General features: G+C 35.4%; 18 protein-coding genes across 25 annotated transcripts; 10 read left to right on the top strand and 8 right to left on the bottom strand.

Annotated features, from left to right (window-relative positions):
- Positions 1–48,427: 48,427 nt before the first annotated feature.
- Positions 48,428–50,568, top strand: LOC128856743 (vanin-like protein 1). The gene is made up of 3 exons (XM_054092059.1): positions 48,428–48,528; positions 48,664–50,015; positions 50,094–50,568. The coding sequence occupies exons 1-3, from the start codon at positions 48,454–48,456 to the stop codon at positions 50,308–50,310; spliced, it is 1,644 nt and encodes a 547-aa protein (XP_053948034.1). The 5' UTR covers positions 48,428–48,453; the 3' UTR covers positions 50,311–50,568.
- A 6,282-nt stretch (positions 50,569–56,850) lies between these two features.
- LOC128857715 (vanin-like protein 1) lies at positions 56,851–60,115 on the top strand. Its single transcript, XM_054093458.1, has 3 exons — positions 56,851–56,925; positions 58,455–59,806; positions 59,868–60,115. Exons 1-3 carry the CDS (start codon positions 56,851–56,853, stop codon positions 60,085–60,087), a joined length of 1,647 nt encoding a protein of 548 aa, XP_053949433.1. The 3' UTR covers positions 60,088–60,115.
- A 6,117-nt stretch (positions 60,116–66,232) lies between these two features.
- Positions 66,233–69,682, bottom strand: LOC128857714 (vanin-like protein 1). Its single transcript, XM_054093457.1, has 4 exons — positions 69,635–69,682; positions 68,805–69,441; positions 66,507–67,257; positions 66,233–66,416 (listed from the first exon to the last, which is right to left on the bottom strand). Exons 1-4 carry the CDS (start codon positions 69,680–69,682, stop codon positions 66,233–66,235), a joined length of 1,620 nt encoding a protein of 539 aa, XP_053949432.1.
- Positions 69,683–81,045: 11,363 nt separating this feature from the next.
- On the bottom strand, positions 81,046–83,878 carry LOC128856742 (tRNA (cytosine(34)-C(5))-methyltransferase). 2 transcript variants are annotated; one of them, XM_054092057.1, is made up of 7 exons: positions 83,689–83,878; positions 82,931–83,623; positions 82,725–82,867; positions 82,328–82,663; positions 81,633–82,267; positions 81,411–81,560; positions 81,046–81,344 (listed from the first exon to the last, which is right to left on the bottom strand). In XM_054092057.1, exons 1-7 carry the CDS (start codon positions 83,746–83,748, stop codon positions 81,163–81,165), a joined length of 2,199 nt encoding a protein of 732 aa, XP_053948032.1. In that variant the 5' UTR covers positions 83,749–83,878; the 3' UTR covers positions 81,046–81,162. The 2 variants fall into 2 exon arrangements, with proteins under 2 accessions (XP_053948032.1, XP_053948031.1); XM_054092056.1 differs by having other exon boundaries at positions 81,047–81,344; positions 82,931–83,626.
- A 2,003-nt stretch (positions 83,879–85,881) lies between these two features.
- On the top strand, positions 85,882–88,204 carry LOC128858987 (histone acetyltransferase Tip60). The gene is made up of 6 exons (XM_054095621.1): positions 85,882–86,080; positions 86,213–86,339; positions 86,403–86,650; positions 86,709–86,990; positions 87,059–87,630; positions 87,691–88,204. The coding sequence occupies exons 1-6, from the start codon at positions 86,021–86,023 to the stop codon at positions 87,905–87,907; spliced, it is 1,506 nt and encodes a 501-aa protein (XP_053951596.1). The 5' UTR covers positions 85,882–86,020; the 3' UTR covers positions 87,908–88,204.
- Positions 87,649–89,063, bottom strand: LOC128858988 (augmin complex subunit dgt4). Its single transcript, XM_054095622.1, has one exon. The coding sequence runs from the start codon at positions 88,789–88,791 to the stop codon at positions 88,186–88,188; it is 606 nt and encodes a 201-aa protein (XP_053951597.1). The 5' UTR covers positions 88,792–89,063; the 3' UTR covers positions 87,649–88,185.
- Positions 89,064–89,682: 619 nt separating this feature from the next.
- On the top strand, positions 89,683–90,876 carry LOC128858986 (eukaryotic translation initiation factor 3 subunit G-1). The gene is made up of 2 exons (XM_054095619.1): positions 89,683–89,794; positions 89,864–90,876. The coding sequence occupies exon 2, from the start codon at positions 89,864–89,866 to the stop codon at positions 90,671–90,673; it is 810 nt and encodes a 269-aa protein (XP_053951594.1). The 5' UTR covers positions 89,683–89,794; the 3' UTR covers positions 90,674–90,876.
- A 3,949-nt stretch (positions 90,877–94,825) lies between these two features.
- Positions 94,826–103,316, top strand: LOC128858985 (helix-loop-helix protein 1). Its single transcript, XM_054095618.1, has 2 exons — positions 94,826–94,969; positions 102,731–103,316. Exon 2 carries the CDS (start codon positions 102,758–102,760, stop codon positions 103,220–103,222), a length of 465 nt encoding a protein of 154 aa, XP_053951593.1. The 5' UTR covers positions 94,826–94,969; positions 102,731–102,757; the 3' UTR covers positions 103,223–103,316.
- Positions 103,317–110,073: 6,757 nt separating this feature from the next.
- Positions 110,074–130,210, top strand: LOC128858984 (uncharacterized). Its single transcript, XM_054095617.1, has 4 exons — positions 110,074–110,219; positions 125,042–125,178; positions 127,904–128,156; positions 128,469–130,210. Exons 1-4 carry the CDS (start codon positions 110,193–110,195, stop codon positions 130,185–130,187), a joined length of 2,136 nt encoding a protein of 711 aa, XP_053951592.1. The 5' UTR covers positions 110,074–110,192; the 3' UTR covers positions 130,188–130,210.
- Positions 130,211–130,828: 618 nt separating this feature from the next.
- On the bottom strand, positions 130,829–132,751 carry LOC128858982 (protein SMG9). Of its 2 annotated transcripts, XM_054095616.1 has the most exons (4): positions 132,623–132,751; positions 132,324–132,562; positions 131,198–132,260; positions 130,829–131,128 (listed from the first exon to the last, which is right to left on the bottom strand). In XM_054095616.1, exons 2-4 carry the CDS (start codon positions 132,360–132,362, stop codon positions 130,848–130,850), a joined length of 1,383 nt encoding a protein of 460 aa, XP_053951591.1. In that variant the 5' UTR covers positions 132,363–132,562; positions 132,623–132,751; the 3' UTR covers positions 130,829–130,847. The 2 variants fall into 2 exon arrangements, with proteins under 2 accessions (XP_053951591.1, XP_053951590.1); XM_054095615.1 differs by having other exon boundaries at positions 132,324–132,751.
- Positions 132,752–134,068: 1,317 nt separating this feature from the next.
- LOC128858981 (protein KTI12 homolog) lies at positions 134,069–135,604 on the top strand. Its single transcript, XM_054095614.1, has 3 exons — positions 134,069–134,469; positions 134,525–134,865; positions 134,947–135,604. The coding sequence occupies exons 1-3, from the start codon at positions 134,205–134,207 to the stop codon at positions 135,226–135,228; spliced, it is 888 nt and encodes a 295-aa protein (XP_053951589.1). The 5' UTR covers positions 134,069–134,204; the 3' UTR covers positions 135,229–135,604.
- LOC128858980 (carnosine N-methyltransferase) lies at positions 135,591–139,721 on the bottom strand. 4 transcript variants are annotated; one of them, XR_008454081.1, is made up of 8 exons: positions 139,239–139,721; positions 138,472–138,730; positions 138,111–138,271; positions 137,905–138,045; positions 137,676–137,838; positions 136,905–136,999; positions 136,192–136,665; positions 135,591–136,122 (listed from the first exon to the last, which is right to left on the bottom strand). XR_008454081.1 is itself a non-coding variant. In XM_054095612.1 (7 exons), the coding sequence occupies exons 1-7, from the start codon at positions 139,394–139,396 to the stop codon at positions 136,284–136,286; spliced, it is 1,359 nt and encodes a 452-aa protein (XP_053951587.1). In that variant the 5' UTR covers positions 139,397–139,721; the 3' UTR covers positions 135,591–136,283. The 4 variants fall into 4 exon arrangements, 2 of the variants coding, with proteins under 2 accessions (XP_053951587.1, XP_053951588.1); XR_008454082.1 differs by having other exon boundaries at positions 136,214–136,665; XM_054095612.1 differs by having other exon boundaries at positions 135,591–136,665.
- Positions 139,722–141,533: 1,812 nt separating this feature from the next.
- Positions 141,534–144,339, top strand: LOC128858977 (histone-lysine N-methyltransferase SMYD3). Of its 3 annotated transcripts, none has more exons than XM_054095608.1 (8): positions 141,534–141,671; positions 142,008–142,208; positions 142,270–142,511; positions 142,575–142,705; positions 143,219–143,395; positions 143,456–143,741; positions 143,803–143,965; positions 144,074–144,339. In XM_054095608.1, exons 2-8 carry the CDS (start codon positions 142,084–142,086, stop codon positions 144,282–144,284), a joined length of 1,335 nt encoding a protein of 444 aa, XP_053951583.1. In that variant the 5' UTR covers positions 141,534–141,671; positions 142,008–142,083; the 3' UTR covers positions 144,285–144,339. The 3 variants fall into 3 exon arrangements, with proteins under 3 accessions (XP_053951583.1, XP_053951581.1, XP_053951582.1); XM_054095606.1 differs by having other exon boundaries at positions 141,534–141,873; XM_054095607.1 differs by having other exon boundaries at positions 141,534–141,873; positions 141,947–142,208.
- Positions 144,303–146,947, bottom strand: LOC128858974 (centromere/kinetochore protein zw10-like). Its single transcript, XM_054095604.1, has 5 exons — positions 146,134–146,947; positions 145,423–146,043; positions 145,035–145,362; positions 144,662–144,924; positions 144,303–144,596 (listed from the first exon to the last, which is right to left on the bottom strand). The coding sequence occupies exons 1-5, from the start codon at positions 146,827–146,829 to the stop codon at positions 144,384–144,386; spliced, it is 2,121 nt and encodes a 706-aa protein (XP_053951579.1). The 5' UTR covers positions 146,830–146,947; the 3' UTR covers positions 144,303–144,383.
- A 1,527-nt stretch (positions 146,948–148,474) lies between these two features.
- On the top strand, positions 148,475–149,864 carry LOC128858978 (torsin-like protein). The gene is made up of 4 exons (XM_054095610.1): positions 148,475–148,787; positions 148,844–149,112; positions 149,166–149,611; positions 149,683–149,864. The coding sequence occupies exons 1-4, from the start codon at positions 148,583–148,585 to the stop codon at positions 149,789–149,791; spliced, it is 1,029 nt and encodes a 342-aa protein (XP_053951585.1). The 5' UTR covers positions 148,475–148,582; the 3' UTR covers positions 149,792–149,864.
- On the bottom strand, positions 149,777–150,586 carry LOC128858979 (39S ribosomal protein L30, mitochondrial). The gene is made up of 2 exons (XM_054095611.1): positions 150,377–150,586; positions 149,777–150,294 (listed from the first exon to the last, which is right to left on the bottom strand). The coding sequence occupies exons 1-2, from the start codon at positions 150,502–150,504 to the stop codon at positions 149,880–149,882; spliced, it is 543 nt and encodes a 180-aa protein (XP_053951586.1). The 5' UTR covers positions 150,505–150,586; the 3' UTR covers positions 149,777–149,879.
- A 67-nt stretch (positions 150,587–150,653) lies between these two features.
- On the top strand, positions 150,654–153,829 carry LOC128858976 (uncharacterized). The gene is made up of 2 exons (XM_054095605.1): positions 150,654–151,190; positions 151,275–153,829. Exons 1-2 carry the CDS (start codon positions 150,756–150,758, stop codon positions 152,526–152,528), a joined length of 1,689 nt encoding a protein of 562 aa, XP_053951580.1. The 5' UTR covers positions 150,654–150,755; the 3' UTR covers positions 152,529–153,829.
- An 11,298-nt stretch (positions 153,830–165,127) lies between these two features.
- LOC128857713 (uncharacterized) lies at positions 165,128–280,618 on the bottom strand. Its single transcript, XM_054093456.1, is given in 9 exon segments — positions 165,128–171,369; positions 184,928–185,392; positions 185,774–186,046; positions 186,371–186,489; positions 225,502–225,753; positions 226,075–226,302; positions 263,705–263,799; positions 276,137–276,314; positions 280,529–280,618. Coding segments are annotated over 9 exon segments (4,482 nt in total). The 3' UTR covers positions 165,128–168,587.
- Between the last annotated feature and the right edge of the window lie 1,071 nt (positions 280,619–281,689).

Here is a 281,689-nt window from a genome sequence, read left to right as displayed (position 1 = left end):
ATTTGCTATTCTCACAAGCGCCCAAGCAGCAGAAAAATATGTTAGTAATATTAATGCCCAAGAAAGTAGACGAAAAGTGTCAGTATAGCAAACTCTAAATGAGTATTTTGAACTTTTAGATACGCAGCTGGTTAGTGGCAAGAAATTGTCGGTACAATTAGCTAGAAATAGACGCGAGTGCCATAACTTTTAATGCATCCGGTTTTTTTGACGTTCTACGCTCCACTTGGAGTTAAAGGAAATCATATATTGTGTTGGGGAATAAGTTCATAGCGTTTTTATATTTTCTTTTTTTACAACGACTTGTTTGCTGTTTCGCAAAAGGTAAGTATTCATGCGATAGAACTCTTTCTGCTCTACAAAACTATGTTAATTGTGTTTTTGAGTTATTTATTTTTTTAATAGTTTTGAGGCTCAGAAAAGGAATACCTAGTAGGTAAAAATCAACGTTTTCAACACCTGCTCTTCTTCGCTTCTCACCGAGTTCAAAAAGCTGCCGAAGCAGCCCAGGACATTTGCGACGTGTAGGGAGAAGCTGTCAAAGACGAGTCTACAGCACGGAAATGGTTTGCAAAGTTCAAAAGTGGCGATTTTGAAGATCCGATGAAGAACGTCTCAAATCACTTCTGAAGGAAAACGGTCGCCAAACCAGTTGTGAATCGGCGGAAAAAATGAACTGCGATCATAAAACGATTCTCAATCACCGTCATTCAATGGGATTTACCGAGAAATTGGGAGCCTGGGAGTCAGAGTGCCTCATGAGCGAAAAACAAAAAGAAAGTTACCTTCAAATTACTTCTCAGCATCTCGCCCGCCATCGAGCAACACGTAGTCATAAACAGCGCTTTTTGTACTGAATCGTCACGGGAGTTGAAAAATGGTACCTGTACATCAATATGAAGCTCATAAAGGAGTGAGTGGCTTCAGGAGACACGCCAAAGCCGAGAGTCAAGCCTTTTCATCCAAAGATGATCATGATATATGGTTGCTGGCACTGGCGGGAACATTATTTCCCAACACTAGCTTGATGAATAATTACATTACGTTAATATACATTTTTCAAAAAGCAAAGTCAGTTGCAATATTCATTACCGATTTTTTATTTCCTTCAAAGTAATCTATAATTATATGATAACCAATATATTTGCCACATTTCCAAACTTCTTCCAATCTATTAGGTGCGCAACTAAGTGTCCGCTGTTTGTCAATAGATGCCGCCAGCAGTGCGTGCTAGTCCATTCTAACATAACCTAAACGTCATAAACCAAGCCTAGACATATACTCGTAGTAAATAAACTGCTTCGGCACATTAGTGATTTTGTTTTAGTATCATATACTTTTGGTTTTGTGCAAATCTCTGATTTTGTGCCGAATAATCGTCATTTGCGGGAAGTGTTGATTTTCCTCTTTCATTCGAAAAAACGGCGGCTGAAGCGCATCGAGAGCTACAAACAGTTTATGGGGATGCTGCTTTAAGTGAAACAACGTGCCGAAATTGGTTCTGCCGCTTCAAGGACGGTGATTTTGATGTTGATGTCCGTCCGCGTGAAAGAAAGCCAAAAACGTTCGAAGACGCTGAATTGGAGACATTGCTCAATGAGGCTCCGTGTCAAACGCAATAAGAGCTTGCTTCAGTATTAAGAGTTATCCGCCAATCCTTTTCCAAGCGATTGCTTGCTTTGGGAATGATTCAGAAACAGGGGACTTAGGTTCTTTATGAGTTAAAACCAAGGTATGTTGAACCTCGATTTTTCGCCTGTGAACATCTGCTCAAGTGGCAAAACAAGAAAGGTTTTCTTTATCGCATCGAGACGGGTGATGAAAAATGGATTCATTCCAAAGAAAAGAAAGTCATGGGGACTGCCCGGTTATGCTTCTACGTCGTCGCCTCGGCCGCTTATTCGCGCTGCGAAGGTTATGCTATGTATTTGATGGGACCAAATTGGTGTTATTTATTATGAACTGTTAAAACCAAGCGAAACCATCACTGGGGATCGGTATCGACTTCAATTGATGCGATTGAGCCGAGCAGTGCACGAGAAGCGGCCGCAATACGCGGAGAGGCAAGAAAAAGTGATTCTACAGCATGACAATGCTCGGCCTCATGTTGCCAAACCCGTTAAAACCTACCTGGAAACACTGAAATGGGAAATTCTACCCCACCCGCCATATTCTCCAGATATTGTGCCGTCCGATTATCACCTGTTCCGATCGATGGCACATGGTCTAGCATACTACCATAAATCAGCAGTTTCATTCATATGAAGACATCAAAAAATGGCTTGATCCGTGGATAGCCTCGAAAGATAAACAGTTTTACCGTGACGGTATACGAGATCTACCAGAACGATGGGGAAAAGTAGTAGCCAACGATGGGCAATACTTTCAATGATTCACTTGTAACCATTTTTTCAGAATAAAGTTGTATTTTCATCAAAAAAGACAGCGAGAACTTAGTTGCACATCTAATATATAGGGTTTTCCAATAGGTGTTATTTTGATATTCAAAGAAAAATGCTATTTTTTAATCAAAATGATCGGATGTTTATTTCATTATAAAGAGGAAGGTATGCCGTTAATAGTGGAAAATAACATCAGGCAAATGACCACCACGACCACGCTTACAGGATAATATCCTTTTCATGAAATTTTCCATAACCGAATTGTAAAGTTGCTGCCCTATGTCCTCGAAAGCCTCGCGAATTCCATCTTTGAGGTAATGAATAGGCCCGGGCTGTTGGCTTAGACCTTCTCTTTCACGTGCCCCGAAAGAAAAAAGTCACAAGGTGTTAAATCACAAGATCTCGGTGGCCAATTGTGATCACCTCTTCGAGAGATAAAACGGTTCGGAAACTTTTCCCGTAAAAGATCAACGGTTTCGTTGCTTGCGTGGCACGTAACGCCGACTTGTTGAAAATAAAAGTTGTTCGGATCAATACCATAGAATTCCGGCCATAAAAAATCATTAATGATCTCTCGATAGCCTTTTATATATTTAAATAACACCCGTTATTGCAAAACCCTTTATAATCGGAAATTTAACAGTTTTAGGTACCTCTCTATTACAGTTCCTTCCCTTCTTAGTGTGATTCGACCTGGAAGACCGAGATTCTTTCGGACACGTAACTTTAAATTAATTTCGAGGTATGACAAATTTCCAGAATCGAGGGTTTATTAGTTGCTCATGCGTGCATAAATCTATCCACATACTACCATAAATCTAAGTTAAAATGCGTAGAACACAAAGCGCTCAGAAGTATGCTACGCTATGAATGTCAAGAAGCGTAACGGAGTCACATTTACACTTGGACTTAGATAAATGATACAACAGTAAACTATGCAGTTTGATAAAATACTATTTAATGATAAGCGCAGCAATTGAAAAACATTGCACGATTGATGCGAGTGAATGCAGTGGCGATTAGGTGCCTCCATAGCGCGAATGCATACAGGCGCACTACTGAATTTTACCATGACTAAAAGTAATCTAGTGTCGACTTGCCAGCACTCAGTGGTATGAAGTCTGCTTGCTCAACCACTGTCTGGCACTTAATATTTTTGTGTACGTGAGTTAGGTAAGTTTACATTTATAGTACCTTTGGCTTTGCTATTGTTGTTTTTGCAGCGCGCTTTTAATAAACAATTTATCTTAACAAGTTGTTAAATCCAACAGTGTGACAAATAGCAGCTGTGTGCGCCAACAGCAAAGCTAAACTGGGCTAGGACAAAGCATAATTTATTAGGCGAAATATATGTACGCGAATGCATGGGAAATTTATGTGTGTATGTCTATGTGTATTATATTAGTAATACGTATGTACGCGCATACCTACACTATATATGTGCAAGCGTTGTTATTCAATTGAGTTGAATATAAACGCCCATACATACATGTGCACATTCACACATAGCCGCATAAACCATTAACAAAATTGTTCTTAACGCTGCTATTGGTATTTACACTTTATATGTATATGTAAATATTGCGCATAAAAATCTATATTTTTATTGCTATTGCATTCCCTTTTATTGGCTCTCCTTTTGCTGTGGGCGCTTGCTATTGTTGTTGGCAATAAGTGCTTGCTGTAATTCGAAATCAATGGGTTGCTCATACGCCATGTAATGCAAAGAGTTAAAATATATTGAGCGAGTTTACAGTTACAAATAATTAAAATATAATAAAATTAAAAAAAATTAATAGTGAAAATACGAATGAATAAATAATTAACTGGAAGTGAAAGCACAGATATTCGTGTAGAATGAGAGAATGAGCTGAAATGAATTAAGATGAAGTGCAATTAATGTTTGAAACGCAGAGAATATAAAAATAATAATAAATATTACGCAATATAATAAAAATATGATGTAATAAAATAATAAATAAAAATATAATAATAAAATATTAAACACTAGCAAACCCGGCCCGCTTCGCTAGGCACGCTAAAATAGAATAGATATGGTTTAGAACAGAAAAGATATGGTTTTCATATTATTTATTTCTTTATTCTTTATTCAAGCGCTTTGGCATAAACAATATTTTTTGTTTTTCTATTTGTTTTTGAGTAAATATATAATATAATGTTGTTGGCTTCCCAACACGTGAACAGCCAACGTTTAGTTGACCATGGGTGAATACTGGTTGTTCTAAATTCATCCCGCATATTTCTAAAGTTTGCCCTTGTGATTTATTGATAGTTATTGCAAATGCTAAACGAATGGGCAGTTGCAAACGTTTGAATTCAAATGGCAATTCAGGTGGAATCATTGAAATTCTTGGTATTAGAACGTCTTCACTCTTGAATTTGCCAATTAAAATAGTTGCTTGGATAACATTATTCATCAATCGTTTGACTACTTCATTTTGTTCTTGACGTTCTTCTGATGTCGCGTTATTCCGGGCATTTCTCATGCGCCTATTATTATTTGTCGAACGACCAATATGATTACGTGATTGTCTTGGCATTTGTACTTAATAAACATGATTGTAATTATGGTATTCTGATATTTTAAAACATGTTTTTTTTCCAATTTTGTGGATTATATTTTCGATGCATATGTGTTTAAAAGCCCAAATCCACATGGTCAGGATTCTTTTATTTTGTTGTGATTTTCTTAAATCATCTCTTTTCTTCTGAAAATTGTTGACTATTTGCATGATAAGACTATTAATTTTTTCATCAAAGTTACGCAGTTTTCGTGCTCTTCTTTTGCATCCTTTAACAATTTCTTTTGTTTTTTCATTTTTTTTTACCATTTTTTTTCACTCATGGTGTATCGTAGCTTGTCACATATGAACCAAAAAAATAAGTCCACAAAACAAATTTTAATTTGAACATTCGGATTTCACATTAAATTCTCAAATTTCGTAAGAAATTATTCACTGTTCCAAAATCCACTCCAAAAAAATTCACAAAAAATGTTTACACTTTGCACTTACGTCTTCTCCTTATGGCATCCAAATCAGAAAGAAATATTGACACATTGTAACTCACACTGTCAATTTGACAGTTCAGTTCCGCCCCAAGCGTTAGAAAAGTAAACGACATTATTGGGGGTTCAAAAGAACGCTGTACCCGTTGCCAGTGCTCCGAATTACAACCAAACTTTACGAAACCCATTTTCAATACTTACTTAACAATGTGTGTAAGTTTGGTTTAATTCGGTGCAAAGACACGGCGGGTCCACATTTTGGCATATATTTCGAGACCCTGGTAATCAATAGGTATGAAAATTACCCCGTATTAAAGCACTTATCAACAGCTTTCATTTGATACCCATATTGTACATACACAACCAAAGGTTACCCGGGTCCACGTTTTGACCTATATCTCGAGACCCCAGTCACGGAGCGGTATGAAAAATACTCTGTACTAAAGCATTCACCAACAGCTTCCATTTGATATCCATATTGTACAAACACATCCTAGGGTTACCCGGGTCCACGTTTTGGCCTATATCTCGAGACCCTAGTCACGGAACGGTATGAAAAATACTCTATACTATAGAAATCATCAACAGCTTCCATTTGCTACCCATATTGTACAAACACATCCTAGGGTTACCCGGGTCCACGTTTTGGCCTATTTCTCGAGACCCTGGTATCCGATTCTTAAAATTTCAAAACACAAACCTTCTCACAACGCGAAAAACGGCTGAATTTTTATATATATAGATGAAAAAGTAAAAATAAAATAACAAAACAAAGAAATGAAAGGAAATTAAATAAATTAAATTATGTATAAAAAATCAAGTAATACATAATATGAAAATAATTAAAATAAAACAAAGTAAAACACAATAAAAATATTATATACTAGCAAACCCGGCCCCCTTCGCTGGGCACACTAAAATAGAATAGATATGGTTTAGAACAGAAAATATATGATTTTCATATTATTTATTTCTTTATTCAAGCGCTTTGGCATAAACAATATTTTTTGTTTTTCTATTTGTTTTTGAGTAAATATAAAATATAAATTGAAAATCAGGAAAAAAGAAGATTGTTTTTAAATTTCAAATCATCGCATATGAATAAACAATCGTCTTTTTCCTGATCATCCATGAATTTTTCGTTTCAATTTATATGTTTTATTAAGCATTGGACCCATTTTCAATACTTACTTAACAATGTGCGTAAGTTTGGTTTAATTCGGTGCAAAGACACGGCGGGTCCACGTTTTGGCATATATTTCGAGACCCTAGTCATCAATAGGTATGAAAATTGCCCCGTATTAAAGCACTTATCAACAGCTTTCATTTGATACCCATATTGTACATACACAACCAAAGGTTACCCGGGTCCACGTTTTGGCCTATATCTCGAGACCCCAGTCACGGAGCGGCATGAAAAATACTCTGTTATAAAGCATTCACCAACAGCTTCCATTTGATACCCATATTGTACATACACGTCCGAAGGTTACCCGAGTCCACGTTTTGACCTATATCTCGAGACCCTATCTACCAATAGGTATTCAAACTATACGGAAATCATCTTCAATACCTACTTAACAATGTGTGTAAGTTTGGTTTAATTCGGTTCAAAGACACGGCGGGTCCACGTTTTGGCATATATTTCGAGACCCTAGTCATCAATAGGTATGAAAATTACCCCGTATTAAAGCACTTATCAACAGCTTTCATTTGATATCCATATTGTACAAACATATTCTAGGGTTCACGTTTTGGTCTCTATCTCGAGACCCTTGTCACGGAGCGGATGGAAATACTCTGAACTAAAGCATTCACCAACAGCTTCCATTTGTCCACGTTTTGACCTATATCTCGAGACCCTATCTACCAATAGGTATCCAAACTATACGGAAACCATCTTCAATACCTCCTTAACAATGTGTGTAAGTTTGGTTTAATTCGGTGCAAAGACACGGCGGGTCCACGTTTTGGCATATATTTCCAGACCCTAGTCATCAATAGGTATGTAAATTACCCCGTATTAAAGCACTTATCAACAGCTTTCATTTGATATCCATATTGTACAAACACATTCTAGGGTCCACGTTTTGGTTTCTATCTCGAGACCCTAGTCACGGAGCGGATGGAAATACTCTGAACTAAAGCATTCACCAACAGCTTCCATTTGATACCCATATTGTACATACACAACCAAAGGTTACCCGGGTCCACGTTTTGACCTATATCTCGAGACCCCAGTCACGGAGCGGCATGAAAAATACTCTGTACTAAAGCATTCACCAACAGCTTCAATTTGATATCCATATTGTACAAACACATTCTAGGGTCCACGTTTTGGTCTCTATCTTGAGACCCTAGTCACGGAGCGGCTTGAAAAATACTCTGGACTAAAGCATTCACCAACAGCTTCCATTTGATACCCATATTGTACATACACATCCGAAGGTTACCCGGGTCCACGTTTTGACCTATATCTCGAGCCCTATTTCCAAAATAAAATATAATCCATGTTACTCGTGGATGATGTAGCTTTCGAATGGTGAAAGAACTTTTAAAATCGGTCCAGTAGTTTCTGAGCCTATTCATTACAAACAAACAAACAAACAAACAAACAAACAAACAAAGTTTTCCTCTTTATAATATTAGTATAGATTATGAAAATATTAGGTAAGCGCGGGTCAGAGTTGTTCCTAAAGAGACCTAAATTTTGTAATGACCTTAGGTCACGCAAGGCTAAGTAGGGATTATATGTATTTTCGTGCTTTTGAATGTCCAAGTAAAATGTCAACTTCTACGTTTTTCCAGCTCTCTGTTTTTGCATTCAACCTACAGAAAAGCAGTAAAATTCAGCATTAATAAATTATCTGCCTCAAAACCTTGCTATTGCAAAAAAATGAACTAAGCTGTTTATCTATGAGAATTTGGCAAAAGTGAATTGTAAAGTTTTTTTATTACTGCAATTTTTTCCAATGCTGATCTTCAAACAAAAATGCAGTTAGCACGTAAACATCCCTAAATTTTCTTTAAATATTCTTTTCTCTTATTACATTCACCTTTTTATTGATTATTTGATCTTTCTTTGCTGCCAGACCTTTTGTCATCAACGCCATCTTCATCTTTGAACTCCCAACGTTCCTGTCGCATGTCGCCTGTGGTTTATCAAGCCGTTTTTTTGTTGTTTTTTTACCATTACTCTAAAGAGTTTAATTAAACATTTTCCGCTCAATTTTTTTAGCGTTTTCTGGTTGGTTTTCGCTCAACTGGTTTGCTTGTACGGACGACGTTAATACCTTTGATCTATGTACATCAAAAAAAGGAAAAAAAAAGTATCATACAAACAAAAGCATAAACGCCCATACAGCCGTGAGTAACAATAACCAGGTTTTGGTGGTATTACTCTGTAATATATTAATGATGGAAGAATTTTCAATTAGGTTTATAATAGTAGCTTTTAGATAAAGACGTGTGTGGGTGCTCTAAGCAAATGATGTCGTTTTTAAAAATTTACTTCATAACTGTTTTTCCTTTATTTTCTAATCGACTAACTGTTAATTGTGATTACATTGTTGGATTACCAAAAATAACTTCCTTGATTACAATGGAATGGAATTGAGGATGTGCAGAAATTTTTTCCAAGCACTCTAATACGCTTATGGCAAAAAAAGAATCAAAAGATAGAGAGGAATAAATGGGGTGGGGATTTATTACTTCTCAACAAACATCCTGTACTTTTTCTTAAAACTTAGTAGATTTTCGAAGGAAAGAGAATAAAGCTCGTACATTCTCAGCATATCTGACCGAAAAATATACCATCTAAGACTGACAAAAGCCGGATAGTGGCAGAGGAAATTCTCTATGCTATCTTCATCCTCCAAACAAGATGTACACAGTGGGCGAAAAAATAAAGTCTTCTGAATTTTGCCGTATAGTTAGTCCAATCGAGGCTCGTGGCTCACACCTCCCACTGTCTAAGAAGGAATTAGCTTCCATTCCAAAAGGGTTTTTCAAGAAAAATTTGGTTGTTTTGTAGGTGTCAGTAGTACACCAACGGTTCTCATAAGTCTTATAACTACGAGCCTTGCTGTACTCTATGCTTCCCGCTATTGGCTCTATTCCAATTGGGCTCCAAAGAACCGGAGTGTTCCAATTTGTCAGCCAGTTCACTGTCATAAACATGTCGCGGCACTGAACAGTTCAAGCTCATTCCGCCTTGCAACAGAGTTTGTCCTCAACTTGCTGAACAACATTGCTGAACAATTTTCGAAGACATGCGGCCATTAGTGCAACTTGACTGCCACTACAGACCCAGATTTTGGATCCTTGCCATCTTTCATATAGTTTTAAGTAATGCAAAGACTTCTGATTGGAAGACTTAAAACAGTAAAGCAACTGAAGTTACTGTCCAAATGCCATCGTACCACAGCACCATTTTCAGTTTTGGATACGTCGAACTAGAGAGTTTTTACTGAGCTTTCCAGGAGAGTATTTGGATATCTCCTCTGCTCCCTTGTAGAAGAAATAACGACTTATTTTCTTCTTACTTGTAATTTCTGATTACTTACAGTATTTTTTGATTATTGTTAGTTTTCGTAAGTAATTTTTTAAGTCATTAGCTTCAATAATTGTAATCAAGTACTTTTTGATTACATTTTTTTTAACTTTTAAAAGGTTTTTTTTATAATTTGTGTCAATTACTTCATGATTGCAATTAATTGCACTTATTTTGTTACCACTAACTTTGGGATTACTTGTAATCAATTACTTTATGGTCACAATTATTTTTCACTCAATTATTGTGAAGTACTTAATTAAGAAAAATATTTTTTTGTTGTTTATGATCAAATATTTTTCAATTACATTTCCTTAAATTTTTAATAGATTTTCATTCCTTGTAATCAAGTAATTTTTGATTACCTTTTTTCTTAACTTTTAATGATTTTCTGTCTTCATTTATTTGCATTTATTTTTATTTTTATTTTTTTGTAGTTATCTATAACTAATTACTTTTTATTAAATTTCCGTTAACTTTTATAAGGGGTTTTTCTCATCTGTAATCAGCTACTTGAAAATATACTGGTAAGAATTACTTCATGATTACAAATATTTGTATACCACTTTGAGACTACTTGTAATCAATTACTTTATAATTACAATACAATTATTTTGTATTCAATTACTGTAAAGTGCTCAATTAAGAAAAACGTTTTTTTGTTGTTTATGATCAAATATTTTTTATTGCATATCCTTTCTTTCCATTTAATTTTTCTTTCCTTGTAATCAAGTACTTGTTGACTATCTTTTTTTCTTGATTCCATTTCTATTAACTTTAATGATTTCCTTTTTCATTAATTTGGATTTTTGTGTTTTTTGTAATTATCTATAACCAAATACTTTTGAGGATGGTTCCATGTGTAGAAGTCCACGCAAGTGGGGAAAGTTACTGATCGCCATTCACTTGGGAGTGGCCAGGACGATTCTTCTACATATGGTTCAAGCAGCTCACAACGGCCGGGATTAGCCCACGTATCCTCTGGGTAGCTTCCGAACACCCGTTCGGGAGTGAGCTAAAGTGAGAAGGCGAAACATTCCAGGATAGCTGGTTGTGCGTTGGGTTTGGGACCCGCCACTTAAAAATCGCCCCCAATGAAAACTTTAAAAAAGCCTCGGATGAGACCTCCCTATACTGATGACGACCCCTGCAAACGAACTAAGGACTATGATTTGAGGGCATGCACCTGGAATGTCCGGTCCCTTAATGGGGAGGGTGCCTCTGCCCGGCTGGTTGATGTCCTCGTGAGAGTAAAGGCTGACATCACTGCCATCCAAGAGATGCGATGGACGGGGCAAGGAAAGAAAACCATAGGACCTTGCGACGTCTACTACAGCTGCCATGTAAAGGAGCGCAAATTCGGTGTCGGATTTGTTGTGGGAGAGAGACTTCGTCGCCAAGTACTGTCGTTCACTCCGGTGGACGAGCGTCTCGCAACAATCCGCACCAAAGCCCGTTTTTTTAACATATCGCTAATTTGCGCCCACGCCCCGACGGAAGAGAAGGACGATGCGACCAAAGATTCTTTCTATGAGCGCCTGGAACGTTCCTATGAGCGCTGCCCCCGCCACGACATAAAAATCGTGCTTGGCGACTTCAACGCCAGGGTGGGCAAGGAGGGAATTTTTGGTCCCACAGTCGGAAAATTCAGCCTACACAACGAAACATCCGGTAACGGACAGAGACTGATCGACTTCGCCGGCACCCGAAACATGGTAGTCTGCAGCACCAGATTCCAGCATAAAAAGATACACCAAGCTACCTGGCTGTCCCCTGATCGAAAAACGCGAAACCAGATCGATCATGTTGTGATAGATGGAAGACACGCTTCTAGTGTATTAGATGTACGTACGATCCGAGGACCCAACATTGACTCGGATCACTACCTTGTTGCAGCCAAACTGCGCATGCGCCTCTGTGCAGCAAAAAACGTGCATCTACCTACGCAAAGAATGTTCGACCTCGAAAAGCTGCAATCACAACAGACAGCCAGAAGATTCGCCACTCGACTCTCATTCCTGCTCTCAGAGAGTACTGCCCAACAAACCGGCATCCACGAACAATGGAGCAACATTTCTCGTTCTCTACGTACCGCCGCCGAAGAAGAAATCGGATTCCGGCGAGCCCGAAAAAACAATTGGTACGACGAGGAATGTCATGCTGCCGCAGAAAGAAAGGATGCCGCCTATAGAGCCACGCTGCGATCGGGCGCAACGCGAGCCATGTGGGATCGCTACAGAGAGCTGAAAAAGGAAGAGAGACGTATTATCCGACAGAAGAAATGAGAGGCCGAAATACGTGAGTGCGAAGAGCTTGAGATGCTGGCCAACAGGAACAACGCCCGAAAATTCTACCAGAAAGTTCGGCGGCTTACAGAAGGTTTTAAGACCGGGGCGTTTTCCTGTAAGAACAAAGACGGCGAACTGGTGACCGACGTACAGAGCAATCTTAAATTATGGAGGGAACACTTCTCGAACCTATTAAACAGTGACAGCTGCGCATGTCACCGAGAAAGTGAAGATCCCGATACCCCAATCGTTGACGACGGAATTGTCGTTCCGCTACCCGATCATGACGAGGTGAGAATAGCGATAACGCGGCTAAAGAACAACAAAGCCGCGGGCGCCGACGGACTGCCGGCTGAGCTATTCAAACATGGCGGCGAGGAGCTGGTAAGGTGCATGCATCAGCTCCTGTGCAAAATATGGTCGGATGAAAGCATGCCTGCCGATTGGAATTTAAGTGTGCTCTGCCCAATCCATAAGAAGGGCGATCCTGCAATTTGTGCCAATTACCGCGGGATTAGTCTTCTAAATATCGCCTATAAGGTTCTAGCGAGCGTATTGTGTGAAAGGCTGAAGCCCACCGTTAACCAACTGATTGGACCTTATCAGTGTGGCTTCAGACCTGGAAAGTCTACCATCGACCAAATATTCTCAATACGCCAAATCTTGGAAAAGACCCATGAAAGGAGAATCGACACACACCATCTTTTCGTCGACTTCAAAGCTGCATTCGACAGTACAGAAAGGAGTCACCTGTATGCCGCGATGTCTGAATTTGGTATCCCCGCAAAACTAATACGGCTATGTAAGATGACGTTGCTCAACACCAACAGCGCCGTCAGAATTGGAAAGGACCTCTCCGAGCCGTTTGATACCAAACGAGGTTTCAGACAGGGTGACTCCCTGTCGTGTGACTTCTTTAACCTGATGTTGGAGAGCATCGTGCGAGCCGCAGAACTTAATCGCTCAGGCACAATTTTTTATAAGAGCGTACAATTGCTGGCGTATGCCGATGATATTGACATCATCGGCCTTAACAACCGCGCTGTTAGTTCTGCCTTCTCCAAACTGGATAAAGAGGCAAAGCGAATGGGTCTGGTGGTGAACGAGGGCAAAACGAAGTACCTCCTGTCTTCAAACAAACAGTCGGCGCACTCGCGTATCGGCACCCACGTCACTGTTGACAATTATAATTTCGAGGTTGTAAAAGACTTCGTGTATTTAGGAACCAGCATTAACACCGATAACAATGTCAGCCTTGAAATCCAACGTAGAATCTCTCTTGCCAACAAGTGCTACTTTGGACTAAGTAGGCAATTGAGTAGTAAAGTCCTCTCTCGACGAACAAAATTAACACTCTACAAGACTCTCATCATGCCCGTCCTAACGTATGGCGCAGAAGCTTGGACGATGACAACATCCGATGAAGCGACGCTTGGAGTGTTCGAGAGAAAGATTCTGCGTAAGATTTTTGGACCTTTGCACGTTGGCAACAGCGAATATCGCAGACGATGGAACGATGAGCTGTATGAGCTTTACGACGACATAGACATAGCGCAGCGAATAAAGATCCAGCGGCTACGTTGGCTGGGTCATGTCGTCCGAATGGATACAAACGCTCCGGCTTTGAAAGTATTCGATGCGGTACCAGCTGGTGGTAGCAGAGGAAGAGGAAGGCCTCCTCTGCGTTGGAAAGATCAGGTGGAGAAGGACTTGGCTTCACTTGGTGTGTCCAACTGGCGCCGGTTAGCACGAGAAAGAAACGACTGGCGCGCTTTGTTAAACTCGGCCAAAATCGCGTAAGCGGTTATAGCGCCAATTAAGAAGAAGAAGAAGAAATACTTTTGGATTAAATATTCGTTAACTTTTAATAGGTTTTTTTTTATTTTTATTTGTTATCAGTACTTTAAATCGAATTTGTGTCAATTACCTTATAATTACAATTATTTTATTACCACTTACTTTGAGATTACTTGTAATCAATTACTTTATAAGTACTGTGTAATTAATTACTTTATGATTACCAATATTTTTTCTTTCTAAATTACCAATTACCTTATGACTTATATTGAATGAATTACTTAATGATTACTTTCTAATTATGATTACTAATTAAAACTATTACAAATTATTTAAAAGCAGAACATAGACGTAATTTACGCTTTCTGTAATAATTTTAATTTTAATTGAAATAAAATATGAGAACAAAGAAAACATCGAAGACCACATATAATTTAATATGTAATAAACTTTCTCAAAAAGCATCAATCATAATTTTCCTTTTAATTTTCCTTTTTCTATTTAATAAAATTTTTTTCCTATTTAACTCTTTAAATTTTAATATTATTTTTTCACACAATTCCATTTTTATTTATTTCACTTTCAATTGCACTACGCTTTTATTCACCATCACTCCCCACTAAGTCATCCTGCGTGTTTTTCTTCACGCCAACATCAACATCAAAGCTCGTCCTTTACGTATACGCCCCGTACTGAACTTAGTAAAAGCCAGCTATCCCCAGCTTCGGGAGCATCCAACAACCGAATGAACGCTTCATCAATTTCGGCATTCATACTGGCTGCCGTTAAGCAGCATTGGCATTGACGAGGCGCTGACATTGTGTGGCGCCGCCGCCGCCATTGCCTGCCCAACCCCTCCATCGGAGCAGCGCGTCCCTTACGCTTCTTACGCTCCTGATTCTCATTTATACTTATTCGCACTCGCCCATACTTACATATCTGCTGCCATTGGCGGGCAGTGTAGTCCTTCAATTGTTGGCGGCGCCCTTGAGCTGAAGTTTTTAATTGCATGCCGCTGTTCGCTATAGAAGTGCATAAACATGCGTATGTATGTGCGTAGGTGTGCAGCTATGAATTTTCATGCATTTTTATGCATCTACAAAATTTGTTTGTATGTATTTTACTGTTATTTTTGCGCATCACTTTTTTCACAAGCATTCATGCTTTTAATTTAAACTAAATCTTCCATTAATATAGTTCGAAGCTACGCTACTATAGCGATTCCACTTATACAGCTTACTCTTCTTCTTCCTCTCCTGTTTCTTTTACTGCAGCTGACTGCAATTTTTGTGCATTTAAAAGCTTTACAAGGACGCTTCTGTCTTTGGTATTTTTATAGTTTTTACAGTTTCGATTATAAAGATTTGAATTTCTGTGCTGATTACGGCGGCTATTCCAACCGATGCTTGACGCAAAAGCTTTTGTTGTGTTCTTGCCATAGATTAACCGTTTTTAAGATATTTTTCGAACCACCCTAAAACGTTTCATTTTTTAAATTATACCACAGGCTGATGAATGCACCTCATCAACTAATGCGTCTGTTACTTTACAGACCTCCACGAGTTTAATCTACACTAATATTATAAAGAGGAAAACTTTGTTTGTTTGGTTGTAATGAATAGGCTCAAAAACTACTGGACCGATTTTAAAAATTCTTTCACCATTCGAAAGCTACATCATCCGAGTAACATGGATTATATTTTATTTTGGAAATAGGGCTCGAGATACAGGTCAAAACGTGGACCCGGGTAACCTTCGGATGTGTATGTACAATATGGATATCAAATTGAAGCTGTTGGTGAATGCTTTAGTACAGAGTATTTACATGCCGCTCCGTGACAGGGGGCTCGAGATATAGGTCAAAACGTGGAAACGGGTAACCTTTGGTTGTGTATGTACAATATGGGTATCAAATGAAAGCTGTTGATAAGTGCTTTAATACGGGGTAATTTTCATACCTATTGATGACTAGGGTCTGGAAATATATGCCAAAACGTGGACCCGCCGTGTCTTTGCACCGAATTAAACCAAACTTACACACATTGTTAAGTAGGTATTGAAGATGGTTGCCGTATAGTTTGGATGCCTATTGGTAGATAGAGTCTCGAGATATAGGTCAAAACGTGGACCCGGGTAACCTTCGGATGTGTATGTACAATATGGGTATCAAATGGAAGCTGTTGGTGAATGCTTTAGTTCAGAGTATTTCCATCCGCTCCGTGACTAGGGTCTCGAGATAGAGACCAAAACGTGGGCCCTAGAATGTGTTTGTACAATATGGATATCAAATGAAAGCTGTTGATAAGTGCTTTAATACGGGGTAACTTTCATACCTATTGATGACTAGGGTCTCGAAATATATGCCAAAAGTGGACCCGCCGTGTCTTTGCACCGAATTAAACCAAACTTACACACATTGTTAAGTAGGTATTGAAGATGATTTCCGTAATTTCCGGCCCGGGTAACCTTCGGACGTGTATGTACAATATGGATATCAAATGGAAGCTGTTGGTGAATGCTTTAGTACAGAGTATTTTTCATGCCGCTCCGTGACTGGGGTCTCGAGATATAGGTCAAAACGTGGGCCCGAGTAACCTTTGGTTGTGTATGTACAACATGGGTATCAAATGAAAGCTGTTGATAAGTGCTTTAATACGGGGTAATTTTCATACCTATTGATGACTAGGGTCTCGAAATATATGCCAAAACGTCGACCCGCCGTGTCTTTGCACCGAATTGAACCAAACTTACGCAAACTGTTAAGTAAGTATTGAAAATGGGTTTCGTAAAGTTTGGTTGTAATTCGGAGCACTGGCAACGGGTACAGCGTTCTTTTGAACCAGCCATAATGTCGCTTACTTTTTTAACGCTTGGGGCGGAACTGAACTGTCAAATTGACAGTGTGAGTTTCAATGTGTCAATATTTCTTTCTGATTTGGATGCCATAAGGAGAAGACGTAAGTGCAACATGTAAAAATTGTTTGTGAATTTTTTTGGAGTGGATTTTGGAACAGTGAATAATTTCTTACGAAATTTGAGAATTTAATGTGAAATCCGAATGAAATTATGTGTTCGTGGAAAAAAGATTTTTTTTCGGTTTTTTTTTTTGAAAAATATAAATGGATAATGGTTAAAAAAGCTCCAATGCTTAAGGCCGGCGGGCCAGTTAGATGTCCTAAATTCAGTAGTTTTCGCGAAGCGTTGTAGGATGAGAAAAAAAAAACAATTAGCCAAATGAAGTTGTGGGGATAGTTTAATATATATTTGAACTAAAAAAAAAAATGTGTACAATCTCCAACAATATATTGTAAGCCGAGTTATCAATAGATTCCCAGAGCGCCTTGCCACTGAAGTATCCATCTTCTGTACAAGATACAACTTGCAATTTTCATCTGAAAACAAAAAAAAAAGATTATTAATTTTGATGTAATTATCTTCGATGTGAACTAAGAAAATTGGGAGAAACACATAAAATTCGAATTTTTGGGGAAGGTAGAAAAAAAAAGTGGTTTTTCAGGGAAAAAACTGGGTAAAAAAGTCGCTTAAAAAAAGTTTTTGGATGTTTTTTTTAGTTCACATAGAAGAGAAAACAATACTGAAGATAACGCATTTTGAATGAAATGGATAGCTCGTTTAGTTTTTTTGCAATCGTGTACATAAATTAGGTAAAATCGTGAAAATGAAAAGCCGAGAAAACGCGCTTCAAAGTTTTCGATACACTACAACAATAGGTGCACGGTTGCTCGACGCCGCACTACGCTCGGCTCTGTAGCTCTGCAAATACTTGGAATTTAACTCTGAAAATTTGTGTCTCATGTTCTTGAATATCTAAGCTATTGATTTCAGGAAAAAAAAAATCGATTTTTTTGACCTTTTAATTGGCTCGCCGGCCTTAATAAAACATATAAATTGAAACGAAAAATTCATGGATGATCAGGAAAAGAGACGATTGTTTATTCATATGCGTTGATTTGAAATTTAAAAACAATCTTCTTTTTTCCTGATTTTCAATTTATATTTTATATTTACTCAAAAACAAATAGAAAAACAAAAAATATTGTTTATGCCAAAGCGCTTGAATAAAGAAATAAATAATATGAAAATCATATATTTTCTGTTCTAAACCATATCTATTCTATTTTAGTGTGCCCAGCGAAGCGGGCCGGGTTTGCTAGTATTTAATAAAAAAACCTAAACTCCACGAGTTTATTATTTATTTGTTTCCTTGTAACCATACTGGAACATGCTGTATCAGTAATTGAGACTATCAGCTTAAATTGTATTGCTTGAATCGACTGCATAGACCTTCCTCGTCAACTAATTCCTCTGCCGTTTTGTTCAGCTCCACGAATTTCACATTTTCCTGTGCCCAACCGTTGCCAGTACCCGCGAGTTAAGGACTTGAGATATCTAGCTTCATCTAAAGTGAGATGTGCAACTCAATCGAACCCACTTCCACTGATATCTGAAAATTTTTCTGATAACGAATCAAAGCTAAGCTCTAACTTCCTTGAATGCTGATGTTTTTGCCAATCTTAATGGCCTCCGTATTGTCGTTCGTTGCCATAATTGCATACTGGGGTCACACGAAGTGCTTCTGAACTTGTTGGAAACGGGATCCTTCCTCATCCATAAGGTAGTCAGCTGATGAAGAATTTGAGCCGCAGTATAGCGTTCCTAGTTAAAATGTCGATTGAGCTAATCTTTGAGGAAATTCTATTTGAATTTTTGTCTTTAGTAATGAGCAGTTGAAAGAGATTTCGTGTCATAATATATCAGTTTTGCTGGATTACTCTCAAAGAGTGTATGCGAGCTTGGTGCACAGTCCTATCTCTGAGCATTAAAAGTGAGAGTTTAGCCTCAGTATACTCGTCAGGAGCTGAAAATCAATAAGATACCCAACGTCCAGACTACAAGTCTCATGAGCCAATGATTACCGGGCAGACGTTCCGAAGCACACGCCGTCTTTGCTTAGTGTTTGTTTTCTGCTTTTGGAAATAGCTGCTTTCGTAGTTCAAGCACTTCGTAAAATAGCTGCAGCTACTGGATGTCTTCAGAACCATATCGTATTCCTAAAGCGCTATTTTTTGTCGTACTTATTGTTCGTGCCAGGCCAATGTGGGTTTTCGATTCTAGGTGTATTAGGATTCCTGGAAGTCACTCCCTATACATCTTCTTCTTTTTTTGTCGGGACAGACTAACAAGTACAGCACTCAGACAAAATTAAGTCCATTGTATTGCACTCGCGTTCCCTTTTTAATTTTCTTTAAATCAACCCGACCAGTTTTGTCCATCTGCAGCCTCCATCAGCCTGCCAAGCTCGCTTGTGGGTTAGAGCAACCCGTTTGCAAACCGTGGCTTTGACGGCTGAGAAGAGAGTGGCGGAACGGGCTCCGGCCCAAAGAAGTTGGCCTCATCTGCACATCTACTGCTGAAAAGTACAGAGAGTGCAAGTGGCAAAGCTTCGAAGACGACGCCATTTGTGTGCAACGTACAGCTTCTAAATTCTCGGGCCATGGATTCCTACTACCAGACAATGCAATTGCGGCTGTTAAATGCCTTCTCTACCACGTTGTGTTACAAAACTCTGTGGCTGTGGTTTTAATTAGTGCAGTACTAGGCGCTAAAAAGAAATTAGATGATAAGAAGTGACAAAATGGATATGCAGGATTATCACTAATTTCTGTCACTCCGAGTAGTTAACAGGATTATAGACAGCAGGTGTCACTACGTGAAAGGATGTTCTCATCCATCTCACCCACTGTTGTAACTAAATCTTCAGCAGCTATTGGTTGGAGGACAGAAGCTACTTAGCTATAATATCTGGTAACACTTCTACGCTCATTTCTATTACTTCTAATCCTGCGTGCACACTTCTGTCAATATTCATAGTTGCTTTTTATATAAATATATGTTCATATATGTATACATTTTTCACACACATGTGTGTGTGTATAAATTCTTGTTTTACAAACTTGTACCTCAACTTTGCACCAAAAGTTTGTCAAGCCAATCAGCTGTAAGCCAACAGATAAGCCTATAAATAAATCAATTAATTTTCCTACGCTACACAAATCACTAGCAGCAGGTACCGCCACAACAACGTAACATTACAGCCAATACAACGAAAGTTTCTATTTGAAAAAAGCAACAATAAATACAACAAACTTTCTTTGACTGCTTAATTTCTGATTTATTTCTTACTTTTTTCCCACTTTTCAAAGCTTTGGTTTTTGCCGCTTAGACGACAATAATTTGGGGCAAGCAAAATTTGTACTTCTGCTTTACAAGTTTATGCATCGCTAAGTAACAGCTGGTGACCCTTCTCTTAGCCCCGTTCGCGGTACTCACATTCACCTTTGTGCTCTCTTCCACTAGTCTGCTACTTATCACTGGAATTTGGTGGCATTTGCAAACCGTTCTACGATTAATAGCTCGCGATTCCTTTAATTCATGCAAATTATTTCGTCAGCATTTGCTTGAGTGTTGTTTTTTAGGCTTTGTGAGACAGCAGCTGATGAATGAATAATTTTTTTTTTACTTATTTATTTAGACTTTGAGCAAACAAATAATCAAATTTCAGATTTATTTGAAGATTTTAAAGCCATGGAGTATTTGACTTTTTCCTACTTCCAATTAGGATAAATTAATAACGAGAAGTGGTTTGAATGACAAGTGAATGGATTTAATGGAATTCGATGTACTCGTATGAAAATTGATTCTACTTTTCCATGCCCCCCTACCCTAATTCCTATATATTAAGATATCAAAGGCCGGAGAAATGTTATTGACTTTCGGAATTTTCGAAGCAAATTCTTGATGTGCGGTTTCAGAATCTGGTCTCATAAGCCCCAACACCTCCTGTTTTGACTTGATGGTGGAAAAACTATGATTTTGGGATATTTATAAATCGTATGAAATTTTTGTGAGAGAAGACCTATACTAAAATTTTTCAAGGAATTATTCGTCCGATTTTGTTTTTGCATGACTTTGAGTGATGCAAACCTTTATTTTGGCATTTACTCGTTCAATTGTTTGTATGCTGCAGCTGTCTAGTTCAGAAATGTCAAATATGATTGGTTTGCGGCTTTTGCGATTTGAGGCAAACATGTATAAGTAAGAGGCAGAAGTGCACAAGAGCACGAGGAACCAGTCTGGCTACAGCATAGCACGCCGAATATAAAGTTGCAAAAACTGTCCTAAAGTTGGCTGTTCGGAAAAGCAAGAAAGAAGAGGGGAGGATACAAAATCGTGCTAAATAAGCTTCGAGGAGCAAGGAGTTAAACGTAAGGGGGACTAATGTTGTGGAACTATGCCAAGCAAAGTCCCTACTAGTGAGTATTGTACTTCTGTACAGCTCTCTGAATTCCGCAAATAGTTTCAAAGGTATGTAAGTACTGAACTCAACGAAGTAGTTTCACCACATTGGAAATTTGTGGGGGAACTTGAATCCAAACTAGTAGCATAACAACAAGCCTCCAGGCCTAAGTTGGCTTTTCTACACCCTTATGTAGAGTGTTATCCGCCGTAACATAGCTTAACCTAACCTCACCTAACCTGAATTACTACAGTACCGAAAAATGGTGTAAAAACTGCTACCTTGCCATAAGTTGGCTTGCAAAATACTTACGATTTATTTCAGCACTTTCCTGTTACCCTTTTAGTTTGTATTTCATTGATTGAAAGCACTCAGATATTTTCAAAAACATTCATTTACAATTTCCTTTCCTTCCATTTAGCCAAAGATCAGTTTTCCCTTTACTGCCTCTTGCATTTTTGTGTAAATCAAAGTTCACTTACACAAATACGCTTCAGCTGAGTTGTAGTTACAAGATTTATACCAAACAGCCATTAATTAGCTAAATTTGCACAACTTTGTAGAACAAAACAATAACAACATTATAAAAATAACAAAAACAAAATAATAGCATAAATAAAGGCCGCTAGCAAATGGACGGTCTTTGGTCTGGTGTTAAAAGTACGAATTTTTGGTAGGAAAGAGTGCAAAATTTACAGTCAGTGAAAAGATTAAGATTTTATAGAAAGGGAAGAAGGTAGAGGTAGTGGGTGAAATTTGGAGAGAGACGTGGAGAGAAAATTAATAGCAGGAGATGCTTACATATAAAGCGACAGAAGGAGGGGAAAAAATAACGAGCCTGAGCAGCTATTTATAAAAACGGAGTAGAAGACTAAGGGAAGAGCAAGGCTAGGCAAGGTTATTGTCAATGAAGCATTCACAAAAAGTTAGGCGCAACTTTGACAGGCATACGGGCGAAATTAGCTGAACCGCAGCTGTAATTATAATATCTGCGTGTGTACTTTTTGCATAAACTGGCGTGCATTTCGGAGAGGAAAGAAAAATTAATTTTACTTCAATTCTAAAAAAAATGTGTTTAATTTATTTCTTAAATTTTTTAATTTAATTCTATTTATTTTTAAGCATATTTGATATTAAATATTGAGTATGTTGTTTGGAAAGAAATATTAAAAATTTCAATGAGACTGTGAAAAAATTGATATATACCCGAACAAAATAAATTTCTTTTTACAGTTTTGTATTTTCTAGTTTTATCAAATAAAAATTGAAATTGAAAAATATAAATATAAATAAAAATTTTACAAACGTAAATTTAGTTGGCAAAACACAAATTTTCTGAAAAAGACTTCCAATTGAGATCGAAATATCGACAAATAAATAAAATAAATAAATAAAAGCAATAATTGAATTTGTTGTTTTATTGTTATTCCGGCTTCGAGTTCACAAAATAAAAATATGAAAAACTAAGTATTTAAAACTAGTTCTATTAAATATCAAAAATATATTAAAACAAATAAATAAAATACATGAAATAAATAAAAAAACAAAAAATAAAATAAAGACTACGAAACCTAAAATATATATTAAGCATCAAAAAATATATTGTTTTAGGTTTTTTGTATTCAGGTCACTGACAGCGCTACTACGACGGGTGCCTTTTATTTGGCAGGATTTGGCAACCCTGGTGTTGCAATCTGGCAACTGACAGCTGTATCGCGAAGTTTGACATTTTTTGACTTTTACGTACTCAGAACGTTTTGAAATACCAGCGCTATTTGTGTTTTTTACAGTAACTTAAAAGATTCATCTCGGTCCAAAAATGGAATTAAATCATGAACATTTTCGTGCGATTATTTTTTACAACTTTCGACGTGGATTAACTCAGCAACATTGCATGGATGAACTTAATTCATTTTTTGGCGATGAAGCTCCATCAAGGACCAGTGTTTATCGATTGGTATGGTGAATTCAATCGTGCTCGTAGTTCACTCCAAGACGAATTTCGGGAAGGTCGTCCAAAATCGGTTGTTGTTCCGAAAACCATTGATGCTGTGCGCGAACTGATATTGCAAGATCGTCATGTGACCTATCGTGAGATTGAGACAATCTTAGGCATTAGTGGGACCAGCATACATTCAATATTGCATAAACATTTGACTGTCAAAAAAATTTGTTCGCGTTGGATCCCACACAATTTGTCAATCGCTCAAAAAAAGGCTCGTGTCGATTGGTCGGAGGAAATGCTCAAAAAATACGATCGCGGGGCTTCGAAACACGTCTATGACATCGTGACAGGTGATGAATCATGGATTTACGCGTATGAGCCCGAAAGTAAACAGCAGTCGACTGTATGGGTGTTTCAAGATGAGCCAAATCCAACAAAAGTTGTTCCAAGCAAATGGTCGCCTGTTTTTTCGGAAAAACTGGACATGTCGCAACCGTTCCACTAGAACAACGCAGAACAGTAAATTCTGAGGGGTACACAACCATTTGTTTGACAGTTGTCTTGCAAGAAATTAGGAAAACCAATCGCATTGAGCACCCAAATCATCGAATTAATGGGTCATCCGCCGTATAGTCCTGACTCGCACCGAATGACTTCTTTTTATTCCCGTACGTAAAAAACAAACTGAGAGATCAACGTTTTTCGACACCTGAAAAGCGGTTGCGGCATTCAGAATGCATGTTTTGGAGGTACCTCATTTAGAGTGACAAAAGTGCTTCGACAATTGGTTCAAACGCATGCAAAATAGTATAGATCTTCATGGAGAATATTTTGAAAAACAATAAAGTGATTTTCGATGATTAAAATTTGTTTTTGTTCTCTAATCCCGACATATAAAAGCACCCCTCGTACAATGCCCGCCGATTGAGAGGCCCCGCTGCGGAGTTCTTGGAAGAATTGAGTGAATATCCGCCATTTAAAAAGATTAAAATAAAAAAAATAAAATTATGTTATTTTAATGTATAAATAAACTGTATGCAAATTTTGATAAAATTTTAAGTAATTTTAATGAAAATCAGGGAAAATATGGCCGTTTACAGGTATCTGTTCCCTTAAAATGTTCCGAAATGATGAACTTGTAAATTATAAAAATTAAAATTACTGAAAAAACATTCAGATTTATTTATCTTTTTCCAAGTTACATTACTTTGAAAATTAATAAAAACTTGGGATACTATTAATTTATTCTTTATTTCCATATTGAACTTTACATCGAATTTCATTTTGTTTTTTTTTTTTTGTTTTTTTGTTTTCATTTCGAATTTAAGCTTAATTGCAGAACGGAAATAAAATATTTTAAGCAAACAAGAATTTATGGAATTTTATTTTAAATTAATTTTCTTTCTTTAACATTTAAAAATTAAAGTTCGTAATCATTTTTTTAATGTACTCTTTTTTAAATCTTAAAAAAATTCTTAATAATTTTTTTAATGCATTTTTTTTTTAATCTTCAAAAAATGCAATCTTACTCTTTCTCTTTTCTTCAAGATAGAAACAAGAACTTTCCAATAAAAACAATGTATAGCAAACATTTTTGAAAACTTGCTTTAAACCACAAATTAATGTATTTAAAATTAAAATTTTAACTTCTTTTAAATTATTTTTTCGAATCTTAAAAATATATATCATTTAACTTTTCTCTTTTTCTCAAAACAAAAATGATTAATAACAAGAATAAATAAGAATTTTTCAACAAAAACAAATTGTTAGAATTTGTTTGAAGCCAGAAATTAATAAGTTCATAAAAAATTAAGACAAGAATTTATCAAAGTAAAAAAACAAATCTTTAAATTTATGAAACTTTTTTTTTAAATTGTTTTGAATCATACATTGATGTATTTAAAATCTAAAAAATGTTTAATAAAAATTAAAAATAAACTAAAATTAATTTTTTTTTTAATTAAATTAAACTAAAACTAATAACAATGTCAGCCTTGAAATCCAACGTAGAATCTCTCTTGCCAACAAGTGCTACTTTGGACTAAGTAGGCAACTGAGCAGTAAAGTCCTCTCTCGACGAACAAAATTAACACTCTACAAGACTCTCATCATGCCCGTCCTAACGTATGGCGCAGAAGCGTGGACGATGACAACATCCGATGAAGCGACGCTTGGAGTGTTCGAGAGAAAGATTCTGCGTAAGATTTTTGGACCTTTGCACGTTGGCAACGGCGAATATCGCAGACGATGGAACGATGAGCTGTATGAGCTTTACGGCGACATAGACATAGCGCAGCGAATAAAGATCCAGCGGCTTCGTTGGCTGCGTCATGTCGTCCGAATGGATACAAACGCTCCGGCACTGAAAGTATTCGATGCGGTACCAGCTGGTGGTAGCAGAGGAAGAGGAAGGCCTTCTCTGCGTTGGAAAGATCAGGTGGAGAAGGACTTGGCTTCACTTGGTGTGTCCAACTGGCGCCAGTTAGCACGAGAAAGAAACGACTGGCGCGCTTTGTTAAGCTCGGCCAAAATCGCGTAAGCGGTTATAGCGCCAATTAAGAAGAAGAGAGAAAACTAATTTTTTTTAACTATATTTTTCAAATCTTCAGGAAAATATATTATTTTTTCTTTTTTTTTTCAAAGAAAGAATTAATAATAAGAATAAATAAGAGTTGCCCAACAAAAAAAATCTATCGGAATTTGTTTCAAACCATAATTTATTGCACTTAATTTTACGTTTTCTTTTCCTATGAAGATGGAAACAAGAATTTTCCAAAACAAAATTTCAAATTTATGAAAAAAAATTTGTCAAATGTGTTTTAAAATCATACATTAATGTATTTAAAATCTAAAAAATTTGAATTAAAATTAAAATTTTTTTAAATTATATTTTTCAAATCTTCAAGAAAATATATTATTTTACGTTTTCTCTTTTTTTTCAAAATAAGAATTAATAATAACAATTTTGCAACAAAAAACAATTATTAGAATTTGTTTCAAGCCATACATTCTTCCTTCATTCTTCTTTCATAGCGTTACAACGCGGGGTGCGTCAAAGCTTCCTTCAAAATGCTCCTCCAAAACGGTCTATCTTGAGCTGTTGCTTCGTAGTTATGTATTCCCAGATACTTAAGATCGTGTTCCACTGCGTCTATACAACGGTCTACCTTTGGCCTTCACGCCCATTAGCTTTCCTGTCAAGGCTTTCTTCACGGTATAGTCAACAGGCATACAAATCACATGACCTAGCCATCTTATGCCCTGCCCCTTTAACAAAACGTACAGTTGTCTCATTCTGAGTTAGATCGTTCAGTTCCGAGTTCAATCGGTTTTTGTAGATACCATCATCCATTCTTATTGGGCCAAAGATCTTTCTTAAAATTTTTCTTTCCATGCGAGCAATCTGAGCACAATCATCAACCTTAAGAGACCATACCTCACAACCATATGTTAGTGAACTTTGTAGCTTTAGACAAAAGTCGGGACTTGAACAAGTTAAGGTAGGCGTATGGGGTAAGCCATACATTAATGTAATAGGAATATGAATAAGTTCGTGCGGTTTTTTTTCGAAATTTGAAACTTTATTGACGTAAAATGGTTACAAATTTAATATTCAAAATATTGTCCATCGCTTACTACTACTTTTTCCCATCTTTCTGGCAATTCACGGATTCCCTTTGTGAAAAATTCGGTCGGTTTTGCCGCAATCCACGAATCGATCCATTTTTTGACTTCATCGTAATTACGGAAGTGCTGGTCAGCCAGGCCATGTTGCATCGATCGGAAGAGATAGTAATCGGATGGCGCAAGGTCTGGACTATACGGCGGGTGGGGTAGGACATCCCATTTGAGCGTTTCTAAGTATGTTTTGACCACTTGTGCAACATGTGGCCGAGCATTGTCATGTTGCAAAATAACTTTGTCGTGTCTATCGGCGTATTGCGGCCGTTTTTCTCGCAGTGCTCGGCTCAAACGCATCAATTGTCGTCGGTAGACATCCCCCGTAATCGTTTCATTCGGTTTCAGTAGCTCATAATACACAACACCCAGCTGGTCCCACCAGATACACAGCATAACCTTCAGGCCATGAATATTCTGCGCCGACGTCGATGTTGAAGCATGGCCAGGGTATCCATACGTTTCCCGACGTTTTGGATTGTCGTAATGGACCCACTTTTCATCGCCAGTCACAATTCGATGCAAAAAACCCTTTCTTTTGTGCCGTTGAAGCAGTTGTTCGCATGCCATAAAACGGCGTTCAACGTCTCTTGGCTTCAATTCATACGGCACCCAATGGCCTACCTTTCGGATCATTCCCATGGCTTTTAAACGTTTGGAAATGGTTGATTGATCAACTCCCAAAGTTTTTGCAACCTCTTCTTGCGTTTGAGCCGGATCTTGATCGAGCAATTCCTCCAATTCGGTATCCATGAACTTTGGCGGCGCACCCTCGCGTTCTTCGTCTTCCAAGCCAAAATCACCACTTTTAAAGCGTGCAAACCACTTCTGGCACGTTCGCTCAGATAGAGCATGCTCACCATAAACTTCCACCAAGATACGATGACGTTCGGCTGCTTTTTTCTTCATATTAAAATAATGAAGAAGAATTCCCCGCAAAAACACATTATTTGGCACGAAATTCGACATTTTCAAGTGTGGTAAAAATATTGTTGTTTACGCTTCAAATAAAAAACTTATACTGACGTTTGTGCCTTACGACAGTAGCTCTCCAATGAATGTTTGGAAATGTGGATCGATGGAATAATAATCAAGTTACGCCATCTGTTGTAAAACCGCACGAACTTATAAATAGACCATTAGTTAAAATTTTAAAATTAGAAAATTTTTAATTTTAATTTTTTTATGATTTTTTCGAATATTCAAAAAAATTAACGGATTATTTTACGTTTTCTTCCCTTATGAACATAGAAACAAGAATTTTCTAATAAGGGAAAAAAAATTGAAAAAAATTTGTGAAAAAAATCTTTTTAAAAGTTATGAAAAAAAAAAAGTTTTTTGAAATTGTTAAAAATAATTTTTTTTAATTGTTATCAAATCAAAATTGTTTTTGATGTATTTAAAAAATTTTAAAATAAAACTAAAAAATTTTTTTAAAATTATAAATAAATAAAATTAAAAAAAATTAAAAAAAAATTAAATATATTTTCATCAAATTCTTTTTTAATTATTGTATTGTATATTTTTTAAATCTTCAAAAAAATATATTATTTTACTACTGTTGTAATAATATTTCCAATTTTCCAACAAAAAAATGTATCAGAATTTGTTTCAAGCCATAAATTAACGCACTTAAAATTTTTAAATCAAAAATAAAATTTTTAAAATAAAAATTTAAAAAAATGTAATTTTGAAATGAAAATTTAAATTAATATTTCTGAATTTGTTTATCATTTTTTTCAAATATTCCTATAAATATATTATTTTACGTTTTCTCTTTTTCTCAATATGAAAACAAGAATTCTCCAATAACAAAAATGGATAAATTTTTTTAGATCATAAACTGATGTTTTTAAATTTAAAATTAAGATTTTTAGATTGTTTTCATGATTTTTTTTTCGAATCATCAAAAAAATATATTATTCTAATTAAGTAAAATTTCCAAATGTTATCTTAAAGTAGTTTTTTTATAAGAAAATCAAGAGAGTTATTGCATTTTTTTTAATTGCAAAATGTTGAGGCGGGTCCCTGATTCGTCGGGATTCGTGAAAAATATTTAAAAAAATAGGAGAGTTATTGAATTTTTACTGAATTTAAAAAACTTCTGGGTCGAGCCAAGCCCTGGGATCTCAGAATTATATTACAAAAATACCGAAAACCCAAAATTTCGATTGATTACCGTTAATATGTTTTGGGGATTACATCAAAATCATGCCGAATAATTACCACCAATATTGGCATACTTAATATGTCTGTAAGTTTTCTTAATATTGGCGTCCCTATGTGAATATTTCTTTCATTGGGTGCACAAAACAACATGGCATATGACAAATCATCTTAAGTCTAGCAAACAAATAAGTCAAGCAGCCCATAAGCTTGTTTTTGACTCTGTTTAGATGTGATGTATGCGAAGTAGGCCTTTGTAAGGCGATATACAAAATATCCATGAAATATTTAAAACAGCGCACATGTAAATAAGTAAATATATCCAGTCTTGTATACATATCTTGCTACTGTAATATAAATGTTATACAAAACATGCATGCGTAAGTAGCTGCTAGAATAAGATAATCCGCGCGTAAAAGAGGCAAGTGGATAAATATTATATAAGATGAAAGTAAAAAGGAAAATACGAGCAAAAGCAAGTTGTTATTTATCTACCTAATAAATGTGAAAATAAGCGAGGGAGTTACGCAGCCAGCGAAGCGGTGAAGTGAGACTTATGAGAGATGTACACACATACGCACATATCCATATATGTATATATGCACCTATTAGACGTGTATGTGTGCGTCGCACAGCAGCATTTTAAAGCCGTCTACAGAGGATGTCATTTAACAGACTGTCTGAAAATTGATGTCGAGTATGAAAGGGGAAAAATTACATTAATAAAAAAGGGTTAAATTGAAAAGGGCCCTAAGAGTGACTACTCATCAGACAGGCATAACCACCAAGAGCACCTATAGTATATATGTATATAAATCCTTGGCATAAAGATAATGAAAAATGTGCAGCGTGATGAGGAGTCGTATGAAAATAAAGTGGAAAAATTACGTTCGATTTGTTGGAAAATATCTTTCAGCGCAGCAAGTGCTGATTGCCTAAAGAGTTTACGCGCACATCAAGTTCACTGATTGATTATTGCTGAGACTAACTAATAGTTAACTTAGCTTGAGGATAAAGTAGCTGGCATGTGAACAAATTTAAGTTTATTAATGCATATTTAAGTGAATGTAAGTATAGTAAGATACAAGGTGGGTTCCATAGCATAGAACACTGGTTAAAAGTAAGATAAAAAGTTGTCTTTCGAAAAACCGATTTATTTTATTTAAAATAGTGGCCTTCCGAAGCAATACTCTCTCGCTCGTTCTTCCGCCAATATATCGATTCCTGCTATCACCATTGCAGCTTCGTCTGTAGATGTATTTTTTAATTACATAAAACATAAAAAAATACTTTCACATTTCATAAATCATACATCTATATCTACCTTCATATCCTATATAGCACTCAATCCTAAGTTCTCTGCCACCTCAGTACTGCAACACAGTCTGTTTCCCAAATGTAATGGAAACTTTTTCAAGCAAGGCTACCGAAAAAAGTGGAATGTTTCTCATAAATTGACAGCTCCAGTCAGTTGACTGGCAGCCTTACTAACATTCCATTATCTGTGCCTTTATACACTATCAAAATTACCGCCGTGTGCTGTCCTTGAGCCGTCACACTTTCAGAACGCGCGCACAAACACACCTGCATTGCTGCTTTGTTGCATTGAAGTACGGACGACTTGATGCATTGCTGTGTTGTTAAAATTGTGAAATCGTGCAAGCCAGTTTTAAGCGGCCAAAAGTGGCGGTTTTGGTAGTGAGTGCGAAAAGTGCGCTGTTTCATGGTGAAAACGAAGGTACGAGTGCAATTTGAAAGAAAATTTGTGGCAACTGTTGGGGAAATATGAATTTTTAAAATAATGGGAAAAGCGGCTTTTGCATAAGAGATGAAAAGAAAATCAATAGAATTCAAACAATTTAAAAAAAACTGAAAGACCTAAAAAGTGAAATGTTAAACATGAGCATGCAGATATTGTAGCGGTTGGCTGGCATAGAATGCAAAAGAGTTAAATGAGCATAATTTTTTGTGTAATTTTCAATGTACTTTGTTGTCAAAAAATTTTCAAAAATCATGCCGGTTGATGCTTACTATAAAAAGCGTCAATTTTCGGAGGAAAAATTTTAAGAAATTTGAATAAGTTAAAATAAAATATTTTAGTTAAGCTAGATAGTTTTTTAAGCACTTACATAAAGACGAGTAAAGTTTTCAAAGTTTTGAAAGTGGAAAGGAAAAAATAACGCGAAAGTTTAAAAGCTAGGACCAGAACCAGAATGTAAGCGATATTTTATGCAGTGTCTCTAGTTCAACTGCTACTCGGAATTCGGACTTAAAAAGACATACTATATATATTGCAAATTTTGATTTTTTTATAAAGTAAACTGACAATAAAATAAAAACCCAAATTAAGAACATTTACAAATTAATACAATTAAACTAAGAAATTTAAGAAGAAATCGTAAAAACATATATATAAATGTTTGTCGAAACAAAAAACAAAGAAATATAATTTAAAAAAATTTCATTTTCAGATTTAGGGCATTCAAATGATTTTGAAACACATTTTCATAAATTTTCTTTGTAATTCAAAAATGTATTTATAATAATACAAATTTTCAGATTTAGGGTAAACAAATGACTTTGAAGCAAATGTTCGTACATTTTTTTTTTAGTATTTCGTTTTTGAAATTTGGCTTTTGGATTGTCAAAATTTCATGATAATGTAAACAAGCAAATTAGCCAACAACAAAACGAAGCAGGTTAGTTTGGCATTCCAAGTCGCAAACCGCAAGAAGGAAAAGGAACCAGCTGCTACAGCGAAGTTATCTCGTGTAAATTTGCTTGGATATAATAACATATTTTCAAAAGGTTGAAAAAATTCTGTCAAAATAAAAAGTGAATATTAAAAAAAGATAAAAAAGGAATGCATATTTTCAAATTAATTTGAAATAAATTTGGATAATTTTTTTTTTTGTTGGAAACACCGTATTTATATCTCGAGAAAAAGATAAAGCCTAAAATAATATCTTTTTTAAAAATTTGAAAAAAAAATCAAAAAATATTTTAAAAATTTTAACTTTCCATTTAACATATATCAAATTATGAATTCAACCAAATTTTTTTAATTTTGTTTTTGCTGGAAAAACCTCATTTATATATCGAGAAAAAGAGAAAACGTAAATGATATATCTTTTTGAATATTCAAAAACAAAAATCATGAATCAAATTTACATTCTTACTTAAGTTGTATGTGAAAAATTTTATTTTTAATTTTAAAACTTTAAGTATATTAAATTATGGCTTCAAATAAATTCTGATAATTTTTTTTTGTTGGAAGTTCTTACTTACTCTTATTATTTATTTTTAGAAAAGAGAAAACGTTAAGTAGTACATTTCCTTGAAAATTTGGACAAAATTATAAAAAAATTTAAAATTATAAATTTTTATTTTAAAATTTAAATTGTAATTTAAAATTTTTTATGGTTTGAAACAAATTCTTATAATTTTTTTTCTTATTAATGCTTATTATTAATTTTTGCGAAGTAATATATTTTCTTGAACACTTAAAAAAAATATCAAAGAATTTTGATATATTAATTTTAATTTTAAAATTTTATTTTATTTGAAAATTTTAGTAAAATTTTGAATTATAAAATTTTAAGTACAAATGTTTTTTTGTTTTGAAAATTCTTATTTATTCTTATTATTATAAAAAATTTTATTTTGAGAAAAAGAGAAAACGTAAAATGGTATATTTTTTTGAGAATTCGAAAAAAATTTTGAAACATTAATTTTTATGTTAAACTTTAAGTTATATTTTAAAACTAAAAATTTTATTTTTCTATATTATTATTATACATTTTTGAGAAAAAAATAAGACGTAAATATATCGTTTTGAATGCTCGAAAAAAATAGTTTAAAAATATTAAATATTTTTTATATTTTGTAATTTTGTAAAAAAAATTCAATTTTTTTAGTATTATATTTTTGTTTCTTAAACGTGTACCATCTGGCTGGTATTCACTGGAGTCCCCTCTTCACCCAAACCTGCAACTTTATTGTACTCTCCGTATATCAACTATCTTACCATCCTACAATTTCTAATTTTGTAGTCCTCTTTTTTGCTTAAGTATATTCAGAAAACTGAAGTTTCACAAACTTATCACCCAAAGCAATCAAATTCCAATACATACAAATATTGTGGTCATTTCAGTTCAGTAAATTAAATTAAAAAAAAAAAAATAGTTTTAAGCCCAAATTAGGAAAAAGGTTATCGAGGTACACAACAAATAGCAACAAAAGCTATAAAATTAAGCTTAAATGACCTTGACTGCAGTTATTGACTGCGCCGCGTGTTCTTATATTTATTTATAAGCACATACACTTTCACAGACGCACACATACACGCAGACATGATAAGTGAGCTATAGAAGTAATAGAATTATTGAAAACTGTGAGGGTTAGACAAGTCAGAACATCCCATACAACAACTGCCTACTCTGTTTTAGGTACTTTGAAATATTACTCAATGCTCCAACTGGCGTAAGCATAAATAACTAATCACGAAAAAGTGCCAGCCAAAATGATAGAAAGAATTGTGTCTGCATAGAATGTAGTTGGTGAGAGAGAGTTGCAGGAAAAATTTGTGAGAAATAAATGTTATCCGGTGCATAGTAGAAGTCAAAGGAGGTAAAAACGGGAGATGAAGCAAAGAAACAGTAAATGGTAGAGTTGTATGTTCCTGCACATTAGTAAACATTTATCAATACCAATGTGCATATTTAGATATGTAAGTGTGTGTAATCGTGAAACCAAGTACCATTTCGCTGCCACTTGATTTCTTGTCCGCCTTATTTCCTTTGTTCCTACATCTGCCAGCTTGACTTTAAGCACAAAAACGCTGGTCAAGCAATAATAAAATATAAAACCTGAGAAAATATAACAAAACATGCTAAAGCCGCTTAGCGGGATTAAATTTGTTGTACAATTGCTATGCCACAAAATAATACACGCATACATACAGCCACATATATGCATGCATATCGGTAAAAAAAACAGCACTCTGCCAAAGAGTAAGTTTCATACTATAAAAATCGTGACTATCTCCGAACTAGTCCAATACGGAGGCAAACAGGAACAGTTCTTAAGCCATTTCACCCTAGCAGTGGTAAGAATATAATATATATTAATATTTTATTTCACAATACTGAAGGTTGTACAATCACATCCAGACATAAGCAACACAAAAGTACCTCTGCTACCGACCTTTGCATGGAGTTTATTACTGAGTACGTCAGTACCATTCGAAATTCAGAGAGAACGTAGGTTCAAATCTTGATGAAACACCAAAATGAAGAAAACGTTTTTTCTAATAGGCAATGGCAAACCTCTGAGTCTATTTCTGCCATGAAAAAGTTCCTCATCAAAAATATTTGCCGTTCGGATTCGGCTTGAAACTGTAGGTCCCTCCATTTGTGGAACAACATCAAGACGCACACTACAAATAGGAGGAGGAGCTCGGCCATACACCCAAAAAGGGTGTAAGCGCCAATTATATATATTATTATATATATTCAGATAATTAATTATTTCTTAGAAAGGAGGCAACCCTGTTAATAATTATCTCTAGACTCACGCTTTCTCAAGTAGTTTTATGTAAATTAATTCAAATTTAAATGTAAATTAATTAACTACCAAATTTAATTTCGATATATCAAGTAGGCAACCCTATTTGAGCATTCAAATGGAGGTAAGTACCTTCGACTTGATACCTGCATATATACTAATATTTTATTATAATTAACCAGCATATTTAATCCATTTAAATATTTTCGACAAGTGGCAAGCCTTAAAAAAACTTAAACAATTCATTAAAATATTTTAATAAATATATTAATATCAATATATACGAGGGGTGCCTTTTATATGTCGGGATTAGAGAACAAAAACAAATTTTAATCATCGAAAATCACTTTATTGTTTTTCAAAATATTCTCCATGAAGATCTATACTATTTTGCATGCGTTTGAACCAATTGTCGAAGCACTTTTGTCACTCTAAATGAGGTACCTCCAAAACATGCATTCTGAATGCCGCAACCGCTTTTCAGGTGTCGAAAAACGTTGACCTCTCAGTTTGTTTTTTACGTACGGGAATAAAAAGAAGTCATTCGGTGCGAGTCAGGACTATACGGCGGATGACCCATTAATTCGATGATTTGGGTGCTCAATGCGATTGGTTTTCCTAATTTCTTGCAAGACAACTGTCAAACAAATGGTTGTGTACCCCTCAGAATTTACTGTTCTGCGTTGTTCTAGTGGTACGGTTGCGACATGTCCAGTTTTTCCGAAAAAACAGGCGACCATTTGCTTGGAACAACTTTTGTTGGATTTGGCTCATCTTGAAACACCCATACAGTCGACTGCTGTTTACTTTCGGGCTCATACGCGTAAATCCATGATTCATCACCTGTCACGATGTCATAGACGTGTTTCGAAGCCCCGCGATCGTATTTTTTGAGCATTTCCTCCGACCAATCGACACGAGCCTTTTTTTGAGCGATTGAAAAATTGTGTGGGATCCAACGCGAACAAATTTTTTTGACAGTCAAATGTTTATGCAATATTGAATGCATGCTGGTCCCACTAATGCCTAAGATTGTCTCAATCTCACGATAGGTCACGTGACGATCTTGCAATATCAGTTCGCGCACAGCATCAATGGTTTTCGGAACAACAACTGATTTTGGACGACCTTCACGAAATTCGTCTTGGAGTGAACTACGACCACGATTGAATTCACCATACCATCGATAAACACTGGTCCTTGATGGAGCTTCATCGCCAAGAAATGAATTAAGTTCATCCATGCAACGATGCTGAGTTAATCCTCGTCGAATGTTGTAAAAAATAATCGCACGAAAATGTTCACGATTTAATTCCATTTTTGGACCGAGATGAATCTTTTAAGTTACTGTAAACAACACAAATAGCGCTGGTATTTCAAAACGTTCTGAGTACGTAAAAGCCAAAAAATGTCAAACTTCGCGATACAGCTGTCAGTTGCCACATGGCAACACCAGGGTTGCTAAATCCCGAAATATAAAAGGCACCCCTCGTATTAGCTCAACCACCAACCATTCCTTATACTTTATTATTTAAATTAATTTAATTAATTCTAAGAAAGGTGGCAACTCTATTAATTATAATGTCGATACTAAAGCTTTCTCAAATAGTTTTATGTAAATTAATTTAAATTTAAAGGTAAATTAATTAACTACATACATACATACATAATTGGCGCGTACACCCTTTTTGAGTGTTTGGCCGAGCTCCTCCTCCTATTTGTGGCGTGCGTCTTGATGTTGTTCCACAAATGGAGGGACCTACAGTTTCAAGTTGACTCCGAACGGCACATATTTTTTTATGAGGAGCTTTTTCATGGCAGAAATACACTCGGAGGTTTGCCATTGCCTGCCGAGGGGCGACCGCTACTAGAAAAATGTTTTTCTTAATTTTGGTGTTTCACCGAGATTCGAACCGACGCTCTCTCGGTGAATTTCGAATGGTAGTCACGCACCAACCCATTCGGCTACGGCGGTCGCATTAATTAACTACTAAATTGAATTTTATTATATCAAGTAATTGGCAACGCTATTTGAGCATCCAAATGCCGTTAAATATTTTCGGTTTGATACCTGCATATATCATATAATAATATTTTATTATAATTAACCCAAATATTCAATCCATTTAAATACTATGTTATATTATATAATATTTTCGACAAATGGCAACCCTATCCGAAAAATTAAACATTTTTTTAGATAGTATTTGAAATAAAGCATTCTCAAACTCCATTCTAGATTAATTTGTGTTTTTTTCTCTTCCTAGGTTTTCTTGATTTCGAATTTTGAAAGCTCGTGCGTTTTCGAATTCAATCGTGTGCCAAAATATCAACTCAGTCGATTAACAATCTCTCTAGTTTGATGAAGACAAATACAGTAAACTAAATTTTTGCACTCATTTAACGAAATAGTTCCGAAGGTTTCAAAGTGACAAGTAGATAATTGAAACCATTTCGAGGAGCAGTACTGCCCTCTAAGCAACTACTGCAGCTTATAGTTTTTAGTAGCTCAGTTCACTGCTACCATGTATATTATATGTGTGTCTGTGTGCGTGCATGCGATTTTGTATGGCCCACAAGGTTGTTATGCAGCCTCATATTTTGCGCCTGATTTTTTTCCACATATATTCCCTTAAATGCTTCTTCCCCTTCCCACTTTCCCCTTCCGCATGCCACTCTTCTTGTCATTCCCCTGCATCTTTCTCTTCTCAATTTGCCGGCATACAAATAATCTGAAATAAATCAAAAGCAAACCAAACCAACCAGCCGACCGTAAATGTCGAGAGTCATACGAAAAACAGTAGAAAAAATATTAGAAAAAGGAATGCTGAAAAAGGAATCAAAGAAAAATCGTTAAAAAAAATCAAAAAGTGAAAATCTACAATAAAATCAAAATTCAAATTTCAAGTATTCCTTGCTGTATTTTTTGAATTTGGGATATAAATTTTTCGTGATTCGCATTGAATATTACAAATGTTTTTGGTACAAAGAGTCCACGGTTTAAAATTATAGCATACAATTTTTCATGCAAAATAGATTTTATTACTTTTTCAATGTAATTTAAATTCATTTTAGTACTAAAATTTCAACGTACCTAGTTTTACTGAACTCCTCTTATAGATTAATACTATATTAGAAAACAAGTTTTGGTACATTTTTAGTACCCATTTTCAGTAGAAAGTTTTACGCACAATTTCAAATACTTACTTTTTCATTTTAAAAACTTTTCACTGTAAGCTTTTAAGCACCAATAACCCCTTTGTAAATAAATTTTTCTAACAAAATTTGCATATTCTTAGGATATAATTCTTAGAATATAATTTTACTTCACATTTTAACCAAACAAGTTTTAAAGTAAAGTTGTTTTATTCATCTTTCAAAACTCAATTTTAAATAAACAATTTTAGTACATAATTTATAGTAAACAATTTAACATAACTACCTTATTTGGTAGTGTTCAGTACACCTTTTGGTACTAAATTTTTAGAAGACTGTTTTGGTAAAAGATTTAACAAAAAAACATGTTAATAGTTTTTAGTACATACTTTTAGTAGAAAATTTTTAGAACATTGTTTTAGCAAAAAATTTTACATAAAAATGTTTTGGTAGATTTTGATACCAAGTTTTTAGTACAAAAGTTTTAGAACACTGTTTTAGCAACAGATTTAACATAAGGATATTTTGAGAGTTTTTAGTACAAAATTTTAGTATCCATTTTTAATAAAAAATTTTAGTTTCTGTTTTGATAAAAGATTTAACATGAAGATATTTTGGTATGTTTTAGTACACCATTTTTAGTACACTTTTTAGTATACAATTTTTGAACATGAATATATTTTGGTAATTTTTTCTACCAAGTTTTTAGTTTTTAGTACAAAACTTTTAGAACACTGTATAGTGAAACTAGTATAAAATTTTTAGAGACTATAGTAAAACATTTAATGATATTTTTATAGTTTTTAGTCAAAAAATTTTAGTACACATTTTTAGTACAAAATTTTTAGAAAATGCTTACCATAAAAAAATTTTGATAACTTTTGATGTCAAGATTTTAGTAAACTTTTTTAGTATGTACAAAATTTTTAGTACCCAGTTTTTAGTTATTTATTTTTTAACTGAATCATAATTTGCTCGTTCACTCTATCCAGCAACTGCACTCTAAGCAACTAACAGACGCACCAACAAAACAAAAAATGCCTTGGCAATATTTAGGATATTCGATCTTTTTATTATTAGTACGAAACTTTGATTTCAAAACTATAAATTTTCTTCTATTGTTTTTTTTTTGTTCATTGCAAGAGGTGCTTTCTCTGATTCTCGTTTACTTTCAACACAAGGAGTAAAATACCTAAACAAGTTTATACTTGTACTATGGCGTCAGGCCCTACAATAAGAAATTGTAAAAAGCGAACAAGGAAAGGCCAACGGAAGACTTGAAAAAGCGCGCAGTTTTATAAGATGATTCATATGTACTAGGTAGTGGTAACGTATAGTTTGTTGGCAAATGAGTAAGCATACATATACGCGCCATAAATCGAAAAATATCACACACCAATAATGGGGCATTATCTGCAGACACGAAGGTGGGTAAATTTAGTGAATATTTACAAAAAGCGCAACAAACAAAAACAAACGAAAATAAAACACAAGAAAGAGTGAAAGCGCACGTTCTAGTCCTTTCCATTTACTGTACATATGTAGCGATATTTTTTATAAGAGATATTTTACTTTGACTTTTGCTTTATATGTATTACAGGATTGAGAGCACTGTACACTACACTGTGACTCAAACGGATTTGATGTCTACTACTTGAAAGCTTCTCCAAAAGAGGCCGGTAGCACCCAGTTGGTAAATTACAATGATACCATGAGTATTACGACATTAAATATCTCTACTCAGTCTTCAATTACCTTAGATAAGATATGAATTTGATAAAGTATAAACAAAAGAATTTTTAGTGCAATGCTTGATTAGCTTGCTACCAGCCAGCAACTTAAGTTTGGTATTAAATTTTTGAGTACAAAATTTTTAGTAACTAATATTTAGCACAATATTTTCGGCACAAAATTTTAGTGCAAAATATTTAGCACAAAATTTTTAGTACAAAGTTTTTAGTACAAAATTTTTAACACAAAATTTTTAACCAAAAATGTTTAGTACACAATTTTTAGTGCAAAATATTTAAATCAAAATTTTTAGTACCAAATATTTAATACGACATTTTTAGCACAAGTGTGCTCCATTAGGTACAATCGTCTAAGCTTATCTGACCATGGAAATAACTAAATATGCATTTTATAGGTTTTGCAAAGAGTTTCACACACTCTATCATTAAAAAAATGTACGTTAACAATATTGGTTAGATGTTTGTATGTATTGTAAGTAAATAAAAATCACATATTTTGCAACTACAATATTAAACCATCTATGTAATATATATCCGTGCGTATAATGCACAAAAAACCTCCCTTATGCCATGTTACAAAAATCTACTTAAATAAATAATGGGCCTATACCGTTAAGTGATACCGATAAAGTTGTGACACTTGTTTCTGGCTCATAAAACTGTCGCATAATGATACGCTTTATTCGCATACAGACATAGAAATTAATGTGTTATACGTGTAATCAAATTGCAAACACACATACACAAGCATACATACATTCATATGTGCACACGTAATATGTACTCGTATACGCTGGCAATTCATAAAAGTGTTGGATTTTATGACTACCACCAAAAGTCTGGTAGGCAATTAAATTATGCAAAAAAGTGTTAAAGAAATGCCAACGGCTTGCTTACGTATTTGCTTTAATATTAGCATTTTGAAAAATTGCTTTTCGGCAATTCATTGTCAAAATGCTTTAAATTTTACGCAAATATTTATGCGAAATACAGGTGGGGCAGTTGAATGAAATGTTTGAATTTTTTTATTTACTTATTTATGTATTTTTATACTTGATACTACTTGACACTTGGCACTTGACATATGACACTTTTTGACCGACCATATATTTTAATTTAAACGTAATTGAGAGGAGAAAAAAAGGTTATTAGAGAAAGAAAAAAACGGTAAGTAAAAACTGTATAAAGTTTCTCATTCACTGCATGAATTAAATGATAATACATTTTAAATGGAAAGTTTAATCCAGCAATAGTTTTGATTTATTTGGTATTTCTTTGAATTGAACACTTCATAGAATTACTGAAGTGCACGCCCGTTTTTCGTAAAAGTAAATTAGTCTATAAATAACAAACTTATGAAGAAAACGTTTTAAGCTATAAATATTTCAATGCGGGTAAACAAATAAATATATTGCGTAGCTCATTTTTGTAATATTAAATGCATATAGAACAAATAAACATAAAGTGAATTTTTTGTACACATTTTTAGTACATAATTTTTAGTACAAATTTTTTAATTAAGTTTTAGTAAAAAATAAACAATTTTTATATAGGAAAAACTAAAACTATATACAATTTTTAGTACAAAACTTTAACTATAATGCTTTTATTACACAATTTATGGTACAAAACTTATTAAGTTCTTTAAATTAAAAACTTGTTAGTACACATTTTTGGTATACAACTTTTAGTACAAAATTTTTAGTACACATTTCTTAGTACATAAATTTAGGCATAAAATTTCTATTATTTTAATATTTTTTACTACAAAATATTCAGCGCGAAATTTGGAGTATACAATTTTTAGTGCAAAGCTTTTAGTTTCTTTTTAGTAGAAAATTTTTAGAATTTTACACAATTTATGGTACACACTTATTAAGTTTTTTAGTTAAAAACTCGTTAGTACACATTTTTAGTACACAACTTTTGGTTTAACATTTTTAGTACAATTTTTTATTACATAACTTTAGGCACAACATTTCTATAACTTTTATATTTTTCACTACAAAACATTCGGCGCTAAATTTTGAGTACATAATTTTTAATACAAAGCTTTTAGTTTATTTTTAGTACATAATTTTTAGAATTTTACACAATTTATGGTACAAAGTATATTAAGTTTTTTAATTGAAAACTTGTTAGTAGACAACTTTTAGTACAAAATTTTTAGTACACATTTCTTAGTACACAACTTTAGGCGCAAAATTTCAATTACTTTCATATTTTTACTACAAAAATTCGGCACCAAATTTTGAGTACATAATTTTTCGTACAAAGCTTTTAGTTTATTTTTAGTACAAATTTTTTATTACGCAACTTTTAGTACAAAATGCTTAGTACATATTTCTTAGTACTCAACTTTAGGCACAAAATTTCAATTACTTTTATGTTTTTTACTATAAAATATTCGGCGCCAAGTTTTGAGTACATAATTTTTAGTACAAAGCTTTTAGTTTATTTTTAGTACTCAATTTTGCATACAAAATTTTTAGAATAAGTTTTAAAAACCACACAGAAAACTTTTACATAAAAATATTTTAAATATTTTTTTCTATGATGAGTTCAAAAGCTAATAAGTGCACGAAGCAGTATATCATAAGGGTTTTTTTTTAATATTTATATTTTTAGATAAGAAATTTTTACATTTTTCTAAGGAAAGTTGTTTTGAAAAAAAAAGGTGGTAATGTAAAAGTAATTTTGAAAGAAAAATGGTGTTCTACTTGTCCTGCCAATTATGCAAATTTTTTTGCAATTTAATTTTTGATAATTTTTTAATTAAACACATCACACACATTTTTTAGACTAAATTCTCGTTCTATTCCTGTTTGTCACTTCAGATATGAGATTGAATAAGTAGGTGCAAAAATACTAAAATTGAAAATATTACATTTTTATTTTATTTAAATGCTGACAGAAATACTTGAAACACATAAATATTTGTGTTCTATAAATGCCTTAAAAATAAAATTTTCTCATTTCCATCCAAGTGACCCAATGCCTTATACATACAAGTATATTAGCAATATTATTTGCTCAATTTTCTACCAGCTACGGGACCTTTTTTCTTACTCGGCTTCCGACCATCCTTATCAGATATTAAGCCCCTCGCACAGGATGAGCTAAATTGAGTTAAATCGCATGGAAAGTGTTCGACAGTGAGCAGCGAGAATTTGATAGCAACAACAATAGCAACTAACTATGCTGTTACAATAATAATGCTGACAACAATAACGATAAAACAGATAACATAAAAACAAAACAAAGTACATACTATGTATTCAGTGAGTGAGAAAATAAACAGTTATTGTTTACGGTGCACTGATTAGTAGGAGTGAAAGAGTTGAGAGCATGGGAAATATGTATGTGTGGGAATGTTTGGTAGGGTTTAAGGCGGCTTACGGTAAAAATATTAAGAGAAAAGAGGGGATAATGCTTGAAAACATAAAATTTTATTAAATAATAAAATCCGAAAAGGTAATAGAAAAAGGTTATGAGTAGAAATGTTGATAATTGGCCTGATGTACGAAATTAGAGCAGTTGTGTACTAGTCTCTGAGTACTGTTATTTTACTTGGAATTATTTTCCCCTATCAGGCTTTTAAAGTATGTAGTGCAAAATTCTACATACAAATTGGCACATATTCGTATATAAACTCACAAACATGCACATGCAAACTTACGCACACACACATACATAGAGTATATACAGTGAATCAAAAAAGTTTAAGTACACTTAAGTTTTGTTCAAAAGTTTACTAAAATAATTTTTATTTTTAAATATAAACATAAACTTTTGGCATGTAGTGTAAAAAGAAAATATTGTTAACTTAGTTTCACTCCTTTCACCTCTCTCACTGTTGTGAGTTGAAGAATAATTGTCGTAAAGGAGAGAGAGAGAGCTAAAACAGCCAAAAAAGTTTACGTACGTTGTTATTTTTTCGTTGTTTCTTTTTCCAAAACTTACAGTTTTTCTCCGTTATTTCTTATTATCGCTCAAATGATCATAGTTGATAGTATTTTGAGGCAAATGGTATGTATAACTATTAATAGTTTTGTGTTTATGGTGACAGTTAACGTATATGATGGGTCGCGGGTGTGAAATATCAGTCTATTTGCGTAAAGTGACTATAAAATTATATTTAGAAAAAAATCTTTGCGTGAAATCGGCAAAATTATCGGTAAATCACATTCCAGCGTGCAAGGAGTAATTAATTCTTATATAAACTCTGGAAATATTCGGCCAAAACCGCGATCCGGCCAGCCAAAAAAAGTCTCACAGAGAGACGAGCGCCGAATCTTAGAATCAATAAGTTCTAATCCCAGAAAATCTGCGGTGGAAATACAGGAAGAGGTCCAGCAAAGCGTTGGAATAAGCGTCAACCCACAAACTGTTCGAAATGTACTCCATAAGGCTGGGTACAATGGTCGAACACCGCGTAAAAAGCCTTTTATATCTAAAGTAAATAAAAAAAGGGGATTACCTTCGCTAAAGACTATTTGAACAAGCCCGAATCATTTTGGAGCAACGTAATTTTTAGTGATGAGTCTAAATATAATTTGTTTGGTCCAGATGGACCCGTAAAAGTTTGGAGAAAACCAAATAAACAGATGAAAGTGAAAAATTTGGTACCCACAGTGAAACACGGTGGCGGTAACATTATGGTTTGGGGCTGTATGGCAGAAGTTGGTGTTGGAAAGCTTGTGTTTGTTGACAATGTAATGGATAAGCACATCTACCTAAAAATCCTGAGAGAAAATCTTGAGACGAGTGCGACACAATTGGGGTTTGAAAAAAATGGGTTCTTGTTTCAACAAGACAATGACCCGAAACACACGTCATATTTGGTCAGAGAGTGGCTTCTATATAACTGCAAGCAACTACATACACCACCGCAGTCCCCGGATCTAAATCCTATCGAGCACATCTGAGATCTGCTCGAAAAACGAATACGTAAACACACAATTACTTCGAAGGAATCCCTAAAGAAGTCTTTATCGACTGAGTGGATGAAAATAACCCAAAATGATACCGGAAACTTAGTGAAGAGCATGCGGCGGCGCTTACAAGCAGTTATCGATGCCGGGGGAGGGCCAACGAAATACTAATAACACTTAACCTATAAGAATTTTCAAATGTTTTTAATATTTTCGGTTAAGTGTACGAAAACTTATTTGACGTGCTCTCAGAACTTTTTTTCATTTTTGTATAGCTATTTCTATGTTTTAAGTTCGTAACCCATGAAAAGGCTTATTTTGTGTTCTTTAACCTTTAAATATATTATATCTATTGCGAAGAATAAATTTTATTTTTAGATTGTATGATGGAGTTTTTATTGATAATTTTCTAAAATTTCAGGTGTACTTAAACTTTTTTGACTCACTGTATGTCGTTTTGTATGTGATATCATACGTTGATACAAAAAAAAATCATTTTTTCCCCTGACCACTATGTCCACAAAATTGCCAACAGGCACTTAACTGGCTGTTGGTCAATTGAAGAGGCTAACTTTCGACACTGGAAACAGGTAAAGAGGCCAAACAACAACCGGGGGTTAAAGCATCGTTTCAAATGTGTCAAACAGAGGAGAGCTCACACGCACGACATACGTACTATGGCACAAGCGTAAAGCAGACGTATCGAAAGTAGCACAATGTGAACGCAAAGCGAAAAAAGTGGGGGAAATGAACGAAGATGTACATGGAAAATGGAATAAGTGATGGAAAACGATTGAGTTTGGAAAAGTGCAGTGGCACAAAAGTAAAATAAATATAAATAGTTAAAGAGTTTTATGATTCAGAAATACGAGGAGTAGCACAAAATTGTATTGTGAAAGTTTAGAACAAAAATGAAAACAACAATGGTTTAGAGTAAGTCTCTAATTAAATAAGATTTAATAAAAAATTTCGTACTAAAAAGTGTACTAAAAAATTAACATAAATGGTTTCTGAACGAAATTAATGCTGGTTATCAGTATATCTTATGTTAGTTGCTTAATCAGGCAGAAAAAATGTAAGCATTGATTTAGCAATATACTAATTATTTGTGCTAAAATTTTGTGTAGTAAATATTTTTGTACTAAAACTTTTAGTACAAAAATTCTTTAATAGTAGGCAGACCTTTAGCATTGAAATAGCGAAATACTAATTTTTTGTACTAAAACTTTTTGTACTAAAATGTTGCATTAAGCATATTTGTACTAGAATTTGTAGTATAGGACTACACAAACTTTTGTACTAAAATTTGTTGTACTAAAAAATGTTGTACTAACATTTTCAGTACTAAACTTTTTAGTACCAAATCGGACTAAATTTTGCTACAGTAATCCTTACAGCACATTATAAAGTTATATTAATTATTACTGTGTATTTATTAATTGTTTGCAATACAAATATTAGTACTAAAATTTACAATAATTTATTAAACTTTTTAGCACTCCAATTTAGTATAAACTCCAGATTGTTAACGATAATTGCTCTCTGTAGATTCCTCCGAAATAGAATACAATAAATTTACATAAAGAAAACATTTTTGAAAAATTTCAGCTCCTTTTTTCTCCAATTTTCACACTGTTTCAGTGGTGCCGGCAAATGTCAAAGGCATTAGAGCAACAGCTTGCCTTGATGATACCGAAAAAAAACACGTTGCCTGAAATGGCAAGAAGACAACAAAGTAACTGCAACAACAACAAATCCAACTTAAAAGGGCAAACTCAAACAGCAGCTAAAGCAAACACACCAACACAAACGCCTGAAAATATGCCAAGTAAACATGCACTCACATGCCCCGCAAAAGAGATTTGGTGATAATACATTAAAGTATGTAAGTAGATGTGTGTGAAAAATTGCGTGTATATATGTACGTGACTACATATAACACATACGTGTACATGCATAGACTGTCGTACTCATACACACACACATATGTATGTGCATATGCATTTATGTACAAATATTTTGCCTACCTACCTGTTGGAAAATTGCTATTTTCTCAAACTAGAACAACAAACTAGGAATTCATATAAAAAACTGAAAAAATCTCTACTCTGAATACAAAAGCGGACAAACAAACTATGTTTGGCGTCCGGTATCCGCTTGCTCTCGATATGGCAACCGACACACGACCTGCACAGCATAACAGTCAAACGTCAATTGTCGTGAGCGTCCGACAAAGCGGCTACGCAACCAACCAACCAACAAACAGCACAATCGAGAAGTTGCCTGTCATGTCAAAGCAACTACTGGAAAGTCAACAAAAGCAAAATTGGCAGCACTGAGAGTGTTGAAAGAAAGCGGGAAAGAAAGGAGAGAATATCCCTAAAAAGTAAAGAGCAGTAGAAGAGAATCTAGTGTACTTTAAATCCATTAGGTGCTTAAATTTAGCGCCAAACAGGGTATATCTGATGGGATTTATTCACAGCTTCCTTGAGCAACCTCTTCAAATTCTTGCCTATCGCTGTCATTCTCCTTCTCTACAAAAATTTCATATTTATATTTCATGAAACTGCGGGAAATTTCTACTCGAATATTGTTTTTATTATTTTTGTTGTTGCCACTGAGGGCGCACATATGTATGTGTTTGTGCTTGTATGTGCGCTAGTGGGTGCATGTATAGGTTGGTTGATGGTGAAGTTTCACCTCCAACGTTGTTTGTTTAAGTATTTACTGTTGGTTATTAATTATTAAAGAAAAAGTAGCGCACGCAGTAAAAAAAAAACAATACGCACTCATTGGACAGCAAATGACCCAGTGTAAAATTATATGACTATTTTTCGAAATTGTTGCTTTTCGCTTTTGGTATTAATTCTCAATTGAATCAAATTTTGAAGTTTGAGCAATCAGATTGCTGCTTCACTCAGACAGTTGCCTATGTGACCTCTCTTAGTCAGAGACCAGATTAATTAAGGAATTGCTTATGCAACTCTCGGATGAAAAATTTACAATCCTAAGCAGGTTTTTGAATTTTTTCATTCAACTCTTATATCAAACGGTGAAGAAAATATATTAATTCTTTCTGATAAATGACATTCTAATACGAGCGCAAAAATTTGGAAAACTTCACAGATAGCCAGGAATCGTTTTTACTTACCTAATCCAGCATCCTCCTTCGGGAGTGTTATCCAGAAATTTGCTCAAATGTGCGTTCTTTGCCAACACTCATACTAAGCAGCCTTGCATAAATCCCTTTCCCCATTTACAAGTGCCAAGCACCAGTTCGCTAATAAACTAAAAAACGCACACAAATGGAGGGACCTACAATTTTAAGCCGACTCCGAAGGTAAAGGGTGTTTTTTTATGTATAGCTTTTTCATGGCAGAAATACGCTCGGAGATTTGCCATTGGCTGCCGAGGGGCGACCACTATTAGAAAAAAACTTTCTCTGTCATTTTTCTGTCTCATGCAAGGAGATTCCAACCTATGCACTCCGGAATGGTAGTCACGCACCCCATTCGGCTAGGACGGGTGGCAGAGTATGAAAAAACCAATGCAACCGTCCCACGACAAGGTCGTATAACTGTTGCTTCACACACACACACAGCTAACGGCCTTGAATCGTTGTTACTAACTAGCGTCGCAACTAATTAACTCAAGAAAGCGCCTCTAATTTGCCAAGGCAAATGTTATTACCCTTTTAAGAATGATAAAATCATAAAAAATCTTTGATAATGACCTCCCTACATTGACAATCCGATAAGATTAAGTAAATCATATATGGCAGTCGTAAATCAAATTTGATTTAAAAAGCTGTGCGGTTGACGCACTTTAAGCTGAAATAAAAATCAGTTGGAGCTGCAAGGAACCTCAAGCGCAATGTGTAAGGTGCAAAACTTTTGCCGTATATTGGTTTTCGTGGCAGCGTCTTTAGGACCACAACCAACTTGGCAGGTATTTGTAATTACAAAAACCAGATTATTTGGAAAACAACTGTTTACTAAATAACGGCAATCTAGTGCTGAGCTTTTAATCATCCCTATCAGCATTACTATTTATACATCCATACATTTCCTCCCCCTCTTTCAGCTTTCTCTACCCACCGACTCGACTTATCATGCAGGTATTGTTGAGTTAACAGCAGCGCCGGGCAAAGGTAGCGCCAAAGCAGGTGATACACTACCGCGCATGAAAAGCATAATTGAATCGAATAGCACCAGAGATTTGGATATATTAGTATTTCCCGAGTATGTGCTGAACGATCACCATTTTCGCACTTTTGTGCCCGATCCGGCACTAAAGATTGCACCTTGCGAAATTCCGAATTATGACATTTTTCTCATCGAATTATCCTGCGCTGCCCGTTCGCGTAAACTCTATTTGGTTATCAACCTAACGGAGAAGGTTTTTTGTGCAAATGACACCACAGCAGTGGGACGTTGTGATCCAAGTGGCCTTAATACGTACAACACCAATGTAGTTTTCGATCGTCAAGGACGTGTAATATCGCGCTATCGCAAGTCCCACCTCTATGGTTACGAATGGTACAGTACGAATGTGTTGCCTCAACCGCAGCTTGCAACATTCACCACCGATTTCGGTGTCACTTTTGGTCATTTTATATGCTTCGATATGCTCTACTGGAATCCCGCAGAAGTGTTGGTACGAGAAAGTGGCATTACAGATATTATCTATCCAACTTATTGGTTCAACGAGCTGCCATTTCTTACTGCCGTACAACTACAAGAGGGCTGGGCATTCGCCAACGATGTTAACTTGCTTGCTGCTGACGCCAGCAAACCTAGTGGACAAACTAGTGGTTCAGGCATTTATGCTGGTCGCTTGGGACGGCTTGAAGCGGTCATCTACGAGCAAGCGACCACACAGCTACTCACCGCTAGAGTACCCAAACGCGCCTATCGAGATACCTACCAAGTGCCACCAATCATACAACCCATCTTTGTGCCACAAGTCACAACACCACGTCTCACCAAACTCGATCTGCTGCGCGACTATAATGTGGATATGTTTAAGACGCAACTGCTTGCAGCCGACTTTGCGGCGACCAATCAAACACTTTGCTATGATAGTCAATTCTGCTGCCACTTCCAGGCTGCACGCACTTTGGTAAGCAACTCAACTACTCATGCGACTTATCGCTATCGTCTGGCGGCTTACAGCGGCTCGCATGCCACACACCAACGCGTTGATCCGGCAGCTTTGAAGATCTGTGCTGTGCTCGCTTGCACCAATAATCAGTTGTACAGTTGTGGTCATATCTTCCCCACCAATGTAACGGTGGCAAACAAATACTATTTTAACGCGTTGAAGGTGAGCGCCTCCTTTGCGCACGCGCCACGACGTCTCATTATGCCGTCCAGTGTGGATGGTGCTATGTTGCCGCTGCCTGTGCACACGTACGAATGGCAGGAGTTTGAAAGGTAGTACTGGCATTTGAAATATATAAAATGTGTAACAAAAACAAAATAACAATCGTATTGTATAATTTGCTAACTTAGCAACAACGCCACTGCCATCTCCATTAGCTTGACTTATCCGAAGTTGGACATACTGACCTTTGGCATTTGGGGCAACTACTATTCCGAGGAGATGAGCTCACATAACTTTGATCCTGTGTGGCAACCAACACAGCAAACGAGTTCTGCCGCTTCATTTGTGTGTGCACTGCCGCTTTTAGCTGCATTAGTGCTGGTAATTTTTATCAAGCAATTCTAGATTGGCATGCAAGCCATAAACTTCCGAGAAGGTCTGCGTGCGAATACAAAGAAAATGGAATACAAAAAATGTTTTAATACTTTGTCAATGTTTATATTATATTTTTTATTACAAACCCTAAAAATATGCAGATTCAGGCGTGGAAACAAAAAGTCACGCTTAATATTAGCTTGTGCCACATTTTTTGTTGACTGAAGACCAACATCATTGAGTAGATTAAGAAACAGATTGTCAGAAAGAAAGTAAATAAAAAGAACTGTAATCAAAAAGAAAGATTTATGATTGATAAGATTATTCGAGTACAGGAGCGGAGTAAGGCAAAGTAAGTGAGTTTGGCGCTATGTTCCACACTGGAACTCTAGGAATTTATAATGATGATGAACTGAGTTGGGGGAATTACTCAATAAGCGGGATGGGATTTGTAAGTTTCAAACTTGATAAAAAAACAACACTGTTTTTGTTGACACAAATAAGCCTTAAATATTCTGCAAAAACTGTCCGAAAAAATCAACGTTACTAGACGCTATTGCAATCCAATTGCTTCCGCATTACATGTCAGTGTCTATACAGCTATTTTTTTAAAGTATTTGAAATTTTAAAAATTGTTTTCCTATTTTATTACAGGAATCAGTTCATATTCCAACATAAGCCATAGAAGTCAAAGTCTGAAATTAAAAAAAAAATTACAAAAAATCGTCAAAATTCCCATGTCAAAGTACCATGTCAAAAATTGTAAACAGATTTTTCAGAATTTTTTTGTGCATGCAGTTTTGTAGCTTAATAAATTCTGTTATAACATAATGCAAGTTTCAAGTAGCTACTTTTCACTGTTTAGAAGTTATTTGGTTTTTCGTTGAACGCCTTGCGCATTTTCTCCATAGCAATACAAATTTCGAACGACAAAACGAATTGTCTGGAGTGAATGCTCAGCAAAAAGCTTCATTACTGCTAAATGCTTAATCGCAGCCTTTTAAAATCTATATTCTATTGCACAAAAATTTAATGAGCTACAAAACTGTTTACCAGAAAAATTGCTACAAAATCCGTTTTAAGTTTTCAAAATTTTAATGAAGTTTTATCGATTTTTTCTTAAGTTTTTCAAAAAGTCTAATAGTTGGATTTAAATTTGTTTTCTAAGACCATAATTTGTGTGTTCAGACGGCTCATCCCATTGTGATTAAATTTTTGTAACATTTTTTTTTTTCTTAATATTACAATAATTAAATTTCAAAATAAATAGTAGTAGTAGTAGTAGTATTTATTACAAATAAAGGTCTTGTATATTTTACCTTTATTTATATACAAGACCTTTATTTGTAATAAATACTACTACTACTACTACTATTCTGTGTTCTTACAATAAATACAAAAAAATAAAAACAAAAATGTCGTACGATTTTTGTCAACACTCACTGTATATACCATCTGCCAAAAAAGTACTCCATTTTAAAGGAATTTCAAAAATTAAAAAAAAAAACAACTTTGTACAGTTTTTGTTAAAACTCACTGTAGTTATATACAATCTGTCAAAAAAGTACTCCATTTTAACGGAATTTCAAAATTAATAAAAGTTGGTTATAGTATGCAAGCAAAACTTTTATTTGGATGTATGAGAAATTGGAGATTTAAACTGGTTTTCTTAGAACGTATTCTGTGTTCTTACAATAAATATTAAAAAAAAAAATCGTTGTACACCCACTTTATATACAATCTGTCAAAAAAGTACTCCATTTTGACGGAATTGCAAAATTAATAAAAATGGGTTATATGGAAACAAACAAATTATTAGGACTTTAATAAACATTGTAAAGTTTCTCCTCTCCTTGTTTGAAAAGGCTAGATTTGTGCAACAAAAAATCAAGTATTTTGCACCACAATAACAAGATTATCATTATGAACGAAAATCTAGTCTATTTACTATTTACTATTTAATAGTGCTCCCACTAACTTTTTTCTCTAGCCGAAACTCAAATTACCACTTTCGAGGCACCCATTTACAGTCTATAGAAGTCATAGAAGAGAATTCACGCCGTAAGCTGAAGCAGTTTACGGAAAATGTGTTCGAAAAATGTTTCAGTGATTGGATTTTTCGATGTCATATGTGCGTTTTGTTTGAAGGCACCCACTTTGAAGCCAACGCAATGAATTTGCATTTTTTTTTTATTTGCTTCCATAAAATATTACAACTGTCGTTAAACAATTAGTAATTTAATTTACAATGAGATGGAATGGGAGTTATATTGAAGGGCCAATGCCCTCAAGCTCATTTAGAAAAAATATTCCCAGCATTTAAAAAAAGTGACGAACAAATAATAACAAATACGTTTAGTTGATAACTAACTACATAGATTTCCCAAGATCTGTTGGTGTTTGATGTTTAAGACGACTTTGTGTAGATTTCTCTTTATTTGGGAGTCTTCTCTTTATAGCATTTGTGTTCGTCAATAGTCGACTTATGTGTCTTCTACTAGCACCTTTGTATTGTCTCGTCAGTAGTAGCGATATCGCGATGAATATGTGTATTTAACTGAGCTATTCTCAGCCCCCATTTCTGGAATTTGAGCAATAAAGAGATCCTGAGCATAGACATGTCAGAAGATGCATATCTTGTAGGATACGCGGCCGATATAGCGGATGCCAGGAGGAAGCTGAACTAAGTCATGTTTAGGACCCAATTTTGGCATGAGGCCCATGGCCTGAAGCACGCCAAACATAAGAACAAAGTAGTACTGATGACACGAGGTAGCATGCCACTCGAAATCAGCATGCAACTATTCGACACATCCCTAGTAACCCAAAAAGCGGTGGTCGATTGCAGGCTTTCACGCCACCACTAATGCCGCGAAACGGAGATGTCAAACCGTTCAGCTGTGCCAAAGCCGGTGGAACACTGAATCGAGTGGCAGATGGACGACGAAACTGATTCCTACAATAAGCAAATGGGCTCAAAAGAACTTCGAGGAAGTGGGATATTTCATGACTCAGTTTCCCTGGAGTCACGGATTCTTTCAGAAATATCTATGGCGCATGGGTAAGGTAAGTGACCCCAGGCGCATATGCTGCAAAGCAAATAGTCCGTGAGCCAGGTGCTAATTTTTGTCAGTCATTTCCTCTCAGTCGATAATTCGTAAAATGCCTCAGATATCTGCATTATGAAGCGTTGTGAACGTCAGCTGCGGCTCCGAGGGTGGGTTGAGCAGTTATAGCCACCCTCGCACGTAAAAAAAAAAAATATTTTTAGTCATTTCCTCCCGATTAAAACATTGATCAAATTAAAGTTAGACTAATATTTTGAAGAAATAAAATTGTCAGCTGATTATAAAGTGGTGGATTATACGTCAGCTGGTCACACAAATATGCAAAAAAACAAAATTTTTTCAGTGATTTCCTCCCAAACGAAAATTTATCAGATGATAGTTTATGTATTGTTTTTAATAAATAAATAAGTCAGCTGGCTATATGTAGGTGGAATGTGCGTCAGCTGATGCCCTGAAGGTGTAACTTAGGAGCTAGTCGGAAACATTTATAGCCTAAGTAAATGTATCAGCTGCCGAGTTTTCCCCCAACATACTGGCAGCTGATTTGTTTTATTACTTACAGGATCATTTCAACAATCCGTACAAACATTTTTTTTCGGGAGGAAATGACGTACTTGAAGTTATTCAACATTACATTTAATGTGCAAACTGAAATGTATAATTTTATGGCAATGTTTCGATTAAATCAAATTTTTTATGGGAACTTTCCGATTCTTAAGAATAGAAATAAATAAATATTTTGTTAAGCAAATCAACTAATTTATAAATTTTCAGTACTTAAATTAATAATGTTTAAGATTTAATACAAAAAGTTATTTAATTATGTTTGGTAATTTAATCATTTTCATTTTCGCTTCTGCTCATCTTTCTTCTCTTTCTGACTCACTGTCAGTTTGCACAAATCATTTGCAATACTTTTTTTGAAATGTTTCCAATTTTTGCAATTTGTGCAAACAGAGCAAAAGTCATTATCATTGCCTTTGATAGATACATTTTCCCATCGATTAAAGACAAGCATAAACTTCGAGGTATGGAACAAGTAAACTTCCGTATCGATGGTCCAGATCAAGTGCGAAAAAAAGATTTTTCAATTGAGTTAAAAAATACCAACTTTAAAGAAGCACTTGTACAGTTTTTTATTGAAAATTGGGAAGAAAATTATATGATATTAATAATAAAATAATTTATGTCAATGCTGACGATTGTTTTAAGTACGTAGTTACTGATTCCAAAGTGGTAAAAACGGTAGAAAAAACACTTTCGTGTCGAGCTCACGAAGAAGCCGACACAAAAATAATTTTCCACGTTTGCCAGTTAGATTTTAATGCTAATGTAACGATTCGTTGCTCGGATACTGACGTATTAATAATTATGTTAGCCAATATGGATAATATTGCAGAAGATATCCAAATTTGTATGGAAATCGGAAATCGTCGGAAAAAATCAAAGATTTATCAACATAACAGAATTACATATAGCATTAGGAGTAAATTTAAGTGCAGCGCTTCCTGCATTTCACGCATTCACAGGATGCGATTACAACCCGGCCTTTTTTAAGAAGGGCAAAAACCGCCCATTTTCAATAATGTCAAAATCTGAAGAATTCACTGAATGTTTCATCCAATTGTCACAACCATCTGAGAAGAGACTTGACTTTTTTGACAAAATACAAGAGTTTGTATGTAATGTATATGGTTTGAAACGATTAAAGTTTATAAATGAGGCGAGAGTAGCATTGTTTCAAAAGACATACAAATTTCTTGATAATGACAATTCGTTTCGATTACCTAAGAAAGTTATTGATGGCTCATCTCTTCCGCCGTGCAAAACGGAATTATATAATCATTTTCTAAGGACGTGTTATAAATATTTCGAAAATTTGGTCTCAAGCACACCTGAAAGTACCAACTGTCAATGAGCCTTCTGATGGCTGGGTAGAAATAAATAACAGATATGAATTCATTTGGTTTTCTGGTACTCAGTTACCAACATCCATTGATCAAATAACTCAATCAGAAGAAGGTAAACATTTTTTTTTAATTTTATTTTTTTTTTAAACATGTATCCTAAATTAGTTTTTGTATTTTTAAACAGATGACGATAATGAAGACATGGTGGAAAACAGCTCTGACAGCGACTCTGACAGTGAGTCAGAAAGAGAAGAAAGTGAGATGAGCAGAAGCGAAAATGATTAAATTACCAAACATAATTAAATAACTTTTTGTATTAAATCTTAAACATTATTAATTTAAGTACTGAAAATTTATAAATTAGTTGATTTGCTTAACAAAATATTTATTTATTTCTATTCTTAAGAATCGGAAAGTTCCCATAAAAAATTTGATTTAATCGAAACATTGCTATAAAATTATACATTTCAGTTTGCACATTAAATGTAATGTTGAATAACTTCAAGTACGTCATTTCCTCCCGAAAAAAATGTTTGTACGGATTGTTGAAATGATCCTGTAAGTAATAAAACAAATCAGCTGCCAGTATGTTGGGGGAAAACTCGTCAGCTGATACATTTACTTAGGCTATAAATGTTTCCGACTAGCTCCTAAGTTACACCTTCAGGGCATCAGCTGACGCACATTCCACCTACATATAGCCAGCTGACTTAGTTATTTATTAAAAACAATACATAAACTATCATCTGATAAATTTTCGTTTGGGAGGAAATCACTGAAAATTTTTTTTTTTTGCATATTTGTGTGACCAGCTGACGTATAATCCACCACTTTATAATCAGCTGACAATTTTATTTCTTCAAAATATTAGTCTAACTTTAATTTGATCAATGTTTTAATCGGGAGGAAATGACTAAAAATATATTTTTTTTTTACGTGCGAGGGTGGCTATAACTGCTCAACCCACCCTCGGAGCCGCAGCTGACGTTCACAACGCTTCATAATGCAACTATCTGAGGTAGTTTACGAATTATCAACTGAGAGGAACTTGGTCGTGAAAATCTGTCGCTGGCTTACGGACTAAAAGAGCAATGACGCCGAACACACATTTTTTAGTTGTGACAGATGGCTCGAGGAAAGAAAGCAGTAAAATACTTGAACGTGACAGCTGGAATGCGGTTAAAAGATACTTGAAGACGAATTACGGAGAAAAAAGGTAGATCTCGACAAAGCTAAGTCTCACCGACAGAGACATAAGAAGACGAGCTGGAAGCTGGCTACAAACTTGGTGGGCCCAGACTTGGGTAAATAGAACAAGTAGGTTTTCGAAAAATTTTAATATTGTCGATAGCAAACTGATTGGTCGATATGATGGCGCTAGTGTAGCGTTTTTTTTTTTTTTGTTTTTGGTTTTTTTTTATCATGTAAACGCGCCTTAAACCTTCACTGTTTATTCCCGCTTTTTGGTTTATGCAAACATTTTATGATGGCGTAAATAAATACGTTGGCAAATAGTGCAAGTAAAATCAGCGCAGCTATACCTGGAATGCTTGCAGCTAAATCAGTCACATTTTAGAGAACACACACTAGAGATGAGTATTCACGCTTTGCATTTACGCCGGACATTGGTTTTCTTAGCGTGCGCAGGACCACTGCTAACTTTGCAGGTAAATATGGCATTTGAAGTTATTACTAAGAAAATTAACTTCTTCTACTAAAGTCAGCGTGAATGGGGATGAAATTTACTTCGCTTCCTCAGTGTGAAAACAAATTGAGCGCCTTCCCGAAAGCGTCTTTCTGAAGCCGAAATTTCTGCAAGCCACGCGAGGTTTCTTCCACTGCCGTCTACTTTGTTTTTTTTTACTGTGGCAGCTTATTTATTTAACCGTTGTCAAGGTCGGTTAGCACATCTATTGTCGTCACTTATGTCTTCCTCGGTAGGGTGAGTTGCTTTAAGAGTTCAAGCGAAGATTTGGTTAGTTTTATGAAGGGTTTCTTCAGAAGAGTGGCATGTTAATAAAGCTCCGAGAATTTATTTGTAACTCAGGAATTATTGTACCAAAACTCGAAAGATGTAATTTTCCTTTAGTTCTAGTCGAAGTTTGAAGTCGACAGGATGTTCCGTTTGTGTTTTTGTCCGCTTTCTACACGTAACCTTTTTAGTCGCATTGTGAAAATGAGAGAAAATTGATCTACCAGGATTTATTACTCCGTATTCAGCGCAATTTCAGTGGGAGGTTAATGGGGAAAGGGACTCCTCTCCAAACGCCGTCCTTCACTCAACGTCTTAGATTTGTTATCCTGGACTTGGTAACACCTGTTTTTGTTAACGAGGTTCCGTCGACCGAGTCAAGGCGGTATAATATTTTCATCACCGAGGAAGAAATTCTTGCGCCTTGCCAGCCTGGTGGTAAAGCCGGCAGCCCCGAACCCAGATTCAGATACAGAAGGCTAATCCCCTACCCATCTTAAGCTTATTGATTACTGAAAGTAATGAGGCTCTATGTTTCTCCTATATATTCAGTGCGGCCACTGAGATTTTATGAGTCGTGTAGTAACTGAAGATAAGACCTAGCTATTTAAGCCTAGTATGGCTGGATCTTGCGCCTCGACGCTATATCGATTCATTTTTCGTTCATTGCCCCAAAGTTATTGGTTGATAAAGGCATTCCAGCGTTTCCGAATCTATCACCCCATTTGTTTTTACCCTGTTCCTTAAGAAACCTTTCAATAGCGGCGCTGAGGAGGTCAAGAAAGTTGTAATCGTGGTACTGAATGGGTTAACTTCGGCGGATTACCAACTGTGCCTTAAATCATTGTGTAGAATTAGAAACTCTCTATTGTGAATCTCTTCGATTGAGGCATTCATAGGACCAGGCATTTTTGTTATTCAATTTCTGATATTCTTTTTAATTCAAGGCAGCTAAGTGCATGCAGCTCATGCGAACGAAGTCCTGTGCCTGTCTTCATAGTCGATTCTTGAGTTTCGGAATTTATCGATATTAAATATTTTTTTATTCTCTAAGAAGCAGTTGGAAAATAACAGTCATTTTTATTACTGCCTTTGAAAATCGCACTTATATGCGACTTGTTTTCAGATCTATGCAACTTTCTTGATGAAGAAATGTATGTATCACTAGCTACACTAGAGCTCCAACTCTTTTTCTTTTCTTTCCCTTCTTCTCTATATTTCCAGTTCTCCTTGCCTTCCGATTCCACCTACATGGCCGGTGTTGCAGAATTCATACCACCTCCTGGCGCAGGGCAACCGAAACTGAAGGATGGACTCAAGCGTATGAAGAGCATCATCGAATCAAATATCACACACGGCTTGGACATACTCGTTTTTCCCGAATACGTGCTGAATGACTACTCTACACTCACTTATGTACCTGATCCTCCGCTGAATATTACACCCTGTAACAAACCCGATTACGACTTCTTTCTCACCGAAATATCCTGTGCAGCGCGTTCACGTCAGTTGTATTTGGTGATACATGTGAAAGAGAAAGTGTTTTGCGCCAACGATCCGCTGCCCGTGGGTCATTGCAATGTGAGTGGCATAAATACGTACAGCACAAATGTGGTTTTCGATCGCCAAGGGCGTGTAATATCGCGCTATCGTAAAAGCAATCTCTTTCGTTATGAATGGTACAGTGTAAATGTGTTACCGCAGTTGCAGCTAGCCACATTCACCACCGATTTCGGTGTGACTTTTGGCCATTTCATTGGCGTGGATTTTCTCTTCTGGCATCCAGCACAAGCGTTAGTTAAGCAGCTGGGCATTACAGATTTGATAAATCCCACACATTGGTTCAACGAATTGCCATTTCTCACTGCCGTACAACTACAAGAGGGCTGGGCATTTGCCAATGACGTTAACTTGCTTGCTGCTGACGCCAGCAATCCTAGTGGACAAAATGGTGGTTCAGGCATTTATGCTGGTCGTTTGGGTAGGCTTGATGCGGTTATCTATGAGGAGCCGACCACACAACTACTCACCGCTAAGATACCCAAACGCGCCTATCGAGATAACTACCAAGCGCCACCCTTCGTACAACCCATCTTTGAGCCACAAGTCACAACACCACGTCTCACCAAACTCGAACTGCAGCGCGACTACAACGTGGATGTGTTTAAGACGCAACTGCTTGCAGCGGACTTTGCGACGGTGAATCAAACTCTTTGCTACGATAGTCAATTCTGCTGCCACTTCGAGGCCGCGCGCACTTTGGTGACGAACTCAACTACTCATGCGGCTTATCGCTATCGATTGGCGGCTTACAGTGGCTCCCATGCCACACACCAACGCATTGAATCGGCGGCCTTGAAGATCTGTGCAGTGATCGCTTGTACCAATAATCAGTTGTACAGTTGTGGACACATCTTTCCCACGAATTTAACGGTGGCAAACAAATACTATTTTAACGTGTTGAAGGTGAGCGCCTCATTTGCGCATGCGCCAAGGCGTCTCATTATGCCGTCCAGTGTGGATGGTGCTATGTTGCCGCTTCCAGTGCATATGTATGAGTGGCGCGAGGTCGAGAGGTTGTGTGTCACAAAGTTTATGAAAAATATTAAAAGAAATATAAAAGAAATTTATTTTTAGTAAAACCGTCACTGCGGTAAGCATCAGATTGATGACACCGAAACTGGATTTGCTCACCTTTGGCATTTGGGGCAACTATTTTCTCGATAAGGTCAGCGTGCATAATCTGGATCCTGTGTGGCGACCAACACAGCAGATGAGTTCTGCGGCAGCCTCTTTAGGTGGTTTGAAGCTATCAGCCGCGCTGTTGTTGCTGCTTTATTGCCTCAAACGCTGCTAACTTAACTTGCGCTCTGAATATTTTCTAAACCTATTTAAATTATAGTTTGTGATAATTTCAAAAAGAAAAAAAAAACTGCCGAAATTTAGCATATAGTTTTTTATATGTCTACAAAAACTGCTACACATTTTTTTATAAAACTTTCGTAAAAATAAAAATTTCGAAAAAATTTTATTGTAATTAAAAAGCAACACAAAAAATATTAATATTTTGAAAGAAAATTAATAAAACATTTTTTAATGCTATCAAAATGTTGTTAAAAATTGCTTGAAAAGATTTTTCGATTAAGCATTTAAAAAAGTAGATAATTACTAATGATAGAAAAAGGATTTCCTAATAGCGGTCGCCCCTCGGCAGTCAATGTCAAGCCCCCGAGTGCATCTACCATGAAAAAGCTCCTCATAAAAAAACTAAACTCATAAACCGCTAAGCAATCCTCTTCAGCCCTCTGGAACTCCATAAAAATGCTACCCACTTACAATTCCTTCAGAAGGTATCTTAATGCGTTTACTACCACAAATAAAACTGTATAAAAATAAAAAAAGTGTTAGGTTTACATTTACTCCATCATTTCGCCGATACATGTCCAAAGCGGAAAAAAATTATTATTTTGGCATACATGCTAACCTTTTCATGTTTTCGTAGTTTCAGCAATTTTCACAATTCCTCTCCTCACACTCTTTATGGACACCCCAAAGTTACAAAAGCTGGTGCGAACTAGCGAAAAAATTTATTAGGTAATTAAAAATTTTTTACAACGCACTCCTGCACATTTACCTGCACACACACAAACGGAAATTGCACCATGCAACAGTTTCCTCAATGATTTACTTCTATGCCGTACATACATACAGAGAAAGAGCAACTACCCAGGAGAGAAATACATTACTTCCCTACTGAGTAGAGCATATCAAGTGAATTCGGTTGGGTTGGGTATCTCATCGTTGCTCGCAGTGGCTGCCGATGACCACTGAAAGAAGGCAGCTAATTTTTTAAATAGCAGTATACTATGGAAAAGGCAACTTAATGTATTTTTTGAGACGAGATGCGCCTTACGTACACAAAAAACGGTCTTATGTGATATTCATGGAGAGGCAATAAACATCGCTCTTAGCTCTCGTTGCTGGAATTTGGCCAATGGAGACCAGCCACCAAAGTTTACTCCACAACTTAGCTTAATTGGTGATAATCAACAGGCAATACTGGCCTCCTCATCGCTCTCAATTTACGTAAGGTCCCAGCTTAAGAATCTAAGATCTTCAAGCTGTTAAATTTATTATGGAAAGCTGAGTTTTGAGTAATCGCCTAAAGAGCAGGTTGCCAAGGAAAAAAGCAAAGTTGTATATTAGTTACGGAAATTAAGTCTTGATTAATTGGGATATCACAGATGCGGAAACTCAATCTGGACATGTAGCGTTTTTCCATACAACACGCAAGACAAGGACTCCAGTCTGGTGGAGCTCCCTGGAAAGCACGATATCAATTAAGAAGTTGGAGAGGGTCCGGAAATCTACCCTAATTGGAATCAGTGACGCGCTTCGGACCAGCTTTGCTAAAGCTACGGATACTCCAGAATTCTTAGAAACTTATAGTTCATCTCCATAGTGTTTGATCAATGTATACTCTCGATGTGTCCGAACGATACTTTTTCTATTCATATTGCCTCAAGGTAGGAACAATAAAGGGGCGGGGTGCCACATTTGAAGACAGGGCATGCTAAACCTGTTTACGGATGGCTCGAAGCTGAACGGAAAGGTTTGTTGAGGAGTATTCTGCAAGGAGCTCCCCATCACGCTTTAAAATTAGGCTACCGGACCAATGCAGTGTTTTGCAAACGGAGGTAGCCGCAATTAAAAAAGCAGTAGATTGATTGCTTACTTCTGTAATTACCATAAGGCAGGCGGTAATTGGCTCTGGGGTCGTTGTTTATGCGTTCGAAATTAGTCGGGGAATACCTGAATTCTCTCTCGACTGCATTTAAATACTTCGATATTATGCTCATTTGGGTTCCTAGTGACTGTGGCATAGCGAGAAACTGCTGGGCTGATGAGGCTAGAGAGGGGATCCTCGAGATGATCTCACCGAGAAAAGAGAGGATTGGGGTTCTCTTGAGAATCTGTGGAATACTCATGAAAAAATGGAAGTCGCGTCAACTTAACGAGCACTGGCTTAGTGCTGAAACGGGCAAAGTCATGTGATCCTTCTGGCGATCGACCCGGGCGTGGCGCTCTAGAGAACTTCTAAAGCTAACTTCTAACCGCAGCTCTCGAATTTGGTGTGTGTCATTGCCGGCGCTTGTCCGTTATGTATCCAAGTGGTGAGATTTGGAATTTCTTCAAGTCTCTTCTGCGGAAGCTGTCTGGAGAATGAGGTGGAAATATCTCAGCACCTTCTTCTCAGCTGTCCTGGTCTCGATTCAGAGATCAGAGCTCTCACTTTTTTGCTACACCTGCGAATGTAATAGGTTTAAATATCACACGTCGGGTGAATTTCATCAGTAGCTTGAAGCGGTTAATACAAATTTAATTAGCCACCGTTTGGTCGGCATCCTCCAATCCAAAACCCCTTCTTCTTTTTCCTCTCTGTTTGGTTCTTCTCCCTATGTTTTTCCTCTGTATGGCATCATAATTAACGAATTTGATTCTCTGTCCAAGTTGGCCCCTCGCGTGTGCCGCCATTCATCTTAACGATTTTCTAGCAATCGAACGATGTATTCAGAATTTCGGGAAATAATCTCACTTTCTCTAAGGTTCGCCTCAATCGAGACAGATCGCTTCCTAGTGCTGCCGTTAGATGAGCACATTAAAGTTAATAAGAGAGTTGAACGGACTCACCGTCGCCGATATATCCGACTCGCCCATTATTCGGTGGGTCCGGGTTCGAAGACCGTCGTTGACATGAAACACCAAATTATAGAAAACGTTTTTTTCTAATGGCGACGACCGCAGGTAACGGCAAACCTCCGATTATATTTCTGCCGTAAAACAAATAAAAATCTTTATAAAAAACCATTGGTTGTTCATAAAAACTGAAAATCGCTCTACTAGTTCTGCATCGAGAAGCCTACAATACATGCATTTATCCTATGCATTTATTGTCTATCTAAGCGGGTTATAAAAATTCTACTTCAATTCCTATTTTGACAACTGGTGTACTCTGCATTGCTTTTGCACCAGTTCGAAGTCAGTATCAAAAGGACTTGTTACAGTACTACTCTTAATTTTTGTTCATTATTTCTTACTGCAGGATATATTCAATAATTCAATAAAAATTTGAGGTAGATGTCTATTTATTTTTTCTGTTTTTTTTCTTCTTTTTTTTTTAGTTTTCTCACTGTGACTAAATCTCTTTCGTGCATACGTATCCATGTTTCTATGTTTGTTTCTAATATTTTTTTTTATTTACTGAATCTTTAACGGAAATTGCCTGCAGTTGCTGCACGTGGTATACAGTTGCAATTTAGAAAATCTCATGTACGTACATATATATGTATGTGTGTGCATTCCTCAGGGTGAGTGTGTAGAAGTTTCAGTGCACTTAACTAACCTTCTGGATACTTCCACGGTTCGATATAATTTCAAGGTTAAATTTTTGGTATTCAACAAAATTTTTAATGTCTTTATTGGAAAAGGAAAACGATTTGTAATTCGTAAATACGAAATTGACAAATCGTTTGTAATCGAGTAAGAGATTGATAACAGAAATGAAAAATTAACAGCATCACATAACGAAAACCTGTTTTTGATTGAAATCGCCAATTTTTTGTTAATTACGTTTCATGGAAATGTTTAGTGGAGTAAAATTTTTGAAGCGTTTTTTCACTAAAAATTAATATAGTCAGACAGCTTGGTTGAAATCAATTTTTATTCCGGGCTAATCCTTCCGTTCTTGGGTAATAAATTAACTGCATACACACAGGATCGACTCGACAATCTTCATGTGTGCCTCAGCTTCGGCGTTCATATTACCAGTCATATTACTCTATCATTGCTTTCGATACTTCATTGGGTCCATAAATATATATATAAATCACCTCTTTTTCTACACCCATTCTTCAAGCTCTTCAAGTCGACTGGTCCTGATGGCCAGCCCAACTGCAGAAATCTGCAGTCTGCGTAGGTATCATGCCGTTGGTTGAGCCCTATCTATGCGAACTGCATAGCCAGGGGCTGTATACCAAGTTCACCCCGTGAGGGTTCTCTTCATACCCAAGCCAGGCAAGAACTCGCATTTTTCCCCTAAGGACTTCAGACTAATCAGCCTTTCATCTGTCTTGCTGAAAACCCTTGAGAAACTGATTTACCTGCACATAAGAAGCGAAATTCCTCGGGGTAGTTTGTCGCATACCCAACATGCTTATTGTTGTTGCTGTTTGGTATGTTAAAGATATTGAGGAGTCTCCTACGACATTAGGAGCGTCTTCCTCGACATCGAGGCGGCTTTTAATAACGTCCTCCCGGAGGCAATTACTAAGTCTCTGGATAATCTGAGGGTCGGAGCTGACCGTGCAGATTTATCCACAGAATGCTCAGCGGCAGAATAGTCGTGGCAGAGTGGACAGTGTGTCTATCCGCCGGCAGGTGAGTAAATGCATTCCGGTCTTCTTTCACTTTTCTCTGTATTGTTGTTGTTACTCGAGGAGCTGGCATGAAGGGGCTGCAGGGGGATTGTCTACGCAGATAACGTGGCACTACAGGAAAATTTGTAGATAGCCTTGATACAATTTGATGTAGGGATATATGAACGTAATTATTAGATGGGCAACGAAATGCGGTCTATCGGTGAATCCTCTCAAGATGGGGTTCGTCCTATTCACGGGGAAATATAAAATACCCAGAGCTCAACTCCCTCAATAGGGGGCGCTCCGTTGGTGCTTTCTGACAAGAGTATGTGCCTAGAAATAATCCTTGACAGTAAGCTTACGTGGAAGCTCAACCTTTAGGGGAAAATAAAGAAGGCAACAATCGCTTTGTATGGATGCAAGGCCACTATTTGCAAAAGATGGTATCTTTCGCCTGGCGTTGTGTTTTGGCTCATACCATTATAAAGCCAACTTCGTTATATGGAGTCATAGTCTCGTGAAACTCACTGGAGAGGACGTCATCGATGAAGAAGCTGGGGAGAGTTCAAAGGACTGTACTCATTGGAATCAGTGGGACGCTTCGAACCACTCCTACTCTAGCGCTTATAGCAATATTAAATGTGATACCTGTAGACATCGCAGGCAAAATTGCCACTGCATGTACCGCAAACAGACTAAGAGGTTCTGGCTATAGGCTCGACCTCACTTATTGACACTCAAGTATCCAGATCAATGTACCCCCTCGCTTAGTCCAAGCGGAATATTCTCCTTTCGCATTCCAGCAATGGAGGAGTGGACAGGGAGGTGACACTTGGATAAAGGTCTTGGTGAACCTATTCACGGATAGATCTAAGTTAGAAGAAAAGGGTGCGGAGAAGTATTTTACGCGGAGCTCCCCTTTAGACTCAAATTCAGGTTACCGGACCACTGCAGTGTATTCCGTAATCAAAGAAGCAGCTGATTAGCTACTCACATGCGTATTAACTGTCAAGAAACTAAATATTTACTCCAATAGCCAAGTGAAATCCTGGCTTCACTTTCGATTGCAGCCGAATACTTAGACATAAGGCTCATCTTGCTTCCTGATCACAGCGACATTGCAGGAAACTGAGAGGCAGATGAACTGGCCAGATAAGGGGCATCTGAGATGAGGTCCCCGCGAAGGTAGACCCTTGACCACCTGTGGTCTGTTCCTAGAAAGATGGTCACGCCAACTCAACGTGCGCTGGGCAAGTACACAAACTTGTAAGGACGCGAAATCCTTTAGCGAACGTGTGGATCGGAGGTGTTCGAGCAAACTTCTGAGGTTGACAAAATCTCAGCTCTCAACCTTCGTGAATGTTCTCACATAACACTATTCGCGAGGTATGCCTTGAGCCCTTTTTGCATCAGCTGTATGGAGGATAAGGTGGAATCATCTCAGTACCCTCTCCTTAGCTGCCCTGCTCTTGCTGGACTAAGATTTAGACATCTTAGCTCTTACTTCATATTAAACATGTGATGAACTTCCTCAGCAGCCATTATTTTACCATTTCATTTTCTTATATTATATTTTTTTCTTTTTCAAAACGTAAATTGCATTAGAAAACCCATCAAAATAAGCCACAGTGTGAAACCAAATGTACCAGCTGCATTCTTTTTGTGGTAATCGTAAATGGTGTCGTCCAAAAAGTAGTTTGCATATATACCAAAAGTCAGAATATCGGAACGTGGTTGAACTAAGGTGAGATTGGCCAGTGAAGCGTTACTAAAAGAAGAAGAAATAGAATTTGAGTAAAAGATTTAAGAAAAGTTGTCGCAGAGAAGAAAAAACATAACTCCACTTCAATTCACCCACCTGCATTCCGCTACCTGCCATTCAAACGCGTCCGCCGGCAGCGGCATTAGCAGACTATCCACACTCGTCGGCGTCAACAAATTCGCGCTTTGCCGCGTAAAGTTTCCGCTTATACGCACCACATCGAATATGTGCTTCGGCACCACCTGCACGGACTCCTCATAGATCCGTCCGCAAGTGTAGATATGATCGCCAACGCAAGCAAAGATCGCACAAACACCGACCGCAGCAGGTTCGGTGTTGAGAAATGTACCCATGCCTCGATAGGCAGCTAGCCGATAATAGTAGCTGGTTGTAGTGGCATTCGATAGCGGATTCGCATGTCGTTCAATATAAAAGTCGCAGCACAAATCATTGTGACAAAGTTGTTGTTGTAGCGGAACGTTAGTGCTCATCTCATCCACCAGCGGTTGTGTCACATACAAATCGATGCCACTGTCACGCGTTAGAACGACGCCAGTAAAACGGTCAAGCACACCGCTTGTTTCTGCGGTGGTTCTTTCCGGCGCTGTAGAGTTGGCTCGATTCAGTTGAAAACTTTCGAAAACTCGCTTGCTGCTAACACCATACTTAGGCACCACGCTAAAGTGCAGTTTACTCTTTTGCTCGTCGGTGGTCATGGAGGCGATGAGAGTGCCATATTTGCCCGCATAAATGCCGGTGCCGCTGCGCCCATTACGTGGATCATTGGTGCCCGCCACCAGCAGATTGACGTTGTTGCTATAGGCCCAGGACTGATGCAGTTGAATGGCTATTTTGAGCAGAAGTGAAGTGGAATAGATATGATAATGTTTTTGTGGGAATTTGAAATTTTAAATGGACAGCGAAAGGTAGATGATTGGAGTTTTTGCTTATAAAGGCGGGAAAATATTTAGAGAAAAGTGAGCTTGATTTGAATTAGATTTCACGTTAAGTGAAGGAGATGCTCGCAGAAGCTTACAATCAAAATGAAACGTGAGTCGAAGTTGAGGAGAGAATGATGAGCAGCGCCATTTGTGATAGGACATTTTGTACTAAACAATTCTGCATGTGGATTTCTTTTTGTTTGTAAAGATCAAGATGACTTTGTTTGGCCCGACTTCGGATATTCTCTGAGCCTGGATGGTCTGCTTACAGAACAGAGGTGCCTTAATAAATTCTAGCGTAAAAGCCACGTGTACAAAATGATAGGTTGTTAATGTGGGGCAACTAAACGGGACTGGTCGCATTGTTGTATGATGTGGCAATGCACAATGTGAGCTCCACTAGATTAAATGTTAACGCAATTAACGTGTCAAGTATTTAGGCGGCGAATACAGCCCGTGACTTTACTTGATTAGTTAAGTTTTTACGAAGGGATATGACACTTAACGGCGCTGGTCTCAGCTCGATATGGATTTGCATTGCAGCCGGGTGTCAAACCTGCAGTATGGCAGAATTTTGAAATATTTAATTGGCGCGTACACCCAAAAAGGGTGTTAGTCGAACTCCTCGTCCTATTTATGGTGCACGTTTAGATTTTGTTTCACAAATGGAGGGGCCTACAGTTTCAAGCCGACTCCGAACGGTAGGTATTTTTCATGTCAGAAATACACTCGGAGGTTTGTGATTGCCTGCTGAGGGGCGGCCGCTAATAGAAACAACTTTTTCTTCATTTTGGTCTTTCACCGAGATTCGAAACTACGTTCTCTCTTAAGTCCGAATGGTAGTGACGCATCAACCCATTCGGCTACGGCGGCCGCCCTGGCCATTATTATAATCCCCACTCCTCTCCCTGATATTATTCCCTTTCCCTTCGTACTCTTTCCCTTAGAGTACCTTTCGTTCTACTCTCTTGCCCAAAACTTCAACTGAACCTTTTCATATTGTCCATTATTAGCGGACTAAAATTTCCTGAAAATGTATGCTCCTCTCTCATTCATTCTTATCTATTATTTTTTTTGCTTCACTTTTACGTCTTTATCCAAACCACAACGGACGTACTTTTAACTCTCTTCCGAGTGAGCTCTCTTATCCCTGTGAACAACCATCGAACTCAACATAACCTAAGCTAACATATGGTCTTCTTTCCAGAGGAAGCTTAATTCAAATCATCTTAGGAACTCAATCGCCTTAAAATAATCTAATCCTTCTCACTACAAGTACAATTCACACTGAACCAATTCGATCTACGCGTGCAGTTCCCAGCACATCTTTTTGAAGAGCAACGCATTAAATTCAGTCCATCTCCGACAGACTCAACCAGTAAATGACTACTTTCGCGCTCTTCAAGTTTTTCACTCCACCTCCACCTCATGCCACCACAATCCCTCAACTCACCCGTCATGAAGGGTAACTCCGATTGCCATTTGCTGGGATGCAAAAAGTCCGTAATCCCCTTTTGCACAAGCGCCTGCGCCGGACGCGCATACAACAGATCCATGCGCGTGAAATGTCCGAATGTGACATTGAAATCGGTCTGGAAGATAGCCTCGGCCTCCGACTGCGTCGTATAATTGAAATACAACCACTCACTGCCGATCAAATTGTATTTGCGATAACGCGAAATCACCGCACCTCCACGATCGAACACTACATTTGTATTATAGATGGCGCAGTTGGCGACTAAGTCCTCAATGTTATGCGATTGCGTACAATTCTGTATCTCCGCCACATTGATGAGCACATACAAGCGCATAGAACGCGCATAGCAAGAAATTTCGCTGATGATGTAATCGTACTGTACATCGGCGCCACAAGGCACCACCTGCTCGCCAGGCGTGGGTATGACGATCGGATTTGTGCGGCTATTTAACACATTCTCGGGAAAGACCGCAATATCTGGGCGTATGGCAGCCTTTTCGAGGAGACTCCCAAATTGTTGTATGCGCTGTTCCGTTGATGCGGCTCCGGTTACTGTACGCGCAGGAAATTCAACAACAGCGCCGATATAATAATCGGCGGTGGGCGGTGTAGGCTGTGAAAGAAATATAATCACTTTATTGTACTTATAATTGCACGGAATTTTTTTAATGATTACCACGCCACTTGTCACAGCAATACACAAATTGCCAAAAATCCAAGAGAACACAAAATTGTGTAGCCACATCTTCCCTGCTATGCACAGCTCGTCTCGATATTGAATGCGCGCAAGTGGTATGGGAACTTACCCTCCAACCAATGCATCCGCCCTTGCCTTTCCTCCTGCAGATGTCCATCGTTAACTACTTATTACAGTATTGTTTTTGTTTTCTTGACGTATAATCAGTTTTTGTTTCTTAATTTTTAATCTTTGGTTTGCGCGTTGATAATATCGGCACTTTTTATGACCTTTTGGCTTATCAGCCATTTCCAAAAGAAATCAGCAACAACGTCAACAGTGATTTGGTAGGTAACCAAAAACAATCACAAAACTGAATGGTTTATCTCATTTTTGGATATCACATAAAAAAGCAAAGCCTATCCGCAGGCGCTACTCGCAAAGTAAGGCTCTGAACTTCCACATTTTTTTATAATTTTTGGCAAGATTAGCACAACGTTGGCAAAATAAACGGCTCTTTTGCAATACAAAGTCCATGAAAGGAATAAAGAAAATGGATGAGATAGCGACGGAATATTTTTGCTATGGCTAGGAAGTTTCTGTTTAATTGAAGATGTATGTACTCACATATTAATAAAAATATATATATATACTAGCTGTACCCGGTACGCGTTGCTACGCCAACAACTAAAATAAATTTAAGAAAAATAACTTTAAGGAAAAATCAGTAGACAAATATTCAATTCATTCTAAACCATTTTATTGATTTTGTTTATTTCGAAAAAATTGTGACATCACAAAGTTTAGTTTCAATTCGATGTTTATTGAAATGCAGTTTCTTGTTTCTCCATCTGGTGCGTAGACGAATAAATCAGAAGGTTTCCCGACAAGTGAGCAAGCCACAAATTTAATCCACACACTTGTAACGATTGTCCTTGTGCTTTGTTAATAGTCATAGCGAAAGCGAGTCGCACCGGGAACTGTAAACGTTTGAATTCGAATGGCATATCTTTCGCGATCATTGGGATACGTGGCAACAGTCCGTCTTCACCCTTGAACTTTCCAGTCAAAACTGTTGCCTCGATAACATTATTCATCATTTTCTTGACTGAGAGTCTGTTCCGTTGCAAAGTCGTGGTGGATTTATGTTTCGAAGAAGAATGATGGATACGCCAATTTTCAATGTAAGAACGTGCGGCGGCATGCCTGACAAATCAAGCGAATTCAAGAATTCAGTTGGATCTATGAACATGTCATATCGTTTCCTCTGTGTAAAAATATGGTACATGGTCATACTAATTTTTATGACAATCGGTTGAACGGGGCAGTAGTTGCAACTCTGCAGCGCCACCTGGTAGCAAGTGGCATCAATGAGCATATTCTACAAACCTTCTTCGTGGAAAAATACATATAAATATTATATATACCAATTTTTATAATAATCGGTCCAGTAGTTTTTGAGTTCATCGGTGACATGCAGACAAACATTCATTTTTATATATAAAATATAATATAAAATGAAAACTTAAAATATTAAAAATAACACTGTGTGACAAAAAAAAAATTAAATAAACTTTTATGGAGACCTAGCACAACTTATGGCTACAGAAAAACTAAGCAAAATGGTATAGGAGAAATTTCCCATACACCCCCAAAATCTCATTTTATGGCCATAAAACCGTTTTTCAGTAGGTTGATGTGAAGAATCACTCCTAACTTCGCCAATTTTCATCGGATTTCGAATTTGTTTTTTTAGTTCGAAAGAACAAAAACAAGCCTTTTTGACAGTGTGTTGACAATTTTTCTGAAATGACAACTGCCGAGACTGTAGACGGAAGTATTTGGAATTTTTTTATTTTTTTCAATTTTTTCAACTTTGACATAATTTTTCCGATATTAAGGATTTTTTTTAGTACACTACTGTTATAGTAAATTTAATTTTGCGTCGAATGAGTTATATTTGACTGTAATTGAATTAAAATTAAAAGAGTTGTGTGAGTTTTAAGATTTTATTTTTTTTTTACTAATTTGGTATGTAGGTATAACTTACGCTAAATGGGAATAAGGACGTGTTTTCATGCGTTATTATAGATCCGTAATATTTATTGGAGTATATATGTATACATAAGAGTACACTGTACTGCATACAACAGAACTGGTTAGAACTTACGAAAACATTTTTTTTCAATAGAAATATGGAAAAGCTCCCAAGTGTACCAAAGTTCACATTGTACATTGATTAACAAAAGAAGTTTGTTATTATAATTTAACCTTATTAAAACGTCAAAGTTTTATTGTTTGTTTCATTGAAATTCAAGAGATATAAATCAAAACGTTGCCAGAAAAGTCGAATTTCTCAATATTCTCCAATGAAGTGGCATTATCAGCCTTATCATAAACCAGATGATTGTTATTTTTATAAAAGGGATGTAAACGGTCATCATTATAAAGCTCGAAAGCACATAAAGTATGCTGATGTTGCAACTGTTAAGTACCCCGTAGTCTTGGACGATATGATTGACTCAACTGCAGGAACTGAAGGAAGTTCAACTCATTGCTGATGATGATCAAACTGATAACAATAAACCTGATGATGAAGAGTACTTTCCGTCTCGTTGTAAGTCTTCAGAACGACACATTGTATCAAATTCAGATTTTCAGGATCCTTCTCGTGATTTACTTCTATCGGGAAGACAATCTGAAACGCTCGCTTCTCGATTTAAACAATGGAATTTAGTTGATGACGACTTCAGATGAATGATGATGATCGAATTTCTTACAGAGAAGTATTCAAAACTGATGAAGAGAATGACAAATGTACCGTCCCATACTAAACTCCAAAGGGCCGTTTCCAACGCATTTTTAAGTTCGGAACCAGTTCCGTTGTGTACTGCACCGTACCGCACCGTACCATACCGTACAATGCTGCACTGCACAATACTCCAATAAATATTATGTGTTTATAATGGCACTTGTTATCATTTTCATGCTTCGATGCCTACATACCAAATTAGTAAAAAAAAAAAATAAAATCTTAAAACTCACACAACTCTATTAATTTTAATTCAATTACAGTCAAATAAAGCTCATTCGACGCAAAGTTAAATTTACTATAACAGTAGTGTACTAAAAAAAATCCTCAATATCGGATAATATCGTAAAAATTATGTCAAAGTTGAAAAAATTGAGAAAAAATAAAAAAATTCCAAATACTTCCGTCTACAGTCTCGGCAGTTGTCATTTCAGAAAAATTGTCAACACACTGTCAAAAAGGCTTGTTTTTGTTCTTTCGAACTAAAAAAACAAATTCGAAATCGGATGGAAATTGGCGAAGTTAGGAGTGATTCTTCACATCAACCTACTGAAAAACGGTTTTATGGCCATAAAATGAGATTTTGGGGGTGTATTGGAAATTTCTCCTATACCATTTTGTTTAGTTTTTCTGTAGCCATAAGTTGTGCTAGGTCTCCATAAAAGTGTATTAAATTTTTTTTTTTTGTCACACAGTGTAATTGATAAAAATTAACCTAAATTTTCTACCAAAAAATTGTATAAAAATATTAATATACAAGTACAAATACAAAATATTAAACAAAATTAATAAAACTATTAATAAAAAATTAAAATATTAAAAGTATAATAAAAAACTATTAAACTAAATTTTCAATCAAAAAATTTTATAAAAAATATTAGAAGTGAAAAAGAATAAATATAAAAAAATCTTGTTCTTCAAAAAATATTGAAAATATTACAAAAAATTAATATATATGTATATATATAATTGGCGCGTACACCCTTTTTGGGTGCTTGGCTGAGGTCCTCCTCCTATTTGTGGTGTTCGTCTTGATTTTATTCCACAAATGGAGGAACCTACTGTTTCAAGCCGATTCCGAACGGCAGTATTTTTATGAGCAGCTTTTCATGGCAGAAATTGACTCGGAGGTTTGCCATGCCTACCGAGGGACGACCACTATAAGAAAAATGTTTTTCTTATTTATTTTTTATTTATTTATTTAGTAAATTTACTTACATAATTAAATTACATAAATAAACTGTAAAACTAGGCAACTAACAACTGTGGTCCTCGGCCTAATATAGATTGATCTGATAATTATTAAAGTTGTTTAAATTGAATAATAAATGCCACATCTTTTTAAGAGCAATATGGTATTGGTAATGTTTTCTGAGGTAACATTTTTTAACAATTTGGGAAAACATATTTCATTGAATAATTGTAGTTGCATACTCTTAATATAGCTACAGTTGTAAACTAAATGTTCGAAAGTTAGTGCGCTGGTTAGACAAAGTTGACATGTTGGCGGTGGTATTTTCTCCATAATATGTTTGTGCGTTAGTCGCGTATGGCAGAGCCTTAAGCGTGTATATTTTATAAGTTCATTTCTGGAAAAATTATATGGATACTTAGTGGCTAATCCTTCTTCGTTGAAACTTTTATACCCGTCAATGTATCTGCTCCATTTATCTCTATTTATTTGTGAGTAGTGGTATTTTACTGACCTTATGATGTCATTTTTGTTAATAGTTTTTTGAGTGATGATAGGTGCTGTTGTAGCAAATTTTGAGGCTTCGTCAGCTAGTTCGTTTCCACGTTTTTCTTAATTTTGATGTTTTACCGAGATTCGAACCGTCGTTCTCTCTGTGAATTCCGAATGGTAGTCACGCACCAACCCATTCGGCTACGGCGGCCACAAAATTAAAACAAAATTAAAATATTTAAAGTATCAAATAAAACTATTAAGCAAAATTTTCAATCAAACAATTTTATAAAAAATATCAAAAAAAAATTAAATTTTATAAAAATATTAGAAAACAAAATTATTAGAAAAAACTGTGCAATCAAAAAATATTGAAGATATCACACAAGATAGTTAAGTATTTAAAGTATAAAATAAACCTATTAAACTAAAATTTTCAATCAAAAAAATTTTATAAAAAATATTAAAAATATAAAAAAAAGAGGTTGTCTGGAAAGTCGGTTTACTGACGATAGTTTAAGGTGACAAAGTCATAAGAAAATACTGGTGTAATGGGTGCAATTTTCAAAACAAAATTTTAATTTTATTTGTTTGATAGATATTTTGTATGGATATAGAGGAGGAAGTAAATGGACTACTTTTCCTATCATCCCCTATTCTCAACAGAGAAATGGTTCATTACCATGCACACAGGAAGAAGGCATATGCAAATACAAATATGTGAATTTATATATTTACATATGCGTATATACATACATATATATGCTCACTTAAGTAGGAGAGAGCCAGATGTCGAACATTGCCGAATGCGGGGGCCGATTGTGCTCTTTGTTGTTCGTTTCGCTTGCAGTTCAAGCAAGGTAGCGACGATTGAGCAAGATAACGACGATTGAGCAAGATAACAACGATTGAGCAAGATAACGACACATTTTTTCGTGCGTGCAGCTTGCTAAATCGAATTATAAGACGTTATCACGTCAAAAAAAATTTTAAAATATATGAAAAGAATAAAAAACAAAAAATATTAGAAAAACTGGTCAAACAAAAAATATTGAAAATATTAAACATAAGTAATAGCAAATTTATATATAAAAAGTATAAAATAAAACTATAAAACAAAATTTTCAATCAAAAATTTTACAAAAGTATTAAAAAACTTTTAGTAATTTTATAAAAATATTTAAAAAAATATTAGAAGAACTGGTCAATCAAAAAAATATATTAGAAAAACTGAAAAACAAAAAATATTAAAAATAATACACAAAATTAATAAAGCTATTGAATATTAAAAGTGTAAAAAATTAAAATCTTAAAAATATAAAATAAACCTATTAAACAAATTTTTCAATCAAAAAATGTATAAAAAATATTAAAAGTTCACTTGTCAATCAAAAAATATTAAACAAAATAAATTAAACTATTAATACACTCTTTTTCGATATCCAAAAAATTAAATAAAGAACAATTTATTAAAAAGAAATATCAAAAATTTTTTTAAACTAATAAATACATACATTAAATACAACAATCAATACCCCATAATCAAATCTATATATATAAAAATTAAGCCGAAAAAAAGTGTGCATTTGTCCGGGGTAATCTCAGCAACGAGTGTAAGGAAAACAATGAAAGTTTCACACATTGTGAGTGTTGCTTTGGCAAAGGTTTCTGTGAAGTTTGGTTGAAATCCGATAACGCAAGTGTGTGCGGTGCGTCGGTTAAATGAGTGTGTTTTTGCTATTTGCCGCACGTATTTTTTATACCGCACATAGCATTCATTAGAATTGAATACATTTTGGTCGTGTGTGTCAGGGCCGATTATTATGAAATTTGGTATATATATATATTTTTCCACGGTGAAGGTTAGTATAATATGCTTATTGATTCCACTCGCCACCAGGTGGCGCTGCCGAAGGCCAAAACGAGGACCCGGGTAACCCTAGGATGTGTTTTTGCATTGTGGGTATCAAATCAAAGCTACTGATGAGTGCTTTAATACAGAGTATTTTTTAGATCTCTGAGTGACCAGGGTCTCGAGATATAGCCGAAAAGGTGGACCAAGGTACCCTTGGATGTGTTTGTACAATATGGGTATCAGATGGAAGCTGTTGATGAAAGCTTTTAAGTGAAGTAATTTTTACTGCCCGTTTCTGGGATAAAAAAAGGAGATGAAGCTGGAGATGGAAGAGGAAAAGGAATAGCTACAGGAAGAGGAAGAGGAAGACCACTTATTATTAAAAATTAAAAAAAAATTAAAAAAAAATTCTAAAAAAATTGTAACAATAGAACAGTTCTCTTCTCCTTCTCCGCTTTTTCGCACACGTAATTGTATGGGATGAGTGCACGATGGCACATAAAAAGTCACTGGAAGCGCTTGATAGGACATTACGAGATTTACGTAGTAAAAATGAAATGTTTGGCCGTGCCTTAGTGCTGCTGGCAGGTGATTTTAGACAAACACTGCCTCTTATTCCTCGAGCAACTGTAGCAGATGAATTGGCTGCATGCATAAGTCAAACGAAAGAACAGTTAATTCATAGTATTTTCCCAAATTTGCCTCAAAATTACAAAAATCATGATTGGCTTAGTGAACGAGCCATCATGGCTGGCAAAAATAAAGATGTGAATGAAATGAATGCGGCTATTTAACATACCAAGTCCAGAACAAACATATCGATCCGTTGACACTGTTACAAATCAAGATGATATTGTAAATTATCCCACTGAATTTTTGCATTCCCTTGATTTACCTGGATTACCGCCATAAATATAACTGAAACTATAAATAACGGGATACGAAATGACTTCAAGAAGAAACGAATATTTATCAAATGCAGCATATAGAAGGTAAAAAATGTAAAATAAGCAACAATGTAAACATATACTAATTTTTTTTATTATGCAGGCTAACTGAGGAACAGCGAGAATCATATATGCAATCTTTATTTGATGAAATTTGTGACGATGACGCTCCCTATGACTTTGACTCAGAAGATGAAGAAGAAATTCAATTCAATGACATTGAAATTGCTGATGACGATGCTGAAGTTTCGCAAAGTGCCGCAGAAGTATTACCTGATTATACGGACTATGAGGATGATGAAGAAGACGATGAAGAAGAAGAAGTAGAAGAAAATAATGAATTACCTGCTAGTGGCGAAAAATTTGTTGGACGTGATGGTACTGAGTGGATGAAAGAACCAAATGTAAGTCGTCAGGTACTCAGACAAAATATAATATTATAAGAGAACGTTCTGGACCAGCTAGATGCACTGAAATGTTGTCAATAGAGCAAGCATTCAAATGTTTCATGAACATTGAAATGGCTGATATAATTATGCGCCACACAAATAAGTTAGCAAAAGAAACTTATAATGCTTACAACAATGCGCATCCAAACACAACTCCTAAGTCATGGACGCCTGTGTCAATAACAGAGCTGTATGCATTTTTTGGCATACTTATTATGACTGGTGCGAACCATAGCAATGGAGAACATGTTCGAGATTTATGGAGCGTCAAAAACTATCCTTTATATCGCGCCACAATGGGAGTCAACCGTTTCTGTTCGATATTGCGGTTCCTAAGATTTGACGATAAAAACACTCGTGCAACACGCTTACTAACTGATAAAGCAGCACCGAACAGTGAGTTGTGGACGATGATGAACAATAATCTTGCTGCACATTACAAGCCCAGCTCATGCTTGACGATTGATGAACAATTATTTCCTTACCGTGGACGCACACGGTTTACGCAGTACCGTGAATATGGTGTCAAGGTTTGGTGGATTTGCGATGTCACAAATGCATATCCACTGCATGGACAAATATATACTGGCCAAGCAGAAAATGGTAGGGAAACGAACCAAGGCGAACGAGTGGTGAAGGATTTGTCTGCCAAATACCAAGGAAGTGGCCGAAACATTACAATGGACAATTTTTTTACGACCTTGCCAGTTGCAGAACTGGCACTCACCTGGAAACTCACGATCGTTGGAACTTTGCGCAAAAACAAATCATATATTCCTGAAGAAATGAAGCAGAACAAAAACAGGACAATTGGTTCAACGACATTAGGCTTCAAAAATAATGTGACAATGTGCTCTTATGTTCCCAAAAAAAATAAAGCAGTAATTTTGCTTTCGACCATGCATAATGATGCTGAAATAGCTGACAGTGGGAAACCTGAAATAATTGAATATTATAATCGTACCAAAGGTGGTGTTGATCGAATGGACCAAATGTTTGCGGAATATCCAACACAAAGACAAACAAAACGATGGCCACTAGCGATGTTCTTCAACATGCTGGACATTACAGCTCTTGCAGACTACATTGTCTACGATTTGAATAACCCTATGTTGCCTTGGAGAACAAACAACAAGCGTAAGCAGATCCTGCGCAGCTTGGCTGAAGCATTGTGTATGCCCATTATTGAAGCCAGAGCCATAAATCGTCAAGTGCCATAAATCGTCAAAGTAAATTTTTCGACTAAAATTGCTATTGAAGCATATTTCAACCGACCGCTGGAATCAATGGTGTCAACAGCAGCATAAACATCTGCCGCAGCGCGCACGCCAAAACCTGTGTCCGGATCTTGCTATTTATGTTACGCACAAGAGGAAAAACGCCGTAGAAAAACCAGAAAGCTGTGCGCCAAATGTAAGAAGCCAATGTGTCTTGAACATTCGGTCACATCAACAAATTGCTCTACTTGCCATGATTTTCCTTAGATATAAGATGCATTTTTATAATTTTTATAACAAAAGTCAATAATATAATGTGTGAAATGAATATTTTTAATTTTTCAAATAAAAAAATAAATAATATTATGAGGATTTTTACTATTGGGGTACAAACGTATCCCGGGTGTGTGTTTACGTATATAATGTGTTTGGAAGGCTGTAGCTCCTGAACCAATGGTCCGATCTGGTTCAAATTTTGAATTTAACCTCAAAACTAAATAATCTTCCGATTCGAAGTTAGCGGTATAGAGGTATAGCGGTTCAAAAGTTACAACACTTCAAAGTTGAAGTGGATACATTTGTACCTGGGTGTGTGTTCTAGGGTTAATACCGCGAATACCAATGATACCATCGGATATGCCGTTTGAATTCAAACGTCTTCAATTTCCTGTTCGCCTTGCATTCGCGATTACTATTAATAAGTCATAAGGTCAAACTTTATCAATTTGTGGTATTGATTTAGAATACCCATGTTTTTCTCATGACCAACTTTATGTTTCATGCTCAAGAGTTGGTAAGTCATCGGTATTGTTCATTTATTCAACAACGCATGGAAAAACGAAGAATATTGTATACCAAAGAGCATTACAATAAAAAAGTAATAAAGTAAATCACATCAAACGTTTTTTAATTGCTACTACTATTTAAAACTTCTTTCATTACTATTCATGCGCGAGAATTTTTATAAAAGTATTTTTCGGCTTAATTTAATTAATTAATCTAGATTTTTTTAAAGACGACGAGCGGAACAGGCGGGTTTTCGCTAGTTACAATAATAAAAATATGAAGTAATAAAAAAAAATTATTACCTACTTTCAGCATTGAAAATTATTGACAACATTAAAAAAAATATTAATAAACATTTATAATCAAGTATTATTGAAAAATTCAATTTTTTAATGTTGCCGACTATTAAAAACATTTAAAAAAATTTGTTAATTAAAAAGTATTGAAAATATTAAAAAACGTCATAAAAAAAAATTAATAATTGTTTTTTAACATTAAAAAAAGCCTTCAAAAACTTTTTGTTGCTGTTTTTCCTTTAACTCCTCATAAGGCCTATTGAATGTGAAAAGAATTTAAAATAAATAGAAGTCTTAGCATATTTCTTAACTATTGAAAAATATTGAAAATTTTTTTAAAAATTTGGGAATCAAAAAATATTGAACACATAAAACAATTTATAAAAATAATAAATATAATAATAAAAATAAAAATAATAATAAATAAAATTAATTAAAAATAATGCAAATATTAGAAAAAAAAGTTTGTAAAAAATTTTATTAGAGGAAAAAGTATTGAAGATATTAAACAAATTGATAAACTTTTTATAGTACTGCCTGCCGGCAAGCGATTTGAGGACCCTGTTGCGGTTTTGAACTTTAGTAGCAATGGCGGTTATGTGCGTAGAAAGGGAGAGAGAGCAAACTATCGATAGCTACTCCCTAAATTTTAGCGTTTTTTACTGCCGGTATTGGTGTGTCATCGGCTCAGATCTTTAGCTGTAGTTTGAGCTCCTTCGTCCTGGTGACTGATGACCCCCCAGCGGATGGGTCGACTGTATAATGTCTCACGCCAGTCCGTTCTACGTAACTGGAACGACATCCGGCCAAGGACGATGCAGCATGTTTGGGGAATGTTTATGCTGCTACAACAACAATAACAACAACTTTGTAATGTCATCTAGCAGCGTTGAGTGGCTGACTGTTTTGAAAGCCTTCTTCAGGTCCAGCGCTACTAGACAGTCCTCTCGCAGGGGCGTTTTTGGCTAAGCCCGTGGCTAATTTGGTTGTTCTTAGTGCATGCTAATGTATGGCTGGGGTCAAGTGTTTCGTGTAGAGTGGGAATAGGAGGGCTTCAAGAGTCTTCACTACTGAGGAAAGCGGATTTATCGATCCATAAGATTCGTTCACACGACAGTCGGTTCTATGTAACCGGAGCAGTATTCTGCAGCATTCTTGTTGGAATGCATGGGGAATGTTTATGCTGCTACAACAACAACAACAACCGATAAGATTCCCATTGGCTGGCGAGTTTCCCAGTTTCAGCAATGGGGCCACTCTCTCTCTCTGCTTTCCACTAGTCAGGAATTATGAGAGTTTATGAGAATGACCATTGACAGGTTGAGTACCCTTGTGGTGAGGAATCCTACTCCCAATGCACCCAAGTTTTTCAGCATCAGCATGTTAAGTCCGTCAGGGCCAATTGCTTTAGTAGATTTTGTCTCCTTGTTTGAAAATTCTCTACACCACCGAAACAAATCGTAACTTATACTTTCAATGAAATTACATAACGCATTTTGCATTTTAATTAATACATTTGTATGTATATAACATTATTATATTAAAAAAAAAGTGAACACCATAACTAAAGCTTAACAATAATGATATTGAAATTGTACGCTAGCTAGTTAAATTATTCAGCGACTGGCACCGCGTTCGCTTCATTGACTGTTTCACTCGATACCATAGCAATATCCTCTTGTTCCACAGCAGTTTCCTTTACATCAACAGTTACTTCTTTAGCCTCAGCAGAAATCGCTGCCGCTGCCGCTGCTGCAGCCGCAGCCTCTTTAGCCTTTTCATACTTGTTGACTTCTGCAAATAAGTAGTTATTTTTTGTGTACATTATTTTGTTAGTTAGCAAGCAACACATTGACCTACCAAACTTGCTTATATCGGCACCCAGTAAACGCAGAACATGCACTGTCTCATTTGTATCTACATAGGCGCGTAAACTTGAAGAGCCGCGCCAGCCCACAAGAAATAGTGTGAAACGTGGATCTTCATATTTCAAAATGCAGCTGCCAACACCTGTGTTATACGATATAAAATATGATTAAAATTTTAGAAAATTACAAAAAACCAATTAATTTTGCTACTTACCTAATTCCTTGCAACGCTCCTGTGTTTCCGGCGCTAGTTGCAGCGTTGAAGGTGGCTTAGTTGGATCTGTGCAATTGAGCAGTAAAATTAAATCTTCTCTTGAGATTACTATTCGACGAATTGCGCCCATAAATGCGTTTGACGTCTGCAGTCCTTCCTGTGCCAAACGAAACGGATGCGACGTGTGACGGTTTTCACAGCGCACAAATGTTTTCACACCTGTATTTATGATCTTAATTGTGTCCTCATTCAACAGCACCATATCACGTATGGGTTCGGAGCAGTAATAGATGTTTTTTTTCTTATCGGTGATGCAGCGTGTTAGCAAGCAACGCTTATTAAGCGTATCGTCGAGCGCAAAGAACGATTTCAACTCATCCCAATCGGCGTCCTGTTCCTCGAAGAATACATATGGATCTTCTTTATAACCGTGCAGACGACGACGCTTGCGTTGCGGTCCCCATGGCACAGATTTCTCTTCAATTGGTTGGCCATTCTCATCTAATTTTACTTCGGGTTTGGGTTTTTCGAGTAACGCTTTCAAATCATTCTTCTCGAATGGCAATTGGCGACGTTTTTCAATGACAGCGACAAAGAAACCACCAGAGTCTTGTAGGTGCGGCAACACGCGAATGCTGTATGGAAGTTATGCTTATATTTTACACATAAAAGTAATTTAGAAGCTTTTAGCGTACCATTTTTCCAAACCGATTTTTTCAATTTGCTCCTTCGGCAGTGGAAACATGTTGGGTCTTATGACAGTGTGGTATTTCTCAGGCACCTCATCGAAACTGGTAAATACTTGATCAACTTCCTTCGTTGCTAGTTTCCAACTTGTCATGCCGGGTTTAAATTTCAAGCCTGGCACTAAATGCGCGGCATCCACAATTTCTAATGCACCATCTGCATCAGCAATAATCCGTTGCAACACAGCCTCATTTTCAATGGGATTTAGTGAACATGTCGAGTAGACCAAACGGCCACCGACGCTGAGCATTTCAGCGCCACGGCGTGTGATGCGGTATTGAATACTGAAAACAATTTTTTTTTATATTAACATACATATATACAACTATTAAAGCATTAACTTACCCATGCAAATTATAGGCCTGCGCTAAATTCCATTTCGTCCAAATGTCGGGATTTTTGCGCAGCGTACCATCGCCTGAACATGGAACATCGCACAAAATTTTATTGAATTTCAAAATGGATTTACTACCATCGGCTTCGGTTTGCTATTTATAAGCGAGATATTGATTATCGAGATTTTCGTATACTTAAAATATTTCACTACACACCAGCAAATTTGGAAAGAAACTGCTGTCATGATTGGTTACCACAAAACAGGGTGAATTCAGCCTTTTCGCTTGATGTACCAACATGTAACAGCGGTTATTGTCTACATCATTTGCCACTACGAAGCCCGGTGGTATTTTATGCTTTTCCGGCGCACTATGGAGTGCCTCAATGAGCTGCGCCGTCTTCGAGCCCGGCGCTGCGCACATATCCAACACTTTATCGGTTGGTTGTACATCCAATACTAACGGTGGTATCATCGAGACGGCCTCCTGGCGATTTATACTACCAGCATTTGTCTCAGTTATAAGAAAATTGTGCAAACGGAATAGTGGCTCCGAGCGGCGGATATCTTTGCGTGTCAATTGTAGCTGATATGCCAAACCATCTGGATACCAAGGCAATGGTAATGGACGTTCTACCTCTTCTTTTGAAATGCCATGCAATTCGGCAACGCTATCCACATAGTCAGCAAACAACTCAGTCTCGATAATACCGAGTAAAGCTTTCGCTTCACCGCGAAAACCAGTCACACGGAATGTAACTGGCAGGTTATCGCGTATTTTGGTTAGAAATTGTTCCCATTCTGACTCATCAGCGCATATATTTTGCAGCTGATAGTATTTAATGAAAGCAGCATTATCACGTTTGATATCCTCGTAAGGTTCCTGGCGCACCGGCCTGGGGTCGACACCCTGCTATTTGACGAGTTGTCCATATTAAACAAGTTGCATTTATGTAAACTCTTATTACTACTTACATTCTCACGCTTTTGACGTTTCTTCGCTGCAAACGGATTCGATTTTCTGTTACGACCCATTTTATTTTATTTCAAATATAATATATTCCGTGATCACAATTTATATAAAATATCTGCACTTGTCTCAAAATCGGGTCTGGATCGTTTGCTGATTATCTATGGTTTGCTGAAGGCAAATACCAATGTAAACACGTGTTTACGAATTGCTTTGGCAATAGCTGCTGCATTTAGTGTTGCCAACCATTTATCGGCTGACAAGATAGATGAAATGAATTAACGTTAAGGATCATTTTAATTTCGTCTAACTATATATACGTTTATTTCAACGTTACATTGTTTCCTTACGACTTTATGGAATATTCCAAGGTAAACCTACTGGTCGAGATAGGGGAAGAGGAAGACCTACTTCGTTTCGGAACTTTCGGATCTTTAATTTCCGCCAATTAGCAATGGCGCGAATGGTAAATTGTGTCGATCCCACGACAGTCGGTTCTACGTAACCGGAACGACCCGGATTTATATTCGGCCAAGGACTGTCACTTCAGCAGCATTTCTCGTATATGCATAGGGAGTATTTATGCTGCTACAACAACAATATGGTTAAATATATAAGTGGAATTGGTTTAAAATTAAAAACAAGGTTTATTGGATATTGTTTCCATGGACGAAAATGGTTTACAATAGTGATGTAATAGAACGGCTTAATTTTTCATTGCGGAAATTCCAAAAGAACAATGAAATGTACACAAAACGAAAAACTTCAAAAGCATTATGGGGATAGGGGTAGTCAGAATTTTCAAAAAATCAGATTTTTATTTTATTGTGTGAAAATACTTTTCGAGTTATTTAACAATTAACAAAGGGGGCTCGGGCGCTTCGGAGCATTCGAGGGCAAGTAGCTAGCAGCAGCTGCAAGCAACCGACGCGCTAACGATAACATTCGAGAAGGTAGAATGCTACGTAGGCAACAGCAAATCGATATTGTGGAAGCTGCTATGACGGCTCAATGAACTGTAAAAATATACTGTTTTTGAAAAACATAAAAAACTCATGCCTGATCGAAGGTTTTTTTCAAAAATTTCGATTTTTTTTAAACTTGATAACTTAATTGTTTTTTTTCTCGAAAATCTGAAAAATATTTCCTGAGGCTGCCATATTGTTAATTTATGAAATGAATAATAAAAAAACAAAAAAGCTTCGATCAGGCACAATATTATCATTATCTATTAATAAAACTAATTTCTCTTGGCTGATTGATTTTAGATGAATTTGAATTTTGTAAAATAAAGCAATTGATTAGAAAAAAAAATTTTGAAAATCATCATATTTTCGGCCTTCTGACTACCCCTAACACCTCATGTCACTAACTTTTTTTGGTGTATTTTCAATTGTTTTGTGCAAACCCAAGGTAAAGCATCAAGCTCGCAACTATACATGCAGCTATCAAATCAAAGCATTCAGCAACCAGAGGCGTAAACCTCTTGGGTACAGATTTATTTGACAAAATAATAGCTTTTTTGTTTCCTTGGAGTAATAGATAAAAGCTATACATTTTACGCAAGAATTCATATTTGTAAAATATTTGTGACATATGTACAAATTACAAATTACAAAACAAAAACAATCTATAGACATATTAGGTCACAAAACACTCTATTACATAAAATTATTTAATGAATTGCCAAACATTATTAAATCCGAAAGTAATATTACTGGTCGATTATATTAAATAAAGTAATGTATAAAAGAATCGCAGCATTAAGCAAACCACATAAAAAGTTGGCAAATTTATGAATTGAAAATAGCATGAAGCTAAATAAATAAATAAACTTCAAACAAAATTTAGAATAATCAATGTAATAAGTCAATGCCCGTCAGATATACCAGTTTTTTGTGTATGTACTTTTCGCCATTTTACTTCTTTCAATACATATTTTCGCATTTTCCCATTTAGCGCTCTCGCTGCAAGTTTCTATTGACAAATTAGTGAACAAATTCATTATGGTGCTCACACTCACCCACGTAAACATACACCCGTACGCCCGTATCAGCTAACACGATGAAACAGACATCTACAATACTATACAGAACGGCGGTGAAAATTCATTTTCATGGGACTCTCATTAGTTTCATCGTGACAGCTAATACGAGCGTACGTTTACGTTGGTGAGTGTGAGCACGATTAGTCGGTGGCCAGTATCGCACAGCTGTTTCGTTCGCCATTGTGAATGGACGGTTAAAAAATAAGAAGCATTCTAAATACTGCAACCAGTTTGTAAATGATTGGTTCTGAAAATTCTTTTGTAGTATTAAATATCCCAACTCGTGAAATATGAAAATAACACAAAAAATTGAGTTTGACGAAGATGTCTCATCGATTTGTGAGTCTACGGTAAGTGATTACAGTGTCGCACATATAAATTTTGCCCATATTGCACGGTAAATAGTAACCACTACACCAGTGCATTTGTTTGTAAACAATACTCTAACAGGAACATTCTTATTAATGTTATATATCAATTAGGGTGCGCTCACGGAAGGCTGCAGACTACCAGTGCGTATGCACAAAACTGAAGACTGGCCACTTGCAGAAGTTGTAAGCATTAAGGATCTTGACGGCAAAAGACAGTTCTATGTGCACTATGTTGATTGTAAGAATATAGCTTAATATCTGGTAGAATTTTATTGTTATTAAAATGCGCTATGAATTCTAGTTAATAAACGGCTTGACGAATGGGTTACCGAAGAGGACGTAGACACACGCAAGGTACAATTCCCACGACGCGATGGTACTCAAACAGGTGCCAGCACAGGGGTAACTACACCAAAGAAACACCACTCATCACTTCCAGGCAGCGTTTCAAGACCCACATCCCCGCAACCAGCTGCTAGCAATGAAATGGTAAATGGGAATGCTGTGTTAGCCGCAGCGTTACAGAAGAAAATTAACCGCAAAAGGAAGGTATGCATAATAAACTTATTTCAAGTATTTGGTTTCAACAAACGGTTTAACTTTTCAGCTAAATTCTGTACCAGCGCCACCAGTTGCCGTAGTGCCTGAAATACCGCCACCTATTATAACACCCGCGCCAACGCCCGCACCTATTGTTGTTATACCCACCACCCCAGTGCCGGTGTCTGTGTCTGAGGAAGCTTCACAAGATGGCAAAAATGCGACACCCCGCCAATCGGGCAGCATGGTTATACATCAGGATGATGTAGTGACGCGCATGAAAAATGTTGAAATGATCGAATTGGGCAAACACCGAATAAAACCCTGGTATTTCTCACCGTATCCACAGGTAGTTAAGTGTTGTAAATGTTTGTATAAAAATATCAAATCACTAAATCAATATCATTTACTAAAAAGGAATTATGCCAAATGCCGTGTATTTACATATGTGAGTTCTGCCTAAAGTACCGTAAAAGTCGGAAATGTCTTGAACGCCATTTAGCGAAATGCAATCTTAGGCATCCGCCTGGCAATGAGATCTATCGTAAACACACGATTTCTTTTTTCGAAATTGACGGACGTAAAAATAAAGTCTACGCCCAAAATTTATGTCTACTGGCCAAACTCTTTCTGGATCACAAAACACTTTATTACGACACCGACCCTTTTCTGTTTTATGTTATGACTGAATTCGATTCGCGTGGCTTCCACATAGTCGGCTATTTTTCAAAGGAGAAAGAGAGCACAGAGGACTACAATGTTGCTTGTATACTTACAATGCCTCCGTATCAGCGTAAAGGTTACGGCAAACTATTAATTGAATTCAGCTATGAGCTTTCCAAGTTTGAAGGGAAAACTGGTTCGCCAGAAAAACCCCTGTCAGATTTGGGCTTACTTTCGTATCGTTCCTATTGGGCGCAAACAATTTTGGAGATTTTCATAAGCCAAAAGCCAACCAGCGATGGCGAGAAACCAACCATTACAATCAAGTATGAAAATATCGTTAATTTATTGTTAAATTTTTAATTTTATATTTCTACATACTTTAGTGATATCTGTGAATGCACTTCCATCAAGAAAGAGGATGTTATATCAACATTACAAAATTTGAATCTTATCAACTATTACAAAGGCCAGTATATAGTTTGCATCAGTCGAGACATAATTGATCAACACAAAAAAGCAATGGACAAACGTAAAATTCGCATCGATTCCAAATGTCTACACTGGACGCCCAAAGATTGGTCTAAGCGCTCCAAGTGGTAAATCTAAGCTCTTATATTTTAAGTGAAAAATTTTTTATTACAAGTATTAAGATATAGATATTTAAAACAGAAAGTACCTAGCCTTATACCCCTTAGTTGCCCTAATACCACATTATATGATGATTTTCCCCGCCTTTATTTATTCTCTCTTTTCCGCTCCACCGCTGAAAATGCTAGAAACTATGTTTGAAATGCGCACGTTTAGTATGCCATCTTTCCATCAATCAGTTAATCATACAATGCAAATCAGCACGCAATTAATAAAGTGAAGCCAATAAATTACTTATTCGTAAATAAATTTCGCAATGGTGTTTTCTTTAGCCTGTTTTCACCAACTTCCCCTACAAAGTTGTCTAGGCTTTGCAGCGTTGCCGTCTCAATAGTGGCATCCACAGTTTCGGCAGACGTTTGTATGGCACGCACAGTGGTTTTGCTCTCAGCCAATTCTCGTTTCAATTGCTTTAGTTTCTCATGTGTTTTGCAAGCGCTCAATTTATCCCTGCATTGTACAACGTCTACTTCATTGATTGGCTCCATCATATCACCAGAGGCTAGTTTACGTGCCGCAGCATCGATTTCGTTATTCGCGGCTGTAACTGTTGCAATCGGTAAGGGATTATCGGTTAACAACGCACAACGTGTAGCAGCCAAAGTCGTTAGCTTCACATACTTGGCATATAATTGTAAATAATTTTCCTTAACTTCCAAATACTGTCGAGTTTTTTCGTCCACTTGGCGTTTAATATTGGTCTCATCGTCACGAAACCGACGTAAAGTCTCCAAGTAGAGCAAATACTGGATATCCTCCATTCCAGTATTGTCGGCGCTAGGTGAAACGGAGGCCGCACTGCTGGCGGATGTTGGTGTCGCACTTGTGCCGGACATTTTGAAAAATGTGAAATAAAGAAATTTTAATCTAAAATCAATTGGCGGCAAAACGTTTCAATTTAACTAACACGGTGACAGCAACTAAAAGTGGCGCCTGGCCGAAAACGGCTTATTTATTTTAAACACCGAAGAACGGGAAATTACCAAGACGAATTGAATACCTTGGGTGGCGCTCTAACAAAACAGTTCCATTATTTTTCGCTATTTTGACAAGTCTGACGTTAGCTCCTTTCCCAACAAGGTGAAATGGCGCTTTAACAAAACAGCTACTTTTTCTGGCGACTTTGAGAATTCTGACGTCAGCTCACTTTCCAATGCAAAACAAACAAAAGGTAAGAGAAACTTGTAAAAATTCAGTGAATAACTTAGTAATATTGTGATTTGTTAGATTTAAACGGAACAAACTAATGAAAACGAAGTACCGTGTGTAAAATTGTGAAAGCACAAATGAATATAAAGCATCCAAATGCAGTTTTTTGCATTTTTATGCGGAAGACGCCGTGGCTAGAAAGTATGTGTTGGCTGTTTCCATTCCTTTCGACTACTCTTCTTCTTCGCAAACAAGTAATTCCTTCCTTTTGTTTGTACATTGATGAACTCTTACGACACGGCGAATTCGGAAGGCGCAATCTTCTTCTCTATCATTCTTGATATTAAATATATAATTTCGGAAGTGTTTAATCTTATTCTGTTCTCACATAAATTTTGCAGGTATACGATAGTATTTTCGTAATGTCGGCATATAAATGTTACTTAATTTTTTTCAAGAAAATATACTATTTTAATCATATTAGAAAATCTTGATTCTCTATTGACATCAGACTCAAAAATGTCACCTAATGCAACCCTTAACAACATTATTTCCTTACACTTCCCATCAAGTAACTTTGACAGTTGAATTTGTCAATTTCTGTTGACGTTCCTTTTTCACAAAATTTTCGCTGTTTAACTCGTGGCGTGTGTATTCTCAATTTTTTCTGCTTAATTATCCGCACAAAAGGTGAAATCATTAACTAGATTGTAGTTTTCCACAATTATCAACCAATAATTGAAACTTTTGTGTATTTAGATGCCCGGAGTTGACACAATTAAATCTTCTTGGGCCGATGAGGTCGAGCTCGACTATGGCGGTCTGCCTCCTACCACTGAGACCGTTGAAAACGGCTACAAATACGTCACAGAATATAAGTACAATAAAGATGACAAAAAGGTAAAAGTTGTGCGCACTTATAAAATTTCCAAGCAAGTTGTGCCAAAAACTGTTGCTAAACGGCGCACTTGGGCGAAATTTGGTGATTCAAAGAACGACAAACCCGGCCCAAATTCACAAACAACTATGGTGTCTGAAGAAATATTCATGCAATTTCTCAACTCCAAAGAAGAAGAGAAGGCCAATGATCAACTACTTGATCCCTCAAAGAACATTGCCAAATGTCGTATTTGTAATGGTGAGCATTGGTCCGTGAATTGTCCGTACAAAGGCACAGCTATGGATACGAATTTAATGGAGAAGAAGGCTGCAGCTGCTGCGACAGCAGCGGTCGAAGCGCCCAAATCTGGAAAGTATGTGCCACCCTTCCTTAAGGACAGTCAGAAAGGTGGATTAGGCATGCGTGGACGTGATGATACCGCCGCTATCCGTATTTCCAATTTGTCTGAGTCGATGACAGAGGCCGATCTGGATGAATTGGTAAAGAAAATTGGTCAGCATAGCAAAATGTATTTGGCGCGTGACAAGAACACTGGGCTGTGCAAAGGTTTTGCTTATGTACATTTCAAACAACGCAAGGATGCCGCTGCTGCTATTGAAATTCTCAATGGACATGGTTATGATCACTTGATTTTAAATGTGGAATGGTCGAAGCCACAGACCAACTGATCGATAATGACAAAGGATGCTAAGTTAGCCAGAGAACAGCAACAGCAGAAACAACATTAAAATAGTTTTATATTATGAAAAGAAAATTTTCTCATATACGAGTATATTTAGAATTTCATTCACTGTCTTACAGTAAGGGATACTAATTGCAAAGGCATAATGAATTATCAAATAAATAATCAAATTATAGGTATAAAACTAGACTTGACAACTATTTGTTAATCTTAAGAGATTTACTATTTCTGAAAGGCGAGTGCAAACCAGCAATTCGTAATATATCAGCCAAATATTGAGCACGATAAGAGAACTATATGCTGCGCCGTTGGGTAGACGTGATTTCATTACCCATTTTATATTCGAGCACTAATAGACAAAAATTGAATACAACCGCGCTAATTTGACTTCGTACCGTTGTCAGTGAAGTTGGTGCGGGACTACCACTCGGAAGTGTCCAGGATCGTATGTCCGGGCATGAGACATCAAAACTGTGTTCCAATAGCGGTCGTCCCTCGGCAGACAATGGTGAACCTGTTCGTACTTTTTGAAAGCAATAAAAAAATGCACTTGCTTCTAATTTTTTACTTTTTTTTTCAATTAGTTTTTTTTACCTACTTTTCTTTCCATTAAATTAAATCAATTTTATCCACATTTCTTAAAGTAGCCGCCAATAAAATAAATTATCTTGCAATACCGCATTGCTCCAATTTTCTCCTTTATTTTTTCCCTAACTCGAACTTTCGTCCATGTATTAACTTCCACCAACATAAGGCAATTTCTGGAGTTGCATTCCGGTTCCAATAGTGTGACACGCAGAGATGAAAGTAAATTAATCACGTCTCCTATTCGCCTCATCATATTTTTGCGAATGCATCAAAAGGATCACTTCGCTGTAGGCATTTAATTCATCACTCTGCACTAGCACAAGGCGAGGTATACTAAAAAAGCGTTTCAATGTAGGACGAAATTGTACAAAAGTATATGCCTCTGCAAGATGGCATAATTTCTCACCAGTTTTGTTTCTCGCCCACAAGAAGACCCCATCAATGAAATTGATTGTTGCGACGATATATTTTACCCGCAAATTTGTGTTCCAAATTGCAATTTGATGGCGGCCTGACTGTAAGCAATGGTTCAGTTTTATTATATGCCTTTTTTGTAGTACGCCGAGTTTTTCTACTTTTTTCTTTAAATTTTTACAGTATTTATTTAATACTATGTTTCTTGTGATTTAAATTGAAACAGTGATGCTTTAGTTGAAGAACAACAATATTACAACGACTCATGGGAGAAATGCTGATATATTTATCGATTAAGCATACTTCCGGTTATCGATTTATAAAAAGAGCGAATGTTTTGTTAAATGTTTCAATTTAATAAAAAAAAGCTTTAAATGACGTGAACTGGAATAAAACAAAATATAAAAATAAAATAAAATAAAAGAAGCCAATTATTCATTGAAAATTAACTTAACTTAAAATAAAATGGATTAAATTGAAATAATAATAAAATTAAAAAAAAAAAAACTAGTTAAATTAAATGAAAAACAAATAAAAATAAATAAAATAGAATATACTTCATTTTATATGTCATGTGCAATTGAAAAAATTCAATTATGCCATGAGTGCACCCATTGCGCGAACCTTAAGTGAACTCATTAAGGTCAAAGATATCGGCCTCACATTTACTGGAGCGGCATTGAAAAACTGAGTCCTAAAGTCATATACAAACTGATAGATCAACTTATAAGTGTATAGTTAAGAAGAAGATGATATCGGCATCATCGGCCTTAACAACCGCGCTGTTAGTTCTGCCTTCTCCAAACTGGATAAAGATGCAAAGCGAATGGGTAGGGTGGTGAACGAGGATAAAACGAAGTAGCTCCTGTCATCAAACAAACAGTCGGCGCACTCGCGTATCGGCATCCACGTCACTGTTGACAGCTATGATTTCGAGGTTGTGTTCGTATACTTAGGAACCAGCATTAACACCGATAACAATGTCAGCCAACGTAGAATCTCTCTTGCCAACAAGTGCTACTTTGGACTAAGTAGGCAATTGAGTAGCAAAGTCCTCTCTCGACGAACAAAACTAACACTATACAAGACTCTCATCATGCCCGTCCTAACGTATGGCGCAGAAGCGTGGACGATGACAAGATCCGATGAGGCGACGCTTGGAGTGTTTGCCAGGAAGATTCTGCTTAAGATTTTTGGATCTTTGCACGTTGGCAACGGCGAATATCACAGGCGATGGAACGATGAGCTGTATGAGCTTTACGAGGGCATAGACATAGCGCAGCGAATAAAGATCCAGCGGCTACGTTGGCTGGGTCATGTCCGAATGGATACAAACGCTCCGACTTTGAAAGTATTCGATGCGGTACCAGCTGGTGGTAGCAGAGGAAGAGGGCGGCCTCCTCTGCGTTGGAAAGATCAGGTGGAGAAGGACTTGGCTTCCCTTGGTGTGTCCAACTGGCGCCGGTTAGCACGAGAAAGAAACGACTGGCGCGCTTTGTTAAACTCGGACAAAATCGCGTAAGCGGTTATCGCGCCAATTAAGAAGAAGAAGAAGTTAGAAGGAATAAAATTGTATTCCATCACTTATATACTAATTTATTATATTATCATTTTCATATTTTTTGATGACTTTTATTAACTCTATTTCATTTACTTCATCAAATAAAAATACTATAAGCTTATGCCGGTTAAAAATGTGAATAATGAGTAATGAACAGAATCCAAGCGCAACACTGTCAGTCCTGTTGAATAATCTCCCACAGTTCGCTTTTCTGTATCAGCTTCTTTCCTGCTACTACCTGTTTTTTGTTCCCCCATAGATTTTTTATGGGATTTAATTCGGGACTTTGGGCCGGCCACTCGATAAGTTTAATTTCGTTTGCCCTTAACCATGAGTTATCGACCCGAGATGTGTGTGTGTTTTTTTTTTTTTTTTGACACATCTGGTTCCAGTCTTGCGTTTCGGCAGTGCCAGAACGATACAAGCTCCAATTTTGTCGAGCGTCAAAAACTCGTAGCGGTCACCAAAAAAGAAATATCTTTTGGTTTTGCCGAATAGGCTGTTTCTTCTTGAATCCTATGTTGCTATGTTATGTAATTTTTTATTTTGGGATTACAAACTTTTTTCAGGCAGCCGCCGTAGCCGAATGGGTTGGTGCGTGATTACCATTCGGAATTCACAGATATAACGTTGGTTCGAATCTCGGTGAAACTAAAATTAATAAAAACATTTTTCTAATAGCGGTCGCGCCTCGGCAGGCAATGGCAAACCTCCGAATGTATTTCTGCCATGAAAAAGCTCCTCATAAAAAATATTTGCCGTTCTGAGTCGGCTTGAAACTGTAGGTCCCTCCTTTTGTGGAACAACATCAAGACGCACACCACAAATAGGAGGAGGAGCTCGGCAAAACACCCAAAAAGGGTGTGCGCGCCAATTATATATATATATAAACTTTTTTCATTTGAATTTGAAATTTTTTTCGACTTTCAAAAATTTATTTTGTTGCTCATTTTCTTTTATTTACCTATGTAGTATATTACGTGAAAAATATACTATGTCTGGATTTATGCAAATTTTTAACTAAAACAATCTCGAAAATTTTGGATCAAATAAAATCTTGATTTTAATGCAATCCAAAATTGAGTTTAGTTTCATGTTTCACAGTAAACTGTAAATATTTTAACATTAATAAATATTTAAATAATCTATTATATTTTATATTGACACACTTACATATTATTTGTATAAAAGTAACTAAATTTTGATAACTTGACAAACTAAAAATAATAATTTGTAGAAAAGTGAAATTGCAACATTTACCAATACCAACATTTAATCAATAAATTTAGATTAAAAGATTTGTGGTAATCGAAGAAGGTGTAACCATGAACGCCATTTTATTTTCTCTTACCATTTGCTCACTGTTCGATTATAAACAGCATCCTTAGGAAATTGTGGATGTGCTTCACAGCTGTCGCTCATTGGTTGCAATAATGCTGCATACATAGAAAAACTCCCCACTTTCTATACATTTAGAACAACAACATGAACTGCCCGTTTTAGGGGTGAGTGCAGATGTTTGATATAAAAAGATGCTGTATGAGCAAGAATATGAAGCATTTCGATTTCGTCGCGAATACACGTAAAACTCATGAAGCGCCTAGCGAGGCGGATAATTTGCAAGTGAATTAAAAGATATTCAGCACTGACTGACCAATTAAAAATAAAAAAATTAAATTGATTATTTAAAAGTAAAGAACAAATTTTTGTATTTAAGAAGTAAGCAAAAATGGGAAAATATCTAATATTTAGTATCAATTTATGTGCTTGCTGTTGCATAAACAAATTTATAAAAGAACTATGTTAGAGTGAAATGTATAAAAAAAATGGTATTCAATGCGTGGAAAGTGCAGAAATTACAATTTCTACATTAAGTGTAGAACTTACAGAAATTTTAATTTAGCTTTTTTTTGTTTGTGAGGTTACTTTATTTGATGGTCGATTCTTATCGAAATCGAAGATGAAAAACTACTTATTTTCCAACACGTTAAAAAAAATATTTCTTATTAGTTTCTCTAAATATTTTGGGGCGGTTCCTTTAATCTAAAAACATATTTTTTTTTTGAAAAATGCTATATATAAACGTCAGAAAGACTTCCGAAATATGCTTTGTATGAAAGAAAATGTGAAAAACCGCTTCTGAAAAGATTGAAGCTTGGCAGACACAATCTTTCGGATTTTTCTGTCAACATAAAGTCCGTATGGGGCGCAGGAACATTCAATATCGCATTCTCGTTTATTGATTCGAGTTTAGCTCCAAAGCACGCAGAGTGGATCGTGAAATTTGCCGTGAAAAAAGGCAAATCTTGAGTGTTGCTCTGATTTGGTACGTTACAAAGAAATTGAGAGTGCGTTTGGATTTAAAAGTAAAAAGTGTTTTGTCTCTATTCAAACTCCACTTATTTTACTTATTCCTTATACCGACTAGAATTTAATTTAGTTTCGCTATAAATAAAAGTCGCATGAATATTTTTTAATGACTTTTGGTCTGCTCTTTTCATTAAACATGAATATTATTTCATAAAAATTACTTTCATAGCCGATACTACCATCCAATAGGGCCCGGGTTCGAAACCAATTGTAGAACACATGAAACATCAAATCATAGGAAACTTTTTTTTCTAATAGCCGTCGCTCCTCAGCAGACATCGATACACTCGGTATTTCTGCCATGAAAAATCTCCCAATAAAAAACCAACAACAAATTAGAGGGGGGCCGAAGCCAAATAAGGATGTATTCATTGTGTCAATCTTGTTTTTCAGTACCTTTTCATAAGCACCGAATTATTATACAAAATGGCAACTTCGATTTACTGCTTCAACTCTTAAAACAGAATCTCTGAATGATTAAAATCTCGATTTCGGTTGATTATTTGATTTTCGATTGTTTTTTTTTTTTATTTTCCAACTTATTTCAAACGATAAGTGGCACATCACAGGCCACAAAAAACCAAAAACATTTCTCCAAAACAAGATCAGAAGATCATTGATTTGTTTGTGACAAAGTAGAACCTATCGCTACGTGAAGCTGAAACAGTTTTAAGGGGGAACACCACTGTGAACGCGTGAAAATTAAGTGATTCTCATAGGGATGTGACCTCGAGTCGAAAAAATCGATCATTTAATAATCGATTTTTTTCGTTTCAAGATAAATCGATTTATAAAAAATCGATTTTTGAGGGAATAATCGATTTTTGTGGATATTTCGATTTTTTAATACGAAAAATGCATATTTGATATATAAGTATGAAAAAATATCTAAAAGGACGACTTTAAGATTATAAATACATATTCAAATTAATGATACATATATACATTTTTTAGTACTCTTAAATATTTTATTGCAGTAAAAATAATACAAAACTATAAGAGTACAAAATATAGCAATATAACAAACAAAACTAAGAAAATAAAAGAAAGCTATCTTCAAGCTTTTAGTTTAAGTAATAAAAAAATTCAATTAAATAATTGCCACAAATGTTTTGTATCAATTAACATTCGACTAGAATCAAAATAAAATTAAACGATTAATTTAAGTATTAAATATAACGAGAATTGTTGGGTATGAACATTAAAAAAGAAAAGGAAGCTTCCTCCAAACCTCAAATCAAAATTTATCAGAAACTTAAAAAATTATTGCCATAAATCTTCAGTCAAAGAGTTTAAAAATAATAGTTTTGGTAGTCGCTTTCCTAAAATACGGTTTCGAGTTTTTCTGACAATATTCCCAGCCTTCGAAAATAATCTTTCAGCTGGTGCAGAAGTGGCCATCACTGAGAGGTGTTTCAAAGCTAAGTCTGTTAATTTTGGAAAAGTTCCCTCAGAACTTCTCCATACATCGAGAGGGTCTACTTTAAGATTTGATAATGGCGCTGCGATATATAAATCTATCTCTGTATTTTTTGTCATTGACGTATTAGCAGCCATTATTTTGTTATGGTGTACCTGCCATATATCTTGATCGTCGCTGACAACTTGTGATGAAACAGATGATTCAAAATCGGTCACCAGTATAGTATCATCATTCCTAGTATTTAAACTTAGGCATCGGTTGGTATAATTAATTGTTTTTGACAAAGATAATGGCTCATCTAAATGAATTTTTTTGAATCTAGGATCCAAAAACGTTGCGACTGAGAAAAGGTGAACTTTCTGTATGTTTTCAAATCTTTTTTTTAGTTCTGTTTGCAATGAATATTTGAATTGATTGGCCAAATCACTGGTTATCGGTATAGCGTCTAACAAAGTTCTCAAGCACTTGATAATAGGTATAGCTTTACTAGCTGTCACATATTTTTCAGCGCTCATTTCTTCGGTAACATTGTGAAAAGGCTTTAAAACTTTTCCAATTTCTTTGAGCACAACGATTTCGTTTGCTTGAAGCATTTGGGGGGCATTCGGATGGTTTATTAAAATAGATCCAATTGTGCTGCTCATTAACACAAAACGTTCAATCATAAATAATTGTGAGTTCCATCTTGTAGACACATCTCCGACCAAATGCTTCAATTTTCCTTCAACAACGCTTTCCTGCATTTGCATCTGTCGCAATTCTTCAGCGCCTACACCACTTTGGTGGAACCAAGTTACGATTTTTCGTACTTTATCCAAAAAAAGTTTAACATCAGAGGAACTCACAGAATTTTCAACTACTAGATTCAACGTATGTGCTAGGCATCGAATATGTTTTGCTCTGCCGAAAGTAATCTCAATAGCTTTAACCATGTTAGCGCCATTGTCTGTAGTAACACTCACAATTTTGTCATGCGACAAACCCCAATCTTCACAAACATTAAGAACCATCTCCGATAAATATTCGCCTGTATGATTGTCATGAAGCGGTTCACATGCGATATTCACCGATTTCATTTCAAAATTTTCTATAAAGTGAACAGTCACGCCTAAAAAACTTCTTAACTGCATATCCTTCCATTCATCTATTGTAAGATAGACGTTTTTAACAGACCGTAATTTTTGTTTAATAAGGGTCTTTTTTTCGTCATATTTAGTATCAATGAGATCTGTGATAGTTTTACGACATGGAACCTTGTACAAAGGAACGATAGTTTTCATTAGCTTTTTGAATCCTGTTCCTTCCACCATATTGTAAGGAAGACTGTCCCGGCATATCATTTCTGCGATGCTGTTTGTTATTTGTTTATTTTTTTCTCCATCTGAGGCATATGCTGAAATTCTTGAAAAAGCCGCTCCGATAGTTGATCTAGCCCGTTTTGGAGTTAACGACGAAGCCTCAGTGTCTGTCAATGGCGAATGCACCAATGAATCATTATGCCTCAAATTGGTAGTATCCTGGACATCAACTTCATGTGAATTCTGCGGTGATAAAAATAAAAACAAAATATAATTTAAAATATTTTAAATAATAACTATTACATCAAATAATGAGTTTTACCTCGTCAGCTTGTAAGACATCAGAATGTTTTCTTTCCATGTGCTGTTTCAAGTTTGTAGTGTTATTGCATGTTTTTAACTCTTTTGGGCAGTATTTACATTTTGCGGTTGCATTTTCCTTCCTTATTGTAAAATACTTGCGCCAGCAGCTTCTGGGTGTTTTAGCAGCGGAAGACATTTTTATGGTTAAACCAATATTTATTTCGACACTTCAAAGCTTCCAAGAAATAAATAAAGGCAGGATCACAATTCATTACATATTTGTACGTAAAGATGGCACTGATTTTTATCGACTTGTTCACATTAGTTAGCTTACTTATCCATTTTATCATCCGTCGCACAGATGGCACTATTTACAAAAATCGATTTAAAATGTGTAATTCATATAATCGATTTATTAAAAATCGATTTTCGCCTTTAATAAAATCGACTACAAAAAATCGATAATAAGAAAAAAAATCGATTAAAGCAAAAATCGATTATTTTTTAACATCCCTAGATTCTCATGATATTTTTTTATAAGTAGGGATGATTATTTGAAGATCGGAAAAATTATAATTTATTTAACATATATTCATCTATACTGACACAAATTTTTATGAAACAATATTAAAAATTACAATTGTTATTAATATTAATGCAATGACGTCATAAAAAGCTGATGCACCCTGGTGGCCACGATACAGCGGTAAAAAATCATCTGAAAGCAAAAACTAAAAAAATTCTTAATCTATACCTACATCAATGGCTATCGTCGTACGTGGCGGTTTTTTTTATTTTATTTATTTATTTTTTTTTTTTTGAGAGAATGGTGCAGGTTTGAAAAATGAGTTTGTGTTTTTACCCTTTTTTGTTTTCGACAGACTTGAAAAAATATTACTTTTTGGAATTATTAAAAATGGCTATGTACGACTGTAGCCAATACATGTACAAAAATTAAAAAAAAAAAAATGTTTAAATCGGTCCATAAGTCTTCGAGAAATCGACGCCACCGTGTTCAGAAAAGTCGTTTTGAGAAAAACGCGTTTAAAGTTTTCATTGGCCGTTGTAACTCACTCCTTGTACTTATTGTATTGGGTATAACTTCGTCAATTTTCAAGATTTTAAGTTAACATTTTTTTTTACATATTTTTAAATATATCTACTTTATGCAAAATGCAAAAAAAAATCGATTTTTTTTTGAAAAATCACAGTGGTGTTCCCCCCTTAAGGAAAAGTGGTGTTAACATATCCAAAGAAACGATTCGGGGACGTTTACGGGCAGAAGGCCTCAAATTCCGGAACACATTAAAAAAAAAACCGCTGCTGTTATTATCACCCAATCAAAACAGTCTTGCAAATACTGAAGCGAATTGGGCAAACGTAATATTCTGGGATGAATCTTCTTTTGGGCAAATAGTTGCATACGTCGATCCTAATAATAATAGACAACCTCAACGAACTGCTAAGCATCCAGTTAGGGTTCATATTTGCGGCTACTTTATGTATGTTGACCAACGCAATTACCGTGAGCTACGAAGAAGTTTCGAAGAACTAGCCAAACTCGGATTTTACAAGAGGACAACGAGCCCGACGAGCCCATCGAAGCCGAAGGTGTGTAGAGAGAGAAAAATAGGATTGAAATGTTTGATTGGCCTTCACAGTCGCCCGATGCCAACCATATTGGAAATGTTTGGGTAATAGTTAAGCAAAAACGCAAAGGAAAATAAATATGGACGGTGTAACAGTTATTAAGGCAAACTCCGATTACCTCCAAAACTTGCGCAAAAATTAACACAAAGTATGACTCTAAGAGTCTTAACCGAATGGGTTGGTGTGTGACTATCATTCGGACGTGCGGAGGTTAGAGTCTGCGTGCATGAAATACCGAAATGATAGAAAAAGTTGTTTCTAACAACGGTCGGGCCTTGGCAGCCAATAGCAAACCTCCGGGTGTATTTTTGCCATGAAAAAGCTTCACATAAAAAATATCTGCCGCTCGGAGTCGGCTTAAACCTTTACGCCTCTCCGTTTGTGGAACAACATCAAGATGCACGCCACAAATACGAGGAGGAACTTTCCATACCCCCACAAACAAAAGTCCAAGGGTATAATATCATACGAGACGAGAGATAAATTGCTCACCGAAACGACGACGCAGTAAATCCATTGTTTCACGGGCTACACGACAAATAGCGCCGTCTTGTTGGAGCCAAATGTTGTGGAGGCACTTGCTTCAATTTCCGGCATCAAAAGGTCGTTTATCATGACGCGATAGTGTTCGTCATTTACTGTTACATTGGCACCAGCCTCGTCTTTGAAGAAATATGGGTCGATGATTCCTCCAGCCCATAGGTCGCACCAAACCGTAGTTTACAATGGATGTGTTGGTTGTAATGGCTGTTCTTGAATGGTTTCGTGTTGCTCTTCAGCCTAAATATGGCTATTTTGCTTATTGATGTAGCCGTTGAGCCAAAAATGGGCCTCATTGGTGACGGAAAAAGTACCTCTAATCTGATCGCGCTTTATATGACTCAAAGATGTGAAGCCATCATAGCTAATGGTGATGACTATGCATTTTATTGAATATATTGCGCATAATAAATATTATTTATATATATATGTAATTGGCGCTTACACACTTATTGTTTTTTGGATGTTTGGCCGGGCTCCTCTTCCTATTTCTGGCGAGCGTTTTGATGTAGTTCCACAAATGGAGGGACCTTTTAAGCCGACTGTGAATGGCAGATATTTTTTATGAGGAGCTTTTTCATGGCAGAAACACACTCGGAGGTTTGCCATTGCCTGTCGAGGGGCGACTGCTATTAGAAAAAAACTTTTTCTTCATTTTGGTGTTGTACGGAGATTCGAATCCACGTTCTCCGAATGGTAGTAACGCACTAGCTATTCGGCAATGGCGGATTATAAGCCCACACAATGCAGTTTGTTAGAATCGAATTGAGCAAATAGCTTCTAAGTGACCGTCAAACGCTTCCATTAGACAGAGTGTAAATAACGAGACTCTTCGTTACCTACAGCTAACCTCAGACTATAAGCCTTTCTGAAGGTTCTCCAATCCAGTGCGAAAAATCTCGGCGTTCGATTTATCTTCAACTTAGCATGAGTTTTCCGTGGCAGCTTTCTGTCTTACATTTTTTTCATGTTTTTTTTTTTTCTTTTTCTTTCAGTTTGTTAGAATCGAATTGAGCAAATAGCTTCTAAGTGGCCGTCAAACGCTTCCATTAGACAGAGTGTAAATAACGAGACACTTCGTTACCTACAGCTAACCTCAGACTATAAGCCTTTCTGAAGGTTCTCCAATCCAGTGCGAAAAATCTCGGCGTTCGATTTATCTTCAACTTAGCATGAGTTTTCCGTGGCAGCTTTCTGTCTCATGTTTTTTTTTTTTTCTTTTTTATCGATATCTCACTTCTTATTATATCTTCGATATTCGCAAAAAAACTCCAAATTATCCCAATCTCAATCATAAGAGGGCTTTGTAATTTAATAAATATTAAATTTTTATTGCAAATTGCGAAACGTGTGCTGCAAACCAATCTTCACACACTTGCACTCATTCCACTGCTGCAACACTCCCGCATCCTTTCATTTTTCGCTACTATTTGACTAGGTGTGAAAATATGTGGCGATAATAATAAAATTCAGAAAAATAATAACAATAATAAATATAATGCGGTTAGTTAGAGAGTACTTAAGCAGCGCACGAGCACTCGGAGCAAACGAAAGGGGTGGCATGTTGACACACGTGAAGGCAAAAAGAAGTTAACAAAGCATACAAAGCGCAGACAAATATGAAATGGTAAACAGTAAGGGGGTAAACAGAGTAACCCCTTCAGCAAAAACAAATTCACGGACGCATAAATAATGCACCAAAACTCATTGCCGACGGCATGCGTTCTGTGTGGCTGCTGGGCGGGAAGACGCACGTTGCTTAACCACAAATTAAACGGGCGTGACACCTCATCTACATATAACAGTAAAGTTAAAAACTTTAGCCAAAAAACTACATTCAATTTTTATAAAAGATTTTTTTTCTGTTTAATCATAATATTATCTCGTTTCTTGTAGCATTCACACAACGCCCTCTAAGCCATCATGGTGTACGACATGACGCATATGGTGCCGTCACAAAGCATCTCCTTGGGACGCTACTATCTACACGATCTTAACGGTAGCGCCGAGAATCACGATTATGTATTGGACATAGATCGCCGCTTCCAAGCGCGCATGGCTTGTGAGACAATGCCACAGGCCTCGCCGCCACCACCGCCTACACCAGCACCACGACGCCGCACAACACCTATAGCGCACTTGGATCCCTCCGAATTAGTAGGTTTGACGCGTGAAGAGCGTCGTCGCCGGCGACGTGCCACACTGAAATATCGCACAGCACATGCAACACGCGAACGTATACGCGTGGAAGCGTTCAATGTGAGTTTCGCTGAGTTGCGCAAGCTGCTGCCCACTTTGCCACCGGATAAGAAGTTGTCTAAAATAGAAATTCTCAAACTAGCTATATGTTATATAGCGTATTTGAATCATGTGCTGGAAACACCATGAGACATGTAGCAATTGTCATGTAAAATTTTAATTTATACGTAGATTGGTTTGAAATGTTGTTTTTTTCATTTTTGTTTGATAATTTAAGCTGCAATGTGATACCATTTAATTTTATCTAAATATTTAAATAATATTAATATACATATATGTATATATGTATAACTTTGATTTATTGCATACATATATTAAGAATTTCATAATAAATATTACTCTACTTTACTCAGAAGTAATTTATACTTATTTTCTCCTTTATTTTGTTTTTGGCTAGGCGGCAATAGCTTATGCAACATCAATGTTATGCCCTGAGTATTCTGTCTCAGCTGCTACTACAACAGTTTTCATTTATCTCATGCTCTTGCCGCCATTGTCCACCTGCGACTTATCTAATATACATAGCTGTTACGAACCCCAAAAAAACACAACAAATATATATTTGTACAGTTGGAATAGCAAATAGAGCGAAGAAAAAAGCCAATTGGCGAAGAGTGGGATAATGGTGGGAAATTTTACTAACTACAGTGTTTTTTAATCTTGGATTTTTTTGTTGTTACAAAATGAGGAGTCTCTATCATTGTGATAGTTAACCCCAACGCCTTATCATCAAGGTGAATAGAAACACATAAATGCAGGTTATGCATACCCAAAGTACATGTATTCAAGAAGATTTAATTTTCAACCTATTATAGCTGGATTGGAGCTGATTATAATGTAAAAAATGAGCTATTAGTTAAAAGTTATTCTTTATTAAATAATATTATTAAAGCAGTACAAAGGAGAGAAGTGCCAAAGTCACATTGGTGGGGGTTGAAATCCGCTCCTAAATTTTGATACCAATAAAGAATGCCACTTTACACCATAATTAGAGCGACAACAAAATGTATTCGAATTTTTACACCAACAATAACTATGTCTGAGGACGATGTAATGCTTTCGCTTTTAAGAAATAATGCTAAGGAATAATGCAGAAAATTATAAAGTACGCAAAGTAGTGCTGGGAATCAAGTATAAATTAATGAATTCATTAAAAAAAAATACAAATAAAAACCTTAAACTACTTTTTATCTTAACTTTTTCCACTCCGACCTTTATCAAGTGAATCAAAATTTAATTTTCAACTACCATCGAAAGAAAAGGCAATCACTTTTCTTAGAACATAATCAAATTATGGGCGAAAACAGGTCCTATTGATGATTTATCATGATTTAACTCAGGATCTCTCTACAGAGTCGAACTGAAAAAATAAAAATATTGGTGAAAACAATGGTTTTTATTTTGAGAAAGAAATGTTTATGGAAAACCATATAAAAATTATTGTGTGAGTATTTGAAAAGAACGATGGGATATGAGTTATTGAGTTGAGTAGTACATCTTCAAATGTATCTGTGAGACTCGAATTTCCACTGTTGAAATCATTTGGTCATGTATATTTTTGGTTCTGCCGTTATTCTTAGTTTTAATATGTACAGTTAGTTGAAATAAAGCAACCGAGCAGTGGAAACGTGCGTTTTCTTTTTCGGTTATATAAAGGTAAAATAACCTTACATTGGTTATGGGCCCAGATCACGTTGGCAATTGATTTTGTTTCTTTTTTGGGTATCGCGTTGATACGGAAAAATGAGTGCAATCACAAATATTGAAAAACTTTCCCAGGACAATTACGCGACGTGGTCGGTACAGGTAAAAAGCCTGTTGGTAACATTAGATTTGTGGGAATATGTGGTTGGCGAAAAGCCGGACGAAGAGATTGCAAGGGCTCTCTGGGTAAAAAGTGACCAGAAAGCATTGGCAACAATTACATTGTGCGTAAAATCTAGCGAATTAATACACGTAAAAAGTTGTGCAACTTCAAAGGAAGCGTGGCGGGTCCTAAATTCAATTTATTGCACAGATAGTGCCGCGCGTAAGGTTGCTCTATTTAAAAAGTTAATACACTTCAAAATCTCCATGCAAGACAAGTTCGCAGCGCGTGTAAATGAGTTTCGTTCAATTGTTGAGGATCTTAGAGAAATAGGAATTGTGGTGCCAGACGATTTCATCTCAATTTTGCTTCTCTGTAGTCTCCCTGATGAGATGGAAAGTTTTGTAGTGGCTATTGAAAGCCGGGATACCTTGCCAAAATTCGATGCGTTGGTGTCAAAAATTTTGGAAAGCGAAATACGCCAAAATGAAGTGTTCAACTGCTGATGAAAAGGTGTTTTTGGCCAAGTCCAAAAGTCGACAAAAAATTGTGTGTTTTAAATGTGGCAAAAAGGGACATATGCCTAAAGAAAAAAGAAATGAAAAGGCATGTTGTTTGTTTGAAGAGCGAAAAAATGATAGTGACACGTGGATTTTGGACAGTGGTGCTAGTTCGCACATGTGTATGAAACAAAGTTTTTTCAACTCAATTGAGCCCAGAAGGCAAGAAATAGTGCTTGCAACGGGAAAAACAATTTATGCGAAAGGTATAGGTACGGTGAGCTTAAAAGCGGAATTTATGAACTTAATTTTACATAATGTGTGGTATGTTCCAGAACTAAAATCAAATTTTTTCTCAATTGGCAAAGCCATAGAATACGGTCATTCAATAAAATTTTCGGAAAATTACGCATTAATGGAAACAAAAGAAGGAGAAAGCATGTTAAAAGCAAAGTTAGTCGGTGGTGTATTTGTTGTTAAAATGACAATTAGAAAACCGGTTGAAAAGTTAAATGCCTTAATTGAAAATAAAATGTTAGAAAAGTGGCATAAAAGATTCGGACATGTAAATATAAACGATTTGCGAACTCTGTCAAACAAAAATCTGGTACGAGGTTTGAATATAAGTGGCGTTCATAATTATCAGTGTGTAACTTGTGCTGTTTGCAAAATTCGTAGCTTGCCTTACAGTGCATATAGTAGGGTATTATCGGAAAACGTGCTGGACTTGATTCATACAGATCTTTGTGGTCCCATGCGGGTTAAATCGTTGGGGGGAGCGTCATATTTCATTACATTTATTGATGATTTCTCCCGTTATATGACAGTGTATTTTTTGAAAAATAAATCTGATGCTTTTGATGCATTTAAACATTTTGCTGTGACTGCGGTGGCACAGATAGGCCGAAAAATAAAAACTGTGAGAAGTGATAATGGTAAAGAGTTTGCCAATATGATGTTTAAGCGGTATTTTAGTGAAAGGGGTATTGTTCACCAAACTTCAGTTAGCTATTCGCCTCAACAAAATGGCGTGGCTGAGAGAGCGAACAGAACATTAGTGGAAATGGCGCGTTGTTTACTCGAAAGTTCGACATTGCCTCAATATTTGTGGGGAGAAGCCATTAATACATCGGTGTACTTGAGAAATAGAACAATAACTAAAGTGTTGAAAAACTTAACTCCTTATCAAGTGTGGTATAAAAGGAAACCTTCGGTGTCACATTTTAAAATTTTTGGCTGTGACGTGGTGGCTTTAAAGAAAGGGCCATATAAGGGTGGCAAATTCGATACAAGAGGCACAAAACTAAAATTTTTTGGCTATGCGGGAAGTGCTAAAGGCTATAGACTTTATAATCAAAACAAGCGAAGTATTGTTATAGCTCGTGATTGTATATTTTTTGAAACGTCTTTTGAACCAATTTTAATACAAGAAGACGTTAGTGAAGAAGTACCTTTCTACCATGAAATAAAAGAGTCATCTCCATCGGATGATGGCAAGTGCGGTGAAATTCAGAATGAAAGTGTTGTTGAAGAGCAACTCGAAGACAATGGCGATGATGATAATGAGGGGTATTCTTTAGATGAAGAAAACGACCCGGTAGTTACGCGAAAAAGAGGTCGAGGAAGACCAAAATTATTACGAACAGGTACTGTTGGTAGACCAAAATGACGGTATAATGAGGTAGAGGTTTTAAATTACATTGCTGAGAGTCCTGAAACTGTAGAAGAAGCTTTGTCTTCGCCAGAACGTGAATATTGGGAGGAAGCTATGCAAATAGAGTTCGATTCGCTTACTAAAAATAATACGTGGGTGTTGGTGGACCGACCAAAACATAAAAACGTCATTGGTTGTAGGTGGGTGTTCACCAAGAAGCGAAAACCATGTGGTCGTATCGAAAAGTACAAAGCGAGATTGGTAGCTCAGGGGTGCTCCCAAAGGCGCAACATTGATTACACCGAGACTTACGCACCTGTTGTACGACATTCGACCATTCGATTGTTGTTGGCTTTAGCAGCGAAGTACCAACTGGTGGTTAATCATGTCGATGTGGTATCAGCTTATTTAAATGGTGATTTAAACGAAGACGTCTTCATGGTACAACCATTAGCGTTTGAAAGTTCAAGATACCCCAATAAGGTGTGCAAATTAATTAAACCCATCTACGGTCTTAAACAGGCAGGCCGCGAGTGGAACAAAAAGATCTCCGAAATCCTCACGACTATGGGCTTCAAAAGATGTCAAGCGGATAGTTGTGTATATTTTAAGAGGGAGTATAGTTCCATGTGTCTTATTGGTTTGTACGAGGATGATATGCTGTTAGCTTGCTCTAATTCAGGGCAGACGAAAATTATTTTAAAGCAGCTAAATGAGTTTGTTGAAGCTGTAGATAAAGGGCCGGTATCGTTTTATTTGGGTATGGAAATAGAGAGAGATGCATCTACCGGCGCAATATCAATTCATCAAGAACATTATGTGAATCAACTTCTTAAAACATGGGGAATGGACTCATGCAAATCGGCAACTACACCTTGGGTTGATGGCACGGTACTCAAGAAGTGTGAGAAGCAGTGTAAAGATATTGACGCGATGCGATACCAAAGTTTAATCGGAGGGTTGATGTACCTGGCGGTAATATCTAGGCCAGATATCGCCCATGTTGTATCTAAATTATCACAATTTAATGATCATCCACATGAAGAACATTTTAAAGCTGCGAAGCACGTGTTACGATATTTGAAGCAGAGTTCAGCAGCGAAAATAACTTATTTATCTACAGGCGAAAATTTGGTGTGCTACACAGATTCCGACTGGGCTGGTGACGTATCTGATCGCAAATCATACAGCGGTTACGTAGTATTCATGTCTGATGGTCTGGTTTCTTGGGAATCAAAAAAGCAGTCGATCGTTGCCCTCAGTACAATGGAGGCAAAATATATAGCTCTATGTCAAGGCGCAAAAGATGTTGTTTTTCTTCGAGCGTTGTTGCGTGAAATGGGGTATGACGGATACGTAAATGAACCTACGAACATGCATTGCGATAATCAAAGTGCACAATTTTTGCTGAAGAACCCGATGGTGCACAAGCGCAGTAAACACATAGATTTAAGATTTCATTACGTCCGTGAGTTGTTTGAAAAGGGCGAAATCGAGGTACATTTTGTAAATTCTGATGCAAATGCAGCAGATATAATGACTAAATTTTTTAAGAAATTGAAACATAAGAATGGATGTAAATTGCTAAAGCTTACAATGTAATTAAAATGTACTCAAAAGTAGCAATATTATTATTACAGTTTTGTCGTAATGAAAATATTAAAATACGGAAAATTTTGAAAAATGTAATTTATAAAATAACTGGGTTGAGAGGGAGAATTGTAAGAATCATAGCAACCCATGATTATAAGAATCACAGCAAACAATGATTGTAAGAATCATAGCAGGCCATGATTTGTAAGAATCATAGGTGGTCATGTATATTTTTGGTTCCGCCGTTATTCTTAGTTTTAATATGTACAGTTAGTTGAAATAAAGCAACCGAGCAGTGGAAACGTGCGTTTTCTTTTTCGGTTATATAAAGGTAAAATAACCTTACACAAGCATGTCGAAAATTATTATTATATTGTAGCTTTTTGTTTTTGTTTTCATACGGATTTAATTTGTTTTCATCATTCATTTTTTATTATTAATTTCGTTTTTCGAACATTGAGAAAATTGTATATAAGTGAACACTGAAGGCCCTAGTAGCCAGTGTGCTAATTAAGTTAGGGTTAAATAATAATAATATATACATCTCTAATTTTCCTCAACGTGTATTTTTTATTTCAATTTATTATATACTTTTTAATTCAATTTATTTAAAAAATCAACCTTTATAGAGCATTCACCTTACCCGCGCTTTAAAGTAAAGATTAGTTTATCAAATCGGTTTTTAAAGCTTATTTTTATGTTGACATGAAAAAATGGCATCTCGATTGCGTTTTAGTAAGATTTTCGAATCGAATTTTGTTTCATTTTTATAATATATAACAATAACTAGCCTCATGTAGCATAAACAGATACTTGATGTACCCACACAAAAAGTAGTCCAAAACAGTCCAATACGCATTTCATGAAATTTAGTCAGAAGACAGCTGCCAGTTTAAAAAATCAGACTGACAGAATGTCCTACTGCAAAGCCAAACGAGGCACCAATTATACTCATAAATAATAGAAAGACTTACTGTTTCTCATGAGGAAAGACTCGCTCTTTCTCATGAGGTCATAGGAAATTGAAAAATATATAATATTTTCGTTTATTTAATTTAATTTTTAGAATAACAAAAAAATTTTTTAGAACCATTCCTTTGTGCCCCCTCTGCAAAGAAGACTTTTTTGTTAACAGCGCAGTGACTTTTGCCAAGTATTCCAGCAAACATGCCTTAACAGTCAGGGTCATGGCAACATCATTTATTTGCCCACACTGCTTAGAAAACCCCTGCTTCCTGTACGTTGTCCTGGTATTCATAGCGTTGTTTTTCTTTTTCTTTTACAACTAATATAATTTAAAATGAATATCAGTCTACAAGCAAACTCCCTTAGTTAGTGTGAAGAAATTTTTTCAGCAACTCTGCACGAAGTGAATAAAAGTAAAATAATATGTAGCAAATGAAGAGAATTTTATTTGACAGAAAATTTTAATTCATTAAAAAAAAAAATTTAAACGCACATATCAGCAAATCAAAACTTAAGTAAAATAAATTGTTAAAACTTTGCTAACCACCCTTTGCGATCCAAATATATAGAGTTCGTGTAATGGCGTATCATTTTAGTGCTAATCAGGTATTTTAGAATACACAAAAAATCTGAAAAACAACAAATGCAATCAATGAAAACAATAAATGAAAGCCGAAGTTTCCGTATGTATGTAGGTAGCAAAAAGTTCTAAAAATAAAAATAACATGACACGACATAGAAAATCGTTTGTTAACCGTCGTTGCTTTGGAGTTATAAGAATTGCAAAAAAAGAAAAACGAAAATGGAAATTGTGTATGCGTAAATATATGTTCTTTGTATGTACACATATTGCGTATGCATGAATATTTGTCTTGCAATAAAATGCCAAACTACTCAGCAGATATTCTACTTCATGACCATGATTCAATTATTAAAGGTTTGCTCACTAGTGACATTCGATTTTTGACACTCCCTTACAAAAGGTTGTATTTAAAAATGTGAATAAAGTGGAACAAATTAGACCCTTTTTGGTAAAAATGGTAGCAAAAAAGTATTTTCTTGCTTAAATGGAAACAAACTGCGAACGATTTAAAAAATTAATTTTAATTAATATTTGAATGTAAATAACGGTACAAACAGAAGTTATAAGCGGAAATTGCGTCAAATATTAAAACAAGAAATTATTTCACTTAATCCAAGATTTTATTTTGTGAATTTATTATTAAATTTAAAAGCGATCGCGAAGTTGCGAAGCTTCGCCAATATGAAACTATTTTGTTAAAAATAAATAAATAATTGGCACGTACAATTATGTTAGGTGTTTGGCCGAAATCCTTCTCCTATTTGAAACGCGTGTCTTGATGTTGTTCCACAAATGGAAGGACCTACAGTTTTAAGACGGTTCTGGCAGATGGTTTTTTATAAGTAGCTTTTTCATTCTGGTACTGTGCTCTACTAAGCCTCCTCTGGACACTTCATTCATTCATGGTAAGGTGGGCTATTTGGAAACAAGCTCCGTCAATCCTAACTTTTTATAATGAAGTATGCAATGCTATCGGTCGCGTCGGGATTATCCCTGTCGTAATTCTTTGGGAAATGCTAGCAAAACATGAATTCCTTCTAAATCAACGCATCACAAGAAATAAAGCTTTGTAAATTCTCCACTCATCGATCTTGGATTATGTCGAATAGTCTATCATGTCCTAACTTAAGCGGTATGTATTCCATGTCATACTACCTTAGTCCTGAATATACCGATGAAAACTCTTCAGCGAGTTGTTGCTCGTAAGCAGTCCATTTTGAAAATGAAATGTTTTTTCTACAAATTTTCCTTTTCCTCCACTTTTAGTCAAAATTTCTAGAGCTAACAACCCAGTGTCTTGCTAAGGGAGCCGATTTGTCAAGAGGGAATGAGAAAGCTGCTTACTGAGCAAACCTTTTATCATTGAATCATGACATGGTATTTGGTGACAGAAATCATACTAGTTCGAGAGTGACTACGATAGTATCTGTTGTATAATTATCAAATGGAGTTGCATGCAAAACCAACATGCTATGTATTATACTACATTTGTTGTTATACTTTGAAATAGCAATGTCGGAATATCCGAGAACTTCGCTAACTCATCGTCTCTCTCGACCAATTAGAAAGGTCTCTATTATTATCTATCTCATGCAAGTGTTCATTTTTGTTGTTTACGAGAGAAATTTTAACTCATCCTAAAGTAGTAGCTGTTGGTATGTGTGATTCTCCAATGATTTTTATTGGAGGCAGTTGTTAATGTTGGTCTCCAGCTGCTCTACTACTACAAAATTCAAACCGTTAATAGTGCCATATGTACCGAGAGGCAAGTGTGCTGACTGTGTGATGAGAGAAAATGGCAAGCCTCCTCTTATAAAAAGCCATTTCATATTAGCAAGCAACATAAAGCTGTAGAGTCCTCCATTTGCAGGTCAAGAGTCACCAAAAAAAGTCTCAATAATGGAGAATCTTGATTTATCTAAATAAAATTTATTAAGCTATATCGTTCTCTTACCATGCATACTCTCAATTTCATGCATATCACATTAAAAACCAATATGGATTGCAGCGTTATACGCTGGCTCATTAATGAATAACGAAACAATTAAGTAGGCGTTACCTGTCTCAAAATAAAACTTTTCTGCATTTTTGCAATGAAGAAATGGTGAAAGTATAAATATTACGACCTTTTTTGTACATACATAAGTAGTTACATATATGTAAATATTGTATAAGTGTGTATATGTATATCCTTTGCTGCATATCTCTCACTAAAAAATGCACGGTAACATATGAGGACTAATGTCATACAATTCATTTCGTAACTGTCTCTAAACTAGTGAAAAACCAATGCAAGGTGGAACTAGAACGTCACCATTTGCACTTCCCATTTAATGACTGTATCCAAATTGGTACGAAACGGACCCAAAATATTATAATTTTCAAAGCGTAGAAGCTAAATCATAAAGCCGTGCTTATCTTAGTAGTGCTTGTGAAATAGTCAAGGAATAATAGAATATAGCGCAGAGCATATGAATGGTGGCACAAAATTAATCATCAATTTCGTGTTTGAATAACTGTTTCACTAAATAAAAAACATTATTGAATGTATGAATGACGAAAATCTTTATTTAGACCTTTGCGCATTCCATAGCTTGTCTGTGGAATATAATTGACGTGCAATGACACATGCAGAAATTATAAATATTCCGATAGGCTGACTAAATTTGCGCCCCCTTGCAATTATAGCTGAGATATATAGATTACATTTTATATGTGCGGAAGAAACGAAGAGCAGTACACAGTGATATTTTACAGTTCAATAATGTATCCCAAACTCCGTTTGCTTTAAATACCAGCAGACTCTCTGGTAAAGGATAAAATTGCTTGGTATAGGAATTACTAAATGTCGAAAGATCGGCTATGTGTTCATTGAACTCATAAGCATATATCTTAATATTTTATTCTACGCTAGCCAAACTCATATTTTATTCAGCCTTTCTTTCAAATTTCTTTCAGTCTTTTACTCACAAAAGTGACAATGCTGTCTTAGGTAATCAGGGCGCAATCTTATGTCAGTTGGATGCTATTCGAAGGCACAAATTTTATTTGATTGGGTACTTCGGCGCAGTTCAAACGCAATGACAAACTTTCTAATAATTTTCTAATATAAATCATATGCCATTCGGAGGCGGTATAAAACTGACGTAAGCCCAGTTCAAGACTCATACCACCTAACAAAGGATGTACATTTGCTCCAATTATATTTTATATATTTATAAACATAATGTTAATGTAAGTGACTTGTTGACAAAAGTAGGCTAACAAACAGCTCTATAAATAGCAGCAAGCGAAAACAGGGTTGGTGGAAAAAAAATTATAAAAAAAAAATTATTTAGAACTTAAATTTCCCTAATTTTAATAATTTTCTTAATTTACATCTTTCGTATTTACTTTATTAAATTTATATTTACTTTATTAAATTTCTACTTGTGCCACGTTAGCCCCCCCCTATTGTTGATGGCCGCGTTAACTTAGCGTAAAAAATAAATATATTTCTTTCAGCGATATAATGAAGTGCATAGATAAAAGTTCTGTCAAATTTCTTTCATTGTAAATATCATAAATTAATTCAATTATAATTTTTTTTTCAAAGTAATATAAAAGACAAGTCAGCCACTTTTTCAATGGCTTACGGCTGAACTATCTGCACCTAGAATTTGTCATTTATGCTGAACAAAATTTTATTTTCCGATAAAATGTATGAATAGCTATGCGAGTGAGTAGGGTTTTGCAATATCAAAAACCTCCAACGCTTTACAAAAATAAAAAAATCGTCCAATAACTTTTTATAAAAGCAAAATATAACATCTAATATATAATAATAATTAGTAGCCAGTGTGCTAATTAAATTAGGGTTATATTATATGTACATATCCCTCATGATTCAATGATAAAAGGTTTGCTTAGTAAGCAGCTTTCTCGTTCTCTATTGACAAATCGGCTCCCTTAGCAAGACACTGGGTTGCTAGCTCTAGAAATTTTGAGTAAAAGTGGAGGAAAAGTGAAATTTGTAAAAAACACATTTCATTTTCCAAATAGTCTGCTTACGAACAACAACTCGCTAAAGAGTTTTCATCGGTACGGTATGTTCAGAACTAACGTAGTATGACATGGAATACATACCGCTTAACCGAGATCGATGAGTAGTGAATTTACAAAGCTTTATTTCTTATGATGTGGGGATTTAGACGGAATTCATGTTTTGCAAAGAGCTAGCATATCCTAAAGAGTTACGACAGTGAGAATAATTGGGTAGTCCCGACGCGATCGATAACATTGCATACCTCATTATAAAAAAGTTGGCATTGACAGAACTTGTTTCCAATGAGCCCACCTTCCCATGGATGGATGAAGTGTCCAGAGGAGGCTTAGCGAAGCACAGTACCAGCATGAAAAGGCTTCCTTTCCTTTCCAGCATGAAAAGGCTCCTTTCTTTCAAGGTAACCTAACTGGACTACTTTGGTTAAGGTCAAATATTTCCGTTAGTTTTCATCGGTTTCCTTGAAATTTGGACACAGTATTTGGGCAGTATTTTGCTTTAGAAGAAAGTAAAAAACCTTAAATCTATGTCTTGAAAATAAATCCACAAAACTCATTTGAAGTTTCCTTTCTTCCAAGTTTCCCTAACTGGACTACTTTGGTTAAAGTCAAATATCTCCGTTAGGTTTTCACCGATTTCCTTGAAATTTCCACACAGTATTTAGCAAGTATTTTGCTTTAGAAAAAAAAAAATATACGAAAATTCGATGTTTTGAAAATAAATCCACCAAACTTTTAAACGAGTGTCCTTTCATTTATGATCCCTGTATGTTCATTGCATTTATTGTGGTTTCTTATATAAGAAAATAAACAATTTATGTTTATTCGTGCATAGTAACGAATTTGCTTAACAACGCGAAATTTTAATATAAAAGTTGTCATGTACATTTGCACATGCACACATACTATGTATCATATCCACCTCGTATATCTGCATCAAATTCTTTGAGTTTAATGACATACAACTTCCTTTATACCACACGGAGTAAGTCAGGTTACAGGCCAACTTCAGGAAGTGAAGAAATTCAGTGCGAATTTAAACGTTCATACGTTAACGATTCCACCACGCAGGAGCGAAACTACGAAAGTGATAGTGGACACTGAAAGCGGAGACAATTAATTGATTAGACATTACACTAATTTACTTACAATTGATTGGACATCTGTTTTGTTTTTATATGCTTCCGCTCACATAGCCCTAAAAGTGTTGTACACAAACCTACAGTATTGGTATACTACAAAAAGGCAAACCAAAAATTGTTAAAAAAGATAAAGAAAGCAGAGAAATGATGTGACAGTGCAGTGCGGTTTGGTGTGAAAGTAGTTGAAGTAGGATATGAACTATCAAACACGTATGTATGTATTCACTTACCTATTGGCAAATATTTGTTAAAGTATGCCCGTTTTTTTCTTAAGCATCAATCTAAACAGACTTGTATGTATTACATATTGCACTTGTAGAAATCCTTTTCCCCCAATGTGTGGCTACACGTGCACCCGCTGGCTTTACCTTCGACGCGCTGTTAGCCTTTTGTTCTCTTCAACAATTTTTTAATTCTTGTTTGGGGTGTAATGATGCTGTCGAGGGGTGTGACACCCTTCCGTATTCGGTCATTGTTGCAACTTAGAATACATATACATAGCAAGCAGTGTGTAGCTTCTTGACTACATAATCCACGCATAAAACGTGATAAATGACACCCTCGGGTATGCGTATAAAAATCATCGATATTTGCGTGCTGCGGTGGTGACATACAATATTGCACGGTGGCTGGATGTGATGAAAGGTGGAATAAAAATTTGTGATTAAATGAAATCTTAAGTACAACAAAAATATTTTGGCGTATTTCTTCTCTAATTTGTGGTTTAAGGATAAATTAGAGCAGCCATACCAAGCCCCATAACCTTTTTTTTGTTTTTTGTGTGTGAGGTAGTGATCGAAATGCCTTCGCACTTACAGCGTCCGTTCTCCACTGCATCGTGTGGTGTGGCCACTAAAACGATCCCTTCTCTCGTTCTGGGGAGACATCCTTCCCGGAATTGCTTTCTATATTAACCTTAATTGTGTTCTTAACTATAACAATATTTATTACCATCTGTTATTGATGCCATGGCCATAAACAGCTGATATTTATAAATATTGGCATTTTATTTTATTTCGAAAGTGCAGAAACTAAAGAAAGATAACAACATGAGCAGTGGCGAGGAAAGTAGTAATTTATTCATAAATATAACGGCTTAATATATCTACCGTAATGCAGCGAATCAACAATCAGCTGTTTATGTTTACGGCAAAAAATCAAAATTTAATTGGCGTGATGGAAAGAATAATGAGATGGCGCCTATCGTAGTATCGTTACTTTGCTCTCAGCGAATTTAACAATGAGTGACGTCATATTAGCATAATTGATGACCAGTATGGTCAAATTACCGTTTTCGTTACTTGATTCAGAATTTTTTTATTTATTTATTTAGTCTCGGAGTTTTAGTTCTTCTTTCATGACATTTTTCTAGCCTGTTCTAATTAAAATGTCATGTTTATAATTTTATAAAGTATACATTTTTTAAAGAACTTTGTATGCATGACAAATCGTCTTTAAAATGTATGTTTTTTTAAATAAATATATTATGGTTATGTACAATCTAATTTTTTAGATTAATTATTTAGAGTAATTAAACGAAAAAGCGACACTACGAAGCGTTATACATATGTTGATATACGTATATGTGAGTGGCTGCGTACTGCTGAGCCACACTAGTATAGTGAGTATTGTAGTATGTATACTACACTGCCTACCCTACCAGACAGCTGACTATCATATTATCACTCATATTATCATCATCGCTATCATCATCCAACTACACAATTTTGTTCTAGCCGTGGGAAAGTTCTGATAGTTTCCCCTTGTCGGTGTGATATTCTATCTCTCTTTTACCAATAGCAATTTCTTATAACTGAAAAATATATCTGCCCTGCTCTAAAGGCACACTAAACTCCTCATTGTTGTCATCACAAACTCATCAGCACAAATGGCCTAAACTCCTCATTGTTGTCATCAGAAACTCATCAGCACAAATGGCCTAAACTCCTCATTGTTGTCATCAGAAACTCATCAGCACAAACGCCTCATTGTTGTCATCACAAACTCATCAGCACAAACGCCTCATTGTTGTCATCACAAACTCATCAGCACAAATGGCCTAAACTCCTCATTCGAAATTACATGACGAAAACGAAATTACATTTATATTATTATATTCATTTATTGTTTACAAACTAGTTATTATAAAATTTTATATTATATATTTACATATTTAAAGATTTTACATATTTACACATTTCAAGATTTTACATATTTACACATTTACACATTTCAAGATTTTACATATTTAAAGATTTTACATATTTACACATTTACACATTTCAAGATTTTACATATTTAAAGATTTTACATATTTACACATTTCAAGATTTTACATATTTAAAGATTTTACATATTTACACATTTACACATTTGAAGTTTTTCTGTTAATATATTTTTTTTGGTTAGACCTATTGTGGCTTAAACGAACATACTTCCTAATAGCGCCTTGTACATCTTCTTTTGTTTTTTCTGAAAAGAGGTCTAATAAATGAAATAATTATTAGCAACTCGTAGGTATTCTTCTTTTTGCTATGTACTTACCAAATATAAGTTCAACCGCCTTAAGTCTAAGAAGTGGTATCTTTCCTGCTCTTCCTTCTAAGTTGAAGCTGTACATGGCGTCATCTGTGAAAAGATAACGCATAACCCCGTCAACCGTCCCTTTCGTGCCTTTTGATCTTGCCAGAAGCCCAATCTACATATGGAAGAAAAAGTGTTATTTTCAAATTATACTAGCGTTCATTTTATTATGTTACCATTGCGTCGGCGTAAGCTTTATTTATCAGCTTGGCTTCAACAGCCTGCACTTGCTCCACCGATAATACGGGAAACATGGCAGCAAGTTCCATGGATTCCTCGCTTTCCGCGTCCCCGGTGATGCGACTGACAGACTGTTGAACCCTAGCTGTCAGCACTTTGCATTCGCGCAACAGCTTACTTTGCGCTTGCACCTCACCACGTTACGGCATCTGAAAAGGGAAATTTCGATGTTACAAACGAAATATATATGTAGTACATATGGTGAAAGCCTGTTATTACCTTATCGAAAATGGCACTTTGTATGTCAGCTACTTGGCCAGCAACGCCCAGTTGACGGGTCTCGACGCTATCCAGTTTCGCCAATATTTGGTCCTGGCATATCTGGATAGCGTGTGTGGATTGTGTGTATGTTAGTACGGCTGTGTAATATACGCGTTACGACGCTCATAATAGCAATCGTGTGCTGTGTTGCGTTCGTATTTTTATATTCGTAAATATTTTAATTTTTAAATATTTACCGCGATTGCAGGCGGTGTTGCAATATACCACAATGAAAATGGTGGTGCTCGTATTGTAACTCCACAGATAGATCTGAATGCACAACAACTAGAATCACTGTCTGTTCAGCTCTCTAAAGTGGGAGAAATATGTGCATGCGAAACCAGATTGAGCAATGGAAATACAGTTTTAATTGTGGCAATTAATATTTCACCGAATCAATCAATAAATAGCATCACGGAATTCATTCACGCAAATTTAATAAAGTATGCATCAGAAGTATCGCGGATACTTAGAAAAGATTACGATAAAGTTCCAATGATTTTAAGTGACGATTTTAACGTAAATTTTGCATTGGACACAGCGGTTCCTTTAATTGACTTTCTCAATACAACATTCAATTTAAAAACGTGTAACAATCGCACTGAATCGACAACACGATCAAAAACAACAATTGACGCGGTATTTCAAAGATATGTTGACAACATCGAAACCAAAGCATTTGTATCATATTTTAGCTTTCATAAGCCACTCGTATCATTTGTTGAAATTGAAAACATTGAGGATGAATAATAATAAAATAAAGAAAATAAAATATGAACTTTATAGCAATATTATAATGAACCTATAATTATCCCGCTCCTAATGCTGCTTTCGTCTCATTCTCTCTCAGTTTGTTTTACGGAAGGTTTCACTTCTATCGCGTCTAACCGTTAGACTGGTATTTTTTTGCTAAGAGAAACTCTTTTGCTAACAGAACGACTTTTTTGCTATATTTAAGGTTATGTATTGTAACAAGGTAAGATAATCTTTTTGTAAAAATCTCGTTATGGCTTCTTCAGTATTTTCTGGTATTTTTCTGTTTATTTTTGAATACACCTCTTGATACCTTATGGCCCACTAAGGATTGGGGACCGAAAGAAACGATTACCCCTCTATGGTTTTAATTCGCATTCAATAAATTCAAACGCTTTGTAAAATATGTAAAAAGGTTTTCAATGTTAAGAAGAATTGAGAGAAAAGATTCAATATTCTTTCATAATCTTAAAAGGAGTAAAAAATTTAATTTTCACTTGCAACATATCAAATTTTATAAGAATTAACAAATTTCCATTAACACTAAAATCGTCTCACAGTGATCTTTTTTAACATTCTTTGTTTAGTAATACAGTTCCTTTTAACTTACATTTTCGGTAGCTTTAAATTAAAAACAAAAAGAAACAAACACCAAACTTAAAAATTGGCACATTTTGGATATAAAAAGCACTAAATTTATTGCGAAGAGCAAATAGTTGGCAACAATGCACAACCCAGCTAATGTGACGTTTCGCACACTCTAATGGGCGCAATCTTGTTTCTATCATTCTTCTTTAATTGGTATACATATATAAGTACAGTTACAGTAATGACTACGACATTATGACATGCCACGTCTAATCGATTGCAGTGTTGCCCATAGGTTGGTTGGATCAGCAGATTTATGTGGCTTTTTTCCTTTGCGCCATTTTTTCCACAAACGAAGTAATCTACTATGATATTTTGTGCTCCCTTCAAATATCGATATAAATGTATTTAGAGGTTTGCTATTACCTGTTGCGAGCCGATCGCTATACAAAAACCCAGAACAACAAAAAACCTTTTTTGCCAACTCACAGCTTTCGAACTGCTGTCATTGTTATTGGTTATGCTGAGGCTGGCTCATCGGAAGTAGGCGGTCCAGCCACGGAGAACATAAAACATTACGATATTATAGAATAGACGGTGCATAACTGTACGTCCAAACACCTTAACAAAGAAGTACGAAAATCGTACAATAGCTCTGGTACTACCCTGTTGATGAGATCAAATACCTTGGTGTAATCTGCGATGCCTCTGTTGTATTTGCTTTAGACTTGGTTCCACGAAATACTTCTAATTTCACAGATCCCTACACATTTTGGAAGTACCCTATATATCTCTTGTTCTTCCGAAGCTTGAATATGCTGCTTTCATCTGGAGACCTCATCATAAATTTACTATTGCTAGAATTGAGCGTACATAAAAGGTTTTCCTTAAATATGCTCTTTTCCCCTTTTCTCCAATGTCGTCCCTTCGTACAATTCTCCTCTTTTGATTAACCTCAAGTCGCGCGAATGCAGAAGGACTATTCTTTCCTTGTCTTTCATGCATGGCTTGGTGAGTGGTGTAATCGATTGATTCGCATTTCTGCTAGCTATTCAATTTCTTATTCCTGCGAGAACACTCCGTTTTTATTTTCGTTTTTACCTCAAGACACTCAGTACGAATTATGCAAGAAATGCCCCATTAGTGCGTTCACTTCGAGAACTCAACGAGATTTCTAAATCTATTTTGTTCATATTTCTTCGAGCGAAAATGTATTTTCTAAATTAATGAATTGAATTTTATTTTAGTGCTTCCTATATTTTAGTTCTTTCGTTTTAGTCAGTAAGAACCTTTATTGTTTTTTTTTTTAATAAATAAATAAAAGGGCTACAGCACTACATGCCGGGTTTCTGATTTGTCTATTCTTAGACCGTTGCTCGATCGTATACAATCAACATTGGAACAAAGTGATTTGGTCACCTATTAAACTTTAAACCTCAAATATCCAACAATGATCAGCAAAAGTTTGGAGAAAACCAATAGATGATTTGGTCGAAGAAATTGCTATGAAATGTCACTGCGAAAGTAAAAATATTCGCCAACTAAAATCAACATAAAAATCTCAAAATTGTTTTTATCACAGCTTAAACCATTACCAATAAATTTTCGCAGTACGCTTCTGAAATGAAAATCCGTGGTCATGTATGAATCCCGGTCGTTCTGGTAACTTTTGATAACAGCCTTTTGCGCGAACCTTAACTTTTATCATACTTCTGAAATTTTTTTGTCACGCACATGCTCAACTTCTCCCCACTGTCCTTATGGACACTTCCCTATTACTTTTCACTAAGCTCTTATTACCATAGTATTTCTCTTTCACTGCAAAAATGCTTAGCATTAGAGCCCATAGACAGTTTTCAGAATTTGCTAATTGAGTTTAAAATCAATTTGTATTTCACACTTGAACCAATGACACTTGCACAAGAATATACTTGAAAAATGCGAAATAAAAGTGGATATACAATAAGTTGTATTCCATGTGCAACAACAATATCTTTTTAAGTCGTTTTACACAGATTAATTTAACATATCAATCCACAAGCAAATACACACCAATCTATGCTTTGCCGCCATACTTTTTATTGTTGCTGGCTAAGTCGATGTAATTGCCGTGTAAATTTAATTACAATAACAGTGTGTGAAATGTGCTAGTATCTTCACTTGCGCTTGGCGTTGGTGGATTTGTGATGAGTCTGCACGTGCCGCGTTCTTTGTGGTTTCATGCCATTTACCACCTCGACCACTACGGCGCGTGTTCTGTTATTGCTGCTCAATCATTGCTGGTGCTGACAAGGACCAATGGTCGTTGCTAGAGTGTCGGTAATTCTCAATGCGTATGTTTTTATGTAATCAGTAGTGAAACAACCAAAATTTGTCAACTTTCTTGAATTTGCATATGTTAATTGAAAATGTTGTGATGTGACTACTTTTTGTTATGGGGGAACGAAAAAGTTGGATTATTTTCTCACGGTTCAGCGATTAGTGGGTGGAGATAGACTATTGTTAATAAATCTCTATATTTTATCTCAGCAGTATCGGCTACTCTTTAGATACCATATACGAGTACTTTTGACGGTCAAAGGGAAACGTGCTGCGAAAATGTTTTCATCTCTCCTGACCTAGAGTTCATATTTTCACCATCTATAAGATGTTGTCCGTGTCACGGAACTCGGCTAGTGCTCGACTTTGATCTGGTGGGCAGAGATTTTTTGCTTTTGCTTTAGCTTTATTAGCATGAGTTTAACAAAACGCACGAGTTGTTTCTTCCTCGTGCTAACCGGCACCAGTTGGGCACACCAAGTGAAGTCAAGTCTTTGTCCATCCCGAAGGAGGACTTCCTGTTCCACTTCTACGATCAGAAGATATCGCATCGAATACTCTCAGAGTTGGAACGTCTGCATTCATGCGGTCGACGTGACCTAACCAGCGGCATTCCCACGTCAGTCGGTTCTACGTAACCGGAACGACGCGGATTTATATTCGGCCAAGGAACTTCAGCGGTATTCCCATATATATGGAAGTTTTTAAGCTGCTACATCCTAACTAGCGGATCATCTGTATCTTTATTCGCTACACGGCCGCCGTAGCCGAATGGATTAGTGCGTGACTACCATTCGGAAATCAGAGAGAAGGTAGGTTCGAATATCGGTGAAAGATCAAAGTGTAGAAAGGGTTTTTTCTAACAGCGGTCGCTCCTCGGCAGGCAATGGCAAACCTCGAAGTGTATTTCTGTCATGAAAAAGCTCCTCATAATAAAATATCTGGCATTCGGAGTCGGCTTGAAACTGAAGACGCACGCCATTAATAGGAGGCGGAGCTCGGCCAAACACCCAAAAAGGGGCTACGCGTCAATTATATATACTATATATATATATATATATATATATGCCTATGTTAAAGTTCACGATAAAGTTCATAATGTATGGGGTCCCCTCTAATTAATTTTATCGCCGCAGCAGAAATGAGGAAGAAGTAAGGAACACTTTCTCTGCAACTGCACCGCTCTTACCAGAGCGCGACATCGCTGTCTAAACTCTCACTTCTTTGGATGTTTGGTAGACTTATAATCTGCCGCCATCGACAATATTTCATCACTTATCAGAGAAATGAAGTGATCTCACCACATTGACAAATATAGTGGGCCTCTATCCATCCTCATGGAGACCGAACCAATTAAAATATGAGCTCAAATGTAGTGGAAAAACCGAAGCTCTTATGTCAAGTCACAGAAAACAATTTAAATTTATCGGATTGTTAAATTTTAAAATACCTTCAAATTTAAAATTTAACACCCAAATAAATTTTAAAATTGATTACCGCACGATTTTACCCAATTTTTTCTTTTCATTTTGCCTTTTGGCACATCAACAAATTCCACGCCCTCTTTTGCCCACTTTTCGTGGCTCAACCGAGACAGTATTGCCTAACTTTTTTAGCAGAAGTTTTCATTTCTATGTTTTTTAGTACTTTTTCTTTAGAACTTGCTCTGAAATAAAAAGTAGCTCTTCAAAGAGGTCATCACAGATTTATTAAGTAACTCAAGATGGCTGACATAGGGTGATAATTAGGCTTCTTACATCATCTTTAATTATTGCTTAATGGGTGAAACCGCGCACTTCTTAGATAAACAACTTTTTTCAGAAAATGCAGCATTTTTGGTGCACTTTTTTCACTCTGATTGAGGCAACGCCAAAATATGGGATTTGGACGTACATATTATATATGTACATATGTACATTTCAACCGGGTATTCGGCATTGGAAAATATTAGCATTGCAATTTATTTTTGGTCTTCGGTAGTAAAATGAGATAATTAGGTGGCAAATCAGAACTGTACGGCTGTTGACTCATCAAGTCGTTCCAGTTACTTCCAACTAGCCACAACATTTCTTATAACCTTCCCCTCTCCGCCGTTGAAAACTATCAGCTTACAATTTTGAAAAATTAAGCGAATTATGAAATTAATAAATGATTTGTAAGATTCACGCTTCCAACAACGCTACAAAATTTTATTCACCAAAATTAAATAATTTCCAATTGGATTTGGTAGTGATAAATGGTACATCCGATTAACTATTAACTGTAGTTGCTACCAGTTGTTCCCTCTTCCACTTATTAAAAACAAAAAAACGTTTACAAATGTTTAAGCTCCTGATGTTTTTTAGAAAAGTAAACAAGGATTATAACGGTATTAAGCGCAGTGCTGCTTTTAATCGCTGCATACATATGTCATATAAAAATTACACCGTGTAATTGCTCTCTATGCCAATTGAGAGGGGTGAGTACTCCAATGCTCACCTAGTGCCAACACTATTGCACTGTAGTGCGTGTGCCAGAAGCGATAAATTCTTAACTGGTACTGCAAGTGCAAGTGCTGCTGTCACATGGGGTGCTGATGAATCATATAATGTATGTGTGTATGTGTGCAGTAAAGCAATTGTTTTTTTTTGTAGTAGTTTTTTAGCGCTGGGGGTTGACGGCAAATATTTGGACAACTGTAACAAAACGCCCATTTATGTGTACATGTACACGTACGTATTTGATATGTTACGTTGCATGCGTCGGTATTTATAGGCTTAAAAAGATATAAATTAACAGATTAATGTTATATTCGAAAAAAATGGCATTAAATTGAAACAGGTTGTGTTGGATTTGCCTCAATATGTCGCTAAATATGAATGACTTCTAATTTTCGGAACGTATTTTGACAAATACATATACATTTTTTTATTTTCCAGTTCGAGAAGGCCTACAGCGCAAAACGTCTATGCAATTGGGAGTTGCCAAAGTGGTATCCACCACATCCGCGTAAACACAAGGCGCCCACGAAGGTCATTGCTAACACTAACGGGCGTTTGTTGAACGATATTGCACGGTAAGTGATGAAAAAATAAAAGAGAAACAATAAAATATGAACAAAAAAGTATGCAGACAAGAAAAAATAAGAGCTAATATGAGCGTAGCACCATTCTAGCAGACGAAAATTACGCACTTTAAAAATTTACTTTGGAATTAGGAAAAAAAAACTGGAAATGTTTATTTAATAAATAAGTATATGAAATATGAAAACAAGTGTTTGCTTTATCATTCTCCTAAAAAAATGGTAAATCGTCATATTTCAAAGCTTCTTCACGGGTATACGAGTTTCTCGTAAGACATAGAACTGGTGTAATAAAAAAAAAAACAACTTGTAACCTGCAGAGTTGGTACTGCACTATCTTCCACATAGCTTTAAACGTGCACAATATTATACGTATCAAAAGTAAACTAAAAATTCTGACTAAAAATTTTAATGAAAATGTTCTTAATATTTTAAAATTTTTTTTTAAGTTTAAAGCTTTTAGTTATATAGCTTTTATTGTACAAGGGTTGCCCAATAATGTAAAATAACAAAGGCTTTATTGTTTTTCATAATATTTTCCTAGAAAACCAATACACTTCTACATTCACTTGAACCCATTTTCATTTTTCTTTTGTCACTCAGAAGTGGATACCTTCAAAACGAGCTGTTTAAAGGCTGCAACAGCTTCTTTTTCATAAGTTAAAAAACTTTGGCCTCACATTTTATTTTTGATGTTCGATAACAAGCAGAAATCATTCGGTGCCAAATCAGAGCTGTAAGGCGGATGACCCAATAATTCTATCTTTTAAGTGCTAAAAAACTCTCCGATACGCTCGTTTTGTCTTGGTAAAGGATGATTCGCCTTCGGTGGTTGGTTTTCCTTAATTTTCTGAAAACTTCTGGCAAACAAATGGTTGTGTACCTCTCACAATTGACCGTTTTAGGTTTCTCTAGTGGTACACTTACGACATGAAATAGGTGACGATTCTCTTTGAGGTGTTTCTTCCGTGAACATCTTTGGTTGGATTAAGCTCGTCTTGGAACAATCATGCAGTCGATTGCGGTTTGTTTCATCTTCATGTGCATAGAATATTCGTCACCTACAAGGTGAAGTCCAACATACACAAGACTGAGCTAAAATAGAAACGACAGGAGCTTTGTTCTGATAACTACGAGTTTATTTATTCATATAGTCCCCTCTGGCCTCGATATACTGTTTTGTGCGATATAAAAGCTTTTCGGAAGAGTGTTTCAGGTCATTGACCAAATGGTAGAAGTCACAGGGAGCCATATTTGGCGAATATGGTGAGTGATTGATGGTTAAAATGCAATTTCTAGTCAAAAAATCAGTCACAAGAGTGAATCGATGAGATGGTGCATTATCATGCAATAAGTGCCAGCTTTCTTCTTCGCGGTATTCAGAGCGAATTCGACGAATGCAATGCAACAAACGCTTCAAAGCGCCAATAAAAAATTGCATTGACGGTTTGACCCGTTGGCACGAACTCCTTGTGGACAATTGCGTTGGAATCGTAAAAACAAATGAGCATCGACTTGATTTTTGACTTTTCCAAATGCGATTTTTCGGGTGGTGGCTCGTTTGTGGCCTTCCATTCGGCACTTTGACGCTTAGTTTCGGGTTCATGTTGAAAACACCACCTTTCATCACCCGTTACAATGTTGTAAAGGAAGTTCTCGTCTTTTCTCGCTACTTTAATGGGGTCTTTCGAATGTTGAATTCTGAGCAATTTTTGGTCCTCAGTTAACTTGTGCGGAATGAAACGTGCACAGACCTTTCGTAAGCCCGGAAGATCAGTTAAAATATGGTAAATCGATATTTTGGAGATATTCAACTCCGATTCTATGAATTTCAACGATGATTTCGGTTCATTTTTGATACATTTACAACAATTTCGATGGAGTTTTCGGTGATTACTGATTCTGGGCAGCCTGTATGCTCACAACCATCTCTAAAACGTGTAACCACTCATGAACTGTGGCACGAGATAGACAATCATTACCCTAAACTTTTTTCATCAATTCAAATGTTCGGTAAACATTTTACCGATTTTAAAACAAAATTTGATATTAGCTCTTTGTTCGAAACTCATTTTTGTACCGATGGCACAAACATACTGACACTTTAGATGTAATAACTTCGTTTCCACTGAACCGACAAACTTTCACTGGAAGTCAGCTAGGCATGTAACTTCCAACGCACTAACTCATTAAAAAGGTGGCGTCATCAAAAACATTTTTATGGCGCTAGTCTTCTTTATTTTGGACTTCACCTTGTATTACGATGCCGTAGATGTGCTTCGAACTTCTTCAACATTTCTTTACATCAATCGGCAAGAGTGTTTTTTGTGACCAAGTGTGATGCCTTAAAGCCGAAAGTCAAAATAAGTTGATCAATGCACTCCTGTCTCAATAATCCACGTCGAAAATCGTAATAAAGCATTCCACGAAAATTTTGCACAAGACAATTTCCATGTTGTTTGACGAAGTGTGCCCGAAATTTTCTATAAAAACTCAATGCTATAAAACTTACAAGCGAATAAATACGAAATTTTTATAACTCAATAATAATTTGTGTTAGGTTATTTATTGGAGAGAGCTTTCCAATTTAATTTGCAGCAAGTCAAAGTGTACTTCCAATTATTGTTGGCTTCAAAAAGGCGTATATTTTTCCGTTTCTGCTAATTTTGTTATGTTGTATTTTTACCAATAATTTTTGTACACATGTATTTTTTTTTAGAACGGACAAGAATCCTTGGGGCTACTTTCGCAGCACCTATGAGTTACCACGTAAAATAACTCGCAACTTTGCCGACGAATACAACGAGTGTCTAATCAGAAAACACAAATGGCGAAATTTCCCACGTAAAAAAAGTGTTTGTGCAAAAAACGATGAGCCACCGAAATGTGAAGACAAATGCGAAACCGTTAGACGTATTTTCAGTCCAGGTGAGCAAGGCATTGGAAAGTGCGCCAAAGGTAAAGAAAAAAAGGTGAGTTATGAATTATTTTAATTGCTAATTTATTTTATATATTGAATTTTTTTATAATTCACATAATTTTGAATTTTTTAATATTTATAATTTCATACGAAATTTTTCGTTATTAAAAGAATGCTAAAAAGAATAAGACTAATGCGAAGAAAGCCGAAGAACCTTGCGAAAACATACCGTAGTTATGGCATAATCACGCTGCAACATTTCCTTTATTTTCGTGTATCCATTCAGTATCATCCTTTTGTAAAATAAAATAATATTTACTAAAATTTCCCTAAAAAACAATTTCATGTTTTTTTCTTTTGTAAGTATTTCGATTTAGAATACGTGTCAGGCGATTATACACCTTACGGCGCGCAACACAACTCACGCGCGCAACTCCTGCAACAAAAGCACGAACGCGACAATAATTTTGAACCCGAACTGCCACTGGACAAACTGTATCTAGGCGATCACCTGTGTCGCTCAGAAAAGCCGGACGTTACGCTTACGCGTCCACTACCACTGCCATTGACACGCGTCTCATCGCCCTCCGCAGCAAAACTTACACCAAAGCGCACTGACGCGGAACCGCCTGCACTGACAGTACCGCAAAGTGACTTGATGCCACCAGTGCAAACGGAAACTTCTCTATTGCCACAAACGGCTGCTCTAACTGATTCTGTTGGACCGAGTTTGGAATATTTTAAGAAGAAATTCGGCTATCAAAACCCCGACTCACCTACGGTGCAGAATCTGGAGCAAAAGATGCCGCTTAATTCTATTACGGTAAAGCCCAACGAACGTTCCCCGTCACCCGTCATTCCAGCATATGCTAATTTTGAATTGGCCAAGCGCATGCATCATGATAATTTGGATCATCAACCACTGCCGGATTGCGTGGTGGATATGGCGTTCCGCAAGCGTCAAATGACCGGAGAACACCCGGGTCTAGCGCTCGATATTTCCCCCTTTGCCACGGGCGTTGGCATCAGGACACATAATGCTGGTCCGACGCATTGTACGAAAATGAAAGTGTTTCGACCGCGCACTTGCGGCGTTGTGCCCAAAGCCTACAATGGCGACTTATCGCGTGCAATATCTTCCGCGCAATCACAACATAAGCCAATGACAGCAATGGATTTAGCCATAGGTTGGGATTATAGGCCTGCCAATCCGGCGAATGAGCCACAGCCGCCACCGCACATAGATGGCTCTGACGACACCGCCGGTCCGGCCGTTTTCAATTACGTGAAAACGCCACGCGATGAAACTACAACAGATCTTGGCCGCTCGGCTGGCGTATTCAATAGCACGCTCGGCGAAACGGGCTTCTTTGACAAGGACATTATACGCCGCAAATCAGACTTTGGCGATAGAATAACCGAACGTGGTGCCGACTGCCTTTGCAACACCGACGACTGTGTTGCACGCGCGCCACGCGCACGCAGCATGACTCGCAATTGCACTATGCCTACAAATCGGTTGTGTAAACAATATCAATCTTCGCCGAATATGTTGGTCGATGAGGGATATCGTGCTCTGCGCCAAAAATACCTTGGCGGCAGCGGCGGTGGCGTTACAGGTTCATGCGAAGCGCTTATACCCGAACGCGGCTGTAGACGATCGAAAGCCAACGCTGGTGCGGCTGGCTTCTTAAGGCGTGCGCGCTCAAGGCTTTGTCACAAGGTGGCACCGGAGCCGCCCCACTGCTATCACGCGGCGCCAGCACGTGCTGTCTGTAAAGCACCACCATTTCGGGTGGGCGTACCAAAATACGATGCAGCTGGCTATTTCGTTAGCACGGACAGTGGCTGCAGCATGGAGGCTAACAACGCCAGTCGTGTTTTGGTGGTGCCACGGCAACGGGATCCCTACGCAAAGCGGAATTATGATATTGACACGTTGGTGCCACCGTTTCGCAGTTTTGGCGGCGGCGCTGGAGAAGGCGGTTACCCGGAACATTGGCGTTTGGCCAGTGTATATCAACACGCATACAAACCACTCGAGCAACGACGAAGGCCGCTCCTCCAAACTGTTTACAAATAATGCATGGTTTAGTGAGACGATATTTCGACAAGCCTTGTTTAAGATATAAAATAAAATATACTATGTAATAAATGAGTGTTTATAATTTAAAAAATTGGTTACAAAAGGAATCAATTACATACATACATACATAATTGCCGTGTATACCCTTTTTGGGTGTTTGGCCGCGCTCCTCCTCCTATTTGTGGCGTGCGTCTTGATGTTGTTCCACAAATGGAGGGACCTACAGTTCCAAACCTATTCCGAACGGCAGATATTTTTATGAGGAGCTTCTTCATGGCAGAAATACACTCGGAGGTTTGCCATTGACTGCCGAGGGGCGACCGCTATTAGAAAAAACTTTTCCTGCATTTTGGTCTTTCACCGAGATTCGAACCAACGTTCTCTCTCTAAAATTCGAATGGTAGTCACGCACCAACCCATTCGGCTAAGGCGGCTGGAATCAATTACTTTTGGAATTTTATGCGAAATTATCGACGCAGAAATTATTTAATGACCTCTGAAATCTTAACTAGGAAATATATCTTTGAACTAAGGTGTCGCGCCAGCTTGCATCTTAATACACAAGATTTTCACAAAAATCAAATTCTCAATCAATCCTCACAAGTCGCGCGAATTATTACAATGAAAATACAAATGGGTTAACTAGTTTCTAACTTTTTATTGCTCTCGCCAATTCTCGTGAGCATCCTTAGTACTATTGCCCTGACCGTTAATGGGCACGTTACCCACCTCCAAATGTTTACGCTGTATTTCCTCGTATGTACTAAAGAACTGTTGCGTTTCCTGTGCAACCTTGGTGAGCAACTCAAACCAAATTGCTTCCGTTAATTCACTTGTGCCCGCATACATTTCATTACGTGGTGTCATAAAGACAAGGCCGCGAAAATCTTCAATGATTTCGCGCAGCGGCTTGTGAAAAGTGGAGTTGTTAGGACTTACTGTAAATGCATAAACAATTATTATCATGAAAATTTAGTTTTTTTTTTTTTTGTTTTTTACTAATTTACCATCAACTTCTGGTAACAGAAAACTATTTACTTGACGCTCTGTTTCTGGCGTACGTGTTTTCTTTTGTTTTTGCTGCTCCGCTGTTTGTCCCACATATATACGCAGCTGGGAATCCTTGAATAACGCACGTAGCATACGATTAAATCGCTCCTTTTGACTTGGCATGAAATCCTGTCTTTTGGCGCGATTCTTTACAAACAAAACATTAGGAAAGTAATCACTAACAAAAGGCTTATTGTCGTGTGTTGGCTTCATAATTTCGGCGAATTGCAGCAATCGTATAAAGTTCATATTGAAATAGTCATCCTGTACCACAATCAACAGGTGACAAACAGTTAGAAAACTAATGATTTGACGTAGATCGTCTAGCTCATTTGTGGTCATATCTTTGCGATAAGAATTGCACATTACAGGCGGGCTGTCGAGCAATATCAGCCTATCAGCGGTGATAAACATATGCGTAGACTCGGTACGTGATCTCGCCGAACATTTGTGTGGTTTTAATTTGGTTGGGAAGACATTATCTTCCTCCACAAATAGTTTTGTGTAATAATCAAAGTTTATACCGTCATTAGCTAATAAATTCATTACCGTTGATTTGCCCACGCCCTGTGTGCCAATCACACCAACTACCAAAAAATCGGTATTACCTTTCATAAGCAGCCTGCGTGTACTAGCATTTATTACACCAGTGGAAGATATAACAGTTGCAGGACGTGTCATTTGTGGCAATGGCTCGATTATCTGAACAGTTGTTGCTGCATTGGTATCATTTCCATTTGATTGTTGAGTTTGCTGATGTTGCTGTTCTTTTGTGGTAACTGGGCTGACACAACTTAAAGCTGGGCTTTGTGCCGCTTCGCTACGTGTCACTATTAGGGTTTTTAGTGGCGCAACATTTGCAACTACAGATGCCTCGGCGACTTCTGTGTCATCCTTATTATCAACGCGTGGCTTAAGCAATATTTTCGGCTGCACCTCGGCATCTACATTACGCCGACTTGATGAATCCTCTTCGACATTGCGTTTAGCTAGTATTATAGGACGTTTATCTTCAGGTTGCTGACGTTAGAAGGAAGAACAAAATAAGATTATGAAGCTGACAATATATCAAATGAAACGTACTTTAACCTTGCGGAAACGTCGGCGCTTGTTGTCTGACATGGTAAGCAGTTACGGGATATATTTGAATTATGTATTAAAATGCTTGAGTTTTCTTTGACCTGCTGCTGGTATTGCAATATTGTAGATCTGATGCCAAGAAGTAAGACAATTTGCGTTCAGCGGCTTACGGGTAGAAGATCCAACTAAGATCCTACATTTGCAGTGCGATTTTATTGCTCTTAAGTTGAATATGCACCACACTATCAATAATTGAAAAGCAAACTAGAATTAAAAACTATAATCTGATTATTAATATTTACATTTTCCATTAATTTTGTGCCTTTCGCTTAATATCTAATTTCTCCACGCCACTGTTATTAACATCAGCTGTTGAGTGCCTACTATCATAAACACAATGACGACGGCTTTCACCACACAAAGTAATAAGCCCGTTCCGTCCGTTGCGGTAACGAATTTCAGCAAAATATATTATGTACATATATTTTAGAAGAAGGCGCCATATACGTGCCGTAACCCATGCCGGAATGTACAGAAATTTTCAACTTTATACTTTTGTCGTACGGCAAGTGCGGCGAAAATAACAGCTGTTTAAAAAAGAACTCTTTTCTATCACACAAATTTTTATCGATAGTGTTCTTTATTATTTATTTATTTTCAAACGCCAATCGGCAATATACAACTTGGTAACAATTAATTAAAAGAGAAAAATTGAATTTTGAAGGGAAAGATTTAAACAAATTAGTTGGGTATTTGTAACAATTAATTGATTCAAAAAAAAATTTCGAAATGTTGTTTGACCTAGGGGTATGGTAATAGACGTGATTTAATATCTGGTACGAAGGTATTGAGTGATCCGCTGTAAAAGTCCACCTCGTTGTACAGAGAGTTGACGATCCTAGCTATTCGGTTATGTGGACCGTCAAAAACATAGTTTTTAGTTGTCCTTGTGGTTTTGAGCCGGCGATTGCGTCTCAGTGGAAGTCCAACAGGTGCGAATTCAAAGCAACTTTTGATATCTGGGGCATCGATCAGGCCATTCACAACTTTGAACTAGAATATTTGGTCAAATTAAGAGCAAAAAATTAATAGAATTTATATGAATTGGTTCATTTCAAATGCACTCTTATCATTTCGATAAAAGCTTGAAAGAATAGCGAAATATGGTATTTTCTTTCACGAAAAAAACATCTGCACCTTTTCTGTTTATGTACGATAATACTTTCATTGTATCACCACGGTACGTTTTACACAAGGCGAATTTATTACAGGTGACAGCAAACACATATAAGTAAAACCCTACATGTATTTGTTGTTGCGTTTGGTGCGAGCATCATGTCAAAATCAGCAAGCAAATGTAAACATACGAATGTAAACATACCAATACATACAAACAAAGCATATCATTTTGACGTAAGCCATACCTACGGCGAAAAATTCAGCTGGGTGAATGCTGTCACCTTATTAAATCCACCTTGGTTTTACACATCATGTCAGTCAAATACGTTGCCGCCACGGACTTGACAGCTTCTTAAATATATCCAAAGCGACATCTACATAGCAAACACTGTGGAAGTACATTCTTTCATTGCTGCCACATTATAACATTTCACTTCTGTTAAATTCAAATAACTGAAAGACCAAACCATATTTATTGATATCGATAGTTTTCATGCAGCTAAAAAATACTCGATATTTAACAGCCTTTCTGTCGTCAATGTGTTTATCATATGAAGCGAAACCAAATGCAAATTCACCACAGTAGGAAATGTTTTTGACATTTCCACCAATTTTTTTAATAATCTTTAAATACGGTTTATTTTTAATAAATAATAAAAATAAATTATTTACAAACTTTAAGAAAACCTTTAAATTCGTGCAAAAATGCCTATGATAGTAATTTCCGGTTTACCTGCTAGCGGCAAGACTACGCGCGCTAAAGCACTGCTGAAATACTTCACTGGTAGAGGGAAGAAGGTACATTTAATCTCGGAGAATGTTTCCATAGCCAATGCAGGTTTTCCGAAAAATGAATACTTTGCAGATTCACAAAAGGAAAAACAAGTTCGTAGCGACATTAAATCCGAGGCTTTGCGATTGCTTAATAAAGAGGATGTGGTAATCGTGGATGGTGGCAATTATATTAAAGGTACACATTTGAATGATTGTTCCTAAAAGAATATCAATTACACAAGCTTTTATAGGCTACCGCTACGAACTATTCTGCGCAACAAAAGCGGCACGCAGTACACAATGTACATTATTTTGCGGCATACAGGAAGCACGTGCATGGCAGTTGAACCAAGAACGCTCTGACGCAGATGTAGTGCTGACCGGGTCTGAAGAACAAGTGGGCACTTCGAATGTGCCATATACACGTGAAATATTCGACGCCTTATGTATGCGTTACGAAGAGCCACATGGTAATTGTCGATGGGATAGCCCGCTGTTTGTGGTGTTTCCGGATGATTCACTTGACTTCGAGGCTATCTATGGTGCGCTGTACGAATCAAAACCTTTGCCGCCAAATCAAAGCACCCAAAACGTGAGAAACAATATTCAAAAAACAGATAAATCATTGCTTAAAAATATATATTTACATATGTATTTTTTTAACTTATTTTAGCCACCACTCAGCGCTACAAATTATCTCTTTGAGTTGGACAAGTTGACGCAACAAATTGTTGGAGACGTTTTGGCAGCGCGTAAAATTGGCAATACAGGACCAGTGCCGGTAAAAGATAGCCAGGTGAAAGTGGAAGTGCCAGCGGCAATAAACGCCATCCAACTGAATCGTTTACGGAGACAATTTCTCAATTATAGTAAATTACATCATGCGACCACTAGTACTTTGGATAAAGTGCCACAATTGTTTGTGCAATTCCTAAACTCTAATTGCAACGAATAAAATGATTTTAAGTAAATGGACAGAAATTATAGGTTTTTATTAAGAAAACGCGAAAAAGCCACAATGGTCCATCTTGCCAACATAAGTAAACGGTTCACAGCCGGCTATTTTTGGAAATTGACTGCGAGTACTGTTTCCCCGCAGTGGCCAACTTTTTATTCTCTCACAACAGTCGGCTATGTTAACAGAATGCAGTATTACCCAAGAATTTATGCGTGATATTTTTTGCTATTATAACAATCATAATTTAATAAAAATCGCATTCAATTATCCATTTGATCCCGTCTTCTGACCGATTGTTGTATATCAATGCGACGAATGCGTGGTTTTAAATTTTTTTTTTTTTTAATTAAACGAATTACTTTCAGTATTATAAATGTTTTCGTTTATTTTGTTCTGAATGTGTCTTGATACATATTATAGTTTCTAATTTATTATTATAGTTGATGGAACAGAACACTTTCGAACTAAATTTTAAAGAGAAACAAAAAAAAAAAAAACGAAATTTTAATTCGTTTGTAACTGAGAAGTCATTCATTGCAATACAATTAAAATGTATATTTCATTATTTTCTATAAATATGTATCTCGTAACTTGCTTTCGGCACTAATTTGTCAAATAGAATCTGAAACATTTTTTGATCTTGATAATACTTTGCTTAAATACCTACAAACTTTTCCTTAGCATAGTGGTTTGTTGTTGCAGTGTTTTGAATAAACTTAAAAATATACCTATATTTCATGTGCAAGAATTCAATTTCATATGGCTTCTATTCAAAATTCAAACTTGGATACATTTCCATCTTTCAAGAGAGCTTTTTGTCTATACAACGTTGTTGTCATCAGGCCAGTTGTGCTTGTATAAGCATATAGTCATACATATTTGCATAGCGTACTGGGTTGTAAAAAAAAATTCATTATGTATGTTTGTTAAAACACCTATAATTTCAAAATAACTAATTACTAATTCTCAAGTGAGGGGATACCTCGCTTCTTTTGTCGTCTCCTCAACCGTCACCGCCTTAGCCTAAGCAACTGTTTCAACTGATGTCAATACTATTGATGCTGGTAGGCATTTCTATAGCCGTTGCTGTAGGTATCTTCATAGTGACTGCTACTGCGACTACTGCCACCGCCACCCACCAACTCATCTGCTTCATCATCGCAATGCGATAAATTGTCAGTGCTGTTAATAGCGCTCTCAGGTTTTCGGCAAATCCAAAACAAACTCTCGTATTCACTTTTTAGCATAGATTGTGGGTTTTGGGCGTACTTAGTGCGCACGCCTGTTTGGCTGCGGAGGAATTCAAAGCCAACCATTTTTATGATCAGCTCCAAATTTTCGAAAGAAGGCTCGATGCTGTTCTCACCCTGAATATCGCTGAAGTGATAGAGTAGTGGACCCAAGTTCACCCAAATACCACCTGGCTTCAATATTCTGAAAAGAATATAGAATAAATTGAATATTGCACACATGTAAAGGCTTACAAAGTATTGAAAAGTAATCATATCTGTATGAATGTCAAAAAAGTAAATTATTGTGAAAATAGTTTCGTATGCACATAACGGCATACATTTAATGTGCACATGCTCGCTTGTATGCATATGTGTATGGTGAGTATACATGATTTAGATCCTTTGCTTTGACAACAACAATCGCAAAATAAACGCACTTACCTAAAAATAGTTTCAATAAAGTCCACAATATTATTGGCGCAGTCGATAAAGAAGCTTGTCGCGACACAATCATAGCTGTTTGGCGTTTTGTAGACCTGCAAGATAAAAAAAAAATTAAAACGATATACGTATGTATATACATGTGTATGCATAAAAGTTTTATGAAAATTCACAAGCATGCATGAGGTGCGTGAAAAAGTCAGCATAATTAGATATAAATACGCGTTTGTAAATATGTATGCAGATTTACATGTTGAGCTGATGAAAATTATAAATAACTTATAAATGTTTCAGATAAAATTCTATAGCTTGTACCAATAATTACGTTTTTAAGCACTGTTTACTGGCTATCGAATGTTGGATGCATTTATATATATAGCTTTCTTAAACCGATCTTTATTGGTTTGAGTAACAAGCAGCATGAACGCAGTGTTCAGATTTTATGTCGAGAAAAACCAGTACAGTTTGAACATTGTAGGCAACTGTCGATGCGTTACTGATTCTTGAAGTCGCGCGCTACATCACACAGCTCCTCTTAATATAGATAGTTTTCATAATAGGTAGAAAAATACCATAATAATGCAATGATACATTGACAATAAATAAATGGTATTTCTCGATATAAAATAAAAGATGCTGTTGTTGTAGCAGCATGAGCATTCTTCTGTGAGAAGAAGTGATAGTCCCTAGCTGGATATAAATCCGGTTCGTTCCAGTAACATGGAACCACCTGTTTTGAGGGGACGTTTGGTCGCTAACAATTGCTTATACCTCCAAAAAATCTCCCGCTGCTATCATTATGTTGCCTTTGGGTGGATTTTTGGCTGGGCAAATGTCGGGAAACCGTATAGGAGCCACTTGATCTGCCATACGTAGATTATTTACATATTGATGTACCCAGGGATATAGTATGTACTTATTTGCCTCAGTGCATCTGTAAAATATGAGAATAGTATTTATTAAAGCATAAAGGCAAGAAAAATATAGTTTGCATACTTACAGATTCAATACAAAATATGAGGCAATTAGCATAAAATAGGAAAATTCATTGCCCTCACATTCATAGCCACGACAGGCAAGCTCATAGGTTAAACGTCCGAGACCAGCTCCAGGTACAAGAATTTTCACTTCATTAAGTGCACTAGAAAAACGAAATAGAAATGCAAACAGAATTAAAGTGAACAAAAAATTGCGAATATAGCTTACTATTCGTCAGGTTTAAAAAATTCCTCAACTGCATCGATAATCGGTTTGTACGATTGCTCACGTTCTTCGGCGCAGGATGAACTCCAATCGCGTGCGATTAACTTTAATGTCGATTGAGCCTTTAAAATTTTAAAAGGTTCAACATCAGCTTGCTCTGTTGCCTGTGGCAAGTAAGTATTTGATGTATAATTTTCTATTGTTTGCAATTTTTCAATTGCAGTTGGTTTTTTTATTGGTTACGTGAAGAAACCGTTTTACATACAAAATTGACATAATATAATAAATTGCTAAGAAATGAGAAATTCTAGCAATTTATTAAAAAAAAACTAGTATTCAATTTCAAAAGAGAACGAAATCTTACGTGTTCCATATCTTGATGTCTAATTTTGGTCACATGCCCATCGCTATCCTGTTGTGCCACGTACATCTGTTCAGATCCGCCCATATCCATAAATCCGACATTATCTCGCAGCATTTTCTTGATAACCTTTTGATTCTCATCGATGCAGTCTCTTATAACACGTAAATGATTGCGGTACTTTACCAACATGTCCTGATGACGTTTAGGAAGACTGTTGAGGTAGCTTTCAGTCTTATTGACGCGTGCATAGCAATACTTTCTAAGGACGAAAAATTAGACATTCAATTTTCACAATCCCAACACATTTGCTGGAGATGGCGTCTATCTATAAAACCGATATCTGCATACACGTATAAATATGTTACATAGTAAACATTAGCGACGGTCGAATTGATATTTTGTAAAGTTTGTAGTTGTATTCCATCATACCTCCCATCGGGCGTATTAATCGCATAGTGACATTGTAACAGCTGTTCCCGAACCTATGACGTTGCCTTCGGCGTCTAGTGCTTATCAATCATTCAATACATACATTAAAAAAAAACTGTGCTGTGAATGCCACTTTTGTAGCAATTTTATAAAACTTATTAAAAGAATCGGGTCAAAGACCCAATATACACTGTCGTCACCATTGTAATTGCGATAAGGAACACACAATTTCACATGAATATAACCTCAAAAATAAAATAAACATCCCATCGTAAATTAAGCACACCTCCAGCAGCATCAAAGAGAATTATCAGCTAGCAGCTTGTACGTTTACTCACTGATAATAGCGTAAAGCTGCTATGATCTTTTGCATATGCTTGCGATCTTCCTCTGCTTCTTCAGGGTTGAGCATCGGCGGATTCGAGACACTATTTCTCTCGCTTGAATTTGAGGAAGTCAGCTTTTGCGAACATGATGCTTGTTGCGAATCATTCATATCTGCACACGTTGCTTCGATCACACTGCACTGCACTAAAATATTCTACCGTATTGTTTTTTATCACAAATTGTGCGTATACAGAAGACTTAAGTAAACTTCGACTGCTTTACAAACAGCAGTTAAATTTAGCGGCTCCTCGATTATTTTTATTGATTCATACGCTTCCTCGCGTATAATTTCACAATTTAACAACGAAATTATATAGACATTTGTATAAATTCCTGCACAAAAATTAACTATTTCAAATTAAACCACGGCAGGACAACGAAATGCCGTTCGAGATTGCACCACAAAGCTAGCACCTGTAAATTCTCAACATGAATAAATTCCACTGAATGGCAAAAGCAGGAATGTATTTCTCCCCATTAAGCTATGAACACACGAGCACAATTTATCGTACGACAAAATGACCGTTACATACCCTATTTTTTCGCGCTTAACTAAAAATCCGTAATCAAAAAGCGCGATTTCCCATACAAAATTTCTCTCCCAAAATTTGAGATTATAAACAACCCTGTTATATCGATAATTATTATTACGAATGTAAGGAGAAACATCAAAATAAAAACTAAAAGAAATGGATGCCAGCAAAGAAAACAGGTCTGTAAACATAATTCTAATAAAATTTTTGTTAAATATTATTAATTAGGGACTCATTTTATAGAAAAAAGTGTGTGTCCATTAACGTTTTGTCCTCTTATTACTAATTATAAAATGTAATATAGAATATCCCATGCGCATTGCTGCCATAATTTTTGCAACCTCGGTAAACATCGCATACGGATTTCCTCAAACTGTTAAGTATTAGCAGCCAATTAATTGCGCAATTAAATTAGCTTTTCCTTCTCCTTGTTTTTTCTTCATATCGGTAATAATAATTAAAGAAACCAAAAACTCCGAAGTATTCCACCAAAATAATTTCTATAAAGAAAAATCTCTCAAAGCAGTGTTGACAGCTGGTTGTCAATTTTGCAGGTAATCTGCCACATGTGAACGGGTAGATTAATTTGGTGGATTATAGATGATATAGCGCATATGAGAACGTATTATAACTGAGCGTTTGAATTTATTTAACTAGCAATAACTTAAACGTTCAATTTTATAGGCTTAAGTTCAGTTAAAAAATGTATTGAATTGAGTTCAGCCTTAGCGGTTGCCACCGGTCACTCGGTGAACGGAACGCATGCGAAGAAGCTTAGACTTTCGTACAACTCCCGTAGCAGAAGAAAGCAAAGACTGTTGAACACTTTCTTTGCAAATGTGCGGGTTTGGCGGATGGGCGCTTTCGATTCTTTAGTGTGCCTTTTAGGGATAGCCTGAGTTAGCTCTCCCGCATAGATCTCTTTTCTCTCCTTCACTACATCAATAGCACTGGATGGCTCTGAATGGTTTTCCTTCCATTAAGTTTGGTTATATAACGCAATGGTCTACATTATGGTATCAAATCAGCACTCTAGTGCTACTTGTGGTGGTACTCTTGCCATCTAACCTGTCTACTGGAGTTTAACCTTGCAAAGTTGCGCTTTGGGGTGAGTTTTTCAGTTAAAGTCAGCAAAATTGGGCGAGATGAAAAACCAAGAATGGTGAATACGAAAATCGGGAAGTACTTTTGTTGACACGTCACTTAAGATTTGATGTGCGAGCAATAGGTGATCAAAATGAAAAATGAGATATTGAAATATCCAGAGCATTCTAAAGAAAATAAACCAGAAGGAAAGTTGTTTCAAAAAGTTAGATTAGATTTATGCAAACAAGAAGATCATAGAAAGAAAAAATGGGGTTTTAGCAAAAAAATATGTACAAACCTCTACATTTACGTCAGCACAAGAGCTGATTCTGTGGTATGCTTAACCTTTTGTGTTCTACCAACGGAACCTCTCGCTCGAGAATGATAGATTACATGATTGCAATATTCGTGAGAGTATTTCTGGCTGTAAGGTAACAATTGGGAACTCTAGAAAGAGAATACAATACAAAATAAACTCACCAATAAGATATAATCTGTCATTCTAGGACATAGGTCCATATATTCATGATGGCAAAAGAACTTGAGGCTTTCATAGTATTTAGAGTTGCGGGACGCCCTGTAATTGATATGTAAATAAACACATTTCCCCTCATTTAGCCGACAGGTAAAACAGCTGTTCAGGTGTTAAAAATAGTTCATAACGCCGTGAGTGCTTCGTATTTTTAATTTGAACGAAATTATTTGTGTCTAAACATTAAAAGAAAAACATTATAAAAATAGCATAAGCTAGTGCGTCAGAAAGAGGTATATCAAATGCGGACGTGCCCACAGAAATTAGACAACTTTCAGAAAGTAGAAAGCAGAAAAATAAGTTAGAAAAGTATTGTTGAAAACTAATTAACTTTAAGTTTTTAAGAAAGGCATAATAAGTTATTTTGTATTTCACTGCATTGCGCTCAATTACCACTTGGGATAAGTCTTATGAACTAGAAATAAGAAATGCCAGGTGAGCATATCAGTCCATTTTTTCAAACTACAAAAACTCTTGAAAATGTATGGTTTGAAAATACCTGCTTCAGTCGTTTAAGGACTCGATTGGTAGGAACGTAATAATCAGTGTCAACTTTCCTACGCATACAGCAATCGGCATCTGCAACCAAAATTTCTCCTATTAACCGGTGCACAGAAAAACTGCAATAGCGAGGGGAGCAGCGGAATGGAGTCAGCAAGACGGAATAGCAAAGCTATTAAACGAGGCGACCGCATCCTTACCGAACAGCCATTTGTCTTTGTACTTCAAGCAAAATATCGTAAAGAGCGTTGCGACAACTGTTTGCAAACGTAAGTAATGACGTGAAATTAGGGAAGGCAACAAATCTACATAAATATGTTTTGTTTGCAGTTGTAAGGTGCTGAAGTGTGCCAACTGCCAGTATGTTTATTATTGTAGTCGTGACTGCCAGATGCAAAGCTGGAGTCTACATAAAATCGAATGTCCATTCCTAAAACGCATCTATCCGCGTACGGTGCCCGATGCGGCCCGAATGCTTTGTAAGCTGAGCATACAATTGAACAATGGTGGCGATTTAGTGCGGGGCTATTACACTGAAACTTGTTCACGCCGTTTTCGTGAACTCATGTCACGTAAGACTACCTCTATTATACATTTTCCATTAAAAAATTACAATTTGTTTCACCATTTCACAGATTATGGTGAAATTAAATATGATGCGCGGCGTTTGGAGCATTTAGAATCTTTGCATGCTGTGCTGCAGGATATGATGGGTGATAGTACTATTGTGCCAAATCTGGCGGAATTGACAAGCATCTATGGAAGGGTAAGAAGGCAAAAATGATAATTAAATGTAATTATCGTTAACAAAATCAAATCGCACGCCAAAATTGGAGCATACGTTTTTCCTAAGCAACTTTTGAGGACGTAGATATGTATGCGCCCACCTATTATTATGGATTTTGTAAAAATATTCAAATTTATGCTCGTCGTTCATTAGCGCGTCACAATTACTGCAGTAAACCATCAAATTGGCTATATGCCAAAAATTGGCTGTTTGCCAAGAAATTCAGAAAATGTTTAAAGTCATGCACTTGTAAAAAAAAAAAACGACACAACTTTGTTTTCAATTTCATTGCTGGCGCTAATACTGTCACTTCTCGAACAGCTATGTTGTTCCGGCGTGTGCCAAAGTAACATGTTAGGTCCGTGCGATGCGAAATTTTTGTTCTATAAGATTAGCAGAAATATAAATATGATAACATGCGATATAACATTTGCACTGTGGTGCACATATGATCGTTGTGTATTCAAAATTGTTTGCTATTTTTAATTTTAGTTAATCACTAATGGTTTTAGCATACTTGACCCTGAAATGAATTCCATTGCTACAGCTATTTATCTTGGCGTGTCGATAACAAATCATAGCTGCAAACCGAATGCGGTTGCCACCTTCGAAGGTACTACCTTGCATATACACGCAATCGAAGATATCGAGTGCCTGGATTGGTCCAAGGTTGGTCACACAGTCTTTGAAAATTAATTCATTCCAAAAAAATACTCTTTTAATTTTCAGATCTTCATTAGCTACATAGATCTTCTAAATACACCTGCCGAACGACGTGCCGAACTCCAAAGCAATTATTATTTTCTTTGTATATGCTCCAAATGTACTGATATGCAGGAAACACACGAAATGCTGGCTGCCGCTTGTCCCAATAAGAAGTGTAATGAATTTTTGGACATCAATCTCAATAATTGCCCACATTGTGATACTGATGTCAGCCAGAAGCAACGAAATGGGTACAACGAGGCTATGTCAATAACAAAAACTCATTTGGAAAATATGAAGGATGTGGCGTGTAAGGCAGTAGTATCGAGCTAGAAATAAAAGTGAAATTTAGATTTTGTTTAATTTTTTAGATTTGGATGTTTGTAAATTATGCCTAGCCAAACAAAAAGGGTTTGTCCATCCCTTGAATGTTTGGCATATAAAAACTTTGGACGCAGCATTTGAAGCCGCCATTGATGTGTCGAAATGGGCCGAGGCGTTGGAGTTTAGTAAGGAGCTGGTGCCAGGCTTTAGGTGAGCTTAATACATGCTACATATATGCATACATATCATACGCACATATAAAATTAATGCATCTGCACAAAATATATATATGTTACTAATAATGTTCAATTTTCACAGAAAATATTATGGCGATTGGCATCCACTACTTGGATTGCTTTATTTCAAAATCGGAAAAATTCAATTGTACGAGTGTCAGCTGGCAGAGGCAGTCCAAAATTTAAAGGAGGCGCAAAAAATACTCCAAGTAACACATGGCCGAGATCATAGTTTGCTGCGTGAACAATTACAGTCTTTACTTGCACAGTCTATAGCCGAGGCTTCTGCATGAAATGATTATGTGTGCGTGTATATAAATAAATTTACTTTACTTATTTTATTAATAAAAAAATTAAATTTAAAATAGTATAAGTACTATGAACATAACAATTTAAATAATTTTACTTAATGCCTTTGCTCGCCGATCGGTGTTTTGGAAAAGTGCGCGGATAAGATGCTTAACTTCCTCGATTTTATAGTTGGCTGTTAGAATACCGGAACCTTCACACCACTGTTCGGTGATTTCTTGCAATGATGCATTGAGTATCATTTTTAATTGCTCAAGTTTCATCCAAGATTTAATGTGTATCACTTCATGTTTGAGCTGCGGAAGGAGTAATACAAGTATATGAGCTATCTAATTTGAATTTCGCTTAATTGCCGCTTTACCTTGAATAATGTTGGCACCTTTTCTAATATGATAATTATCAATTCGCTCAACTCATTCGCCACTGTGGCAGAAATGTCTTCCAATGCGAGTATTCGCCGTATGATTTCATTACAAAAATCATCTAACATATGGCAAAACGTCTTATTGTACGTGGCGTCGGGTAGAACGTTCTGCCAAACATTTTTCAACAAATCTAATTGACGCAAACACTGGCGCAATAGTTTTAACGGTGCCGTTCCAACTGTGTGCGCATCAGAAAAATCTGCAAAAAAAAAAAGAAACAAACGCAAATATTCATATGTATGTAAAGAATATTTATAAACATTTACAAAAGCGATTTAATTGGATTTGGAAATTAATGTCTAAACTTACCGAACTCTTTCAGTAAACCCATGATAATTTTCTGCTGATAGTTGATTTGCACATTCAAATATTTTCTGCCGGTCGTATGCAAGGTCTTCACCAGTATTGGATATGTGGATATGCCTTTTTCCGAGTTCGTTGCTGTCCAATGAGCTAGAAACTGACAATTATTATAAAATAGAGCTGACTGTTGGGGTATGCTCTCTAGCAGCTTTTCATGTATCTTCGGCACTTCGTCCACATATGAATTAAGTATGACACTGATGACATTTAGTAGAATTTCATCGTTTGTATCGAGCGATTGGCGTAATATGCGTTCCATCAGTTTAATGAGTTCCTGATATATATAAGAAAACACGATAAGTTTGTAAATCGAAATTGGCAATAACATACTAACCAGTGTACTCTTTGACACCATACAGCAGGGAAAAAGCGATGTGTTTTTTGCACCGTCCTCAGCAGAATTCTCCGGAATCAATGTCATATCTTGCAAGTCTTTATGCATTATATCTAGCGCACTTTCCAAAAGCTTATTGCTGAATTGTTCACGGAAAAATGTTTCAAACTTTTCGGTGAAATCCTTTAAGGCTCTATCAGTTTCGGCATTAATAAGGGAGACATTGTCTAGAAAGTGTTCTAATTGCAAGACGTCTTCTATGAGCGTCGATTCGTCGTATTCACTCATGTTTTTTGGTATCGCTTGCATTAGACAATCCTCTACGAGTACGTTTAAAAATCGTTGCTTGATGTGGTCACCTATAATGGAGAATACTTGTTGATCATTAGATACTGAAACATTGATGTTGGCCAGGCAATTCAGTAAGAGCTTAATATTTTCGATGACTTTCTTATAGGAGGGGCTTAAACTTTTGGTTATGTCCTTCAACGAATATGAAAGTGTTAGTTGCACATAATCAGGATTCTCCTCTCTGTAATCCAGGGAAACCGGCTTCAAAATAATCGGCTCAAAACAATTTTCTAGAAGAAAATCACACATTTTAACGGGATTAAAACGCGCCTGCAATAATAGCATGAAAAATGTTTAGCTGTTTGACCGCTATTTTCTTTTAAAGTTATACCATCATCATATTGTACCAACACTACTTACTTGAAACAATGCCATCACAGTGTCTTGCAACTGACTAACATCTTTTGATACCTGCAGCGTCACACATTTTGAATGTGAGAAGTTTTTCTCGGTGAATTGTACAAGCAACTCGAAACGTTGTTGTAGATTTTGTCGCAATATATTTTCTTGAATGTGATATTTTACTTTTATTGAATCGTAGCAATCGCATTTTTGAAATACGCGATCCACGTCACTTCCACCGTCACAGGAAATCAAACCTTTTAATTTACCCAAATGATCAAGCGCTGCTAAATACTCCTTGTTTGAGTTCGCCTCTTCAACACATTGAAAAAGGTCGTCCACTTTGAGTATCCGGTAGCAAACGCGTAAACCCAAGGACATTTCCCGAAATTCATCTATGCACAAAGTCAGATCAGAGTTGGCTTGACGTAGTTCGGCGTTTGCCTCACTGCCAATCGTCTGCAACAAGTGTTCAGCTTCACGCACCAATTGCTCGCCTTCGTTGATATACGCGTCGTTCGTTGTTTGATTTGACATGAATTCAACATAATTGTCTTCGATATGCTTGCGTATACGATCCTGGAACTTCTTTATTTGTGCCAAAATCTTAGTAATATTACTTTTGGTGACTTCGGGATCTCCGCAATTGCCGTGTTTTAGGATCTTTACGACATCATCGTCAAATTGTACGTCGGTATTCAGCTGAAACTCCATATTCACAAAAAATAATATTTCCTTAATTAATACTTATGCTTAAGGCAGAAAATAACAAAAACTAATTAAAATCGAATATCTGCAGAAATCGCAATTGGTGACTATTGACATTTGGAAAGTCAACAAAACTATGGTGAGTTATTCAAATATTCAAGAATGCAGAGTTGCGTGTGCATATGAATAGTTTTGATCGCCTACTTTCATTCAAGATTAATAATTCATGCAACAATTAATTGTGGTAGGTTCAAGGTAAAAAGTAATATTCTATGAGTAAAATTAAAAAAAAAGTTACAAAAACCTAAGGAATTCTTATGTAATATCCGAACAGTTATTTATTTATTCTTGTATTCCTCCGTGTCTGAATGTAAAAAAGAATAATTCTTACTTATGGCAATAATAATTTTAATATCTATTGCATTAAATTAGGGGGCGTCCATAAATTACGTGAGATGTTTAAGGGGGGGAGGGGGTCGAGTCAAATCTCATCTAATCTTACGTTGGAGAGAGGGGGGGTCTCGGCAAATATCACGCAATTTTTTTTCTGATTGAAACAAAAAAATTGTACATGCTTAAGATTTAATCTCAAGCGTAATCGTAGTATGATTAAGATCATTCACTAATTCGTTCGAAAGAAAATAATTTCATTCATACTTCGACGTTATACATTACTACTGTCAAACCACCATATTTGTTTTATACCAAATAGCTCAATTTAATCTGAATTTGCGGTACAGTGTAGCTCGTCGGTTGTTTTCGCGCCACTATGAGCCGAACGCCCTATCACTCAGGTTGACGTTTGACAATTCCGGACTTTAAAGAACATGACGGAAAATCATTTGCTCCATTTCTAATACGCGTACCGATTCAACCGCTGAATGCCTTCATCAGCACGCCTATTGATCTCTATTGCCCAAGTATACGTGATGATTTAGAGAAAATATGCTGCAGTACATGCGGTATTTACTTCGCATCTATCACAAGAGCTGCAGAGCACAGGAGAGCAGCTCACATTGCACCAGCTAAGCAAGCGCGTATGTACCGCAAAGTGCGACCCTCACGGATTGTCACAAGACGAGCTAATGAGTTACTGTGCGCAAGCGTCAACGGCTTAGAGTGGCTAGATTAGAACGAAGTTGAAGGAGCACATGATTTTACTGAAAATCTTATGGACATGTTGGTCCCAATAGTCTCTCTTGAAACCGCGCATGATTCTCCATGGACTGAATAGATATTCTTTTTTTAATCGCAGTAGTTACGATTTAAGTCTTCTATTGTTAAATTTTTATTACACTTATAACTCTCAGCAATATTGATTACTAGTCTTAACTAGTCGTAAATAAAAGCACGAAGCAAATTTTTTTTCTTTTTACAATAACAATCCAACGCGTTTACATAAAAAACCCACATTTTGAAAAATCTCACGTGAGATTGGGGGATGGGGGAGGGGGTTGAATAAAATCTCACGACATCTCACCAGGGGGGGAGGGAGGGTCAGAAAATTGAAAAAAACACCTCACGTAATTTATGGACGCCCCCTTACGCCTTCCACAAAATACGATAAGTTTTATTTCTGGTCATTAAATTTATGCATGTTTTAGTCAAATGCTGCTCCACTGTCAAATGCAAAAAAAGGTGAATTCCCGATAGTGACAGTGTTTGCATTATCATGCAAACCCTTATATTGGCTGAGAGGATTTTTTAACGCTAAGCTGGCTAATCATTTAATTAAAACATTGCAAACGTATCAGAAAATATGACTTTGCTGCGAAATTTGTGCTGCGGATTATATCTTTTGACTTTCAGTTTACATTGGGCTGAAGGCCTACTTGATCCCGTCTCTCTGTCAGTTGCAGCCGGTTTGGGTCTTAGCGCTTGGTACGGTAGCTTTCTCAAGGATCAGACTTTTTGCCGGTTGACAGAATGCTGCAATGAACGCAGTATTCCGGCAGATATTGAAAGTAAGTTCATGCATTGCACGTGTACTGAAATTTTATATTCCATTTTCCCAATCAAGAATTAAGAAGAAAGCTGGGGTCGAAGTTATTTGGACAACACATCGTAATGCAGCAATTGCTATCAGCGCTGAAAGCGCATTTAAGTCCTAATAGTTCATCACGCAAACCACTGGTGATAAGTTTTCATGGAACGCCAGGCACAGGAAAAAACTACGTGGCTGACATGGTCGCGGAGGCATTGTATGAAAAAGGTGTTAAAAGTAGATTTGTGCATAAGTATATGGGGAGGTTAGAGTTTTCGCTCGACAAAGACGTGCAAAAGTATAATGTAAGCAAAAAAATGCACACAAATGTAATATTGTAAATTAATTTTCGTATCAGAATCGAATTTTTCATGACGTTATCTCTGGCATCAACGATTGTCCAATATCGTTATTTATATTTGATGAAGTGGACAAAATGCCACAAGGAGTGTTTGAATCGTTGACGTCACTAGTTGATTATAATGGACTACCAAACAAAATGGATGGCTCAAAAGCGATATTCATTTTCATTTCTAATACGGCAGGAGTGCAAATATCTGATCAATTGGCCAAAATGTTAAAAAGTGGGTTTATGCGAGAAGACGTTAAACTAAGTGCCTTTGAACAGATACTAGAAAAAGCATCGTACAATTTAGAAGGCGGATTAAAGAAAGCCGGTTTGATTGAGCAACATGTAATCGATCACTATATACCCTTCCTTCCGCTCGAGAAACATCACGTCCACAAATGTATAGAGGCAGAGTTTGATAAATGGGACCGTAAACCACAGCAAAAAGTGATATTGTACGCTTTCAAAACAAAAAAAAAAAAAACTGTGTGCGTGCTTTGCTTAAAGTTGTTCTCTTATATTCTAGGTCTATGCTTCAAGATGTTATTACGTATGAGCGCGAACATGGGCTCTTTGCCACATCGGGCTGCAAAACGATAGAGAAGAAGGTAGCGACAGAGGTTTGGATTAATTGAAACCTAGGGTTTATTAATTAATTTGTAAGCATTTCTTACATTAAAGTATCATACATTTCTATATTTTAAATAACATGGCGTTTTTGCTTTACCATGGATTAAGCCATTTCATACGTGCATCACGTTTTAATAAATCAGTGTCTAGACGGTTTGGATCGGTTTCGAATGCTTCAGCAGCTTCCAAACGCTGTACGACAGGGCCAATTTCTTTTGTTACTATACATTCACCATTCTCCTTAAGTATTGTGTGTTTGAGGTCATTCGCTGTTGGTTCACCATACGGGAAAGTAACGGGCGTCACTTTGATCAAATGCTTTATTTTCCACAGCATTGCATTCACATCTGGTATGTTCTTTACTACTGTGAAGTTGCTTTGCTTGCCATCAAGTCCGAGATCTTTCAGAATACGCTTCTCCCAAAAAGGGTTCCCTTTAACAGGTTTAATACGTTGTACCCGAAATAATTTAGCTGGTTCCACCGGTGGATCTTCATGATCAGGCGTCCTTGTTCATATAAAAGTAAACGTTGGTTAGTTTTTCTCTTGGGGCTGTAGGGTTTTATATATGGATATGTGTGTGTGCTTACATTGGGTAGTATATGACTTTGGCATATTTCTTTCCATCTTTGTATAAATATTTTTTATTGTGCTTGCCATAGGTACGCAACACTTGTTTTATTATGTTTGTCGGCTGTAAAATCCTTTGTAGATTCATTTTTATATAAAAAGAAATTATTAAATCTCAAAACTAGCCGAAATGTAGTTAGGTTATGAAACAACAAAATCAGCTGTTTAGTACACAGGGTTGAATTTATACTCGCCTTGCTACAGTACGCACAAAAACGAGGTAGTGCTTCCGAATGAAAATTTAGCTTGGCGGCAGCTGGTCGGTATTCAAAATGGCTGAGTTGTAAATTAACAGATTTGTGTCTATATTAACTAGTTTCAATAAAAAATAATAAAAACATGTCTCAGTCCAAAATAAATGAATATGTAGGCGTCAAAAATGGATTTTCTTCGCTGAAACGCAAACGACAGTGCGAAGAATATTTGGAATCTACGGAGGAGTTTTCTACAGATGCAAAAACTTGTTTCACAAATTCTGCTTTCAGTTCTACTCCCAAGAGAGTCGTTGCACGCAGGCGTACACCCTTAACCATAACAAATAATTTTATACAAAATCCTTGTCTGGAAGTTAAATCAATAGCAGATATAATAAATACACCAGTTGAAAAAGAGGAAATATCTGAAGTACAAACAGGTAAGCAGCCACAAAATCCTTACGAAGTTGTGCGTAAGCCACCGAAAAAGAAGAAACGAGAAACGGAAATAATCGAGGCATGCTTTGAAAATCCAGCACTGAATTTGGAGCTACCAGAGAAACAATTTAACCCATATGAGGTAAGTGGGTGTTTTTGTATTTGAAATGGGCTTCAAACGATATCAAGTTGGAATTTAACTAGAGACATTATTTTTGTTATTCAGGTTTGCCGTGAGTTTCCCGCAAAGCAAACGAATGCGATTCAGTCAAATTGTTTTGTAAACGCGGCTTTGAATTTACGTGCACAAGATGCAACCATTAGTCGAAATCTATATGAGATTCAACGTTGTGAAAACGTTCAGCCAGCTAACGCAATTGTTGGTGTTGAAAATCCCGGTTTAGAAGAAGCAGCTGTTTTGCCCACTGACTTAAAGATAGCGTTACCCTTTAAACCCACCCTGGGTTGTCGCATAGATTTTTCAAATTTACCTATAGAGCAACTAACACCTAGCAAACTACTGGCAAATAAACTTGTGTTTTCTCCTGTCTTAGTAGTGCCAAAACGTTCAATGGATTCCGCAAGTGAGGAGAGTAGCATGGATATTGGGAAGGAATTAGATCGCTACCAGTTAGAGTTGGAGAACAGTATCAATGAAGCAAAAATACGTAAAACTGCTGGAGCATGTGTGGAGTCGAAAACGACCGAATTAAGACTGCAGGTAGACTTGGAACAAAGAATTACCTTCACGCAAAGGTTGGCCGAAATAGTCGAAGAAGACGAAGATAAAATAAATGATTGCTCCGAAGAAGAAATGTTAAAAAGTAGTACTTCACCAGCAAAACCTGTTGCAAGTGAAAAATTTGAAATTGTGAAATTCACAAATAATGACGTTGCTTACGCTTCCGATTCGGAGGAAGACGAATTGGATTTCAAAGAGCCAGCACCATTTGTGCGCGCTTACCAACGCTCTACCGCACCACGTTCCGCCGACAGCACAGAGTCGATACACTCCACCGACTCAGGTGGTTCAATGGCAGGCACAAAAAAATCATTAAACGTAGGTAACATAGTACGTAAATCGCTACGTAAACTGATGCATCCAATCAGGCACGGGGATATACCAAAGAGTTCAGCTGATGCAAAAGATAAACATTTGTTGGAAAATAATGAAGAGGAAACCAAAGATAGACAACAACACAATAGTGCATTCAAAATAATACGCAATAGCTTACGACGTAAAGCGCCGACCAAAGCAGTACACTCTACTCCGCAAGCATCTGTGGTTAAAGCCGAGATCTCGATAATTGATACCAGTGAACGTACAATGAAACTCAAGGCGGAATTATTGCCGAAAACAGAAAGTGATCGAAAGCACACATTGCGGAACAGTCTAAGACGATCGTCGCGTGAAATCGGTCAGCATTTGATGAAGACAGTGTTTCACAAAAATCAAGAAGCCTATAAATTGACTAAATAATTTAGGTATTAGTTAATTATTTTGTATATGATATTTGCCTCCAAATGTCATGTTTTATTATGAAAGCACACTTTTTTGCACCAAATAGATTGCAGATAAAAGGTTATACTGCTGCCTATAAAATGTTTTAAAATGTGGGTATCTGCATTTTTCTTCGAAAATGAGTCATCATTGAATTCGTTGCGATATATGCAGAAAATTTCGAGAATTACTGATGAAAAAGATAGAAGAAACATTTATCGTTTGAGGCTCACGATCGTTACTTAGAAAACGTATTTACATACATATATGCATACCCTCGTTCTATGCCAGGATTGGAGTACATTTCGATATTATTTACGAGTATATTTCTCTCTGGGAAAACTACAAATTTATAGATACCTACAGAAATAATTTGTTGTCTGCTTTCGAACAATACATTGGCAGTGTAGTTACGTTTCTTCGAACTATATTTATATAAAAGATATATATTTGAAACTGATATGCACTATTTAAAATATTTCTTCAGGTTTTTCAAAAAATTTTATGTTTGTCAGAAATACTTAACATATTTACTGGTTCGCATACATGCAATCAAATATTGAAGTTTTTTTTTGCATAAATAAGAAAAGAAATCCAAATTAGCATAACTTGCACAAAAATCACCCATTGGACAGACCAAATGCAAACGCGTTTTAATTAATTTGTCGGTTAGACTTCGAACATATGTAGATACCCACATTTTAAATCAGGACGGCAATGTAGATTTACAGGTTGGTTGAAAAGTATTAGAACACACAATACGTTGCGTTTCGATCTGCCAATCCATTATTTGCTTACAAGCTATTTGAAGTTGACGTGTCATCAAATTCACAACCACTGAGCTGAGCGGAACTACTCAACTGTGCGTATCTACGACAAACACCCGACGGTTGAACCGATTTTTACGCACCCATTTCATTTATTTATTTATTTTAATAGAGTAACCTAATATCACGCCGGGGTAAAATGATCTGTGTTTTGGAAAGCTTATCTGCAACAGAAATTAAAAAAAAAAATAATAATAATAGAAAAGCATTAAAGAAATTTGTTTCTTTATTTTCAACCTTGCATCGAGGAGTTTTATAGCTTAAACGTGGTGTACGTCCGAATTAGTGAATAAAAATTTGAATAAGTTTAAAAACGTGCATCCTTTTATTTTTGCTGTCAATACTTTTCAACCAGCCTTTGCTTTTGTTGTAATTACAAACATTTTTATATCACTAATGTTGCACTTTAATTTTTTGAATATATTTTGTTGAAATATATAATATAATTACGTTTTAAACAAATAAATAGTTGCGGCTTTCATATTCATTTGAAATTGGGATCTAAAATGTGGCTCCGACTATGTATGTTCACTAGGCCGGGTCGATTTGTGGGGAGGCAAAAAAATCGCCCATTGCTCTGTGAAAATCATATTCTAGGGATTAAAATAAGAAACTTTGCCGAAGGAACCATACCTCTAAAAGGAATTCTGATGTCCCCCAATTTGGGTCGAACTTTTAGTGTCTTTTGTGGGGAGGCAAAAAAATCGCCCATTGCTCTGTGAAAATCATATTCTAGGGATCAAAATAAGAAACTTTGCCGAAGGAACCATACCTCTAAAACGAATTCTGATGTCCCCCAATTTGGGTCGAACTTTTTAGTTTCTTTTCTCATGTAAAGGCCAAAAATGGTGATATTTTGAAATGATTGTATGGGGAACCCCCCAGGGGGTGTGCCACTAGCATAGGTGGATCGGCCGTCCAAAGTTAGTGGGGGTCGGTCATACATTTGGACTCGATTGGAGCACTCTAAATGGGTCAAAGTGGGATTTTTCGTTCGACCCAAATTGGGGGACATCAGAATTTGTTTTAGAGGTATGGTTCCTTCAGCAAAGTTTCTTATTTTGATCCGTAGAATACGATTTTCACAGAGCAATGAGCGATTTTTAAATCGACCCGACCTAATGTGCACATATGTAAGTATGATATATTTGAATGCAAACATTCCAGAAAGATCCTATTAGCATCTTACATCGTTACAATGGGTCTGTTCCGACAACGAATTTGACCGTCAGAAAAAGTAGGCATAACCGTAACCATAGCAATTACCTGTTGTGATCAAATACATGGGCATCACCGTAAACGATTATAGGTGGCGCACTATAACGCCGTAACCATAACCGTAGCCATCTATGTATATATGTATCTATTGAATTTTGATTTTTCACCGTAACCGTAAGCAGCTGTGAAATACTTTACAGTTGCTGTGATATATGCGATAAAAAATTGAATTTTAGAAATGAGCGCCGAAAAATTAATTGATTTAGTGCAAACATATCCGTGTTTCCATGACAAAATGCAAATATTGTCATTAATTCTACTTCCATATCAGCTGTTTATGGTTACGGCATAACTAATCGACAAATGCTGTAATGTTGCGGCTATGGTTATGATTACGGCCATGGCGTTATGGCTACGGCACCACTAGCTGCTCAAGACGAATTGCTCAAGACTTTATTTTTCGCGATTTTGACAAGTCTGACGTCAGCTTTCTTCGCAATACAAAGCAAACAAAAGTAGGAGAAATTACATGTTTGCGAAAATTCAATGAATGGCTTGGTAATATTGGGCTGTGTGAGATTTAAACTAATCAAACTAATTAATGCCGTGTGTTAAATTGTGAAAGCACAAATTAATATAAAACCTCCAAATGCAGTTTGTTTGCGTTTTTATACGGAAGACGCCGCTGGTGTTACCGCTTCATTTGGACATCCACTGCGTTGTGCATCATCGGAGTCCGAACGACCACGTTTGAAGCCAGCAAACCATCGTTTTATTGTTGTTTCTGATAGAGCGAAGCCCCCATAACACTTTTCAAGTCAGTGCTTCGTTTGTACGGCAATTTTTCCCATCGAGAAATAGTGTAAAATTAAATTACGAAATACTTTTTGATCCATTGTTTTGAAAATAACAAAAGTAAGGTCACTCTTAGCATAACAACTCACGAACTAATGAATAGAACATCATGACATTTTAACAGCTGTCTTTTCAAGGTTAGTACTAAGCGAAAAAGAGGTGAATGCAATAAAATTAGTGTTAGGTCCGAGACTTTTCAGTCCATGTGTTATTTAGGGGAATCGCTGCGATTAACCATGCGTTAGAATAAATATTAAACAGTTGTGAATTTAAATTTTTACGTTTTTATTTCTGGAAAATCTCCTTTCATTTAGATTTTAATTGATTTTTATTACATATTCCATTTAATTTTTTCCTCGTCACTATGCATAGCATTCAACATGTCGGTGTTTGCGTGTCTGATTGATTACAACATTTATTAATTTTTTGTTTGTTTTGTTTTTGTTTTTGCTTTTTATGGATCGTGTAATTTGTATTAATTCATTCGGAATTGAATTGCATAATTTTCATAATTTTTTACTACGCTTTCTATATATTGGAATTGCTTGTTAACTTAAATACTAACGATTTCTCAAATATTCTATAGACTTGCGTCATTTATCAAATAATTTTCTTAATAATTTGGTTTTGTTTTGCAAAGTATTTTCTCTAACGCTCCCCCAGTTTCTACCTAAAGTAATTTCTTGTTATATTATTTTATTTTGGGTTTCGCAATAATGTTGCTATAATGGTTGTTTTGTAATTTTTAATAACCATTACTAATAATTAGTAAAATTTATTGATTTATTATTTCGTCTGCTGTGAATTGCGTTGTTTGTCATATGCTAACATATGTACATACGCCCACCTTTCAATAGCTAACCTAATGCAATATACGAGTATTGCATACCTATTTGCATCTCTTTTTAATACATCCGTAATATATGTATTTATGTATTTCATAATAATATTATTTAATAATAATTCTGCTATATGTATATCTTTGTATAGCCTTGCTTTTTTCATATTTTTAATTTATTAAGAAACTTCGTTAACAAATTTACAGACTCACATATGTATGTACGTACATATGTAAGTGGCTAATTAATTGATTGAAGAATTTACTTTTCAAATACCAACAACAGATTAACAAGATTAGTGGAGTATATGGGGGAAAAATGCAGCAGAAAAGTTGCAAGCTTTATAATTGGGGTTGGCTTCTTGATTCGTCTCTCGCGAAGGTGTTTTCACAAATGCATTCAATTCGTATTGATGGTTGCAACGCGCAATGCAGGGATTCGAAAATTTATACGTAAGAAACCACACAATGTTCCCAAAAAACCGCTTTTCGTACGATGTTTTGTTATGACTTCTTTGACAAATATCATAGCAACTGTCAAATTTGTGAGGCGAGCCTCCACAAAGCGAAACCTTTTATAAATAAACCATGCTGAAAATTCAATATTACTGAAATTATAGTAAGAATAGACTATCGGGTTTATTTTGCTACTTTACATGAGAAACGTCCATTCTTCTTAGCAGGCTAGTGCAATTTTCTAGGATATAAATTTAAAAAAAGTGTAAACTGTGGTAGTTTGTTTGTAAAGTTTGGGTTATACTGAGTATAGGCAAATGCTACAGTTTACAATTATTTTGAAACATTTCTCCCCCTTTGCTCCCTCAAGACTTTCCAATTCGGTTTTTAAAATCCTCAAGTTTGTGGCTGCTTAATTTTATTTTAAGACTCATATTTATATTAAACTTCTATTTAAACTTTTTCTAGGACGCTACGCTAATATACTTTTTTATGTACTATTTACAGACCAATATCGTGTCGTATGTTTTTTTTTATAGTAATGCTTTCTCTGTATACACCCATTAACACGCTAATTCATAAATTTTCATTAATGGATGGGTTTGATAGTTGTTTTTCAACATAAAAATCTACTGGTAGCATTGAAACGCAAAAAAAAAGAATTGATTTCAACAAACACGAATTTAAAATTATTATTCATGATGACAATGCGTTTCCGTTACCCAATAAGATCTATCGAAATCGATAAAGAAAATCTATCGGCTGGCGTTACGCGGCGAATATCGAATTGTGAGCACCGGGAATCAACTTTAATACATCACGTTGCCATTTGCAATTAAGTTTGTAGGAAAAGTGTAGTGGCAAGGCGCATTCATAGAAGGTGATAGCAGTAAAGTATCTCTGGCAAAAACAAATTCATGTAAATGTTGTCTTTATACTATTGCTTTTCCCTTACTGATATACTTGATGTGTCAGAAATTTAGTTTACTCCTAAACATTTATCACATGAAAAAACGTCGCTTAAAGGACTTACGAATACTTGATTGATTATTCGCATTTATACGAAAAATTACCCCTTCAGACGATGTTTAATTTCATCTTTGTGGTTATGTTAATAAACAGAATTGTGCCATTGGCGGCCGCGACAATAAGTGACTGTTTGGTAAAGATTTTGGTTGGTTGGCATCAATGGTCGCGCTTTTTTCGAAAATACACCACAAACCGAAGTTACAGTCCAATACGAGCGTTATCGCGCCATATTAATGTATGTTACGCTTATCCATATTTAAGAGGATGACAAATGTAGATGACATTTGGTTTCAACAGGGCAGCGTTACGTACTCAAATGCCAAGTTCGTCTTTGCACATTGGTTACGAAAATCAAATATTCTGTTGAAACGGTTCTGCGGTCTGTCACCTAAAAGACGCGATTGGACTCCATTTTCGTGGGTTGCTGTTACGCCAAACATCCAGAGACGATTCGAGCGTTGAAACATGTAATGTAGTTGCGACTGATCAATGAAGTATAAAAACTCGCGGCGAAAATTTACTCCAAACTTTGATTGACAGAAACGTCTCATTGGGCGAATTGAGCATCTAAGGTGGCGCAATTAAAAAACAGTTACTTTACATTTCGCGATTTCGACAAGTCTGACGTCAGCTCTCTTCGCAATACAAAACAAACAAAAGTAGGAGAAATTACATGCTTGTAAAAATTCAGTGAATAACTTGGTAGTATTGTGATTTGTGAGATTTAAACTACTCAAACTAATGAAAACGAAGTGCCGTGCGTTAAATTGTGAAATCACAAATTAATATAAAGCCTCAAATGCCGTTTTGTTTGCGTTTTTATGCGGAAGACGCCGTGGTATACTCTATGCGTGTGTGTGTATAATTTCTTGTGTTTGGTTGTTTCCATTACTTTCGCATACTATTCTTCTTCACAAACTAGTAGTACCACATTTGCTTGTTTATTCATGGGCTCTTATGACCTTTTTTGTGTTTGATTGTTTCAATTACTTTCGCATACTCTTCTTCTTCACAAACAAGTAATTCCCCTTCCATTTGCTCGTTTATTCATGGGCTCTTACGACTCGGCGAATTCGGAAGGCGCAATCTTCTTCTCTATCATTCTTGGGCTTATGTGTATATATAATTGGGTGTTTAGACGACCTCCAATTTATGATTTGCGTCTTGATATTTTTATTTTTATTCCATAAATGGAGGTACCTACAGTTTTAAGCCGACTCCTTTTTCATGGCCGAAATATACTCGGAGGTTTACCATTGCCTGCCGAGGGGCGACCGCTATTAGAAAAATGTTTTTCTTAATAATAATTGAAAAATATGAAATGCTTGATGTGTTTTTTTTCGGTCGTGAGTTGCTTAAAGTTTAATAGCTATTTGTCTAGCAATTTTGATACAAATATAATTTAATTATAAAAAAATAACAAAAACTGCTCTGCACCCTTTTTTTCGCAATTTTCAAGACTGCCACTTTCTCTCTATGCTTTTTGCTTTAAGTACTTTATTAAATTTTTTACTGCATTCGACAAGCTAAACATTTCGGTTAAGATTCTGGCGTCGTAGCCTAAAACGTGACTTTTTCCATATCCCTTAAGGTGTTGGCCCAATGCGGGCTTGCCTTACTGACTTTGTTTGCTCTGATTTGCTTTGCTTTACTTTGAAAGCTTATTTGAACGCCGTCAGAATAATTAGCAAAAAACGAAGCGACGCTTGAAATTCAATTATCAAGCACTTGAAGTAAAGCTGCCATTTGGCATACTTTCATACATGACAGTACATTTAAATTGTTTTTTGACGTTCGACGAAGCAAAGTAAACATGCATTGGGCTAGCACCTTGGCGCGATCTATTGCATTTTAGTTGGTCCAAGGTGTATTAAACGAATTTCGTGTCTGAAGTGGCCGTGATGCGGGATGGTGCGCGTTTAAAATATCTTCAAATAATTTATTATTATTTTAAAATAACGACATTTTTTTACTTCGTTTTGTGTAAGTTTTTGATTGTTCGTTTCTGCTATCTTTTTCGAATACTAATTGCTTCTAATAATATTACGTATTTCTTGACTTTTACTATTTTAAATTACTAAATAAAAATCACTTTGCACAACTTTTTGATTTGCAATATTTTTGATTTTGGGTTCAATAAATTAACAAGCAAAATTCCGTTATGTACATTAAATGTCAGCTGAGCGCTCAAGAGCATTTAAATCTGAATTAAATCTTAACAGATTTCTTGTTAGTGAAATCTTTATAACTTTTTGAGCTTATGGCTTTGGACAGTTAACAGTTTTCCAACTCATATTTACTCTTTGTTGAAATATTCTTTTTGTTTCCGATAACAATTTTTATAACAATACATAACTTTAATATGGCGGTTGTCGTTGTCGAGTGGATTTCCATTGGCGCAGAGTTCGATGATCAATGAAGATATGCAGCCTAAAATGATCATAAGACATTTTTTCTACTAGGGGCCACCCTTCCGCAGACAAGGGTAAATCTGGGAATGCATTACATCCACTCAGCTGATGCCTCTCGGCTTTTCCTTTGAGCAAACTGTCACGTGCAATATATTTTAAAATTTTTTAAATTCGCTCCTCTCTACTACCCAATATTGTTAAGTGAATTTATCAATAATATTCAGTCAGTTTCATTTTATTATTAAAATAAACTAGAGTTTAACGCTGGAATGCACACATCTAAATGTTTACTGCTACCCACTCCGTGCTTATTTGATTTAATTTTTTTTTTTTAATTTTGTGGGCATATGTTTGTGTATGATTTTTATTTTTAATATTTCTTTTGTCTACACTTAAATTATTTGCATCTGCACAGCAGAGAATTCTTTTAAATACAATAATTTACCAATTTGCTTCCAGTAAGTTCGAACATTTCCTTCACTTATCCTTTTTTTTTAATTTTCTGTATACTTAAGAGTTTTATGTTTATAATTTTTGAATTATTAAAGTATTTGCTCAGAGTCTACAATTTATAAGTCTACAGTTTTACTTTTAAAGTTGAACCATTTTTCAAACACCTTGGTTTTTCCACTTCACAAAGTTGTGATATTTTAACATTATGTAGCACATGTTTGTAGACAGAATTAACGTTTCAGAGTGTGGGCGAGTGAAAGCGAAAGTGGAAGAAGTGTGAGAAGAGATATTGTTGTTTTCTGTAGCATTTACAACCAATTTACATTTGCAAATAATAGGCCCGGCACAACGGGTCCGTTGCGTCCATTGCGGCAACGAATTTGACTGACAGCAAAATAGATTGTGTGTGTTTGAGTCGAATACGCCGAACGTGCCGTACTAAGGCGAATTATATACTGTATTCTGTCATCCTTGATGCCGTACGCCATGCCTGAATGCACAAAAACTGGTAACTTTCTACTTGGTAAGTGCGGCGAAAATGACAACTATTTAAAGAAGAATAATTTTGTATCGCCCAAATTTTTAACATTTTTGTTTTCTTATGATATCAAATAAAATGCAAAAAGTAAATGGAATTAATTGAGTCAATTCAAATGCATCCTTATCTTTTCAGTTAAAATTTGAAAGAGTAGAAAAGGCAAGGCTTAACCAAATTGTACTGAAAAATGAATGTGCGCCCCCACCGTCTACGACTACCATAAGCTCTATTAAAATCCTCTTTCGCTTCAATAAGCATTTATTTTATAATATATTTCACAACCTATAAAAACCTGTTTGTACACAACGAAAAACAATATTTGTTTCACGACAAGAACATCTGTTTTTTGTTTCTTTATATGCGGCAATACTATCATTGTGGTACCACGATAGGTTTTATAAGACACGTCAGTCAAATGCATTACTGCAACACACGCAACGGGCCCATTGTGACAGCCCTATAATGCTGTTGTGTGACGGAGAGGCAGAGAGAGAGAGAGACAGAGATGGTGTAAATTGTGTAGCATTGTAGCATAACTAGCGAGAGAGTCAGGTATTCAGCGTGCGAGGGGTTAGGTAAATAGTTTGAAACGGTATTGTGCTAAATTTTAGTTTTCGTGTAAATCTGGACAGACTGTTTGTTGAGTTTGAGTTTAGTTATTGAGTGCAAAGAACGTATAGAGGCAAAAAGCTGTAATTCCAACACATTACACCAATAAAACTGTAAACAGCTTTTCAATACAAGTTTACCTATGCTTATCAGCTAAACTAAGTTTAAATGGTGTATTTTGCAGGCGTAAACTCAGTTTTTTTTAATTCACCACAGTTCAACTAGCACTGAAAAACTGGATCTAAAAATAATTTATTGCTTCTACAGTAATTTTACTTGGTCTCAATTGTTTTTGGTTTTTTTGTGGCATGGGGAAATTTCTTACGCGAGTTTGGTTATAGTCTAGACAGACCGTGGCGTGAATTGGGATTACCGACTCCGTTAATTCTGATTAAAATTGTAGTGTCACAGACGGTTGTTACGCCGATGAGTGAACAGCTGATTTGCTTATTGGAAATTTTTGTCAGTAAAAGATGAACAAATACAGGTATTAGCTGCCCTGATACTAAGAAATAATTATTTATAAAAAATAAAAAAATTAAATTGCAATTTCTGAAACCTCTCCGAAATATCAAAACAATTAATGGCATTTCGAACTTGTTAGTGCAAACAGCATTGCACCCAGTCCCTCTTGTTTTTCTCTTTAAAAGTTTCATTATTTTTAATTAATAATAGATATTAACTGCCATTTTTCGGCAAAGTTGTCATCGAAAATTGCACTAATCTGCTTAAAATATATATCAGAACTAAGTCTAGTTGTCAAACCGTTTAGTTGCACTTAATTCGTGAGGCAATTCCCAATTAGGGCGTTAATCCCGATTAACGCCACCGTCTGTGTAAGCTTTTAGGATTAAACTCAGTTTAAAAATTCATCACAGCTTAACTAACGCTGAAAAACTGGAGCTAAAAAACTAAATGCTGTTACAGTAAACTCCAATTGGTTCCAATTGTTTTTTTTTGTTTTTTTTTTGTTTTTTTGGTATGGCGAAATTTCCTACCCTAGTTTAGTTATGGTTAAAAACTGGAGCTAAAAAACTAACTGCTGCTACATTAAATCCGAATTGGTTCCAAATGTTTTTTTTTCGTACGGTGAAATTTCCTATCCGAGCGATATTCGAGGGGTAGACCACCTTTGAGTTTGCAGCTCTTTGTCTCTATAAATGCTTTGTTGAGCGTGACCGATTTTACATGTGGATGTGTGCATGAGTTTTGGGTGTAATGCGTATTTGTTATTGCTGTGCGTCTTAATTATTTATTTATTTCCTGTGAGTTCTATTATTATTCGTAAACCTAATTTGATTTTAGTAACAGTTCAACATTATTTTTACACTATTTTTATTTAAAATTTTTTTTTCACAGTGTGTTTAAATCTTTTCGCCCCATAAAAATATACTACAAAATATTTAAATAAATTACGTTTAATACTTGCTTTCACTGGCTTGCACGGAAATTGTGCAAATAGTACTTAATTTACTGATACATGCCAAGTTAAAAAGTACAGTCGTTTATTGTTTTTAAATAAAAAGTATATTGAAATCTTCAAATTCGCATATAGTACAATAAGTTATTATCTATTATCTATAAAATATGTACATAATAAACGCTTTCGGCATACAAACATAGGCGCTTAAAGGTAGACAAAATATCTCACAATTCATATATAAATGGGACTTTAGTTAAATAAGACGTAAGTATTTTTAAAAATCTTTTTTGCTTTCTTCCCGTTAGTCTAAATAGTCATAACTAATGTTTTCTTTTAGGTTTTTTCTTTAACTATATTTCGTTTAATATATGGTTTTAAATGCAATCATAGACCTGAATATGGATTTTTGAGTTAAAAAAATTTCACTACTTGTTAAATGTTTTGTGTTTATTTTTAGATTAATTTTATTGCTATGCGAGCTTACTACTTGTGTAAGTGCGCCATTTCGTTTTGTATGTATATATTTTTGAATCTGGCAACGCTTTACAGTGAAAGAAACCCGTTACTCGCATTTTCTTTGCCATAGTAATAGTTTAACAGTTATTTAAAAATTTTTTGGTTTCTTGTATATTTTACTTTTCTTTGAAATTCTATTTATTTTTTCCTGTTTCATAAATTTACCGTTGAGTATTTACGTTTTGTGTTTTATAACATTCATTTCGTTTCGCAAAAAATTTGCTATCTCCTATTTTTACATGTTTACTTCGGTATATGGTTTTTAGTTAAGTTTTCTGTTTATTGACGTCACAAAAATTTTATTTCGCTTACTCACTTTGGAATTCATAATAATAATTTAAATTAAAGTGAGGGTAAATCATATTTGCTTTAGATTTAGGTGGGGTGATGGAGGATGTAAAGAAGTGTTCGTTTACTTGGCGTACTTGACAACTGTGAAAACTATAATTTTTTGCGATGATTAAAATTTTTTGTATATAAAAATGGAAGATTTCTTTTTTGAGAAAGTTTGGAAATTATACAAATTTTGAAACCAAAAAATCGTTTTGTTAAGTTTTGGAAAAATTATGCCACATCAATGTCAAATATTAGGGTGGTTCACAATCAAGTGCAATCAGCCTGGTAAAATCGTTTTTTTTTAACTTTTGGAAAAATCGTTAATCAAATCATATCAGCGCAATAAAGTGCCAACAACTTATTTGCATTTGTTGCCATTGTAGCGGAACAATTAATGAATTGGGCTGTTGAATTTTATTTAAAAAAAATTTTCCATATTATTTTGAAAAAAAATTAATTCTTTTTTGATGAAAACAAAAAAAAAAAAATCTAAAATCTAAAAAAAATTTTATTTAAAAATCGTTAAAAAAATTTGCAGAAAAACTTTTGAATTGCGCTGTTGAATAACGTTTTTTCTGGAAAAAAAAATTATTAAAAGCTTTTTAAAACAAGTATGCACTGATTCAAATTTTGAGAATTCTCCCAAAAAAATGATATTTTTTAACTTTTTGAACCTAATCAAATGAACCTAATTTCAAATATTAAGGCAATCCACGATCAAGTGGAAATTAGCTGGCATCAATTTATTTGCATTTGTTGTCAAGGCAACAGAAAAAATATTGAACAAAAAAAAATTCCGAAACTTTAAATAAATGATGCCTGGCAATGATTCAAATTTTGAAAATTCACAATAAAATAATTATTTTTTTAGCTTTTTGAAAAACTATTACATTAAATTGCGCTATTGCATAATTTCAATTTTGAAAAAATTTGCCATATTATTTCGATAAAAAAAATTTTTTTGTGAACTTTTTTAAAAATTTGTTTGGAAACATTTTAAATTAAAAAAAATTCTTTGAGAACTGTTTAAAAAATCATCGCATGGCAATAATTCAAGTTTTGAGCAATCAATGAATAAATATTTTTTTGAAAAAATTGTCAAATTCGCAAGTAAAACACATTTAAATGAGAACATTAAGTAATTTGTTTTTTGTTTAGTTTAAAAAATAATTATTCAATGAAATTTCTTAACACGATATGCTCGTTCATTTGGTTAAAATAATCACTATACTAATTTATAATTATATCTAGTTCACATTTTATTTACTTACAACATAACCTAAATAAATTTTTCATAATTTATTGCAAATTTTTTGCAAACTATTATATATTTAAACTAAAACAAATCATAACTAATAAATTACAAATGCATACAATAGGCAACACTCAACAACGTATGGCAAATATAACGGTAACATATTATACAATTTATTACCGTTAATGCAAAAACTTATGCAAAACCAACTAAAGCACTCGTTTGCTCAGAAAAACTGGTACTTTTCTACTGTTTGGAAACTATGTTTTTGTTGACATTTTGTCGTAAACACTTTTATTAAAAAATTATATCGAAATCATGTAGTTTTATGCGTGTGTTGTGCAAATTTTTGTTCGTACTTAAATTATACAGTATGTGTGTGTAATTTTGTTGAGTCATAACTTGGCGACGAAAGCGTGTGGACGTTCCAAAAACATTTTCTATATCGTATTATATTTAAAAAACTTAAACAAAATTTCAGCTACAGACTTAAAAATTAAAGAAAAAAAAATTTAAATTTACTTTGTTATAAAATACTGTTATATTACATTACAAAATATATACCTCCAAAAAAGATTATATTATTAAAAAAAATAATAATAATAAATAAAGAGAAGCGTGTATATTAATGGAAAACAAGTCCAAATACATTAGAAAAAATATATAAAATAAAATAAAATATTCATTGTGCTTCATGAGGAGATAATCAAAGGTGATGTAAGATGTCTAATTGTCACCCTGTAGCAGCCATGAGCTAAATAATAAATCCGTAATGTCCGCTAGCAAAAGCTACTTTTTATTTCAAAGCAAATTCTAAAGAAAAATTACAGAAGAAGCATAGAGAGGAAAACTTTTGCTAAAAAAGTGTGCAGGTAATACTGCACCACAAAACGTGTGCAAAACAGGGCGTGGAATTTAATGTGCCAAAACTCAAAATGAAAAGAAAAAATTGAGTAAAATCAAGGCGAGTTCATTAAAAGCGAGGGCACTAGGCCCACAACAAAATTTTGTACAATAAACTGTCACTTCAAAGTAGAACAAAAGATATGAAGACGAAATAGAAAAAAGAATTTATTTATTTGTTGTGTTGAAATTATTTTTCAATATTCATAATAACTTTTGAATTTAAATTCAACACAAAATTTCAATTTTCAAATTACAAATTTGAATGCAAGTGTAATAATACCAAGGCGCATTCAGCAAAGGTGGTGGCACTAGACCAACAACAATATTTTTTACGTTTGATTGTCAAAGAAAAGTATTGGCAAAGTAGAAAACAAAGAATGAATTCGTCTTTTTTCATTCTGGGCTGACAGCCACATGAACACGGCGAAAGAAAAAAAAAAAAAATGTGCTGATTTATATATATATATATAATTGGCGTGTACACCCTTTGTGGGTGTTTGGCCGAGCTCCTCTTCCTATTTGTGGTGTGCGTCTTGATGTTGTTCCACAAATTGAGGGACCTACAGTTTGAAGCCGACTACGAATGGCAGATATTTTTATGAGGCCCATTTTCATGGCAGAAATACACTCGAAGGTTTGCCATTGCCTGCCGAGGGGCGACCGCTATTAGAAAAAACTTTTTCTTCATTTTAGTCCTTCACCGAAATTCGAACCTACGTTCTCTCTGAACTCCGAATGGTAGTCACGCCCCAATCTATTCGCCAGATTCGCCTTGAGCAATACGTTTCGTAATTCAATTTTGTGTTGACATACGAATGTACATGGAGAAAAAACAAAAACAACAAATCTGCAGGCCTACTGCTATCAGCTTTAATAGATTGGCCTTGGGTAAAATCGTGCGGCACTTCATTGAAACCTGGCGAAAGAGTTTTCGTGTATCGCTGCAGATTTTACAATTATCGCTCTCCAGCTCAGAGGAGAGCAAAGCTGCCTAGTGATGCTCTTGCGATGCCTATCGAAATTTTGCACTGCTGGAATTACGCAAGCGGAGTAAATACATTTTGATTTATATAAAAGGTGTAAAGTATTTCCTAAGCAACGACAGGTAGGCATTCCCACTACTTAGGACTGGTAGCGGCAGGCTAATCCCCTACCCTGTCAGAAATCAAAACAGATTAACGAAACCAACGCAAGACTGAGTCTTTTCGGGGCTCTATGCTCCCGAGAGGAGTAAACAAGGAAAAAAACGTATTTATATGTGACAAATCCACGGGAATGGTTAAATTAAAAATATAAATAATTAAGTATCATTCAAAAAATGACATAAAATTAGTCAATGGTTTACTGCGATTTTTTTCTTTTTAATTTTTTACTACCTTTTCAGAAAGCAGATCAACTTATGCCCCTCTTTCCCTTACTTCCAAATTGCGCCAATGGCAACCGTTTTTTATTATTGGATCATGATTGTGCTTCCCATTCTTCACACAATGATATAGAAAATGAAGCGATTTTGTTAGCAATTTTATACAAGGAACTGATGCGTGCTAATATTTTTATAAATTTCAAAAACTAATAAACTGATAAAACCCATGGCATAGCTTGTTGGAGGATACCTAAAATATTTAATGAATTTATACCTCACTAAATTTGAAATAATTGAAATTCGCGTCACACGCTTACGTCGCCGTAAAGTTGTAAAATCTCACTTCACCTTAAATTGCCCGCCATAAAATTTTTAGACCTTTTTTTCTAACTCTATGACGCTTTAAATTTGATACTCCTTTCAATTGTTAACACTTTTTTAAAATTAGCACATACATACAAATATTCTACAGCATCTCATTTGTTTAGCTTTTAAAAACACAATCTAAGCTAAAACTACACAACAACAACACTAGTCACGAAAACAGTTATAATATTACATACGTAGGTAAATACATATACACTTATTTAGGATTTGGATTTGGTGCCAATTTTTCGCTAATGATTTTCTAATAGAAGGCAACACAACAACTAAGCCACGCTCGTGCCGTGCCGTTCGTTTACTGGCTGGGTGAGAGTTTTTTTTTCGCTTCTTTGGGTTGATTGATAATTTGGTGTTGGATTGTTGTTTTTGGTTTTGGTTTTTTGTTTTTGTTTTTTTTGTGTGTTGCTCACAATTATTATTATAAATCCGCCGCGCTGCTGCCGCTCTGCCCTCCACTAAACGCACAAGTACACGCCGTCATTGCGGCTGATCAACTGCCACCGGACTGCCACATTGATTCATTATCTGAAAAATTTACCAACTGTATGCCGCCGTTGCCGTTGCATGTTTACCGTACGTCTCCGCAGAGGGAGGGGAAAATTTTTATGACGTCTCTAAAAATCATACTTTGAAAGTTTTTTCGCGCCGCTGCTGCCTGCTCGACTGTGTTACACCGCCGTTGGCGAGATGATGCTGATGACCACCGGTACTGCTGCCGCAGAGCGCTGTGTCATCACAGGCATATGTAGCAATGCGATGATCACTACGCGAACGTTCGCGATCGTGTGTACGCTCGCCACGATGCTCATTGCTACGAAATTTGACAGTACCACCACCGTTGCTCGATGCTTGCTGCAGCTGCTGCTGTAATTGCTGTTGCTGTTGTGAACGCCGATTACCCAGTCGTTGCAGTTCGTAGTCACGCGCATCGGCCACATCAAAAGTGGCGGCACGTTGGTGTTTTAATGCGGAAGCAGCCGCACCACTCCGCGATGAGCCATGGCGATGATGTGGTTCACGGTCTCTTTCACGTTCACGTTCACGTTCACGTTCACGTTCCCTTTCGCGTTCTCGTTCACGTTCTCTTTCACGTTCCCTTTCTCGTTCACGCTCACGCTCGCATTGTTGTTGTGTCTGCGACGCTGACCCGTGATGGTGGCGGTGATGCGCATCGTATTGCTCGGGACAGTATTCGTCGTATTCATGATCATCACATGTCATTGTCGTCGCCGATGTTGTCGCTGCAGTCGTTGTGGCTTTGGTAGTGGTCTGGCTATCGCGCGTCGGCATTGCTGTGGTGCCCACGCTCGCAGAGGAACGATGCTTCTTCGGCGGCAACGGTATGGGTGGTGGTGGTGCAACCGTTTGTGCGGCTGCTGCTGCTGCGACTAGTGGCGCAGCTGTTGTGGGACACGTTGTCGTTCGTCGCACAACATCCACGCCGCCACCGCAGCAGGCACACTCCTACAACTCTGTGACCGAATAGAGATCGTTGTTGGCGTGCGAGCCACCACGTTTAAGCGAGCGATAGTACAGCTGCTGTTGTTGTGCCTCAATTAAATACTGCTGCTGCTGCTGTTGTTGTTGTTGTTGTTGATGGTGTTTGGTGTTGATCGCACCATGGTAATTATTGTTGGGCGTTGTGGCGGCCGCATGCCGCTGCGCTTGCTGCTGCTGTAGCGTATACGAATCATAAGAGTGCTGCTTCTTCATACCACCGCTGCCAAATTGTTGCTCGATGTAAGCCATGCCGCTGCCGCTGCTGGCTGTACGCGCATTATCGAGCGTTTCAGCGCGTCTAGGCCGTTCATGACGTTCTGCGCGCTCGCGTTCACGTTCACGTTCGCGCTCGTAACTGTAGGCGCCGCTGGCGGACTGTTGCTGCCGCAGACTTGCCGACTTTGGTGGCAAAGTCTGCAAATGATTGGCATTCAAAGCACCGACGGCGGTCGAAGTGCTTATTTCGCGCGAAGTCTTCTTCTTTGGCGGCAATGAAGGTGGCTGCTGCTGCTGCGGTTGCTGTGCCGGCATAGCTGCGGTGGGCAATTGCATTTTTTGCGCTTGTGGTCGTTGTAATGAACGATATTGATTGAGATTGGCGGCGCACAAGGGCTGTGGTGATATTTTCGATTGCTGACCCTGCGCCTGTTGTGGAATCTCAGGCAATGGCTGATTGACAATTGAAGCAGGATTTAGTGAACGTTGCGGTGGTGGCCGTGGGGGTTCGCGTGGTGCAGCTGTTGGCGGTGGTGGCTGCTGCTGTGCAATTATAATATGTTGCTGCATTTGCTGTGCCTGTGCTGATGCCTGCTGCTGCTGCTGTTGTTGTTGTTGTGGCTGAGGTTGATAGCCCGACGTCTCAATACTATAAACAGCCGAAGGGGGCAGTATATGCGTCGTGGGCGGGTGGTGTTGGTGCAACTGCTGATGCAGCGTTGGCTGTTGTTGCATTTGTAGTTGTGTTTGTGCTTGTTGTTGCTGTTGTGCAGCTTGCAGCGCTGCTAATTGCTGTTGCTGCTGCTGTTGTTGCAGCTGTAGCTGTTGTTGTTGCTGCTGTTGCTGTTGTTGCTGGAATTGTTGTAGCTGCTGCTGCTGCATCAGCATTTGTTGCTGCTCTTTGGCATACGAACTGCCCACACCCGTAGTGCCCGGTATCTCGGTAAATGTGTTGGTCGTACGCGGCTTTGGTGGTGGCAACGGCGCCGGCGGTGGTGGCGGCTGTTGTGGTTGCGCTTGGTGTGGCACAATCACCTCAGTCGTATAGGTTTGCGGTATGCAGTCCGGTTGTTGGCAGTAATCCTTTGAAACGGTTGCAATGGAGGGTGTCTTGGCGCTGCGAAGATTCGGCGAAGGACTGGCGCCCTTCAACGAGCCACCATAGCGGCCGACATGGCGCAGCGTGGCGCACTTATTTGCCGTGGCAGCAGCGACAATATTCAAATTATTATTGCCGCGCACCGCTTTCGGTCCGATGCTGATGTACTTCGGGTCGAAGCGATTGAAGCTATTATTGGTGACATCGCGCGGATCACGATCATCGTCGCGATCCAAACCGTTGCCAGTGGAACGATGTACCGCCTGTGCGGAGAGTACGGAGCGTATGGAGGAGCCAGCTGAGCGTGGTAATGTAGCCGAAGCGAAGATATTCTTTAGTGAGTTGTTGTGCTGTTGGTGCTTGATGTGATTGCTGGCGCTGCTGCTGCCAAGGATGGTGGTGTTATTGGTGTTGCTGATGCCTGCATTTGTGCTGCAGGCAAGCGATTCTCAGTAAAAATCGCTGGATTCAAGAGTCTTGCATTGTTTGCTGAGCGTAGCATATTTGCCATTATTGGGACCGCTTAGATAGCCCGACGAGTTCTGCTGATGATGTGAAGGTAGTCGGCCGAGTGTGTGGTGACCCGATCTGTGAGAAATGCGGAGTAAGAGCAAGAGTTAGAGAGGAAAAGGTGAAAGCCATAGAGGAGATGGAGAGATACGCAAAAGGTGTCAATGTTAAGCTATGCGAAAATGTAACAATGTGAGATTGAGTGTGAGTTGAATGAAAGTCATACTCGTAATTGTTAATATTATATAACTGAATTTTAAATAATTTATTTATATATATTTACATATACGTCTGTGGACATATAAGGATTTAATTGTGTACTTAAGACTGTAGATATAAATAAAAGTGAGTGTTTTAATCCTTAAAAATAATTTTTGCAACTTCGTTGCTGAAGTGGGCTCTAGATAAGTTAGATAATACTTTAAATTTAAGGGTCCTCTTTATCGTAGTCAGCTAAGCTAGAGATGGGTTTTTCGTTTAAAACCAACTTGAAAGTCACCAAATCAGTCAAATTAAACTAAATTTAAAAGGCACTTAAATTGTAATTTTTATTGAAAGATCAGAGAATGTAGGGTGTACATGAAGTGGTTTCTTGTAAAAATCTAGTAAAGAAAATTTTAAAATTAAAAAAAACCTTTTTTTTTCAATATATGTACTATATGTATTATTTTTGGAACCTGATTTTATTTATGTATCTGCCTCGGCTTAGCATTTTGTTAGTGAGTTTTTCAAGACCTTAATGACCTTGTACATATAACATCGATCCTTTATGACACCCCAAATAAAGTCGAATGGCGTCAAATCGCAGCTCTGCGGTGGCCAATTGACATTGCCGAGACGGCTGGTAATACTATTATCGAGCTTGGTGCGCTACAGATCGATTATAGTATGGACTGTGTGGCTTGGCGTCCCATCCTGCTGAAAGCAAAGATCGTCCAAGTTCATGCCTTCAGTTTTCGACCACAAAATCGTGTATGGTGCCTCTGTTGTGTTCACCTCTGTGGCGTGTCAGCTGCGATTTAAAAACAAGAAATGGACCAATGAAACTACCACTCCAAACTCTCACCCTCTGAGGCTGCATTGGCTTCACGACAATTACAAGCGTGGTTTCCGATCTACAATGTGGAATTTTTGCTTGTTTGCAAAGTCGTCGAGATGAAAATTTGCTTTGTCACAAAATATGTTTTTAAAATGTTTTTGACATCTTTAAAAAAAAAAATATACTTTTTTACCTACACAACATTGACTTTGGAAATAAGTCTGTAGCTGACAGACTTTCTATCAAGATGTCCAGAGCTGTAACTTTCAAAATAACATACGATGAAAAAAAATACTACATGGACCACCCTGTATGTAATATTTTGAAAAATGGAAAGTAACTTCTATGACTGACTATTGTATACCTAAAAATAAAGGTGGCTCCAACTCAGGACTATGTTTACGCACTAACAAATGAAATAAGTGCAATTAGTATTAAACCACAGTGCACAAAATTCTTAAGTTCTATAATTGGATAAACTTGCAACAATCAAACATTGTTTCTTTAAATAATATAAAATTATATACACTTGTTTGAGCACACTAATTCGAAGATTAATATATACGGATAATGAATTTAAGCGCAAACACTGCAAAATAACTTATGGTTGTGTGTTTGATTAATAAATAAAAAAGAAATAATTCTAAGCTTTTAATATTACCTAAAAATTATATATATGTAAGTAGTTACAAAAAAATTCTAGATTTGTGATATATATTGTATTATCCGTGCCATTATTTGTAAATTAATCAACTGAAAAAATTAACATAAGCGCACTAAAGTAAAAAATATACAAAAATATACCAAAGTCAGATACTCGGATAATACGGATAACCCGGATAAACCATATATACGATCCACATTATAAAAGGTCACATATCTCTGCTTATTTGATGTGCTATTCACATATTTTTTACTCACAGTACCAAAAAACTATACAAACCAAAACCGCAATTATAATTAGAAAGCTAGGATTAAAAATGTCATTTATCATTTCTAAAATTTTGCGAAACGACCTAATACTTAATTTTTTATATGCATATATCATGTAACATTTCAAATTCTCTCAACCTCTTTCCCTAAACTTTTAATATTTGAGCATTTTTAATTTGAATATACTTATAATATTATCCGTACATGCACCTGTTTAATTTAATATACCTTAATTTCGTAAAATTTCGGTGTGAGGGAAATGGCTTATACGAGTATGTATATCAAGTTGCTTATAAAAATGCTATTTGTTTTCATTAGAGCTGTCAGGCATATGAAATGCATGATAATGCATAAAATATACAAGCAAATTGTTTTACTTCTTCATATGGTTTCTAAATATGGGCTTATATAGTTATCCGGATTATCCGACCTAACCGGATAACATGATATTTCGTTCATCCGGGTTATCCAGATTATCCGGATAGTATGAAATTTCTTTCAATATTTTTATTATACATACATCTTATTTAAAAAAAAATTTGAATGCGTGTCCGGGTTATCCAGATTATCCGGATAATATGAAATTTCGTTCAATATTTTTATTATACATAACCCTTATTTTTTAAATGAAAAAAAGTAATTGCATATCCGGGTTATCCAGATTATCCGGATAATATGAAATCTCGTTCAATGTTTTCATTATATATTACATAAATCTTATTTTTTAAATGAAAAAAAAAAAAATATTATTGCGTATCCGGGTTATCCATATTATCCAGATAGTATGAAATTTCGTTCAATTATTTTTTAAATGAAAAAAAATATAAGATTGCGTGTCCGGGCTATCCATACTATCCGGATAATATGAAATTTCGGTATATATTTTTATTACACATAAATCTTATTTTTTAAATGAAAAAAATTTAAGTTTGCATATCCGGGTTATCCAGATTATCCGGATAATATGAAGTTTCGTTCAATATTTTTATTATACATATCTCTTGTTTTTTAAATGAAAAAATTTAAGATTGCATATCCGGGTTATCCGAACTATCCGTATAACTGGAAATTTTGTTTTATGCAGAGTGATGGGCACCAGTGCTTTACTAATTTTTTTATATTATATAATTTATTTAAGTGTTCATGCATTCACCAACAGCTTTTCAAATTAATATACATAGACTAAATCATAATAGCGAAAATTATATACAAATTGTTTTCAAATTAGCAAGGTTTGTAGCATTTAATCAAATCGGTTACTTTCATATTTTTGTTTTTGAAATTTTCCCAAAACATTCCTTTTACTTTAAAAACCCTGCTCATGAATTATTGATTGTTACCTTAGTCCTTAAGTTTTCTAGCCACTCTAAGAACTTCCCCATTCATCACGAATTAATGAATTCACTGGCGGTAAATCACTTCCCAGTGCTAATTGAACTAATTAAATTATCATTAAATTATTGACTCTAAAGCCTTTGAAATTGATTGGCCCCGTATAAAGCCCGAAAGTGTCCAATAGGTTAGCTGCCAAAATTATACACCTATTTGCTGTAAGCTGATTACGTGCTGAGCTGTGGCGCTCGCAAGTCACAGGGGGTTAGCTAACGTATAACCTTACACATGCATACATATATGACAGGGTATGTGTTTTTGAAATTATGCATTAGCAATTGTATGCAACTATATATAAAACATATACATATATATATATGTATATATATATATTGTTCTTTTGTCCGTAAGTATGGACCATATGTAGCTGTTGCACACTTTGTTGGCCTTACACAAATGTTTTGTTAATTTGCCTGTGAAGTGATAATATTTTTATAAGTGTGAACTTTGAGTGGCAACACACACAAAATTGCGAAAAAAAATGAAACTTAATTATGTTGCATATGCTCATGTATGTACATATGTACTATATATTTGTATATGTATAAGTAGACACACTTATGCATCATTAATTTTATTTTGTACGACTTGATTTGTAAATGTATGTGCATGTACGGACACTTTCGCGCTTTAAAGCAATAGAGATGTACAAAAAATATTTAACATTACGTTTTTCGCAAAAACTAACTTTGGGCAATATTTTATACAATAAATAATATAATTATTTATTTATTTGTTAAAGTGCAATAAAAAAAATCTGTACAAAAAATTGTTCTAAAAAATTCAACTGCAAAACTTCTGGGCAAAAATTTTTAAATTGTAGTGCATGCAAAGTAAAATTTGGAGCGGAGCTAAACCAAAGGTTTTGCTGGCAAATATGTATATATGTATAGATACATCCTTATTGTTTTTTTTTTAATAATTTTCCCCAAACATTTCAACATAAATTTTATTTTATCAAATTCTTCTCCTTTAGTTGTTTGTTACAATTGAAATTATTTTTTATTTTTAGTTATTATTTATGATTTATGACTTATGATTTATAATTTATGATTTATGATTTATGATTTATGATTTATGATTTATGATTTATGATTTATGATTTATGATTTATGATTTATGATTTATGATTTATGATTTATGATTTATGATTTATGATTTATGACTTATGACTTATGACTTATGATTTATAATTTATGATTTATGATTTATGATTTATGATTTATGATTTATGATTTATGATTTATGATTTATGATTTATGATTTATGATTTATGATTTATGATTTATGATTTATGATTTATGATTTATGATTTATGATTTTTGATTTATGATTTATTATTTATTATTTATTTCCGATTTTATTATTTCCAAATTTAATATAAATTAAATAAAAAAATTGTCAAAAAACTAAAATAAGTTTAAGAAAATAAAATAAAAAATAAACTAAATAAAAAAACCCTACGCGACAATGCAAAGTTTTGCAAATTAATACTTAGGAGACTATAATTTTTTTCAAACATTTTTTGCAAAAATATAAAGTTTTGTAAAACTATCAGCAGTACCAACATAACTCTGTAAATTTGGAAAGCTAAAAACTTTTGTTATAGGCCGCATATAAAAAACTTTTGCCAATCAAAGAAATGTTATGGAAGTATTTTTATTGAAGCTATTAATCAAACAAATTTTGAAATTTGCAAATTGAAAAGTGATTTTTTGATTTATAATTTCTCGCTTAAAATTCAGCACTTCTGAAATAGATAAAAAATCATTTATTAAAATTAAAGTTTGCATTTTTGAATATTTTCTTATATCTGCAGCAAAATATTTTCTATGTAGTTTTTTTTTAATTTTCTAAAGCACTATGCTGCTTTACATTTTTGTATTCATTTATTTTTAAGTTGCTTTTTATACAGTAATTCACTTCCCCTTTTAGCCATAAAATAAAAACTTACCTCAATGAAATTGAGAAAAAAGTTTATAGTGATAAAAAAAATATTGAGCAAAGTATTAAAAAATCCGCTTTATCATAAAAAGAAAAAAAAAGCAGAAAAATATGTCTGTAGTTTACATTCTTTCTGTTTTTGCATTTATTTTGTTGCACAAAAAGCGCAGGAAAACTACTTCCGCGCGTATGAGTGACTTTTGATTTAAATACGACGACTGTGAAAAGGTTGCGTATACGCCCAGTGGTGCGTGAAAAGTGCTTAAGTAAGGCCATAGTTTTAGTAAATATCGTTGCACATTCAAGCGTGCTAAACTGAGTGCATTTCCATGCATGTTTAAAGTTAAATTTATTGCATATGAAAAAAGTGAATCGATGTGACTTAAAAAGGCCAGAATTGAAATATAGTAGAATAAAATAAAAATTGAAATTAATAAAGGTACAAAAGACAGAAGTGTGAAAATGTAAAAAATATATGTCAGATAGACAAAATAAATAATAAAAATGTATGAAGTTTAATAAAAGCTATAAATTCGATGAAAATGTGGACTAACAAGTATTAAGTAAAAAAAAGGAAAAAAAAAAATTAAAAAATATTTTTATATTGCAATATGAAAATAATGTTTATGCAAAAAACTGATATAATTTAGGGAATAGAAAAACAGGACTTGCATACCAAAAATTAATTTACAAATAATATGAAAGGAAATCATACAAATTTATTTATCGAAAATAAAAGCAGGTAAAATAATAGAAAACAAAAAAACCTACACCAAAAATATTCCAGCAGCACGCAATATCGCATATCAGAAACAACTAAGCCAGTCGCATTAGTTATTCTATTGTTTTCACATTACTCATACGCCGCGGCAGCCCACAAAATTTCAGGCAAATTTAATTTGCACAAATTTGTTGTAACTATGTAGGCACTTGATAATAGCAAATTTATTTTATACAATGTTTGTCTGCCATAACACAAATTTATAAACATAAATAAGTAATCCTTTGTTTGTGTTTACAAAATAAAAATTTGCAAAATCGCATTAATAACAACATTTTTAAATTGCTTTGTGCAAAATTATGCTAATTATGCGGAAAATGTTATAAAATATTGAATGCAAATTATTTACAGCTATAAATAAATACTTGGATGCAAGTATTAAATTAAATAATAAATTATTTAAAAAGACGACCATAAAGTAAAACGTTGCCCAACTATGAATAATAAAATGTTGCTCTACCATATGAATGTTTATATATCTACATACATACAAATATATGTAGGCAAGTGTAAATTGTTGAAAAATCTACTTAAAGTGTTCAATTTTAGTAACAAAGTTTTCATGAAAGTAAGTGAAATCTGGTAAAATTCGCACTGAGGCATATGGGTAACCTTTTTAAATAATGAATAATAAATACCGATTTGTGTGAAATAATAAATAATGGCAAAGGTCAAATACCAAATAACCACTTATGAAATTGACAGATAACAAATTTTTTTGTATGAAAAACTTAAATTGCTTTAAGTAATACTAGTTTAATTTTCACAAAAAATAATGATAAAACTTACATTTAAAAATAAATATTGTTATCTCTTCAGAAAAGAATTGGAAAAATAATTATCATCTTTTGGCAAAAAGAAATTTGTTGTAATAAAAAGTAATAATAATAATAATAATAACAATAATAAAATTGATTTTTATAAAAAAAAAGAAAATCCAAAATAAAGTATTATTCTAGAGTATGAAAAAATAAATTTTTAATGGGTTTAAAATTTTTGCCACTATTTAAAATTCTTAGTTACTAATTAATATTAAAATAATTAAAATAACAGAAGGAAATAAAAAAGAATTTTAGAATACAAATTATTTTTAAAATAATCAGTAATTATTATTCAGTACAAATCAGTTTTATGTTTTTCATTTTATAATTTTTTGTTTTTGTTTTTTCCAGATAAGTGGGTTTAAAATGCCTAATGCAGCATCATTTTTGAAGTTATTATAATTATTATTAGTATAATTCATGTTTGTTTTTGGAAAATTTATATAACGAGTGATTTTTTAGCTATTCTTTTTTTAAAGAGTAGGCTGACGCACGTTTCGTGTTTTGTTTCACTATCAAACATCTTCAGTTTGGTCTATAATTTAACCATGAATCGTCTTACAAACGAACAACGCTTGCAAATCATTGAATTTTATTATAAAAATGCGTGTTCTGTTAAGAAAGTTTATCGCGCGCTTCTTCCATTTTATGGTCAGTTTAATCGCCTGAAGCGGCTATTTGAGCTATTGTGACTAAATTTAGAACCAAATTTACATTATTGGACATCAAACCACCAACACGCTTACCTAAAGTGCGAACTGAAGAAAATATCGTAGCTGTATCGGCCAGTGTTAATGATGACCATCAATTATCGATTCTTCGCCGTTCGCAGCAATTGGGCCTCTTATACTCAACAACGTCAATGAATGGGCTCTTGGAAAGTTGGCCGAAGATCCACTTTTTTATCGAAAAATTGTGTTCAGCGACGAAGCTCATTTTTGGATCAATGGGCACGTAAATAAGCAGAATTGTCGATTTTGGAGTGAAGATCAGCCAGATGAATTGCAAGAGCTACCAATGTATCCAGAAAAGGTCACAGTTTAGTGCGGTTTATGGGCTGGAGGTATCATTGGACCGTACTTCTTCAAAGATGCTGTGAATCATAACGTAACTGTGAATGGTGAGCGCTACCGTGAAATGATATTCAACTTTTTTTTTGCCCAAAATGCAAGAGCTTGACTTACATGGGGCACTTACTTACCACTTACGTGGTTTCAGCAAGATGGTGCCACATGCCACACAGCACGCGTAACAATGGACTTGTTGAGAGGCGAGTCCGGTGAACATTTTATTTCACGTTCGGGACCTGTCAATTGGCCACCCAGATCGTGCGATATAACGCCTTTAGATTATTTTTTGTGGGGCTATGTTAATGCTCATGTCTATTCAGACAATCCTGTTTCAATTAACGCATTGGAAGACAACATTAAAACATTTATATGTGAGATACCGGCCGAAACATTGGAAAGAGTATGTCAAAATTGAACTAAGCGGATGGACCATTTGAAGCGCAGTCGCGGTCAACATTTGCATGAAATAATCTTCAAACATTAAATTATATGGACTGTACTATCGATTTAAATAAAAATTTCATACATTTTTCTGAATTTTACGTGTGTTTTTTTGAAACACTTTCCTATAGCTCTTAAAAAATCACCCTTTACAACCTCAAATTTATAAAACTGTTATTCTTTCAAAAAAAAAAAAAGAAAATAAATAAATAAAAAAAAATTAAAAAATTTTAGTCTCTTTTGGGAAAATAGCTAACCAATTAACATTTAATAAATAAGAAACTGTATTTTGTAAATTATAAGTAAAATAGTAAAAATGATAAAATGTTGAATAAAAATTAATTTTAAAATAATTATTAATGATATATATTAATTGCATAAAAGTAAAGAACTTCTTTAAAAATAATTAATAATTAATTTTTTTTGATGATTATACAACCAAAACTTATAATAAATATATTGGAGAGAAATTAATAAATTGGGATTAAATAATGAATTGTATTTATTTATTGTAAAACTTGAATTTTGAAAATTTGAAATTAGAAAATTTTGTTATCTGTCAGCAGAAAAAACAATCAAAAATTCGATCTTTTTTTTAATTAAAAATTAAATTAATTGAATTGAATTCAAAACTTTTGAAAAAAATTATATGAAAAAGTTGAAAAAATTTTAAAACAGAAATTGTATTATCTGTGAGCAGAAAAAAGAATTGAAAGTGTTGTTAAATTTTAGCAATCTTTTTGCTAAAAAATTTAATTAATTGAATTCCAAACTCTTGAAAAAAAAAATAATATTAAAAAGTTAAAATATTAATTTTAAACGCGAAATTTATAAAATTTATTACCCGTGAGCAGAAAAAAATTTAAAATTGTTGCTAAATTTTAACACATTTTACAACAAAATTAATTCCGCTTAAAACATTAAAAAAATTAGAATATTAAAAAGTTGAAAAATAATTTAAAAATAGAAATTTATAAAATTTATTATCTGTGAGCAGAAAAAAAAAATCAAACTGTAGTTAAATTTTAGTATCCTTTAACTAAAAAGTTTATAAATTAACTTTAAAAATAAAACTGTTTGAAAAACATAGTGCAAAAATGTTTAAAAATGAATTTTAAAATATAAATTTATAAAACGTATGATCTGTGTATGAAAAAATTCAAAGTGTTGTTAAATTAAAAAAAAAAAATTAATTGAATTCAAAATATTTGAAAAAATTAACATCAAAAGACTTGAAAATTATTTCAACAGAGAAATTTGTAAAATTAATATCTGTTAGCAAGAAAAAAAAATTCAAAGTGTTCCTAAATTTTAGTATCCTTTAAAAAAAAGATATTAAAACTAACTAAAAAAGTTGAAAACTTAACTTTAAAAACAAAACTTTTTGAAAAAATTAATATTAAAAAGTTTAAAAATTAATTTTAAAATATAAAATTATAAACTTCATTATCTGTGAGTAGAAAAAAATTTGAAAGTGTTGTTAAATTTTAGTATCCTTTAAAAAAAAAAAGATTTAATTGAATTCAAAATATTTGAAAAAAAAAATATTAAAAAGCTTAAAAATGAACTTTTTGCAAAGCAATATTTTATAATTACTATACGAGAAAAAATAAAATAAAATTTTTATAAATAATAAAATAAAATTTGCATAAATTGTAAAATAAAATTCGTATAAATAATAAAATATTTTTATTAAAAAAATAATTTGTATTAACTTTTATTATTTTGTGTTTTATATTTACCATTAATAGTAATTTTTAAAACAAATTTTGAATTACAGTGAACCTACACTCTCTTAATGGGCGCCTCTCTTAAGGGGACCCGGTGGTCTAGAAATGTCAAAAATCGATTTTTTTCTATATTTTGAAAGCATAGTACTTTAACACTAAACCTACCGGTATTTTATGTATTCCTATTCCTACCAATGTGAGTCAAATTACCCATCTTTAAAATATTATATATATTAATAGGACTATGAATAAGTTCGTGCGGTTTTTTTTCGAAATTTGAAACTTTATTGACGTAAAATGGTTACAAATTTAATATTCAAAATATTGTCCATCGCTTACTACTACTTTTTCCCATCTTTCTGGCAATTCACGGATTCCCTTTGTGAAAAATTCGGTCGGTTTTGCCGCAATCCACGAATCGATCCATTTTTTGACTTCATCGTAATTACGGAAGTGCTGGTCAGCCAGGCCATGTTGCATCGATCGGAAGAGATAGTAATCGGATGGCGCAAGGTCTGGACTATACGGCGGGTGGGGTAGGACATCCCATTTGAGCGTTTCTAAGTATGTTTTGACCACTTGTGCAACATGTGGCCGAGCATTGTCATGTTGCAAAATAACTTTGTCGTGTCTATCGGCGTATTGCGGCCGTTTTTCTCGCAGTGCTCGGCTCAAACGCATCAATTGTCGTCGGTAGACATCCCCCGTAATCGTTTCATTCGGTTTCAGTAGCTCATAATACACAACACCCAGCTGGTCCCACCAGATACACAGCATAACCTTCAGGCCATGAATATTCTGCGCCGACGTCGATGTTGAAGCATGGCCAGGGTATCCATACGTTGCCCGACGTTTTGGATTGTCGTAATGGACCCACTTTTCATCGCCAGTCACAATTCGATGCAAAAAACCCTTTCTTTTGTGCCGTTGAAGCAGTTGTTCGCATGCCATAAAACGGCGTTCAACGTCTCTTGGCTTCAATTCATACGGCACCCAATGGCCTACCTTTCGGATCATTCCCATGGCTTTTAAACGTTTGGAAATGGTTGATTGATCAACTCCCAAAGTTTTTGCAACCTCTTCTTGCGTTTGAGCCGGATCTTGATCGAGCAATTCCTCCAATTCGGTATCCATGAACTTTGGCGGCGCACCCTCGCGTTCTTCGTCTTCCAAGCCAAAATCACCACTTTTAAAGCGTGCAAACCACTTCTGGCACGTTTGCTCAGATAGAGCATGCTCACCATAAACTTCCACCAAGATACGATGACTTTCGGCTGCTTTTTTCTTCATATTAAAATAATGAAGAAGAATTCCCCGCAAAAACACATTATTTGGCACGAAATTCGACATTTTCAAGTGTGGTAAAAATATTGTTGTTTACGCTTCAAATAAAAAACTTATACTGACGTTTGTGCCTTACGACAGTAGCTCTCCAATGAATGTTTGGAAATGTGGATCGATGGAATAATAATCAAGTTACGCCATCTGTTGTAAAACCGCACGAACTTATTCATAGTCCTATTATTAAGATCACATATATTTCTCGGTAAAACAATTAGCAAGAGAAGAGTAAATCTTGAAAAATACATTCGATGTATTTTTTAATAAAAGTCGTGAAGGCAAACGACGATTTAATAATGTTATTTCTAAGAACTTCTGACAAGAAGTTTAAAATGGGTCATTTGACCCGTCCATGGTAGGTTTAGTGTTAAGAATATACTGTGAAATTTTCATGCGGAAATTCTCAATATTATATGTAGTTTCTATAGCCCATTAACTAGGTAGAGAGCGGTTCGCGCACTCCTGTTCCTCAAACTTTAAACTCATTTATCTCGAAACACCTTCCAAGCCGAAGGTGTTGTTAAAAAAAAAAACTATTCAAATGAATCGTCTGAAATGTTAATATGTTGTTCCGAACATCAATGGGTATCAGAATCATATTATTTCAACTATTTCGTACTTTTTTGATTAAAAAATGAAAAGCCCCGATTTTTAGAGCGTCAAATTCAAAACCATGCCATTTTGTTGATTAATAATTTTTTGTTCGGTTTTTGTATTTCAGGTAAATAGAAGAGCCAAAATAGACAACACCGTGCAGATCCAATTTTTCGAGAGGGTCAACATAAGAGTAATTTTTAAAATTATTAAAATTAAAAAAAAAAATTTTTTTTCATTTTTGTATGTAAAATAAGTTAAATATAAAGCCTAGAAAATTTGTTTATCGTTTTTCATTTCTTTATTCCCAAAAAAAAAAAATTCTTGAGAACAACCCAAATTTTCGAGCTCTAGACCACCGGGACCCCTTAAGCGAATATATTGCAATAGTTTTTTTTTATTTTTTGTGTGTATAATAATTTCTTAAATATCACCTAGATATCTACAAATGTTTTCCATTACTAAAATACAATACTATGTTATTATAAATAAAAAAAATAATATTTTGGATAAAGAACGGTGAAAAAGGTCACTATATAATAAAAAAAGACCATTTTTAAAAATTTAAAAAATTTTGTGAGAAAATCGTTTAATAACTTAAAGAACCCAGAAAAGTAATTACTTATAAAACATAATTTTAATCTAATGCTAATAAAAATAAAAGGTATTTTACAATTAACCTACATTCCTTTCCAGCTTGAGATATTTCAATTAAAAACTACGTGCAATATAAGAATTGAATTAAAAAATTTTATTGTAATATTTCAGTTTAATTATAAAATGTAGCGATATTTTGTTAAAATATCTATAAAAAGTAAAAAAGAAGTTTCAAATATGTTTTATTTCACTAAATTTTTTTAGACAAAAAATGTGTATTGTTAAAATTTAATTCAATTAAGAAATGTGTGCGATATTAAAAATGCGATAGTGAAAGGTACCAAATAAAAAAAATTAAATATGTTTTACTTCACTGATTTTTTTTGCCAAATGAGCATTTTGACATAAGTTGTTTTTTATTTAATTAGTTATGTTAAGCGGTGTAATAATGTTTTTAAGTCGCTGTCCTAAATTATTTGCAACAAATCACAATTTTTTTGGCGACAATGTAAAAAAAGAAAAATGCGGAATTTTTTCGTCATAGAAAATAAGTCATTTGCGGAAGTTGTTTATATTTATAAAAAAATTAATAAATTTCACCACATATAATATGTGACCACTTAAGCTTAAGTCCCAATGCAGCAAATTGAAATAAATTAATATAATTACTGTGTAGGGAAGCAAGCGGATAATAAAAAATTCCGTGAAAAATTACGAGTGAATTGCAGAATTACAGTAAAGTTAATACTTTTTTTGGAGAAAAAAAAATTTAGAAAAATATTGTAATTAATTGTAAAAAAATTAATACCTTAAATACTCGATTCATGAAATTAAATAAACCGGATTAGGGTGATAACGAAAATAATGCAATTGAGTGTAAGTAGAGTGAAAAAATCATATTATATAATATAAATCAAATGGAAAATAAAAAAAAAAATTAATAAAAGCCATGCCTTGTGCCATGCACCACAACATCATAACCCGGCGGCGGCGATGGTGATGCCTTGCCACTGGCACTGCTGCCAACCGTCAAGCGGCCGCTTAATATGCCGGTGCCAGTGTTGCCAACACCACCAATGCCTGCGCTAGCGTTAGTTCTATGTGGATGATTGTTGTATTGTAGTGTGGTTGTAGTTGTTGTAGGTGATGATGTTGCGACGAACCCTGTTCTGATTCCGGCGGTGCCATTGCGATGCGAGCCAAGCGTGCCGCTACTGCCAATGCCGCCACCGCTGCCACCGCCGCTGCCGGCGCCTACGCCTATGCCAATGCCATGCGACGCTGATTGCTGATGGTGTGGTAGAGTGCGATTCATGGTGCCCGTATGAAGGGGTGCGGTGGGTGATATGCTCGCGCTCGGTGCATTCGATGGGAAAAGCGGCGTGGTTTCAGACTTGTCAATATCCAGTGAGCTGGGTCTAAATAGCGAGAAAAGAAGAGCGCAAAAAGAAGCAGACACAGAGATACCATCGAGAGAGATAGAGAAAGAAACAGAGAGTGAGCATGAGAGAGTAAAAAAGAGAAGCAACGCAAATGTTGCAATTAGTTTTACAGAGGAAAAGTGTACGCGAAAGCGAAAATAAGACGACACGATCACGAACGCGATTAAAAAAAACAAGAGTGAGAGAGATAAATATAGAATTAGTGGTAGTGAAGAGTAAGAAAAGTTGGAAAGCAAAAGAGCGTAAAAAAGAAAAACAAAAAATAAAAATAAAACATATTAAACATTAGTATAAGTACACATGCGTGCAAAATATTTTGTAAAATAGTGCATTAGCCATACACTCTTGCCTACTTACCGTTTGCTCAGGTAGATCCAAGCATGCGAATCGGCATACACCAATATGGTGAGCAGAAATGAAGTCAACAATCCGGCGACCATCATAAGACTCAGCCCAAGTAGGCCACCACCGCAAAGGCCACGCAACGCATCGGCATAATGACGATCGATGGCGCGTCGATCGAGCGTCGCTGAGAGTACGGTCAGATTACGTTTCGTCTCCTCGAGATCATTCTCCATGGCCTCGAGCGTTTTGTGCACATCGATGCGTGGATATGTCTCCTGGCTCATGCTGAAATGCAGACAAAGCGTTGTTGGTGGGTGAAGAGAAATAGAGAAAAATGAGTAAAACCAAAGAAAACGAGGGAGGGAGAAGAAGAGGTGACATTAATTTGTGATTCTCCACAGCTTTAGCTAAGTTGTCACAAATAAATGGTCGAGGTAATTACTTTAACATCTCTGGTGAGCTCTAAGCTTAGCACCTACAAGGTATATACCATTAGCTAAATTCAAAAACCTCAGTTGATGGTACATAAAATCTATACGCAACAACTCAATCCGAATGATTCGCGTACTAAACCTTAACAGTTACTGCAATTGGGACTATTACACTTACCGTTGTATTAAATAAATTGACTCGCGTGCACGTTCCACCAAATCACGTGACTCGTTCAAGCGTAATATGAATCGATTACGCAGTGTGCCGCAATTGAGAAAATATACATATGGGCTGCGCTGTAACGAGAGCAGGGGAAAAATACGTAAAGAAAAAATACTAGAAAATTGCTTTGAAATATTAAGTCTTTAAATACATGCTTTCAAAAAAGTACCGGGAATTGTTCAATAACACGAAAAAAAATTGCTTAACCATCAAGATTTATTTTGTCGCCTTCAAAATAGGCTCCATTCGAAGCAATACACATATGCCAACGATTAGTCCATCACCATCAAATCACCTTTTAAACGCGTTTGAAGAGATCTTCTTCAGTTCCTTCAGCGAATTCTCCTCAGTGGCCTCCAGCGGCTGAAGGCGCCGTCCGTGAAGTGGCAATTTAGGTTTTGGGTAAAGGAAAAAGTCACAGGGGACTAAATTCGGTGAATACGGTGGTTGTTCGATGATATTTGTCGAGTTTTTGATCAAAAAAGTGTTCACAATATGAAATTTGTGTGACGGTGCGTTATCATGGTGCAAGATCCATGAGTTTTCTTTCCATAAATTGGGTCGTTTCCTACGAGAAAACGAGGAGCATGACTTTAATTTCTGACCGACTTTGACGTGGTTTTTTCAAACTCATATATCTACGTTTTATCACTTGTTATGATGCGTTGGACCAATGTTGGGTCCGAATTCACTTGCTAAAGCATTGTCTTCAACCCCTTCTTCCGACGAATTTTTTGAAAGAAATTCAACTTTCTTGGTACGAGTCGAGCAGCCACCCGTCTCATGCCCAGTTGATGGTGTAAAATATTGCGAGTTAATTCGTGAGACACATTAAGATCACGATCTACCTCCCTCAAACCTAAATGATGGTTGTCCAGCACCATTTCGTTGACTTTGTCGATGTTTTCATTCGTTGAAGATGTTGTTGGGCGACCAGACCGATAGTAGTTTCCCACGACTTCTCGGCCCTCTGCAAAAGCCTTATACCACTCATAGACCCATGCTTTTGATAAAGCGCACTCGCCATAGGCTTTCTGCAACATTTTCCCCGATTCGGCATACGGAATCCCGTTGAAAACACCAAATTTAAGACAAATTATTTGTTCGATATTTTTATCCATAGAGCACACCTGCGGTTGACTGATATAATTAAATGCCAACAACAAGCTAATTCACAGATCCCGCTTAAACTCTGCGACACTATAGAGGACAGTTGTACCAATATCGCAGCACAAAAAATTTAGACATAGGTATGTGCAACGCGCGCTTTTTAAATGAACAATTCTCGATATTTTTTTGATAGAATGTAGCTTTGGGCATAAGAAGAGATGGGACGCCATTGATGAGATATGAATAGGAAAAAAGATAGGAAAATCGGTCTCCCTTGGCTATATCACAAAGGATATTTGCTTTTACTTTACAACGATTTCCTTGCTGGTTGACAAATGGTAAGTAATTCTTCGATAGAATTCTTTCTGTTCTACAAAAATTTGTTAATTATATTTCTGAGTTGAGTTGGCTCGAATGTGGCAAACAAATAGATGTTTAAATGAGCCACAAAAAAAATACATAAACAAATATTTATTTTAAAGAGACATAAGCAAAATAATTTCAGTGCAGCTTGTCCACTCGACTTTAATCCATTAACATTGCTCTTCTACTATGCACTAACGCCCTAACGCCGCTCATTGCATTGATTTTCATATACTAAGTCGAATGAAAATAAATTTTAAATTAATTTCCAGTTTTGTCGTTGCCAACGTTTCCAGTGCCATAATTCGAACTTGCACATTTCCGTTAGTGCAAACACGAACATAAACACAAACATAAACACAAACACACTCACATATATACGAGTATATAAAAATTCGCACACTATTACTGCAAATACTCATACACTCATACAAACTCGTATATTCATCCTCGAAGTTTTCCCTTAGCGACAATTCGCTTTTTTGTTAATTTTTTGTAGCAGTCAACACTTTGTATGCCTCCCGTGTTGCAGTTTGCCTACTTCCTTTGCCATTGCACTCATTTTTTCAATGCATCTGCAAGAATTGAGGATTTTCTACAGCTTGGCGTGCAAAACGTGGCGTCAAATGCAAAGGGAAGGTAATAAACGAGAAAGATGTGACTGTTGCAGCAAGTGAACGGTAGATTTCTTGGTGTAGCCGTGACTTTTGTCATCACACGAATGCGAACCAAATAAACGTAGAAGAAAGAGAGCAATAGGAAATTTTATTTATGAAAAAAGAAAGTTAAGACATTTTTACAACTATCGCTGAGAAAAGTGTTAAAAAAATGTACGAAAGCCAAGAGAAGAAACTTGATTTTTGCATCACGCATTGCTTTCTATGAGAGTTAAACGATTTCAAATGGAGTTTTGATGGCGCATCAAGCGGTGTGAAACCAAAACTTATGTATGCCAAAAAAAAGTGTTAAACTTGAAGTTTTCTTATTAAAAATTTATATGGCAGCCCTATTCGAATTGAATTTGAAGGAATGACTTCAAAATCACGTTTCCTTTGATAACCAATTAGTAGCACGAAATGCTTAAATTTTAATTTAAATAAAAGATATGGCAACGCTGGTGGCAACAAATATCCATATGCTAGTCATAAAAATTGTAAACATTTCTATAGAAAGCAAATTTTAGAGTAGAAAGCAAATACGCGCATAAAAGTCTTAAAATTTTAATTTTCTATTTCAAACGAAAAATTGGTAACTCTGGTCATAAAAAGTTTAATTAAAAGCAAATAACAATAAACTACATACACTAAAGTACGTTTGCCTATTTTATTTGATTATAAATAAAATTATATACATTTTTCTAAGCAAAAAATTTAACTAAAAATAGTTTACAAGAAAATATAACTCCCAACAAATTTTTGCTTTTGAGGCAAAAAAACAAAAAACTCCTAATAAATAAAAAAAAAAATATTTTTATTTTCTAAAAATAAAACTCGCAAAATAATTTTTATTTTTGAAGCAAAAAATAGAACTTCCGACAAACTTTTGTTTTTAAGGCAATAACCAAACTTAAAAAACTTTAGCGTTTTAAGACAAAAATTTAATTTAAAAAATTATTTTTTAAAATAAAAATAAAACAAAAAAAAATTTAAAAAACTTTTGCCTTTAAGGAAACTTTAACTTTAACTTTAAGGAAAAAATTTAATTTAAAAAAATATTTTTATTTTTTTAAGCCAAAACCAAAAAAAAATATTTTTTGAGCGAGAAATTAAACCTAAGAAATAACTTGTTCTTTTTTAAGTAAAAAAAATATATGTATTTTATTTTCTAAGCAAACAAAAACTTTTAATTATAAGTGAATCCTGAATTTTTAAGGCAAGAACAAACTTAAAAAATATTTTTAGTTTTTAAGCGAAGCGAAAAATAAATTCAAAAAATAACTTGTACTGTTTAAGCCTAAAGCAACTTTTGTTTTGTTGTTTTAATTAAACCTGGTATTTTTAATCTAAACTAACTTTTACTTGTTTAGTTTAAAATAAATATGTAAGAAAAGCTATTTTTATTTTCCAAGGGAAAAAAATAAACTCATATTTATTAACTAAACCTCGTTTTTTGGAGCCAAATAATATTCTTATTTTTCAAGCGGAAAATTAAACTCCAAAAATTAACAAGAAGAAACTTAAAAAATATTTTCATTTTTTAAGCGAAAATTTGAAATTTAAGCCCAAATAAATAAATAAAAGATATTCTTTTGTTTCTAAGCAAAATTTAATTTATTTAATTAATTTTTTTAATCCAAAAACAATCTTACAAAATAATTTTATTTTTCAAACGAGAAATTAAAACTAAAGAGTCACCAGACTGTTTGAAGCCAAAAACAAACTTAAAAAATTATTTTTATTTTTTTAGCGCAAAATTAAACCTAAAAATAACTTATTTCTTAATCCTCAAATAAGTTTGAAAAAATTATTTTTATTTTCTAAGCAAACAAAAAACTTTTTTTAATCAAAATTTCCCTTTTTAAGCCAAAAATAAACTTCAAAAATAAATTTTATTTTAAGGAAAAAATAAAAACTAAAAAGTAAGTTAAAATTTTGTTTTTATATTTTAGGCGAAAAAATAAAACGGTAAACCTAAAATTAAATAAAAAAAAATTAAAGTTAAAAAAATTAATTTAAAATAAATTAGAAAAAAAAAATAAATTTAATAAGAAAAAATAAAAATAAAAAAAATAGTTTTTAAAAAAACTTATTTTTAACTAAAAATTTTTTTTATATTTTTTTTAGTTTTTATTATTTTTTTTTCTAAGCAAAAGAGAACTTTTATTTTTTAAGCAAACCTAGTTTTTTTATTCCAAAAATAAATTTAAAAAATAATTTTTATTCTAGAAACGAAGAATTAAAACTAAAACGCAACTTGCCTTCTTAAGGCAAAAATAAATTTTAAAAATTTGTTTTTTAAGGAAAAAACTTTTACTTTGTAATCAAACCAAAAAATAAAATTTCTTTTAATCAAACCTCTTTTTGAAGAGAAAATCAAACTTAAAAAATATTTTTTTTTTTTTTAGCAAAAAATTGAACCTAAAAGAGGCCCGAAATTGATGATTTTTAATAATTTCTTTTGCTAGTGAATTGCTTTACTTGACAAAAGTAAAAATATAGCATTAATCCTAAAATAAATTAAAGAAAAATACTTCTATTTTCTAAGCAAAAAATAGCTCTTATTTTTTAATCAAACTTTGCTTTTCTAAATAGAAAATAAAGAAATGAAAGTTAAGGCAGTAAAGTTAGTTTGCCTAACAAGGGTTTTCTTTGGTATATTCCTTATGCACGCAACATTTCTCTTGCCCCTTCTTGTTTTTTATTTGTAATTTAAAAAATATTTATTAGTTGCGGTCATTAGTATTACCTGGTCCCTGTGTCTAACATTATTTTTCAAAGATTCTAGTTCATATGATGACGACAACCTTCCTGAATAAAATGATTTTTAATTTTTTTGTCTCAGATGAATAGAACGGCCGTTATCGTGGCTGAGGTGCGACAACAACCCTTTGTTTTGTGGAGTCATATCTCCGCCATTTTTTAATATTTAATTTTATTTTTTATACAGTTATAAAATAAATATCAAACAATATAATGTGAAAAGAAAAAAATAGTTGAAGTTTTTTTCCATAAAAAAAAATCCCGAACTTTTCCTTTTTTTCGCACGCCGTTCATGGGAATACCCCCTTAAACGAGTTTTCAAATTTTAGTATTTTATTACAAAATTTTATTTAAATATTTCTTTGAAATAATGGCGACTCTAAGCAAAAAACCTAAAGATGATTTAGGATGAAGGGTATTAAATAAAGGGATGCGTCGAAAAACTCAATAATTTCAAATGCACTTAATTGATAATTTATATGGCAACTCTATGCATATTTGTTTTTAAAGTTTTATTGCATTAATTTTTTCATTGCCACTAACGCCAAACAATATTTCTCATTTTCACATCATGCAAATTTCCTACTTGGACGAAGGCAAACACTTCAAACGAGCTAAAAAAATATCCAGCGAATTTTTGCTGCTACACGTCGCATTGTCGTGAACACGATCTCCGAACACCAACACCCACGCCAACATTAGCACCGACGCCTGCTTGTTCGTTTACGTTCCCATGACCAGCACCAACACCAACACCAATACCAACACTAACACCAACAGTGATTGCTTAAGTCAGGCACCGCTGAGAATTCACGCAGCGACTACTATTTCATACACAGAGGTGCATTTTGGTGCAAAAGATAAATGCACGAGTATGTGTGCATGTGTAAATTTGCAGTAGTAAAAATGTCAACAGCAAGCAACTAAACACGTCGCACAATTTAGAGAATTAAGGCGTAATAGCAGGAAGAAAAAGGAAGTGCAAGAAGTAAGGCAGCCCGAGAAGGCTAAATTGCAACCGGCGAGAGCAGAATAGAGCCGTTAGTACTGCAAGTACTGAAATGGGTAAGGATGTATGTGTGTGGCATAAGGAAGCTAACGAAGGAAGAATGAGGTAAAGCAGTAGACATTCCACGTAGTTGATGCGTCATAAGCGAAGGTGGATGCGTTGAAAATGCAACGAATTTCTAATTTCTCTGGTAATTCACCACTTTTTCGACTTTACTGTGTTTACTTGCAGTGCTCAGCCTCTATATACTTCTTTCTTTTGCCTCGCATGTTGTATTCGTTCGCTCGCGTTTAGTTTATAAATACACAGCGGGACGTCTGCAATCAACAACAGCACGTTTTCAAGCTGATGAAGTTAATCAAAAGTGGTAAATTAAATGGTTGCATTTGTGGTAGTACCTAATGAACGCATCACTTTGGATGTGGCTGTAAAAACATAGGACATTAATGGAACATTATTAGCAGTGAGAAAGGATAGTGAGTAGAGGGAGAGAGGTGTGGTTTGATGTAGAAGGCAAAGTAATAATCAGTTGATAAGCAGATGAAGTAGCAAGCAGAATAAAAAGACAAATAAAGTCAGCATGAATTGAATTCTCGTGGCTGCAAATAATTGTAGAAATCAGCTGATGAAAAATTTAAACGATAGATGTTTAAGGCTTTTTGAAAGATTAAGTCCACGGCTGAACTTAGGATAGCCCCGTAGGTCAGGTGCGTTACCCCAGCTTAAAAGCGTTAAAACAATACATTTTGGCTATATTTGAGGTTACAAAAAGTCGTAAGATTTTAGTTATACTGACGTAATAGTGTCTTAAAGTACAACTCTTTGTCTTCTAAGTCCAATTCTTCCAAGTCTATCGTCTACGCACTTACCCCACTAATTGTTCACCTTCAACGCTCCTCCATTGTTCTTCTCTCCATAGGTAGGTAGGTAGGTAGATGAAATGGCTGAAGTACCAGACTGGTACTCAAGTCGCACTAAAGCGCCTTTTTGATTTCATTATGAGACCTCCAACGGGCAGATATCTACAGCCTACCAGAGCTATTGAAGTAACGGAGAAGGTTGATAGTTCTCTGATCTTTACAGAGAAAGTACTCAATAGTCTTCTAGCCCACAAAGGCCGATAAACACAACAACTATTTTGAAAATTTAACGGAGTGGAGTTTCCAAGACTTTCTGAGTCCTCCGTCTATAGTACTGGGGCCAAAGGGTTTTCGAAATAGCACACGAAGAAATTTACCTCCATCTGATCTGTGCTTTTTCAGAGAAATAAGCTCATCAGTAATTTCATTGCCCTCTGTGTTCCTATGCCCTGGAACCCCGATCAGAGAAATTTTAGCTGCAGGCCCAAGAGATTTGATCTCCTCTTCACAGGTGTTGTCCAATTTGAATTTGCACTATGATCATTGGAGCCTTGATCGCAACTTGACCAGCGGAAAAAAATTGATATTTCCCTCGCTCTCGCGTTACCTAAGCATTCTGCATACCTTCAGGGTCGCAAAGACTTCTACCTCAAAAACTCTAGCAGTATTCGGAAGTTTAAAGGAAATAGATAAAACGATTGATTTAGAGAAATGACCTGCTCCGACTCCCGATTCCATCCTGGAGCTGTCAGTGAGGATAGAGGTAACAGCTTCGGTACAGATTTCCCCATCATTCCAATCCTGCCTACTTGAAAAGATCGCCCATGCACTATTCTCAAACTCCATTTGGAACTCCTCGGATAGGAGCTCTGCATGAAGAAATACGGTAGTTACTGCTCAGAAATTCTACCATATCCCTTGAGAGATTGTCTTCAGAGGCCAACCTCCTTCAACCTGATTGCACTTTGAGCAGCGATGGACATAACGTAAGAGCCGATAGGAAGTATTTGCAAAACTAGATTCAGGACAGCAAGTTTTCCGTGCTCCGGTGATGTCAATACAAGCAGTCTTTTGCACCCTCCTAAGTTTAGTGATATTATAATTCTCCCGAAGAGCTTCCCAACAAACCAGGCACTCGTATGTTAAAATTGGCTGAACTACTACGTTATATATCCAAAGGACCACCTATGGCTTGAGTCCCCATTTTTCGCCGAACATAGATTTGCAGGAGTATAAAGCTATGCTGGCCTTCTTTACCCGATTTTCAATGTGGAGCTACGTAGAGTAGGGGTGTCTTTCTTTCACCACGGCATTAATTTGTTGCCATTTATTTTCCAAATTTTACGCTCAAACCCTCAAAAAGGCTTATATTCCTAAAAATACAATAGTTAGCAATGCAAGCTGCGTCAATGCAGAATCTTCCAATCTTCCATTACTCAGCTGCCTATCACTCAACTGTTATTTGTCTGTTTACTTTAAAATTATCGTCAATCGATTGAAGGCTTGGTTGGATGTAATCGTTTATAATCAAAAAGAGACTTTCTTATTTAGATTAGATTTATTTGAGGTATGCATTTCGACCTCACGGTTTTAGTGTCCCCCTATTATTTCCCCGAGCACATTTCGGACTGCACGTCTTTCTTCCGTCTAACACCGGTCAATAACCACTTTTGGGTCTAATCTCTCTGTATGCCTACCATTTCTCACTCAATTCGTTTTTCCTTAGATCATCAGTTGCCACCTACCACCATTAGGACCAATAGCTTAAAAATTCCCTTGATATTGGAATCTTTTCTAATCTAGTCTTTCAGTAGCTCACTCATCCCTCTTCTTTCATCCGTTCAACACCGGTCATCGACCACTTTTAGGCCCAATCATTTCCGTATTTGTTCGCCCTCAACCTATATCATAATTTAATCAAAATGCATACCACTTCATCCTCCAACCACCATTAAGATCAATAATTTAAAAATTTCTTCGATTTCGGAATCTTACTAATTAACTATTCACCCGCTCACTCTTCATCCTGCTGCTCTTCTTTTAGTCGTCTAAAACCGAATAGCGACCACTTTTAGGTCTAACAATGTGTGCATTTTTTTGCCATCAAACTAAATTCTGATTCAGTCTTTGAGTCACTCATTTTTCCCTCTGCACCTCTTTCATTTGATCATCACCGGCCATCCATTAATGGATTAAGGCCCTCGTCTAATTAGAAATGGTGTTTTTGGGTGTTTCTTTAAAAGCCTGTTAAACGGAGACGAAAAAAGATTTTTTGTTTTTGTTTTGAACACTTTGTTAAAGACTAAAAATTTTTTTTAGCCATACGAGGTTCGTTCAAAAAGTTGTTAGCCTTCAAAAAATGGTCTTCACACGGACAATGGATACAGATATAGCCGGTTCTACGGAACCGATTTTGATGAACTAAAATTTAAATGACGTAGAATTGATGCCGTTATCGTATGAACTACGAGCATTTCGAAAAACATTTTTTAGGTATTTTTTCGGACCTTTAAACTAAAAAGAAAAAGGGTTAAAAAACGGGGTTTCAACCGCCATTTTATCAATTTTTTTTTTAGATCGACATTCATAGGGAACAAGAAATTTGTTGTCTCATGGGAGTCCCGGAATCCGTGTCGCCAGCGACATATCTTTTTTGGAACACCAATTTTTTAAGGCTAACAACTTTTTGAACAAACCTCATATGGCAAAAAAAACAATGTATCAAAAATAAAGCACTGAAAACCAAAATTGAAAATCATTTTTCGTTTGCGTTTTACACGCCTTTAAAGAAACATCCAAAAAATGGCATTTCAAATGAGGCGAGCTCCTTAATCCATCCCCCAATCGACCATTGTCAATCATCCATCTGGCCATTTGTCTCTCATTACGTTCATTCATCTATTTTCAGTGAGTATAGTTAAGATGGCGGCCGCCGTAGCCAAATGGGTTGGTGCGCGACTACCATTCGGAATTAACAGAGAGAACGTCGGTTTGAATTTCGGTGAAAACACCAAAATTAAGAAAAACATTTTTCTAATAGCGGTCGCCCCTCGGCAGGCAATGGCAAACCTCCGAGTGTATTTCTGCCATGAAAAAGCTCCTCATAAAAATATCTGCCGTTCGGAGTCGGCTTGAAACTGTAGGTCCCTCCATTTGTGGAACAACATCAAGGCGCACATCGCAAATAGGAGGAGGAGCTCGGCCAAACACCCAAAAAGGGTGTACGTGCCAATTATATATATATATGAAGCAGTATTTCCGCGCACCATAAATTGCGCAGTCTGGTTGTCACACAAAATCAAAGTAGGGCCTCTTGTATATTCCAGGTAACCCAACTCATTCAACAGACCATGAAGAAAAACTATTTCATAGCATAATGCTATGTACTCAGCTTCCATCGAACTTAACGCAACCACAGACTGCTTTCGCGACTCCCAAGCTATTGCTTCACCAGCCATTGTAACAAAATAACCTGTATAGGACTTCCTGTCCAAGCTGTCGCTACCCCAGTCAGCGTCTGTGAAACACACAAAATTCTCAAAATTATCAGAAAAAGTTAATTTACCATAAGGGGTTTTCTTCAAATATCGAAGAACGTATTTTGCCGCCTGCATGTGCTCTGTATGCGGATGTGAGTTATATTGAGATAACTTTGACACCACATGCGCGATATCCGGACGAGATATGACAGCCAGATACATAAGCCCGCCAATAAGACTTTGGTAGCCCTTCGCCTTCAAGTCACTGCACTGCTTGTCACATTTATGAAGCACCGTGCCTGGATCCCATGGAGTTGCCGCTGGTTTACAATATTCCATGCCCCATTGTTGAAGATGTTGCTCGACATATCGCTTCTGATGTATAGTGATGTCACCTCGATCACCATCCCGTGCAACTTCCATCCCCAAATAAAATGATATCTGCCCGCGATCGACCGCTTCAATGTATTGATTCAACGCTTCTATTATACTCCGCATTTCATGCTTGTTTGAGCATGCCAAGACCATATCGTCTACGTAGAGAGCAATAATGCTAACATTCGCATTACGCACGACGAATATAAACCGATGGGTCCGACTTGCACCTTACGAATCCCATCTTCAGCAATATTTGCGTAACTTTCCGGTTCCATTCTCGACCGGCTTGCTTCAGGCCATATAAATCCTTTTTAAGAGTGCATACCTTATTAACATTTTTCGAATCTCCAAACATGGGTGGCTGACACATATAAACCGTCTCCTCTAAATCGCCGTTCAAGTATGCAGCAACAATGTCTATGTGGTTAACCCGCAACTTGTGTTTCGCCGCCAATGCCAAAATTAGACGAATTGTTGAATGACGTACCACCGGAGCAAATGTTTCGCAGTAATCCACATTGTATTTTTGTGGGCAACCCATCGCAACTAGCCTCGCCTTAAACTTCTCAATTGAGCCATCCGGATTACGTTTTATTGCGAAAATCCATTTACACCAAATCCCATGTTGCGTTCCGCACCAACGATTCATACTCTACTCTCATTGCCTCTTTCCACCTGTCAGCATCTTTAGAGTTTAGCGCCTCACTGACCGTGCTCGGATTTTCAATAACAGAGTTCAGCATCTCCGGACCAGCCTCTGTACAATAGACTTTTCTCGGCCTTCCTACACCTCCTGTACGCACCATTTTTGGCCTTCCTCGCTTCCTCTTGTTATTGTTTACAGCAACAGCCTCCTCGTAATCAGACTCAGTATCAGCTCTTTCATGTTCTTCATGCTCGCTGCCTTCGTCTTCAAGCTCGTCACGTCTGTCTTCGCTTACTAACGCTTCTTCTTCATCACTGTCCCTTAAATTTAATTCAAATGAATTTTCAAAAAATATAACATCACGTGCAATTGTGATTTGATTCGTTTGTAAGTTAATTAATCGATAACCTTTCGTAGTTGGGTGATAGCCAACAAACTTTAGCTTAACCCCTTTCGGCAAAAACTTACTCGTGTGGTCTTGGCCCCTTTTGCAGAACCACTGCATCACAACCAAACGTACGTAGATGTGCAACCGATGGTTTCCGCCCATGCCATTTCTCGTAAGGTGTAACTGCACCTACAACTTTTGTAGGGCACCTGTTTCTAATATATACCGCCGTGCTTACCGCTTCAGCCCACAATGATTGTGGCATTTTAGAAGAGCTTAATAAGCATCGCGCCATTTCCACCAAAGTTCTGTTGGCTCTTTCAGCCACACCGTTTTGCTGAGGGCTGTACGGCACAGTGGTTTGATGCCGAATGCCTTTATCACGTAACCAATTTTCAAACTGAGAGTTGACGAATTCTCTCCCATTGTCACTACGAATCGTTTTTATTTTGCGGCCAGTCTGCTTCTCCGCGGTCGCAGCAAAAAGTTTAAACATATCAAATGCTTCGGATTTTCTTTTTAAAAAATAAACTGCAGTATATCGCGAGTAATCATCTATAAATGAGATAAAATACGATGCACCGCCAACCGAATTCACACCCGTAGGCCCGCACAAGTCCGTATGTACAAGTTCTAATATAATATTTTTGTATAAATGCCGCTATATTTCACATAAGGCTTACTATGGATTTTGCATACCGCGCACGTAAAGCATTCAATGTTTTTTGAAATTTTAAAGTTCAAACCATTTACCATATTCATTCTTGAAAGTTTATTTAAATCATTTGTATTTATGTGGCCAAACCGCCTATGCCAATCACTCGCGTCATCACTAACCCCATTTACACAGTCCGCACTTTTGTTCACTAAAACGTTAGCAACATATATGCCATTTTCCAATGCACCAGTAAGAATTGTTTTTTTATTTTTGTTTTGCATTATGGCATTATTTTCTGTAAATGTGATCATATTTCCACTCTCTGCAGCTTTAGCGATTGAAAAAAAATTGGAATGTAGATCAGGTACAAACCAAACTTCTCTCAAATTAACAGTTGTGTACTTTGTTTTCAGATTAACCGTGCCCTTTCCGCGTGCATAAACGCAAGCACCTGAAGCTAAAACTATTCTATGTTTTACACAAACAAGATAACTAAACAATTTAGCATCTTTGCACATGTGAGACGTTGCGCCACTGTCTATTATCCAAGTCTCTCTTAAATTCTCCTCTTTCTCTACTAACGACCAAGCTTTATCATCTACGAGTGAATTATTAGATTGAAAACTGCACTGAGAACGTATATGACCTCTCCGTCCACACTTAAAGCACTTTATGTTGTTGTTGTACCTGTTGGAAGTTGTGCTTTCGTTCGCTCTTCCATTTTCCTTTTGTCTTGTTCTGCTGCTGTTACCGCTGCCAGCGCCTCTACCGCTACCGACACCAATCTTACTCCTTACGCCTCTGCCGCTGCTGCTTTTATTTCGAAAAATTCTAACGCGCCTTTTCGATTCGTTTGCCGAAAAAGCCGTTTCTGCGCTATTGCATTTGTCGCCGTGCCTTTGCTCCTCTTCCAGAATCTTCGCGACGAGATTATCCAATTTCGGCAATGTGTCCCTGCTCTCGATTGCCACCACAAAATTCTCCATTTCGTCTGGTAATGAGCAAAGCAACAAAATTGGTAAAAAGTCGTCCTCCATGGATATGCCAACTTCTTTTAAGTCATCTACAATACAGCAGAACTCCTTCAATTGAGCTGAAAACTTCTCGCTGCTTCTGAATTGAAATCGGATCAGTTTTTTAAATAGGTTTACTTTTCTACACGCTTTATCTGACTTGTAGAGCGCGTTCAACGTGTCCCATGCACTTTTTGCTGTGGTACAGTTTTTAATATGTATCAGCTCACTTGGCTTGACGCTCAATGTTATAGTAGCGAGAGCCTTCCTGTCGCATACTATCCAGATGGTCTTTCCAGGCTCCTCCTCCGGACACTTATCCACTACTGCACTCCACAAATCTAGAGTTATCAGTAAACTCTTTAACTGAATACACCAAGTGGTATAATTTTCGCCACTTAATTTTTCGATGTTGGCTAAAGCGTTAGCCATTTTACCGCAACTATTGCTTTTAACACCGGATAAGCAAATCAACCGAATTATTACAACTTCATTTTATGTATCTTGACCGTGAACTTAGAAACCCAAGTCGATACCTGGGCCCATAACCATTTGAAGCAGTATTTCCGCGCAGAGAAAGAAAAAGTCGTGTCGATGTAATTCACGTTTTTATTCTAACTCCCGTTTTACATTTTTGGCATCGCCTACTATCTAATGTATAATTGTACAAGTTCAAAGTTCCATATAAGTGAAGTACAATTGTTCGTATAAGAGAGTAGGATTGGTTTGCAGAGTTGTATTTAGAATCCAACAATATATATATAGTTAAGATGGTTGACAATCACTTCAAGCTATCCACATGCACCCATTCTTCATGCCGAACTTGCTCAGACAGCAAATTACATTTTCACTGGCACTGAAGGGGCTGATGAACTACTTGCAATAAACTTTTAGACAATTTTGCTACTGCGGAGAAAGGTCATTATAAAATTTACAGATTTTATATTACTATTCATTGCCCGAAAAAGTAGGCCCACACTTCATAAGCAATCACTTGTGTTTCAAATCTATGCTTGCCTGTTTGATAAAAGCTCGCCACAAACCACTTTTCAGATAATTTTCCAAATGGTGACAGAAAACAATAAAATGTGGGAAAAGTATTACGCAGGTTTTCGGAATCACCTTTGCAGGTGCATATTTTCTACTTCCGTCCCTACTTTTGCATGCACTTGACAGTTTTTAAGGCACTCTTTGGCACTGCAAACTTTATTTTTTCTTTCGTCTTCTCGTCTCTTTTCCTTCACTTACGTAGCTTGCGAATGCAACGCTTTCTTCACTCTTTTCGAAAATCGCTAACCGTTGGTTGAATACACAATCTTACCACTAAATTTAAGAGGTTTGCGTTGCGGCTCGCCAAAAAACCAAAAAGGATTCAAATGAATGTGCAAATTTGTTATTGTTGGCCGCCAAAATAAGAGACTTTAGGTATTTTAAATGATAATTTTTTTTTCTTTGTTTTGCTCTCCATTACTTAGACACTTCCAGCGCTTTCAATTGTCTGCGCAAAGTTGTGAGAATTTTCACAAGTTTGTAAAAGGCGTCATTCCCGCCAACTGCAAGCCATACAGTTTAGCGGTTGTCTGCCGTGATATATACATATACATGTGTATTTATACATATATATGTATATATATATGTATATGCTTAAGCGTCTGGAAGTTTAAAGCAGACTGCCGACCGGTATTTGAACTTTGCATAGTGAGAATTGGTGATCACAAAAATAAATGCCTCTCGCAAAATAGATAAAAAAAACAAAAATCAAATTAAAAAAATACAAAAATTTAGCCCAAAATATTGTAGGAATTTCTAAAAAATAAAAAACTCCACGTAAACTCCGTTGGCAACACTAGTTCAAGGTTGGCACGCAGCCAACAACTTCGGTTTGTCGCTGCGGCTTGAATGTCTCGCATGCATTGCATGCTTTCGGGCGCAAATATTGCATAGTCATGTGATACTTGTTCGTTTTGGTGTAGCAATTAAATTTAGGCATTTCGTTTTTCGATTGAATTCAAGTTAGTTTATAAATGCAAAGCCAAAAAATTAAAGAATTAGAAATTAATATGTAAAATTCATTTGGTACCCGAAAAGGTAAGCCAGCAATTCCTTGAAGCTACCGGTAAGCTGCGCATATTTAATTAATATTTGATAAAACATGCGAGCTTTTATATTTCATGACTAAAATTAATAAATTTCATGTTTTCAGAATCAGAAATTTAAATATTGTGTAAAATATTATTTGTTTAAACAAATATACTTGCTATTTTATTTATTGTGCATGTAAGCTCCTCCATAGCATGTAAATATTCATATCTAAGAGGAATGAGCAGGTCGCCCTGAATTGAGCCTGCATAAATCTCATATTAAGCGCTTTAATTTTCTAATTAAAAATAAGACCAGCTAAGTGGGACATTTTTTTTTGTAAAGTAGTGGTACATCAAATACTTTTACTACACTACAACGTATGTATGTACAAATATGGTCATTAAAATAGGTACCTCCACGTTCATATGAAAACGGCAAAGTTGTTTAAATCAACAATAAAATCCATTTCTAAAAAAGCGAAATTTCAATAACAGTTTCAAATTTGTTTGAGCGCCACAAGGAAATCGATAGATAAAGGTAGCGTACCTATTTTAATGGTCATATGTGTATATGTACCATCCACCACGTGCACTTCAAGCTGGCTGTCTCTAACAGCACATCACTCATACGCCCCGTAGTCCAATTTGCCGCGCTGCTTTTATGCCAACATTTCAAATCGTAAACGCTGTAAAATTGATTTTTTATGCACAATTACATAAATTGGAGTAGTAAAAAATAGTAATAAGAAATATAAACAAACAATTGAAGAAAAAAAGCGTTTAAAATTCCTGCACGAAAATAATGGCAGACATTCAATGTCTGCGTCTATGCGATTGTAAAGCGATAAAGCGCTTTATTACTGTTATTTGTTATATCTAAATAAACGTAGTTAGTCTAACAACACACACACAAGTACCCCAATATGAAACCATTTAAATAAATGTTGGAAAAAAATATAGAAAAATAAATATTTATAAACGCATTTTCCACTTTTGTCTTTCACTAAGTGCCGCATTTGTGGCAAATAAAATGTGCTAGTGAGTGTTTCTCTAAGCGCTTTTCAAATTTGCTTTTGCACGAAAGTAAAAAAAAAATGCAGCAATACCGCCGCACAATATACATACACACATATGCACCTACGTGGCTGTATGAATGCATGAATAGTCTAAAAAGGATTTCGTTATTCGCGCTGCTCGCGTGCAAATGCCATTTTATATGCATAATAATTTTTTATTTATTTTTGCAATGCACTTTCAAATGGCTGCAATGGGGTTTGTGTTTTGTTGGCATTGGTGTTGGCATGGCAGTCAATTGTGCCAATTCGGATTTTGTTGTGCATATTCATATTCGTATACAATTCAATTTGGTATGCAATGCGCTCTGATAAGCCCAATTGGGGGCAGGCAAATGCACATAAAACAAATACCCACACAGACATACATACGTATGTCTCTTTATTACACATGCTTGCGTGTAAACGAAAAAATTATACAAATGCTTGCTTTGCTTCTGCTTCTGCGTTGGCCAATTCAAGTGCATTCGCAGGTGCATACGGATTGCGAAATTTGTTTAGCTTAGCTTAAGGTTAATGGCAAGCGCGCTCAGCCACTGTTATGTGCACTTGATAAATTCATTTTATTTGGCTTATTTATGAGGATTTAGAATTTATCGTGATTTTTTGTCAGTTTATTTATAGCATAGGATTAATGGGCTAAAAAGTTATTGATTTGTTAAGAGCACAGAATTAAGCGATAAAATTGTCTATTTTTTAAAACTTATTTCTTATATTTTTTTATTCAAAATTTTACGATTATGCATATGTTTTTTAAACTTATTTTTTAGATATTTTTCTTAAAAATTTTGGGGTTATTTCTGAAATTTTCATTATTACTTATTTTTCATATTTTTTTCAAATTTTTTGACATGTTTTTTTGACAAATTTTCGTACATGTTTTTTTATTACTTTTTTTTTAATTTTTACTTTAAAATTCTGTGATTGTTACTATTTTTTGAAACTTAATTTTTATATTTTTTTCTTGAAAGTCTTACTGTTATTCGTAGTTTGTTTTTTAAACTTATTTTTTAAGTTTTTCTTTAAAGCGTGTGATTATTTCAAAAAAATTTGTTATTACTTATTTCTCATATTTTTTTTTAGATTTCTTAACTAGCTTTTCATGAAAATTTTACGATTATTCGAAAATGTTACGATTATTCGTAAATTTTTTTATTAATTATTTTAAAAATTTTGTTTCTTTAAATTCTGTGACTATACCTATTTATTAAAACTTATTTTGTCAATTTTTTTCTTTAAGTCCTGTGATTATTTCGAAAATTTTAGTTATTACTTATTTTTCATACATTTTTTCAAATTTCTGAACTATCTTTGTTTTATTGCTTATTTTTTAAATTTTATTCCTTAAAATTCTGTGATTATTTCTGAAGCTTTCGTTATTATTTATTTTTCATTTTTTTTTATTTTTTAACCATCTTTTAGCGGCCTCGGTAGTCTAGGGTAAGTGCACTAACCTGCCATCCTAGAGGTGGTGGGTTCGAATCCCACGCGAAGCACGGTCCTCGCACTTTTCTAAATTTACCTACCTTCCCTGTTAATTTCTTAAAATTAAAATTTTCAGTATTTTCCTGTGAATTTTTTTTTTAATTATTCTCAAAAGAGTGAATTGTTAAACTCACTATCTTTTCCAAAAATATTCTAAGTTTCTTTCTATAAATTTTTTGGGTTATTTCTAAATTTTTCTCAACTTCTCAAGAGCCTCGGATGGAGGAAAAAACCCACAAATTTTTAAAACTTATTTAAACATCTTTTTTCTAAAATTGTAGTTAATTTGTTAAGAACTCCAGACTGAGGGGCTAAAATGAATGCCTTTTATAAAATTTTTTCTTAAAACTTCTAGGTTACTTCTAAACTTTTTGCTAATTTGTAAAGAGCATAGGATTAAGGGATTTTTCAAATTTTTGGATTGTTTCTCAATTTTTGTTTTTATATATTTTTTATATCTTTTTCTTTAAAACTTTCGAATAATTTTTAAATTTTTTTTTATTAATTTTTGATATTTTTTTCTTTAAAATTTTCGGGTTAGTTTTCAATTTCTGTTATTATTTATTTTATATATTTTTTTCTTTAGAATTTTCTGATTAAGTCTCAATTTTTGTTATTATTTATATTTTGAAATTTTTTCTTTAAAATTTTCGGATTATTTCTCATTTTTTGTTATTATATATTTATTTTTCTTTAAACTTTTCGGATTATTTCTCAATTTTTGTTATTACTTATTTATTTTTTTTTAATTTTATGATTATTTTTCAAATTTTCGTTATTACTTAGTTTTTACATTTTTCCTTTCACATTTCTTAGTTACTTCAAAGTTTTTTGTTAACGCCAAGAAGGAACTGAGGGAATAAAATTAATGTTTTTTTAATAATTTTCAATATTTTCCTTTAGAGAATTTTTTAAATATTTCTAAAAAGAATGAGTGCTAAAATGGACTATCTTTTGAAATAATTTTCCAAACTTTTTTCTTTAATTTTTTTGATTATTTCTAAATTTTTTGGTAACTCGTCAAGAACACAGACTTGGAGATTTAAAATCTAAAATTTATTTTCATTTGTAATGGGGTAAGATTAAGGGATAAAAGTCCCTGTTTTTTTAAATTAATTTTTGATATTTTTTTCTTTCCCATTTTTGGATTATTCCTCTAATTTTTGTAGTTACTTATTTTTTACATTTTTCTTTTAAATTTCTATATTACTTGTAAAGTATTTCTTAACTTGCCAAGAGCACAGAATTGAGGGTATAAAATGACTATTCTTTTTAAATAAATTTTACTATTTTCTTGCCAATTAATTTATTAAAGAAGCAGAATTTCAATTATTTTTTAAAGGAGCTTACACATTTCTTATTTGCGTCAGCGAAAATTTAATTCGAATTTATATTAGCCCAGTTATCGCTTGTATGTGAACAAAGGAATAAAGCTGAAACAATTTGTTTAATTTCTTCTTAATTTCTTTACATAAACAAGAGCAAGCGGTCTAGCCGAGTGACTTGTCTGCAGCTGCTCTTCAATTAGTTCCAAGTTCTAAGTTCACAGAAAAGATACACAAATTTGTGTCTTATATTTTCTAATTTTTTTCCTCACTCGGCTAATAAACAACAAATTTCCAAAAGTACATTACCGCCCGTAATAAATGCTGAATGTTATTCTAAACTTTTAGATTTGCTGAAGGAAAAAAATCATGAGAAAAGACCCACATCATCCACCGTATTCACCAGACTTAGCCCCTAACGACTCCCATCTGTTTCCAGACTTAAAAAAATGAATGCGTGGAAAGCGTCTCTCTTTCTTTATAAACATTTTTTAACAGTTTTTTTGTTACAATGAACTCTCAATGCCAATTATTATCTGTTTGCTTGCAAATTTTTGTGAACATAAAATTTTAATAACCAAATTAATTTTTTTTTATTCTATTTCAATTTTATATGGTTGAAAATTGCCTGTGCTCAATAATTCCCTTTTCACTTTTTATTACACACACTCACAGAAATAGATAACGCCCATTAGCGCAAGTGTGCCGTTTGTGTTTTGCTACAAGCGCTTGAACCCATTGCCTACAAATAGGCGCACACTGCATTGGCAAGAGTTTGCATGTGCATGAAATGATGTCAAGGGAAGCTCGCGTTTTTGTGCTAAGAGTCATAACTTGAGCGGGGCGGGGCAATAGGAAAAAAAAAAAAACATTTGAAATACAATTGTATGTGTGTGCGTGTATGCCATATGTGAATATGTAAGTTATCTGTATTTTCTAAACCCTTTCCTTGCGGGCACATATCGATGTGGCCCATAAATGCGACGTTTTCCGCGACGGATAGTCATTTTGTAGTGACAGTGATTTGTATGTATGCATGCGAAAGTGTTCACATTTACACACACGCACATACTCGTACATGCATTTATGAGTGAGGCACACAAGCTATCGTGCCAATTTCCACGTCGCGTGCACCCAGCGCTGTTATCCTTTTGAGCTCATCAATAAAAATCCGCGCTTACGCACACACCCATACCCCCACAAACACAAGTTTTTGTAGCTATCGTAATCACTCGCTTGCAAATAACAAGGAAAAAATGTGTCAAAGTGCAAACAACAAAAAAAAAATACAATGAAAGCGAAAAATATAAAATAACAGCCACTGCCCTAACTGCCAACGTCGCCATTGTTCTAATTAACGCCAACAGGCATTTCGCTGTCATTTTCGCCGCGCTGTACGTACGCCTGGCTTCTGCCATATCAGGTTTGCTCATAGTCCCTGCTATTTGTCTTTTTTATTGTAGCTACTGCCGGTTGCGGCGCGTCGACATTGTGCTGAATTTGTTAGTTTTGAAAATTGGAGCAGTCGCAGCCGCACGTTTGCGTGTTTGTGGGGTTAGCAGCTGGAGCTGGGTAGTGCCTTCCGGACTACGTATGGCCACAGTCATGTAAGGGGAGGCAATTTTTTTCTCAGATACAATTTTTTTATGTGATGGGTGGCATTTTTTTCACAGGGATAAAGGATATCGGTGTTATGTGTGTTTGTGCATATGTGGGTATCCGAGCTAACTGATTGCATTTACTTGACATGAATACGAATCGATTTATTGTTGTGGGGTATTTGTTTCTCGATTAGTTGGACTTTTTAAGGAAACATTTTTTTTATTTTATACAATATATATTTTTATATTATACATTAATATTTTTTTTTTCATTCGTAAAATATATTTAACAGCGTGTGATTTAAAGTGATTTAAGAACGGGTGGGTTGAGATAATTTTCCTCTAGTACAAAATATCAAAAGTCGGAAGCATGTCAATATTCTTGCTCGAAGGCTTGATTAGTCCCTAAAAATCAGTGGGTAGGAAGATAGTTGGAAGTAGCAGTCGATTTTCAAACAAACTTACAACAACAACCAACCAAATCACTTAGCCCGTTGCCGAGCCATTGTGATCCCACAGTAGCAGTTTATCTGCCATTCCTCGTTAAACCAGCTTTAAGTGCATACCCAATGATCCGGCTGGCATGCGTGACAGTAACAGAGAAGAAGTCTAATGAACTTTTCCTCCTCTTTATTCTTGCAGCTTCTGCAATAGTCGAAATGGGATACATTCAATCTTTGTGCATATCCACTTAGGAGGCAGTGGCCTGTGATATAAGCACCTAACATGGAGCCGCTTCTTCTCAAACCGATTAAGTAGTAGCTTCGAGTGCCAGACGTTCTATTTGGACCCAATTCTTTTTGCAGCGTTACATGCCCGACTATCAACTCATTTCGTGTTGGTTGGGGCGACGATGCTAGGGGAGGCGAGTGTTAGTGCCTTCTCGCGCGCATGCGTCTGCCTATCAATTTCCTTGTATGACACTAAGCCCTGGCACCCATATCAAGTGGATGCGGGAATATTCCGCTCGGCATTTGCGAGCAATGATGGAGTTGCTGCTGAATTCTCAAACCTTAAAAAATCATCACTAAAATGTGAATGATAGTGAAAGATGGCTACAAAGCATAGCTTTCTAGATTGCAAGGCAACCGAAGCGAGAAGAAAGGAACTCGACATGTACACCATCTGGAAAGATAAGTGGGTATATAACTTTCGATATTAAGTTTCGAAGAAAAAAAAAATTTTTCGCGTACACTTCTGTTAGATGTTTCGGCGAGCTCTTCCTCCTATTTGTGGCGTGCGTCTTGATGTTTTTCCACATAGGGAGGGACTTATAGTTTTCAGCCGACTCCGAACGGCATATATTTTTTATGAGGAGTTTCTTATGGCATAAATACACTTGCCATTGCCTTGGAGTATGGAAATGGGTGAAAGAAATAATACCTTCCACTTTTGCAAATATCATCTCGTGTGTCGATTTCCATTATATAGAACGATAAATCTGATTTTAAGTGGCTGACAGATTTTTTAAGATCGATTTTCTTCTCTAGTGGACAGATACCTGTAAAATTTCGAAAACAATTTTTTTTTTCATAAAATGTTTATAGGTATTAAGAATATGTCAAAAAACTTTTAGAACGCAAATTTAAGTATTTCTTATATTATAGATCGTCAACCGTGACAACTCTATTCTTTCGAGCGCTGGGAGAGGTACGAGTATAGTTACGTTGCCGACTTTAGACGCGTTTTTCTCAAAACTATATTTTTCGATTTTTCGCCGATTGAGAAGGCCCGCTGCGACCTTTTTGGAAGAATTGAGTGTTTAAATGATTAAATGATGGATCCATTTTAAACGATTAAAATAAAAAAAATTATATTATTTTAATGTATAAATAAACTCTGTGCCAATTTTGAAAAAAAAAATATATGGACTTCTTTATTTTAAATAATTTTAATTAAAATCAGGGAAAATATGGCCGTTTACAGGTATCTCTCCCCTTATGGAACGATGCGCTGGTTAAGTATATCACTATATATATATATATATACATATACATATATAACTTTTCTGATTTTTGCCGTTCTTTATTAAACTCCAATCTCAACTTTCGACCGTTCTTTATTAAACTCCAATCTCAACTTTCGACCGTTCTTTATTAAACTCCAATCTCAACTAAAAACTATATTCTTACAATCTACCCTAAATCCCTACTTGCGGTGTAGCTATTGAGTTTGTGTTGGTGTAGTTGCGCCGGCAGCTTTGTTTGTATGTTGGTACGAATGCATTCTCAGCTGCATTCCTCAAGCTGCCAAAAGTCACGTACGTAAATTGATGATCAGCTTGACCGCTGTAAGATTTGTTTATTTGCAAAATCCAAAAGACGGGCAGGCGTAGGAGTAAGCTGTGCGATCTAATTACGAACAGCCAGTAGCGTGGGAGTGATTCAAGGGAATCATCAAATCTCTGTTTTAGCTTTGCAAGTGTGCAATGCGCTAACTTCTCCCCCTCTTAAGACGAGCCGTCCTCGACTCGTGCCAAAATTTCCTCTACTGCCCTCTGAGTTTTTACTTTATTACTTGCTAATTTGTTTCTGCGGTGGATGAAAAAAATTGCTATTGCGATCAATAATAATGGAGGAAAAGAAAAAATCGTCCAGAACAAATTACGATGAACAGATATACCCTCCTTCAATTCGTGAATGCGAGAGATGTTGTCGATATAAATTTGGTGCAAATATGGTAGGGACAAACTCGTATGGTGTTCCAAGTAATTAATGGATACGGTTTTTGGAGGATGTGGTTGGATATAAGTCGGTTCTCTTTTTACCACGTAAGTTGTATCATTTATGGTGATAGAGTCACGAAAAAGAAGCAGATACGTTCCCCTTATTTCCAATTTTCGTTGATCAAATATTGTCGTTGGTTGCACGTTGTTAAGAATAATGATGCCCTCTTCTATTTTTTGAACTGATGGTATGTGATATGCCGATTCTGATGAACAATTAGCTGTGTTATTATTTAGCATCTGACCCAAGCAATCTGAGTGAGCCGGTTTGCACACTTTAGCTACCAGAGTGTCATTGCAGTTCTCGAGTGGTTGAAACGTATCGCTACATTTTGCCGCAAGCGTGGTCTCTAGCTTTACGATACTATTATTATGGACTACAGGATAGATTTTTAGGAATTGACAGAAATTTGTAACCTTAGGAACCTTAAGAATATAGTAAATAACATCAGAACTTTGCAAAATTTTTACCTTAGATACTAAAAGTAAATTACTTAAACTAAAGGGTAATTGTTCGGAATTGAACGCTTGATCCATCTCTTCGTCATCCAAAATAAGTGGATTTATGATATTACTTTTTGCCAACACAATGGAGAGTGCTAGTCTGTTTAGTTGGCTGATTATATGGTTATTTCTTCTTACCAAATTTTCACAGAGCAATGTTTCCTCGTCTTTTAATATCCAATCCGTTTGATTTCCGCGAAGTGTATTGATTAGGTTGGTAATTTCGTTAATTCTATTTTGTAAATCGGAGTTAATTCTAATCTGCCTATTGTTGTTTTCTATTAGTATGCTTTCCTTTGTCAAGAGCAGTTCAAAATCTTCGTGGTCCGGGGTACCGGCTATAAATTTCAGGGCGGACCCCAGAAAATCTATTGACCTTGCAATTCTCTTAGGTATTTCCAAAGTGCGAATTATGTGTAGTATTTCCTCACCTTGCTGTTTCAAAATATTTTCGTTCACTACCTGATTTTTTGATTTTGATGTGAACCATCGGCTTTCGTAAGCTATCTGGCGATAATCTGTTAGGTTGGTGGCGTGCACGAGGTAAATGAATTCATTATAAATAGCCACATTTCCCCGAGGGATGGTGATAACTTGTGAGGAGGTGTAGTCAATTAAATTGGCTCTAGTGACGAAGACTAGGGCAAGCGGCAATCTGAAATTGATTTTATCGTAAATTACTTTTATGAATTTTCCTGCCTTCTATCTGTACTGTTGTACCTAAATCTCTTTCTACTATTTTTTCCACGAACACCTTCTCAAATTTATTTCCCAATCGCTTATTTCGTCGAAGAAACACCCTTTCACCAGGCTGATATGTTTTGGTTATTCTTTTCTCATTCAATCTATTCAATACTAAATTCTGGGCTCTTATTAATTTATCTCTAATTTCCCCAAATTTCTCCGCTGGGCAGTTCTGCAAAATTTCGATTGGTTTCGAATCTACAACCGAGTGAATTGTTCTGTTGTACTTGTAAGCAAGCAAAATCAGATCTTTAACCTCGCTTATCTGCTGCTGTGCCTTCACGCATCTGGCTATTTCCAAAAGGGTTGAATGAAACTTTTCGACCTGTCCGTTGCTTTCGCTATGTAAGGTGGGTACGAAAAACTGTTCTATGGAGAAATGATCGCGTATCATGTTTCTAATTAAATTTGAAGTAAACGCTCTTTCGTTATCTGTGACAATTGTTTTAGTGTTTTGGAACATACCTAATACCTCTAATAAAGCTTCTTTTATATCAATGGTACATCTTGAAATAACAGGTTTAACAATTGCAAACTTTGAAAACCTATCAACAGCAGTTAAGAATAGCTGCTTTCCAGTAATTAAAATGTCTAAGTGGAGAATTTCTCCTGGGTGCTCTGGGATTGGAGTTTTCCCAATTTCCGGATTTGGTGGTTTTCTTTGGTATTTATTTTCCAGACAGATCTTGCAATTTGATACAGCTGACCTGAGCATTTTCCTCATGTCGGGAAAGTAGTATTCTGATAGAATTTGCTTAAAATTCTCGGACAGAGATCGATGGACACGGGCATGCTCCGTTGCTATTGCTTCCTGTTGATCGTTCGGATTCGTTAGATCGATTACAAATTTTTCTGTATGAATAAATTTAACCCCCGGGAATGCTTCGACAAGAGGTCCCTGGATCTCTGATAGTGTCGGAAGATCGCAACAAAGAGCGTTTGTAACGCTAGGGTTTACGAGTTTCTTAAGATTATGCAACAAATTTACTATTGTGTCGTAATTTATAGTATAACGAATTTTTTTCTGAAAAATTATTTTTGTACTTTGGTGATAATGATCCCCCTTCGTCAAAATGAATTGTCTTTTGAATTGGTTTACTGGATACTGGATAGTTTTAATTGTGTTTGAGAGCGATGACTCGCTATGTGCTGTAGCATCTGTATCAGTCATATTATTCAAAAACTGACGGGACAGAGCGTCTGCTACGACGTTGTCTCTGCCGGGTTTGTAAACAAATTTAGGCGAAAATTCTTCTATGAACGCACGCCATCGCTTCATTTTTGTATTAGGATTTTTGTTCGAAATAGCGAAAGTTAAAGGCTGGTGGTCTGTGAATATTACGATGTCTTTAATACCGTATAAGTAATGTCGAAGGTTTTTAAGGGCCCACACTATAGCCAAGAGCTCACGCTCGTTGGTTGCATAATTCTCCTCTGTTTTTGATAATGTTCTTGAAATCATTGTAATGGGCCGACCATTCTGGGAGAGGACCGCGCCTAAAGCGCTAGAGGAAGCGTCTGTTGTTAGTTCGAATGTTTTGTCATAATCCGGATAAAACAGCAAAACATCTTCCGATGCCAAAATGCTTTTTACCCTTTTAAATGCTTGAATGGCCTCGTCATCAAGGACTATTTTAGTGTGTTTGGACTTGTGGGATGACACATGGCCATTCTCCCCCCGAAGATACTTTGTTAATGGTTTGACGATAGACGCATAATCCCTTATAAACCTTCTATAATAACCTTCTATAATCCTTGACCTTATTTGGACATGTTTTTATCCCCCTTCGAGAGACAATAAAGCCAAGAAACTCAACCTTATCTTTAAAGAATTTAGTCTTTTCTGCTGAAACTCGCATACCGGCCCTTTCCAACTTCCCCAGTACCTTATCGACATGTTGAATATGAGACTTTTCGTCCCTTGAAAAGATGATTATATCATCCATATAAACTTGGCAACTTTGGCCAATGTCGTCTCTCAAGACGTCATCAATAGCCCGCTGAAAGATACTGGGCGCATTTTTTAACCCGAATGGCTATCTATTAAATTCGTATTTGCCATTGTTAATGCTGAAGGCTGTTTTTTCGCGGTCCTTCTCCTCAAGGATTATCTGGTGGAATCCAGACTTTAGATCTAAAGTAGTAAAAAATCTGGAACTGCCCAGGTTTGCCAATATGGTAGAAATATCTGGTATAGGATATTTATCCGCAATCGTCTTTTCGTTTAATTTTCGAAAGTCGATTACCATGCGGAGCTTTTGTTTACCATATTCATCCAGGCCTTTTTTATTCACTACATGGACCGGAGAGTTATACGCCGAATTAGATTTTCGGATAATTCCTTCTTTCAACAGTATTTCTATTTCCTTATTAATGAATCCTGCCGCCGAAACCGGGTATGGATAAGATCAGGTGTAAATTGGTTCCGAGGAAGTGGTACGAATTTTAGCTTTGACCTTAGTATTAAATGGCAAAGCGCGGTTAGGTTCGGCAAAGGCCTTAAAATTCTTTTTAATCATAGAGTCAAACTCGTTTTTCACAAGAGCTGGGACCGAGTCCTTGTCCAAATATATGGAGTTAACTTGCTCACATTTGACGTTATTTAATTTTTCCTTACCACCCTCGTAATATAAGTATCCGGATGTCGTATCAATTTTAGATTCTATCTCCTTAAGGAAATCGTATCCCACTATACCATCGAAGCCCTTTATATTAGGAAGAATGAAGAAAGTTGAGACTTTCCCCAAAACGAAAACCTTACATTTTTTTTCTATGAGATTACATCCGTTTATAGTTTTGACCGTAAACTGTCTCTCCACAGGGATAATTCCCTTTAGGAAGCTCAAATTTTTGATATAGTTTTTTGAAGTTCCTGTATCAATCAGTAACCTAAGCTCCTGCCCCTCCGACGCCTTCTTGGTAATGTAAGGTAGGAGCGACCTTATACTAAAAAATTAACCTCGTCTTCCATCGCGAAATTGGAAGCGATCTCGACATCCGAATCACTGTCACGGTCCACAGTAATTTTCTTTTGTGGATCCACCTCTGGGGTTGTCTCCAAATGGTTGGTCCGTTGCACTTTCGGCTTCCGTGAATTTACTGAATCTCCCCTTCTGTGCTCCCGTTTATTCACGTATTGATTAGCATCCCTTTTGGGGTGCCCTCCCACGGCATTTCCCTTTCTATAACTCTGGTTGGACTGTTTTGTACGTCGGAATGCGGAGGATCCGCGGTCTACATCCATTGGAGTAGGGGTGTCCTTGAGCATTTGGGGATTGCCAGGATAGTTATTGTGGTATTTTGGGCTAGTGGTAGTTGCTACGTTGTTAACCGCAAATGTTCTGGCGAAATCATAACGCATGCGGTTGTTCGCTAACTCCTGGGCAGTAGCCAGTGCAGAAGGCAAATCTTTAGGATTGGCAGAAAATAGAATGTCGCATAACGGCCGCTTTAGGCCAGAAATAAAAACTCTTAATGCGTTTTCTCTAGCTCTATCATTGAGCGCGGCGGCAAGCTGCGTATTGTTTGAATGAGTCATTATATTTTTATTTGTTATGAGTGTTAATTGCTTGTCTACCGTATCATAATATTGGCAGATTGACAAACTGCCCTGCCTCAGAACGCTGAGCTCTGTTTCCAAAACATGTAGCGGTCTTTTGTCCGCGTATGCTTTGTCCAATCTAGCTATTATAGCTTTAAAATTTAAAACAGTTGAGAAGGAAGCGAGCGTTGCATTTGCGGGGCCTACTATCTTGTTTCTAAATATCCCCATGGCAACATAATATTGCTCTGAACCCTCTTTGTAGTAGCCAATGGCGAATTCTGCTGCGGAACGCCAGGCCGGATAAGAAGCAGTATCCCCCTTAAATTCTTGTATAGATTTTATTAAATCCATATTTGTGTTGCCCCCGACCACAGTTGGATTTATTTCCACGGGAATGTAACTCTCCGCGGATGGCGGCTCTAAGCGCCGAAGAGTTTGCATCACTTCATCCAACTGGGCTTTTAATTCTTTTTTATTTTGCTCATTTTGTTGTCTTAAAATTTCTATTACCTGTTCCCTAGTTACACTCATGTTAATTTTGTTTTGTTTTTTTTTTGTTTTTTTAAAAAAAGGTAAGAAAGAGCCGAAGGTATTTCGCTTTACAAAAACTTTATATAACTTTTCTTTAATTGCACTGGATCAAAACCGAACAATTACTTACAGTATTATTATTTCACGTATTGCAATCATTTCTGCCGTGCAGGTTTCCTTCGTTTCCACAAATAGTTGATTGTATCCTTCGTTGTTAGATTCAGTTGTTCTGCCAGTTGGGTTCAGTTGTCCTGCTAGTTGGGCTCGGTTATTCTGCCAGTTGGGTTCAGTTGTCCTGCTAGTTGGGCTCGGTTGTTCTGCTAGTTGGGTTCAGTTGTCCTGCTAGTTGGGCGCCACTTTTCTGATTTTTGCCGTTCTTTATTAAACTCCAATCTCAACTTTCGACCGTTCTTTATTAAACTCCAATCTCAACTAAAAACTATATTCTTACAATCTACCCTAAATCCCTACTTGCGGTGTAGCTATTGAGTTTGTGTTGGTGTAGTTGCGCCGGCAGCTTTGTTTGTATGTTGGTACGAATGCATTCTCAGCTGCATTCCTCAAGCTGCCAAAAGTCACGTACGTAAATTGATGATCAGCTTGACCGCTGTAAGATTTGTTTATTTGCAAAATCCAAAAGACGGGCAGGCGTAGGAGTAAGCTGTGCGATCTAATTACGAACAGCCAGTAGCGTGGGAGTGATTCAAGGGAATCATCAAATCTCTGTTTTAGCTTTGCAAGTGTGCAATGCGCTAACTTATATATATATATATGTAGGAATGTTTACGGATAGATCTAAAAGTGGGTGGTGTACTCAACGTACCCTGATGCAATAGAGCCTCTGCTGTTGCTAAGACTTATAAGTAATTTTCACTTTAAAGATTTTGTTTCTAGAAGTTTTGTAATATTTTATTTCGCTTGGCAGTATTTCTTAACTAGTTCAGCCACATAGTCTTGCAGCCGGATAATTCAATGACTATTTCATGCTGCTTAACACGGTCGCGGACGTGAATGCTATAGCATTCATTTTTATAGTGGTGCAAAATGACGTGAATGCTACAGCATTCAAATTTTAAAGCCAAGTTTTGTCCATTTAATTTTAATCATTAAGTACTTTCATATAACAGTTAAAATACGATATTCTGACTACTCTTATAATATATGTATAATCAGATTTTGGATATTACAACTGTCAATTGTCAATTTTTGCTGCTCCCTGAAATTTTTAGTGTCCGCGAACGTGTTAAGTATTGAAATATTTACAGAGGCGAAAAAAGCGCTTGCGTCTGCATTAAAAAAAAATTAATGGCCATATGTTTTGCTTGTGTAGCCATACAAGGAATGGCCTTGAATTCTACAGCGACTGCAAGAAAACCCTTAGTCATTCCTGAACTTAAAATGAATATGAAAAACTAGCCACTGCTTTCACAGAGGATTTGGCTACTCCAATTTTATCGGCATAACCTTCTTTGCGGCATCTTTCGGTAGGAATAAATAAACGAATAAATAGCAGAGCAGTATTCTGTAGGTTTTTGCTTGCATGTAAGACTACTTTAAGAGTATTTGCATAACTTTTTAAAAGTCCAGCAATGCTTCATATGTAATGCAGCTGGAAGTAAGGCACGTCAAATTTCTTGCTTCATATTGAAATGTATTAAAAAGCTATTAAGTTGTAGCCACTCCGAAAAGTATACCCTTAATACTATTAAAGCTTCATACTCCACAACCCTATGCATTCAATTACCTATCATAGTAAATTCATTCGATCAATTATTCACCTATCAACTATTACATTACATTAAGTATGACAGTGCGTATGCGCAATTTTTTGTTAAATATGGAATAGCTGCAGAAGAACGTGTGTGTAATGGCATGCGGGGAACATTCCTTCCTGTAAATTCATAAACATATAAATAGTAAAGCACTCATGCCAATAAAGACGAGCATCCACTACTTAGAAAGGGAAATCGAAGCCAAGCACTATTTAATAGGCGCGTGGGTGTATGGCTAAGTCATGGCACGCACCATTTCCCTATAAATTGCAAATATGTATATGTATTGAATTATGAGTTTTCTTAGTTGCGTAAATTTAATATTTATAATATTAATATTTATGAAGGCATGCAGAGGTGCTGGCCAGGTCAAGGTTTGGGTCAAGCTTCTTTGTGCGTTTTATTTTTTGACGTGATAACGTCTTATAATTCGATTTAACAGGCTGCACGCACGAAAAAATGTGTCGTTACCTTGCTCATTAGTGTTACCTTGCTTATTTGTCGTTACCTTGCTCATTTGTCGTTACCTTGCTCATTGCCGTTACCTTGAATGAACTGAAAGCGAAAGCGCGGAACGAACGACAAAACAAACAAAGCAAACGAACGGCAACGTTCTACATCTTGCTCTCTCCTACTTAAGTGAGCGTATATATGTATGTATATGCGCATATGTACATATATAAATTCACGTATTTGTATTTGCATATGCTTTCTTATTGATTATTATTAATTTGATTTACTTGAAGAATTTAAAATAAAACTAAGTTTGTTAATAATACCTGTTGTTTTAATGTTATTATTATTAATTTTTTTTATTATATATGAAGGAAAAAATTTATGGTAATATTTACCATATACCTTATAAGATATGTTGTATACTAATATATGTATATAAACATGCATATACATATACAATTTTGCGCAATTTTCAAAAAGAAAAAATCTATATGTAAAGATGCATACAAATCATATGGACATATCCAATATACGAATCTATTCCGTACGCAAGCAAATGTAAGCTAATGTGCTTGAACTGCAAGCGAGAGCGCGGAACGAACGACAAAGAGCACAATCGGTCCCCGCGTTCGGCAACGTTCGACATCTGGCTCTGTCCTACTTGAGTGAGCATATATATGTATGTATATGCGCATTTGTATATAAATTCTCATACTTGTATTTGCATATGGCTTCTTCCTGTGTGCATGGTAATGAACCAATTCTCTATTGAGAATAAACGATGATAGGAAAAATAGGAAATGAAAGGGAGTGTTTCAAGTGTAATGTGTCTTGAGAAAGTCAAATCGATGATGATCACTCTAAGTGGTGTTGACTTATTAACGTCTGATGCACAATCGAAATTGAAGATATCTTTCATGAATTTGATAAATGTTTCGTCATTTTTCACGTTTGTGTAAATGTAACTTGACCTATTCCATTGCAATTCCATTTACCTCCTCCTCTATATCCATACAAAATATCTATCAAACAAATAAAATTAAAATTTTGTTTTGAAAATTGCAACCATTCCATCAATATTTTCCTATTACGTTGTCACGTTAAACTATCGTCAGTAAACCGACTTTACAACAACCTCTTTTTTTCTACAAATTGAGTGCGCTGCAGTTTTATGTCCCCTTCGAATTGAATTGCAGATTGGACTAGTTTTCAAATACCGCATGAAATGAGACGAAGTTGAAATTTACAGCTATTGAATGTTTTAGTAGTAATCTTAGAAATTAGTTTTTCTTATTTTTAATAAAATTTTGGAGTTTTTTGGATTGTTTTGGAATTGGAATTTTGCTGGAATGAAATGAGACGAAGTTGGCACGTAAGCCGCCGAGTTTGAAATTTTATTTAAATTTGGACAAAAAATGTTTTTGTAAATTTTCGTTAACGCCTTTAAAATTGTTTATTTTGTTCAAATAAAAAAAATAATTTTTTTTTTTTAATTTAATTATTTAAAAAAAATAAAAAAAAACCTCTATTTATTTTTAATGTTGAAATTTCTTATTAGATAATTTTTTTTATTTTTTGGTAATTATTTTGCAAACTTTTCAATATTTTATATATTCATTTTAGATGCAAGAAAATTTGCAAAAAATATTAATATGTAAAAGATTTCCAATATTTGCAAAATTAAGAATTTTTATGATAACCTTTTTAAGGGATAAGAAGTTATACATAAAAGTGTAAATATTTATAAGTAAATTTGAAGCTTAAAAAAGTTTCACTACATGTATTCTTTTTTAGAAAAAAAATTTCGAAATTTATATTTCATTTCTAAGTCAAATTTTCATATTCTAATATTTCTTAAATTTTCATTCTCTAAAAATAAAAAAAATGTGGGTTTTATAATTTGTTGTTTCCTTTATAACAATAAAGTAAAAATTAAAATTAAAAAAAAAACAAAAAAAAAATTATTTTAATATTGTTGCATAAAAATCTTACAAGAAAATTGGCAGAGGAAATATTTCGAATTTTCTTCTTCTCAAAAATACGAAATGTTCAACTTTGCCGCACTTGACTTTTCTTTCTCGTACAAAATTTGAAGTAAGAAAAGAAATTTTAATTTTGTTGTATAAAAATCTTCAAAAAAAAAAATATTAAAAAAGTTATATGGTAAATTTAGAATTTTCTTGCTATCAAAAATACAAAATCTAGCCCTTTGCGTATTTTGATTTTTATCACGTTTTTATTAGCTCGGGTTGTATGTACATATGTATGCATGTATGTATGAATGAATGTAACAGAATCTTTGAGCTTAATTTTCACTGACTTCTAAAAATCTGATCGATTTGGAATTTTGCACACCTATCAAGGACCGATGACAATGCAATAATTTGATAAAAGTTTTCCATTATCCTTATTAGGATTGCCCGGATTAGATCTTCTGTAGAAGAGTAAGAAAGACAGAGCTAACGCGCGGTCTGCACATGCCTGCACTCTCCGCGTTAGGTTAGGTTTGGCAGCCGCATAGCACATAGAGACAACGATGCCACTTAGACCACGAAATGGGTCCGTTGTGAACCGCGGGGACTGAGCTACATTTCCCTCTCCATATTAAACTATCCTGAGCTTTTGACAAAGCGTAAAAGGTTGTTGATACCTAAAATGTATAGATTATCTATATTCGTTAAGAAGTAGGATTTTAAAAATCGGTTCCTGCTTCTGGCTAGAGCTGGGCATTGTTTCCAACTCCTCCTCATTTCTGCAGCTACGACAGAAATCATGCGTGTAAACGCCTAATCTCTTTGCATGATTTTCTATGAGACAATGTCCTGTGAGGGCCCCTACTAAGGTCCTGATTTGAAGTCTATTCAGTTTTATAATACTCTTGGACAGACGTAAATTCAGCCTTGGCCATGTTTGCCTAGCAACTTCACAGGTGTTAACGCTAATCCATCTTTGATTTGCAGACCTGATTAATGCGTCCTTAATGAGAAGCGTACAAGTTGCGAGTGGTATCTCCATAAAATTACTTATGTCTGGCAAACAGGTACCTTCTCTTGCAAGTTGGTCTGCCCTACAGTTCCCTTGTGTATCTCTGTGGCCTGGAACCCAGCATAAGATTATACGATATTGTTAGGCCATCTCATTTAGAGATTGGCGACAACGTAAGACACTCCTTGATGTTGTTTGAAATGCATCCAGGGCTCGTAGGGAAGCTTGGCTGTCTGATAGAATGCAGATATCCGTTGATGATATTCTGTTTATCTTTAGCCATTTTAAGGCTTCATGAATAGCGTTTATTTCCGCTTGAAAAACACTACAGTGATCCGGTAGTTTAAAGGATTCACTAATAGAAAGCTCTTCGCAAAATAACCCTGATCCTACACCGGTGTCCATTTTAGACCCGTCCGTGTAGATCTTAACGGGTGTGTTGGGTGTTGGATCTTCTTCAAACCATTCCAGTCTAGAAGGGATTTTCATTAGGAAATTCCTTTCGAAGCAGAGAATGGGAGGATGATAATCGCAGTCACTGGGTATATCCGAGTAGGAGTCTAAGATGGTTGAATGTCCATGTGTGACAGTCTTCCATTGTGAGCTCTCTTTGAGCCTTAAAGCGGAGCAGGCCGCTGAGTATTTGCAGAAGAGATCTAGGGGTGGCAGATGTAGTATGATATCCAAAGCCATGGATGGCGTGGTTTTCATGACGCCACATATTGCTAATTCCGCTGATCTCTGCACCTTATTCAATAAATTAGAATAGGGTTTTTTCTGCATAGCACACCACCAGACAACATTTCCATATAGAAGAATGGGTCTGACGACAGCAGTGTAAAGCCAATGAGCAACCATAGGTTTAATTCCCCAGGTCTTACCTAAAGCTCTCTTACAGGCATAAAAAACTATGTTCGCTTTCCTGACTCTTTCTAATATGTTTGACTTCCAAGTCAGTTTCCTATCTATGGGATGCATTTTACTTCACTTTCATAACCCTCTGTACATAGGTAGTTGCCAATAGAATGATTGTAATATTTATTATATCAAGCATCCCACGCTTTTAACTCTAATTTGAATTACTCTATTTGTGTCTTAATTTTTGTTATAATTTTGTTCTGAGGTAGTTGACTATGACTGATCGTTCGATTTGCTATTACTTCATTATAGGTCTCTTTGTCATTAAAATTTATTTTCTACTTTTTAGTTCGATTAGCAATAAAAGCGTGTTTTTTAGTTTTTTTTAAACTATTTTTTATTCTTTATAAAAAGTGAGTATTTCGTTCTCGTACAAAATTTATAGTAAGAAAAAAAATTTTTAATTTTGTTGTATAAAAATCGTTCAAAAGAAATATTAAAAAATTGATATGGGAAATTTAAAAATTTCTTGTTATCAAAAATACAAAATCTTGAACTTCGCCGGTTTTGATTTTTCTTTTTAAAAGTTAAGTAGTTCTTTCTCGTAAAAAATTAAAAGTAAAAAATAATTATTTTAATTTTGTTGCATAAAAATCTTCAAAAAAAAAATATATGGTAAATATAGAATTTTCTTGTAATTTATTTGATTTTTTACAAAAATTAAGTATTGCTTTCTCGTACAAAATTTAAAGTAAAAGGAACATTATTTTAATTTTGTTGTATAAAAATCTTCCAAGCCAAAAACTATATGGTAATTTTAGAATTTTCTTGTTATCAAAAATACAAAATCTTGATACCTGACCTTTAATTAAAAATTAAAAAAAAAAAAAAAATTTGAATTTTGTTGCTTAAAGATCTTCCAAAAAAAATTTAAAAGTAAACAAAAGTTTATTTTAATTTTTTTATATACAAAATTAAAAAGAAAGTGTAACAAATTTATTGGGGAAATTTCGAATTTTCTTGCTCTGTTCCCTATTCGACTTTTCTCAATAAAAATTAAATTTTAATTTCAAGTAAAAATTATAGTTCGCTTTAAAATAAATAAAAAAAGCGCGGATGAATACAATTTTTTATTTCTGCTGTTGAGTTTTTTAGTTTAAAACAAAACTTCTTTTTACCTAAAATTCAACACAGCTACAAATTGTGTCAACTGCCAACTGCAAGCACTTTTTAGAAAGTTCTTAAAACTAATGCGCTGCCATAGAACTTTGCAACGGTTTTACTTTTTATTCAAACGCTAACTTTGCATTTTTTTAACTGAAGCCAAAATTTGTGTCAGCTGCTGTTTCTGCTTGTTGCGTTTCTGTTTTTACTTTCGTTCTTGTTTTGGTTTTGTAGTAGATTAGTGTTTTGCCTCAATAAAGGACACTTATCAGTAGGCAGTAAAATTTTATGACTGCGTAAATGAGTGGTCAGGCCAGTAAGCGACCGCAATAACGGTGTAGTGGCACAAAGTATGATATCTTTGTATTTGTATGTATGTAGTGGTAACCGATGAATTAGACGGGAGAAAAAGTCGTTGCAGGAACACCGGTGCATATAACAAGAGGGAGTACTGAAATAGAAGCATACTTTAAGGCGCCAAGTTGTAACAGTAGCTTAAGGTAGCCTATTTAAAGCGGCTTGAAGTTAGTTTGTAGTTATTATATATTTCGGTTTGTTTACTTTCTCAACGAAGGGTTGCTGAACTGCTGTTAAAGCGACAATAACAACAACAACCAATAATAATAAGCAACAAGAGCTGAATGCCTAAATATAGGCAATTTTTTCACTCCACGAACAAACTCTCACTCTCTGCCACAAACAGACAGTGTATTGTGCCACCACTTCCGCTATCCCTTTCTGCTATATTGAAAACTATCATATGGCAGCGGTCTGCCGCAAATGGTAAGGCTGTTCTTTACCATAAAGGCCACATACAAGCAAATGACCTCATAAAAGCCGCATTTATTTAATGGTGTTACAGCAGTTGTTGGTTGCTAGGGCTGGCGGCTCACCGGCCGGTGAAGTACATAGTACACCTATACAAATATAATACGTATGTATGTATATATGTGTGCGAAACGTTGGCTAGATGGCAATTCTGTCGCAAATAGCTTAGTTGTCAAAGCGCTACCAACTACACACTAATGCATATATAATTTTATACCTATGGACACATACACACATACATGCATACATATACACTACTCTCCTCACTATTTTTATACCATCTACCTAGTGAATAAAGTAGTGAAAACCTACTTGTCAGCCCACATTAAATATGCCACGAAATACGCCGTTGAGCGATGTAGTAAAAATGCAGCAACAACAACGAAAAATGGGGAATATCAAAATAAAAATAAAGTCGACAAACAATGCCACAGCGAAGCGTCCAAAAAGCAAACAAAGAAACACATCCGGCAAATGTGGTCGTTTTGGTTGCTCACAAGTGGCCACTGTAGAGGAGCGCTGAGTTTGCAGGCGGCTGTTGATAGTGCACCGGGGTGTGCTTCACTGAAATTCTAACACCCGCAAAACACGCTAGTTAGCTGGGCGCACAGTGGGTGGCAAAACAAAAACAAAAAACAAAAGATCATAGAAAGTGCTGAGTGTTGCTAAATAAAAAAAAATTAAATGTTAGACAGCTCAAATTGAATTTGCGGGACCTAAAACTGTACATGTACAACTTCGCACTGAAAATTCATAAAAGCATTCTTCGAAAAGCAAAACTTTAGCGCGAAAAGTGCTTGCAGGAACGCTACTCCATCCCTAAGGCTCTTACAGAAACCATTATGCGGCGCTCCAATTCTAGTAAGCTGAATATGAGCAACAGTCCAACGCCTTAGTGTCAGATAACAGAGTTTATTGCTTAAATTTGAAGCTCACACGCAGTTACTTAGTTTTGTGCAACTTGATTAAATGTTCGAGCCTGAAAAGCCCGCCAACCCGCCAGGCGATAAAAAATGCCCGAATGAGTTCTTAAAAGAGTTTCAGTCCCAAAGAACGAGTCCTCAAAAGATTTTCAGTCCCAGCGCATTGCTAACTTACGAACGTTCAGCTCTTTGAAGCTGTGAAGCCGGCGCTAATCTATAATATTTTCAGTAGACTGAAGATCTAAAGCAATGTTCAGTGCAGAAACGAAGGGAGAGGAGTTGCCCACAGGAAAAAAGAGGTCAGTATGAGTTTGCAAAAGAGCTGCAGAGCTCTGCAATTCAACGCTAGCCTCGCCAAACTGGCTTAAGAAGATTTTTGTGTCGGAATTCTTACACAAAAATCTTCTCATTTATTGCCGATGCTAGGAAAGTGTAGATTTTTTGTTTTGTTTTTTAAAACAAGCTGTTGCTACAGTCAGCTATGAAGAGCTTGCAGGTTATTTTCTTACTGAACTAAATTCGATGGGAAGTATACATTTCAGAATCATAGAACGATTAGGCGCACCACTAATACCTTGAAGAAATAAGTGCACCAGAGTATCGTCATTGAGCGCGTGCCCTCTTTTGGGTTCGAAACCTTAGTAAATTCTAGGGAGGGTCACTCGCGATCCAGTTCCATTTCCGAGATTGTTTGCGTAATTTGAGAATCCAGAAACAATTTCCAGAACTCCAAAACCTCTAAATTTTCATGCAGTCTATACCACTGTTTGTCCACCGGTGTACAATGGAGTGAATCATGCGATTAGGGTCATTTGATATGCATAACCCTCTAGTACAGACACACAGGGAACACAGTTCTCAACAAGCATTCTCAAATATAAATGTTCAGTGCCATGAATAGCCAACCATCCGGACGCACACACAGTCAGTCAGTCATGAGCGGCACCGCTTGTGTGCTCATCAAAATTTCAGCACACTTTCAGGCACAAAATGGCATTATTTTACTATTGCGCTATAAATATTTTCACGGAAATCATTTTTCAAAGCTTAGCTTATTGTTCTTTTTGTTTTTATGCTGGTGTGGTAGTATACTAAATGCTTATTTTTGTACCGTTATTTTATTTTATACTACATACATATTTTGGTTGCGGTTTATCAACTTACCATGCCCACTTGCCGGCACATAAACTCATGCGGACGCATACAGAAATCACCCGCCGCCACCGATGATGCCAAGTAAATGCCCGCCAAAAGCCAACAAATGATAATACAAAATAAACCGGATACGCTGAAGAAGATGAGTGCACAACGCGAACGACGCGCTACACCAATCACCAGTATAGTGCAGAGCAGCAAGAGTAGTGTGAGGAAGCCGAGGGTGACGGGCCAACGGATAGATTCGTATAATTCGCCGAGCTGAAAGTGGAAGCGGTGGAAATAAATGAGTTTTTACATTTTGCGAATTTTAATGGCTTAAAAGTTGATTTTGGAGAAAGGGAAAGTCAACTAATATTATTTTAAAAGAAGTTTAAAAATATTGTAAATTTTAATTAACAGAAGCAATAAAAAAGAGGAGTCAATGAAAAAAAAAAGATTTTACTTATTTAAGAAATTTTGTTATACAAAATATACTCAAAATAGAATAGAGTTCGTATAGCTTTTTATTTTGGAAAGAACATTTAAATTTTCCTTCTATTTGTCTCAAATTATTTATTCTGTAAATTTCCATTGACTTACATATAACAATCCCATAAGTGACGTATCGTTTTCACTGCCTTTCGTCTTCATGAAATACAACACCATATTATCGAGACTGGTGACGGCACGTGAGGTATTTTCTCTGACCAATTGACACGTGTCGATCAACAGCATAACGGCTGTTTGATTGTATTGTACTTTTTCGATTTGCTGCTCGAGTTTGTGTTGGGACATTTTCGTTTCGAGATCATGTTTGATTGATTCAGTCTGGAAAAAGAGAGAAGAAAAGTTTAAAGCAAATTAGTAATGGTGCAGATTTTTATATGCCAGTGCAAAAATTTACACATAAGACCTTCGTTTTAATTTACATATATGCTTTTGAGAAACAAAAATTAAATGAAATAAAATTTCCTTCACAAAAAATATCTTGTTTTTCTTTGTGAAAAACTTCTGTGCATTCAAATTGACAATCTACGTAAGTTATACTCATTTTCTAAAAATTTCTCTCAAGGGAAATTCAAGAAAACTCAAATTTCTCATTCAAATAGCTACACAGATTTTTAAATAAGGCTCTAAGTTTAATTTAAGCAACCGATTTAAACAAAAAACTAAAAAAAATTAAGGGGAATTTAATAAGATTGCTAATAATAAAGGTCTACATTATTTTTTTTTAACTTCCCATTAAGTTTTTTGAAAAGATGTCCGAATTCTTTTTTGTTGGACGCATATCAATTTTTTTTTAATTTCCTTTCAAGGGAAATTTAATATAGCGGTCATTTCTTAATCGCCCATCACATAACGTTGTTGAAAGCAAGTTTACTCTTAAATTTGAAAAATTTCCCTGAATGGAAATTTCAAAAACTCGAAAAGGAAAGTTTTTTTATCAGAAATTAAGTATTTTAAATTTTTGAAAATTTTCCACTGAACAGAATTGTTGGACACCTTCCATAAGCGGACAGTCTTTAAAAAATTTTTTTTTTTAATTTTTTATCTTGAGCGGACAACCCATTGCCTATAAGCGGACACCCACATTCCATAACGCGTTAACCCTCCCATAACATTACCTTTTTTACATTTTTCTCATAAGCGGACACCTCTCGAAAGCGGAGACCTTCGCCCATGAGAGTGCTCTGTATTTAATATTGCTATTTACTGCTTTTAAAGCGGTGAGCGCTACATACAGACACTTTCTCATAAAAACTATCCGTCACTCAAGTGTTGTGTAAAACTGTTGGTCGCCATAAATTGAAGGATAAGCTTGGCCTAAACACTTTACAAGAATTCATGTGTCAGTTTATTTTTAAAATACCTACTGCTAAGGCACTCATACATTGCTACAGAAGGCAAATTTTCCATTCAAATTTTTCTTGAAGCTCAGAAGTTTCTTTGTTCAAAGTGAAAAAAAAGTGACTTGACTCAAGGTTCCTTTGATTATTAACTTTCAAAATATTTCTTCATAAGTATAACACTTTGAATTTCTGTAGAAATACTTGACAAATTCTTATGATAAATTTGATTTTTGATAAATACTAAGAGCAAAATATTTGCCATGTTTATAAAACTTGACGAGTTGGAAAATTTGCCACATCATCGTCTTCCAACTAACAGTTGAGTTATTTAGACGTACTGCATGTTAACTTAGATCCATGTATACACACATGCGTACACTCCACTTCCTTCGTAAGTCGGCAACCCCTTCAGTTGGCAAATACTTACCGAAGTTAACGGCACACAAGCCGTTATGGCAAAGCAATGCTGCAAAGCAAATCTTTGAAAAATCAACGCAGGAAAGTAGTATACTAGGAAAGTTGGAAGAAAACTTAGCGGTTGTGGCAAGTCGACAGCAACGTGGCACAAACTATTTTCATAAGTAATTTCTCAGAGGACACAAATAAATAGACGCATATTATATGGGAGTTAAGCGTGTGTGAAAGTAGTACGTATACATGGAGGCGCATCGCACAAGAATCCTTGAGCACAGGGGAGTTGGAATATTTTTGAAGATCTATGCAATTCCTTATTAAATAGATGAATATACATTCGCACATATGTTTGTTTTATTGTATTCGTTATGTAAATATTTTTAAAATTTGGTTCATACACAAACTACTGATATTTGTGAACAACTTGGATAACAACTTATTACGAGTAAGTATTCGAGGGGTACATAGTGGTACCCACGAATAAATAGAAAGTGGATGAGAATCTGTAACTGATAAATATTATATATAATATTTGAGATTTTAATTTTTCCGCTTAAAAGTTGGGCACTCGTTGGTCTAGGGTTAGCAGCGTTGGCGAAGCTAAGCTGTGGACACATAACAAAAAGGCAAAGAAGATATATAAAATTTTACAAAAAATACAAAGATAGTTTGTCTATCAACATAACGAGATTTTTGATATATGTTTGATCCATCTCTTCAGGCGAAATTTTAAAAATTATTTAAAAATTAGTTTACAATGAGAATGGCAAATAAGAAATGGCGAGTGCATTTTTGGTAGTTTAAAAAAAATTCCCACGAGTGAATTTTTGGGGATATTTTAAAATTATTATCGAATGTTGGCTTATAAGCATCGAAAACTTGAAATTTTTGAAAATATTTGATTTCGTTGGCTTGAATTTAGCCTGAAATCCCCTAACTCCCTATTTTTAATAACTACTACTTGAAATTATTTAGCGTTAAACTATTTTTGAAAGTTTTTGCCGATAGCCCTGGCAGCTAGCGCTTAATAAATTATAACTTTAATAAAAAAAAAAATTTTAAATAATATAAAAAAAATGTATATTGAAGTTAAATGGAGTGATGTCTTAGGTAAATTTTTACAATTCGCCGTATGCAGGAAAGGGAGTGGCTTATAATAGTTTACAAATGTATTTTTGGTGGTTTTCGAAAATTTCTCAGGAGGGATTTTTGTTTTGGGAAATTTTAGAATTAGAGTAAGGTCGGGTATTGTGGGCTATTTGGGTAATATGGTCAACGTCTGTATTTTTCATAATAACGAACATGCACTAGAAATATAGCTGATGAACTTCAAACTTCATATAACGGATGTTTTACGCTGCTCGCGTTTTGAATTGGACTCTTTACTGATGAGCAGTTGATCAAAATATTTTGTGAAGTGCAGTCGATTTGTTTTTCAGTGCCGTGTAATATTAATGACATTTTTTAGCAAGTGACTATTTTTAGAGTGTGAAAGTTCAGATAGAACTCTTAAGCTATTCTGCATTTTTAATGTGGTAAGAAACTCTTTTTAAATTATATAAACAAAAGTTTGTAATACTTTTTTCTTGTAAGTGGTACAGTGGCTAATGTAGGCTACTCAGCGTCGGGTATTGTGAACTAGTAGCCCACATTACTTCTTTAGTATTTTCCTAATTCTCGTTAATGTTCCCATTTTGTATTTCTCAACTATACATATTTAGACATGCCAAAAATGGAGAAATAAGGAAATGGGATCCCGGCATGATGAAAAAAGCCATTCTAGCTGTTAGGAATGAGAAGATGGACGCACTCTTTGCATCAAAGTCTTGATGTGCCGCTTTTTACATTGCAAAGAATGGCAAGGAGTAATGCATCCCCTAGCCTGTTTTTAAAAACCGCACTTAGACGTAAGCCAATACTGGACGAAAACACAGAAAAATACCTTGTAAAATATACATTAGACGCCTCACATTACATTTGCCACCTCTCAAGATACGATATTCATTCCTTGGCGTTTCAATTGACGGAATTGCCAAAGTGCCAAACAAATTTTCAGTCTTTAAGCAATTTGCAGGGAAAGGTTGGCTGCATGGATTCCTACGCAGGCACAAAAAATGATCTTAGTTTTCGCTCTCCAACGGGAACGTCTTTTAATAGAGCAGTAGGTTCACAAAAGAAAATGTAAAGATGTTTTTACTTGAGCAAGAGTATGAGAAACATAAATTTCCACCATCTGCTATACAGAATGTTGATTTATATTTACGTTAGTTTAACACTTTTTTTTCAAAGGTCATTAATTAAAAAAAAATATATGAATAAATTCATTGGCTTATTATTAGCTCTTACAATTGTTTTTGGTGATTTTATCTAGTGGCCCACTTTACCCGAATACCCTGGACCACATTACCCACCATTTTTCTTTTCATCAACTTTTAAGGTGGTTTCAGTTTTTCTATATTATCAGACGGAAACGATTATATTAGAGTATATTTTGAAATAAAATGTAAAGAAATTTCAATATCTGTTAGAAAGAAAAAACTATCGCTTTTTCCTTACGATTATTTTGGCAGAAATTAATATCAAGGTAAAATGATGCCCACAATACCCGACTTTACTCTACTATTGTATATTTAGTGAACTGAAATTTTTACAATTCCTCATATAAAAAAGGGGGTGGCTTATAATAGCTGACAAATGTATTTTTGGTGGTTCTCGAAAATTTCCAGGAGGGATTTTTTTGGGGAAATTTTAGAATTACTATTGCATATTTAGTGATGTCGAAAAATTTTTAAGTTTTGACAACCTTTACATTAGTTGAGATGAATTTAACTCCACCTACACAAAAATACATTTTAGTAAAGACAGCAAAGAGAAAAACTTAATGTATACTATATACTTGAAATCACTTAACATTTAACTTTTTTTGTGCTGGCATCCATTTAAATGAAAAATGGAGTTTCTACTCATTCCCTACGAAAAATGTTAGCTTAACCCTTTCCAAATAAAAAATAACGAAAATACTTTAACAGAAGGTAATCTCATGAAGTTTACGATTAATGAGAAACTGTGAAAAAGCAACGTGTACTTCGCACAAACATACGTTAATTACAAACCCTTGCAGCAATACATACCCATATATTTTCATAGAAATTCATTTAAACAGTTTTAGTTGATGGCTTCGTTCATGAGCGCATTCACACTAATTCTAACAAGTCTATACTTATAAACTCGTAGTATATGTACATATATGACTTGCATGGCCATCAACACCTCATTTCGGTACACTTCATTAAACTATAGACGGCTTGAGCGTGGTCCTCGCATGTATGTAGCTTGGCTACATCTTAATGGAATTTTTATTTTGTTGCAATTAAAAGCGACGAGCTGCAGTACGTGTGTCCACAGGCCACGTACACATACAGTCATATATATCTACATAAAAATTTGTATTAAATTTACATTCACACACAAATATTTACATCGATGAATACTCCCACTGCTACTGCTCGTTAGTCTCTTTCACTTTATTCTTGTTAGTATATTGGTGTACGGGGCACGTACAAAAAACCGTTTACTTGTAGTAAGCTGAGTCACTTGTCATGTTAACTAAAGATTAAAATATCCTTTCATTCGCCATGCCCGTTCGTGGCACTGCCAGTGTCCTTTTTGTGCTGCTCCGGCTTTCCTGTCACTACTACAACCTTTTCGCTATGTAAACAAGCTCCTGCAGCCTGTAGTCAGCTATGAGGATGGCTTAACAAGTTTTGGCGCGGCGCTCGACGCAGCCTGGCGATCCGCTCGTTCCTATAGTTACATACATACATATGCATGTATATGTATAGTAAATATGATACATTGTTGCTGTGTGCCGCGTTGCTGACACATCATTGCGGAAGTGTAAAAGCGTAAATTGAGGCGGTAGCAGTGGCAGCGACAACAACAGCAATAACAGTTTTGGCAACAACTGACAAGCATCGTAAAAGTCATATTTCATATTAACACACTACTCAAGTACAAACCGACGCGGTTAAAGGCAACGTGCGCATAAATGTGTTTGTGGTTGTGCATTGGGATTTGTGTGAGTATGCAAATGCATATGTAAGTGAGTAACGAAGTAGTACTAATCTAGGTGTGTGCTGCCCTTTGGGATCCCGAAAGCCTGCTTATCTGCTTACTTAATCACGTACAACTGTGCAAGTAAATCTTTTCACGCTGACTTGCCCATATAACTGTTAACCTAGTTTTTCCATCTTCACCTATTAAATTGTATTTTGCACATCCGCAAATGTACTCAATGTACAGCTGAAAGCTCTATTAAAAATATATAAGAAGAAAATCAGAGTTTCTTTTGAGGAGACAAATTTTCTGCAAGGGAAATATCAGTAATACATTTATGTAGATAGTTGCAAAACTTCCCGTTTAGGGAGTAAAATTTTCTTCCAAGGGAAAGACAATTTTTCTGCAAAGAAAATATCGGTAATAAATTTATGTAGATAGTTGAAAAATTTCCCTTCTTCAGGGGTTATACGCAGTTATGACTTTCAAAAAAATCAATTTTTTTATTGCATTTTTGTAATGTACATATATTCAAAAGTATACGTACGAAATTTGAAGTAGATCTAAGCAATACTTTCGGAGTTATACCTAAATATGTAGAGATGCCTCGGCACGTTTTAAGGTAGGTATTGAAACTTTAAAGGTGTTTTTTTCAAAACGGCATTTTTCAAGTCGGTGTACACGATATCTCGAAAACGGCTTGTTTGATCGGTCAACCGTTTTAACTCAATCTTTAAAGATACATTTTCTAGTAATTAATCGTTCCTTTTGTAAATCTGATACTTATTTTCCATTTTATAATCAATTTACGGCCAAATTTTAACGTAAAAATCGAAATCATTTCTTTTAAAAGCTGCCATTTTGTGAAAATTCACTATTTTGATTAGCCGAACGATTAATTACTAGATAATCTAATATATTAACAAAATTTGTTTGGTTTTTTGATTTCAGATAATCCAATCCTGAGTTACGATGTACACCGTAAATCGTCTTTTTTTAAAGGAGGTTCCAGAAATCGCCTGCAGCGCGCTCTATAATCAACATTTTCATAAATAAAAAATTTTCTTACGTTCTTGAAGGATGCTTTTATAACCGCCAAAAATTTTCAAATTAAAATATTCTGAAGTTTCTTCAGGATAAATCCTTGACAACCCGTCTTTTATTTGCTTCATAACTGCGTATAACCCCTTAAATCATTTTAGGCCTAAAGAGAAATTAATTCAAGTTGTGTAGTAGATATATATGTAGTTGTGAAAGCTCGCTTTGAGGAAAATAAAATTTCCTTCCTAGGGAAATTTTTTAAACATGCTCAAAAATATCAGGAATTGATTTTGGAATGAAATAAAGTGTTTAAACAAATCCGTTGGTATATTATTTTCAAGAAAAATCCATAATTATTTAAAAAACACAGAACAGTTTTAGAACTTTGATTGAACATACATCGTAAAGAAAATTATTTTCTTACAAAAAATAAATGTGTTGTGCCGAAAAAATGTTCTATGGGCGAAAATTTTCATAGAGTGGAATTTTTGCAATGTAATTTAAAACCATAGAAATTAAATAAAATACCGAGAAACTTTATGGCAAACACAATTACCAAATTAATTTTTAAAATGAATTGAGCACCAGCGCAGAAATAAAACTTTAAAAAATTTATTACGCACAGTGAAGTTTCCGAAAATCGTTTTTATCTCCCTGTAAAATTATTTTTAAAATTGCTTTAAAATTGCACGTCTCTATAAAGGGCACTTGCAAAGATGCTAATTTTCCCATTTATACAAACGCGAAATACATACAGATTCTACTTCTACTAATTATGAGCGCCGTTGTCGTGTCGATTAAGTGGCTGCCATTACCAATAATTAGACCACATTTGTGTGTAGGCATAGTTTATGAGGCAATAAAATTTGAAAACTTACACATTTATAGAGTATCTAAATAATTTTATATCTACGTAATATGCGAGTGCACAAATGAAATAATTAAAATAAAGGCTAATGAGTTTCAGACTGTAATACTTAAACTATGCGGCCGTGGCCTAGTATGTATGTGCTTGCCATGCACGTGGCAGATATTTGGATTTACTCCAGTATGACGTAGCATGAAATAACGTATGAAAATAACTATCTACTGATGGGATATCAGATAAAACTGCAGGTTGTCCAAATTGTGGGAAAACATTAATATTAATACAAGTATTCTATACTTGGTATGTATATATTGAATTCAGAATTTCCTTTATTTGCCGCTTTTTCGCTTCGTCAGAAAAATATTTTATCATAAACATAACATGAATGCAAATTTAAGCAATTTTCAACTGACTGGTCGAGTTTGGCAAGTTTTAGAAAATTTCGCTCTGAGGGAAATTTGTGAAAATACGTTGAGATGCTGGATTATATTATATATTTTAAATTTTAACGTTTTATATAAAATATATGAAAGTTTTAGAAAATTTCCCTCTGAGGGAAATTTTTGGGGAATTTGTGAAATTACACCGAGATGCTGGATTATATTACATATTTCTAATTTTAACGTTTTGTATAAAATATAAGTGAAAAATATTGCATATAGCAAAAAAATGTGTGTTTGGTGTTGGAAATTATTTTAACTGGTATTTGTTGTTAGTTGTAGAAGGACATGAAAACTCACTGAACAATTCAACCACTGCCATAATAATTTAATTACATACGAACATTCCGTTTGAATTTTAATGATAATGTATGTAGGTATGAATATAAACTGATTACATTTAAACTAAAGGTGCAAATTTGCTTTACTGTGAGAAAATACTGTTAAGCAAAAAAGTACCAGAGTCCTCATAATGTTTGTAAGCTTGAACTCATGTGAAAAATACACTTCACTACAAAGTAGTACAATCTACTATAATGGCAAATATAATCTATGATTGTATGTCTGCTTTTAATATACAAGTAGTAGTAAATATGGTATGTATGTATGTCTGTTTGCATGCCATGTTTAATTTGTAATTGGGGCGTTTCAGCGATGCTGACAATATTTGAATTTTAATTAAAAATCCTGTAAGCATTTTGATATTTTCTAGAAGTGTTATTGAGTTTTCATTTCCTTTTTCACAACTCGGGCTTGTTTGTGTGTGTAGGCATATAACTTCTGCTCCAATTAGATATTACTCCCATATTCAAATGACTGCACTTAATATTGACTTCAGTTACAAATGCAAATGACAAATACCATAGAAGCATAAGCATTTAAAAACATAATCACAAATATTTCACCAAGATAATTTACATGTAGTTCGGATTTTATTAATATTTTTATGCCTTTGGCTTTTCATTCTTCTTAGTTTAATACTATCAAAAGATTAGGAAGTTTGGCTATTTTTTCTTCATTTTCTTTCTTTTAAGCTCCTTTGGAGTTTATTCCGCTTACGAAAACTCTTGTCTCACTTTCAATAAACATTTGAGAGCATATAAACATGTATTTCTGTTGTTTTTCTCGATAAGTTTCTTTGGGAAGTATTGAAAGTGTAAAAGATCCTAATACAAAAATTCATTTCATAAGGGAAGAAGTAAGTAAGTAAGAAAAAACAAATGTAGAAAATTTGCATGAATTATGTAAACTAAAAAATTTCCCATTATGGGAAATTAAAAAAAAATGCATAAAGTTTTGTTTGTAAATATAATGTACACATTTTATGCGCATTCTTAAGCCAACGACGTAAAATTATTATTTAATACATTAAGGAAATTTCCTTCTTGACTATTTTGTGATAAGGAAATGAGTAGGAATTATTTATAATTTTAAAATTTTTTTGTTAAACAAAATATGAAAAAATGTTTAAATTAAAAATTTCCCAGCAAGGGAAAAAATAAATTTCCCGCTATGGGAAATTAGAGAAAAATGCACAACATTTTGGTTATAAATAAAATGTGCAAAGTTTAAAAGCATTCATAAGCAGTAATGTAAAATTATTACAAATTAAGGAAATATCCTTTTTGACTATTATGGGATAATGTTTGGATATTGATTGTTAATCATGTACAATTTGAAAGATTGAATTTATTCAATCAAGATGTTGAAAATTTTCAAAAATTCGATAAATAAAAAATTTCCTCAAAAGGGAAATTTTCAAAAAATGCAGAAATTCCATTGGCTAAAATAATTTAGTTTTTTTCGACTATAATTCTGTGGGACAAATGCTAATAAACCTATCCGAAGCCATCTTGTTTTTTAATAAACGCATAAGTTACCGCAATTAAAGCTTACTCATCTTTAAATTCGAGGGAACCAATTTTTGAATGATGATTTTTGTAGTATTTATCCATTTCTGTAATCTATTTTTTGTTTTAACTTTGGGGTAAAACATTTTTTACACTTTAACTAGAACTTTGACTTTAATTAAAGATGTTTTTTAGCTTTTTGTTTGAAATGAATGCACTGGTTTTCACCTTTCGAACTCATCCCTTTAAAATTATTCGCAGTTGAAAAGTTTCTGATTAAATTTGCACTTTGACTTGCAACACACGCAGCCATAAAAAGCTGATGAAGCAAAAACTCCTGCTGGGAGATTTTACCAGAGTAAACAGAGTTTTACACAACTACATATGCATATATGTACTATATATTTGGCATATTATTTATGTACATATTTACTTCATACTTAGTATATGCAACTTTTTTTGCAAAATTGTCTGCCAATGAATAAACAAAAAAAACACGGCAGCGCGGTCGTACTCACTGTAGTACAGTACATCTAAAAATATGTTACAAAAAATTAGTATTAGTTTTTTGCAGTTTGGTTATGCCCTGCTTTGCCCAATGCATATTACTGCTATTTTAATCGTTAAATATATGGATTGAGGTGGGTAGATTTAAAGTTTTATTTGCGGTTATTGCCGTTGTTCATATTTATATTGTAAATATATATATATACTTTTTTGGTTTTGAGAAAAGTCGACTTGCAACTTCGTTCATGATCATCTACCGTAAATCCCTTTCAGCTATTTGCAAAATTTTAAATACCATCGGCTTTTGCCATTTTTGTTCGTTTGCTTGCTGTATTGTGCTTTTTATGTTTCATAACTCTATTGTAGTGTGGAATATTTTGTTGTTGCTCGGCAATTTATGTTGCAGCAATAAAATATCTGCTACTGATTTAGTTACCTTTTTGTTTCTATTGCAACACTTCTGTAGCATTTTGTTTATTTCCTTCAACTTTTATATGGCATCCATTTTAGACGTGTTGGGAAATCCTCTAATGCGTCTCCATAGTTTTGCTCCTTTTTTGTAACCCCAAATGGCACTATGATCCCTCTTCACATGCTATTTTGTATTCGGTATGCAAATGAGGAAATGGCATTGCAACTTGCAGTGGCTCGCAGGCAAACATGCATAGTTTTCTGCTCTCGAATACCCGGAAAATTTGCAATGAAAGTGATTCAGGCAGCAAGTATATAGAAAACCGAAGAAAGCCTTTTGAAGTGGGTAGACAACAGTGCACAGCTGAGAAAGATTTAAGCCTTTCTCTATATTTCTTCATATTTTCTTAACCAAAATTGTAGCAGAAATTTTTACTTGCAGAAGTTTAGTAGAGCAAATTCTTGGTATAGAAAATTTGCAAGAGTTCGAGGAGATGATCATTGGAGCAAATTGCAAATTGTTTATATTAAAGGGCAGCAAAGAGGCGGTAAAGTGTGCAGAGATAGAACGGAAAATTAGAAATAAATAAAATTCAATATCAGGGAAAAATGTGAGATAAAAATATTTGTACGCATGCAATGTGTGCAAGTGACAGGTGTCTTCAAAATAAGCAAGTTTAAGCAGAATAGTAATAAAAATAAATAAATAAACGTGAAATAAAGGAAAACGCATAGCCTGTAGGGCAAACAAAATGTATTTGTGTATATTTTGAATACGGAAAATTTATCATCAAAATGTTGAATTCCAAATTATTTTATGCATAATATGAGTCTAGATATTTAAAAAAATTTAGTGGTCAGTTTGAATGAAATTAAAATAATCAGTCTTTCAGAAATTTCGTACAGGGAAATAAGAAATAATTTTTTGAAAATTTCCCTTAAAACTTTCCCGTTGCAAATTTTCCGTTTATGATTTTATTCGCAAACATAATACTAATTTATTGAAAGAAATTTTGAGAATTTCTCTTAATAAAATGCATGGCTTTGAACTTTTTTGAAAACAATTATAGCGTTTTATTGGATTTAAATAAAAAAAGTACGGAACAGCTTTTTTAAAAATTTCCACATTAGGAATTTTTAGTTTTTGATTTTATTCGCAAAAATAAGGCTAATTTATCTAAAGGAATAGCGTAAATAGAAAATAATGAACTTTTCAGAAATTTCCTCGAGGGAAATTTTTAAAATTACCCCTCTCCATGATGATGGGCATGATGAGAGCCTTGTAGAGTGTTAGTTTTGTTCATCGAGAGCGGACTTTACTGCTCAGTTGCCTACTTAGTCCAAAGTAGCACTTGTTGGCAAGAGAGATTCTACGTTGGATTTTAAGGCTGACATTGTTATCGGTGTTAAAGCTGGTTCTTAAATAAATGAAGTCTTTTACAACCTCAAAATTATAACTGTCAACAGTACGATGCTCTCCAACATCAGGTTAAAGAAGTCACACGACAGCGAGTCACCCTGTCTGAAACCTCGTTTGGTATCAAACGGCTCGGAGAGGTCCTTCCCAATTCTGACGGCGCTGCTGGGGTTGAGCATCCATATACAAGTATGATAAATGTATGATACCGTAATATATAATATTAAAAATTATTAAATTCGCTTCAGTCAAAAATTGAATGTCATTGACTATGTTTGGCTTTTTGCCAACTGACCACAAACCAATGATACGACATCATGAAACATATTTCACTAGCGTTGATAATAAGTGATAAGTGTAACGCGTGCATTGCATAGGGGAAATTTTGCCTTGCATGCACGAAAGAGTGCGTGCAAAAAGTTTAATTTTCCGCATTAATGTTGAATATCACTGGCAAATATTAAGTAGATGCTTTTCACTCCGAACAACAAAAGATGCAAAATAATAACCAAATGAGCAAAAATTCCCAAAGGATCTTACATATTATATAATATAAAACTTTGCAACACCGGCGCCAAGTAGCCGCTTATGCACATACTTAGAATAAAAGCCAAAGATGTGTCTTTGACTTTCCGGGCATTGACTGTCAAAGCACATGTGTCTCCTGATTACCGCTAACCGGTTTTCCCCACAGACAGCGCGGTATGTCTTCTCCACACGGAGTTCAAATGAGTTCAATACACTGCGGATAACTCATAGGCACATACATACAAGTGGCGGCTGCTCAACTTAGCTGGTTGCTATCTACATACTTACCTACCTGTCTGTCTGCCTGTCACTTTTTTGATTGCCAATCTCCACACTCTATTTATGTATCATTCTGATGCTGCCGTCGTTGCCACCGTTACAGACATATAGAACGAAGTACCAATTTCTATCCATCTATCCAAATAATTCTTTTTCCTTTTAGCCTTCGGCTTTTCCTTTCCCCATCAGCTTTGTATTTGTGCCCGCTTTCAATCAGCTTAATCAATGTTATTAATTGGATGCCTTCGCCTAGTGCCTGCTGCACTTTATACAACTTCTCATCGGGACTTCCGCTTGGCAGGGTTTCGTTCGATTAGTTATTGGTTGTTAGCTGGGTGAAGTGACGGAGTGGCGCTTAGGCAAGTGTTGAGTGGAGTGCGGTGAAGTTATGGCATCATTGGCAGCAGTTGTGTGGACCGAAGTGGATTTTTAATTATGTTCATTAGTTTCTCAAATATTAACTAGGAATGAAATTTACTTTAATTAATAAAGTTGTACGGGCTAATTAAAATAGGCCGGAGTGTATGGCTCTCTGCGCTAATTCGTGTGTGTATTTGTACAGGTGTTGCTTTGGAGGTGAGTAAATGTGAATTAATCTAAAAAATGTAAGCAAGAGTAGGATATACTTGTAAAATAAATGCACGACGATTGCAAGTTTCTTACTCTCTTTGAAATGTGTTTTCACACAAAGCACAGATTCTGAAATTGGATTTTATTTTCGAACACCCTGAGAAGGTTGTGAGATCATTTTACAGGAGTAGAAAACTTAAAATGAAGAAGAACAAAAAGAAATTTTGCGTTCAAATACAAAAATTTCGACAGACGCAGTTTTATTTCGTTTCACCTTTAAAAAAAAAAAAAAAATATTTCATGTATTTGTTTTTCACATTCGAAACTTTCATCAAAGCAATACCTTTGAAGAAGCAAAAAACTCACTGCAAGTCAAGCGGCTTCTCGTATAACCATAAAATTTTAAATAATAATGCTAACTAAATGCGGCAAACGTAGCTGAATGGGTTGGTGCGTCCCATTCGGGAGTGCGTAGGTTCGGATATTCGTGCATGAACATCAAATAATAGAAAAAGTTTTTTCTAATAGCGGTGGCCCCTCGGCGAGTATTGACAAGAGCCCGAGTGTATTTTTGCAATGAAAAAGCTTCTCATAAAAAACGGTTTGCTGTTCGGAGTCGGCATAAACTTGTAGGTCAATCCATTTGAAGAACAACAATAAGACGCACACAACAAATAGCAGGAGAAGCTCGGCCTACGACACCTAATTTTGTAAAATAAAAATTATGCTTAAAAACAAACAAAAAAAATCGGCGTGAAACCGTATTCAAGTCATATCAGCAATTCGAAACAGACATTTTTGCAGTATTTTGCACAAAAAAAAGTGTTAATCGTAAAATTTCCCTTTTAGGAAATTTATGCAAAATACATTGTTGAGCAGCAGAAGATAATTTAAAGCTTATGTGATGCAGAAATATTCAGAAAAATTACATTTTAAAATTTCCTCAGGAGGGAAAATTTTCAAAATTAAAATTTTTTTTATTACATTGCTATTTTATGTCCTTTAGCACTACTTAGATTTTTTCATTTTTAAGCAGTTTAAATGTTTTAAAGGTTTTCTCGTTAATACAAAATATTGTGTATTAAATTATATATGTAGACATATGTATGTGTTATATTTGTATATGTATCTAATTTGTATGTGTAGTAAATTTATCTCATAAAATATCTCCTAACTTTACTTGCCCTTTTCTCACTCATAGTTTCACCTAATTTTTATTTTGAATTATTTTCGCTTTGTCTTCATATTTGATGCTCAGTGTAACAATTTTTTATATATTTTTCTTCTTCTTCGTCTTTACTATTTGTATACCCTACATTCAAACGTAATGCTTCTTATCATAACGGCAAACAACTCAATTCATGTCAAAACGTCACTTTACATTATGTCAACAACAAAGAAGAAGATAAAAATGTAGCGAAAATAAGTACAATGTGGCGGCTACCAACTCGTTTTGTTTTCGTCCTTTTCATATCATCCACCACTTGCTGTTTTCTTGTTCGTTCACTTTTTCATTTTTGCACTCTTCCATTTCGCACGCATCTCAACTGTTAGAATTACAAAAAAAAAAAACAGGCAAAAAGGCAGACGAAATGTTATTTCCGCTTAGTGCAACATTGTTGCTGTCAACTTTTCGAAAGATTATTATTACTTCCGTAAGTGAACAATGTAGCGGTCGTAATGAGAGCAGTTTAAATAACAGTCCGAACTTTTGGTTCATATAATTGAATAAATGAAAACTAAAATTTAAAGAGGTGAACAAATTTGAAATAAGAACATCGACTGCCACAGAGATTTCTCTTTCACAGGTATAATTTTACCAATTTTAAAATAATTTAATTATGCTAGAAATAGTTTTCTTGGTGCATAATTAATATAGAAGTTGTGTTTAATGAAATATGTCCGCACGCTACAAGAAATTCCTTTGTAGGGAAATTTAATTTTTACTTTGTAATGATGAATCTTAAGTTGAATACTATGATACTGGAGTAAATCTTATTTAAAAAAATCCTGCTTGCTGACCATTTTAGGAAAATTTTCTAGAAGGACATTTTTTATTTCGAATTATGTAGTATTTCTGTATTATTGACAAAGAAATTTTTGTCAAAAATAAGTCGTAAGAAATCTACTAGACTGTCAAAAAATTAAAAAAAATTATATAGTCTAACGAAAGAAGTGTAATATTTTCAATCCACCAAAAAAGATTTTATATGTCCTCCCATAAATTTCTACCTAACACCACAAAATGAACAACGAAAATAAAGGAATTTTCTCTTTTCCACAAAATAATTCCAAGTTTAAAAATTGTGCTCACAGTCAAAATCTCTTTTGCGCCTTTGCGGTGCGCCAACATATGATAGCTAAATTCTTTAGCAACTGCAGTATTCTTCAGCTTCAATGCTTTGCTTATTATTTGTTTTGTCTTACCTCTAAGAATATTTCCAACTTAACAGAAGCAACGTAAATGCGGCCAATAGAAAAAATATGTGTAGAGGGGAAGTGCGAGTGCTCAAGAAGTTCGAATTGCCACAGTTGAAGTTTTAGACGATAAACAGGGCTGGGAAAAACAATAAATTTTCATATCGCTGGCATTTGCAGAAAAGTTTCACAAGGCACTAGCCAACCAATGTCTTACAAAGTATGCGCTCTTTCATGGTACACCTGAGTACAACAACAACAACAATCTAAAAAACAAGGACCATGACTTTGTTTGGAACGTCACCTACACATTTATGTGTTATACCAAAGGAAGACATCATCGGGCAGCTGACCAATGCTGACCTGTTTTAGAAACAACTAAAAGTAACAGCTGTGAGGGTTTGCTCAACGACCACAACTACCTAACATCTTGCTACAACTACTCGTATATTTTAACTTGTCTAACTGGCCGGAAACTCGAATGCGAGCTCAAGCGAAGTGAGTGCTTTGATAAATTATGAAATCATTGCTGAAGTATGTGTGTAAGATGAAGTGATAATACAGAGATGGATGATGCTAGTACACATAGTGAATAGAGTTGGGAGTCTGGTATACTAGAAGAAGGCGAAACCAATGTGCTTCCAACTGCAAAGTTAAGTTAAAATACAGGAAGGCAAAAAACTTTTTATTATGCAACGAATTTTTTTCATTTCTGGGTAAAAAGTTAAAAAAAATTTAAGAAAATGGTATCTTGTATTATAATAATAGTATGCTGTTTGTGGTCCGTGCATTATCAAACAGTGAGGATAGATATTATTTTTTTCGTTTTTAGTTTGTGGAGCTACAAAAAATTCAGCCAATGTAAAAGCGTGTGTTTTTCACGATGTTGGACTCGGCGAAATGTTCGGTGCGGTATATACAATTTTTTCTGTATAAAAATCCTAATTTTCCTAGAAGGAAAATTTTTTTAACAGGTATAAACTAGTTTTTCTTTATAGCGTTTGATATGAAATATCCAGATTTTTATTTCTGCAATGAAAACTAAATTTCTTTTTGTGGAATTTTTTTTAGTTTTGACATTCCATGCAACAAGTTTACTCGAATTAAATAATATATGCTTTAAAAATTGACTTTTTGCAATGAAATATAAATTTCCCCTCAAGGGAAATTTTTTAACATGTGAAAGCTCAATTTCCTTTGCTACCTTAGGTTTGGAAATAACCACATTTTTATTTCTCGCATGTTTTCTGCAATGAAAACTAAATTTCCTTTTGGGTAATTTTTTGTTTCGACATTCCATACAACGAGTTTACTCGAATTAAATAATATATGCTTTAAAAATTGATTGTTTGCAATGAAATAAAAATTTTTCCACAAGGGAAATTTTTTAACACGTGTAAGCTAAATATACTATGCTACTTGAGGTTTGAAAATAACCACATTTTTATTTCTTGCATGTGCTCCGCAATGAAGACTGCATAACTTTAAGGGATTTTGTGTTTTGACATTCCATGCATCAAGTTTACTCTAACTAAATAATATCTGATTTAAGAATTCAGTTTTTGCAAGGTAAAATAAATTTCCTTAGGAGGGAAATTTTTTTAACTAAACGTTCGGTATGATGAATACAACTTTTTTCTGTAAAGAAATTCAATTTTCCCTAGAAGGGCAATTTTTTTAAGAGGTGAAATCTAATTTTTTTGGTTAAGTATGGCATGAAATATTAAAATTATTATTCCTGCAATGAAAACTAAATTTTCTTTTTGGGAATTTTTTGTTTTGACATTCCATGCATCGAGTTTACTCTAATTAAATAGTATACGCGTTAAAAATTGCATTTTTGCAAGAAAAAATAAATTTCCTTAGAAGGGAAGTTTTTTCTTAACAGGTTGTGTTTGATAGCGAAATTATTTCATACGCATTACCTATGTCAGCAAATTATGGACTACAGAATTATTTATGCCATAGCTGAACTCGCGGGAGGTAGTTGGAATCACTACTTCTTCTTGGAAGACCATTTCGCCCTTGTATTAGGAAAAAGCCTGGAAGGATCACTAAGAAAAAAAGCTTGCATGGGCTACAAGAAAACACTTCAATGTAAACTCGAGTAAGAGAGAGCTACAGTAATTCATAGAAGGGAGAATAGCACATTTGTAGTCTGCATATGTTGACGGTGAGCTCTCAGTTCCGTAGTGCCCGCAATTTATTCAATGCTGTAATTGACGAACTTTAAATTTGCAGGTTCTTAAGGCAAGCGAAGTTTTGTCTAATCGTTTGCACAGTTTTTCATATAGCAGATTGACAAACAAATGTAATTAAGCTACATAAATTAATTCTATACTTAGATCGTTTCGAATTTATATTTATTTCAGCAACAAATTCCCAAGTGATCTGATTCCCAAAGATTTTCAACACATCGACCTACACGCAGAATTACATGTCAGTAGATTTGTTTGCAGCGGTACATTAAAATAGCTTGTAGAACAAAACCCTCGTTACCAATACATTTCGTTCAATTATCGAGCTTTGAATGGGGAAACAAGAAAACTCAACAAACGGCTAACACACAAACGTTGAGAACGGAAAAAGATGCTTATTACATATACATATACACCCATACATACATACTCGTCTATGTAGTTATGTAGAAACACGACAGCAACAAAGGAGCAATGATAGTAACAACTCGAATTACTATTATTACAACAAAGCCATAGAGATAAAGTCAACAGGCACAACACAGCAGCTGCAACAACATCAACATGGATATCACTTATGTCAACATTAATAAACTGGCAACCGCATGGAAATGGAAATGAAAGTGCAAAACGGCCTGACAACTCGGCTTCGAATGACACCGATACTTATGCCAGCCATGGCAAGCGCGGTGATGTAGTGCGGCGCCACTGACGGGCTGATTGAGGATTTCGGAGGTAGAAAGAGGCAAATTGCTGGGCGTTGGGGCGATAGGGGCAGAAAAGGATTGAGCAATGAACTAGAGTAGGCCAACAGGGCAAAGAACGACTGCGCCTAAGGCGCAAAGAGTGAACCCGTACGAGGCACAGAACTCTGTGGCAATGGGATGAGCGATGGACGGACATGTATGTCGGCGCATGCATACATACATACCAAGATACCACATAAAAGTATAGTAGAGTACTGCTGCCAGCAGATTTCGTTTTTGGGTCAGCTCATTATTATTGCAGCGATCCACTGCTACAGCGTTCTTTAACTGCTTATGCAACTGCTGCTGCCGCTGCTGCTGTTGATACTGATGCTGCCGAGGCAAAATAAACCGCAAAACAGCTTTGTACGCCAGCTTGCAAACTTAGCAGCTGTTGCAACGCCCAAAGCGACTCGAAACGGGCGGGCGCACCATTTGCAACGTAGAAGTGCGGCATAGCAAGCGAATAAGGATAAGGGTAAAACCAAGGGGATGTTAAGGGAACAACGGATTGCGAACAACAACACTTTGCGAATAAAAGTGGATTATTTCTAACTGTGAAAAGGCGGATAAACTGCAGTGGAAGTTGATAACAAGCAGCCGATGGAGAGCTGTAAGGGCATTTGCGAAGAAAACCATGCTAAATAAAGTAGTTTTGTTGTTATTGCTGTTATTTGTTGTGTATATAGATTGTGTGTGAATATGTGGGCGTGTGCTTATGTGAGTATTTTCTCGGGTTAATATTGCACTTGACAGACGGGTATTTTGTTCATTGTAATATACGCTGCTCAATGTGACCTCCATAAACACACGTTTGCTTCTAAATTGGGGTAAGTTTAATAGGATTAGCCCAAAACCGTATTAGAAAAAAGTAGAATTCCATTTTAAAACAAACGAGTTTATTTTCAAGCGACAAATTGGAAAAGTTCAGCAATTCAATGAAATTTTCAGAGATAATAAAAAAAGAGAGAGTAAGCGGAAGGGAGATGGAGACAATATGGCGAAGAAGACGACTTTATAAACATTTTTAATCTGTAAGTTCAAGAAAAGATGGCGCAGAAAGTTTACTTTATATTTTTAATCTACAAGTTCAACAACTCAAGACTGCAGTTGAGCATAGCGTACTGGCTCGATGGTCAAATGAAAAGCACAGACATAAAATTTCTGTAACCTAGTCTCTATTGGGCTTTAAGGCAACATTTTGAGTAGACGAAGAATTAAGTTTGTTGTTGCTACTGTAGCAGCTTATAAAACAATCTTTAATTAACAATTAACACATCTGTTGTCTTTGTCGAAGACATTCAATGAGTTTATTGTTGTTATTGTAGCAGCTTATAAAACCCTCTTTAAGTCGATTAGCACATCTGTTGTAATTGCCGAAGACATTCAATGGTAGGTTCAAGAAACGAGCTGTTTCGAGAGGGTCGAACCAAAGGGAATGCTCTAGGTTTTGAGGGGCTAAGTGAAAAAGCGGCCTGTGCCAACTTGGGTTAATTTATAAGCGAGAATCGCTTATAATAAATGCATTTGTCCAATTTCTTTTTTTTTTTTTTCAAATAACTAGATTTAAAATTTTTGCATTTTCTTTGAATTGGAAACTAAATTTCCTGTTAGGAATAAGATGGTATATGCTTTAGAAACTGCCATTTCTTATGGAAATATAAATTTCCCGAGAAGGAAATTTTTTAACAGTTGAAGCAAAATTTGCTTTTTAATGTTAAGTCCCAAATACTAAAATTTTTAATTTTTCCATTTTTTTAATTAAATTTCCTTTTTGGGATTTTTTTGTTTTGATATTCTATGCATCGGGTTTTCTCTAAGTAAATAGTATACGCTTTAACAACAGACTTTTTGCATGAAAATACAAATTTCCCCAGAAGGAAATTTTTTTGACAGGTGAAAGCAAAATTTGCTTTTCAATGTTAGGCTTCAAATACGTACATTTTTAGTTTTCTCATTTTCTTTTAGGGAATTTTTTGTTTTGGCATCCCATACAACAAGTTTTCTCTAATTAGAAAGCATAAACTGACTTTTTGTATGGAAATCCAAATTTCTCCACTAGGAAATTTTTTTAACAGGTGGAAGCAAAATTTGCTTTCGAATGTTAGGCTCCAAATACCTACATTTTTTAATTTTACGTTTTCTTTGAATCGAAAACTAAATTACCTTTTAGGGAATTTTTTGTTTTGACATTCCATTCCACAAGTTTTCGGTAATTAAATAGTTTACGCTTGAGAATCGGACATTTTGTATTGAAATATAAATTTCCCTCTCAGGGAAATTTTTTCTTAACAGGTTGTTATGAATGCAGAAGTCTTGTCATAATTGTAATACATATACTCTGCAACGTTTACATAGTTATATTGTATACAACAAAAAAAAAAAAATTAACAACACTTGGGAAGTAGTTGAAATTACTACTTTTTGTTATAAGGCCGTTTCCCTCTGTTGCTAGCAAAAGTCTAGAAAGAACACAAATAGCGTGCATGATATACAAGAAAAATCTCATAAATGACAACTAATTAGAATATATAGTACCGTGACAATGATAAAAAATATCCTTATTAGAGACCACGAGGTAAGACTTAGCTCCCTTGTGCTTGAAGATACTGCTGTAGGTCCGTTAGAACATTGTAAGTCTAAGAGCATAATCGCCTGCCACTTTTTTTGTTTTTTTGTCCTTGTTCACTTCTCTCGGGAGCATAGGGCCTCAACAAGACTCTTCCATCATACACGGTTCTGTATGTTGTTTTCGCACCATCCCATGAGATGTCGGCATCTGCTAGTTCGCGCAGCATCGAACTTCATTGTAACATAGTTGTTGCCTAAGGATGGGTTTACCGTTCGTTAATTTCCACAGTGCGTCATTACTGATGGTGTTTGACCAGTATATTCTGTAGATGATGCAGAGGTGTGTCACTGTACTCTCACTCAAAATGAGTAGCTTCCGTAAAGCAACAAATTTATTGACTTTCATTTTATATTCCTTCGAAACTTTTAACCAGAACATCGTTTTAAAATTCATTATTTATGCAATAAATTACAACAAACCCACATAAACCAATTTCTACAACTCTCAAATCACACATTTAACAAAACAAAAACAATAACAATTAATGAAATATTTATGAGTGCGAGTTAATTTTCGCTCATTAAAAGTTTAGATGTAACAAAAACAAAAGCCAAATGAAATTAGAAAAAAAGCAAAACACAAAAAAAACCCAAAACAAAGACCGACAACCAGAACCCAAAGCCAAAGTAGAAAATTAAACAGAAATTAACAACATAAATATTGCATGTGAACATATTATATGTGTGTGCTTGCTTGTGAGCGTAAAATTGTATGTGAATGACAGCCCTGACATGACACTGCGCGCGCGTGTTGATGCGTATGTGTATGCGAGCTACTGCGTGTTGCCAAATGAATTATGTAAAGGCGCACTCTTTGAGTGGAGCTGCTAACTGTGTTTGCGTCGCAAACTAATATACGGCAATAGGAAAGAATTACAGCTGCGGGTGGGTGGGAGAAAGGATAACAGAGGAAGGGAAACCAAAATATTTGGCAATAAAAATGTTTCCCACGTTGTGAAGTATTTACTTGTATAGGTGTAAGCAGGCTACGCATACCGCTACCCTGTATGGGTAACATACAAACAAACACAAAATATATATGCGGTTAGCTTGAGCGCCATAAAATATGCAAATAATTTAAATTAATACCAACTTTTACAACAAAAAAGCTTACGCACTTGCTGGCTGATTTGCGTACAAAGTTCAGTTCGTGGCCAGTGTGTATGCGTGTATGTGTAACTGCACTTTCTTCGAAGGGGGGAATGTGTCGAATTGCGTAAAAGGAATAAACACGCAGGCAGAACGAAAGCGGTATGCCTGTGTGATGAGTTGGGATGTGGAAGTGTCGGAAAATGTACATAAAAATGTTTCGTGTGCTTGTAGGTGTGTATGTATATGTGATTAAGCAGTTCACAGTAGCGCCATACTATCATTTATGCCACATTATCTGGTTACGTATGCGAGCCTGATTTTTGTTGATTTTTTCATACTTGTTTTTTTTAATTTAGTTTTTGGTTTTTTTCAATCTTTTGTTTGCGAGTATCGTGGAAAAGCGGGGGCGTTTTAATGAGCAAAAATATGTGTGTAATAAAAAAGCAATATATTAATAAACACGCATACTTTTATTACTCGCATAGTCATGCCCCGAAGCATGCCGCAGCAAAAAATGAAAGTATCCAGCGTTTGCGAACACGCCAGCGGCAATTATTGCTAGGAAGGTCAAAGCACTCTATTGTTTTCTGTTGTAACCCTTTGCACACTTTCGGCGTTTTTATTAAGAGAAAGAGATTTTGTTTTTTGTTATGTATCTGAATGTAGCGGAAATTATGTGCTAATGCCCCGCAGCACAGCTTTTGGCTTATAATTAATAGCAGCTCGGTGTGAAAGGGCGAGTGTTTAAATATGGTCGGTTGCCCGGGTGCACACATCTATACACACATACACATATACATATGAAAATGTGCATATGCGCCCGCATAGGTGCACCCCTATTTTAATATTCCACATAACCCTACTTGCCTGCATATGTAAATGTAGGTGCGTGTGTGTGCTTGGTTTAAAAATCACTAAAAGTCATCCGTTTGACTTTTTATCTCCGCTACTATTTTGCTGAAAGCAAAGGCCTTTGAACTATCACTTTAGTTGTATAAAAACTGAAACCTAATAAAGGGTGCTTTTATATATTAAGTGTTGCAGCTTTGAAAATTAAAGCAAATTTCGGAATCTTTCAATTAAAAAAATGTAAATTTTAATGTGAAGACCATTTTTTCAAAGCTGACAATTTTTTGAACGAACCTCGTATGGCTAAAAAAATGTGCTTAACAATAGATCAAAAAATAAAATGTTCAAAACAAAAATAAAAAATCTTCTTTCATTTCTGTTTTACATGCTTTTAAAGAAATACCCAAAAACCACCATTTCAAAGGAGCGAGTGTCTTAAATTAATATTCATTAGGATAATGCAAAAATGCCGAAAATTTTAAAGAAGCGAAACGATTCAATAAAAAAAGAACCAATTTTTTATTCTGGAAAATTTAAGTAAAAAAATTGGAATAAACTATATGAAAATTTACGGTTAATAAAGTTTAGGATTATTTAGTGAATATTAAATTTTAACTCAAAATTTAGTTGAATAGATAAAAAAATTTGAAAATTTTAGAGATGGAAAAGCGGAAGATTAATAGGAAAAGATTTAGGGAAGTTAAATTTAAAAATTTAAAAAAGGTAAAATTTTCAAAATTATGAAATTAATGCTCAAAATTTATAGTTAAAAAAATGTTCGGCTTATTTAAAGAAGATTCAGTTTTAAATTAAAATTTAATTGAATAGATCCAAATTTTTGAAGATTTCAGAGATGGAAAAACAGAAAACTAATAAGAAAAATTTGTGGAAAGTTAAAGTAAAAAATTGGTAGCATTTTTAAAGCTATGAAATTAGTGCTGAAAATTGACAAAAAACTTCCGTATTCCGCATATTTAATGAATATCCAATTTAAAATTAAAATTTAATTGAATAGATGAAAAATGTTTAAAGTTCAAAGGATACAAAAATAATAACAAAGAATTAAGCTTTTTAATTAAAAAAAATGCAAACAAAAAAATTCATGAATAAAAAAATTTAGTGCATAAAAAAAAATTTTTAACATTTAAATTAATTTTGAAAATTAAGGGTTACAAAGTCTTTCCGCATATTTAATAAAAGCTCGTTTTAAAATTAAAGTTCAGTTGTATAAATAAGAAATTTGGAAACTTTAAAAGACAAAACAAAAAAACAAAAATCAATAAGAAAGAATTCAATTTTTAAATTTTAGAAAATTTAAATCAAAAAATTTTTTGATTGAAAAAAATTAAATTAATACTAAAAATTTACAGTTACAACGATTTTCAGCATATTTAATGCAACCTCGTTTTTAAATAAAAATTTAGTTGAATAGAAAAAAAATTTGGAAAATTTGAAGGATACAAAAAATAATAATAAGAATTTAATTTTGTTAATTTTACGAATTTTAGAATTAATTTATTTTTATTGAAGACAATTTGGAAAATTTACATAAATAAAAATTTTAAGTGAAATTTTTTTTGTTCTCAAAATATAAAAATTGTTAAAGTTTAGTTGAACAAATAAAAAATTTAGAAAATGTAAAGAAAAAATTCATGAGAAATAATGTAACTTTTTAATTTTAGAAATTGGAAATAAATAAAAAATGCAGAAAAAAATAGTAATTTTAAATTAATCTGAAGACTTTACATACGGTAACATTTTTTTAAAGATAAATGTTTTAATATTGAGCGTTAAATGAAGGGAAAACAATTAAAACCTCCAAGCTTTTAAATATATGTTTTTTTATTTTGTTTGGTTTATGTTTGGTAATATTTCGCCATGTAGATGTGCACGTGTGTGTATGTGTGGATATTTTCAAGGCAAAATTGTAACATTGTTTGTAAAAGCAACATCAAAATATTACCGAAATAAAATTCCACACTGTTGCTTGCCGCCTAAATTTACATAAAAAAAAATCGGCGTGTCGCTATAAAATATTTGGTAGCTACGACAAAATTTAATTTCTGTTAGCAAAAAAAAAAACAAAAATTAAATTTAAAATCTAAACACAAAACCTATTAAAAGTGCTGCTACTAACATAAACCAATTTACGTTTTATCGCCGAATTTTGATTATTTCTTTTTAACCCATACATGTGAGTGTGTGCACATGTAAATACATATGTTTGTATGTATGCGTATTTTTGGGAATTTTCAGTGCGAACTTTTGGGATTTTTAGTTTGCAAAACAACAAAACAACTAAATGAAGTGCAACATTTTCGCACACTTGCTCGACATTTTCGTCGCAGCGTGCCGCTATGTGCTTGTATTCACACATACTTATGCAGCAACAACAAATGTGTTTACATGAATACACATGTATGTGTGTATACATATGTGTTCATACAAGTTTGTAAGTTGTGCAAATCTAATCAATTTGTCCAACAGCGCAGCGTGTTTTGTATTTGATTTAATTTTTTTCACCCCATTTTTCGCCTTTTTTTGGAAAAGGATTTTTCAGTTTGCTGTAAAGTTTTTCCATCAGCAAACTCAAATAAATTGCAGCAACTACACATACAGATACACTGAAATAAAATTAGTTTTTATTGGCACACACACACTCACATACACATGTAGGCCGTGCAACTCCTTTGCTCCTTTCCATATATTTGCTTTTGTATTTATGTCTGCCTTGTTGGCATTTTCATTTGGCACCGCATCGCTGCCGCTGCCGCTGCTGCTGCTGCTCCTGATTGACTAAATAAATTTATTTGCTTTACCGCCCCTGCCCGCCGCGCTTAAAAGGGGCAAAGAAGTGCAGTAAAATCGACAAAACGAAAAGTAAAAGCGCGCGCAAACATTCAGCGCTCTGGGACTGCTCATACGCCCTGGTGTCCCTACAATGGACAAGCACGGCTGTTCTTTAGTAGGTATGGCTTATGTTTGCAGGTCGCTTCTTTACTATTTTGCGCGCCCAAAATTTTAATTTACCGCTTTCGACATATATTTTCATCTCCTGCCATTGGTGGTGAGTCGTAGGAAGCAATGGAGTTGGATTGAGTGCTGGTCTTCCAGCGTTTGTGTGCACAGTTTTTTTTATTTCTTGTGTATTTGCCAACTACTTTTGTGTGTATTGGCGCTTTAATTGCCCTTTCGTGGATTAAGGCACTCATATTCGTTGATTCCTTTTTCCGCTACATGCTCTGTTGCCTTCTCCTTTGCCTCTTAGTAGATATTACATTAAGCGTATAAGTTGTGTGCGGTCTATTGACCTGCAATCGATTAAGTAGAGAGAAAAGTAATTGTTCAATAGTTTTTCGGGTCGCTTTTACTGGAGCTACTTAATTTCCTTGTTGTCTATTTCGATTATGTAGAGTCTTTTCCTCCGTATTACTAAAGGAGTTCACTTGAATTTATAGAGGCTTTTTGTGGCTTGCAAGCTCGAGTGCTACTTTAATTCAAGTATGGGCTGGTCAGCAAGACTCAAAAGGTGATGAGCGTGCCACAAATTTTAAGTCTGATTAAGTTCGATGGGCTTCACTTAAAAAATGTTCACGCGATGACTACAGTGGCTTCTGTGGTGCCTGTAGCAGATTTCTTCTGTCCTATTCCGAAAAAGTTCCTTTGACGCATCCAATTGGTTGCTCTGGCGAGATTGCGCCTACACTCACCAAGTTTTTGAAGAAGTTATTACCCTGAGATTTTAAGCGAAGCATTTTCACAGAGGGCACCGAATAGATCCTAACTCTTCCTCATATATGACGGTCTCAAAGAAAACGTTTTTAGAGGCTCGGCACTTCTCGGTAATGCGGTGAAGAGGTCCGCGCCTTATTAGAAGTTGTACATTTACTCATCAGAGTACCAGCAAATTTCGGTTCTTCGTTCATTGGGTGTTGGCCAAAATGAACTTAAAACGCTATAGTTGAGAGTGAAGAAACCTTTGACTTGCTTGGAAGTATTTCCTGTTACTCGTTACACTCGATCTAAGTACCGGTTAGTAGTATTAATCGCAGGGTCGCTCGGTTGGCCTAGAAGGTGCGTTTTGAAGATCTAGGCGCGATCAACATTACAGTATTTGTAGAGTCTGGAAGGTGTCAAGTGCTATCCATCGCCGTCTGCAGCCAACTTTTGGACTATAAGTGAAGGTTTGGAACTCGCCACGGCCAAAACATCGAATATGTAGGATAACTAATCCTCAAAATATCATGAAGGCTTCAGCAATGAACGAGCGGATAAATACGGCAAATAAAGTTTCTCTTGCTTACTTAAAGCTATTGAAAGCTCTATTGCAATTAGAGCTCAGAGGATGGTACAGCAGCGAGGTATGGATATTAAGGCAACAAACACCGCCTGAGAGGTACTGAGATTTAAAAGAAATACGCTACGAAAATTATATGGTTCCTTGCTACTGGCTATGAGCTCGAAGCCTAGAAAATGATGAAAATGCGATATGTTTCATCACAATTCGAACAATAAAATGGTTAGCGCATGCGTACAGAATGTCCAAGAACAGAGATGTAAATTTAGGTTTCCATATACTATCGATTGGACGCAGAGAACGAGGGAGGCCAAGTAAGCTCTGGAATGATGAGGTCGCAGAAGATCTGCAGAAATCGCGGATCACAAACTGGAAAGACGTAGTAGAGGATCGATAAAAGTGAGGAAGTGGAGAACTGTAGTTGCAGAGGCAATGGCCTGCAGAAGGCTGTAATGCGAATGATGATAGCTCAAGTAAAGCTAGCCTTTTTCTAGAAGGCTGCTAGAAACCTCGAAAACTACTACAAAGATCTAAGACTCTGAGACCTTCTAGTTTTTGAAGTCATACTATCAGAGTTAGTTTCTCGGGGCTTGCCTGGCTGAAAAGTAAATTTTTGCTTGCGCAGAAGATGTTTTAAATTGACTTCCTATACATGCTGAGAGAAGGCTTCGTTTAAGGGAAAGTAGTCTTAGCTTCTGAACCATGTCGACCACTATTCCGGTCCCGCTAGCATTGATTAAAAGATAAACTTGTCAGAAGTTGCCTTGGTAAGAAATAGCCTGGAATAAGTTCCAGTTCAGTTCCACCAACTCAAGAAAACGGGGGAACTCTACAAGCCTTAGCATTTCCAAAAAACGCGCTTTCCAATGACCGCATGGGGGTTTTGCGCATTTTTGATGATACCATCATTAGGACACTACTTCTCGCAACGAACGCCTTTCTGCAGCGGAAATTGTATGTCAATTTACACCATCTTAGATGCTTTATACGGACTGTCTTCAGTTGGAATAAAGGAAGTAAGTTCCAGATATATTACACCAAGCCCTTCAAAAAATCCATCTCATTTAGGGCCGAGGTTGTGAGCAATTCAGAGTATGAAGGAATTTCAAACTCAAGTACCGGGCACAGCAGATCATGACTGCAGTAGACTGAGTGTTAATAACTGATGGCGAGTTTAGGCTCCCTGTGGAGGTGTTGGTTGGTAGAAATTACATTACGCTTGGTGTCCTTGTACATGCTCAATAGATCCAGCGGAGGTGGTAACCGCACACAAAACGCCGGCGCAGAAACTAGCAGGCTAACCTACACAGTGCAGATTAAGTCTGGGAATAGCCAAGTCAGTTAAAAATTTGTTCACAAGGCGGAAACCGCAGTCGCTTTTCTGGCATTGGGTGAGGGTGCAAATTGATGCAGAAGGTGTGGGAAGATGCATCTGTCAGCTGAGTGTCTTAACAGGAATATGCAAGAAGCTCAAATCTTTGCGAACATCTATTGCTCCCCAAGCGAAGTATACGTCTAGTGAAAGATACAGAAATTAGTAAACGTAAAGTTGATCACAGACAGCAAAATTTTATAGATTTAGAAAAGTGTGGTGTGCTGCCCTCTTCTTTTCCTTCATTTGCACGGTAAACAGCTCAGTGAACTTCATTGAGCTCATTTGTTTCTTAGGCGCTAATTGACTGCCCCTGACTCCACCAGCGGGTACTGTATGAATATCTTTAGTTTTTGGATCATTTGCGTCTATTCGTATGAGATAATCTACCGAAGGGAGACAATAAAATTGACCTGACCTTTTTACGTGGTAAACTTTTTCAGTATTTATGTATAAATCCTAGATAAAGAAGCTCAACATTTCACTTTGATTTTCTTGATTAATTTTGGTTTCCCACTCACTGATATGTGCTGTGACATTGACAAAAATTTCCTTTGAACTGTCTTAAGTTTTGTGTTAGAAGTTGTTTGCACGCTTTGTTTTAGAGCCAGCTTTTATCCATTTCTGATTCCATCGCTGTCGCAAGACCATTGAAAAATCATTTTACTCGTTAGTGGCCAATTTTCGTCAAAAAATGTGCCTTTGTGAACTTAAGTGAAACATTAAAATTCCACTAGAAAAAAATTATAATAAATACTGCGAGCTAATTAGACAAAATATATGCACTTGCAGCAATCAAATTAAAGTCAAAAGCAAGCAGGCAGTGATAATACGGGCAACAAGCTTACATATTAACTAAGCTAATTACCAAAAAGTGGATGGAAGTAATGGTGATACGAATGCGAGGAGTCGAATAAAGGGTGTAAGCGGCGAAAAGTGAGAGAAGAGCAGGTTGAAGGCAGCTGAGTATACAGGAGTTGACGATTGACTGACTGAGTTGTCAGCAGCTTCCAAGCAATGATGCGTTGTAGTTAGAAGCCATTTTTCGTTGCATATTTTTAGGGTGCTCACTTTCTTTTTCCTCTTACCGCATTTACAAGCATTATTTAAAATAACTTTCCTTTAAATTTTATCGCATCACTCTACTTCTCCCACCTTACACCTTAAATTTTTCGATTCTTCAAAAATTTTACTAAAAGCGTTGCCGTGGAAAAGTGTTTGAATGTAGAGAAAGAAAACTCACTCGCGCTTTCAGACTAGCCGCTAGTAGGTGCTTGCGAAATATGTGTCACATTTTCACACTAACGATCAAAAAAGGCACAAAACTTAGCACTGCAAAGTGAGCCTGCGGGTAGGCAACAGTAACAGCAACTAAAAAATTAAAATGAAGAATACAAAAGTGTTGTAAAACTGAAAAAAAAATGCAAAACGAGAAAAAAACAGACAATAGAAAAAAGATAAAAGCAAGCATATGCTCGTCGTCTAGTACAAAGCATACCGGCGCCATACACATGCACGCGTACATTCAAATGTAGCCATATACACAACACACACACAGATGCTTTCTAAGTGCACTGCCTGCGCGCCAACGCCTAAAAGTATGCCAACAATAACAACAAACAAATACGCAGCAAAGAAGTGCAGCACAAGCAGTGTGACAAGAATCGGTAAAAATGCAAAAAAAATAAAAACAACAACAACATCGACGACGACAGCAACAAGCATGTGCGGCAGCAACAAGAATTGTCAATGCTTGCCTGGCTCTAACAACGCTCCAACATGAATGTATAGCATGCATATGTTGCTTGCGGTTGCGCCTAAATGTATGCATATGCCCAACCAGTCGAGTGCTAAGAATTGCTTTGGCAAACAACAAATACCAAGCCCGAGTGAACATTTTCGAAATGTGTGCCGTTTTTCCCCACATACATCCACATATATTCAATATATGTATGTGTATATGTATATATGCGTGTAGTTGAGTTGCTGTCGCCGTAAGGTATTGTCAATGTGCAGTTTGCAGAGTTGTATTTGTGATTTATTTAAAGGGAATAACCTAAAAAATCCTTGTTTTCTTTTTCATTTTTAAAATTTTTAAATTTTTTTTAGCTTCTTTTTATTGATAATAGTTGCTGTACTCGTATTTTCTAGTCTAAGTTATAGAGAGTGTGGTTTGAGAATTTTAAACTTAGTAGGTAAATCTTACACCAAACAAAAAAGAATACTGGGTGCTGCGTGTTTAATTATTTTTTGTTTCTCATAATTTTATAAAATAAAAAATCTCTTGGAAAATATATATTAACTCTGCTAGTTAAATGAGATAGAACAAATCAGCTTTTCAGGTCAATCAGGCCCTAAGTTAGAATGGGAGTAAAAAATATTCGCTTCCTTAAATTGACCTCAACGCAGCACCGTTCGTGCTCACTGAATTAATGATGGAAGCCGAATGTTACCTACCTATGTACATATCTATCCTATCCACCAGTAACAAATTCACGATGATCGGAATTTTCTTTGCTGGAACTAGCCCGAAGTTGTATTGGTTACCACAAAGTCACGTGAGAGAAAGAGTTCAAAAAGATAGATATAACTTCTTTCAGAACATTGATTTTTTTCTTTAATTTTGTGCAATCAAGTTGAGGCATAATACAACGCTGTATTATTAACTTGAAAAAAAAGAACGAAAAAAAATAAAATTATTCTAAAAAAATTAACACCTTTTTCAGCTACACTTAGGATCTCAATAGTTCCCTGAATAATTCGCTACTGCATATAATTAAATTCTAAACTCCTAACTACAGCATTACTAGGCCAAGTTTTCCCGACACGCGCCTTAAAGTATGCTTAAATTTTTTTCCAATACGTCAGCTTGCAGCTGTTGCTTTCTATTCCAATTCATCCTAGTTCGCCTTGCAGCTAAAAGTTGATTGCGTTCTACATTTCGATTGCAATTACAATTTTGGCATCCACTTCGTGCTGCTTTTTTCAACACTTGTACACCTTGTCGCTGCAGCTGTCAATAATGTCTATGAATCTTTTAAGCAGCCACTCTACTCTACATTTGCATTTTTCTTTGCACCACATCAACGTCAATGCATTCATTTTTTTCAGCTTTTTTGTCCTTTAATTTTTCGCGTAATTGCTAGCGCTTTTTTTCTTTTTTGTGCATTGCATAATTTTAGGAGTTATGCCCCATGTGGGGTCATTGGCACATGTTGGGTCAAAATGTATGAGTATGGAAAAACTATTGATTCTTCCCTGCAGTCTAATTTACTAGTTCTCGACTACATCACTAATATCTTATTTTGCAGCTGAATTTGTGCGTCTTCACAATTTTTCAATATTTTTCAATGCTAGCAGCTGGTATTTTTAACAAGGCGCAGGTCCTATGAAATGTCAATTGACAGTCTATGCATAAGCAACATAAGCTAATCAGTTTTAAACCAGTTCGCGAACTAGTTCATAATGTTTCCAAAAAGGTCTAGTTCCCTTTTTGCCGAAAATCACCAGTTTTGGATGAGTTGCAAAAGTGAGTAAAAAGTGATAAACGGACGTTGAAAGACAATTATTAATTACATTTTTTTTAATCGTTATAAAAAAAAAAATGTGCGACTTAATATTTTATTTTTAAAAATCTATATTTAAAAAGGTTTGTTTTTTATTTTAAAATTAAATGCAACCAACCTCAAATACAAATTCTCATATATTACTAATTAAAAAAATAAAAAATATTGTATAACAGAAGCGTATATAGTTTGCATGCAGCTCTAACTGGTCATTTTGTAACAAGTATGATTCTAGTTAGTTCCAAACTAGTATGAAATACTAGTGCGCACGCATGTTTGCTGACCGCAAGCTGAGTTTCTGTTATTTCATAGCAATTACTTGTGTGTTTGTGTATGAATTTTATGTTGTGTATTTATTTTCGTTCTTTCTTTTGCTTTCACAAATAATATGTGCCAGGCGTTCTATTAAAAACACAAAAAAAAATATAAAAAACACGAAAACAAAGAAAAAAACATAAAAAATCACTGAATGCCTGCCATGATGAACTCACATCCATTCATTCCATTCATTCAATTCGAAACGTGCGTGAAAGCATCAAAGCGATTGCCTGGACTTGTCTGCTTTCCCGGGATCCTGTTACTTTCCCTGCTGCTTTTATGCCATTTTAATAGCCTGCGTAGTCAAAAAACATATCACATACATTTAGGTGCATGCAAAGGGTTATTGCAAAGTGAAATAGAGACTCACATAGTGACTGCATTACTTTGGCTTTTACTATTTGTCCCATATTTCTGCACAGAGTTCGCTGTATCGTATGGAGCTGCACTTCCACTGCTGCAGCTGCTGCTTCTTTATCTTTCTCTTCTATAGCTCTTCTAGTCACTAGTTGTGCAATGGCTCCTTTTAGCGCCTTGCTTCGCTGTGTGTTAATGCATTTTTTAATGTTCTATGTACTCCATACTTCAACTCGCTCGCTACAGCCCGTCGCACAGCTTCTTTTCTCCCCAAGAGTTTTCTACATTTTTTCACTTATTCTGTTGGCGCTACTTTTTTTTATTGCAAATGCACTTAAAACGTTTATTTTTTCTTGACTACATATGCCATTAGTGCGTTTCGTGAAGAGAAAGTGCTTTGGTGCCGTGATCAAGGAGATTGAAGCGCGGATGAGGCGTGGCTGAGTAGTGTAATATGCGAAATTTAACCCGCTGCTAGCCACGTGTATTTGCTGGTAACGCCTCTGTAGCGAAGCACAACAATTAGGGCAGTGTTGTAAAGGGTGATTTTTAAGAGCTATAGGAAAGTTTTTCAGAAAAACACACGTAAAATTCAGAAAAATGCATGAAATTTTTATTTAAATCGATAGTACAGTCCATATAATTTAATGTTTGAAGATTATTTCATGCAAATGTTGACCGCGACTGCGCTTCAAATGGTCCATCCGCTTAGCCCAATTTTTGCATACTCTTTCCAATGTTTCGGCCGGTGTCTCACATATAAATGCTTTAATGTTGTCTTCCAATGCGTTAGGTCGTTCGGCTTCAATTCTTGCACCAGCTGTGTTTTGAAAGGCTTCACACCTAAATCCTTTCGCAAAACTTTCCACGTTGTTGAGTAACAGAGGCCTACTTGCTGCGAACGGTGACGAATCGATAATTGATGGTCCTCATTAACACTGGCCGATACAGCTGCGATATTTTCTTCAGTTCGCACTCTACGTAAGCGTGTTGGGTCAGTGGGTCGATTAAACTGGCCATAAAATGGAAGAAGCGCGCGATAAACTTTCTTAACAGAACACGCATTTTTATAATAAAATTCAATGATTTGCAAGCGTTGCTCGTTTGTAAGTCGATTCATGGTTGAATTATAGACCAAACTGAAGATGTTTGACAGTGATACAAAACACGAAACGTGCGTCAGTTGTTTAAACCAACTGTTTAAAAAGATAGTAGCTAAAAAATCACCCGTTAGTTGTTGTGTGGGGGGGTACGAGAGGTATTTTTTGCACGTTCTAATGACAGTAGGAGCTATGTTACAGGTGATACCTGGATTTATGTCCGCTCACAGGCTGTCCCATTGCTTTTTGTATGACGAAAATGCACATTTGAAATTTTTTAGAAACTTCAAACTTGAACTTTGCACCCTTTATGGGTGTTTGGCCGAGCTCCTCCTCTTATTTGTGGCGTGCGCCTTTATGTTGTTCCACAAATGGAGGGACCTACAGTTTCAAGTCGACTCCGAACGGCAGACATTTTTATGAGGAGCTTTTTCAAGGCAGAAATACACTCGGAGGTTTGCCATTGCCTGCCGAGGGGCGACCGCTATTAGAAAAATGTTTAAAAAATAATTGGATTTTTGAAATTTGATATAGGAAAGGGGCGAGGAGCCTTGTTGCAGTCTTGCTCAAGAAGTGGCCGACGGGTAGACATAAAATGTTATGGGGGGAACCTCTGAACAAGAAAACCAACTTGGCGCCGACGAAGGAAAGAAAACGCGTCGGGATATCGGTCTAAACATCGGTGGGAGTAGTGACTATTACCAACGGCGTGCACGGTGGAGAACTCTATTCCCCTCTGCGTGTCACACCTCTGCTGCGGTGGTTGCAGGCCCCAGTATTCGAAATGTTACTGCAAAACAACGTAAACGGTGAGCTTCAGGACGTACCGAAGTCGAATCAGACTCGGATATCGAAAGCATTTGCAGCGTGGCGACTGTAAACACAACCGCGGAAGAGGAGTTGCTGACCTACCAAAAGTTTCAACGTCAGCTGCGTTTCCCATAGCAGGAAAGTACCGAGGAAGAATACGAGTAATGAGGGACAGAAAACTCTTCACTATTACAAAGCGGCGGTTAAAATTTGAATGCGGCTCTGTAACAAGCATCATCTTACGCCTACGGAGCAGGAGGATTTAAAGTGGGCCTAAAGCGCAATTACAAAAGGATGAGAGCACATCTCAACATACGAAAGGTTAGCGACAACGAACCCTGCCTTCGCCAGTAAATTTGAGGAAAGCGTGGCAAGAAACTTAAAGAAAACAAAAAAGGTGAAGAAGAAAAACCTGTGGCTAAGCGTCCTCGTACGAATGCAGCTCCTGCAAATACCAGTCGAGCAGTTCCAAGAAGATAATTAAGGTCAGTGATGTAGCCAAACGACACCTAGCCATTCGTTTGGATTCGCACCATGCGCCGTCAGAGCCTTGCTCGTGACTTGACTATCGGAAAAATGGTTAATATCTCCCTCGCTCCCGCGTTCCCTAAGAAATTCTGCATGCCTACATGATCGTACAGGTTTCTGCCAGAAAAACACAAGCAGTTTTCGGCAGTTTTAAGGAAATCGATAAATTGGCTGATTTGGAGCAAACCCTGCTCCGTCTCGCGATTTCATCTTGGAGCCATCACTGAAGACAAAGGTACCAGTCTATGTGCATGTAAGTCGAAAAAGATCAAAAATCTATGCGTAATGTTACGAATTCCATATTCTCGAAGGGGTACAACGACGCCTCTTGTACTGGCATATAAATTGCTGCCAATGCCTTATAATGTATATATGAACGTATGTATGGATGTATGTATGTATGTATGTGTATGTTATCACTCTTTCAGCATTGCACACAATTTTATTTGAATGCAAAATGAGCGTATATGCGGCATTACTTTCTTCTACAGAAACAAATTTCTACAGAAAAAAGAATTTTACTTTTCTCCACATTTCTTTGGCTACATTTCATTTTACTTAACAGTACCTTTATAATCGCAACTATGCTGCAAACTGCTTTGATTGTACGAATACCCACATATCTACCCCCATATGTGTGTTTATAAATGGAGGTATGTGTGCCTTTTATATTTCCACTTTCAACTCCCAAACCAAGCACTAAATGGAAGTGTTACTCATACGCCCCGTCTACCCACCGCGGCTTTGCTTGAAAAACAAGCATTTTGCTTGCTTGTGTTGCACATTTTGAGCATATACTCCGTATACATACATATGCATGCTTGGTATGTGGCATACATAAACACACACAGGTGTACGTGAATGCAAGTAAGAAACTACAGTGTATTTTTTAATATACCATAAATAAAAAATCCTTTCACGCATTTGCAAGAGAAAATAAAATGGAGCACCGTATTGCCAAAATGGCGCAAATGTTACTTTTAGCAGATATGTCACTCTCTGGAACACGCCCGTAAGTATGCTGCATATATTTGCAAGCAGCAAGCAGCAAACAAAAAACAAAATAAAAAAAATCAAAAGCGAGGATTCGAAATAACCAAGGGAAATGAAAGTTCAGAAACCCGAAAACTTATGTGCGAGACATATGAAAATTAAGAGCTTGAAAATTTAATTTTAATACACAACGCGCCTTGAAGGCGACTGCGAAGTAAACACCTATACAAATGCGCTCATGTGTGTGCATTATAAAGCAATGTTTCAATTTAAAACGCAAAAGTATTGCCAATTATATTAATCCCATTGGCGCTCTGCGCGCTGGGCAATAAAGAAAAATGTTCTGCCACTCATACCACGGCACCTATCGCCTGCTGCTGCCTGCAACTTTTGCCAGCACTGAACGCCGTTTGCATGTGTGGCGTCTTGCGTTGAATTGCATATTCATGAGTTTCTTATTTTTATTTTACTACTTTTATGACAATTTTTATTTCTTTTCCCTCCACATCACTGCCTCACCCGTATCTCTTTCCCTCTCTTTTCTTTGCATTTTGTGGTCACAAAGTAAATTGGGTTAATACGAAATTACGTATTAAATGGCAAAATCACTGGCGCATCTGTTGCAGTTGGCGCTGGTAAGGTGAGGCAGCGGAGTGCGTTCAGGAATTGTGGTATTTTTTTTATGTTTAGTTGTAATATTATGTATGTGTTGAGGTAGACTTACCTGTCTTTTTAAATTGAGCACAAGTCCTTCGACTTGTTTGCCGGAACTGAAAGCCTGCAGCAGGCCATTGTGGAAATCATCGTTGCCGTAGAGACCTGCATGGTGAAAAATGAGAAGAAAAAAAATAAAGAAGGAAATGAGTTGAAACCATGAAAACTACATTAGATAGTTGGCAATATGACAAAGTGCAGAGATTTTAAAATTTTGTGAGGTAACATACTTTTAGGCAGCATTATGGGTGTTGAGTTGATTACGGATTTTCGTGTGGCCAACAGCTATTGATTGTCTTACTCTATTATTCTCTATTATCCCGCTCTTCTACAGTGTTCCGAATACCGATATTCAGATAGCGCATTAACGGCTTAAAGCAAATATTTTGTCGCATACTGCATACTTTAAGGCGACTTTAATAAGTAATGAACAATAGACATAAAACGCAAGACGAAGAAGTCGTTGTGACCGCATTGTAAAATTTAATTATCTCATACTATGCCGAGTGCGCCTAATGGTATGCAATGTATACCCTAAGCAAACAATGACTATGATAATATTACAACAACAAATTTAGCGGGTTTTAAGTTGTTAACGAGTAAGAGCGCCTAAAATTATGTGACAATTTTTTTTGATAAAAAATACTCAAACGTATACAGTTAAATGAGTCAACTGAGTATTCTTGAAATTACTCATACATTCGAATTTACAAATTCCAGTATTTATTTCACCTCCAACGTCTAAAAGTGTGCAACATTTTTTCTAAATCAAGCTTATTCGGCAGTGTTTTTCTACAAATAGCTACATTTTGTTTCTAAATGAGCGCATTGTGTGTAAAACCTGCATACATTTAGGCGCATTCGGCATTCTGCAACAACTTAGGTATGGAAAACAATTTTAGTGGAGCGCAATGCAGAATGTCATTCATTTATAATTTATAGATGTCAGGTATATACAAACATCATCACATTAGCGAGACACACACACATAAATATATAATACGCAAACACGACTCTCGAAAATACGCTACATTTAATATCGTGAAAATCCCTTAACATTGAAAGAGTGAAAAAACCTATTTTGCATCAAAACTTTTCAAGCGGAGTCTTAATTTTTAGATTGCATGCATACCTCGCCTAAAAGTATGCAACATTTTTTTTGTTTTTTAATAACTCCAATAAATTATGATAATATATCATTTAGCATTTGTGCACAAATTTCTCGTGATGCTCCGGTCACACTTTTTTATGCTTACAAAGCTCGTGTGCCCTAAAAGTATGCAATAGTCTTTTAAGAAGGGAGTGATTTTTGTTAAAATTTCTCAGCAAATCCCATACTTTCAATGTTTATAGTTAAACGTTGCATACATCAGTAACCAAATTTGTTTGCGCCGCCTAACGCTATGCAACATTTTTATAAAATGAGCTCTTCGAAGTGATTGAAAGTCTGCAATCCATTAAAGATGCATACACTTTATTCTGAAATTCTTTATTTGAGCGCTAAGATGTTTTAAAACATATGTCAGAGTACTACCGCCTCTAGGTATGCAACGTACACGAATTTATTATAATTGGTTATGTCAAATGCCGAGTGAAGTTCAAATTGTTGATACAGATTAAAATTACTAATTTTGAGCAACAACCGGGCACTAATTCAACTGATTTGAGTTCTAATCGTTTTTCGTTGGATTGCCACATTTGTGATTAACATTCCTACCAACATTTTAGCGCCATTGTTTGACATTTGTAAAAGTTACGTCGTCTTGAGTAAATCGAACTCTGCACGTGGATGGAAATTTAGAAATCCAGAATTGTTTCGAGATCTGGAACGTATTAGGAATTTTCTGAATATATTCCGGGAAATTTCGATCAAGGTGTTATTGTAAAGTTAAGTTCAAGGGCTTGCATATTTTGTTACATTTTATTGAAAACAAAAAAAAAAATGAATTTACAATTACGGCGTTAAGAAAAAGATAACTTTATTATTATTTAAATATTTTCAATATATGAATGGAGTTATCATAGTTTCAGCGTCAATATTCAATGTAATTAATGTTTGCTGCTATCAATTCAAACAGGTAACCAAATTAGCTTAGTAAGCACATTTATGTCACCAAACGCCTAAATGTGTGCTACATATTTTACCTACACTGATACTATATTAAATTTGTTTTTAGAAATTTTCACTCGTGCCGAATTGCAAGTTACGAAAAATGTAAAGTTTAATTCAACTTCAGAAATAAATTCGGAAGTACAGGAACAAACCTGCATTAAAAAGCATGGAATTTAAAATTTTGTTTTTATTTACTGAGCCGTGAAGTAATGCATGGAAAGCACATCATTTCAGTAATAAACTAGCCAAAGTATGCTACAAATGCATGCTATCCTAAAAGTATGTTGACAATTAAATTTATGCACTTCCTAATATTTTCCACTTCTGCCATTGCATTTTGCCCTTAATTTACTGCTGAGTAACTTTGCAAATATAGCATTTTCAGGTGCTATTTATGCTTACTTAATTGTTTCACTTGCATACTTTCAGGCATACCAGTGTGTAAACCAAGAATTCAAACATGCTCGGAAATGAGCCGGATTGCCAAAACTCTCTGCGGCTCGACCATTAAGTAGGTCAAACAATATTGCAACTGCGCATAGGTTGTGCACGCATTTATCACGTCCTTAATCTGCTTTTAGGCATAAGACAAATATTTACGGAGCTGATGTAGCATATATTAGATGCCAATCGAATTGCTTGGTATGTAGAAACTTCAATTTATTAACCAACTACTTTGTAGATCAGCCAACGCATGCATTGTCACACGAGAATCTGCTTCTAATGGTGCTGAGGCGTACTTTGCATGCCTAGAAGTGTGCTTCAAATATAAATGAGACACACACTTTAATATAACTGTTAATTATTGTAGTTGGAAAATGAAATTTGCACTTAAGTCAACTGAAAATTTTGAAAATTTACATTGACTTTGACTTTTCACTTACTTGTCTGCCACACCATAAAGTTTGGCATACTTTTTGCGGTTACATGAAGCTCGTAATTTCTATACACTTAGTTTTAATTATCAATAAAATTTTGAGTCAACTTCATTGCGTGCATGTGAATGGCTTGAGCAGCCAACTAAAGTTTGCAGCGTGCACAAGTTTTCATTATATATAGATACTTCTGAACGGGTCATAACGAATGCCGCCTGCAGATATGCAACATAAAGCAAGGCATGTAAAAACATAACGGGAAGCGATTTGTGCACTCCTACATACACATCAGGCATCTAGTCTAAGAACTTATGCATACACATACATGCACATATAAGCATGTATGAGTTTCAATTCTGCACAATGTTTTCAATAGCTGCAGTGGGCGGATAGCATACTTTCCTGCGCTGTAACATGCATACTCAAATGTAAATGAAAGCATATATTTTATTTTGTATGTGTGAGTGCATGAAATATGCAACAATATTCTGCTCGCGTCCGAGATTATGCATGGCATACACGCGCCAACACAGACCCACGCACACTCACACACACACAGGTACGTGTATACAAATGTTTACGTTAAATTTATGTTGCATATTTTTATGCGCTGCAGTGCTCGTGTACGAGCATGACCATATTTTAACTTAAAAATATTATAAATCATAGCTTTTAGACACGAGTAGTTGCTAGTTTATGGATGTCAAACGAGTTGATTGCGTTTCAAGCGCAGCCCCTTGAAATATGCAAAGATATTTTGCAGTTATATATAACGTGTGTATGTGTGTGCGAGAGTAAGGAGTGAAGCGCATTGTTATGTGCTGTGCCAAACTCAACAGCGTTCACTTAGAGTTTTCATTAAATATAAGTTAGAGTAGCAAATTAAGAGGAAGTCAGAAACCCGAAAAGTATGACTACGAGAGCTGCTGAGGTATGCAGGGTATTAGGTGGCGTTTGCACTTTGTTGGAAAGCTGCAACTATTTATTTAAATTTTGTAGTGATGGAATGCAGACTTTTGTGATTGTAAGAAATATGTAAAGTGCCTAAAGTTAATGCCTAAACGTGTGCTGTGCTCTTACTTCGTAAACGTCTAAGTTGCAAATATTTCAAAAATTCTTAAAAGGTGGAGGATTTAAAAATTTGTATTTCATACTGCAAAATCAGAGTTAATGCTTGCGAATTGTGAAAAAAGTTTATGTAGGTATGATATTTCGAACAGTTTTGAAAATTTTTATTCAAATTTTAGTACTCAAAATCGAAATTAATATTTTCCAACTCTGACTTTTTTGGTTTAATTTTTTAGTGTTCAATCGCGAAGTTAATAATAAAATAAAAATATTTTGAAAAATTTTGCATTTGTAGCTTCTTTTATTTAATTTTTTGTAATCAATTTTGTAATAATTACGAATTGTGAAAAAAGTTTATGTAAGTATGATATTTCGATCAATTTTTGAAACAAAAAACATATATTTTGAAAATGTTTGCAATATGGCTTTTTTATTTAAATTTTAGTACTCAAAATCGAAATACATATTTTTCAACTCTAAGAAAAAATATTTTGAAAATTTTTGCAATAGATATTTCGCATTTAAGTTTTAGTATTAAAAATAAGTTAATATTTTTTAATTAAAATACAATTAAATTTTTACAAGATGGTTTTTTCAATCTAAATTTTAGTGCTACAACTCTGAAAAAAATATTTGGATAATTTTTGGAAAATGATTTTTTTGTATTGACAATCGTAATTTCGATTTTACGTTTTCAAAATTTATGCAATAGATTTTTTCAATCTGACGTTTAGTGCTCCAAAATTGATATTTTCCAACATCGAAAACTTTTGAAAAATTTTGCAATGAGATTTTTTAAATTTAATTTTTAGTGCTCCAAATCGAAATTGATATGTTCCAACACCGAGAAAAAGCGAAGTCATATTTTCCAACTCTGAAAATAAGAAAAATATTTTGAAAATTTTTGCGACAGATCTTTTTCAATTTAAATTCTAGTGCTCAAAATCGAAGTTGTTATCTTCCAACTCTGAAACAAAAATTGTTTTGAAAATTTATTGCAAAAATGATTTCTTTTTCAAATTAAATTTTTTGTATCCAAAATAGAAGGTGATATTTTCCAGCTCTAAAAATATATTTTGAAAATTATTCTAATAGATTGTTTACAATCTAAATTGTAGTGCTCGAAATCGAAGTGATATTTTCCAAAATGAAAAAAAATTGTTTCGAAAATTTTTGCAAAATGATATATTTTTTTAAACTTAATTTTTAGTATTCTTAATATTTTTTAACTCTGAAAAAAGGATATTTTGAAAATTTTTGCAATAGATTTTTTTCAATCTAAATTTTAGAGCTCAAAATCGAAGTTGATATTTTCCAACTCTGAAAAAAAAAAAATATTTTTGGGAAATGTTTGCAATAAACTTTTTCAATCAAAATTTTTGTGTTCAAATTCAAAATATATTACATATTTTTCAATTCTGAAAAAAAAAATTTGGTATTCAACTTCGATGGTATTTTTCAGATCTAAAACAAAAATTATTTAAAAAATTTTTGCAATATACTTTTTTTCATAATTAATTTTTCAAATTGAAATTAATATTTTCTAATTTAAAAAAAAAGATATTTGGAAAATTTTTGTAATACAACAATTTTTCAATCATGCTGGACTTTCATTCTGCATAAAAATTTGAGACTTAAATCGAAGTTGATATTTTCCAATTCTGAAAAACAAATAGCTGGAAAATCTTTTCAAGATGGTTTTCCAAGTTTTTTCAGGGCAGAAATACCCTCGGAGGTTTGCCTTTGCCTGCCGAGGGGCGACGAATAAACCTTTTTCTATCACTTGGTGTTTCCTACCCGGAGATTCAAGTGCGGTGCACTTCCGAACGGTAGTCACGCATCAACCCATTCTGCTACGGCAGCAGAAAATATTGAATGTAATTCTATTTTTCCTTACTTTGGTGCAGGCAGGCAGTCTTCGCTTGAGATCATCAAGAACACTCTCACGTGAGCTCGTTTTCGAGCAGGTTTCGATGACTCGTACGATGAATTGAGGGGTCCAAGAGCTGGCAGCAGGTGCTACTGCATTGCCTAATCAGTCTTGATGTGAAAAAGAAGAAAAATTTAGCAAGAGATAGAGCATAACTCTGAAGGAGGTCAGAGAGTTGCAGAGAAGAAAATAGGTGCTTACTTTTACTTTCATTGAGAAAATTCTAATTTGATACCTACTGCAGAGAGCTAATTGACCAGGTAGCTTTTCTTTACAGTACTGGAAGGCTGGCACGTCAAAATTAATTTCAAGTTTTCTTCTAATTTGCTTTCTATAAATAACTCGACACGAGCGCTGCTGCTGCTATGGAACCACCGCAAGTTAATCAAGGAACGGCAAAAGCTCTGAGTAAGCACAAAGTCCCATTCGCACACAAATGCGTGTGCAAATAAAATTGTATTAATTGTGTTCTTCCTAAATGTAAGGATGTATGCACTTGTACTTGCACTTGGAGGCGAAAAGGATATGCACACACACGCACACAGTCATACATATGTATATATAACAAAAAGAATCATTACTTCATACACAAACATTCAGCTGCTGCTTGGCAACGTCTTGCCTTGCCAACTTCAAGTTTTACTACACACACACACACACAGACACTCATATAAAGCCACTTGTGTATAAGGGGTTAGACACAGCCACAAGATCTTGGTATAAATTAGCAACAACAAGAAGAGTAGAATGCTGCTTGACAATCACAATAAAAGCTTTTAATTAATTTACACTCAAAAGAGATGGATGAGCGTCGGCACTGCAGGGGAGTTGCATAGAGGACGAATACGTATGAAGATCTTATGATTGCAACTAAGTTGCTATGTTTCTGCATGCTGATATTTTCTTAGTGGAAAATTCGCAATGAAAGAAAAATATTGCGGCAGCCAGACAAAGTCAATAATGTGGCGTAAGAAATAAAGTAAAGGAATGTGAAGAAAATGTAGCCAAATCAGAAAATAATTGGCAATGACGTTAGGTGCCCCAAGGCATGCCTGTTGTGTAATAAGGAAGCGAGGCAGTATAGAGAATGTTTACACTGACAGCTCTTCTATGATTTCCATTATTTTGTTTATGGTTTTCATTTTTTTCATTTATTTTTGTATTATATTTTTATTATTTTGGTATTTTCATTTTTATTTCTTCTCGTACTCATATCTCACAGTTGTATCTGTCAATTACACACTTACTAAAACCTCTTTAATTGAACACACAAAACACATCACAAGCAATTTTTTGCATTTGTTGTTTGCGAGTCTTTTGTTTCTGCTGTTACATCAATTATTCTGCACCAATTACTTCTCTAACCAAATGTCAAAAGTTTAATTGCAAATAGAATTTTTTCCATTAATTAGCATCAATTAAACTCATTGCTATGACAAAAGTAAAAGAAAACCGCAGACAAGTTACGTTACAACTGAAATGTATAGACGAAAAGCAAATTGTGTTGCCTACCTTTGGGAGAGTCGCGGCATGTGGATCAGAAGCATATATGATTTTGTGCAGACAGTTATATGGTATAGGGTGTTCAGTATAGCACCTGAACTATTTCTAAATAGTGGAGCAAATTTTTGGTGAAAGAGTGAGAGATGAAATGATTTAAAGATAATGATTTCTTGCATACTGAACCGGTGAAAAAAATGGTGAAAAAAATTCAGAAAATATTAATATACCGTTAACCTGCTCTCAGCGAATTTGAAAGAATCAACTGATTGCCTGACAAGAGCGTAGTCATAAAAGCGGTTTTTTTACGAACAAAGGGAGACTGTTTTTGTGTCTTCGCCTAAGTTGCTTCGTTGCGGTATCATTGACGACTGCTTGGACGAGTGTGTGAATGCGTGTGAATGAAAGGGCAGAACTCTGCTGTCGAAGTTACTCGCTCAGTTTCAATTTTCACTATAGCTGAAGGCCAAACCTGGTAAATATATCATCATTGGCTGACCTATTCAGTTCGTGAAGTTCGTAAACGCTTTTCCGTCTATTATGACCGAAGCGTTTTATGTGCACTACAGCTTCAGATGTGCTACACCGAAGAAAATGAGTAAATATAAAAATTTGTGTGCCTCACGAATAAAGGTTAAACTTAAGTTCCGAGTTCGACCTCGATGTACAGGTATAAATTGCTTCGAGCAGTCTCACTTGTAAGCCAGTCTCAGGAGTTTCATTTCATTACTTCGATTGAAGCTCGCGAAAGCCCTTTGGAAAGCTTTATCTCACGACTTTTATTGATGAGTTCAAAGTGGTTTAAATATGATGATTTCCGGTTAAAGCTTTCAAGCTCGCGAAAGCTTTATTTCACTTCTTCAGTAGAAGTTTTCGAAGTAATTAAGTTTATCCTCAAAATAGTTTTCGGTTAAAGCTTTCAAAGTCACAAACGCTTCTTCTAAAGGCTTGATCACATTATTGCAGTTGAAGCTTTCAAAGTAATTAAGTATGTTCTCAAAATTAGCTTTATCTCAGTACTTTAGTTAGTTGGATCTTTGAAATTTATTAAATTTGTTCTCCAAATAATCTTACGTTAAAGCTTTCAAGCTCGCAAAAACTTTTTTGGAAAACTTTATCTCACTACTACAGTTGAAATTTTCAAAGTTATAAAAGTTTTTTTCAAAATAATCTTACATTGAAGATTTTAAGCTCAAGAAAGCTTTTTTGGAAAGCTTTATCTGACGACTTTAGTTGAACCTTTCAAAGTACAGTAGATTCTGTTTTTATGCGGTTTTGAAATAGTGAGGTTTTTTTTTTAATTAAAAAATGCATGTCGACCTATCGGGAATTGTACATATAAACAAGATTCTAAACCAGCTAAGCAAAAACTCATCACACATTATATCAAAAATGCTAACCCTACAAATATGGAACCGCCTGCATCACCATCCAGATCAGACGTGTACATTTCCTCAAGTGACGGAAGTGATTTTACGCCAAATCCTAAACGAATGCGCAACATGCGGGAATTGTCTGATTCTATTTCTGACGATGTAAATTTATTTTTCGATTCTGACGTTTCTTAAATAAAGATATAATTTTCAAAAATACAAATTTTTGTTTACGCGATTTTATTTAATTATTTCAGATTCATGCGGTCTTTGGAACGTATCTATAGTTATAATATGGGACTAGTGCCCTTTTTTATGCGATTTTATTACATTATTTCAGATTTATTTAGCACTTTTGAAACATATCTATAGTTTTACTATAGAACTGGTAGCTTTTTTTATGCTGTTTCTTGCGGAACGTATGTACCGCATAAAAACAGAATCTACTGTAATTAAGTTTACTCCCAAATAGTTTGCGGTTAAAACTTTCAAAGTCACTAAAGCTGTTTTGAAAGGCTTGATCGCATTACTTCAGTTGAAGCTTTCAAAGCAAATAAGTTTGTGCGCGAAATATTTTTTTTTAATTTTCAAGGCTTTGAATAAAGCGCACATTTTTTCATCTATTTTGTGAGTTCATACTCACAGTTTGTTTAAGCACAAATAAAGCTTTTAATGACATCGAGCTTTTGAGACGAGCTTTAGAGACAGCTTTTGTATTTTTGTTCTTTAAATCATAAGCAAAAAAATTAATTCATACAAATCACCGACATTTAGCTTGAAGCTCAGAGTTTGTTTCTTCAAAGGCTACCTTTTCTATATTAAATTTTCATATTCACACTTTTTATTATAATGAGAATATGCAATGCAATAGACTTCATAAAAAATATTTTTCTTTTATTTAATACCAGCCCACCTAAATGGAACACCCTAAAATATTTGTTTAACGTAGGTTTTTAGTTTTATTTTACATTTATTGAAAGCTAAAGTAAAGTTTATTTATGTGGTATTACAAATTTGCTGCCTACTTTTAGGGCTCTATCAAAAAGATGTACCAGCTTTTGAGTGATTGTTTAAGTACTTTTCGGAATATTAAGTTCTTTTATTTCTTTTCGCCTGAAAAAAATTTTAAATACTTAGATCTTCGCGAATTTTTGTAGGTTTAATTTTACGCTTTCAAACACATTTTTCAGGCTCTTACTTTGCAGGTAAATAGGTTCGCCGTACATGGTAAACGTCAAATATCAAATGACGCACATTTTTTGTGCTCGTCCCGTGGAAGATGATACCAAACTTCGAGCTACATTTTTGTAATAAAAGAAGCTTTCCATAAAAGATATCTCTTGCTAAAATCTTTCAGTATAAGACTGTAGATGCATCCATCAGTGGGACAACATTAAGGCGAGCACCACAAATTGGAGGTACTAATAAAATATTTATATGTATATGTCCCACTAAGTTGGAAAAAATATTGCCTAATTGTGGGCTATGACGTAAAATTTTAAATATCAATTTCAAGTTCATTTCACTGATATTTAATGCTTCAACGAATTTCTGAATTTACCAAGTCTCTCACCTTTTCAAATACTCACAGCTATAACAATTAAGCCATCCAAAAGTATGCAACGTTTTTTTTTAACATTTTCAAAATAAAGCCGTAAGTTTAAAATCGGCTGTGAATCATGCCCAAAACGCTTTGGGTGGCTATACTCGTACACCCCAAAGTATGTAACAATAAAATAATTTTTTTAATTTTTTTTTCTTTTATCTGATAAAACGCGAAATTACTAGAATGAGCACGAGGGAGCAGCAGTGATAGAATTGTAAAGCTGCCAAGAGTCAAAAAAGGGGGGCTTAATACTTGAAATAAGAAAGAAAATGTTAAAAGAAGAAATATAGAAAAAGGTAGCCAAACAAGTAAGAGAAAAACAGAAAAAAAAACGCAAACTGACAACGATAACAAAACAGTCGTTAACCTCTACTAACAGCGGGTAAGGACATCGTCGCTTTTTGTGGGTTTACAGTATGTATGGATGTGTGCGTATGCTTTCTATATCTCTTCTTTTTTGCCGTTTTTTTCTCTCTCTTTTTGCTTCGATTTTTTTTATGTTTTGAATAGTGCCCCGTCAGGGTCGTAATTCCCGCTATCATTTTTTATGTTGGCGACTTTTCTAAGTTGACTCGAAATTTTTATTTTATTTTAATTCTTATCTTTTTCTCTTTTTGCTCGCATTCTTTTGTTATGTTCAGCTCGTACACGCTAAATTGTTTCTATACTTTTATGCACAATGTTTTACTGGTAGTTGTTGTTGCTGCAATACGAAATTTACCAAATATTTACGCTGGCAATTATCCAATGAAAATCTTATCTTTTACAAAACATATTTTGCTGTGGATAGTTGGTTGCAAGGCTACCTATACTTGAGTAATTTGAGAAACGGAGACTCGTTACAGGTAGCGCGCTGCTTTAAAATATTCAAAATGCTGAAATATTTAAGCAGCGTACAATGAAAAGTTTAAGGATTCGGATTTTTTGTATGAAAATCTAATTTCTATTCAAAAGGTACCCAGAATTTCTTCTTTAAAAGAACTGCGCTTGGGATATTCTCTTTGTTCGCCACTTTTGAAGTACTTTTAGAGAGAGGGAAAAATTATATTTTTCTTTTCAATAAAAAAGTACCTGGGTTTTGTTCGTAGAAGTGCTGTTTGAGCTCTAAGAAATCAGTCGGACGCAGTGAAATTGCACTGCAGTCCTGAAAATGGCTTTTGAAATAGAATACTCCCTTTCTCTTTTCATAGAGAAAAGTATAGGAGCTCACTCGTCGCGGAAGATGCAGCATTTTCTCTTATCCGCTTCGTTTTCCTATATGACACCCATTAGGTTATGATTTCGCATAGGTACGGATTCCTATTGCGGAGGCTTTTGGCAAACGTTGCATAATCAGAGCTGGTGGTAAAAATTTGTCAATAAAGTACAAGTAAATTTACTTTCAAGTGATATATAGCCTAGTAGGCACCAGGGATGGTAATATTAGCGAAAAGTTTAGATCCCAAAATTTCGGGATTTTTGTTTTAATAGTCCCGGAATATTAGGGATGCTTATATTAGCGGAAAGTTTTGATCCCGAAATTTCGGGAATTTTGTTTTAATACACCCGGAATACCAAGGACGCTAATATTAGCGGAAAGTTTTGGTCCCGAAATTTCGGGATTTGTTATTTTAAAATGCCGGAATACCGGGACTCCTCGTAACAGAGAGGTTTTCATAAAATTCTTAAATTCTTTTATTTTACCTAAAACTATAATTATTTTAACATGAAATGTTGTGACATTTATTTATGGAAAAAGTTGCTGAACCTTACCAAACGCTAACTTGAAAATCTTTTTCACTTATCCGGGCACTAATATTCATTAACAGCATTTTCGATCCATTAATCGCTACTAAAATAGTTAATCCCGCAATCCCGGAATTTCGGGATTGACATCTCTAGCATGCAGAAGTGAAGTGACTAAAACCACTCTACAGAAAGTGTTTTTTGAAATGATTCATTTGCTTTATTGTCAATATTATTCGTTTATGTACTTACCCAGTCCAATGGCTGCACATGTCATTAGCGTAATTATCACTAGTGAGCAACTCTGGCAACGCTGTGCGCTGGGTTTACGCGGCTTACGATCACAGCAACGCGTCAGCAGATATAATAAAAGGCCGAAGAGCGCGAGTATGAGTAGACCGGCGGGTATGGAGGCGAGTATGCCCAAACTCTGTAAGTTGAAGATAAAAAGAAGACATTTTCAAATTTATTACAAAAGGTGACCAGGCACAATTTTACATGTGAAACAAAAAATAAACAAAATAAGTTAAAGACTTTGTAAACTAGAAATTTGAAAATTGTTTTTTGCGCTGAAACGGTTTGATTGATATCAATTTTTTTCAAAAAGCCTTCTTTGAATGGTTCTCCTGTTTATATTACTTCCAATATGCTCTTACTTGTGATGCAAATCGAAATCAAGCTGTGTTAATAAAATTGCTTGTACATACTTATAGCCTTCAACAATAAATATAAGCACACTTAACAAATTAATAAATATGGCAAACCCTATTGTTTTAAAAATGCGTATAAAATAAGGCTTTCTCGAGCAGATTTCGTTTGATACCAATAATGCAGTACATTATTTAGTTAATTATTTTTTTCTAAATAGGTGGCAACCCTATTAAAAAATTTAGAACTAAAATGTTCGTGAGTAGCGTGCATTTAATACGAATTGTTAATATATGCTATATAAAGAAGTTGTAAATTAATTTTAGGTTTTATGTATGCAGTGGGCAACCCTATTCAGTTTTTTTTAATTAAAATATTTTGGAATAACTCTCGTTTGCTGCGTATTGTGGAATATTTAAATAAACTAAAGTGTTTAGTTTGTTTTATTTATTTTACTGAGCTGGCAACTCTAATTAAATATTATATTTTTCTGCTTTAAATTGCTTTCAACTATCTCACCATAAAATATTTTTTTTACTTATTTGCATATGCATTTAAATTTTTATTTTTTAGTTGCGTGGCAACCCTATACAAATTTTCTTTATAATTAAAAAAATTAAGTAAAATTGTTCCTTTCTTATACTGCTTTAAGTCAACAGAGATAATTTATTATATTTTATACTTTGTCGATAGGTACACTGAATCAACTGAATTTTTTCACCAGCAATTACGGGCAAGCAAAAACAGAGTATGCAAAATCAATTACTTGGTCTTTCTAATATTGATCCCAAATTCAACCGTTCCAAATTCAAGCTACAGCTGCTCGGCATGCTAAATGGCTTCTCGATCTCTATCATTTCTCCTAATTGAATGAGCAACACTCCCAATATTGGCTATCAATGTCCGCTGCAAGTGTCAAAGTGCAGTAGAGGAAAAAAATCTTCAATTCTCATTGCCCCCCTTATTAGTCAGCGCTAAGCGGCGAAGCTTGTTGGCAAGCAAAAGTTTAACTTAATGTGATTTGCAACAAAAAAGTGCATGTTAATTAGCAGAAATCGCTAAATGCTATCCTTTGCTGTCAAGCTAGTAAACACATTTCCTTTGCTTTTGTAATGCAACAAAATGTACGTTTTTGCGCCAAACACGTTGAAAGGTATGCCAAGCTTATATCAAAGTTTTCTGCAATTTTTCTTTTTTTGTTTTTGTCTGAAGCGCTTGTCAACGGGAGGTTTTCAGTTTGCTGCGCTTTTAAGTCTTTTTTTTTCCCCCAAAATGCTACTACTTTTGGAACTCTTTGGAAGGGAAAGTGCGCGCTTTTGCATTCGTTCCTCCCTACAAGAGTTTGTGTTTTTTTTTACTGCATTTTATTTTGTTTGCGTTTTCCACCACTGCTGTTCAATACACTTTACCTTGCCATTGATTGTCAGTCGCTAAGCGCTCAGATCCGTTGCTTTCCTGCTGTAGACTGCCTCTCGCTTCTTTTGCGCGTAGTAAGGGCGCAAATGCTGTGCAACTTTTTAATTAAATGAGCAGCAGAGAAGGATTGAAGTGCAGATAGAAGAAATAAAAATAAAAGTGAAAAAATAAAAATTAATTAATTTCAAACTTCCGGATTTTAGCATATTTTGTTGTGTTATGCTTTTTGCCGCCAAATGAGAATTGAGTAAATTTTTTTCTTTCCTTGCAGAATTTTCCGCTTTGATACGCATATTTTACAGCAAATTTGCCATGCGACTTTTACTACTTCCGGTTGCACCTGCAAGTTATTACTTACAGTTGAGACTAACTTCTGCTTGGTCGGCACCAACTACTTATAACTATAACTGAGGAGTTAGTGGGAGCATTTCAAGTATCTCAACGATAAGTCAATTTAAAAATCTCTCTTTTTATTTTTGGTTACTGTTGGCGCTACTGTTACTGTCACTGCTGTTTTCAATTACGGCCTGACAAGAAAGTCGCTCTTAGGTAGGTGGCAGTTATTTATTGTTTTTATTACTAGAATTTCACAGTATTCTTAAGTTAGGTTAGGTTATACTGGCTGGCGGAAGCAACGCAGAGATAATCGTATAAAAGTGTCCAGCTCGCCAGCGCGATTACGGCTATTAAAAAGGAGTCCGCACGATTTGGTCTGGCGGTAAACGAGACCAAGACCAAGTATATGCTGGCGTCCTGCAGTGAGTCGCGGCGCCTTAAAACACAGAACAAAGTTAACAACTATAAATCGAGTGTGGTCAAGGACTTCATATATCTTGGTCCGGCTATTACCAGCAACAACGATGCCAGTCTTGAAATCAACACGTGCCACTTTGAGCTAAGTGCGCAATTGAGTAGTAAAGCGCTCTCTCGACGAACAACACGCTACAAGACGCTCTTCACCCCGGTGCTTCTCTATGGCGCTGAGGCCTGGATAGTCAAACAATCAGATGCAGTCGCTTTTGGAGTTTTTGAGAAAAAAGTACTTTGCAAGATTTTTGACCCTCCTCGCATAGATCATAGCTACCGCATTCGAATAAGGCACGAGCTGTATGAGCTTCACTTGACTTTGACTTGGCCAAACGAGTCCCCCTGCAGCGACTAAGGCGGCTAGGCCATGTCGTCCGTATGGAAGTAGCTGCTCGTGCGAGGAAGTTGTTTTAGGGGTTAATTGGTGGAGAGAACGTCCTCGTGTCGTGTCGTGAGTGCATATACATAGATTATGACATGGAAGCACACACACACACATTTGCTGAATTTTATTTTATAACCAACCAATTTTGCTATGCAATTTTATACCACTTCCCTTTAAACTTCCTTATCACCAATTTTTATAGCAACAAAACTAAAAATAGATTTTTTGCTGTGCATGCAGCAAATAGTAATCAATTTCGGCCACAAGAAGAAAAATAATTTGAAAAAAAATTGGGAAAAGAAGCAGCAGACATTAATAACGAAAGTGCGAAATGGCGAAAATATGGCACACAAAATTTATGCAATGCTTTGCTAAGCGATTTATTATAAACGGAATAGTTCTAGTGAGGCAGAGCGGAGCGCAGCATAGCAGACGAAATAAATCAGAAAATTCAAAAATATATGTAAGATAAATTTTACAGAATTTTGTTAATAAATTAGAAAACGAAAAATATTTTCCATTTTCCTCACGATTTTCTAACTTTTATGACCATTTAAGCTGCTCGAACTCAATCAACTGCTTTCATATTTCAGTCAGCCGTTGTCTGCTCCTCTGCTCTTCTGTTGTTTTTATTTGTTCTTTTTTTCAACGCTTTTGAGTTGCAAAATGGTTCTGCACATCATCAATCACATTTTATTGCATACTAACCGCACCACCACAAAAACAACGTACACCACGCCACACACACTTTCACACACTCCAATTTTTATATCCATTTAGTTTTATCCTTTACAGTTTGCCTCTTGCGAATTTAACCCGTTTGTAATCCGCGTTGCGGTCAACGCGCTGCCCTTGCGAATATATGAGACATGCACACATATATTTACCCACCTCTTTACATACATATGCATGCATATATGACGCAAGTAGCTGTCACCTCAGCTTTTAATGTGACAGGCTTGTGTGCTGTCATAATAATTTTCCTCATACACCGTGTAAGCAAGTGCATCTGTGTTGGTATGACACGCATTTCTTAGTAGGAAAAATGACAGAGCGAATTGCCAAAGGTAGGGGAAGTAAATCAGTTTTGAAGTTAAGTAAGGTTAGGTTAACGCGGTTGTGCTGTAGTGGTGTACACTTGTAGCACCTTAACTACGCAGTGCCTAAGTAAATTTTTCACCAACAGTCATCATCAAGGCCACCTAATGGTGGGCCCAAGAAATTACCTGTTTTGACGTGATTGAACCTTAGGAGAAGAGCTGCTATATGGGTTGGTTTGTGCGGCATATGAAGAGGTGCAGGAATTCTTCCTTTATAACGCATACCTTAGATAAGGCCAGGTGTATTCTTGATAAGTAAGTAAGTTGGAGTTTAAACGGCTTCAATACCCAGAACGTAGTTGTGCGGGTGTTATGAAACTCCACAGCTGTGCTGGGTGATAGTGTATTTTTTTCCTCAAACACCATAAAACCTTCCATATAAATATTTGATTAATGCTGCTGAAGTGAAACTCTTTGGTCGGATAGGCGAGTCAACCAAATTTCCAGGGAAGAATTTTTTCAGAAAAATACAGTTTTGAAAAAAGAAAATGCTTATAAAGCTCAAACTAGGAAAAAAAATTTCAATTTATTTGCAAATAAAGGGTTTTCGAATAACAGGTATTAGGTGTTAAACAGGAGAGATGATTCACGATTTTTATGGTCGGAATTAGATGGTATTGATCTGGACAACGTTTATTTTCAACAAGACGGCGCTACTTGCCACACAAGCAACGAAACGATTGATCTTCTACGGGAAAAGTTTTCGGACCATGTTATCTCTCGGAGAGGTAATCACAATTGGCCACCGAGATCTTGTGATTTAACATCTAGTGACTTTTTTCTTTAGGGCCACATGAAAGAGAAGGTCTTCGCCAACAGCCAAGGTCGATTCAAGACCTCAAATAATTCGTGAGGCTATCGAGGACATAGGGCTGCCACTTTGCAATTCCGTTATGTAAAATTTCATGAAAAGGATATTGTCCTGTAAGCGTGGGCGTGGTGGTCATTTGCCTGATGTTATTTGCCACTATTATCCACTATTATCCTCTTTATAATGAAATAAACATCCGATCATCTCTTACTGAAAAACCCTTTTTTTATTGGTGGCTGCGACATTTTTTTACATTTTGTTACTGTTCATGTCACAACATATGATAAAATTATCTCCTCTGAACGAGATGTTGTAAAATGTGAGCGAGGTTTAATATTGAACCGCAGCTAACTTATGTTAGCTAAAATAAACTTTCCTTTTTCTTTGGACGTCAACAGGTGTGGTCATGCAGAATATACTTTAACATAAGCAAACTATTAAGAGGAAGTTATTTCTAAATATAAGAATCTAATTAAAAATAAAACAGGAGTCACTGAACTGTATACCATTTTAGCAGAGAGTAAGAAAAAGTATTAACTTAATATTATATATTTTCAAGGAATAATAAAAATTATAACAACAAAACATTTTTTGGCGCCCGAGCAGGGACAGTCGGTCCAGTTTTTAAGTAGAACACC

The sequence above is a fragment of the Anastrepha ludens genome, chromosome 3, assembly GCF_028408465.1.
Source record: "Anastrepha ludens isolate Willacy chromosome 3, idAnaLude1.1, whole genome shotgun sequence".
In the NCBI taxonomy this organism is placed as follows: Eukaryota; Metazoa; Arthropoda; class Insecta; order Diptera; family Tephritidae; genus Anastrepha; species Anastrepha ludens.
This window is presented reverse-complemented; position numbering and strand designations above follow the sequence as displayed.

Bases quoted from the DNA above. Each gene is read 5' to 3' on its own strand.
- LOC128856743 (XM_054092059.1), top strand. From the start codon at position 48,454: ATGTGTAAGGTGCAAAACTTTTGCCGTATATTGGTTTTCGTGGCAGCG. The intron at 48,529-48,663 runs GTATTTGTAATT...CCCCTCTTTCAG, and splicing joins GACCACAACCAACTTGGCAG to CTTTCTCTACCCACCGACTC. The intron at 50,016-50,093 runs GTAGTACTGGCA...TTGCTAACTTAG, and splicing joins GAATGGCAGGAGTTTGAAAG to CAACAACGCCACTGCCATCT.
- LOC128857715 (XM_054093458.1), top strand. From the start codon at position 56,851: ATGAGTATTCACGCTTTGCATTTACGCCGGACATTGGTTTTCTTAGCG. The intron at 56,926-58,454 runs GTAAATATGGCA...CTATATTTCCAG, and splicing joins GACCACTGCTAACTTTGCAG to TTCTCCTTGCCTTCCGATTC. The intron at 59,807-59,867 runs GTTGTGTGTCAC...ATTTATTTTTAG, and splicing joins GAGTGGCGCGAGGTCGAGAG to TAAAACCGTCACTGCGGTAA.
- LOC128857714 (XM_054093457.1), bottom strand. From the start codon at position 69,682: ATGGACATCTGCAGGAGGAAAGGCAAGGGCGGATGCATTGGTTGGAGG. The intron at 69,442-69,634 runs GTAAGTTCCCAT...TTTCTTTCACAG, and splicing joins GCGGATGCATTGGTTGGAGG to CCTACACCGCCCACCGCCGA. The intron at 66,417-66,506 runs GTGGGTGAATTG...TTCTTCTTTTAG, and splicing joins TGGCAGGTAGCGGAATGCAG to TAACGCTTCACTGGCCAATC.
- LOC128856742 (XM_054092056.1), bottom strand. From the start codon at position 83,748: ATGGGTCGTAACAGAAAATCGAATCCGTTTGCAGCGAAGAAACGTCAA. The intron at 82,268-82,327 runs GTACGCTAAAAG...ACTTCCATACAG, and splicing joins AAAATCGGTTTGGAAAAATG to CATTCGCGTGTTGCCGCACC. The intron at 81,345-81,410 runs GTAGGTCAATGT...ACTTATTTGCAG, and splicing joins TGCCGATATAAGCAAGTTTG to AAGTCAACAAGTATGAAAAG.
- LOC128858987 (XM_054095621.1), top strand. From the start codon at position 86,021: ATGAAAATAACACAAAAAATTGAGTTTGACGAAGATGTCTCATCGATT. The intron at 86,340-86,402 runs GTAAGAATATAG...TATGAATTCTAG, and splicing joins CTATGTGCACTATGTTGATT to TTAATAAACGGCTTGACGAA. The intron at 86,651-86,708 runs GTATGCATAATA...TTAACTTTTCAG, and splicing joins AAATTAACCGCAAAAGGAAG to CTAAATTCTGTACCAGCGCC.
- LOC128858988 (XM_054095622.1), bottom strand. From the start codon at position 88,791: ATGTCCGGCACAAGTGCGACACCAACATCCGCCAGCAGTGCGGCCTCC.
- LOC128858986 (XM_054095619.1), top strand. From the start codon at position 89,864: ATGCCCGGAGTTGACACAATTAAATCTTCTTGGGCCGATGAGGTCGAG.
- LOC128858985 (XM_054095618.1), top strand. From the start codon at position 102,758: ATGGTGTACGACATGACGCATATGGTGCCGTCACAAAGCATCTCCTTG.
- LOC128858984 (XM_054095617.1), top strand. From the start codon at position 110,193: ATGGCGTATCATTTTAGTGCTAATCAG. The intron at 125,179-127,903 runs GTAAGTGATGAA...ATTTTTTTTTAG, and splicing joins TTGTTGAACGATATTGCACG to AACGGACAAGAATCCTTGGG. The intron at 128,157-128,468 runs GTGAGTTATGAA...TTCTTTTGTAAG, and splicing joins CCAAAGGTAAAGAAAAAAAG to TATTTCGATTTAGAATACGT.
- LOC128858982 (XM_054095615.1), bottom strand. From the start codon at position 132,362: ATGTCAGACAACAAGCGCCGACGTTTCCGCAAGGTTAAA. The intron at 132,261-132,323 runs GTACGTTTCATT...TTCTAACGTCAG, and splicing joins GACGTTTCCGCAAGGTTAAA to CAACCTGAAGATAAACGTCC. The intron at 131,129-131,197 runs GTAAATTAGTAA...ATGCATTTACAG, and splicing joins TCTGTTACCAGAAGTTGATG to TAAGTCCTAACAACTCCACT.
- LOC128858981 (XM_054095614.1), top strand. From the start codon at position 134,205: ATGCCTATGATAGTAATTTCCGGTTTACCTGCTAGCGGCAAGACTACG. The intron at 134,470-134,524 runs GTACACATTTGA...AAGCTTTTATAG, and splicing joins TGGTGGCAATTATATTAAAG to GCTACCGCTACGAACTATTC. The intron at 134,866-134,946 runs GTGAGAAACAAT...AACTTATTTTAG, and splicing joins CAAATCAAAGCACCCAAAAC to CCACCACTCAGCGCTACAAA.
- LOC128858980 (XM_054095612.1), bottom strand. From the start codon at position 139,396: ATGAATGATTCGCAACAAGCATCATGTTCGCAAAAGCTGACTTCCTCA. The intron at 138,731-139,238 runs GTGAGTAAACGT...TTTCGTCCTTAG, and splicing joins GCAGCTTTACGCTATTATCA to AAAGTATTGCTATGCACGCG. The intron at 138,272-138,471 runs GTAAGATTTCGT...TACTTGCCACAG, and splicing joins GACATCAAGATATGGAACAC to GCAACAGAGCAAGCTGATGT.
- LOC128858977 (XM_054095608.1), top strand. From the start codon at position 142,084: ATGGAGTCAGCAAGACGGAATAGCAAAGCTATTAAACGAGGCGACCGC. The intron at 142,706-143,218 runs GTAAGAAGGCAA...TTTTAATTTTAG, and splicing joins TGACAAGCATCTATGGAAGG to TTAATCACTAATGGTTTTAG. The intron at 143,742-143,802 runs GTAAGGCAGTAG...TTAATTTTTTAG, and splicing joins AAATATGAAGGATGTGGCGT to ATTTGGATGTTTGTAAATTA.
- LOC128858974 (XM_054095604.1), bottom strand. From the start codon at position 146,829: ATGGAGTTTCAGCTGAATACCGACGTACAATTTGACGATGATGTCGTA. The intron at 144,925-145,034 runs GTAAGTTTAGAC...TTTTTTTTGCAG, and splicing joins GGGTTTACTGAAAGAGTTCG to ATTTTTCTGATGCGCACACA. The intron at 144,597-144,661 runs GTAAAGCGGCAA...CTCCTTCCGCAG, and splicing joins AGGTGCCAACATTATTCAAG to CTCAAACATGAAGTGATACA.
- LOC128858978 (XM_054095610.1), top strand. From the start codon at position 148,583: ATGACTTTGCTGCGAAATTTGTGCTGCGGATTATATCTTTTGACTTTC. The intron at 148,788-148,843 runs GTAAGTTCATGC...TTCCCAATCAAG, and splicing joins TATTCCGGCAGATATTGAAA to AATTAAGAAGAAAGCTGGGG. The intron at 149,113-149,165 runs GTAAGCAAAAAA...TTTTCGTATCAG, and splicing joins AAGACGTGCAAAAGTATAAT to AATCGAATTTTTCATGACGT.
- LOC128858979 (XM_054095611.1), bottom strand. From the start codon at position 150,504: ATGAATCTACAAAGGATTTTACAGCCGACAAACATAATAAAACAAGTG. The intron at 150,295-150,376 runs GTAAGCACACAC...TATATGAACAAG, and splicing joins AAAGTCATATACTACCCAAT to GACGCCTGATCATGAAGATC.
- LOC128858976 (XM_054095605.1), top strand. From the start codon at position 150,756: ATGTCTCAGTCCAAAATAAATGAATATGTAGGCGTCAAAAATGGATTT. The intron at 151,191-151,274 runs GTAAGTGGGTGT...TTTGTTATTCAG, and splicing joins AACAATTTAACCCATATGAG to GTTTGCCGTGAGTTTCCCGC.